Below are 236,806 nucleotides of genomic sequence, written 5' to 3' on the forward strand. Positions count from 1 at the left end.
ATCAGGACCAACGTCCAGAGTAACAGCATTTACTCCTACACGTTTCCTGAGTGTACATAACAAGCCTTTCAGCTCCTCTGTCCTGGACCCCAGCTATCAGATGCACCAGAGCAGTATCAACCACTGAAAAGCAATAAAATAAGATAGGGGCTCCGTGTGTAAGGGTTTTCTCGGATCTGATTTCATATTTTCTCCGCTAGCTCATGCAGTCTCCTGTTTTCCCTCTCCCTCTTTGTTCGGTGGGGTGCAGGATTTTCAATTAATGCTCTTCCATGCTGGTGGGGAAAGGTTTAGTTTTACACTTGGCTCTCGTGTCAGAGGGAGGAAGTCCTGGCATGTCCCGTCGTGCACGCTTTGTTTAAAGCACGTGACAAAAACATAAGGTTTTGCTGTCACACAACTTTGTGCTGCAGGAATGAACATCCTGGGGCCACTGCAACATAAGTATTTTTATTTTTATTTTTATTTTTATTTTTATTTTTATTTTTATTTTTATTTTTATTTTTATTTTTATTTTTATTTTTATTTTTATTTTTTTGTTTGGGTCTTAGAGAAACAATGGCACAAGCTGTCCTTTCCCAATGGCACCCCAAAGCAGAGCTGCAAGTTGCTGAGGACTTGGTTCAGCTCAAGCAAGGAGCAACTTCATCCACTCACTGGAGCTGCTAGAAGCTGAGACCAGCAAATTTTGCTTAAAAATCTCAGTGCCCTCACACATTTTTTCCTGTCCTTGCTGAAATTCACAGAAATGCACCCAAAAGAACTCCATGGTAGGGAAAGCCCGTACGTTTCTCCCCACATCATGTCTCTCCTACTGGGAGACACGGTCACCTTAAACATGCAACTACAGACAGCTGGATGACAACATTTACCCTTATTGGGGTCTTTGTTTCCCTTACCCCTTGGGGAAAAAATAAAAATAAATATATATATATATAAAAAAAACAACCTCCAGCAGTGTCTGCATCTCAGTCTCTATCTTTGAGAGCCTTTTCTCCCACACGGATTTCCACAATAGATGCCACTGACACCAAGTTATTGGAATTTGCTCTCTGTTACTTCTTTCCTTTGTGATTAAATGGCTCAGATGTACAGGATAGGTCCCACATGTTCGGGCTGCTTTATTTATCCCTCCGGGGATGGGGACGAACAAGTTGGGAACATGCACCAAAAAAGTGGGCCATCCCAACTGGAAAACATCTTTAAAATGTCAGCTCCATTTTAGTACATAATATGCCGTGTCCACAGTCTTTCACATTTCATTTCTGGAGTCCATTTCTGGGCTTGTGTTTAAGGCTAAAAGAAGCTTTTCTGCCAGTGACAGCTGGGCCATCTGCCTTTCTTCCTTAGTCCTCATGGCTGGGTGGCTAAATAAGAAGGAGCTGTTCAGCTAACCTCAGCATCTGCCAATTGTGAATTTTTTTTTCTTTCTTTTTTTTTTTTTTTCTTTTGGCCTTTCCAAAAATGTCATTCTTTTATCCTAAAAATAAAATTTACGCTTTCAAGCCAAAGAGGCAGACCTCCCCAGGCGTTCTGAATAACATCTTTGTTTTGAAATGTCTCTTGAAATCCGTGTAGTGAAAGCCTGACATTAAAAAAGGTGTTTTAGTTTGGTACTCATATTGGCTGATTCTCCAAATACAATAAGACAGCAGAACCCCTGTGCTACCCTGTGACGTGCTGTCATTAACACCCCATGAAATGAGTCTGGGGAGGGCAGTAATAAAAAACACTCAAACATTTCTTGAAAATTTCCTTTAGCTATTTTTTATGCGGGGATTTTCACTTTCAGTGTGCCTCTGTGTCTGACCATTTCATTGTAACTACACATCCAGCTTTTGATGAAAAAAAATTCATATGATTAGTAAAGCTCAGGCTTCTTCTCTCTCTCCACCAAGGAGCGAGCAGTTGGTGTGGGGATGGTGGCAACCAAAATGGGAAACAGACTCTGAATGGATCCAGTTCCCGAGGAAAGCCTTGCCTTGTGAGGTCTGGCGTGCGTGTGTGTATACATATAAAAGCTTGGCCTGAAGGGTTGGCACCATGACAATGACAGCCCTTAAAACCAGAGCTGGTAGCAGAGGTGAAGCTGCAGAAGCAGGGAAATGTTGGGTGGGATTTCAAGGCTGCCACGATTTTCTTTCTCATCTCCTGCCATGCCGCAGAGTTTGGTGAAGACATCCCAAGGGCTATCCGAGCTGGTGCGTCTTTGCATGCTGTGCCCTGCTTCACGACTGGAAGCTGGGGAGCCAAAAGGACGTGGATGTGTGAGGGTCTGCATCTCAGCAGGGTGGTGAATGTGAATTGAGATGCCAGATCTGCTCCTCACTGGTGGCAGCATGGGGACATCTGTGCCTGCTCCATGATGTGGCTGGCACAGGCGTTTCCTCACCAGCTCTGCTCTCCCCTGAGCACTGCACAGCTAATTAATTCTTTATACATAAAAGTATAAATATATTTGCAATACGTGTCTGCTGGATCACCGATATTATTTCAGATGGTTTCCTCTACAGTTTGTGGACCATTTCCCAAAATTAAGCTGGCCCCATTGTATCTTTTGCTTCTCGTAACAAATACTTCCAAGATAAATATTAATTTCTCTTGGCTTTTGTGAGCACCGAGCGGCAAGGGAACAGACCTGTCAGTCTTGCAAGTGTAGACTTTTTATCAAGAAGGAACCCTACTAGGTGGTAGCAGTAAGAGGTTGCAAGCTGACCGTGCTAAAGGGAGCAGGCAGGAAAACCGAGCTGTCCCAGCTCTGCTCAGACAAGGGCTATTTGTTGGAGTTTCTCCAACTGCTGTGTTGTCTAACTTTTATTTCCCCCATAATCAGGCTGATATCATAGGGATTTGCTTGGAAACTGATGCCCTCAGCTCATCTCAGTGCCAGAATTACAACAGTCTCTTGTTCCTAATGGAAAAAAGATGTAAAACCTCCAGACATCCCCAGTTCTCGTGGTGTGGGATCAGTTAGCTGACACGCAGAGCCCGGTTTGATGCCTTTATCTAATTTCATGTAAGCGGAGAAGTGGAAAAAAAGTGCATATTTTTACAGTATGTGCATGTATACGTGTTCATCGGGTCAGTGTTTGCTGCTTCTGAGTGCAGTCCCCATGGGACCTGGCTTCTGCTGCCTGGGCGATCCCATCCCCTTTGGGGCTCTGGGAAGAACAGCCCCCGGGATGCTCGGTTATTCCTAAAGGGAGCAAAGATGTCTTTGTTTTGGGAACCTGCAGCTATTTTCTGCCCTGTCAAACCCCCTGTGGGTTCAAGCAAGCATCTTTGTGTTTTCATCAAGCTGCCAGATAAATTCACGAGCCCTCCTGGCAGTCAGCTTCTTGGGGTAGGGGATGTTTAACCCCAAAATAAACTCTACCAGCTGAAGTAAACCATTCCTACTCCTTCAGCAGTAGGAAAAGGGAGGTTCAGGAATGAATGAACCCCCCTTAAAATTCTCATGCCCTTTGGTATGGGCACCCCCATGTGGCACCCTCAGGGGTGGGCTGGCCAATATGGGTCCTGGATTAGATGTGCTGTTTGTATGCAGCACTGCAGAGAAAAGGTGCAAACAAACAGTGTTAATAACACTGTCACAAACACAGAGGAAAAACTGAGGGCTACACATTCAGACTCTTGGACCTCCCGGCGCATTTAGCTCCTGGCCAAATTTTGGGAAAAAACACACCACCTTTAACAGAGGCTTTCCAAAACAACACCCAAAGGCTGGCAGCAAGCTGTTGCTGCATGGCAAGTGTGAATCTGCCTGGCGTGTCCTCTTGCCTCTTTGGCAAACAAGTACCAGCCCAGGCTGTGAGCAGCTCACAACGCGATGGTGCTGCCTGATGGATGCATTTTGGGGCAGTGAGGCACTGCGCATGCTGCTACAGGCACATGCACCGGCCAGCCGGAGCAATAAACGTCAAGACCTACTCTAGCTGTGCAGTATGTGTAAGCCACAGCCGTTTCGGTTTTTAAAGGCTTGGATGCAGACCGTGTTTTCCCCTTTAGCTCACTGCCTGCTTTAATAAGAGCTGAGCAAGCTGCTGACTGTGCTGTGAAACCTCAGCGAGCCCAGCAAGGAGCTGGAGTGATGCAGGAAGCCAGAGAAAGGAGGCTGCTCCCCGGCCAACGTTGCACTTATCTGTCAACATTGCACTTATCTGTCATATGGTAATGTTCAGAAGAACACGAACTCCTATGCGTGACCCCATGTCTCTTCTACTGACCCCGATCTGCAAGTGAAATCAACCTGTCCCTGGTAGATTTGGTGAAATGGTGGCAGTTTGAAACACCAGGCTGCAAACGGGACCTTTTGTTGTGCAATTGCTCTTGAGTGGATGGTTTCTTCCCCTACATACATGCAGGTCCATTTTTGCGATAAAACATAAGAAGCAGTCACAGAATCACAGATGGTTGAGGTTGGAAGGCACCTCTGGAGGTCACCTCATCCAGCCCCTCTGTTCGTGCAGGGTTAGACAGAGCAGGGTGCCCAGGACCATGTCCAGAGGGCTTTTGAACTTCTCCTAGGAGGGATGCTCCACAGCTTCTCTGGGCAACCTGGCCAGTGCTATTTTCTTCCTTCCTTCCTTCCTTCCTTCCTTCCTTCCTTCCTTCCTTCCTTCCTTCCTTCCTTCCTTCCTTCCTTCCTTCCTTCCTTCCTTCCTTCCTTCCTTCCTTCCTTCCTTCCTTCCTTCCTTCCTTCCTTCCTTCCTTTTCTTCTTTCTTGTAAGCTTTCACTCTGGAGAGCTAGGAGATGCTCCAGGGAGAGGAGAACAGAGATTCTCAAGGTGTGTGAGGGGAGGAATCCTGCCCTTTCCTTGCTGTTGTTAAAATTGCCCAGTATCAGGAGATTTTCAACTTTTTCAGGGGAAGGTTTGTCTCTGCATGTGGGTGGGGAAGGGGTGTTACATGGATGTGGCTGCTGCAGCTCTGTCCCTGCCTCTGTCCAGGGAGCATCAGCCACCTGGGTACTCCCCTGCAGGCACCGAGAGCCCCCTGCACCCATCAGCCAGGCACAGCAAGGATCTATTTTCACATGTTAAACAATTAGGGATAGAAAAGTAGGATTTATTTATGTAGCACACGTAGGTGTTTTTCTGCCTGTCTCAGGACACAGACTCTCCTGTTCTTTCTCTCCCCCTCCACCCATCTTCTCCTCTCCTCCTCCCTGTCCTCCCCTGTCACTCCCCGTGACAAATTACTCTCCCTAGCAGGAATCAGCTCTGGCAGGCTCTCCCCTGGCCAGCAGGACGGTCCTCGGCAGCTGCGAGCCAGCCGGGGTGGTGCCACTTGGGTGTCCTCCAGCGCCCCAACTCGCTGCGAGGTGACCGCATCCCTCCCGGGGTCATCTCTGGGATGACAGCAGAGCTCAGCTGCTCCATCGTGCTTCATCCAACACCGACGTGAGCTCCAGACCCATTTCTGCTTCCTTCCCTTCTGCTTTTGGCTTTCGGGGTTTGGAGATGGGCGCGGGCTCTCCAGAAGGGATATTAGATGGATGCTGTCACACCCGGCACAGCACTGCCACCCGCCCTGCTTGGAAAAGGCTGCAGGAATGTTTTCCTCCACCCATCTGGTGTTGCTTCTGCATGACTCAGGAGTGACTGACCTTGCCTGAAATACGGATGCCTTGCAGGCAAGTGTTCCCCTTCCAGAAGCCAGCAGCCACCGCAGGAGATGTGCTGCCTCCCAGTTTGGCGCAGGCCCTGTCATCCCCCCTCGGGCTCCTGGAGGAGCATCAGGCACTGGGGGCAGGTTCTGAGAGGCACACGCTGTTGTGTCTCTTTTCACTCCAAAATACTCCTTTTAAAAGCAGATTTAGGCCTCTTGGGCCAAAGGCTGTTATCATGGGTTATATGTGGGCCAAATCTCTCCTTGGTCTCTTGCAGGCTGCATTCAAATTCTTCATTTTGGATTGAGTCTATGTGTCAGACGAAGGGTAAAAGGCACTGCCATGAAAATTCACCCCGATTTTCTGCACATAATGCACACCCGAGGTTTTCCTTCTCTATTTCTGCTCACAGCCCTTGCTGGAGGTCAGCATTAAACCCAGCCTTGTTTCTGAGCACATCCCTGCTCCCCAGTGAAGTTTCTTTCTCTCCACTGCCCTCTGAGGCTCCTGTCTCTTCCATTGGGAGCCCTGTGGAGGTCCTAGGCTGGTCTTACAAGGGGAAAAGCAAACCTATGGGGCTGCTCCTCACCTCTTTCTTGCTTGCCGGTGACCCACAGGCACATTCCATCAGTGCCAATTGAATGTAGGCTCATGCTAGCAGTATTTTTCTCTCCCTTTTAAAAATTTTATTTTCAAATAACCCCATCTGAAACTATGATGAAGTAAGAGCTAACCGCACTGTGAACCATTTAAGTTACAAAAATTTAACATCTCAAGCTGTTTCTAAGTGAAGTGAAACCACTGGAGCAACAGAAATCGCAGACTGTGACTTTACAACCCAAAACTCAAAACAAGATCAGGCAGAGTAGAGTTTTCACAGGGAAGAGAAAATTTCTCCTCCACCAGCACCGCGAGCTCACGTGAAGCTTTATCCTCAACCAGGACACAAATGAAGAAGATGAAGAACTCAATTTCTTCAGTCTGTGGAGGGAGAGGATGGAGCATGAGGCTGAGCTCTACCACTGCTGAAGCCATGAGGAGCCAAGCAAGTGGTACCGGGTCGATCCAGTTCATTGCTCCCTTATTTACATACTTGGCTTAGGCTTAAATACACAAACGTTTTGATACTATCAGTCAGGTGGAAAAAAAGAAAAAAAGAAAAAAAGAAAAAAAGAAAAAAACATAGTTACTGCAGCTACATGAATTCCTTTTAGCTATTACTTTTAAAAAACACGGTCTGAAGTGTGTATGACTTTGAAGCATCACGAAGAGGGAAAAAAGCTTTCCAGACCTTTCCAGGAGCCTAGTTTTAAATGCCCCAGCTGGAACCAGTTCCTGATTTTGCAGGATTTTTGCAAAACTTAGAAACCAGTGGTCCAACACTTGCCCTTCAGTTGTAATGACACTCAATTGAGTAGGATTTCCAAGGTCTTCAAGGACATGCTGAACTACACAGGTGCAAACACTCATGGTGATGAACGTTCAATATGAACTCTGGACTGAAGTTTAAAGGAATGATACTGCAATATTTTAAAACGATGAAGTTGCTCAAAAAGTGTCTGGGAAATACCTCCTGTTCCTATCAGTGAAGTGCTTTTGGGTAAGAAAGGTCAAAAGGCAAAGCACTGAGGAGACATACACTTAACCAAACATCATGCCAGCTTTCAGGACAGTGACTCTGATTCACCCAAGTCAAACAGTCACCTGTATTTTTCCCTGCCTTCTCTAGATGTGAAATTTTTAAGACAGCTACAGCTATAACAAGTACTCAAAATACATCATTAAGACACCAAACTGTCTCAAAACTGATTTCAGAGAAGACATCACCCGCAATTATTCTCTTTTTTTGCCTTATGGCATTTAAATCTTTTGCTTGACTTGCATCATCTGTTTAAAACTTACCCTGCAACCAGACGGGTCACAAACTTCCCTTAAAAAAGGGGAAATTTCACTGAATGTGGTCTCCAAATGGACTTTCATGATCTATGAATGAAAGCTGGCATTAGGTTGCTGGCCACACAGTGAAAGGAAGCAAATCAACCCCGTGACAGCTCCAAACCCACTAACCTGGAGCTCAGGAGGGATGAAATGGAAAGGCAGTCCTTCTCCTGCTGTGATCAGGACTGTGATCAGCACAGTGATTATGGCCACAAAGCAGAGCACTGACGAGCCGGGACAACCCAAGAGAACAACAAGCTGTGCTGGGCTCAGCTTGAAAACCCCAACCCCAGCTGTTGAAAAGGCTTCAGAGCTCTTCACAGGACTGGAAATGCAAAATGAACTTCCACGAGACCTGCCCCATGCATTTCTTCCTAACATGACCATGACATAACCCATCAGCCTCAAGGAATTGCTTTACCAGAGGCGAGGGACTCATCCACCTGCAAATGTAGAGCCTCAAAAATAAATCTCCTTAATGGGAGAGGTCTGTGCTGGGGATCGGGGAAAAATGGTCTGCTGATGGAAGACTCAGTGGTAAAATTATTGTTTTTTACTGATTTTTTTTTTTTTTTTTTTTTTTTTTTTTTTTTTTTTTTTACAGGCTGTCCTACAGAGCAGCTGACAAATCTGTCCCGTCTGTGCTTTTTGTGTGGCACTACAAAATTAGCAAGTTGTTATTCAATGAACATGAAATTACTGAAGAACAGAAACTAAAGTGCCGTGAATAGCGCTGTGCTTTCTGACACCACAAAGAGGAGGCTGTTCTGCTGGGAGGTGCCAGGCCGGGGAACACGGCTTTCCTTTGTTCGTGTACGGTTATGCTGCAGCTGGAGTACTTTGAGCACGACTCCCCGATTTGCTTGTGCTGCTAATTTGGGATGAAATGGAAATAGTGATATAGGATGTGAGCGGGGGCTGAGAGAGGGATGAGTCCTTCAAGCTGCTGGGCTCAATGGGGCGATGCTCTTCTGGGGAGAGATGTGGTATGGTAAAGATCAGGCTTGCAAGTAAAAGTTGAAAGGTGGATATTATGAGCTCCTTGAAGTGTTATATTGTTATATTGTCTCAGGAGGGATAAAGAAATCCCATTTCTTTCTCTCTCGAGGCACAGCTCAGTCTCCCTTTGTGCTTGTCACCAGGGTTTTGCTTCAGGGACAGCAGCAGCTGATGTCCCCAGGCAGCCACATGTTCATCATCTGCTCTTGAGAACAGTGTTTTAGTGCCCTGTGGCAGTGTTTTAGTGCCTTGTTTGGGACATCTGGCTCCAAATGCAGGTAAGGAAGCTGGTGGGTTAGTGCTGAGCCTGGCTGAGACCCCTCCATGGTTGCACCTCCAACATCAGAAAGGGCAAATCACGGACAACGTTGCTGGATGTAACTTCCCAAAGGCATCACCTAATAAACGATGGTGGCCAAACAACCCAAACATGTGTGGGCCAGCACTCAGCTCTCCTCTGCATCTCCTCCCTCCTCCATGCCCTGTCTGTCCATCTCCCCTCTTCCCAGCCACCCATGTCCCCAAGCTTGGTGGGCCCTGATCACACAGCACAAACCATCCTCACGCTTTGTACGAGGTGGTTGGGAGCTGACCTTCAAAAAGGACTCAAATTAAACCCCCAAAATGCTTTTAATAAGGGATAAAGCGCTGGGTCAGCAGTCTTTTGTCTCTCGTACTGCAGTGCTGGATGAGAGGTGCCTGTAAATGTGAACCTGAAGGACTCATAAGAGCAGGGCTGCCCCTTTCAGTGTTATCATGGGGGAGCTGCTACATTAAAACTTATTTTTTAAACCAGGCCACAGAAATCACGCTGAAATGCACTCTGTGCAGTGCATTCTTTAATCACTTGCAAATTGACAGCATTTAGTCTATGAACAAAGAAAGAAGAAGCCACACTTGTGGAGCCGAGCTTGAGGACAGATGACCACAACACAAGAGGCTGGGGTGCTGTTTCTTCAAAGAATGATCTGAAACAAAGAAGAAAGAAAAGCCCAAATCATCAGCTGAAGTCAGTAACTCAAGAAGGAGCTGGGCCAGTTTCCAAAGGTGAGGTAAAGCCATTAACAGGATTTTTGGTTTTAAGATAATAAGAGATTGGGATTTCCTGGACTCACGGGGCTTAGGGAATGCGAGGAACATGGACGTGGTGGGCTCTCCTGCACGTCCTGGAGGAAGACCCAGACTCCGTGTCCTTTGCCCAGTGCCCACCTGATTTCAGGGATACAAAATTCCTGCTGGAGAAGGTGGCAGGTGGGGTGCACCCCCAGAAAAGGGAAGGAAGGACGTGGTCCTGGACACGGTGGCCCTGCTTGAGCAGGGGCGTTGGACCAGATGGGGCTGGACCTTTCCAACCTCAGCCGTGCTGTGATTCTGTGAAGGAGGAGTCATGGGGTGACGTCTGGCAGTCTGCACCCAGAGCCTGGGGTTGTTTCCAAGGCTAGGGGGCTTTGGGGTATTTTTGTTATATTCTAGTGTTCTTCCAGTTATCTGAACAAAGGAGGGAGGAAGGAAGGGGCTGGTCCTTTTCATGGAAGACCAAACAAAACAAGCACACACACGAACCAGACAGTGACTGTGGCAGCACAACGGGGTGTCTGCTCACAAACTGCAACTTATGGCTTTTTAATGCCCAACTCTGTCTTTGTATTTGGAGAGGCTGGAGAGAAATTTTTGATTGTGAGTATTTTTCCCAAAAAGTCATGCTATAAAAAGGTGAGGGAATGCATAAAAATGAGTCAGCCACTGACTGTGATGGTCAAAGTCCTGCAGTGTGCTGGCACCGTGCTGTACAGCCAGCGGGACCTTGGATGAGAGAATATTCACCTTATTAAGTTTCTTATTTGTCTGTGTCCTTAGGTTTCTCTTGCTTTCCTGCACGCTGGGGGCTGGTGTGAACCCTCCCAGATCTGAGTGCTACCATCCCAGTGCCAGGAGCCAACACCTTCACTTTGCCTTCCAGGACAGGGAAAACTGCCCATCATAATCCTCCGACTGCTATCTTGTTTGCTACTTTGTTTTGAATAAATATGCATACATTACACATAGAATAAATTAACGCAACCCATCAGCCTAAATGCAGGGAGTCATCTTCAGGTGGGCATGCAGGATGGAGCTCCATCTTTCCTAGATGCTTGGTGCAGTTGGGTTGTGCTGGCTTGTAGGTAGCATTACGGCCACAGAAAGTCTCATGGGATGGTGATGGTCATGGGTTTAGCTCGAAGTTCTCTCCATAAGTAAATGCTCCTTGGAAATCTCTTGGCGTGCTTTATGGTAATCACCAAGGGATTGAATAAAAAATTAATACCAGCAATAAAATTGCTAGAGTCCCAAAAAACATAAGGTTAAAATGCACTACCGGCTGTGTCTTCACAACCAACACAACATCTCACCAGCATTCACTCACCAACATTTTGCTCCCTGAAATAAATGATTTTCAGAACTCCCCAATCACAGTTTGTGATCCCTTGGTTTTACAGAAACCAAGGTTTCTGTAAAAAAAACCCTGTAAAAAACCTTGTTTTTTTTCCCCCCCAATGGGGAAAAGAGAAGGACTAGGGGCAGATTGATTGTGAGGAGGCCCCCGAATTTGGCTGCTGGTTAGAGACATGAGTGATTCAGCACGTTAGCTGGGCAGAAAGCAATGTGTAGTGAGCTTCGCTGCATAGAGGGAAGTGGAGATCCAGCCCTGGAAATTGGGCCCTTCTCACGTGGGTCCAGGTCCACCCAAATCTCCAGCAGTCAACAAAAATTTATGGGCCAAGCGAATGACACTCATCTAGTTTTCAGTGGAAATGTTAGCATTTCAAAAGGGATTGATTTTTTTTTTCCTTCCTTTTTTCCTTCTTTTTTTTTCAAGCCATCAGATCTTGGGTTCCAGTTTTGAGGAAAAGTGACTAAACTTTGACATTCACTGTTTTGCCAGAGTGAATTTCTCACATTCACACACATGCTTTTGGTAGAATAAATTGTCCAGAGAAACAATGTGCCCTTTGTTCAGAGCAGCCAGTTAAGCTCAATAATGCTGCTTTCAGACTCCTCCACGGGGATGGAAAAAACTTGGTGACCTTTTGTTTTGCTGTCTGCTGCCTGGCTTCGTCTCCTTTTAGGTTGGGGTGGCAGATGGGATGCCCCTGGGTGCTCTCTAGAGGTGTGTTTGGTTTCTGGAGGACGCACTGAGCAGGTTTATCCTAAAACATGGAGATGCTGCCTCGCAAAAGCCTGGTCTGGAAGAGTGAGAGGCTGGGGAAGATGCTTGGTGGGATGTGAGGAGGCCAACAGCTTGTCCGGCCAGACACTGCCCAGAGCCACTCTCCACAGCACTTGAGAGGACTTTAAAGACCACCCAGTGCCAACTCCCTGCCATGGGCAGGGACACCGCCCACCAGCCCAGGTTGCCCAAAGCCCCATCCAGCCTGGCCTTGAGCACCTCCAGGGATGGGGCAGCCACAGCTTCTCTGGGCACCCTGGGCCAGGGCCTCACCACCCTCTGAGTGAAGGATTTCCTCCTAACATATAATTTAATCCTTTCCTCTTTTAGCTTAAAGCCGTAACTCCTTGTCCTATCACTACACTTCTTAAAAAGAGCCTTCCTTCTTGCTTGTAAGTTCCCTTTAAGTAATGAAAAGCTGCAACATGGCCTTAAATCAAGCCATAATAATTGCTGCTTCCCTTTTTTCAGCTAACAAATCCCGCTCCTGAGGCAAAGTACTTGACATGAGTGTGACCACTGCTCAAGGAAGGATGCTTCTAAAAACCACACACAAACAACAACTTGGGTAATGGATTTTATCATGAGTGATGTGCAGAGTATGCAAATGTCTTCTCAAAAATCTCATTGTACAGGCTATACTTAGACATTAGTGTAATGACTTGCATTTATTTATTTTTTTTGTTATTATCTTGTGATTCCAAGTATTGGATTAACTACATAAAGTGTCACTTGTAAATGGTATCTTGGCCATTGTCAGCACCTAGCTCTTCTCTAGCTGAATAATTTTGTCATTTGTACATGGATGAAAACTCACAGGTGATCTCAATGCAAACACGGAGGAGAGAGGTCGGCTGCTTCTGGAGTTGGTACTAAAGGAGAGGAGATCTTGGAGTTCACAAAAGCACCTTAACATCGAGGGAGATGGAGCCCTCCTTGAAGAGGAGTGTCAGAGAAATGGGGAGGATTGCAGCAGCTGCGGCTTTGGTGCCATTTGGCTCATGCTGGCACGTTACCCCCTTGTTGCTGAAGGGATGCATCGAGGCCCTGGGGCCTGTCCCCTCGCTGTGACACCAAGTTTCAGCCTTCCCCTTTCCCCCTCACAGCAGCAGGAGGAACAGGGCAGGGGCTGTGGGCATAGGGAGGGATGCACAGAGATATTTTGGATGATTCTGCCTCCAAATATTTATTGGGGCAGGATGCTGCTCTGTACAGCACCACACGGTTCATGTAAAACCGACACCAGCGCATCCCTGCCCCTGCCCAATTGTGTTTCTCCAAAAAACAAAAGCTTATTTGTAAACCCCAGTTTGGAAACCTTAGTAGGTGACCTAAGGATGTAAAACGAAGCCAAGCTGAAATGCAGACGGTGGTACGGGCTGCATGCAACATAACTGAGTCACGATAACAGGAAAAATAGCCACGACACCACTCCTTCGATCACGCTCCCATATAACGTTTTCCTAACCAAGTAATGCTATTTTTGGACTTTTCCCAAACCACCGTCTGCATGTAATATTGTCATCTTGCTCAGATAGCCTGTCCAGAGAAGTTAACATAAAATACTCACTCATTTAATGATTTTGAATTGAAAAGGGTGTTGCCAAGAATGTGTTTTGTATTGAGACCTAGTATATAAAAAGGACTATTTCATTATTTTATTTTATTTTATTTTATTTTATTTTATTTTATTTTATTTTATTTTATTTTATTTTATTTTATTTTAATTGTATTTTATTTTGTATTTGTGCATCTTATTGCACTTATAAGTACTCAGTGAATGGTTCAGTAAGAGGATGGAGGGACTTCAAAATCTTGGCTTGCACCAGAAGGCACTAACTTGTAAGCTTTCAAAAAGGGGGAAAAATAATGGTAGTCAGGGTACATGCTTCTTTTAGTCCAGTTCCCCTGCCACTGTTTGTCTGCTGATGTTAACAAGCCTCAATTCATCCTGAACACGTGCCTGGGGTAAGGGAGGAATTTATTTTCTGCCTTTTACTGATGAGGATGCTTTAGCCCTGCCTGGCTTTGCACTGCTCAGCCTGGCCTAAGCAAAACTTCACGCAGTGGCTGGGGAATTTGGCATCAAAATTGGAGATGTTTTTTACATTTCCAGTTATCACTGTACTTACTTTTTTTCTTGCATAGGACCTTCCACAGGTATAGTGTGGACAACACAATTTTTCTGCATGCAGCCTATGCCAGATGTTCAGAATAAAAATGATGCTCTGAATAAGGCTGTTTTGCTTTTTTTTTTCTTTAAATATATTTGCATACGCTTATTTATCTTGCAAAAAGTAGGAGGACAGTCCTGACAAATAAATCATTCAAATTTTATTCTCTCCTGGGCTTTGAAAAAACACTAACCCATCATCTTCATCTTGAAGAATGCTGAGTCTGTTCTTCAAACCTTCCCACACGGATTTCATCACAACAATCTCAAGAGCAAGAAGACTTTATCTGAGTTAGGCAATTCGTTATTTATTTTGATGACATTGTAGATCCTATTTTTTTTAATGTGTTTGAAGACTGAGCAGTACTGATAACCCTTTAGTGCTTGTAATACCAGAGTGTAACTCAGTTTCTCCTTTTTCTCAGGCTTGCTGGTACAGGACAGACACCGCATGCTACGCCGCAGCAATGTGCATACTGAGAAATCAGCCACTGCTAAAATTGCATTTATGCAGTAGTTTTGTAACATGACCTTCTGAAACATTCTGCTTCTGAACCAGTGCACGGCTGATGACAAAGGGAGACCTTTTCTGTCTTAAAGGTTAAAACGCCTGGTGTAACGCCCAGGTCCTCCAAGTTGAAATCCTTCTCCCACTGAAAGGTTTGCTTTCAAAAAGCCCATTTTCTGGGGGAATCTGTTTACTACAAACTGCACATCACACGGATACATGGAGAGGTGTTTTGAGCAACATTTCTATAATAGCACAGTTCCCTAAGTTATTGGACGTATTTTAGTTCAATGAATCCCTGGAAGTCTTCAAAAGACGTTTAGATGTAGAGCTTAGGGATATGGTTTAGTGGGGACTGTTAGTGTTAGGTCAGAGGTTGGACTCGATGATCTTGAGGTCTCTTCCAACCTAGAGATTCTGTGATTCTGTGTGATTCTGTGAATACGGCAGTGTCTTGTCTTCACCAATATCTATTCCAAAATGCTCAAATACTTTTACATGGCCACCTAGCCTTCACTGACTGTAAGGTCCAGAGCATCAGCCCAGGGTTGAAGACTGGAAATTCCCTTGCGTGATGCTCAGGGACTGTCGGACACCCATTGCATTGGAGATGTCTTTGACACGTGTGAGGTGCTTCTGCACATTGAGTGCCGTCACCATACTTCACCCAGGGAATGAACAGGAGAAGTGTTTTCTAAAAGGTTCATTGCAAGGCTGGGAGAGCTCGTCTGCTCTCTCCAGATGTTGGAAGAAAGGACTGTAAATGATAAAATGCACTTTTTTTTTTTTTTTTTTTTTTTTGAAGTGCTTTAAAAGGCTGAGGTCAACACAGACACGTTTGCTCCAAAAGCAGAATTAGCGAAGAACTCAATGACAACTTCCATCATACGTACAGCAGACAAACTGAAGACATTAACTATTTACACTGAAATGGTTTTAAATGCAGTAATTACACCCCCAACTTTTTCGAATGTAGGGCTTCTGTACAACAATCACATTTTCAAATCAGCTTTCCAGATTCAATACATATTTAGGAATTTCATTTTTATTTTTCAATAAATATCTTGTACATTCTCATTTGCTATAGGAATGTTATTTATTAATAAACAAGATAATGTGCAATAGCCAACACAGCACAATTGCATTTTTTTTTCTGGGCTGTTATCCAAACAATTTCAATAATTGTTTTGTAATAATTAAAAACAATTCTTAACATTTTAGGTGAAGAAGAATTGGCAGTCTTGTATCTCTTATCTCTACTCCCAATTAAGCATTTTTTAAAAATTTAATTTCATATTATTATTATTTCTATTTATTTTTTAAATGCAGTATCTGTTGTATGTTTGTTTGCCTAAATATTGAATCTATCTGATCGGCAATTAGAACCTTTATTCTTAACTCCATCAGGTTCATGGCTAAACTCTAAGGTGACATTCAGAATTGTGTTTGACGCCTGATGTCTGTAAGGAAAACTGGTGGGGAAAAAAAAAAAAAAGTTACTGCTAGAGTCCAGTGTTCCCAGTCCCTCCCCACACTTCTGCTAACACCATTTTCCCATGAAGGACCATCAGGCTGCGTGTTCTTAAATGGTGAATGTGTTCTGCTCTGCTTGAAACAAACCTGCCTGGGCTTTATATTATATATAAATAAATACATATTTTTCTTGCACCTTATTTAAATAGTAATCCTAAATGGCTCTCTCCTGTTATCAAATGGATATTTAGTGAGAACAAACACGTTGTGTATATAAACAGGTCTAGACCAAAACTTGCATTATAAGAGGTAGTTAAAATTGTTAATATGGCTAGAGGTGCTCACAAAGGCATTAGTGATGGGTCAGGACCCACTCAGACTGACGGCTCTGGTCGTTTGCTCTGCCTTTTCATAGAATTAGATGAGTGCAGAGGTGCTGTAACAAATAGTGAGAGAGATGGAAAAAACATCTTCATACACTAGCAAAGGAAACAAGAGTGGTGCACAACATGGGTGCCTGAACCGGTCCATTCATCAAAAGTACCAGGAACAGCTCTCACACTGCCCCGTCCACACTCCCTGCAGTGCCTGCCCTGTGGCTGTACCCTGTGGGCCCGTGAAACATGAACTGAAACGCAACAGATGTGTCCTGAAGCAGAGAATAAAGCCAAACGGTGCAGAGGGGTGGCTTGAAATAGCGTGATGCTCAACGTGATTTACAGGGATGCCCACACAAAGGGCTTAAAAATCAATTAAACTTACCATAGAGCCTCTCTTAACTAACACTGTTCTTGTATGATAACGATACCATTATCATAGGATATGTAAATCTGGAGTGAGAGATTTTATCCACTCGAGTAATCTAGAAGGTGTCCTGTACATTCGCTAATGAACTGTCATCAAACGCTTCCCTTCTGAAGAACTGCTGGCAGGAAAAGCAGAGGTGCTGAAGAAATTTCCATTATAAATACATTTATCAACAGGAGCCCTAATATGCTAATTCTTTATTGCATGTAGTATTTCACACTGTGTTTACAGGACCAGGATATTTCTCTTTTGAAGCATGCTTCACCAAGCAGCCATGCCTGCGTGTATGTGGGTCTGTTTATGTGCACGAGCATGCATTTGTCCCAGCCGGGGACAACGCAGTGCTCCCCTCCCCGTCTCCTCCAAACAGGAATTGCATCTTTAACCTCTTTGTTTTCATGTACGCAGTCATCATAACAATCCCAGCAAACCTTTGAAAAACGCCTTCCGTCCCCGTGTACCACGGAGAGGTTTGACGCCGGGCGGGCCATCAAAGCCAGGCGGTTATCTCGGCGGCCCTCTGGGGACAGCTGCTCCACGGGACTTCGGCAGGACGTGCCATTACACCAGCTCAAAGCCTGCAGCTGTTTCAAAAAAAAGCCATTGTGCCAACACCTGTGCCCCAGAAGCCCAAACAAATCCTAAAAGCAGGAGATTTGGGGGGAATTTAAGGTAAAGGTGTAGGCTGCTGCAGGACATGCGTGGTAGGGAACGGCCATTAGAAACTAGACCCTTCAAACACTAGACCCTTTTGTATTTAACAAAAATTATTTTGACTTTAACAAAATCAAAGTAATTTGCCTCTTCTCTTCCAAAAATACCATCCACAGTGCAGTTTCAGCATCTGTAAGAGAAATATTAGAAATATTGCAACTCCTCCTTCATATTTTTGAGTACTCTCCCTGACTTTATTCTAATCAGCTACCCTCAACTTAATATGAGCAGAGTACCAGAGATGATGCACCCTCCCCCAGCTCAGTTAAATCATAAATTCAAGTATTCCTGTGTTCCCAGTGCACTGCAAGATATCTGTTCTTTTGTTTATAGGGAGGGATTATTGCCTCAAGGGACAAGCCAAACAGCAGAATTTCGTCTTTATAAATATTTTAGATATTGAAGAACTATATTCCAACATGTATGTCTTGATAAAATGAAAACAGATTTCTTTTTCCTTTATGAAAAGTAACATATTTTCTCATGTCTAGACCTTCCTCCACTTTCACCTTCAACAGACCCAAACAACACAGATCATGAAGGAGCTCTAGCAAAGTGCTAGTAACTATTTTGTCTCTCAATCAAAAAGGCACCTCCAGGTACTGAGGCCATCCCAGGGACTCTGGACAAAAGCAAAGCAGGACTCCATCATTCGTCATGGAAAGGAATTGGTGTAGTCATCCCGTCCTCGGAAATCACAGAATCACAGAATGGTTGGGTTGGAAGAGACCTTAAAGACCATCTAATTCCACCCCCCTGCCATGGACAGGGACACCTCCCACCAGCCCAGGTTGCCCAAAGCCCCATCCAGCCTGGCCTTGAGCACCTCCAGGGATGGGGCATCCACAGCTTCTCTGGGCAATGTTGGCCGGTGGGTTTTTAAGACTGTTTTGACCCTTTTCACAGGCAGAACTGAAATAACCATTTCCCCCCCCTCTTAACAGCCACTTTCTCCAGATCTGACAATGCTGAGCCCCGTGCCTGATCAGATAATGAATGTTTACGTGTGACCGTCAGTGTTTGCAAACCACTCCATTGTTCCCAGCCTCCAGTGGCGAAGCCCCGATGTCCACCAGGACAAGAAAGCAACAGCAGAGGAAGGAAGGGTTTCCTGCCTGACAAAAGCAGACCTGCTTAAATTAGAGACAGAGTTAACTACCCATTCAAACATATGCACACAAAACACTGAAACAGATTGTCTGGCTCTGCTTTGTATAGTATTATCAAATCCCAGAGAACCATGTCAGTAAAACCATGTGAAATGATGCGGCGGTGCTGGCAACCCATCAGCCAGAGTAATGATCACAAAGTGTCCTTTATTTATTTGTCCCTCTGGAAGAACAGTCACTCGGTAACCTTCCTGAGATTTACCTCAGCCCCACTGCAATTCTTTGAACACGTGAAGTTGGTTGAGGGAATTTCGGTGAAATTTTCCAGCACAGCTGCAGTGCAGATTTGGGTTGGTTTGCTGATGAGAGAACAGTTTGCATTTCATTAGTAGCTGTTTATCTTCGGCTTCAGGGTTCGTATCTTCAGCAGGAGTGGGTTTCTGCTTTGAATTCCCGCACCGTGACGTCGGGGATGGCTAGGCACTTGACAGCATGGTCGATGTAAAGATCTGCTGCAAAATCTGGGGGATCTCTTTGGTATCCATGGCAATAAAAGACCGTCCTGCTGGCAGTGTCCTCTGCAGCCTGCGGAGCAGAAGGAGGGACAAGGCAGAATTACCATTTCCAATTACGTTTCCTACAGCAAGCTGGAGCTCCTTAAGAAAGGATGTTTTTACTTCTGAATACCTTGCAGTACATGCCATTCGTGTTGCTGTCACTATGCAATTAAGGGCTTGGGAAAGCAGCAGTGGGAGGAAACACTGAAAGCAGTTAGGTCGCAGAGGTCCCTTCAGCGAGACAATCAAGGCTATTTCTAGAGATTTTTTTATTCACATCCTCTTTCTGACGTGCAAAAAATCCATTTTGATCAAGGTACCCATGTCCCAGCAAGGTATTAACGCATCTGTTTTTCTGATGGCAGCCAGACATTTTCTCTGGAAAGGCAGATATTTACTTGCTCTAAATGTATCACCGTGTTTTGACTGAACTCACAGCTCTTTCATTTCGACACGTTGAGCAATTCTAAATGTGCTCTTTGTATTTCCTCTTCTAGACCACAGCAGATTAGATGGACAGATATTTTTTCTACAAATATTAGCCTGACACATTTTTATCCACAGCTTAACCTCCCTTTAAAAATAGCCAAACAAGACGTATTTCACTAAATCCACCTCCCTCATGTCCAGCCAGCAGGCTTGGAAGTTATTTTCTCACTGCTTTTTAAGCAAGTTTTATGTTATGCTCCACAGCATCTCTCCAGCGTTCAGCTGCACTGTTAAAGTGGGTTTTTAAAAAGCTGCTGCGAAGAATTCCCTTCTCCTTCCCCCCCAGCAGCTACAGGAAGGCTTTGTCTAATTCTGCACTTACACATACATAGAAAGGCAGCTCAGTGACAGCATTGTGTGCATGTCCCATACCCGCTGAACTAGGCAATTATAAGATCTCTTCTTACACAGCAGGATATGGTCAGTGCTTTGCCTTTTTATTTATTTTTTTTTCCTCCTTTTTTATACTCCTAGCAGACGTAAGAGGACATTCTGTAATTACAGTCTTTCAGAGTGGACTTTTTTTAATGCAGACAGCAGCTCTGTGATGCACAGACCTGCAGACAGGACTGATGCTGCCTGTGCAGCTCTATCTTTCAAACCTTCTCGTATCAAAACTGAGGGCCAACACCCTCTGGGCCTTGCCTCATTCTGCTCTATTCAGAGACATGAACAGTAGCAGAAAAGGCTCTGTTAGTATCTGTGGCTGTAACAGCTTTCTGTTGTGTGTGCTGGTCCTCAGCAGATGCAGAACATCACCTGAGACAGAATTTCCTCATTTTCCCCTGTGCCCTAGCAGTTTGAAGTACAACTATGTAGTAGCACTAAAAGCAGGCACATTGGCTCAGACCCTCCAAAGAATTTAGGTCTCTAACGCAAGGGGAATATCTGTGTCAAATTCTTGGCAGTTTTAAAGACCATAAATCTCCAGCTTCTTTGCTTTTATGCCTTAAGCCCACACATTTTCAAACCGTATTCTGGGCACTAGCAAAGGAATCACGTCTCTGTCATGATTACATGGTGGTATTACAGATGTGGGCAGCACGTGTCCTCCAGTGGGAGGACAAACTCAGTTGCTCCTTTAAGATGTTCACAATGGTTTGAATTAGCTGGCTGCAAGGCAGGTTTGCAAAGACCTGTGAACCAGTCTCCTTCCTGACACAAATTAAAGCTTACTGCTTCTCTTTAGTAGATCAAAACCTTAATGGAGAACACCAGCACGGGCAACTATACCTAACTTCACTGCATTAAAAGCATCACAGCACGGCTGAGGCTGGCAGGGAGCTCTGGAGGCCATCAGGGCCAACCCCCTGCTCAAGCAGGGACCCCCAAAGCAGGGTGCCCAGCACCACATCCAGGTGGCTTTTGAAGATCTCCAAGGCAGGAGACTCCACAACCTCCATGGGCAACCCAAGCCAGTCCTTCACACAGTAAAGAAGTGCTTCCTGCATAGTGTATTTATTTTATTTTATTTTTCCCTGCATAGTTTTGCTTTACAATGAATGGAAACAAAGTTATTTTAGGGATATAACACATACTTACCTATCTGCTTGGTCTCCTAAGGATCCTATAAATATGGCAAAAGCATTGACTTGAGAATTGGTGGTCAGGACCTCGGCAAACCTTGATGGTTTAATACCATATCGCTCGAGATTTGCATCACTCAAGACGATAACAAAATATTCATCGGCCTCTTCCTTGGCGATATCTCGAATAGCATGCTCTGTCCCTTCCAAGGTGTGATCGCCGCTCATGCAGAACTGAGCGTGGGCATGCATGACCTGTGTGCACAACGGAACCAAATGTAAATATGTAAAAAGACTTTATGAACAAACATTTATTTTGGCTGGCACCGGAGGGAGCAAATATTCATTTATGCTGTATTAGGGGGGTGCATCTTCAGAAATGCGGACAGTGCTCCAGATACCACAGAAGATGCATTTTTTTATATGTGATATGTTTTATCATAAGCCAGGCATCAGTTGTTAAAAACACACTGGGTCAAACAAACAAAATGACATATGGACAGAATTACAGAATTAGATGGGTCCCCGAGGAAGGTAAAATACTTTGATCAGCTGCAGTTTGAGTAGTAGCTACATTGCTATTTATTTAAGAAAGAGGGCTTAGTTTCCTAACACTGCGACCAGTTCCCACCTGTTTATAATTTGCACTAGACTTCCAAGTCCTAACAGTGTCACGGTTGGTATCAAATATCTGATTCAGATAGTGGCAGCAAGTTTTAAAAACGTTGAAACATTTGCTTTGAGCTTTTATAAAATAAATACACTGCCTGCATTGATGAGACTCTTTCCTATGGAGAAGGTGGGGAAGTTTAGATGTTAGAAAATCCAGTCCTTCTAAACCAAATCTTTTAAAAATAATATTTGAAGGAAGCTCAAATATACGGCTCTAATGCATCAAACTGTCAAACAGGTAAATCCTGCAATACACCTGATTTTTTTGCATCCTACTGCAGTAAAATTTTGATGAATACAGTCATCTTGCAATTGTGATTTAACGTTTCCCATCTAGCATTGATGCACTTTCCCACTGCTACTGTGACGTACTAATTCTCGAAGGTACAAGGCTAATTGATGATCTAGGATCCCTCTACAGTTTATATCAGTCACTTACATGCTAATATTATGACCACGTTATTTAGGTAGAACTGCATATATCACTATATAATGTCTGGAATTTCCTATACCCTTTGACACACAGACAAAATGACACAACACAGCTGTCCCAAAAAAGGCATATCTAGCCTCAATTATTTTGACAGTCTCTGAAAGGCTCTCTTTCAGCTATATGCAATCACACCTATTTTGCTTCCTTATCTCTCCTCTATTTCACTCTTCTAATGCTTTGCAGTCATAAAATCCTTAATTATCCAGCACCACTTATCAGTAGGATTTACCTTAAGAATCTCTAATCTTTGCTTATTGTTCTTGGGAACTTTGTCACTCCCAACCAAGGCGATGTTGAAGCCATCTCCTGAATGTCCAACAATATCGTACTGCAAGAAAGAAACTTCATCAGTCATCTGTTAGTCATACGCAGTCCTCGGGTTACAGTGACAGGAGAAAGATCAAAGGCAATTTGCTTTCAACAAGAAAACCCAAATGCTGTTCACTGCATACGTTTATGAGCTGCTTAAGGGAACCACTTGAAATTTCTCGCTGACATGAAAACATTGGAGAGAATCACTAACTAATGAAATTAAAGAACAGTTACTTATTTCTATGGCCTGTTTTTCACCTCACCCCACATATTGCAGAGCAGTGATGCATAAGATCAAGACCTTGCCCTCTCACATTGTCCACTTATTTTTTTTAAAGTAGTAATTTTCTTTCTCTTGAGTCTGACAAACAAAAAGTGCATTGTTTAAGAGTAGCTTCAATGCCTGATGAATTGTTTTTGTGACCTCATTCTGCTCTGAAAAAAGTACTACAAGCTTTTTTTTTTTTTGTAAATCAGCATTCCTTATATTTGTGCATTAATAGATCAAAACCATTGTTAAGAGTGTGTGGAGAAGTGAATTCCAAGAGTCTCTGTACGTTTTTGAAAGAGCATTCCCTTGTAGAAGACGCAGCACAAATGACAAGTAGAGATGTATTAGTTCAAGTATCTTGTTGAACAAATAAGGTAGTAGTTGGAAGGCTTTTGTTTTATGTGAGAGTTGCATGAAAACCAAGACAAGCCGAGTTACAGCAAGGTCCTGACCTGACCTTTGTGTTGTGGATATGGCAATCACCCCAGGGAGAATTCACCAGCAGCACAAGAGAGTATTTAAGAGCTGTCTACGCCAAGTGATAGAGCACTGCCTGGATCCTGAGCCACCAAATCCTCAGTGTACTGCAGCTCGTATGACCTGCCCCTGGAGAGCTGCATGAACATGCCTTTATTTCCCATGCCTAGCTGGCACACAGCTGTCTCTAGCAGACAGGGAGCCCTTCTGCAATATTTTGCCTTTCTGTTACCTTTTATTCATGTGGTGCCTGGAGGTCCCTAATTCCAATGTAATCACATGGCAAAAGTTGGGTCTCGTTCTCAAAGTCTTCCTGTCTTTTCTATCGAGTACCACTTTATTTGGTACAAGTCGGGTTGTGGAGATTGAAGAAATGGCATTCTTTATCAACAAAGCTCTTTTTATTCGTTTCCACTATGACAATTTACTTATCAAGGTTAAAAGAAAGCTATAGCAGCTGGAACAACATTCCTAAATGTGATACCTCTACAAAAGAGCAAATGTGCCACGTATAGGTTATTTCACTCAGGTTCATACTTTTAGGACTGCCTCACATAACCCACAATTTCTTCCTCTGGGAAATCTTAATATAATCTAGTCTCCATGCACTCCCATATCATTTTGCTCTGTTGGCTTTTCCAACTCCTGTTCTCTCAGCTCTTCCATGTCTTGTATTTGCTACCCAGCCTCAAGTAAACCTTTCTGTCTTTCTCTTCAAAACCTGCTTCTGCTCATATAACCTTTCCTCACTGTTAAGTCTTCACTCTCTTTTTCCTGACAAATATTTACCTGGTGTTTCTGTTGTCCCAAAACAGTTATCTTTGCCAGAGAAAAGACATAGCAAATGAAAACACACACATTTTGAGAATAATGTTGAGGTTGCACTCAGCACACTTTGGGATTACTACAGGATGAGATCAAGAACTTGAACACACTTGAACACACTTAAAAACGAGACGTTATTCAAATCAGAGGAACTAAATAAAGCAGTGGCTCAATGGAGCAGAAAGCATACAGCGCTAACGTGGTTCTTACATAACGACAACAGCGTCCACAGATCTTCAGGATAGGTTCTTATTTTCAAAACCCTGCAAGACCTTTGCTGAGCAGTTTTGTAACCCCTTTAAAATCAACAACCTAATTATGGAAAGCAAAATTCATTCTCCTGTGTAAAATGAAGCCTGAATGCTCTGTAAGAGCTCCTTCCCAGCATTTTGTGGACCTCTCCCCCAAGGTGTCCTGGTAGACAGACTTCATAGGAACAGGACGTGTTTTGCTATTTGGGAATACCACTTTGGTTCTTGGTACACCGTACTAACGGGCAAACCTTTTATCTCAAAAAGGCTGAGTTTAAACTCAGCTTGACAGTCTGTGTGGATGGCTATAACTCCTAGAACAATCACCATGGATTTATCCCCCTTGTGTTACTGCACAAGCTGGGGCAGGAACACAGAAACACTGGCTTGGATTGATTTAAGTCAGCATAGGACTGGCAGTTTTTGTTTTGTTTTGTTTTATAAAATAGCGTGCAAGAAAAGGCTCTCAGGACAAATCCAGCAGCAAAATACTTGTTTGTTACAGTTCAGCCTTAATTGAATTAATATATTACTGTGGTACAGGGAAGCTTGTTTTCCAGCCTCAGGTACGCTGAGACAAGAACTGCTCTAATCAGAGCTTTGAGTACACATGTAAACACATTGTCTCTCCAAATAGCATAATTTTGCTGTTTTTCTTTCCTTACAGGCTAAACCAATCCCTATTCCACTGTTACATTTTGCACAAAATGGACCACTGTTGCTGCTTCAAATGGGTAAAATGGAAGACTCTGTTTTCTGCAGCTGCTGTACTAAAAGGTTTAATTTCTGAAGGCGTTTAAAAAAAGCTGAAAGAAGATGCACGCTGAATGCAAAAGGCAGTGTGAATTAGGCAGGCCTCTACTGGAGGTCTAGATATTTATAAATTCATCTCTTCTTCGGACAACACTGAGCATCTTTTATAATTCATTTCAAGCCTTTTGTTTATTATTTAAAAGCAACTGTTCTGCCAAGCATGAGAAAAATTTTTTCTTTTCCAGAATTAACAGTAATAAGGTAATTAAAAGTAATAAGGTATTCAGTAATAATAGTAATAAGTAATTAACTCCATAAGTAAATTATCCAAATGGAGAATGCTGAAATTGGCATTAAAAATGTGCATTGTCCTTTTAATATTGCTATAAATAAAATTTCCGACTCTTCCTACTAGTTACATAATATGCCATTTATTGAACCACTTACAATTTTTTAAAGGCTTCATAAAACTGCCGTTGTATAATTTACTGGACATGCCTCTTAAATCTGCCATCATGTGCACAAATGACAGTAATTAGGGATGATATAAAACCATATGGTTTATGCGACAGACATAATACTACCTCTGCTAAAACAAAGAATAAACTGCCCTTCTGCACATTTTCAAATAATTGACGTGTGCAATAAGGTGTACAAAAAATGCAAGAACTTCAACCCTGAACAAAAAAAACCTTGCTTGTTATAACTTACATATATAGAGGTTATGCAGCCACACATTTGAAGGGGTCAGGCACATGTGTAGGGTCACATTTAACCTCCATCATTAGGATGAGACTGAGAACGTGGCTTCTATTATGTCAATCACTCCCACCTCCCACTCTTTTCTTTACTACTTGGATGAAGAAGCATGGATGAGATGACATTGGAGGTGGGTTTTGAAACAGTTTTTTTGTTTTGGGTTAATGTAAATGGGTTTTCTGACTGTGGAATGAGCCTCCCATTTCCCCCCTTGACAAGGAAAGATGCACTGCCTGCACTTACGGGAAATGGAAGCAGGCACGTTGTTCTGCACAGGCATGAAAAGCTAACGAATACCTGCTGGCACTATTTTAACCTTCTATGAAGGACAACATAATTATTGGTACAGCCACATACCCAATGCTTAGCATCTCTGTAAAGGAGGAAGGGAGAAAGTACTCTCTACCTTCTTTCAGTACTAGAAAGACCAATCATCATCAGTGGTACTCAAAGGATACCACACATATGGAGAGTTCAGCTGGCAGGATAGATCACCCATAAAAAAAACCACCTGATTCTTTCACAACCTTATTTAGCATAGAAGTAAACCAGGTACAAGCAGAAAGGTGATCCTGAGCAAAGGCCAAGAACTGGTTTCCAAAGCTTGCACTGTGCTTTGATAGTAAAAGGGAACATTACCTTGCAAATCCCCCTTGAATGTTTTACTCAACAAGCCTGAAGGTCCCCCAGATTCAACACTTGTTATGCAAGAAAACCCCTCAAGAAACCCCTCAAATTTGCAGCACGTATTGCTATGACTCTTACAAATGGGGCTGGGGGTGTTGGTTGATGAGCCTGCAATGTGTGTTTGCAGCCAAGGAAGCAACTGTATCTTTGGCTGCATCAAAACAAGTGTGGCCAGCAGGTAGAAGGAGGTGATTCTCCCCCTCTGCTCTGTTCTTGTGAGACCCCACTTGGAGTGCTGCATCCAGCTCTGGGGCCCCAGCATGGGAAGGACATGGACTTGCTGGAGTGAATCCAGAGGAGGGCATGAGAATGACCAAAGGGCTGGAGGACCTCTCCTGCAAAGACAGGCTGAGGGAGTTGGGGTTGTTTAGCCTGGAGAAAGAAGGCTCCAGGGAGACCTTATAGCGTCCTTCTAGTGCCTAAAGGGTGCCTACAGGAAAGCTCGGGATGGACTCTTTGTCAGGGAGTGTAGGGATAGGATGAGGGGGAATGGCTTCAAACTAAAATAAGGTCAGTTTAGATTAGATATGAGGAAGAAATTCTTTACTGTGAGGGTGGTGAGGCACTGGCACAGGCTGTCCAGAGAAGCTGTGAATGCCCCATTCCTGGAGGTGCTCAAGGCCAGGTTGGATGGGGCTTTGGGCAACCTGGGCTGGTGGGAGGTGTTTCTGCCCGTGGCAGGGGAGGCTGGAATTAGATGGTCATTAAGGTCTCTTCCAAAACATTCTATGATTTTATGAAGTCTTGTATTTTAGAGCTGGATATTTTAGAAATGCTCTTATTTTTATCAAAGAAATGACTCAAGGAATCTGTTGGCACATGCTTGGGAGACTTCTGATATGAGAGGACCGTGTCACATAGGTTAAAAAGAGATACTTAGCCTAATCATTGGATCATGTTAAGACTATAGTTCAAACCCAATAAATGGTTCTGTTGGTTCTCATTTTCAGTGTTCAGTGAAATATAAGGCCACATCTTGTTTGATGTTCTAGTTATTTCTAGGGAGAAATAATACTTGTGTAGATACCATGATTGGAGTGAATCAAATCCCAATGAGGCATCAAAGAGAGAGATGGAAGAAGAAAAATACTTTTTTTCCCCTTGTGCAAATGCAGCTCTGTATTTGAGAGAGCTCACACTGGATCTGGTGTGCCTTGAATCAAAGTGCTATTACTGGCTCACGAAAGTCCTCTCTCTAGGGGAAGAAGCCTTAAATGAAGGAAAGTTGTCCCAGAACCAGCTTAAATTGATCAGATGTACACATCTCATGTACACAGATGTCACAACAACTTTTTCTCCCTATCACTAAAATTTCCAGCATCTTCCTCAACCACTGTTACTTTAAGTATAATATTAGCCTTATAATTCTCTTGACTCATAGAGATTGTGAGGACAATATAACTCCTGTCTTACTGTTATCAGAGTGGCAATTTTCACAAGTAGTAACTGCACATAGTTTCGGTGTCAGTGTTTTTATAAATTTTAAGTGTTAGAGAGCACATTTACTGTTGCACCTAACTGTGTATTGAGCTATTTATGTAGCAAAATACAGGGTTTCACCTATGTGTGGTGCAAAACACCAGCCAACAGCAAGTACTGCCAAAAATACAATAATCTGTAATAGACACAGAGGGATTTGAAAGGTAATGATACTTAGATTTAAAAATCCCAGAACTGAACATGTTTTTTAATTACCTTACTGATTTTGTACATGAAACTGCTTGGCTGTCTAGTTCTACATGTTATTCCTTTACCATGCACCTGAGGGTCATGTCTGCGTTCTCAGCTATAAAGCTGCACTGGAAATAAGGACAAAAGGTTATCTAGTACTACACTACATCTTTTTCAGTGTCATTACCTTCTAAGACACTGTTCTCTATTGCATAAATGTAGAATGACTCATTGTTCACAACTGAAGAATGGGTGTGCTAAAACAGTGAAAAAACATTCCGTTTACCTTTTCCATCTGACTCAAGATTTTATCGGTTCCTTGATTTTTTATTTCCTCCAAACTGAACTGTTCTTGCCTATCTAGCCAGTTCTCGTACTGGGACACTTCCAAACCCATTATAATCCCTGCCACCTCATCTACATCTTTCAGCTCTACATTAACTTCTGTGAGATGGGGGACCAAAGCTGCATATTTTACTCCTCAAGTGGATGCTCTGTGGATGTTTACAGGGGCATTCTGATGCCTTCTGCTTTGTTCTCTGTTCTTTTTTTAACATTCAATTAACCTTTTGACAGCTGGTGGGCTCTGAGTGTTCAAAGAACCATACACCATAATTACAAGATTTCTTTGCTGAGCACTAATAAATAGTTGAGAGTGAACACCAGTAGACAGCTGAGAGTTTCTCACTGTGTATTTAAAATTAGGATTATTTTTTTCCATCTGCAGTACTATACATTTGATAGCACCAAACACCATCTGCCATTTTATTTCCTAGTGACTGTTTATTGCCAAGTCTTTTTCTCCAACTTTTTGCAGTTTGATATCTCTTCTTGTTTTCCCAAATAACTTCATACAGATAGCAACTTTTATCACCTCGCTGTCCTCTTGTCCAAATCACTTACTAATATTCACTCAAGAATTACTATGAACAACAGGGGACTGGCACAAATCCTAATGTAGTTTCACCAGTGACCTTCCTTCACTTCCTCACTCTGAAAAACAGCCACTTAGAGCTGTGTGTTTTCTGTATTTTAAGCAGTAGTTCATTTATTTGAAGGCCTTCCCTTTTATCTCTAAAGTAGTTCCGTTTCCGTATGAGATGATGGTGAGAGACTTTTTGTCAAATATTTTTGGCTAAGGAGACTCCATCAACCAGCCTTGCTTGTCACATACATATCGACTCTTCAAAATACATTGCTTCCCTTTACAAAGGCCATGTTGATTATTCCCCAGTTTATCACAGTTATCCACATGTCCACTACTTCTATTTCTTATTCCTTTGTGGATGATCTTGCATTTGGTAATACTAACATGCATGGTTCTCAAATATTTTCGATTTACCAAGCCATACAAATTTTGTTATATAATTATGCTACCCCATTACTATTTGTTATTAACATATCTCTTGTCAGTGAGCAAGCGCTATGTGAGCAACTATGCCACTAAACCCCTTTCCCATTTATTTCCTAATTACAGTTGAGCTCCCACACAGCTTCTCTAGGCTAAGGTCTAATCTTATGGTTACAGAATTTTTTTCCAACACAAACACAAACAGAGGCTCACTACCTACCCGTCCCATTTTTATGACATTTGCAGAAGTGTGGTATCTTTGGGAACTCAACCACTGTTTCAAATTTGCTTGAAATTAAGTAATATGTTCTGAAGTTCAAGGGGAAAAAAAATGACTGACAGAGTAGGACAGCACAAGATTTGCCTAGGAAAGTAGGCTAAAAACACAATGCCTGTCTCATTTTATAGCATTTTTTTCTGACAAGCGGAAGTATAAATGATTGTGTTTTTTTTTTTTTTTAGAAGACATTCTTAAAGAACATGACTCCATATGACCTGTTTTTGTACAAGAAACACTATGGAAGAACAGAAAACGAGGGGATTATGCTATCAGAGGAACAATGTGAAGCAAACCTGATCGAATTGATTGGGACTAAGTTTTCTACTGATTTTGTTTAGAAGATTTTACATTTTTTTCAGATGCATTTTATGTCTCGTGATCGAGATGATCTTCAGTTGGACATACTTATTCTTTCATTAAACTTTGAGTTTGCCAAGAATTGGCCATTTTTGTCATTTTTGAGGTTCAAGAAATATAACCCTAGACCTTGTTTCTGTTTACAGAGATAAAAAAGAACATAAAATTAATTTACATTTCTTTTGCAGGTTACTATTAAATAACATTCTGGACCCAATATGTTCCAGTACAAGAAATTATTTTCTTCCTTTTAGGTAACAGAGAACATAACTAATGGACAAAGAAGTTTGGTTTCTTTCCATCAGAAATTAATACTGTCTATACTCTGGGGTGAGATTGAAAGGCTGGGCATTTTTGCATGTCCCAAAGCTCATACTTACCTATGTTTTGCAGTCTTAAGTTTTTCTGTATGAAGAAACAAATAAACAAAAGCGCAGAAAAAAGGCAGCATATTTCATGAAATTAAAGTCTTAAAGTCTTAAATTGAACTCTCCCCTGCTGAAGTGTGTAATGTTTCTTATCCATTCACTAGCATGATTTTTCAGATTGCTAGAAACAGATCAATGCCTTTATTTCCTTGCAGGAATGAATAATGTTCTTTGGCTAGACTGACTGCTGAAACACTTTTTCCACTGCTCCACACAGTCTGAGCCATAACCACAGACCTCTTAGCCCAGCTGTAATTACCTTGAATTTGTGCTCATAATTCTCAAAAGCTTCCATGACCATGCAGACAGCCTCCATGGAGCGTTCCAGTCGTCCATCCACCCCATTAAAGCGGTACATGCTCCCAGAGACATCCACCACCAAGCGCAAGCGTTTAGGTTTCTGCTGGGGGCTTCCAGGCTGACAAGGAAACACAGCACAAAAAAAAGAGTTTTCGACGGTATAAATGAGAAAACTAAACATCACACAAAGAAAACACATTTTAGAAAGAACCCACTGGACTGTGCAGAGCACAAAACCTTTATCCAGCAAACACTGATTATATATATTAAAAAAAAAAGAATAAAACCATTTTAACTTTTTTTTTTCTGTTTCAAAACAATTACTGAACAGATACCTCAATTTATTCTTTCCCCTCACCTTCAGTGACTGGAAAGAAAAAAAACTTGAAGAATTCCATACATGCTTGTCAGGAAAATACTTTTTCTGCCTCAGTTTTCATTCTTTATGTTTTATTTCAGTAAGAAGACTCTCAAGTTTGCTCCGTCTGCCAAGGCTCATAAGGGAAATGTTTTTCCTTGGCTTACAGTACTAACAGGGACCCTTATAAGACTGTAAAATCTTGTCTGCTGAGGTTAATAACGTTCTAAAAATGTTTGAAATCTTGTTCTGATTAACTACTAGTTTTTTTCTTCATTCTGATCCTGAAACCATTATTTTTTCCTGAAAACAGTCCCCATCTGTTTTAACAATTACTGGCACAGTACATTCAAAGGCTCTGCTTTATACAGTGTGCAGTAAGATGAGTCTGCACTCAAGTAGAAGGCTCTTAAATATGATCTAGCAAAAAAACAAAACCAAAACAACAACAAAAAACAAACAGTCGCATTAAAAACAAATACTTAAAATGTTTCTATTACCAGTAAAGAGTTGCCAGCATTTGTGTGCTTCACACTTTTAATTATTCCCTCAATCAACTGTGGAATCCCTGTTCTACCAAAAGCAGGAAGAACAAGAGGACCCATTAAATCCTACGTTAAATCCTACTTTTTTTTAATGCAAAATTTAAACATGTCCTTTTTTTTTTCCTGTGGTAACTGAACTATTTTAACAAGTTTTAAAACAGATATATTGTGTAATTGCATTTTGAAAAAGACTACAAATGAAGTCAATCACTTTTCCCATTTTGATTTTTCACACAGGCAAGGCCAACTTCTATGAACTGGTCCAAGTAACAGACATCAGGACCCAATAGCAGAAATAAAAATAACAGAGATTCATCAAATGTGGATAGTTGATGTGCAAAAAGGTGTTGTACTCACCTATTTAAAAAAACAATCTTAATGTCCAAATTGCAAAAAAAGATTGAAAAAAAAAGTCATCTATCATTAATTACTACTGTTAAATATTATTGATTTGACACACCAGTTCTGGCCATTTTTTTTGGGTCTGATTCAACTGGTTTCACTGTTGCAGCCTCATGTAAGGCCTAATCATATCTTTTAAGAAAAAGCTGAAATGAGCCATAATACAGACCATTTTATCATACCTTAATGGCTTTGCCTCACACTTTTTTCTCATTACTGTTTTTATTCTTGTAAATCCACATACATGTGAAAGTCCAAATGTTTTAGAACAGATCTGTAAAGTGTTTGGCTTTTTTAAAACTTCCTAGGGTATCAGGGTCTATATTAACAAAAAATAAACTTAATTACATCAGTGAGAGGATATTTTCCTTTTCTTTTTTTTTTTAGATAAACAAACAGTTTTCTGATAATTGCCTTTAGCTCATTAAAATATAAAGTAAGAGCATAAAATGAGTTGCACTGGAAACAAAAGGCTGTCTCAGTTAGCATCCTCCCTCTGACAGTGGCCAACAGCAAATGTGTGGAAAACTGTAAGAAAAGGTGAAGCAAATCTTCCATCTTGTGGTCACCATTGTCTCAGTGAATTTCTGTGCCTGAGATGGTTGTTCTAAGGTATCTCATCTCTATACCTCTCTCAAACTCCGAATACATATATTGTACGGCTCCTAAGAAACCATCAAACCTGTTCAGATCTTTCCCTACATTCCCCTGCTGGATACTTACTTGTGGCTCGTGCTCTCCCCGTCGTTTATAAATGGCTTTTTCTCCTGTCAGCCCATCAATGATTTTGGCATCATCTAACTCTCCAACAGCTTGGTGTCTCAGCCACTGTCTTTCCTTACCCTTGGCCTACAACAGAAAAAAAAAAAACACACACCTTAATTAACTTAGTGATGTGGATGTATTTTAGGCAATTTGATTCCTTCTGAATATGACATACAAATGAACTTCCTTTGTATTTATGTAATATTTTTGGTGAAAGTCAATGAACACATTTTCATAGCTCTCATACTTTCTTACCTTAAAAGAAAAATTAATACTGACAAAGGACACATTCCCTCTGTAATTTTGCCATCTGTAAGTATTTTGATATATGGCAGTTTAACTGTGGACTGTGAAAATATTAACTTTTTTTTTTCTTGCAAATGTTCTGGTAATCTGTGTAAAAAATCTGTTCAGAAATACAACCAGAAGGACACACATAACTGACCACATATTATGGATTCTCCACCCAAGTAGCACAAGAAGAAAAAAAAAAAGGGGTGACACAAATGTGAAACTAAGCAGTATTAACCTCAGGTAAAGGTGTCTTCTTTTAAAACAACATTCATAATATGCTATTTTCTATTTTAAAATAAAAACTTTGAAAACTGTGATACTCAAGAGACACTTCACTAAATGCTTCTTTCAATTTTTTGAAAAGAGCAATGGTTATCTACAGCCTGGCCTGATGAACATGTGCTACAATCCAGCAACTAAAATATTCCTGGAACTCCTGTATATAGAAGCAAGCACTGAAGATTCAAGTGCTTAAGATTACAAAAAACATTTTAAGAATGCTTTAAAATGGGTAGCTTTATCATGTTCATAAGTCATAAGATCCATCAAAAAATGGCAAAGTATGCATATATGTATTTTATGCTTTATTTCATTTTCAGTTGCTCATCCCAGCAGTAAACCCACCTACGTAAGATTATTTTAATTTATTTTTATGTATAATGCATTTGCACTATCAGGAAAATTGCTGGTCAGCAGCTGGAGGTAAATCATATATTCAGCAGGACAGAAACTGCCGTAGACATTGGACCTCAGGAATGAAAATCGCTCTTTGACAAGCAGGAAGTGTTATATTACAAATCCCAAGTAGGCCTGGGATTTGCGAGGATGAATCTTTGTAATTTTGTACAGTCTGAGTGGTCAGATGATGGCTTCCTAAGGCTCAGAGAATCTTTGAAATCACTTTGGTCAAAATTTATGAGGTTTTTCTTTTTAGAGCATATGGAAAAAGGCATTCTGGACTACTGCCTACTGCATATTCAAGACTAATGGACTAGTTATCTACGAAAATAAGTGTGCAGAAAGAATACAAAGCCACAGGGAAAATGTTTTGGTTAGTTCATTTTACAGTGTAGAATCAACACAGCTGAGTCAAGCACAGTTTTTAGTTAGGTTGTGTCAGAAGCTTTACAGATGCTTCCTGATGGGAAGAAATAACAATGCCAATATATGGAAACCTCAGCATCTTAGTAAATCACAGGAGGGGAAAGTGGAAAGGATTTCTTAGGGGTCCTGAATTCAGTCAGTTGTGCTCTGTGATATATTTTAGTGGTGTTATGGCTGGCCTAGCTTTAACCCATTTTTGGGACAGGACATCCAGGAATTTGTACCCCAAACTGGTAGCTTCGGCTACCATTAAATACTCTTTGTATGAAGTTTGAAAGTCTCATTGACTCCTTTGCTGCCCTCAGATTTGTGTAACATTGCAAGAAGACACCTGCAAATTCCAGGTGACCTCTAACTGCTCCACCAAAGTGTCAAACTGTAAATGTTTTCCCACTGTGAAAAACACAGTAGGATAAACCATGGCAAATTGCAACACTCCAACTAACCATTACAAAGTGCTCCTGGAGACAACATGCTGTTCAGTGAACAGAGCCTGTCTAAAGTGAATCATGGCACTTCCAGCATGATGAAGATGAGATTGTTCCTAGTCATCTTAGCCACCAGCATAGTGGGACACAGATAGAGCCTTAACACTTCCCGAGGGCTGCTGTTTTGTCAAACGTTTGTCATTTGCTTCCTTTCATTAAACATGAGGGAAAAACAACAGAAGAGTATATAAAATTTCAGCTTCATTGAGCAAATTCTCAACTAGTTTCACTTCTGCTTGCACCGACAAAGTTTTAGCTTTGGCACTATTTGATGTTCAACAAACAGCAGTGTGGGAAGAAAATTGTTTTTAATTATGAACGTAATTAAAAATCCATCCGACCATTTACCAGCTTATGAAACTTATGCTATGTTCTGCCTATGCAACAAAAAAACACAGTACTGGAGTTGAAATTTTATTAGAGTTAAAGAGTTTACATTTCTCTCTTAAAATAGGAAATAATACTAACAAAATCTGACCTAACATCTTTGCAAAATAATACTAAAATTTTTAGACTACTCAACATCTGCCTACTCAGTGCAGAATTTCCAATAATTTATTTCTTTTTATAAAAGTTAAAGAAATCTCACCTTAAGCACTTGTGTTATACAGTGCACATATATATATAAGGTAAGTTTCAGAACAATTTCAATATATAAATTTCTTAAGTCTAAAAGTGGTATGGGTATTTATGTTTTTAGGAGAAAACACAGAACTATTATATATATACATCACTTTGGTATTTTCCTAGAAGGGTCATACAGTCCAATACCACTGCAATATACTAACACCAAACTGATGAAAAAATGGTATATATATTTCTTGTGGTGGTTTTAAAATTAGAAAAATTGTGCTAGATACCCTGTCTTATCAGCATGACAACACTAATGATAATACACCACTGCAGTAATTCTTCTCACTGAAAGACACCAAAGGCATACTTATGTAGAAATATTACAAAATATAACCATGATGTCTGTAAAGAGCTCAAAAAAATGCATATGAAACGACTGTATTTAAACATTTAATGGTATAGGTTTGTATGAAACATTCCCAGTTGTAGTCTTCATTTGTTTCTGGGAAAACTTTATGCGTATGTTCCCAGAAAAATGTAGTTTTTGAAACCAGAAACCTACTACTGACATAGCACAGGGTTTTTCCCGTCTCAGCTCTCTGAGCTATGTTTATTACCGGACTGCCACTGTTTCACTCTTGCTGCTCTGACATGATAATTCCCACACAGCCTAAATCAGACGGAGCCCAACTAGGCTCAGTGACTCAGGCCCAGGTTCATCCAGTTTAAATGTAGGTGCCTAAAGGATGCTCAGAAGCTACAGGGGCAGTTGCCCCAGACTCCCTCTGTAATCAAAAAGAGTATTTCCAGAGGGCAAGTCATCTAAGGGCTACAAAGCTGGTGAGGGGCCTGGAGCACAAGTCCTATGAGGAGCGGCTGAGGGAACTGGGGTTATTTAGTCTGGAGAAGAGGAGGCTAAGGCCGACCTCTCTATAACTACTTGAAAGGAAGCTGTGGGGAGCTGGGGGTCAGCCTCTTCTCACAAATAACTAGTGATAGGACTACAGGGAATGGCCTCAAGTTACACCAAGGGAGGTTTAAGTTGGAAATGAGGAAACATTTCTTCCCAGAAAGCGCAGTCAGGCACTGGGACGGGTTGCCCAGGGAGGTCGTAGAGTCACCATCCCTGGGGGCGTTCAGGGAAAGGTTGGACGTGGTGCTTAGGGACGTGGTTTGGTGGGTGATAGGAGTAGTAGGGGGATGGTTGGACCAGATGATCGTGGAGGTCTTTTCCAACCTTTATGATAGTATGATTCTATAAAATCTAAGAAGGCCTTTCTGAGTCACTGAGTAACTGGAAGGTTTTGAATCTAGTTCACATGTACAAGCTTCATTGGGGATGGTCAGCATTAGGAGAGAGAATAAAGCTCATCACTGACTCAGTTTCCTGGAGTTCTGGTTTGCTATTTCTGCACAAGATCAACGACAATTTGTAATGTTTTGTTAATTTTGTTCAAATAGTTGACAGAGATCAATGAGTTATGTAAAGTAAAACTAACAATGAAATTATGTTCTCAGACTGTATTTCTGCATTGCTTTCAAGGATCAGCCTATTCCAAATATCTCTTGCTGCTGTTACTGCTTTTTGAGGCATCAGCAACTGGACTAGAATCCCAGTCTCTTGATTCTTGGGATGTAAAAGTTAATCATCGAAACATAATTTTTAAAACAAAACCACAAAACCTAGCAATAAAAAGACATATGTTGAAAAGAAATTCCAGGTGAAATGGATTTTAAACATGGACAATGTATTTTCATTATGTGAACACAGTATGTTTTAAACAAGGCAAACACATTTTAAGAAAGCCAAAAGTGTTCTCTACTGAAAAGGTAATGTGGGATTTTCAGAAATTTAAATCTATACTGACATCAGAGGTATCAAGTAGCTCAGTACTGTACCATTGAGATTTATTTGAGAAATGAGGAATGTCTGATTGATAAAAGAGAAAGAAAACAGTTTTAACTGAGAACTCATAGTGTATGTAAGATTACCATGAAAAAATGGGAGACAGTGGCATATCTCTCAATGGCTTTGATTTACCACATTGTAGAATCTGAATAAAAAATATTTATTTCTCAGTAACATAAAATAAAACATGCTTGGATTCAGCTTCCCAATTAACAGCAAGCATTTTTCAACTAACTCCTGTTATCGTTTACCTTCATTACCTACCTAGTGCATCTTCTAAATAAAATACCAAAACATGTATGGAAATTCATAAAGTTACAAATTTGCTTTCAATATTGCTTTTATTCTAAGAGCTGGCTTTTCCAAATTCATTGAGTTTGCTTTTTTCATCATGCTGTACATTTATTATCTCTGTGGTTAGCTGTTATGGATTTTCCCAGGAAGTTGGTGAAGTCTCATAAAATTCTGAGGCTTATAAGTCTTTGCTTTGGTATTAAGATGACCTTTTTAACAAAGGAAGAGGATATATCTACTTACATTGAAATACATTATATTTTGACTATGATTAATGTGATCCTTGAATATAACAATTTTGGCTCCAAGGAATAGATATAGCTGATTAAAAAAAAATATTTAAACTGAAGATTCACTTATTGTCTTCTTGTCCTACAGTGTGCTTCCAACTGCATATCTGCTAGAAACATGTTAAAAACAACCATCTGGATAAAAATAATGTAGGGAAAACCAAGATTTATACTTAAAACTTTTCAAATGAATTCTCTCTTTACAAAAAAAAGCCTAAGTCCTGAACTGAAACACATACTAAGTGCATGTATGAATCAAAGTGTGTTATTGTAAGACCATCCTAAATGATCATTGAATGAGGAGATCTCTGAGCCCTCAACAGAATTATTTTTAATCAGAGAGATGTCTTATAAGGAGTAAATTTATTTTCTTTTCATTTTCACTGAAGACTAGTAGTTCCTTGCAACAACGCACTTTTTGTTTTACTTACACTGTAGGTGAACACTAGCATTAATAAAACCTGGAGTAGCCACAGGACCAGTTACTAGAAGGAAAGCAAACTAGTGATTTTGGTTAGCTTCCACTTTTGGAGACTGAGCCTATACCTATTTTTAGAGATTTAAAGATTTAAAAGATTTAAATTTTTAAAGATTTAAAAATAAACCCGAGAAAAATTTGTTTCAGCTGCATATGCAGCTGAGCCATGATGTGGAGTAAATGTTTTGTTCTTTTAGCACCTATAGTATTTGCATTTTTAAGTCTTTTGGACAGTAAGTAAAGACAAAGACTGTGCTCTACACACCATCACATACCCTTTTAATAATGTATCGTATTCTCTTTCACAAAATTATAATACTGAATCTCTGTGAGCTCTGTAACTTACAAAGATGAGCACTGAGATCCACTTAAAAGCTGCCTTTGAAACAGTAGCATGAGATTGTGTTTTTCCCAGTGATTATAACATGAATCCGCATTTAACCCTCAAACGTACCACCAGATGGTAACTGAATATTAGCCGGACAGTATTTTGGGCATAATGAGTTGACCACGTTCTTTTACCAGTGAATCTCAGATTACCTGCAGATTGTCTAAGATGATGCGGAGTGACTGAACTTGACGTCGTACTGCTCCAGAGAACCTTTCATAAGTAGATGCATCATACTCACTCATCTGAATCTCTTTCAATCTAAAGCAAAGAATAGGGAGCTTAGAACAGTCTAGGAAATAAGAACATTGTCCTTTTATGCATATAAGTCATTACATATATAAACCATAACAGGCTTGCTTACTTGATAACAGGGAAATTCAGACTGTAATGAACAGACATGACACAAAAAAAAAATGGCAGATGATCTGAATTATTGAAAAGTCAGGTGATTGCCAATGTCTACAGGGATGGCCTCACATTAAAACATTAAAGTTATTGATCCTCTGGCTCTCTCCTCATCTTCTTTCATGTTTGGGATGTAAATCAGATGTTCTGAAAACTGTGATCAAATTCTAAAGGTTTCAGTGGCTCAGGTGTTGCTGTATGTACATACAAGGATCATGAGGGCCTATTCATTACTTCACTGTTGGAGTATTTTAAACATATCACAAGCCACATTTTAACGCAAAGGTTAAGTAAAGACACACTCTCAAATCTGTTGTTTAAGATTTATGACTAGTCAATGTGTCTCAAATACCTATGTTTGTCCTTCATAAAATGACGAAATCTTGAAACAAAGAAGCTTTAAATGAACGTGAATAAAAATGTGCTCCCCCACAAAAAATGAGTCATGTCACTGAACTCTATTCTGTCCAGACATCTAACAGAGAAAGCAACATCTGCACTATAAAAACACATGCATGCTTCTTCCGTAAATGAAGACGTTTCCACTTAAAAGTTCTTTTGTTCTTCTCAACATTGTGTCTGCGCAGATACCTTTAAACTGGTGAAACTCAAAATTAGAATGAAATTAGAGATTTAACAGTGAAGTATGAGCTAGGGGACAGATTGATATGCTGGATGTGTGCAACATTTGAGACTTTTGGTGATCCAGCATCATGTAGTGTGGCAGCAATCTTGTATCTGCCCATGCTATCCAACCATGTGTCTGCGTTCAATCCTGAGCTAAAACATATTGGTCTATCCATGCACAGCTTATTTCAAACACAAGCACTTCATAACAGCATAATCTTACTCACACTGCTTTGAGAATACTGATTTTTAAATGAACTGCAAATGATTATTAAAGTATGTCTAGGCTAGTCATATTTCAAACGCCAATTTTTTTAATACCATGACAAGTTACTTGCCTGAAATATATACTCTACAGTAGAGAATGAAAACGCCATAGATTTAGATCCAAATTGCTGTCTAGACTAGACCTTTAATAACATTAAAATCAAACATCAAATTCTTGTTGTGTTTAGAATGACTCCGTATTTTTCTATTTCAAATTATGTACTGATGTAGTCATTATAGCCAACTATTATTATTCATTAGAGGCCGGAAAACATAATGTTCAGTGCTGTACACTTTAATTTACTTCACAGCTACTATCAACGAGGAAAATGTTTCTTTAAGTATCAAACAAACAAAAAATCTCACATGCAGTTTTACTTTGGTAGAATCCACAATGAAAGCCAGTTTAGAAAAATACCATGAAAAATACCGCATTTATTCAAGAGTAGTTGCTAACTCCATTCTACCAAAATAGGGCAATTTTATATGTTTTCTGCTAGCCAGTGCAGCAATCAAAAGCCTTTGTAATAAAATTATCCCTACCAGATAATCATATATAAGCAAAACAGTGAAATTTGCAGCATCCTTTTTTTTTTTTTTTCTCTTAGCCTGAGGACACCAACCTCCCTTTTCCTAACTTTTATCTGTTAGTTTCCAGAATAATAATCCAAGTCAAATGTGTCTTGGTACATGCTAGTTTACTGATTTTAGCAGGACACAAACTGTTATCTCATATGCTGATACTCAGATTTTACAGAACACAGCTGCACTACTGCCATAACATGCATCGGTATCTACAAATTTCCCTTGTCATGGGCTTTCCAAAGCATCATACAGGCAGCTAGAAACCCACTAAAGCATGACATGTGTGCATATGTGTAAACATATGTACAGTATCCAAGACCTTACGTATCAACTGGTTTTATTATGGAAAAGCTGATAGGCAATTTTGTAGAAAGAGGATTAAATGTAGTCCTCCATACTGCCCCTCTAAAACACCAGGAAAAAAAGACAGCCCTGCCTCCACCCTGAAAGCAAAGCCTGAAGTAACTACTTTTAATTTAAATTTCTGGATGCTGCTTGTGTAAATTATGTAGCTATTAAAAGGTATTTTCCTTTTCAGAACCTCATCCTGTGAAACCCTAGTATAATATGTACATATTCCCTGTCTTTATTAATCACTAATGTTCTAATGAATATGTTAAATGCTCCAGGCAATTTAGTAATAAAAACAAGATTAAAAAAGGAAACTTGACCTGAATGCAATAGAAAAATTTCTGGGTTTAAATACACTGATTCATGTACAGCATGTGCTCTATGCTTGAAAGCCTTTTTATTTATGCCATTTGCTTCAACTGATGTAATCTCACCTACTCCTTATAGTATCCAAATTTGTCCTCCTATTGGGCATCACTTTGTTAACAGGAGCAAAATGTGAGCTGATAAAGCTGATTCTAAATTTATTTGCTCTGATCTTTTAATCTGTCTAGTACTCTCTTCTTTCACACTGCAGTTATGTCCTGGGCTGAAACATAAAACTCATTTGGTATGACTCTCAATACCCTTAGTTTTTTTATGCCAAGTAGCAGAGCTGACCTGAAATTTCAGACAGTGGAAGAAATCTGAATCTCTGTGCATGGTATGAGAAATCCTTGGTTAGTAACCCTGTGTTACACTAATGCAGGGAAGATCTACAGTTCTCATAGAAATGTCTGTTGAGATCTAAGAGTTCAAATCACCTAAGCAATAGGCTACAATTATTTCAAACAGAAGCAATTTGCTCATGATAGACCATTTCAAAAGATATTTGTTAGGTGACCAATTTCTAACAACATGCAACCTGTATTTACCATAATTCAAACAATTTTCACCTGGTAGATCCCTTTTTAAAAAAGATAAAATATTCACATCAGTCTCCTTACCCACCTATCTATGTTTTACTCTACCAAACTCCACTGTCATTTCAACAATGTGGCTTAATTTAATAAAACATTCTATACATCCTGTCCAGAACAATTAAACACATGCTGGTAAGCTCTGTTAAATTATAATGATCAGGGTAAGGTAGCTGCTAAATGTAGTTAATAAAGAAAACTCCTTTCAGTCATCTTTACCTAGTTCTTCTGGGAAATGAAAGGGAAAATAAAGACTTTCACCTCTGTTTAAAAGCCTTTTCACCCATCTCTCGAGCAGCTCTCTTAACCTCTTCAGGAACAGCATCCTTTTCAGCTTGCGATATTTGGTAAACCTTATGGCCAGCATCCAATCGATATGGGCCACCCTTGCCACCTAACCCAGCAGTGTCTCTTCCACCTAGGATAGTAGAGATACAAAATAAATAAATTACAAATAGGCATTAAATAATAAGAAAATATTTTCTTTTCTGCATTAAGTAAACTATCTCTAAGCAGAGAGTAGGCTCGTATACATCCATTTCTGACTAGTACAGCCTCTCTCTTAGACATCCTTCCATGATGCATAAAAAATAATGAATGAAAACCTGTTCCACCAGCCCAAGTATTTCCACCAACATGAGGCATGTTTTGTGGATCCACTTTTCCATGTTTGGGGGAACTGACATCCAAACCACTGTCCCTCTGAATGGTTATCTGTAAAATAGAAAATAGAGCAATAAATCTCTTTTATATCAAGCAAAACCACTCTAACAACCTAACAACAACTGACTAGGTCTTCTACTCTGCTCCTGAGAGGCATGTTAGACCCATATCAGATCTCAGAATACACATCTAAACCACTCAGCACATTCAGATTTTGTCCATGCTAGAAAAGTGCTTATTGATAATGACTAACATAATTTGAAATTCCACTGTAAACAGGATCATCCGCTGTCTGAACACTTCTTGCAGTATAGGCAACACCTGTCTGTATAGCCAATTTACAAATTTCATGCGCACCCAGCTCCAGCTCCACATTCTTTATTGATGGGCAGATTGATCATCTTTCCGTGAACAGTGACTAAATAAATGGCATGTTCTTCTCATATTACACGCTCGTGTAATCCTTAACTTCCCCACCACGACCACAAATCTATAGCAGTGGGTTTTCTCCTGCAAATGCCTGTCCAGTGACAGCACTTTCCCCATCAATTTACCGTACCGCCAAAGGCTCAACAGCTGTCAGATGGTCAAGACTGAGTCACTTTAGGCTGGGGTTGGATTTAAGCGGGTGAGTGAAGGTAAAAATAGTTTATCCTGTTATAAACTCTGAGTCATGCAGTGAATCAATGATTCATGTGTAAACTGCCCTACAATTACTACACTTCCATAATTTAATGCCAGTTTACTATTATATGAAATTCAATGACAGATGTAAAAGCGATGTCTTTATATCTAACCTCTGTAGATTAACTTTCTTCTCATTTACCATAATACATTTATATCTCTGATGAATTTCCATGCCCCATTAATGACAATTTATTGCCTTCTCAAAAGTTCACTGGCTTTATGAGGGTTTTCACTGGAACCGTATAGCAGTTTAATTCCTGAGTTCACTGTCTTGTAGACCCAGCTTAATACTCACATGAATTCCATACATGTTTTTGAACTGAAAACATGTGTTCTAACAACAGTCTCTTGGCAACTATTCAAAATATAATTTACTTCCACTTTACAGAATTGATATTAATTCAAAGAGGTACAATACATCCTCTGTGAACCATGTCATTAGTGTAAAATCAAGATCTAATCTGTTAAATTACATTAATTTAACATTTGTATAGGAAGAAAGACACTTAACCACAACAGCATGTTACCCTTAGGGGTCTATACTTTTTTGCTTTAAGAGATTTCTTCCAAAATAAACAGTTCTTTTTCTGTAAAACTGGTAGATTTCAAAACTATCAGAAACAATGGGGTGAACGTAACCCACTAAACTTAGTTTAATGTAAAATCATAAAATCAAAGCTGTAGTGTCAGCTTCAAGAATCAAAACAAAATATTCTATAAACAATAAGATGATGGCAAATCCTTTACATTTGCATCCTTCTAGGTTCTTTGTAGAAAAACGCACGAAATTCTGCAAAGGAGAGCTCTATGAGGCAAACATAGTTTGTGAAACAGATACCAAATTCTCTTTTTGTCAAGTTTTCCTACTGATAAATTTTACTATTTTGAAATACAATTACCGTTTAAATTTTAGCAGTGAAAAGTTCAGTAGACAAAAAAGCTGTTCACATAATTTTCTCAAATATAATAAATTGTTCACATATTTCTAGTAGATATGTATTAGGTTTCAAAGATATATATACATTCTACAACAGTTTTGATCTGATTAAAGTAGGTATTCTTAACTTTGAAACAGAATGTGGTTAACAGAAGATCTTTTATTTTAAAATGACATATAACTTGTTTAAAGGACAACAGAGCATCCTACATTATATTTCTATTAAAACCTTGAAAAAAAACCTGCATGGGAGAGAGAGAGACAAGTGGTACAGTCTATCACAGCTTAAGAATGTGTCCTCCTTACTAATTTTTTTCTATATAGTTAGTAGTCTGGTGGGTAAAATATTTGAAAATTTAAGGAAACTAGAATGGAATAACACCAGCAGAGGTATAAATATGAAGGCAATGAATTCCAGCAGTTTTACACATCTCCTTGTTTTTTTAAATAACATCTGTGCACACAGAAGGAGTATGTTTTTTGTTTTTGTTTTTGCTGGATTGCTTGTGTAATTATTATTTTTTTTTAATTACCACACACTTAGAAACTATGTTAAATTAGCAAACTGTAGAGACTTTGGAAAAAAAAACAAACAAACAACAACAAAGAAACAACAACAACAACAACTTCTGGATATACCCTCTCAGCTCTTCTTTAAGCTGTTAGGTAATGCCATTAGTGACTTATCTGTTTTTTCTCCTCATCATCCCTCTCTCCACAGTAGAGTTTCAAGGTAATTTTACAATTAACAACATCTCTCTGCTGTAAAGTTGTTTTTTTATTTTATTTTATTTTATTTTCTTCTAGAAAGTAAAAATTAGATTAGCAGACAAAAATAATTGAAGATATATTTTAGAAACAATAAAACAGTAAATCACTGAGTCTGGACATGAAAGCAAAGGAAGGATGAGGAAAAAAAGAAAAAAACTTTTGGACAACTTTGTACATTCTTCAGCATGACGTATAAAGAGATGGAAAAGCCATAGATAAGTCACCCCTCTGAGGTTTGAAGGAATTCTTGATGTTAGAACTGTTGGAAAGGTAGATTTAAGGGTGAGGATCCAACACTATTCAGAAGCTGGCAAGCTGAAAGACAGGAAGAAAAATCTACTTTGCCTGGAGTGAGAAGGAAGACAAGAAAAACAAGTATTGGAAACACAGGAAAAGCTCAAATATATTGAAGAAACCTACACTAACTTTTCCAAGCTTGTCTGATTGGAATTTCTAAAACTACTAAGATTTCTCTTACTGTTCTGTTGGGTATCTTCCAAATACATATATAAACTGCTTGCTCAAAAGTTGACCAATCCCCTCCTGCATACTCAACTTCTAAATCTGTTGTAAGATTTTTATCAATTTTGCTTCTTTCAGTGAAGAGTTTTGACTAGGCTTCTCCTTTTAAGAGAAACTTGTGCATTCTTTATATGCTTTATATACACTGAAAGGCTTTATTCAGTATTGTGAAGTACTAATGCAGCCTGTTGTGGATATTACAGCTCTGTAAAACAACAGATGAATTCAGTTTAGAAACATTGAGTTTCAGCTATGAGGTAAGGGTCAGAGTAGAATAGCTGGAAAAACAGTGATAGTGCTTTCCTTCTAAGGCTTCCATTTGATTTCCAAAATAACCACCACTTCCAAAACTCTGCATGCGTGTTTTAATTGTGCATTATCTAAAATTGTTTATATATTGGTGATTCATGATTAGAGAAGGAAAGCAATATTCCACTGTGTGTTTGGGCAGATTCTTCAAGAAGCAGAATTGCCATACTCTGCTAGGACTAGTGCAGAGGGAATGGCCTCAAGTTGCAGCAGGGGAGGTTCAGGTTGGAAATGAGGAGACATTTCTGCTCAGAAAAAGCAGTCAGGCATTGAAACAGGTTGCCTAGGGAAGTGCTGGCGTCACTGTCCCTGGGGGTGTTCAAGGAAAGGTTGGACGTGGTACCTGGGGACATGGTTTAGCGGGTGACATTGGTGGTAGGGGGATGGTTGGACCAGATGATCTTGGAGGGCTTTTCCAACCTAATGATTCTATGATTCTATGATACAAACGTTACTCTCATCTTACTTTGTAAAGCCCAAGGCCCATGTTTCCAATAATCATCAATGATCTTAGTCCCTGGTTTTCAATCTTCTCCTTTTTTTTAACTCTATTATTTTCTCAGGCACATAGTGGGCAATGGGTGCATTTGAGAGGACTTTGTGGATGGAGACTCTGTAGGTCAAAATCAATGAAACAAACAAACAAACAAAACCTGAGAAGAACAGAAAGATGCTAAAGGAACGGCTTTTACTGAAAGGACAATGGTACAAAGAAAGAGCTCAAAAGAAAAGGAAATGAAGAGAAAAGAGCAAATACCAAGAATTGTTAATGCTTTGACTTAATTTTCTGGTCCTGCCCCTTGCTTCATTCACTCCCTACAGCAAGGGCAGTGAGGCATGAATAGATCTTAACACTCATTTTACATTGGACAAGAGATACACATTATCTGAACTACGTGCTCAATGTCAGTTCCTTCTAAGATACATGAACGCACGCCAAACAGCTTTACACGGTTACACTTCATTTGTTTTTTGGATATCACTGGGATTCTAGGAGCCAAATGAATAAGGGTAGCTGATAGAAACAAATTCACTTTGGAAACTAAGTAGTCTTATCATCCTTCATATAATAATGTAAAAAACACAATCAGGCCCAGAGAAGCCAGCTACAGGATTTAATGCACTCAGCAACGCAATGAAACCAGGTGTTTCACATCTGTGTTGCATTTATGCTGAACAGCTATTAAATGCATCCTGACCTGTGACAGGGGTCACCATGAAGAGGAGGCAAAGGTTGGTTGTTTTTTCTAGAATTCAGCTAGCCAAGCAGACTACGGGAATTAAAGGGAATTTATATTTGTACTAACCAAATCTTAAACTATGTTTTGAAGTGGATCTAGAACTACTTTCATGCCACGTAAGCAAACGGGAGATTGCATTTTATTGGATTTTGATGTGAAATAATCCGATTTAATAAATAAACTCTTGGAGAGCAAGGAATCACTGGCATACATCATTGAATGCAAGGCCCAATTTTAATACTTTATTCATCCCTCTGTAAAAGACTGAATTTGTTGAGAATTGCACAGCTGACCCAAATACAACTTGCCTTGCCTCTACAAGATACTGTCACAACTATGGGAAGAAAGCAGCTTGCAATAACCCATTAACAAAAATGTGTGAATTATGAAGAGGCCTGCTTTAGTCTATTATTAAAATGATTATGTCCCACGCTTACATCAGCATTTCATTCCAACATATGCAGTGCTTTCATAATTACATACTTTCTTTTTGAGCTCACAATTCATTTTACTCTCCTACCTTAAAACAAATCTCTCAGGCAGTATGAGTAAAATTGTTCTCAACATTATCAAATTTAGTTTCAGCTGGTTTTGTACAAGAAAGCTTAACAATATTTTAGCACTCAGTGAACTTATTCATGCATTGCAATGAAACTGAGAAAAAATGTCTCTAAAACGAAGCTTCCATACCTCAAGGGCAGTCCCAAGTAGCCTGACTACATATTTCTGTATCTCAGCAAGCATTGGTTGCCCTCAATTTGCTTGTGCCAATAAAACAAACATAATAAAAGAGACAACAGCCAGTCTTCAGCATGTCTGATGACAACAAAATTATTCTATTGGTTGACTTTTTATGAGGTGCTTTCAATAAGCTATTCAAAGTACATCTAGACTGAACATATTTTAATGTTCAAACTTCCCTATTATTAGAATGCTTATAATACTGTCTGTCCAATTTAGTCAGCAAAATACAGAATTCAGTATGCCAGTTTTTCAGTCCTTCAAACTGCAGTGTTCATGATCTTCAAGTCTACCATCTTTTCACCTATGCTCTTTACGTCCATACATTCTTATTGTTCAGGTCTGTTAAAATAAACTGAAATCTAAAGCACCAGAAATTATCTCTGGGGAAGAGACAGGGAAAGAGATAGCGAATCTCATCTCCTCCTGGATTTTCACACTTGAAACTCTCTCTATTCCTGGGATTTTCATGCAGGAGATATAACCAACAACTTTCAATATTTTAGATGCCCACAGCTCCATTACAGTCTTGTAAGACGTATACTCCCTAAAACAAGGGGCAGAGCACGTACTTAGATTTACCAGCTCTCAGAAAAAGAACTCTTGGTTATAGGTTAGGAAATTTCATTGAGACTTTGTAAGCAGAGGTCAGATGAGGTTGAAATTACTTCTAGCTATGAATAGGAAAGTAATAAATGCTTTCAGTAAAATGTGAACTACTTTTTCCTTGATGCAGTCTGGGATGCATCTCTGGTGAAGACTGATTTTTCTGTTGGAGCCATTCCTGTTGCCCTACCCTGCACATGACATGCTGCTTCTGTTCAACACAGTAAATCAGCTAGAGAGTAAATGGCCTTTTAATACAGCAGCTTACTTCAGCATTCTGATTTGGTTAACTTCATTAAAATTCCTGAAAGGCAAAAGACGTGTCAGTGCCTCCCATTCAGGAGTGCTTGCCAGAAAAGCTCCTTTGCAATGTTCTCAGCAACAAAAGCCTGTTTCTGCTTGAGGACTGGTGAAGAAACACTGGTTTCTAATGGAGGAGAGCTCCCTCATGCACAGGGCAACAGAAATTTCCTCTGTTAGTGTGAATGCTCCTGGCACTGCCAGTACTAACTCGTATCTAGTCCCCTTACCCAAGGTACAATGCTTATTTTAATACTCTGGGTACAACTTTTAAAAAGGGAGAAAAACAGGAAAAGTAATTTCAGACTTCCAGACTAACCTCCCACAGATGTAAAGGGATGCAATTTGTACTTTAAAAAAAAAGACTACAGTTGTATCCTCAAACCTCCCCAAATTAATTTTTTCTTACCCTATCGGGTAAAACAGACCTGGCCATTCCTTACAGGATTCTGCATCTTCATAACCGAGATAGATGGACTTACAGCTTAATATAGACTAAACATACACACACAAAAAGGCAGAACATTGTTTACAAAACACAAGCAAGCAAAATCTGCAGTATTTACAGCTATAGAGAATATTTACATAGGAAGATTTCAAAAAAGAAGAAGCTAAGGTGACCAAACAATTATTTTCACAAGCACTTATTAGTAATAATAGCGCATCATTGGATGTTTCTTACTTTTTTTGAAAGAAAATAGGAAAAAGAATGTGTGCATTGAGGTTTGAAGTGCAATACAGTTCACATTACTTAAGTGCTTAGTTTATTGCAAGTTAAGGACATGTGCAATAGATTAATTAGTTACATGATTAGAACATCCAAGGAAAGCAGACAGGTATAGGCAGATTCTAGACTACCTAGATTCCATTCTTCTCTTACTCTTTTCATCATAAAGGGAAAAACCCTGCTGAGATACAAATTTGAAGATAATCACTCTTCTCCTAACATACCTGGGACACAGAGGGAAAGAATGAATGTGCTATTTTGCCTTGTCATTAATATACAGTATTTTAAAACATGTAGTTATAGTCAATGAAGAATATGTACCATTTGCCATTTACATAAGCAATTTCTGAATAAAAAGAAAAAAGAACTCCAGCTCCTTACATAAATTTTAAAAAAAAACATAACAAATAGTATAAAGCAATTAAACTATTGACGTTTTCTTACATAGCATTCTTCCTTCATCACTACTGTGGACACAGATTTGTCATACGTCAGGAGATCATGCAGGGAAAGAACCGAATATATCTTAGACTTTTGTCCTACAGGTGATTTAAGAGAGACTGATTTGCTCACCAAAATCTGGAAAATCCTTCATCACAACCATACGTTGTTATGAAGGAAGATTGACTTTGCCTGTAACGGAACATGACTATTCTCCAGGTGAAAAAGGCATTAAATAATCCAACCCACAGTGGCACAAAGGATTAGGAAATGTTTTCCACAGAATGCAGAATGTATTTTAGCAGATGTGCAAACGAGTGATTTTCCCTGAAACTAAACCTTTGTTTTGTTTTAGCTTCCTCCCTAAGCCCCATCAACAACCTTAAAACCTCAGCGTTACCCTATGCTTTATTTAACAAGTCACTTCCTTTCCTCCAGTACATTTTTTTATATCAGGAGTAAATAAATGTACTATTTTCTCAAAGAGTATGTGAAAGCTCCAAATCAAGGAAATCAATGGTTAATCTGCCTGTTTCATGCTGTTTTTGCATTCCATTGTAAAACTGATTCAACCAAAGACAGAAAAAAATCAGATTTATAGTTTGTTTATATAAAACAAGCGAGAGAAACACAAAAACAAGCAAAAAAAATTCTAATTGCTTCCACTACTTTTACTTGTACTGTATCATATACAGCTTTTTTCAATGTTCTAAAAGTTAATAGCACAATTTCTATTCATATCAACAATGCAAAATTGAGCCCACAAGCCATCTTTCCACAGAAAAGAATATTCACTATTAGACAAGAAGACAATAATCATGTATGCAATTCCCTCTGTCTTCAGTTTTATCCTGAAGTGAAAAAACATTAGTGGCACTGCAGTATAAAATACATTTAATAGGCTTTAGTCACTCATTTTGCTTCACTTTTCTATCTTGTCTGCAAAACTTTGCAAGAATTCAGAATGAACTAATGAAGCTTCATGCATTATCTGACTGCCAGGAACATTTCTTTTGAAAAGTAGCTTTTAAAATTCATACAGGCATCAAACTTTTGTCTCAAATAGCAAACCCACTCAAAGCATCACAACTTTAGATTTGTAAAATTTTAGATTTGTAAAATAAAAACAAAATCAACATAAAAAGAACATTACATAGCATGCAGCCACTGCTGATGTAGGTAGGTCTTCACTTGACCTAAATGCTGTCACTCTAAAAATCAGCTCAGAAACTCTGCAGCAGTGGATGCATTACAATCTACTGTCCATGATTGCATACTTTGCGGTTTAAAGGCTGGATAAACTACATGAAGTAATGATAGGCTTTCATATATTTTCTTCTCTATCTAAAAGATCCTCCATTATGTTAACACCTGTGGAAATTCCAGTTTCATCTGTTATTACTGAAAATTGCCATGTCAATTATTTTCAACTATGAAATCATCTTTTAAGTAAACAACTAAATGTGATCAGAGCAGACAGTGTCTGGCACGGTTATTTATTCCACACCTCCTAACATCAATAAACTTGGAGAACACTGAATTTGATTTCTGGAGTATATAAACACAACTAGAAAGAAGGGAGAAATGGATTATGGTGACAGTAAGGAATATTCTGATAGAAAATTGCAGGGATATTGCACGGTCAAAACCAAGTTGAAAAAAAAATACACGTGAAAGCAGAAAAGCTTTATTTTCTACAGATCTAGGACTTGTCAAATCTGTCCTTAAGAAGCAGAAATATAACTTATTAAAGATAACTATGTTGTTTTGGGTTCTAAAGGAATATTTAGCCTCACCGTAACAGACCAGATGATTTCAATTGTCACAGTATTTGTCCTCGCATTAATTAGAGAACAAGTTTCCTAAGAGCAGAATCATTAGCCTGGCTCTGATTTCAGTGGCAGGATTTCAGTGGCGTTAGGAGCTCTAGCATGTAAGTCAGCAATGTGCACTGCTGCAGACTTGGAGATTCAAAGGCTGCTGTGCTGAGGTATTATATTCTCTCCCAAGAGGACTGTGGTCTTTCAGAGGAAGTCCAGGGGAAGAAAGAGGAACTTTGTCCTGGATCAGCCTGCTCTAACAGGAAGCTAAGGTTATTTCCATTCCTCCTCTTTGTCTGTCCACTCTAATTAGGCTGGAAGAGCTTCAGGAAAAGGAATGTATTTTAGAAGCGTTTGCATAGTGCTTCTGACAAGTGCCTCGCTCCAGCTGAGGACATTTATATGAGAAAAAGTAGCTGACAGAGAACTGATGACCTTTATCTGAGTTTCTTTTCCCAGCGGAGAATTTTAGGGAGGTGAACTTTTCAAGCTCCATGGGTCCCTGGCTGTTTAGGCTCATGTTTCCCCATACTCAGTGCCTTGTTCCCACTTTGTTAGAATGAATCATGCAGCCCAGGAAAAGGTCACAGAGCTAAACCCACACCGTGCCCCATGCCTGGCAAAGAAGCCCCAAACCCACCCCACTGAGAACTGCAAAAGGGCAATGAACAGCTGGGGCTGGAGTATCTGGGGCTCATGGATCTCAGCACTGCAAACACTTCCAAATTATTTTATAATCCAGTTATTGATTTATAATCCCGTATTTTATAATCCAGTTATTGACTAGGTAACACTATTACCTGCAGGATTTCAAGTTTTTCAGGACCCTTCGCAAGACAGCAGAATGCTGGCATATGGTTATTCTGTATTTATGAAAACACTCCTCTGCGGATGTTTTTCATAATTTACGAAATTAGGACCTATATATTTAAGGTGACCAAAATCACTGTTATTGGCTCACTGATGCCCTCATGTGGCCAGAATAGCCACCTGGTCCACAGCAGAAAAATAAGAACTTGAAGTATTGAGTGGGGTGAGGACCACGCTTTGCTGAAGGTTATGCTTTTATCTCAGATCAGGAACTGCAGTTTTGCCCAGATCAGTCTTAACATCAGCAAAAGGCTGGAGTTTTGTCAAAATGTGCTAAAGTACAATGGCATTTTTGAAAAAACAAACAAACAAACAGCATTAAATTAAATTAAATTAAAGTGGGTGCTGAGCAGTAAATACAAACAAGTTCAGAACACTGAAATTCCTGAATCAATTATACTTAAGATAAACACCCAACCTTAAAAATAAACTTGATCAGGAGAACTTTCATTATCCTAAATTTTCAAGTACAAACTGAAGCCTCAGAAAATCAAAAGAAAAAAAAGAATGATTTGGATAAAAGCAAAAATACTAATTCCCTTGAAAGGTAAGTCATTGTATGGTTGTGCATGAATAGTTGAGTTGAGTACAAATACAATAAATGAGACTGTTCAGGAAAGGGAGTAAGATGTTTGTTGCTCAAAGATGGCAGAGAATCAGACAACTGGATTTTTTTGGCATCAGCTCAAAGAAGAGAAAAAGGCATAAGGGAAATCTCCTTCCATTTCTAGGTATCCATATCCCTAAATCTGTAAGTATTGCTTTGCATACTGAAGATGGGATTTGGATCCAGACTGCAGACACCTAAAGGTAGGGATGTGCCAGGTAAGCCAGGTGTCTGTGCATACCATTACAGTACGTGGTGTTTGAGGAGCTACACGGCTACACAAATGCAGGTGTCTCCTTCAAGGTGAGCTATTCTGGCTCTCTTGGTAATAATGGAGGTGAGCTCAGATGCTTATGGGATGCTTAGCTCAGAAATAGATGCTGAAATGCCTACAGGTCTGGAGCTGGATGCTACTCATCCTTTCTGTTACTCTTCAGTGTTTCCAAGCACACCCAGAGCAACCTACACAAGCTGCTAGTGTATAAGCAGCAATATATGTATATAATGGTGTATAACATATAATGGTGTATAAGCAATAAAGTTTAATTTCCACAACAGCTATACAGGTGATTTCCAAAAACAGCTAAGGGAAGTACCCACACCATATTATGAAAACTCAAAGATAACTACACAAGTTTGCTTTTGTTCCATAATATCAGTAGGAAGTGAAAGAAACAAATCTAACAGTTCTTCAAAAAATCAAGTGAAGCTAGTTCAGGACTAAAAGAACTACTACTTTTTTTTTATCACCTCACTTGGCCCTTGTTCTGGCCATGCAATGGAAAAGTCTAATTGCAAGAATTGTTAATACGCATTACACATTTTTTTTTTAATTAATTCCTCTGTAGATTTTACTAGACAATGTATTTGTATCACCCTTCCTTCCTGATGGTCTCCAGTATTTCATGATGATTGACCTGAACTGCTCCCTGCTACAATTAGAGGCCAGTCCAGCTGTGTAGCATAGGGATTCCTAGGTCTTTTTCCTAAACTGCTCTGAAAACTCTTCCCCTAAATACACTTCCAGTTCTTGTTCATTATGAAATACGTCCTGAAGTCCTGAAGGACTGTGAAGTTATGGTAATCCCTTGAAATAATTCTAATTTAAGAGAGTCAAAGTGCAGGTATGACATCTGGGCATATGTAAATATATATATGCGTGTGAACACACATCTAACACCATGATTGTGTTTCTTCCAACTTCATCCATAAATCGTACATTTTTTTGCATTATGATGATCACTGTAAGAATGCACTCAGCTTCAGATCCAGTTCAACTCAGGCTTTACTTGTAGTCTAGGTAGGATAGGAACACATTTTAAATACATTTCTAATGATATCCCATAAAAGCTACTACTCAACATTTGCCTTTGCTCTCATCATGTTTAAAGACAAACTGATGGATTGCAAAAGAAACTGCTACTGAGGGCTGTTGAACTCATTAAAATGCTGTTTTTAGCAAAAAGTTCTTGCATCAAGGATGATATGAGCAGTTAGACACATGAAAAAAAACACACATTATTTTTTTTTTAGTTATTGTTGATAAATATACATTGCACTTTTAAATTACTGACATGAACAATATGTTTGTCTTCTAGCTGTTCACAGGACATCGAATAACTTATGTGTTCTGTTATCATTTTTGACTGCAGCTATAAGACTGCAAAGACAGCCACCTCAATCTGAGAAAAAACTCTCTATATTGCATTTCTTGAGCTTTGCTGAATACGTCTATACATGTCTCAGCTAAGCATGTTTCAACCTTGAGCTATAGAGACTTGACATCTGTTTTCTTAGGTGGCTGCACTGCATTTATATGCAACTTCTTGTCCAACCTAAGGTATTTCTGTAGTGAATGCAGCATTCAAGGACATTTTAAATACTCAGCTTATCAACACGGTTATAAAGAATGTTTATATATTTGTATGGGTGTTCTGCAATTATCCCACCTCTGACAGTGCATCACAGATGTAGAGTGTGAACCTGAACAGGTCATCTGCCTTTGTTATGTTTCAGGTCCCTCCTCTGTAAAGCAATGATAACAGTTACGGGCTCCAGATGTTGCAAGAATTAGATATTTAAATGGTTAGGGGTGGCTAATGGTAAAGTGTAAGGGACTGTGAAATAATTTTCTTCACCTCTCCCTTTAGATAGGCAGGAGGATTCAGGCCTTGTGAAAATACTGTGTAAGCAAAATGTTAACTACTCACAGCAGGAACCAAAAGAATACACATCTAGCTAGTGCAAAAAGGAATCTCAATTTAAAATAAATGCACTCATTTCTGACAGAAAACTGCTCTTTCAGTCAGTTCCCCAGGGCAGATGATCTTGAATGAAATCTCCCAGAACCTCTGTCTACAGACTTCCTTACTCTTAAATACATTTCATTCATGTATTCTTTCAGTGCCAAAGCCTGAAACATATCCAAAATACATCCAAGCCATGTTGAGCCGTCCACCACTAGGACCTGTTTGAACAAAATAATTCTGGGCCAGTACTCCTTGAATTTATACACAGTACTGCAGAACTGTCACTAGTGCATTTGTCATTCAAACCACTGGTGAGAAGCAAAGATTTCTTCTAATTTACGGATTTTTCTGAATTCATTCAGAAAAGGCATCTTTCAGAAAAACATCTAAGGCTTATGATGCTGTGAAATACAGTGTGACTTAACTGCTCCGTTGCTTTTGCTGAAGAATCGACAGATCAGGTCAAGTCACAAAAGCAATGAGTTAAAAAAGGTGGGGACATTTCCAGGCGTCTTGTTCAAATCAGGTCTTGGAATCAAGGAGTTGTGCAACCACTGAAGTCCTATATAGCCACAAACGGCAGAGCACTGCAATTTCAAAAACTCATCTCATGTATGTCACAGGTTCTGCATCTGTCACAGGTTCCATGAATATACCAGGCCAGGCTGGATGGGGCTCTGAGCAACCTGGTCTAGGGGGAGGTTCATGGCAGGGGAGTTGGAATTAATACCAACCCAAACTACTCTATATCAAATAACAGAAATATGTATAAAAAAGCAAAACAAAACTCTAAGAAATCCCAGATCACAACTTTTTTTTTTTTATCAATCAGATCACTTCTTTGTACAGTGTTGGACTGAAATAACAAGAGATTAACCCAACTTTGGGATGTCATTTTGCGTGGTGATATTGTCTAGAACAAAATTACAGAAAGGATTGCCAATAAAGTTGTGATTCCATTCTGAGGTTCAGATAAACATCATCATTCATTACAGTCCAACTCTTCTATTCTTGACCAAGTACATTTTTATGCATTCAACAGGTTTGGGTTTGTCCTGAGACTTTTGAAAACAATGGCATCCTGAATTTGATCTTTACATAGCATAAAGAGAGAATTAAGTGGAATGAATACAAAATAAATGGTTTTGCTGTTACTCACGTGTAAATGAAAAAAACATTTAATTGCAGAGATTTCAGGTGCCTAAAGGGCACGATTCTTTACTATCTATTGCAATCTCTCAAAATGATCCATTTTTTCATTATTTTTATATAACCATTGTACTCTACTAGATTAGACACAACAGTAAATAACGCTTACTGGAAAACAACGGCCAAACTATATCAGAATTTAATAAGTGTTTTCTATAATTTCTATCAATACGCCTTTGATGTATAACACAAGCTTATTGATGTCTGCCTATTACCATGAAGCTTTGAGAGGAAGATTTTAAAACTTATTTGTCTTTCAAATTCTTTTCAGATATTTGATAATGATATGACCTTGTTTTCCAAGAACACCAAACAGTGAAAAAGCTCAACAATTTACGGATTTCAAGTAGAGTTCATAACTTCAGAGAATCCAGTGTTTAATTTATATATTGTATTTTAGGCACTGCAATGCAATCACTTCAGAACACTGTACTCATTCTTTGAGTTTAAAACTTCAATAAATGAAGACAATTTCTGACCAGCCTGTACAAGTAAAAATTAATATAAACCTAAACCATATTTCCAAAAACTATTTTTGTAGCCTGAAGACTTCAACAGTTTGAACTCTGCTGAGTGTATCAACAAGACAAAACAAATGTTGACTAGTTTGAAGACTGCCGTGACATTATAGCATGGGAGCCTAATTACTGAGTGTAAGTGGAACAGCTGTTCGTTTTCCTCTGTTTCATTGCTTATGTACATACAGCCTGTTTCTGAGATCTAATGCGTTTGTGAAAGACAAAATGCAACCCTGGAAGATAGTACTAGTAGTTCAAACTGAAAACTGGTTGAAAATTTGTTTCCAGTTCTTTGCACCTACATTTTTATTGAAAGCCCTGTAATCCACTTTTCTTTCAAACGTCGGGAAGCTTTGGAAAGATTTTGTGTATTTTTCCAGAACAGTGGTTCCCAATCATCTCGACAGGTCTCACATGTTAGTGTAAGAGCATCACTGTGAAAGTGTGGATGTTGGGCTAATAAGCTTTGCTAAGCCTGTATTACCTTTGTGGGATGCATCAACAGTAGCTGCTAGGGAACAGCAATTCATCAGGGGCAGTGCATTTTAGTGAGAAGAGAAACACTGACAATTCTCTGGAGTCAGCGTATGCTACAAGATTGGGAATGATAGGTTTAGTTCAGGAATTAGAGATGCCTCATTAGACCCCAAGATACTTAACATGAATCTGAGCATGAAACACTATACAGAACGTGATTTTCATACTCTTGAATGAATGGAGCTGCAGCTGTATGCAGATGCAAAACACCTTGATTCTGTAAACATGAGGATCAGGAAATATTTAGTTGCAGCTTTCTTAGTAAAGTAATTGTCACTAGAACAGGAGACACTTGAGTTCTTGCTAAGCTTACCTTACAGAGGGAATCTACGTGAATATATTTTCAAGCTAACAGTATCCTTTCATTTCTAGAGATGAATGCTTCAATAAAGTACTGCTTCTATGTCAAGTACTGCTTCTATTTCATTCCATTGAAAAATGGACTTAAGAGGGAAAGCCTTCATCTCCAAATAGCAAAGTGTTGTTTCCACAACAACTACATACCTATTATCTTATCAGAGAAGTGCATAAAATAAAAGGTAAGAATTTATTGCTTATTGCTCTGAAACGCCTTGGTAAAAAGTTTCTTAGCTCTCATTATCTTTCCACTTAAAGCAAAGTGTCAACAGTAAAGAAACAGAAGTGATAATTGTGTAAGTTCAAAGAGCATATAGAAGGCTTTGTTTCAGCCCTTTAGTTCAAATCAAATAATATGCCTTTTTGAATTCTGACAAACCACCCACTTGAGCTATATATATCCTGTATTTACAGAGCGAAGAAGACAGATATGCTAAGAAGACTTTACCCTGTAGCTACCAAATACAGACTGTCAGGAGAGAGAAATCCTACTACAAATCTGGATTGCTTTATGACTGCAGGAAAACCTCTGAGGCTTTTTGTAAAATGATTACTTGACATTACTAGCTAAATAACTTAAAATTTTCTTATGACACGTAACTTTCCAAGCCTATATTCTCTAGTATTTAGTTGGCTATGATTGACAGTACAATAATACTGTTGGATAAGATTACAACTGTTACTCAAAAAAAAAAAAAAAAAGAGAAAAAAAATATCAAAAACAAGTAAAGCTCTTAATTTTTCCTCCTATCTTTTCATTTCTACTAGCCAACTTTATCAGTCAGGCCAAATTGGGCTGGTGTAAACTGATTATATCTGACCATAAGATGGTGCTAACGCTACTACATAGGAAATAAAAAAAAACACACTTATAAAGCAACAAGCAACCACACAAATGTGCTTCTGGATAACAGTTTCCTTTTCTCGTGACTTTTACAAGAGACATTTGCTGATGTCCAATAACAAGAACACGCCAGCTCTTGCACAAGCTTCTATAACTGCAGAACATCCTGTAGAAAGGGAGCTCAGTGTGGGAAAAGAAAGTGAAAGAAGAGCTGTTTTCTGACTAACAAATCTCATTCACACTTGGGATAGCTTGATACCTTGTAAACAATGGTATAGAGAGATTAATTTAGAGATGATTAATTCCATTTTATTCCATTCCATTAATTCCATTAACATTCCATGTTAATGTACAGTGAAAGTGACTATAGACATTTATGAAACAGAAATAATCCCAGTTGTAGATAAAGGATCTCCTTAGCCAAAAATAGGAAAGCCCTCCCTAAAGCACACTCTAGTTCTCAAAGTAAGAATGATACCCTTCCCAGTCACTAACAGAAATTAAAGATGTAATTGAAAAGCCCTGAATTTTCTCTTTGTGTAGCAATGGTGATCCTACACATTAGGCAGTACATTAATGTGCATGTATACATGCACACACAGCATACATGTACATGCAGTGTATTTTCAATATCTACCTAAATATTCATACCGAAATCCTTGTAACTCTTCTACCCCTTCTACCAATTTTCAAAATCTGCCAGCGGCAATACTCTGAACTCAAGGCATCTTTCCATCTATGTTTCAAGGCTCTTCTTTAAAGTACTTCTTTAAAGTATGAATGCAATGTTGTTTTTTTTCCCAACTATTTGAACTCTTGAAAAGTATATGCTTCCCTTAAACATTAATTTCACTATTCCGAAAGTTGCAGTTAAAAATCAGCATGAGATAAAGAATTAATTTACATGTAAATGTACTGGAATTTGGCAAAAATACAAACACTGCAAGACAAAGAGAATTTCAGCAACCTTAATTACAGGGGTCACAAATAAGCTTTCTAATTAGCTATTGTGTGGGTTGCTCTTTTTTTTTCAGTGAAGACATCTATTCAGTTTTTCTTACAGGCATATTTCTACTTAATGTTTTTCTACACTGCACTCCCTTGACCCCTCTCACGACTGAAAACTTGTTTATATCATTTTATTAGATGTTTTTCACTTCAGCTTTGTGAACACCTACCTGCACAGGTCGACCATCCTCTTGTCCGATCATGTTCCTCCAGTCCTGCAGCGAGCGCTGGAGGCTGTCGAGTCCTGTCTCCCAAAGCCTCACACCACCTCCCATGTCCACACTAACCAAGCCTACTTTGCCCAGAGGTGCCAACAGGGCATCAGCATCTGAGATCTTAGACAGCCAAGATGTATATGGAGAAAGAGATCCTGAGCTGAAAAACAAGAGAGAGTGTGATCAATCTTGAAGTTGCAATTAAAAATAGGGTGAACATTCCTTTAGTTAAGGTGCAATTACATGAACTAGTACCCTCACTCCATGACAGACCCTAACTAAGCCCTGCAGATCTTTTATATGAAAGATTCCACCTACTGAAATTGGATATGACTGGGATAGATACCTATTCACAAAAGCAGTGTAAAAAACCAGGCCAAAAGGGAACACATTGCCTAGTCCACTGTTGTATTTCATCTATCTGAAGAAAGTTAGTCTTTACAAAAAACTACAAAGAACATGAGAAAATTAAAAATGTGTTATAGAAAAATACAAAACTAAAAAAGATACAGGAAAGAACATGACCTAGGCACTAAGGAAAATATCTCTGCACCAACTAATACCTCTCTTTAACAAGAGCTTTAAGAAGTGCTTTAACAAAAGAAGAAAATTTAAACACTCATTTAAAGATGGCACAGCTTTATGTGCAGAGAATCTTAGCACTGTTATAAACAGTCAACTGACAGGCGAAAACTTACTGCTGAAATGGGGGTCTAATAGCTACATAACAGGAAAGGAAACTGGTTAAAGTAGGAAAGATTATTTGCACTTTTTCAGTACTAGTAGTCACACACATAATAACTTGCAACTTCCATTAATTAATACTACAATTCATAATTTAGACAAGCAAGGAAGCAGTTACTTACACACCTCTAAGACTGAAATTATCATGAACTAATTAAACTGAAGAAGAGTTACCTTAGCATTTGACCAGCATAACTATGCCAGGAGGAAGAAAGGTTTTTAGGTTTTAGCTTAGAATTATTCATCTATATGAAGTCACTTTACTTATCTGTTCCTAATTGAGTACCTTTTTTTAATCTGAAATTCTGCTCAGATTTATTTTGCAATAAGGAGCTTAAATCCTCATACAAGGTTAAGGGTCATGATGTTGAAGTTTAGTTTTGTACTTTCCAATAACATCTCAGTGTGGAAAAAAGGTGTCATTTTCTACTATTTCTCTGACGTGGTTTTCATGTTTTCTTTAAACATGGACATTTAAGAATGCCATTTAAAACAAAAAGCTTCACTATAGTTGAAAATGACAACTTGCAAAATACTTGCAAATATGCTCTATAATGGTGAGAGACAGATATTAAAACTATACAGAAACCATATCTTTTGGCTACCTGTATGTATTGTACAAGACACTTGTTTACAATGCAAGATAGTTGTACATGAAAGAATGTATGTTCAAAAAGAAGATCTAAAACATAAACAAGCTCAAGTTATTTTCCAGGTCAACTTTATATTGGACCTTGATTCCTGGTTTACTGACACCTAGTACTGGATCATTCTGCCTGTTAGACCTGAAAGATTAAAAAAAAAAAAAAAAAAAAAAAGGAAAGGAAAAAAAAGCTAGAAAATAGCAAAACAAGATGAAAAAGGGTAGGAGATAAAGTGGGTGAAGACAGGTAATAAGCAAAGGGTATGGAATTGAAATCTGAAGATAAAGCTGCTTTTCATATTTACTAATGAACTGTCACATTTTCATTGGTATCATGTAGAAAACAGAAAACTTTTGACAAAAATATGCTGCAATAGTTGCATTATTTTACAAGGTACGTGTGAATTTCTTTCACCTTCCACATCACAAGAAATAATTGCTTGTTCTGAAGTAATATGGCAGACTAAATTCTGTTTAATCTTCCTGTAAGGCACAGGCTTCTCTAATCAATAAAATAACTTACCTCGGAATAGCAATGTATTTGATTTTCTTTGAGTTAAGATCTGTTACTTCTAAGTATCCAGCAGCTTGTGGAGGAGTGACATCTGAAAACAAACAAATGTTATTTTCCTGCTGCATGATTAACTGGTTATTGCATTTGCATTTAGTAGATTAAGTTTAGGCATTTCATTATACAGTACCTGTCAGAAAATGATAAACTTTTACATTCAACATAGGATTATGACTTGCAAACACCGAGCCATGTTACTGTTATGATAGTGAGCATCTAGACAGGCAAATTATGAAAGAACAATGTATTTGTATAGCAAATGTAAAAATTACACATAAATATAGTCCTACTCACAAAAGCACTAATCAGGCATTACTGCAATCCTTAATTCACAGCTTTTATCTGTCACTGAAGATAATGTCAGCTGTACATCTGTCTCAGAAAGCATATTGAGGAACATTTCAAAACATTGTACTTTTAATTCTCACTTGAAAATTTCTCAATAATATTAAACTAAATGTTGCTGCCTGAAATTGAATCAGGTAGATTCTCAATATGCAAAGGTTTTATAAGTTCACAGTTAACAACTCTAGACTATCAGGCATTTACTATTCCATTTTTGAGAGAGTATAGATAACACTATGGTTTCTCTCTCAGAAACAAATGTGTGTGCTTGCTTGCCTGTGATGGTTCTTACAAACATGTGAGTACACTCTTCCTGGGCTCAGAAGTGGCTTCCAGTTAAAGTTGGCTTTCATCTACCTGGAGTAAATTAAGGAACTAAAGTTTTTCAGAACAGAAACCACAAGACTGAATTACCTTGCATGTCACGGGTACAAAATATTATTGTCACTAGATGAAAGCAAGTCTAGATTTCCTTCTGAAACAACATACCTTTCAGCTCCTTGAAATGAAGGAGAGCTGATGTTACCTGCAGAAGTGTTGGTGCTTGCATACAGCACGCAGAAAGACCAGTAAGATCAGAGATATAAGGGGACCTATCATTCAAATGAGTATAAAGAACAACCCACAGGAGCACATCATACATATCTACAATACCTATGTATCTACAGTATGCACATTTACAGTAGTTTATCTGCTGAATTTACTCACGTTTTGTAAAAATGTAAATATAAAACACATTGAAAGTAGAGAAAAAATCTGATAAAATATATATTTGTAGGCCACAGAGCATTCTGTCTAGAGCATTTTGTCTAGAGTTTATCATTTTTAAAAAATGTGCTCTCTTTTTGGGTGGTAATGGAGAATAAGATACAATTTAAAAATTCCAGTGAAGATCTAGAACATGTAGATATGCTAACTGGAAAAGGTAGAACTATAGGACAAGAATTAAAGAATAACATAATAAATTAGAGAGAGAACATAAATCAACCAAATCAAATTGCAAGTTAAAGGATTGAAGATTATGAAGCTGAAGAAAAGGTAATTAAATGTTTAAATTCAACCCAGGCCCCTAAACTGCAGTCAAAGATCTGTGATGAACAACGTGCATAGTACATAGATGCTATGATGCTGCCAGAGCATGAGAACAAAACACAGGCTTTATAATAATATGAACATTAGATCTAAATAAATGCAATTTTCTTCCCTCCTGATGAACACGGAGGGAGTAAAATAGTTATGCCCAGCTCATCAAATTAAAATGTAGACACACAAGACCCAGGGATGACAAAGAGGTTAGCACAGATGGGCTGTAAGGACAAATTTAAGGAATTAATTATTTTTATTTTTGGTCCCCAAAAAGAAGATTATAGAAATAAAGCACATGTACCATAATATCTTAAATATTCTTATAAAGGGAGAAGTATTATGCTGATTGAGCGGAGGTGCCATGAAGTATTCAGATTCATTTACAGCAAAACAGGCTGGATACTAGGTAAAGCCTTTATTATCCAAGGAGGGTGAAGCATTGCAATAGGCCAGTCAGGGAAGCTTTAGAATCTCTTTCAAATTAAGTTTTTAAGATAAATGCTAGAAAAACATTAGTCAAGAAGAGTCTAAACATGTAATATCCTGTTCCTCTACAAATAGGTAGGCCAGATGACGTGCTGAGGTTATTCCTGTAATTGTGTTGCATTATTTCATTCCAGTTACTGTCACACTAGTAGAGATACACGCTCAGTAACAGATTGTTATTTTATATTCATATATGGGAAGAGCTGAGAATCCAAGTAAATATTTGCTCTTAAGAAGCCCTCATTTCTATAGCCTTGTTTTTAGAATAAACATTAATTCTTAGTTGTTGGATTCTGCCATGAACTCTTGTCTAAGTTTACATTTTGTGGCCATACATCTATTTGGCAGTCTTTGGGGAAATTATTACTTGTTATGGTTTCTTTTCAAACATAACAATTACCCTAGTTTACTGTTCCGATAAAACATAAAGGAAATGATTTCTTTGCTTGTTATTCCTAGAACAGTTTTGGTAATACAGATTGGAGTGCACCAGAGTTTGGCTGAGCACTTTGAATTATTAATAGAAATGGAAGGCCGTGTGCCAGAACTGACCAGTTATCCAAGAAGATGAGAAAGAAAGCCTGACAGAGAAGCAAGCTGAAGCCAGAATACAGAACAACTTCTCAAAGGCAACATTAATGCAAGAATTTCAAGGGACTGCCACATGCTCAGTTTTGTGTGGTAGGACGCCTTTGTTTCACTGTGTCATCTCCTATGAAAGGATACAGAGGTTTATGTGCAAAGCCTTACACAACTCCTGTAGGTAAATAGCCACAGGTTTCCAAAGCAGAAACACCAGCACAGGAAAATCATCGAACGTCTGAAGTTCTCCCCATGAATTGTGTGGCACAATTCAGGATTAAGCAACACAGAACCTCCAAGGGTCCCAGACCGTATGTTAAGCAGCTACTGGTAGCAGTTAGATGTACGCTCAACTAAATATTCTGTCAACCGGTGAGGGGCAAACTCCAGAAGAAACAGTAGCCCAGCAGAGGGGGCTGCAAATATCAAATAGTCACAGTAAGGACTAGTACCTAATAATCTCACCTTCCAAGAGAGCACATGAATGCATGTCTCCTTTCTGTTACCCCTTTTTTCTTGGAAAGATTTTGGATTCATGCTGTAACAACAGCAATCCTAGGTCCCTCCAATCTAGTGTCCTGACTCCAGTGTAGCTAGATGCTTGAAAAGAGTAAGAACCACGGGCAAGCACACATAGGTGATTTTCCTCAAGTCACCAACCAGTTCCAATTCAGGGGCTTCTTGAGCTGGATGTGTTGTCTCTATTTTTATGTCTTCTTAGTAACATACCATGAGTTTTCCCATGAATCCATGTTTCAGCATTCACAACATCCTTTGGCAAATGGTTTCACAGGTTGATTCCCTACTCTGTGAAGAACCAACACTTTTCGTTTGCTTTGATGAAGTTTCTACTATCAGTGTCTGCCTGCTAACTCTGGTACCAAGTGTAAAAATTATTCATTCTTCCACATCTCCATGCCATACATGTTCTTGTAGAACTCCACCATATGCCTCTTTATTGTCCTGTCTCAAAATTCAGGAGATTTGTCTGATGCAATTTTGGTCTTTTCTGCCCTTTTCTGAACTTTTTCCATTTCAGGTATCACCCATCTTGAGATGGAGGACCACAACCGTACACAATTAAGAATGTATAGATTTACACAACAGCGCAATTTTTTTTTTTTTTGCCTCTGTTCCTCCCCTAATAATTCTCAGTATTTGATTTGCTTTTTTGACTGCTACTGAGATTTGGACTATTTTAATAAAAGTATCATGACTCCAAAATCATGCTCCCAAGATACAATGATCTGCTCATTTCACAGGTAATGATCAGCCCATCATTTTAGACGTAGATTTTAGACTTCTTTTCTTCCTTCACATACATTATACTTATCTACACTGAATTTCATCTGCCATTTTTATTACATGGTCAGCATCGCATGTCCTGTAATCCTCCATAATTCTTTATTCTGTGAATAATAACCAGTACCATCAGCAAACATTATCACCTCATTGTTCTTTCATTTTTCTTTTTTTTTTTTTTTTTTTCATGACTACACTGAGCAGCACAGATCTCTATAGGACTCCATGTATAGCTTCCTTTCCACTAGAAAAAAATGACCATTAACAGATAAATGGAAAATGTCTGAAATCTTGAAGAAAAGGTGATCGAATAGAATACCTAGAGTCTTGCTTGGGTCTAATTTAATTGTATCAGTAAGGTCATATTAAACATGATTCAGTTAAGATCAATTTTGGCAATTCATAAATTCAAACATGATTTAGAAAAGAAAAATCAATGATAATGATCTTCAAGATGGCCTTGAAACTTTCAACTCAAATTGCCATAAAGCACTTCACTACCTATAATGCATTAAAATGTCTATAAATCTAAAGGCATCAATCACTATTCATAAGCATGTATCACACCACAGTTGAGGAAAAAAAGTTAACATCTTGTTCAGCTGATATACATGAAATTGTTCAGCCACACAGAAGCCAATTCTCAGACAGAGAACCTGTTCAGTTCATTCATATCCAGTCTTCAAAAAGGACATCCTTTGTTTTTTAATTATATTTATCCAGTGTTATAAAGTGCTAATTTACAACAGCAACTTAAAAGACTTAAAAATGATGGTGTCAATTACAGCTTCTCATTTGGAAACACTGAATCTCTCCCTCACCCTCAAATTAATAAACTAATTGAACAAAAGCTCAGAAAATTTAACTTCTGAACTTTTCTACCATCCACATCAGGTTTTATTGTTGTTGTTTTTACATGTGAAGGCCTTAAAAAAAATGACTCAGTCTGATCCTTCAGTACTTTATAAAGTGTGATGAGATTAGTTCCAAGACTGTCATGCTAACTATAACTAACATTTTAAGTAAATTCTAAAGTTTTTAAAAGCTAACCTTTTCTTTGCAAATGTAGGCAACTTTAATTTTCTGTCCTGTTTATATCTTTGTCTTTGCTTTTTTAGCCAAAAACTAAAAGACTTGGACTGCTTCTCTAGAACTTCTAGAGCTTAGACGGATAAAGAAAGACTATTGGAAGCGAAGTTGGGTGAGATGGGTGGACTACAGAGATGCTGTTTGCCATTGGAGAGTGAAAATTTGTGCAGACAAAGCTCAATTAGAGTTGAAGCCAGCCATTATTGTGGGGAAAAATAAAAAAGGCTTTTAAAAATACGTTAACAGCAAAAGGAGGACAAGAGATAACATTGGTCCATTATATAATGAGGATGCTCACCACACAAGTAGGGACACAGACAAAGCAGAAGCATTTAATGCTTTCTTTGCCTCTGTCTTCAGCATTGATGCTGGGTCCTGGGACCCCCAGAATCCTGAGCTGAAGGACCATGACTGTGGAAACAATAAACTCCCAGTTAACTCTGACCTTGTGCAGGATTTGCTGCTCCATCTGGATGCAAACTTCTATGGGGCCCAATGGGATTCATCCCAGGGTACTCAAAGAGCTGGCTGATGTCATCACAAGACCTCTCTTGATTCATTTTCAACAGTTTTGGGAATCTGGAGAGATCCCTGTCAACTGGAAACTGGCAAATATTGTCCCAAATTTCAAAGGCTCCATTTTGGGGCCAGTTCTTTTCAATGTTTTCATAAATGACCTGAAGGCAGGACTTGGAGATACACTAAGGAAGTTTATACTAAGTAAGGATTTGCAGAGAAATCTTGACACATCAGAGGGATGGAAAATCTCCAACTGCATGAAATTTAAGAACAAGTGCCAGATTCTGCACCTGGAAGGGGCAACCGGGGACATACACACAGACTGGGGGATGAGATGCTGGAGAGCAGCCCCATGGAAAGGAACAAGGGGGTTCTGATTGATGGAAAGTTGAACATGAGCCGACAGGGTGCCTTGGCAGCCAGGAGGGTCAACCATATTCTGGGGGGCACCAAGCACAGCATTGCTAACTGGTCAAGGGAAGGGATTGTTCTGCTCTGCTCTGCACAGGTGCAGCCTTCACCTTGAGTATTGTGTGTGGTTTTGGGTACCACAATGTAGGAAGGACATAAAACTATTAAAGAGTGTCCGAAGGAGGGCAACAAAGGTGATGAAGGATCTGGAGGGCAAGATGTGTGAGGAGCAGCTGAAATCACTAGGATTGTTCCACCTAAGAAGAAGAGGCTGAGGAGAGGCCTCATGGCGGCCTGCAGCTTCCTCATGAGGGGCGTGGAGGTGCTGAGCTCTGCTCTCTGGTGACCAGTGTGAGGACATGAGGGAACAGAATGAAGATGCATCAGGGGAGGTTCAGATTAGGAAAATGTTCTTTACTGAAAGGGCAGTCAAGCACTGGAATGGGTTCGCCAGGGAAGTGGTCACGGCATCAAGCCTGCTGGAGTTCAAGATGCCTTTGGACAATGATCTCAGAAATATGGTTTGATTTTTGGGTGGTCCTGTGTGGCGCCAGGAGCTGGAGATGATGATCCCTGTGTCTCCCTTCCAACTTGGGATATTCTATGATTCTATGATTCAAATAAATGTTTGCAGACAATTACTTTTCTACTCTTTTAAAACAATAAATAAAAGGGTTTCTCTACACAGGGAAGTTAATCTTTGTTAAGTGAGAGCAGATATATTAGATCATTTATTTTGGAAAAGCAAGTTAATTTGGAATAAAGCATTTATTCTGGGAGAGAGAGTTCACATAGTACAAAGCAGGAATAGATTCTTGCACTGATGTATTCAAAAAATCTGCCCTTCTACCATATAGAAATGGTTTGGGGGTTTCTTTTTTGATAGTGATTTTCCCTTGGAGACCTTTGCAAAACTCATGAATACTGTTACTTAGCACTAATCAGCAGATATTTAGGTATTGGCTGAATAAGCTAAAGATACAATGGTAACAGAAAACTTGTGGCAGCACAAAAAAGTCTGAAGGTCTGTACTCTATACCTGTCTTATAAGTGATGGCTTTGCTATATGTGAATGTTGCTCATTGACTTGTACATGAGAAGTAAAAAAAAAATGTGTCTCTTCAGATTGGAGAAAAGGTAGGTGCAACTGCAATTTACAGTCATGTAGGTGATGTTCAAGATGAATGCAGATTTGTTATTCACCCAACCCTGCCTTGCTAGAATGTGAAGCACTTGATAAACCTTGTTAGGAGACCGGTTCATGACAGAGAGTAGTGAACTTGCGAACTTGCTGTGGAGACACACAAGTTCAAAAAGGGACCAGACAAATTTGTGCACAATGGGTCCATAAAAGAAGATTTAGAGGGTAAGGCAGGGATGTACTCTGCTGCATCCCTAATAAAACAACAACGAATGGTGAGATCTCAAGTATGAAAGGAAAGAAACAAAAGTGCCTGGCTCACATGCATTCTCTAAATAACCTTTCCTGCTGGCCCTGCTAGAAACAGAGCCAGGGTCTGTCTTCAAGCTGAGCGAGATGGATGATTGGTTTGACAAATATGGCATGTCTTACAATTGTGCATCCGAGCAAAGGTTGCAAAGCTGATTGCTGAACTGGAACAATCACATTCCTGTAGATGGTTCCCAGTGTGGGCAAAATGAAAACCCATCTGCTGACATATTCACAGTGTAGGTAGCCTGTTTAATACCTCAGAGGTACAGTTCGGCATGTTAATAAGATACAAATACACTTTAAAATTGGCAAAATGAGTGCAAATACTCTTATTTCTCCTCAAATACTTGCTCTGTAATTCTTTGAAAACATTTTGTAAAAATTCACAAGTGATTGCAGTTTTACAAAACAAAAACAAGTGTGTACAGTTATTGCAGCACAAGTATATGAACCTCTTACCTTTTGGGTAAATGTCTTTCAAAGGCACATCTCCAGGTGGTAAAATTCTGACTATTTGATTAGAAGCCAATAAAGTTACACAATTGGTTTGTTTTGCAGCTCCTCTTTTCCTCCGGGCTCCATAATAAAATGAATCAGAAGGAGAAGCATTGCGACTCAGAGAGGAGTTTCTTTTCCAGCTGTACACTTCACTGGGAGACTGCAAGAGAGAAGAAAAAAAATTCTACTGAAAAAAATAGTTACTATAATTGAGCCTAAGAAAAAATATTCCTTAGTAAGGTCCACTTTCTGTCTAATTTCAGATCAAATGCAGCTACAGTGGTTACCTGATATGACAAGAAAAAGACCTGGATTATTTTGTCATTAAAAACTCTTGTAAGGAGTGAAAAAACAGTAGATCTATACAAGCTTTAAGAATTCAGACTCTTTGAAGATCTAAAGTTGAATCAACTTTTTTTTTTTTTAATCATTGCACCAGGAACACTAAAAAAAGCACTAATCTGGAAGCAAACTCTAAAATGAACTTTTACCATAACCTAGGTTTTCACTAGTGTAGATAAATGCAAACATACTTTAGTTAATAAATTTAAAGGTAGATATTAAGGCTATGATTTGGTCCAGGTTTAAAGACAAAAGTGTAGGGGTGCACATATCCAAACCGTGCTTCATCTTTCTCTACAGTCAGTAGAGCCTAGAGAGTGAATCATCTGATCTTGAAGAAGGCTTCTACATTTGGTCAGCTGAGAACTACTTCTATGAATGAGAGCTTAGATACCTTGCTCATATGTGATAAACTCCTATACCACTAACACCTGAACTTAGAGGTCTGAATCAGAAGAGTTGTTCCACCCTCCTTGCATTCACATTTACATATTCATGTAAGGAAAGACAGGCCCCTAGTCTAAATCAAGGAGAACAAAGTGTTTTGTCACCAGTATTAGTACAGAGGTGTGTAGCACCTCTAGCACTCCCTCCTCCAGACTATCTCCCTTGTCCTGCATCTGTTGTCCCTTGCATCTATTTATAATGGTTATACGAATATACGATATATAATGAATATACTTTTCATATTATGAAAAGCTAGTGTATTCATTCTCATAATAATATAAATCCAAATCAGGTAAAACTCAAAAGCAAACTGCTAAGTCACAGGGAATGTTTTATTATCAAAGACATATTTCTGAACCTTCCTGGGTTTCAAGGTATTTTCTTCTATTATTTGGCTTTTCCCAAAATTCATGCCCATTAAGAGCTAAATTTTCTAATTTGGCCCAATCTATTAAACACATCACCTCTTATGTATTTCAACAGACAGTAAATGTAAGTATTAAACATACCACTGTTATCTTCCCTGTGTTTACCTCTAATCCTTGCAACAGCATTAATTATTGCACCATTAAGTTTCACTTTCTTTTCTGGTCCTTTTCTATTTGTGTCACAAAACTTTTGGATACAAAGTAGGCAGGATTACATGTGGTATTTATACTTAGCCATTTCATTAAATAGTGATTGTGGGCAGTTTTGTTACCATTTTCTGCATCTTTTTCTTTTTCTTAAATCTAGAGGTTTGCTAGCTGCTGGACACTGAACAAAAAGTTCATATTGAACAGTTCAAAATGATGCTGATATCATTTTTCTCAGTGGTTATATTTAAAAACAAACAAAAAACCAAACACAATTTATAAGATAGTCTTCTAGAAGCACCACCTGCAGCTTACCTACAGTGAATTTTGTCTGTGGTACACAATATCTTGCCCAGTTTCTTATTATTTCAAACTCCAATGAAACCCTTTTAGATTAGACTGTCCTAACAAGTGATTTACCATGAACGTACCATTTACTGTCATTCCCTTCTTCTCTATCATTTGGTAAACAGGTATTTAACTGGTTACAGAATAAATGAGATCATATTACATCATTGTGTAATAATGCTGAGTATTTACCAAGAGGTCTGGGAAACCAATAACAATAGTAGCGTAATTATGTTCATCTGAGAAAATCCTGTTGGGGGAGCTGATCTTTTGTCCAACAGCTGCACTGAGGTTTTCTGAAGATAGCTGGTCACTTGAAACTGCATGCGGCACACTCAGTTCTGATGCTAAACAGGGAAATTAAACAAAATGAAAGTCATTTAATCCAGATGTGCAATAGAAAACAATATTAACTACATGAGTGCTGAGCACTAATCATTGCTGCTACTTTGAGGATAAACTTACTAACAAGCTGAAGATTTGATTATACTATACTATAAAAAAGAAAAAAAAAAAGTCAGGAAATAATGTTATTTTTGTGAAGTTAAACACTTAAAATCAGGAAATAATTAGTTTTGTATTTGCTTATACCACTTAATTTTGCCCTCTATTGCACAAATGAGACACAGTCTATGGCATATAACAGCATGTGATCTCATTAAAGGTTGTTTTAATGCATGTGCACAAAAAGGCAAAATGTAGGTTTGTACAGGTATTTGTCAATTTGACATTTCTTGGTGGCCGTCTTTTTGTCTTTTCACTTTAAATAATGCTATTAGTAACACTTTTCTGGTAAATAATGGTCTAGTTTTCTTTTTCTTCAAGCTAAGGAAAACTAAATTTTATTCTGTGCAACTATAACAGCCCTTTACCTTGCCTGATATTACAAACAGTCAGAACCCCTGATCTCTAGTTCTGCAGCATCTCCTTTACCCAGTAGCAGGACAAAATCTTTCCTCTCTCACAGGATGAATGAATGTGGGTCAGTGGAAAACCCACACCAGTCTACCTTTTCTCCTGCCACAGGTTCTGCCTCAAACAATAACAGGCTGAAGATAATACATTCTGGGTTTGCTGGATGAGTAGGAAAAAAAGTGGAGAGGGAATATGATAGCCTTTCATATTAGAAAAATAACATAACAAAGGATAAATAAGGCACAAAAAGCATGCAGCAATACACTGTCCACAAATACTTTGAGACTGGAAATTGTAGTAAGGCTTCTACCCATCTAAGGAATGATACTCTATAATGGTTTCTAAATAAGGCAGTAAGAGGAAGGAAACTACTGTGCTCTGATGGAGCTTGATAATTTGATAGAGTAAACTATACAAAAGATAAAAAGGATCCTAGATATTTAAGCTGTGATAAGACTACTTGGTATCCAATTTGTTGCTGTTTATGTAAAAAATAAGCCTTATTTGTTGCTTGCCAATAATATTTGCTTGTATCATGTTTATGCCACGCTAATCTCATTCTTCAGACTTAAGCTAGCCTCAAGGATCAGGAAGAAATTTCTCCCTCTTTAAAAAAAAATACAGCGATTTCTTTTTTTTTTTTTTTTTCCTCTGCCTCTCTCAGACACACTGGAGACAGGTCAAAGCCTATAAACTGTCAGGTGGGATGCACACATACTTCTAGTGCTATTAAACAAGGCAAACTAAAGATTTTGTGCACCTTGATCAGGTGCTCAGGGTTGAAAGTATCACCAGATCTGCAGACAAGCAGAATGATGACCACTGGGGATTTTTGCCTTCTTCTGTACCATAAGACACGCTTCATTTCCTAGCAGCATCTGGGAATTCTACGGAGCAAATTCCTCCTATCTTTTAACATAGGTGTGATGGTGCACACTTTCTGCAGATCTTTATGATCAGTGACTTCTGTTAGGTTTTAACAGGAGGTCTTTGTATTTTCAAAAAATGCTAGACAATGTTTTCTAGCTCATCTGAGCATGTGTAATAGATTTACAACAGTATACAGATTGGGCTCATCAATATATTTGGTCCCTTCTATGTGCTAATAACTGCCTAGTCATCTTTTTTCATTTTCCATTTTCTATGCTTGTACATTTCCTAAAAGTCCATGACTGAAGGTCTTAAATGCTTTACTCAAACAACCTGAAGTTTAAGCATGGAATTTACCACGCTTTTTGGAAAGTTATTATTAACCAAGCACGATAAGGGTAGGACAAAAAGAGAATCTGAGAGAAGGTTACCCAGACCTTTAAAGCAAAGAGCCTTGTTTGTGCAGCTGCAAACACAGAAATGATTAAAAAAAAAAAAAAAAGAACAAGCCAAGCTTGCATTCAATACCCGTTGTTAAGCCAAATCCCATGTCAGCTGGCTCTTCATTCAATGCATACAGCTGGCAAACCTCACTGTCTTCAGCCTCCATATGAGCACGCTTGGTTAAAAGAAATTTCCTGTAAAGGATACACATTTATAGTAATTCCGGATTAAACTTGTAACTCTAAACAAGGACTTTTATTTTCTGAAACAGCAGAAAGATTCTACATTCATGTAAACAAGGTTATCAACACCTTTTTCTAAAACTATGATTTACCAAACGCATGTGAGACAGGAGAGGGTAAGCCAACCAGAGGCAGATTTATCTTCTGGTAAGTATTTACATACTTTTATCTGCTGTGCATTTATATAAATTTAAGAAAGAAGAGTAATATTTCTTTCATGTGACTAGGAAGTAAAGCAAGTAGGCACTAACTCTGGACTATGTGGCTGTATTTCCAAAGCCAAATCCACCAACAATCTAATTGCTAAAGATCGACACCACCTCAGTAAAACACGCATACAGTTAAATCTAGCCTAGATTTTCAGAGGTGTGCATGCAGGCATGTCCTGTAGGGTTCCTGCTCTACAAGCCTATCTGCACTTTTACCAAGTAAAACACCAACTGTTTAAGTCTAGTTATTCTTACAAATTGAAGAAACAACTCTGAGACCAGGAGCAAAACTCCTGAACATAAACCAGACATGAACAAGACATAATGAATCAAGAAAATCGGGTTTAACTAACTTATTTGTTCCACTTTCCACCAAGAGCCACCGGTCTTCAGCCACGAGGAAGACAGATTTCAGATTGATTGGAAGTGAGATGGTGTGAGTTTGGCCCTCTAATACGTCCAGCACGATAAGACGGTTCCTGTAAAATTAGAAGCCAAGAAAAGAATAATTAGATAGGTATGTATATGAGGTGATCCATTATAAATCAGTATAATACAAGCATATAATTTAAATCTCACCCTTCTTCTTTGTAGAACACCAGCCAGTTTTTGTGTGAAAACTCTCGGCACATCTTGTAGCTGCTCTGTACAAAACACGTCATACAGCAATTAGGGTTTGTTAGATTAGTCCCAGTGAGTTTCCCTGACTCCTCTCAAAGTGTACTCCATTTTTCCTTCACTTGGAATAACTCACTCCATTAATTACCTTTCAAAATGCTATCTAGCCTGTCTTGTCCCAAGTCCTATAATTGCATCATAATTTAGTTCATTATTTTGGACATAATCCCTTGTAACAAAATGTTCTGTTATTCCCAGCTCTAGTTCCAAAGAGGGAGGTTTTAAAGATACATATCCACAGACAATATGACTTATTTATATCTTTGATGTCACTACTCCATAACAATGCTGTTTTCCATCGAAGGCATTTAAACATACAGAAGTGTAAACAATTAAGTGCTTGTGCCCCCACAAACAGTAAAAGCAAAACAATCCTGGAGCAGTTTTTCCAATACTGAGTTTTGATTTCCAACAAAAACAGTATAATAGAGGCAGGTGTTACTCCTCACCGTCTCCTCCTTGCTGCTCCACCAAGACGTTCTCTTCGGAGACTCCTGATCATCTGGCGAGAGCAAAAGTCGGCGAAGGGCACCGTTGTTTGTATCCAGCAACAACACAACATTGCTCTGTAAACGAGAAGCAGATCTGCGTACATCTCAAGCCCATTTAAGAGACTACAATAAATCTGTTTGAAGCACTCTAGTGACCTAGGTCATTTCGAAAAGATGACCCAGACTTTGTTGGTAAACGTAGGCTCGATCTTGGTTCAATTTCAAAGCTCATGGAGAAATATAATTGTTCAGGTTACGTAATATAAAAAAGATGGAATGATATTTCAGTTTTTCCATAGTGTTTTATCTATACAGCTTCTGCATAAACTCTAGAAGTTAGACCAGTATGGGTTATGTGTTTAAGCTGTAGTCAGCTACATATGAAAGACATATCAGTTCTGCTTTGTCAAGCCACTAAAACATTTAGTTTCAGTTTTTATGTTTCCTTAGCATTACTCTAAAGTATCCATTGCTTGAATTACATTGAAGGTGAAAAACTGGTGAGAAGAGAACTGACTCAGTATATTCTTGCCAAGGTTCATACTTCAGATACCTTGGAGCCTATTAAAAATCCCAGTGTGCAAAAATCCTTCTGTGACCTGCATGCTCAAGGAGCTTACAGTATCAGAGGGAGGATGCTGCTGCAGGACAGCAGGATGACTCTAGAGGATCCATATCAAGGACAGGACACTGAACAGAGTGGGGCAAGTGTCCTCCACATAAAACATGAAAAGGTGGCATGCTAAATATTAAACCTCTTCAGATTTCTCAGATTGTTACTCAGTGCCCCAGGGTTAACACATCATGTCAGATGATGGGGAGCGTGAACAATATTTCCCCTTGTCAGCCCCAGGTCATGCACGGGGAAGAGACCACAGTATGTCAGTGATGCTTTCCCTGGCTGCTGCAGCTTGTGTCCAGTTCTGCGACCCACGCATCGCATGGAGCTGATCCACTCTGTGTGAGGTGCTGCAGCCAAGTCTGGAGTGGCTGCCATGGATGAATGCACCTGACACTGAAAATACACAACTTGGTGAACTTGCTTTTCTTGCAGGGTCATTTTAAAGGTGTCTTTTTACGTAGTACTATAGCTGCTCCTAATGGGTTTAAGAATTCAAGAGAACAACCATTCAGGGGCAACCTTAACTGCATCAAATGAACTTTAAAAGGTACATAAGAAGAAGTTAATTAAGTCTTGGGTTGAGCTTTTTGTTTGCCATTCAAGGAAACACTAGGTTCTGCTAAGGCTTACTAAAAGTAAACTGTCTACGTACAACATCTGCAATAACGCACGAAAGACGTTAAGGGAGCAAAACATAAATTCCCACAAAATTGTCCTAAATAAAACAAATACAAACAATCTGAGTCACAGTGTTTTTGTTCTTTTGGGGTAGGCTTCATATTTTCGCTAGGATTATTTGAGAGAATTAACTTTATTCAATAATGACAGTCATTTGAAGCTAAATATGGTAAAGCATTTAAAATATTACCATGTTATTTGGAGCATTTGGGAATTTCAGCTGGAGTTCAATACTACTAAAAAAAGAAGTTTGCTTATGCATTACAAACCAAAATTATAGAAATGCGGTTCGAGGGAAAAAAAAAGAAAAAGGGCATTTGCTTTGGATGTTGGTTTTCTGCCAAAACGTTGGTTTTATTTATATAATTCTGCAATAGCACTGCTGAACCGAAGAGATGTATTAGCCTTCTCCATGAGATAAAGGACACGTATGAATCAAGTACATTCTTCCACTTAGCGCTGAATTTATGAGAGTAGTTGGTAATATAAAAAGCCTCTCCACTCCACCCCTTTTGATGTTAATCGTTTCCTTCTGTGCTAAGTGACTGATGTATATTCTGTCTGTGTGTAAGAATAGAATTTTGCGTCACTTGCGAACACGTCCAAAAGCAGCTCTGGCAACTCTTCAAGTGGGCTGGGAAAAGACGGTGCTGTGCAATTCCGCTGTGTTTGTTCTTGACTGGGAGAAAAGTAACCTTTGGGCGACCTCCCGACCCCGATGTCTGGAATTCCAAACTTTGGACAGATGCAATAACCAATCTCATGAAGTGCCGTGCCTTTATTTTTAGTTACTGCAAAGTTTCCCTTTCCTTACTGCTGGCTTTATTTTAGCGAGCATTTTCCTCTTAAAAGTCCTTAAACCAAGCAGGGCTATGATTTCACTTTGCTGGTATGGGAAGTTGGTCCTTACGGTCTTACAGACAGCGCGGAGTTAGGGAAAATGATAAATTTCAATTTCGGAGTAGGACAGCATAAACAACTCAGTTTTACCCTTTGGTGTTCTTCTCCTCATGATAACTCTCTGAGTTTCATTCTCTTCTGCCCTCGATGCTGATGTCTTGAGCAAGCAAGCTTGTTAACACTCTTCTTTGCTGTCAGCTTCAGCTGAGGCTGATTTTTAGCTCTGGACAGTGTGCACTCACCTTGCCTTGAGTCCCACAAGCATCTTTTTTTTTAACAGTGCCACTCTATGACCTCTTGAGTAGCACACCCATAACAATCCTGACACTGTATATGTTAGGCATGAACACAAGGCAGTGTAGGCACAGACGTAGACCTATCCCATTGTTCATTAGGTCTAAGTGATAAAACTCTGCGTAAGAACTTATGGCAGGGTGCTCAAACCATCAAACCTTCAAAGGTAGAGAAATGCATGCAGGTAGATTATTGACCTTCTAATTAATGTGAATGGTGTCTTTCAGATACTTTGGGAGACTTGATTGCCCTAGAAATTTCGGAATATGGAGGACAGCAAATAGAGAGATGAGCTTTGTGCTTACAAAAAAAAACCAACATCTTTTTAAGATACAAAACTGTCTTTTTTAAGATACAAAAAGGTGAGAAGTACTGTCCGCTAGTTTTGAAAGAGTACATCCTTTTCCTGAGTGCATGTATCAGACTACCACGGGGATAAGAGGTTTCAGACATTACTGCTAGTGGGTTGTAAGTCCTTCCATTCGCAGGTTCCCACTTGTATTTCAGTCTAGATCACAAGCAGTTAAAAACAGTCTTCTTTTAAAGGATGTTTACATGCAATGAGTGAGGTGGATCCCTGTCAGCTCCTATGTCACACACTCCCTCTCTCACCACATGCTATCTGAGAGTTTCGACAAAGAGCTCCAGCAGCACGTGGGACAGGGAAAAGCACTTCCCTCCCTTCCTATCCCACTTCCCGACAGAGAAAGATAAAAGCAGAGTTAAAGGATGCTGGCAGGACACTGCCTGGGCAAAGTTCATTGTGCTCACTGAGGCAGACTGTGGGCTACTGTCGGTCTAGCTGTAGCCTTTCAACAGTGCAAAGTACTTGTAAGAAAAAAAGGAAGCGTGCAGTTAATTTATAGACAAATCAATTCTCAATATGAATTTTCTTCTTATACTTCTTATACATGTCCCATTTAAATCACATCTAAAGCTTATCAAAATTCTTTCCCTGCTGCACTAGCTATCTTTCCGAGTGGTAAAAGCAAAAGGTGTAGAAAGAAAAAGGGGAAAAAAAAGGAAAAAGAAGAGAAGAGAAGAGAAGAGAAGAGAAGAGAAGAGAAGAGAAGAGAAGAGAAGAGAAGAGAAGAGAAGAGAAGAGAAGAGAAGAGAAGAGAAGAGAAGAGAAGAGAAGAGAAGAGAAGAGAAGAGAAGAGAAGAGAAGAGAAGAGAAGAGGAATAAAAAGGGAAAAAGGGTGAAAAAAGGGGAAAAAGGAAAAAAAAATAAAAAGAGAGAAAAAAGGGAAAAGGGCAGGCATTTCCTTTATAGGAAATAGAAGTATTTCTACTGGAATACTTATGGGAAGAACTGGAGTACTTATGGGAAGAACAGAGCAAAGGCGTCACTACTTTAATAAGATGAGTATTTCTCCTTTACATTGCAATTTCCACCTCATAAAGAAATGACCTCTGAGATTTCAGAAGAGTCTTTTTAAAAACTATCAGCTCAGTTTAAACAAACAAAAAATGGAGTCAAAATAGGCTGTTCTCACTGAGATGAATGGCCACTGGGTGGAACAGTATCATCTAGCCTTTCTTCCTAGAAGATGAAGAGATGGCTTAAAAGCAAATAAATCTCTGATTTGTACAATTGAATTAAATCCCCAAGAAGTTAAGTTTTAGTAAAATTTTATTTAAAAGGACAGGAAGGAATGGTGATTTTCATTTTATTTTACTGGAGGGCCCTACTGCATCCAGATGGATGTAATATCTGAGAAATAAATCACAAGCTTATTTGAAGAGCTGCAATATCATCATCTCGTCCTTTCCAGCAGTTATCATCCATTTCAAATTATTCTTTTCTATTACGTAGTCATAAACATTTATCTCCAAAGAGCTTTATTAAAGCAAAGAAATTGGAAAAACTTCATAGCTTTTGATATTGCTTAATTAGTGGACTTATGAAATATCATCTGTCCAGTGGACTTCTTTTAATTTTTATAAATGCAACTTCTGATTTCTACAAATATACTTAATACTTCTTGGTCTTTTTGCAAGTACATACAGACAAATCTCTAAAGCATCACACACCATTTAGGTTTCTTGTTTTTCTTGCAGACCTGTTCGATGCACCCTTAGCACAAGTAGCTAATCCTTGGAGCCTTGCCCAAAATATAGATGTACCACTGATCTACTTGTATTAATATGTGAATGTTGCAAATTCTGAGGTTAAGGTTGCCAGTGGTCTCTGCCAGTGACCCAAAGGCAAGCATCTCGACTATTCTAGCTGTCCAGGCTCCTTCTGTAGCCAATGGAAAGAGAAAGGCACCTCCAGAAGGAATTAACTGTGCTTCAGCTTAGCCGGGATGAATTTTCTTTTGTACCACCTTTATCCACCTCATTTCACAGGTGCACCATGAAAGCACAGAAGTTCTCCATGGTTCCGCTGCAGGAAGCGCTGGGTATAAATAAAACCTAGGCTCCAAGTGGGAGAATTAAACTACTTGAGAATCAATCTTTCAATTAAGTAGGAATTAGAAACACAGAGATTGCATCACAAGCCCTAACATTAGGAAGGATTGCAGTGGCTGTGAAGAGTATAACAGGTGTATTTGGCTGATCTATGCTTTGGTGCCTCATTTAAAAAGCAATTGCAAATATATTACTAATGGTGTCCGTGGATATGAATATGAAATACACAAGAGAAGCATTTTGCATTTTTTTTTCTGTAGAAGACACTTACTTAAGTTACTTGATACATCTAAAATAACTTTTGAATGGTGTCCTAAGTATACAATGCAATACAATTTGCAATCAAGTGTGTAGTTTAATGAAGCACACTTTCACACTCAGTAAACTCTATGTTAGTATTAACACTGTGTAAAGAGTCCTAAGATTAAGGTAAAGCATTCAGAATATTGTAATTCTGTATTGCTTTCCAGCAGTATAAATATACTTATTTTCAGACAGGATTTGTTCAAATTAGCACTTGCTAAGAAACTGACAATATTCAAGCTTTCGTGAAAAAAACAGGAGGTTACAGCTCAATGTAAGTCAACTGGAAAGGGGCACTGAGCTAGCATAAAACAATCTTTATTTCAGAGTAAGTCATACTGTCATTGAAAAATATATGCCATGAGAGCAGGCAAAACCAGTCACAGAGTTAATTAACTGTCTAAAGCTTCACGGACAAACCTCTAATAAAACCCTCCGTGCTGAAACTGAATCCTCCTGTGATTTGGTTAAAAATGAACTAGCAGGACAATTATTTTCATGGTAGGAATTTCAAAGACTTAGAAAGCAAAGAATATTGCTTGCTGGGCTTTATATTAAAAAGTGTGAGACATTCTAAACATTCTTAGACACAAGATAGACTGCCATCTGTTTTACAGTTTCCTGCATTGACTTTGCCAAAAAAGGCCAAGGATTGTTTAGAACTGAACAAATTTGTCATGTGCATCTCAAAATAACCCAAATCATACTTCTATAGCTGCTCAAGACAACCACGCAGGCAATTGCGATAAGCAGGTATCTTCAGAATCATATTTTTCCAGTTGGCACTGGAAAGCGTCCAAGACAAAACTAAAGAAGGCATACACAGCTCTACCAAAGGCAGAATTGTGTTTCTTATAAGGTATTGAGCTTAACTGTCATATTTGGGGCCAGAAAGTGCCATCAACACTTGACAAATATTTCTGGAACAACAGTACCACAGAGACACTAGTTATGGAATGACTGAAAACTACTTAAATCCCAACTGAGTGCAGGAAAAGCTCTGCTAAGTTAGCTTCTCTTACCTACCGAAAAATGGGCAGAAGAAATTCAGAACAAAATGAAAAGGAAGAACCAACCAACAATAACGACCGCATTAAATGCTTATGTCAAACCACTGTGACTGGTAGGTAACACAGAGAATGATAAATATTAATTAAAAATTAATAATACTAACCAGCAGCATTTTATTAACTGTTGTCTCTTCTCACTCTTTGGCAAAGAAACTTTAAATTGGAAATGTTCCCATCAGTCACTGATAGTAATGGAAAGGCAAAAGTATGTGGAAAGTATGCATTACTTGACTCTGAAAAAAGGATTCAAGTCAAACCAACCCTAAAGTCGTCAGTGGTTCTAAATTTGCATTGCTGATACACTAAATGTCAAGGCTTACATAGCCTTCTTTCTAGTCTCAGTACTTCAGATGTTACAGAATAAGAAATACCAGGATTCAGAAAACAAACCAAAAATAGTGGCGTGAAGCAAATATAAGCAATATTTTACATTGTGACTCAGAAAATGTCTCTTTCATATACTGCTCAAAAAGCAAAAAGGGGACAAGACCGGAGCAGAACTTAAATTCACGGAATAAACCAGCTTGCTTTGTACTTTTCAAATGCATGTTGCTTGACTGAGACTCCTGAACTTAACTCAATCTTCCTTCTCTCATAAAGGCCAAGAGAATTAAGATAAGCAGATAGAACTCAACATAATGCAAAACACATAATGGGTTCTTTTAAATCAGCAAAAAAGTGCAAGAGAAAAATCTATACATAAATATTAAAGCTGAGGAAACTCTCAGGCTTCGAGTATAATGAAAAAAAGTACATTCAGAAGGGGATAGGCTTATCCACGCTATTTCCATCTACAGAGGTAGACTACCTTAGTGATTCTGACTTTATGACACTATTTAACTCATCAGCAAACTTTTAGCTGTAGTTTGCTGGTTGTGTGGGTTTTGTTTTGTTGTTTTTGCTGGTAGTGGTGGTGGTGTTTTTTTTTTTACCTGCTCTTCATGTACAAGCACTTGACCTTTGAGTGGATTTCCCAGTGGTGCCACAGTCACAAAAGGTTGCCAGACATTTCCAACTGTTCTTGGGAAGAGGTCATAGAAATCCACAAAGGATCCATTCTTACTAGAAACATTCATGAAGTACAAGGCAACAGGATTGCAAGTAGTAACATAAAGAACATTTTCAGCTTCATCTTCTGAAAGAGGAAAATAACAGAAAGGCTTCTGATATCGCATATTGTTATTTTGGAAACATATATTATAAACTAAGCAGATATAGTAAAATGTACAGCAAAATTACCACCATGACAATTACCATCACACAGGGAGATCAAGAGAGATAAATGGTCTCTTGATACTAACTAAATGTTAACAGGCAGATTCTTGCCACAACATTACGAACTCTTTAAACAAGTAGTCCAAGGCACATTTCTGTAGATACGACTACAGTGTCTGCCAGTATACACAACATCTGTCTAAAAGATTTTGTTTGTTTATAATTTTGGTTCTCCCTCCTCTATCCCATTCTCCCCTTCAATTAATATATTTAATCATTATTTACACATGGGACAAATGCAAACTTCGTGGAAAGTCTGGCACTTCCAGCTGGACTTGAGAGAATTCTTAAAATCAAACCAAGGCAATTTCTCTTTCACTGTCATAAAAGTTTCCAAATGTACTTGAAACTCAGGATACAGGCAGAAAAAGCAGCATTCTAGTATCGATCATCAACAATCTGTTTATAATACTCAGTGAAGTTTAGACATGTTTAATGATGAATCATAGAATCATAGAAGAGAATCACAGAAACACAAGGTTGGAAAGGACCTACAAGATCATCTAGTCCAACCATCACCAGTATTACCCACTAAGCTACTAAATCCTATCTCATAGCATCTTGTCCAGATGCTTCTTGAACACCCTGAGGGATGGTGACTCCACCACCTCCCTGGTCAGGCTGTTCCAGTGCCCGACCACTCTTTGAGAGAAAAAGTTTTTCCTGATATCTAATCTATATCTACTCAAGTGCAACTTGTGGCAATTTCCTTGAGTCTTATCATTAGTTATGTGAAAGAAGAGGCCGACCCCCTTGTCATCACAACCTCCCTTCAGGAAGCTGTAGAGTGCAATGAGGTCTACCCTGAGCCTCCTCTTCTCCAGACTAAACAACCCCAGCTCCCTCAGCTGCTCCTCATAAGACTTGTGCTCTAGACCCCTCACCAGTATTGTAGTCCTTCTCTGGACACGCTCCAGGGCCTCGATGTCCTCCTTGTAGTGAGGGGCCCAAAGCTGGACACAGTACTTGAGGTGTGGCCTCACCAGAGCTGAGTAAAGGGGGACGATCACCTCCCTGCTCCTGCTGGCTACACTATTGCTGATACAGGCCAGGATGCCATTGGCCTTCATGGCCACCGGGGCACACTGCTGGCTCATGTTCAGCCGAGCATCGATCAACACTCCCAGGTCCCTTTCTTCTTCACAGTCTTCTCGACACTCTGCCCCAAGCCTATAGAGTTGCATGGGGTTATTGTGGCCAAAGTGCAGGACCCAGCACTTGGCCTTATTAAACCTCATCCCATTTGCCTCAGCTCAGCAGTCCAGCCTATCCAGATCCCTCTGAAGGTCCACCCTTCGAAGCTACCTCCCAACTTGGTATCATCTGCAAACTTATTGAGGGTACAATCAATCCCCCCTCATCCAAATGAACCCTAAAAATATTTATGAATATTCCTATTAATGCAATTTCACTTTGGGACATAATAAATATGAGTAACTAAGGCAGGTTTGATTCAGTGGAAAGAATTTTGATCAGTTTAAGCATAGCACTATGCAAGATTTAAGGTTTGTATTAAAACTAAACTGACCAAGAGAAAAAGGAAAAAGTCAAATAATCATTTTCTGAAGCTTTATACATATCCTTTTCTCGGTTTGAGGATGCATATTCTAACGAAGACCACAATGTCTGAGATTATGCTCCCATATCAGTGGCTGATTATTTTTCTATTTCAGCCACTGTTAAAATAATAGCAAAAACAAGTGGAAAAAAATAAATTATTTAATTTACCCCCTGCAAAGATACCCAGAAATAAAGACTATTGAAAAAACACCAAAGTATTACTTTGCACATAGCCTTAGAACATTACATATTCGTATTATCCTTTCACATTCTGTCAGTGGCTATCAACAGGCACTTATGATGTCAATAGCCCAATTCTTCTTAATCTCCAGGGTATTTCATGTATTTATGATACTGGGAATCATTACAAAAGTTCCTAGCTTTTCTTACCATACCTTTTGTTACAGTGACGTCGCAAACAAAGTTAACTTCACCCAAAGGCAGTCTCCAAAAGGCAAGTTCTTCTGTGAAATTGAGGGACCGGGATTCATGTCGTTCCAGTGGAAATCCTTGAATATTTAGGTATATAGGGCCCTAAAACAAATGATAACAATGAGGGCTTGCTAAAATACTTTGCTTGTCATTATTTGAATCTAGAAGTCTTCTTCAAGACTGTTAATGCTATTAACAACAGAAACAATTAATAAATTATAGAGTAGATGAAATACTTCTCTGCAAGCTCTCTGAATGTTCATAGAGCCATTTTCTTCACAATAGAGAGACCATCGTGCCTTCATCTTAGTTATTTATTGGTTTGGAACCATTATTACTCAATGGCATGAAGGAAGTATCATGTTCTGATAAAACACCATCCACGCAAGGGAAAGAATCAGAATCTTTTTTTGTTTCAAAGAAGTTCAATGGCAATTTTTTGTTATATGAATCCCATGTCACATTAGCAGTTCAGGTTTTTTCCCTGACGCACTGGAGTAATAATTACTGAAGTTAGGCCAAGAGCTCAAAGCTGAAAAGGACTTTAGAGCGTTGACTGCGGATCAAATTGTACCAAAATTTCAGATTCAAACCTGGCAGTGCCAAAGACCCATAAGAATTCATCTGCATGTAAAATAAAAACAGGAAAACAGCTTTCTTTTCAGTTAGTCTCTGATCTTATCCAAAAATTGAAATCTGGGGGCTGAAGTTGGCCACTTCCAAGCATCCAAAACAGCCACAGAGTTCCTTCAAACACGGTACTTTCGGTGTCTTTATAAAAGCTCTTTTCAAGAACTTCTGACCAAATGTACTGATTTTTAAAGCACATCCCACACTCTGAGGGCTAGGTACACAAGAAAGGTCATTTTAGGTTCTTCACATCCCAATACATAGAAAGAGTATTTTGTGTATTAAAAAAAAAAAAAAAGACAAACCTTTACATCTATTTTCTGAGTTTCTGTGGGACACAGCAGTTTCTGTTGTGCATTCCCAGGCTGATCGATTTTCCAGTAGCCTATAAATTTATGATCTGGTAATGGCAGTCTGTCAAACAATGCAGGAACAAACGAATTTTTATATTCATTAACTTGCAACTGATATGGAATAAATCATTTAAACAACAGCATTTTTCCAACTAAACATATTTAAAGATTTTCTTTCAGAAAACACTTCCTTGCTCAAATATTTCATTTATTTTATGTTTTAAATCACAGAATTTTTAGCCTTCTGGAATACTAATACAATCACAACCTAAACAGCATAATAAAAGAAGGAACCTTTCATATAATATGGCCTCAAAAGAAAACTTTTCCAGTCTGAATTATTTGAGGTATGTAATAAAATATATCTGAGAAGTCTCTTGCTTTGTTTTATTCAGATCAGACAGGATGTGATAGTACCACTTACAGGAACAGCTGTAATTGACACACTTCTAAAAAGCCAGCAGAATAAGCACAGTAAACAATGTGGAAAGTCAGCTATGCAATAACTTCAGTGGTTTTTTTTTTTTTTTTTTTTTTTTTTTCATATATTTTGCCTCTGTTCACATGAACATAGGCAATGTAATACAGATGTGAGAGTCTGCCACTGCGTTCTGGCCAGTACAGCCTACAGCAAGGGCAGAGGCTTCTTTGAGAGCCTCTGTTGGTTTCATTGGTCTGACTTCTTCATTTCTGGACTTTTTTCTTAGGGAAGGAATATACAGGCCAAAGCAAAACTCATTTTAAAACTCATATAGGAAAAGAAATATGATGGCATATGACAGAGTAGCGTGACAGCAAATAAGGGACAACTTTTTTCCCCCTCTGTTCTCTCTCCAGTGATTTGCAACCACTAAAAGCAGTTTGACTGTGTTGATTGGCACAAATACATTCGAGCTAATGAACTCATCCTTTTGGTTTCTTTTATTTAGGATCCATTGCTCCTAAAGAGACCTCCTATCAAAACTGCATTCTGCGTTACAAGCAGTTGCACGTTATTGTACAGCTCCAGGACTTGGCAGGAGAACAGAAGACATTCCCTCTCCCAGTTTCTATAAATATCTCCAAAGTCTATTTTAAGGAAGTTCTCTTAAGATTGTTTGTTAAAAGCCTGTGCTCAGCCTCTTCTGTCCCATTTCATGATGTTTTCCTACTGTTCCATTTTTTCCCCTCTCCCCACAAACCAACCTGGCCCCTCTGGATCCCAGAGGTTTGTTTCTATTCTTCTTGATGCTCTTTTCAGAATAAGAAGTTATCTCCAGTCAAAAGTCCCCAGTTGGACTACATATGAATCTTGGCAATATTTACTATTTTTTTTTCATTGAGAACTTAAGAGAAAATGTCAGGGAATGAACACTAATATCCTCTAATCCTTCCAACTCACGCAGGAAAGATGCATTAACATTTCTTACTGGAATATTGACACCAAACCTCAAGCAACCTGGAGAAGCCAGTACTCACAGGGAGTCAGTCTCCATCCCCATTCTGCGTTTGGACCATCTGCCAAGGCAGTCAGATAGCCAAAGACACATTGGAAACAGAAAGTGGTTTGGATGCTACAGATCTTAGATAAACATCTAGCTGCCAGCAATACACCACTGGGGCACATAATGAGGGAAGTGTATGAAATACATTCCACCAAGATGGTCAAAGGGCTGGAGCACCTCTCCTATTCCAGCCTGAAGAAGAGAAGGCTCCGGGGAGACCTCATTGTGGCCTTTCAGTACTTAAAGAGGACTTATAAAAGAGATGGAGACTGACTTTTTACTTGGGCAGACATGATAGGACAAGGGGGGGATGGTTTTAAACTACAAGAGGGGAGATTTAGATTAGATATTAGGAAGACATTCTTCACTCGGAGGGTGCTGGGACAGATTGCCCAGAGCAGCTGTGGATGCCCCATCCCTGGAGGTGTTCAAGGCCAGGCTGGATGGGGCTTTGGGCAACCTGGGCTGGTGGGAGGTGTCCCTGCCCATGGCAGGGGGGTGGAACTGGGTGAGCTTTAAGGTTCCTTCCAAGCCGAGTCATTCTCTTAAGTCATTATTTTCCTCTCTTAGCCAAAGAACCAGTGGAGTATTTATTGCCTGTTTGTGGCCTATTTATGAATATCAACAGATACCGATGTTTAAAGTGTGATTTATTTTGCATTCTTCCTCACTCCAGTTTGCACTTTTATACCTTGCCTGATTTGTCCCAAATTAGAAAAAAAAAAAAAAAAGCCAGACGCGAAAGAAATGCAAATACAATATATTTTACTTTGCAATATTTAAGATCATTAGGAAAAAATGTTCAGGATGTACTGTTTCCACATATAGACAATTCTTAGATAAGTGCATTCACGCAGTCTGAAAAAGGGCAAAACAGTCCAGTCTCAGGATAAGTCAGTTTATCCATAAACTGGAATTTTACTTCAAGCATCTGTCCGGGTTTCAAAATGATTTGTTGGCAAAACTTTGGTTATGTCTTGAGCCAATATTGTCTTGTGTGCAAAAAGAAACTAGGGATATATATATATTTGGTAATGATTACTATGAGTAGGATAATCTCTGATATGCCTATAATCAGCAAGAATTGTTTCCTATTAGCTCAATGGTACATCAGCTTCCACAAGGATTTGGATTTAGTTTTTAATTCCTTACACATTACTCCCATGGACAACATCCTAGAAATAAATGGGTTCACTAATAATCATGAGTACTTACTAGATTTTAAAACAAAACATATGTTAATAACCAGCACTAACTGAATACCCTGCTTTATATAGCAACAGAATTACAGATCGCATTCCCAAAGAAACAAAACATTTCCACTCTGTTTCAGCTTTCTGGAGATTTGCTTTGTTAACAGTTCCTCTCTTCCCTTAGGAAAACTGATTTCTCCTTTCTCCCAGATCCTTGAGGTTTTGTTCTCTTCCCTGCTCCTGAATAATTTAGTTTCTCTAGGGCAGCAGACTCAGCCATCACGAACAGCAAAGAGGAGGGAAAGGTAGATCAGAATTTAGGAATAAAACAAAGAACAGAATTCATAATGTGAAGTTCCTTTGTCAGGAAAAGTAGGACCTGACAGTTATTTTTAAGTCCATTTCACTGCACAGAAACCTGATATAAGAAAGGCAGAGTATAGAAGAAGCTGGTGGTGGAAATCCTTCTGGAACAAAGTCCTTCTGGAACTAAGTGACCACTCTGGAGACACGTACACCTCTTAAAGTTTTCCTCTACTGAATATATATGATACACAGTGAAGTACAGAGACTTTTCTTTTCCCAGGACTTAGAGATAACAACAAAGTTTTGAAAGTAACTTGAAGTGACAGTGCTGGTAAAAAGCTTCACAAGGCACTCCTGACACTCTACAGTATTTCAACTGAATTAAGCGAACCAAACACTGCTTCCATAAAGGGCAGACAGAATACTGTGGAAATGCCACCAGTGGCAAAAATCTGAGACACAAAGAGATCCAATGAGTGTAGGAAAGTGCAGCGGGTGGGTAAGAACTGTACTGAAACTCCATGGCTATCTCCAGCTTTAATGTACCCCAAGCCATGCTTTCCTCAAAAGCTGAAAAGGGCTCAGAGAAGAGAAAAACCACACAACAGGCTGCAGAAATCTTGTAAGGAAGCCAAGACTTAAAAGCAAGTTCTAATGAATTATTCCTAATCACTTCTTTCCTTATGGATGTGGCAGTGTCTGCAGGTTAAGAAAAAATTTGGAATAATCAAATTTACTTGCTCCTAGTTTTACACCATTTTCCTTAAGATCACTGCTGTCAATGAAATGGTTACGTAAGAACATTTGTTCAGAAAAGATGATAGGCACAGGACTTACACTTGATGTGGCAATTCTACCCCTAACTATTATTTAGCCTGATTTTCTTCACACATACCGGTCTAAGGGAAGACAATCTGTTAAAAGATTATTCTCTAGCAACTTCTGATGCTGGAAAACTACTCAAAGTGACACCTACAGTATACTTTTTTTCACTTATTAAATTTAGAAAATGCATTCATTTTAGGCTAATTAAAAAAAATAAATCAAAAAAGTCAATAGATCTTGCTTTATGAACGTATCCATTTAAGTTTCTGAGAGCATACTGGAAACCAGCTCAGAACATTGTAAGAACAAAGTTTCACTGAATTCTCTACAGCCAGCTACCCTACTCGTACAGCGTCAGTTGTGAACTTTGACAGGTAACAGAACTGTTTACTACTTGATCTTGTAAACTAGCTTAGTACTGGAACAGAATGTAGTATTCAAGGGCTTAAACAAAAGTCTGTGTTCAGTCTAGCCGAACAGACATTTATCCCCCCTCTCTTTTTTTTTTTTATTCAACTTAAATAAGATACAGTTTGAATGCAAGAACTTACTTTACCATCCAGATCTCTGTAATGAAAATACTTTTTGATTAGAATATAAGCAGTAGATATTCAGAAAATATTCATGTTATGCTACCTGTTCCTTTATAGTCAAGTGCAAACACACACACACAAGTGCACAGGATGGAAAAGAGACACATATAATATGCATCAGATCCAGCATTTAACTACATGCTACCTGAAAGGACGAGACTCAAGAGAACAGCAAAGCCATTAAAATTTACACATTTGCATTACATATAAATGATACAGTTCATATAAAATGAATATTCAAGTTCTGGCAAGCACATAGAAGTGAGTAGCAAAAGGAGGGGAGAAAAATTGAATGGCAAAGCATGGCAGACAAGCCATCTGCTTTATTCACCATAGTGATCAAAAAAAAGCAACCACTCAATAGGTAACACCAGGAGATACTGACAATATCACAACATACTAAGCTGACAATATTGCACGTCAGTGTCTTGAAGAATGGCCATCTTATTTGGAAAATACAACCTCAAGGAAACAAAAAGGCCCAAAGGATTAGGTAGGAAAAAAAAGTAAAGCATTACTGTGCTTGAAAAACAGTAGGAAAAACATTCTGATAAAAACCAGGCTTTTAAAGCTTAACTCTGTAGTCTGTTTTGCCATCTCATTAAATCTTAGGAATTAAGCGGAATCCTATCTGTCTAATATTAGAATAGGAGAAACTTCCACACAACAAATATGCTACAGAAGAATGAGCTGAATACAGAACCAGGATCTGAAATAAAAGATACCAGGAGGCTAACATTTTATTTCTGTATCTCTGAACAGATGTAGAATTTTTCTAAAGGGATATCAATTAGTTCAGTTTGACAATTGCTTCACAAATCTCCTGAGAACACATGAAGTCAAAGAGAAAAGGTCTAATATAAAACACCAATTTAGGAAATAAATGAATTAGCATTTACAAATTAATTTCTCTCTTGAAAAAACAACTACTGCAAGAACTCTTTTCTAAATGGTAATTAGATACCACCTCAAATGCCTCCCAAGATTAAGTATGTTAATTCCAGAGCCTAAGCTAAAATTCCCATAAGGGTCACTGTTACTCTCTGTTAAATTTCCCCTGAAATTTCACTCGAATACAACCATCAGAGTTCCTTCTCTTGAGACTCTGCACTGCAGTGTGTTGCTCATGTGTCTCATGGTTTTGTTCCTACACTTAAGGCAATTATGTTTCAGCAGCAATTTAAATAATTGTAATTTCTCTAAGTTTTTTTTTCCTCATTAATAGATGACAGACAGACTTCTCAAAAATGTATTAAAACAAAAGAAGGACTCACAAATTGCTGGATCCAATAGAATCGTTAAGGCATGCCAAAGAGTACCTGCATAATAGTCAGTACTTCAGTATAGTCATACAATCATCTAGGTTGGAAAACGCCTTCAAGATCACAATGTTCAACCATCAACTTGACCTACTGAGACACATTACTAAAACATGCCCTTTAGTGCTACACTCATACATCTCTTAAATATCTCCAGGGATGAGGACTCTATCACTTCCCTGGGCAGCCCATTCCAATGCTTGGCCAACCACTCCATGAAGAAATTCTTCCTAGTATACAATCTAAATCTCCTCTGGATTAACTGTGATTTTGCAATAATTTTTCATATCCTAGGATCTCTGGAAATGCTTTTCTATTGCAAAACTTGTTACTTAATTTTACATTAAATAATATATATTAAGAACGCCTAAGTATGAAGGAGATCGATCGCAAAACAGATAAGGGGTGAGTGCAGGGTTCTGCAGAAAGGACCCAGAGGTTAACGTTTAAAAAACAGACATGAGTTAAAAGTTGCAAGAAATGCGAACACTGGAATTTTTAAATGAACTGCTTCATGAAACACATCCCTATATTCTATATTCTATATTCTATATTCTATATTCTCTTACTACTCCACTCAGCTCCAGCAGAAAGTAACCTGCTCATTTTCACACACCATGTTTAAAGACAGACATGAACCAAGTGCACGTGGGAATAAAGCAAACATAAAAGAAAAACCACCAGAGGCATTAAAAATGGGAAGACTGAGAGAAATGGATGTGTCTAGCTTTGAGATGGCTTTCTAATAGCAAGGATATTTAGGAAGAAGGCTGACTTGCTTAGGGAGCTTACAGAACTCCATCTCTGAAAGTTTTGACATGGATCAAGGGAAAAATCAGATAAGAAGGTTTTAGATTAACTTGCACCTTTTATGAAGTGAGCTGGACTAGATTAGCACCATTATCCTACTTCCCAAATCCTGCAAAATAATATAAAGGACACCTGTACTCTAGTTCTAAACATGTAGCACCTTTTCTGACGTGGTCCAAATATTATATACAAGTACTTCAATGTGTCCATTGCAGGATCATGTAATTTGGGCTGGAAGAGATTTTGAGACATTACCACAATGTTCTTTTACCCCAAGGCAGAATCAGCCATACCTAAACCATTCCCAAAAGATGTGTCTGTAATTCAGGGTAATCCACCTGTGGCTCAAAAGCTCCACAGGGTTTTATCTTACAACCAACAGCAATGTTATTATGGCAGAGAGAAGCAGGATAATCTGAACTTGCAGATGTGGGGGATGTAGGTAAGCTACTGAGACCAAGATCTCACGATCACAAGAGTCAGGTGTCAGCCTAGGCTCTGTCTTGCACTGTGAGATCTAGAAAAAGACTTGATTTTATCAATTGCTTGGGAACTGCTCCTGTAGTTTCTCCCTAATTTTGGCTTTCAGTGTACACAGTATGTTTCCTTGGCTGTCACTGAAAGAGTTTTTGATGAGCATGGGGTTCTCATAGGTCTTGGTGTAACCTGTCACATAAAACCTCAGTGACAGATCCAAAACGATCAGGTGATTATCCCTAAATCAAGATGATCCAATTCTTCTACCTTTGCACTTCTAGACTGAATAGTCCCCAGTAACAGCAGTCTCTCTCTTGTTTCCTAAGTCTCTTATTTCCTCATTGCTAGAGAATTCTCTCTGTACCGCCCATGTAAACCCACACCTAGTACTTTTAAAAATTATATAAAAATTATATAAAGTGCAAATTTCTCAAGAACTATGACAAACATAATTCGTTGAAACAGAAATTACCAAGTGACTTTTAGCAAAGAAACTATGGAAAGTTTCAAGTGTGTACTGTCAGTTTGATAGACACCGTAGTTGCTCAACCATCAGTTCCCTAGGCATGTAATTCTTCTGTCATCTGAACGAAAAGGTACACCACAGTCATTACACTGCCAGTTTAATTTAATAGTTATATGTAGGATGTTAGATAGGATAACAGCGGTGCACCAGTAGAAGAAACCTACACAGACACTAATATCAAGACATCATGTCCTAAGAATCAGTGCCTCCTTAGCAAATATAAAAGTAGTATGTCCCATGGCAAACTCAATTTACCATAAATCCATAAAGCTTTCTTCATGAAAGGGAAATATTTGTTTCTCCATGAACAAATCACATTAGAGTTCAAGCCACAGTAAGTTCTCTAACTGCTTTTCAATATGACCTACTTAAACCTGTCTATGAACTATAAGAATGAGTTAAATCTGTTTTCATTTCACAATTTATTCTTAAAAATAGCTATTTTGATTCTAACCTCTGAAAACCATATGGTGTAACATGTCAATTATCAATGTAATTAAAGAATAATAGTGATACACAGACACATAAATGATTCTTGGTTTATACGCTTAATTACATACACTGCTCTATTCTACAGAAGTATTTTTGTAGAGCCTTTTGTGAGTATCAAAGACAAAATCCCACTAATGCTGATGACAATTTATTTCTTTTGATATTGATTTAAATGGTAAGTAACAGGACAGAAACGTGTTGCAATTAAATTAAAAACACAGAGGAAGAAACAAGTATTTCCCTTTATTAATATATATCTGTTTATCATACAAACTATCAATATGTGCATGGACATTAAGTAAAGATTAAATATTAGTAATAAGCAAATACTCTATCATAAAGTAATTTAAATTGTTGTAGGAATATAAGTTGAACCAGAGGAGTATTGACTTCAAGTATTCCAGGTTGATTTAAAATCAGTTAGCAGCAAGATAATGCACTATAAAAAGTGATCATGAGAGACATGTCTTCTTAAAATAGATCTTATTTTACTCTTACTCCTTGGCCAGCAGTACATTGGTCGGTTTTGCTCCAATAGGTATCCCGTATTTGTGCAAAGTGCTGATTAAAATTTCACGCATTTCATTGTTGTAGGAGTCGAAGTCAAAAACATTTCGAACAACATTCGCCAGTCCTTCATTTGGGAATTTCTGTTAAGAAACAAAAGTCCCCAGATTTATTTTACTGAATATCTCTGTTAAGCTACAGGAAACAAATGAATTTTAAAGTTAATAGTTCTAACAGAAACTTTGCTCGACTTAGACAAATGCTCAAGTAAATTGAAAAAAAAATCTGGAACAAAGAAGGTAGATTAATTCAAGTCAGAATGAAGTCATTGACACTAAAACTGAGTAAAACAAACAAATAGGAGACAATTAGTTAAATAATCACATTCATTCATGTTTTGTAGACTCAGTTCTGTTATACACGTAACAAGGTGGCATTATCGCTGAGCTATCTAATAAAATACATAATGTATTTTTAAAATTTGGAACTACTTTCTGCTAAGTAGGAAGATCTGACACAAATACATATATTCATGTACTCAACTATACAATTCAGTTAAGAATTCTGATTCTTAATGTTGAATATAGAAAAACAGAAGATATATTGCTTGCTTACTAAATATGGGTTTAGGTCGTGATGGGCTTTAATGGAAACAGAAATCCACTTATGAGATACTTCTTTTTTTTTTTTTAACTGGTAAAAAATACTACCTGTCATGAGCCATATACATAAAGAAAAAAGGTTTATCAAACTTTAATTAGTATTTCCAAAAAATAAAGTGCTAACTGGTGCTATTGTTTGCTCCTCCAGAATTGTGCCACAGACCTTTTCATTATCGCTGTTCTGCAGGAGGAAAGTGCCTTCCTGACACTCATTTCCCACCAAGACCTGGATGCCAGTAAGAAAGTCAACTAAACTCATGTAGTAGGAATAAGTTGAAAAGACGAAAGGAGAAAAAGAAAAAGAATAAAGGAAAAAACTCCCACTGTCCCACTGATTTGCACTGGAACTCTTAAAGCACACACATACTCCCTTTAAATACTCTTTTAAAATGTAAATGAAGTCAATCAAATAAAAAGAATTAAAAACCAACCAACCAACCAAACAAAAAACCACTCAAACTACTATAGATCTGAAAACTTTACCACCTAGCTGCTTTATTTTTTGGTGTTGGGCAGAAGTCACTTTTTCTTCATATGCCTTTCATTCGAATACTGTATGTTTAAGATAAGGACCTGGATCCCCCATCTCAGTATACCACAGTTACTGTGTGGAACATAAATATGTGAAGAAGCATTTTATGGACCTGAAGTCTTCACTGTTTTTTTTCCTATCAGCAAGTAATGGCTGGTAAAAAAAAAAAAAAAAAGCCTTGAAGAAAATGATTCAGCTTGTGTCAGAGAAATATATCTTTACTTTATGTAATTTAAAAAGGTTTTTACAATGCTTAGTAATGAAAGTACTATATTCTGTAATGTAAGCTTAATATTCAAGTCCAGGTAGACATCATTGCACAAAAAAAGCCTATCGGCTTATAAAAATGTACATCAGAGAGTTAAATTGAAAACACACACACACACACACACAGAATTTCTAGGTTGGAAGAGACCTCAAGATCATCGAGTCCAACCTCTGACCTAACGCTAACAGTCCCCACTAAACCATATCCCTAAGCTCTACATCTAAACGTCTTTTAAAGACTTCCAGGGATGGTGACTCCACCACCTCCCTGGGCAGCCTGTTCCAGTGCCTCACAACCCTTTCAGTAAAGAAGCTCTTCCTAACATCTAACCTAAAACTCCCCTGGCGCAACTTTAGCCCATTCCCCCTCATCCTGTCACCAGGCACGTGGGAGAACAGACCAACCCCCACCTCACTACAGCCTCCTTTAAGGTATCTGTAGATAGCAATAAGGTCGCCCCTGAGCCTCCTCTTCTCCAGGCTGAACAAGCCCAGCTCCTTCAGCCGCTCCTTGTAGGACTTGTTCTCCAGGCCCCTCACCAGCTTCGTCGCCCTTCTCTGGACCCGCACAAGTAAAGCTACTTAATACTCAGTGTGCAGAACCCCATCTCATTTGTTTTAAAGTATCTTCTTTTTGGTAAGAAGAAAATGTCCACAACTGTGCATATTCTGTATAACCAAAACCTTTCCTTAGGGAATTATTTTAGGACATTTATTATGACAAATACCACAGTTTCTGTGTTCTTCCTTTCTCACTGCATAGTACAACCACGAAACTTGCACCAAGCTACCTTGTTTACTCACAACCTCCTCTTTTACCTGCCCTGCACTAAATACTGATGAAACCTTGGGGAAGTGCCTCAAATATTACCTGGTTTTCACTAGTAGTCTCCAACTGTTTCTGTGTTTCTCTGAATCACTGGGTAACTTCTGACTTCAATACCTCCTCAATGAATTGCACCAACACTTTTGTGCCTATTGTAACAGTAGGACATCACATAAATTTTATTTCCTCAGGTACGACTGATTGCTGCTGCCAAAGAAACCTGTTCTAAACACAAGTACTTGTCAAAAGGCCCTCTACTTCAGTTATTAAAAAATTGCAACTCTCCTGTTTCAATCAGAACAAACTCAACCCCTTTTTAATAACTGCCTGGATAACTGATTACCGAAGAAAGGCAATAACAGTTCACTTAGGAAAAAGAAAAGTTTGAACATTTGAGTTGAACATTTAAAGAAAACATTTGGTTTCTATTGATTTTTAAAACCAGATTACTGGAGAAAATATTGACATCTCATCAGTCTGTCTGGTTCTTATTCATTGACTCTTTCCCTTACAAGTAAAACCTGTGTGTACCTTACAGTATTTTCACAGTTTAGATTTTTGTCTCTTTCTCAAAATAGTAAGTACAATAGTTTTTATGTCTAACTTTTAAAAAATTATTTTTAATGTTATGCTTTTGATACAAAATTACGACAGAACTTGACTAGTTGAAAAATCCGATTTTTACAGATCTAACTTGCCATGACTGCCTGTATTGCTATAGTCTGCTTAAATGGTGTCAAGAAAAAAGTAGTTTGCTGCTACAAACAGGGAATCTTACATTATTCTGTACATGTTAAGGTCTACAGTACTTCTACCATTATGCTTTGAAAGAGTGGTTAGGGATTGGAATGGGATGCCCAGGGAAGTGGTGGCGTCACTGCCCCTGGGGGTGTTCAAGGAAAGGTTGGACGTGGTGCTTAGGGACACGGGTGACATTGGTAGTAGGGGCATGGTTGGACCAGGTGATCTTGGAGGTCTTTTCCAACCTTAATGATTCTACAAAAAGAAAGCAACAATCTGCCTGGTATGTTATAGTCCAGATAGCAGATCCAGGTTATAGTCTTATAATGAGTCCAGATTATTATTGTTTTAGATGTCTACCTTGTGTTTCCACTACCATTCACCTCTGCATGTATTCTAGTGACTTCAGATACCCGTGCTGCCAGCACCACCCTAAAGGCCCATCCTGCTCCCATACCACCAACAGATCTCCCCCTACTAATTCCTCCATGCCCTTGGCTTCTTCCTGTACCCCAATGCCTTTTTACTGAATGCTGCCAACTCTGCCTGTGTCTCCTCATTTGTCCTGTCAGCGGGGCAAGAAGCAACACATTTATGGCTCATCCTGAGCAACATCCATGCTAATTGATTAACCAGTGCTCATGTGTTTGGTGGGCATCATCTACTGCCAAGCAACTGTTCCCTGCCTTTTCATTCACAGGGAAGGGACACTAATTTCAGTCTGTTCCTCACTGTCATATAGCTACTGATTCTGATTAAATCAGCAGAAACCTCATTATCTTTGAAAACTGGTAACTGAGATTCTCTGTGGTTGGCCAAAAGGATAAAAGGTTATTGGTGTGTGTGTAGGGCAGCAAGGAAAGAAAAGGATAAAAATTGATTTGATAAGCCTAGTTTCCACTTGAGATTAGATGAATAAAAAAAGATACTAAGCACCTACTATCTAAGTACAAAAGCTTACTGGAGAGGCCTAAAAGCCAGATGATTAGTAGGCTTCAGGGCCAGAAGGTACCTTGGACATTTACTGCTCCAAAACTGTTATTCTAGTGCCTCCTAACAGAAAGCAACCTCAGATACAAACAAGAAAGAAGGCAGATCAGAAGAAGTCCAAAAAAAAAAAATCTTAGTAGAAAACCCATTTCCATTTTATTTGGACTAAATGGATGGATTGGGATGTTGCATGATCAACATCTACCAGGGACACTGGGTGACGCTGGACTCTAAAACAACATAAAACAGATTTAGTGAAAGCCTGTAGCTTAGATAGCCCAGAAACAGCCACAGCATACAACGCCAGTGGTTATGGGCAGCATATGGAGTAAACTCAGAGCTTCTGGGTTTGCCCGTAAGCCACTGCTAGCATAAGTACTTCTGACATTTGACACAAGCTGACAATTACAGGTGAGTGAGGCAAAATATATTAAGGCTGGTTGCTATCTAGAGCTGCAAGACCCAAATTCTCTACACAACCAGCGGGAAGAAATAGATGCAACAGCAAGTCAGGCAGCTGCAGACAACCAACTTCTTCATGCCTGCAATTACAAGTCTTCAAATTAGTTTGGTATCTAAAAAAACCCCACCCCTATTCTTAAGAAAAAGTTAATACAGAGGCAACTGAACTCTGAATGCAATGCCTAAGCTACAACTAATTTGCTATAAGTTCCTTATTTGCGTATTCATTATGGGAAGATGCCCTTGCAACTACGCTGTAGACACAATGCTGTATGTTGAAGATCACAATTAATCAGAATGGAGAGATTAGCATAATAATTACGTGTTGGTGTTAATCAGAATATTCTCTTAATTGACTAGTCCTAATGCTAAGATGCTCTCTCAGATAACAATAATCAACAGCATTTTTTTCTCTGAAACATCCAGCTCTGTTTTGCAGATGCAGAAAACACTGACATTATGTGAAAGGAATCAGCACAACAGTAAAAAGAGAGTGAGGCTGTGGAACTGCTGTAAGGGAAACTGTTTAACATCATGACTAACTTCCCTCCTTCCTTCCTAAGGACCAGCGATTTCATTGACTCATTTCCCTCCTTCCTCTCTCTTCTCTACCTGAAGACCTAACAGCTTCTTACTTTGGAATAACCATTATGTTTATATTCATTGTTTACATTTGGCTACTCCCAGCCTTTTTATTATTCAGACTGAAAAACAAGTTACAGTAAACAAAATGTTGCATCCTTTCAAAGAGACTGGGATCTTGAAAACAAATGCTACAGAAGGAACCAAAGCTGCAAGTTGGGGATTTATTTGGATAGTTAAACTTGACCTTGAAAGAGGTAAAAACCAGCAGACAGGAAACTTCCCCAGTGATCCGTGCCCAATACCCAGTTTGAAGTGACCACACTAATCTATGTAAGTGAAGGAGATGGAAGCAGAGAGTAATTGGCCTTAAGACAACCAGCAGTGCAGCTCTTCCAGTCTTCAACTGTATGCTGTTCACACCCAAAGAAAAAAAAAAGAATTAAGTTTTTATGTTTCAGCATCAGTTGGTAACAGAATACAGTACAACCTTAGATTATCTGGAGACAGAAGATGAAAGAAGGAAAGAGGAAGGAGGGAAGGAAGGAAGGAACTGCCAAAGCATCCAACAGAGGGGAGCTCATTTATCAAAAAACCTAAAACGTCAGCTTTTCAGCAGCAAGGTAATTGTTTCTCAAGACTAGGTTTTTCACTTTCATTTCAAATGTAACTCTGCGTTTAAAGACATAAGCAGTATTTCAAACATGGTTCATGTTCCTGTCAGTTTAGTAAGCAAATACCTATCAATTGGTATTGGATCCTAATAAAGTATTTTGCTTACACAGTTATTTGGATGGATTATTCAACTTTTTGGTTTGAATTTTGTTAATCCTTTGTACAAATTTATAAAGATAGCTACTATGGTATTAGTAATACACAGTGAATCAGTTTACTTTGTCTCAAGACCTCATTGAACCCTAGACATGAGACAAGACAAAAGTCTCTTCTCCCCAGAAATCGAAATGGACTGAAGATTTTTAAAAGTACCATTTCTAGGCTCCAGGATCTAAATGTCTGTATATATGGGGGAATGTGTTCCATAGAATCATGGAAGGGTTTAGGTTCAAAGGAACCTTAAGGATCATCTAGTTCCAAACCCCTGCCATGGGCAGGGGCATTTTCGACTAGATTAGGTTGCCTAAAGCCCTAGCCAACATGGCCTCAAACACCTCCTGGGATGGGGAATCCACAACTTCTCTGGGCTACCTGTTCCAGTGCCTCACCACCTTTTGAGTAATGATCTTCTTCCTTGAAGACTTATCACTGATCTCCACCTTGACACTGAGCTGTTGACTGCAACTCTTTGAGTGGAACCATCCATCTAATTCCTTATCCAACAAGTGGTCCATCCATCAAATCTATGCCTGTTCATCTTAGTGACAAGAATGCTGTGTGAGACAATATCAAATGCTTTGCACAAGTCCAGGCAGACATCAGTTGCTCATCCACCAATAATGTAACCCCACTGTAGAAGGCTACCAGACTTGTCAAGTACACTTTACCCTTAGTGAAGCCATGCTTTCTTTCACCAATCATCTCTGTTTTCCACGTCTTAACAGTTTCCAAGAGGACCTGCTCCCTGATCTTGCCAGGCACAGAGGTGAGACTGACTGACCTGTAGTTTCCAGGGTCTTCCTTTTTTGCCTTTTTAATAGTAGGGGTTATGCTTCCCGTTTTCCAGTCACTGGAAAATGGACTGCCACAAATTTTCGCTATGACAAGTAGTGGCTTAGCAGCTTCATCTGCCAGTTCCCTCAGGACCCTTGGATGAACCTCATTAGATCCCACAGACTTGTCCACCTTCAGGCTCCTTAGATGGCCTCAAACCTGATCTTTTCCTACAGTGGGTTCTTCATTCTGCCAGTTTCTGCCTTTGAATTTTGAGAGTTTGGTAGAGTGGCTAGAGCACTTGTGAGTAAAGACTGAGGCAAAAAAAAGTTGTCAAGTACCTCAGTCTTCTCTGTACGTTGTTAACAAAAATACAAAATTATCATTCAACCCAATTTTACCAATGTTAAACACAGGAACAGGAGGTTGAAGAATTTAGGAAAAAATTATTTTCTGATTGTACTAAATACATTAATTTTTCCTCTAAGCCTTTTTAAATCTACTATTTAGTAATTCAGTAAATACTCCATAAATTGATAATTTATCTACTTTATGATTATAAACAAAAAATAAAAGCATTACTATTTAAAAGATCATTAAGATATTTTACATTTTAAATACTTCAGATAAAAACTATCCTTCAATTTATAAAGATACAAGTCAGAATCTACCATAAACTTAAAAAAAAAACATCATTACATAAGAAGTTACGATTTTGCACTTAAAAGTGTGTGTAGGAAGCAATCATGGTTCCTATGTACCTGTTTGCTAAGTCATTATCCAGGCAACATTTTCTTTAGACAAATTCCATTTGTGTTATATTCCTGTTGTGCAACAGGGTATTGTTTTGCCCTGGGAAATTATTAAAACCAAAAATTCCATAGCAGCATAGCAAGTCAACAGCTGCATTTTTCTTGAAGTATACTATGCCGAATAGGTAATTTTATAATGTAGGCTATTATGAAGTTGCATACTGTATTTACTTGAACATTTTCCTCACATCAAACATTGCTGAATAACAGAAACACAGATATTTTGTATATCTACAAATAATCACACAGAAAAAGTATTTGCTTGTATACATTTACCCTGAACACCTGAGAATGCGATTATTACTTCAAAATGCAAAACTTTTCTTAAAAATTAAATAGAAATTAATGAACAGTAATGGCATATTTTTCTAAAGCCTACAAGTATTAAATTCCTAAAAGTCAGTAAGATCTGATGTACTGTACCTGTAAATGCTTTACAATATTCACAACTTCTCTAGTTGAATAGGGATAATTAATAATTCCTTGGTCAGCTAAACTCCTCAGTTCTCCAAAAGCAGCTACCAGTTTCTGAAGAATTGGCTCAGGAACATCAGGACCATATTGTCTGAGCATAGCAAGTTCAGACTGCGGCTTAGGATTATCAACAGCATGGCAACTAAAAATGTCCCCTAAAAGAAAAAAAGCATACTTTTAAATAGTTTATAAAGGACAGAATCAAAACAGCTCCTATAAAATTCATAAAGAACCATAAATGGAAAGGCAACATATCAAGAGGATGCTGAATACCTGCTTGTTAAAATAGAATAAAATAAGACAAAAAACACTTTGAAAAACATGAAGGATGAACTTGCTATAAAGAACACTGAGATTCCAAGAAACATAGAGATCTCTCCTACTATTTAATGAAGGTGATCACAAGGGAGAAATTAACTTTTAGAAGAAATGCAAATTGAAAGCAGAACAGAATAAAAAAAAAAAAAAAAAAAGGAAAGAAACGTCTAAAGAAAGAGTAATACAGGTTGAATGGGACCAGTTTGTGAACACCCTCAAAACACCACAGCATGCAGGGAAATCTTTACATTCAGGAATACCATAATGTTGTGAGGTCTAGAGGAAATACTGGATTTGTCTTTTCCTCTCTGCCTACCTTGAAGTACTGTAAGAAATATGGCAAGCTGTCTTCCACATACATTTGCATTACATTGGTCCCAATCATATAATCTATAAAATTGAGGGTATTTGTAAAGAGTCATTTAACAATCACACAAAACAGGGTTTAAAGAGTCAATATATGGAGGGAGATTAGGTCATGGAAAAGAAATAGGCTCTAATAAAAGCATCTTGGGTCAATATAATTTGGTGAAATTGAGAGCCAATGGATTTCTGCTATGGAATGCCCATTCACTGGGAACTGCATCTGAAAAACAAACAGCTATCACACAGAACTAAGCTTGCTCCTGTCTTTTTTTTTTTTTTTTTTTGAGTACATTATTATTTCTTGCAGCCAGAGCTAACAGATAAAGACATGCAGATTAAGGTGCCTGCACATAATTTTGACAATGATTCTAGGCAGTGGAGTCTGCAGGGCAATTCACACTGCCAAAGCTTTGCCAAAGGCCTACTTAGACTAACACTGGACTATACCTTACTACAAAACAGTGAGTTGTTCATTGTTCACCCTTAGGAAACATGAATTCTTTCTTTCTTTTGCTGTGAGATGAAGCTGTGGGGAATCTTTGCTGATACATAGGATTTTCAGTAACTACCTGGAGGTTTTTTTTATTTGTTTATTTTTTGTAAAGTAAGACTGCTGCTGGTATGAAAAACTTTGACATGAAATTTGGACAGAATTACCTAAAACTCTGGAAATTTCAACATCTTGTCAAATATTTATTAAGGCCTATCATACAAAGCCATGTGTATGGAGAAGCCAATGAAGATTAAGAAGCAGGTAGCAATAGTACTAACACTATAAAAGACAATAGCCTCCATCTTTAGAGGGAGAGAAAAATACTATCCATCAGGCTCCCCTGTCTCATACCGAAGAGGACAGAACTTGGCCAGTGGCTTTCTTGATATGGGAAAGAAAACACTGAGCAATCATGTTAACCACCGATATCAGCTATCAACTGCTTACAGATCATATTGTTGCTATATTTGTACACGATATATGCTAATTAACTTTTTTTTTTTCATCTTTGTCTGTTTTCTGTGTTTGTCCTGATCCCATATAACAATTTTAGTTGTACGCAGATGACCACGTATAGTTGTTCACTTCAGGGCAAGTTCCGTAATCTCACCCTAAGCATCTTATGTAAAACAAAACATTAATATGCATAAGGAACCTCTGTCCCCATGAAATCTAATGAAATAAAGATAGTCATTCTATTAATCAATTCTAATTAACAATCAGCATTTAATATGAATCACTTACCTAATGTGCCAAAGAAGTCATTACCCAAGAAAGGAAATCCAGGTCTATTTGCTAGAACTATCATTCTAAAATCAGGATGAATTACTATTACGTTTTCTCTCCCCTCTACATGAGCACGATCTAGAAAAGAGATAAAATGCATTAGTTGTACATTTAATCTTAGTGATTATCAGTGAATTAGAAGAAGTTAGTTAGAAGAATTATTCTTCGAATTACAAGAATAGTTATTAAAAATGCTCAACAGCTTCTTAGCAAGTCATTAAACTATGAGTGTTCTGAGTTTCATTCTAAAATTTCGTAATTTGTTTCATGAAAATTTAACTAAATTATTTCACTTACGAAAAAAAAGCATCAGCTATTATTGACTAGTTTTGGGGTGGGAGACACCTAAGCTGCTTATATCTCATTTGACCAAAATGCTGAAGCAAAGGGTGAATAAAACATGTTTTATATATGTATAACATTATCCCGTCTGGGAACACAGGAACAAAGTCCTCCTGAATATTATAAAAATCTGTGAGAAGCCAGAGGCACATGATGTCATGTGCCTGAAGACTCTGTTTCACCAGAATGAGTCAGACTGCCTTCTCTTCTTCCCTGCCACCATGTCTCCATTAGTACATGAGCTTTGGGAATCCTTTTATCTCCTCTGCAAAACTACAATAATAACTGAAACTGACTATCCAGTTATTTAAAAAATAGGCCCACCTACAGTTTACAATCACAAGCAAAACCAATGTCGTGCCACATGAGTGCTGAAGGGATTGCTCCACTCATATTTAAACTATACATATTACCAAAACTACCGTGTCTACTAAGTTCAAGATGACATTTTAAACAGGGCCTTTCTCTGAAAAAAATGTAAAAAGAAATTTAGTTCTTGCAGTTCTTGTGAATTAAACCCCACCAAATTATGAAGTATCCCTGACTTGCAGGATGTCTTTAAATAGTAAAAGCACATAGAGTATTTTACTAGATGAAACCTTTAAACATTCAACCTTAGTCATACTCTTATTTTACTACCAGATCTGGTCAAGTTATACCCCTACTATCCAGATGGGTATAATCAAGATCATAATTTTGTCAAACAGATCTGTATTTCTTACGGTGAATAGGAAGTGGAGAGGTCGGTTTATAACTGTTGGGACTTTTTTTTTGTTTTAATTCCTGAGAATTCCATTCATGAAAATGCCAATTTAATAAAACCTTTGTGGTTACTGCAAAAACAGTTTTAGTTAGGAAAAGAAAAAAAAAAAAAAAAAAAGAAAAAAGAAAAGAAAAGAAAAGACACCTCTTATTTTAAACTGTTCTTTAGAGAAAAAAGAAAATCACCGTAATTTCTTTAATTGCTAACCTTTTTATCATCAAGTACTTTTTCCATTTGGACTCCTCTGAGGCTTTACTTAGCAATGTAATTGCTGAAAAACAGCAACACGTTACCTTTTACTGTAAGTGATGAAATTGTTTTCTATCTACTTACTGGCAACAATTCGCCTTCCATCTGACAAAACCATTTCTCCACTTTCTACTAAGGTTTTTAAGATACAGGTAACATTCGTTGGTGCCTTGTCTGCCTCATCAATTACCAAAATATGTCCAAACTTCACTGCTTTTACCTGGAAGATAAAGAATCAAATCAGCACAACCCTCCAAAAATAGCTGTGAGAAAGTGCATTACTGGTATATCTGACAGTAGTTGCAAGATGCCAGTGGCAGTGAGAGAAGGGGAGGCAGAACAGGGCTGAAATACGACCGAACGGCAGCAGAGACAGAAGAGGAAGCAGGTGAGACAAGAAAGGTAGGTGTTTCTTCAGGATATGGACGGAAAGGACTGCACTAGGGAGGCTACCAAGGAGCCTGACTGAGAGTAGAAGTGCTGAACAAGAAGTGCGTAGCAGTTTGCATCTAGGCTGGCAACATAAAGCTGAAAGAACTGAAGAACAACTGCAAGAGCTGTCTGGAGTCCAACTTTGCAGGCTGGCGTGAGGCATTTTTACATACTCCAAAAGAAGAAGGGAAATGCCACTGTACCAGTTAGAATGTGTCGGGTTGACACTAACTAAATCACTTTTCACATTCATTTTGTGTATGTGCAGACCTCAGAGACCCTTGTCCTCTTTGGCATTTGTCACATGGCAAACATAACCAAATGAAAAGTTAATAAAATGTTACCACATTTACTGGCTATTCCCATCAAATCACTGAGAATTTTCTTATTTGAAAAGCGAGCATGTTTAAATACTTGTCTATACATTTCCAAATATGCAATTCAAATGTTACTACTGACCAGTGGTGAATCTTCATATATAATAAGACCATCTTTAACTGAAGGCTGCAGGGTAAGACTTTGTACGGTTGTATCCCTGAAATGTGGAAAAACAGAGAGTATTAATTGAAATACACAGGAATTTGAGTTACAGTAAAGTGTAAAATGACTAAATGAAAAACTGAAAATAAATACACTGAAAAGTGAATTTGTATCTTTTGCATGTAGGTAAATTACTACTGCTACTGCTACTTCCAGTTAAACATAGTTCATCTTTCATATTAATGACAAACAGGGAAATCTACCCTGAGCTAAGCAGGAATTTGCAGTATCATAGTCAAACCATTAATGTTTTAGTTGCTCTTCTCCACGTGACAAACCACCACGAAAAGAATAAGACTAAAAATACTTCTGTGGAATTCTAAAAATCAACTATTTTTAGTTCAATCTAAACCACACCAGATGGAATAGTTTTTACTAGCACTTGCTACACTTTGTATCATGAACAGAGTAAGGTCTTAGATGGGACAGAGGCTATAGTATAATAGGTTAGTATTTCTTTTTGAAGTTTTATTTTTCTTTGAGTTGCTCAAATGGTTTTTACCTTCAATCTTCAAATAGATTAATTAAAATCCGTAAGTAGAATATTCCTTTTTTTTCATTATCATCATCTATTTCAACCACCACTGAACGTACAAATAAATGAAAAACTGTTGCAATTCAGGATGATCCAGTAGCAGGTATCGCCACACTGGATTTGCCTGTATACTTTGTAATACCTTGTTAAAAAAAAAATAAAAAAAAAAAAAAATATATATATATATATATATATTCTGATAAGCTTCACAGGTATGGGAAATCAAACACAGTAGTGTTTGTAGTGTTTCTGTGTTTGCAGTAATCTATTAAATGGTCAGCTTCCAATTTCAGTCTGAAACTGACAGCATAACACACAAATTTCCTCTACTTGAAACTGTCAGCAGGATTTCTACCCCTACCAACTGTTATTTCCTTGTTTAGCTTTAAACTCATGACTGATTTTTCTCAATGTCTCCTATGCATGGCAATAAAACATAGGACAGGAACAGAGATTTTTTAATATTTGCCTCTTCATCTGAACTTTAATCCAGAAGAGAAAAGGTTGAAAGTTAAAACTACCTCTGCTTTAAGTAATAAAAGCACATACCTCAACTCCATCAACTGTGGCCTCTCACAAGCAACAACACTCCCTCAAAATACACTCAAATACGTATTGTACTCATATGCAGCAAATGCAGCTTTGCAAGTATTTTTAAAACCACTAAAATAAGCTGTAGTATGAATCTATTATCCTAGAAATCCTATTATGGAAGTAAAAACAAAGCTTCCACTATCATCCTTTGTGTCTGCTCACTTCTACATTGGGTAGAGAAATTGTTAATAAAAGAAACAGCAACAGAACAACCTTTGTTTCTTGAACACAGATCACTTAGGGACTAAATTCTCAGATTGTATCCATCAGTCTACCTCTGTTAACAGTTGTAACTTCTGCCTATGCAGAAGCAACTCTGTAGGTTCAAGCCTATACAGTTACAGATGTGGAAGACTTTAACAATGTGTAAACCAAACATAAATCCTTAGGATGATCTCATTCTTTAGGAAAGACAGAACTGACCATACCTTTGGGGGAAATAAACACTAGAAAGTTTACCATTTCCTTAAGGCCTAGTATAAAAGCTACATAAATCTGTAAAAATTGTGGAAGGAATCAAGATGAAAGAACAACTGAAATCCCAAATCCAATTTCTAACTTTTTTTCTGTGGTTACTTATCCATGGCTACCTCTTTTCCTCTTTCTTGCTCAGCACTAGTATTTTAACAAAATATTTCAGGAAATTTACAATGTATTGTAAAAGCTAAATACCCATCCCAAGACTAATTCCTTTAGTTTGATGATATAAGTGAATGCAAAACTCCAGTATGTACTTTGGATGTTACATTCAGCCAATGTATATAAGAATGATTTTACTAGGGTTAATACAGGTAAATATTCCTTTCAGAATCGTAAGCTATGCAATTAGTTTCTGTTATTTCTGTTCTTCAGAAACCTAATTAAACAGGGTAAAAATGGCTAAAAATAACTGCATTGCCTCCTTGAACTTTGTTTCTTAAATTTCTACTTTGTGATGAATTAAGTAAATGTAAAGACACTGAAAGACAATAATAAAACTATGCTACATCTGAAGTATTTTTGAACTATATGGCATGCAGATTTTCCAAAGTGTAAAATACGTCTGGCACTCAAAACATCAGACTGTAGAATTTCACTCCCACAGGAAACGTCTGAAAACTCTATTTCACATTTACTTATTAATATTACCATCTTAGTATTAACTAGGCTCTAACAAAGACGTGAATACAAAACCCTCATAATGTCATCACATTTGGCACCCAAGACGAAAATAGTTCTGACACACAGAAGCACAACTGTGGGAATGCAGAAGTGGGTGAGAAAAACTGTCTGACATATCGTCATCCCGCTCAACTGAACTGATTTATTTTCTCCTGATTGTAAAAGAAAAATATGAAAAACTCACTAATGTCTTTCCTAAGAACATATTTTTATCTTGCAAACCCTGCCCACAAACTCTCTGTAAGAAAAAAGGACGGAAAGATCTAGTACCCAAACCCAGCAACTCGTGACACTACCATTCAATTCACAGCAGCACTTCTGAGACTTCTTTTTGACTTTTTTTGTTGTTGTTGATGTTTATTGGCTCACATCACTGCCTTTTACTTTTTGTTACTGGTGCATTATATAGCCCAAAGGCAGATTTTTCAGAGGTCTACAGATTTACTCAATACATACTGGTTTTTGACAGTTATTATTTCTGTGACAGCAATACCTTCTTTCCAGGGAAGAGCTATGAGACATGCCAGAAGAAATTTCCATCGACCACAGAAAATAAGGGAACAGCAGATGTGAGGGAAGTGACAATCCTGCTAGACTTTAACCCAGCCTTACAAAACAATGCAAGTTAGAGAGGGACATTCTTATGGTAGTATACTCATTTTTTGTTATTGGTGAGATCATGCCTCAAGGAATTATGAACTTCCATTCATAATTTGAATAGAGGCCAAACAGATGGCAGTGACTATGGATGAGAGTGTATATATACATATACTTAAAAAAAAATAAATTACAAATGAAAAAAATGTATTTTTTATCTTCCCAAGACTGAACCAAAACTACTGTCCACCCAGGTTACACTCATACAATTTCTTAATGCTAACCTGGCCTGTAGTTCAAATAGTTAGAGTATAGGAGACTCAATGTCCCTCTTTCCCTGCGATCTGTTCTAGCTTATCTTTAGGACTACCTGGCTTAAAGATCGTTCTTTAGAGAAATGAGATCAATGCATTAAATTCTTCAGTAAGAAGGCTAGTGGTATCCAACTTAAGAAAAGGAAAATGTATTGCACTTCTTTGTTTTAAAATGTGAATTCCCAAGAAGGCTTCTGCCCACATATGGGTCATGTTATTAGAACCTCAGCTAACATTACCAACATCTGTATTCACTGGAATTACTCCGTTTTGACAAGTGCTGAAGAAGCCTGCCCTGGCTTTTTTATGCACTTACCGAGGCGGAAAGAGTAAGAGAATATCTCTGAAAGGTAACCTTGTGTTTTTAGGGCTGGTGCTCATTGTAACAAATTTAGGTAAATAAGATTGAGGATTGACCTACCTCTTATCCTCCAAGAGAAACTTTACGGTGTTCAGTTGGAACGAAGAATCAGAGAACCAGAATACATGTTCTAATAATTGATGCTCTTTGTGTCTGAGATGTATATATCCATCTAATTATCTACCTACGTACATGTAGATACAGCTATCTATCTTCTCAAGTACGTTTTAAACAGACCTGAATACATCCAGCTGATGTGACCTAATGTTATGAGTATTCAAAAAATAATTAGGCCAAGAGCCATCTGAAGTTAACTGCTTAGCTCATCTACTCACGGATTACCATGATGAAGAGCAAGCAATCTCAATGACTCTGACATGTACAAATTCTATTTCTTTAGCCAACAGAGAATATCATTACATGACATGACAACTAAGTTCAGGCAATTCTGAAACCCCTGAAAAGCCAACCAGCTTTCTCATTCTTTGTTAAAATGAGACTTTTTACCTTTCTCTGCGTGTATGGATAATTACATCCCTAATTTTTTTCTGCTAGACTATTATAACCACTCAGCAGGACATATATTTGTTTAAAATCAAAAGAATTATTTGGAGTATAAAAGTACTTATTACTCAGTATAACTGTGGGTGGCAGAACAAAGGCCAAAGGGAATTATATGTTTAATTCAGGTTATATAGTTGAAATCAAGTTACAATATCCATCTTTTAAAACAAGATGCAACATTTGCAACATAATGTGGTATAACAACAAAGTCATTCAGCCTAATTGCAAAATCCACAAAAGAAGAAACACGACACCCTACAGCTCCCCTTATTGTGTATAAGAATACATTTCACAGAGTATACTAGCTAGAAAAGCTAGAGAATGTTGCTTCAGCTATAGAAGAAAATGAAACAACCTGGTTTTGTAACCTAAGTTACTTCTCCATAGCAGTCACACAGCAGGATATTCAAGCTGAATTCAATTCCTACAAAAAGATAAATGAGTAATTCTCTAACACCTGGAATCTGACAATAGCAGAACTAGTTAGAAAACTTACAAAAAGCTGACATTTGGAAAAAAAGACCAATGGCTTGCATGAACTTTTTTGTGAGCTTGGCATTGCAACACTGAAGGTGTAAAAAACAAAACACCCCCCCCCCCCCCAAAAAAAAAAAAACAAACAAAAAACAAAAACCAAACCAAACCAACCAACCAAACAAAAAAACAAAGACACCTATTAAATGTTAGCCAGCAAATTCAATACTTTACAACATAAATCTTTGCAACAACAACATGCCTTGTTGTGTGTTTCCAAACCTGAGCTGCATAAAAAATAAAGGATGCACTGGTTACTTTGTCCAACAAGAAAAGAAAATACTCTACGCATACAGATTCAGGTCTCAAATCATGAGGAATGATCATCCAGCCTTTTTTTTTTTTTTTTGTGTGTCTGTCAACATACAAATACACACACACATACGTCTTCACTGTGTTCAATGGATTCTTCAAACAAACAACTGCAGTTTAAGAGCACTTGCTTCAGCAAAAGTTGTCTACAGAGATAGCTTCTCTGTGGTTGTTCACTTTAAAAAAATAAAAAAAAAGAAAAAGAAAAAAAACACCTGCACAGTTATATCAGCGTTTAAATTTCTTACATAGTCCTATACTCTTTCAAGAGAAGAGGACCAAACGTAGTTCTGTGAACAAGTGCACCATAGCTCCACAGTATTAGGTGCTCATCTATATCTTGGGTGAACTAAGTTACTACTTCTCGAAACAACTTTTTTTTGTTTGCTTTTAATTTGAATTTAAAAGAAAAAACAAAGTCAATAAAGCTGAAAGGGTAGTTTTAAATGATCTCAATAGGGGAAACAGGTAATTAGATTTTATACTGATTACGTGTGCCGAAAAAGAGAGAAAGAAAATTAACATCAAAAGATTAATGCACAGTTTGTAGTAAGTATTGCTTGTAGGGATACTATAAGCTCATTTTCCTATCCCAAACCTCTCCATTAATTTGATTGTTAAAGATCACAGCGAAATTACATTTATTTTGAAAAGGATAACGTATGTAAACTCAGTTAATTTTTGGAAGAAAAGATCATCAGATTACTGTAATTTATTAGAGAACTAAAAAAGGCACAGCACGAAGTGTAGTAGATGTTAAAAATGAACCACGTACCACACTTTCAAATCATCAGTCACTAAAGCAAACAGTAACTTTGATGGGTAAGTTCTTTGAAATGAAACATAACATTAGGAAAACCAGAATAAGGTAGTGCGGTGTCTTCTAAAATAATAGCAAGATTATCAGATAACGAATTCTTATAGCAGTCAGCATCCTACTGACAGTAGTAAGACATCAAATTTAAAACAAAGGCAAACTGCTTTAGCCTAGGTATATATTAATGCCTAGAAGAGTGGAAAACAAGTTACCTGAATTTGTAAGAAAGGATATCACACAGAGAACTAAGACTTAATAGGGCTAATTTAAGGGCACAAACCTCAAAGCAAGCACAACATTTTCAAACAGATTTATTTCAAAGCTAAAGAAGAAGAAAACTTCATATAGCCCCTAGTTTCATAAAAAGGTATCAAACCATACTTATAAGCAACTTTGACTTTTTTGACATTACAAAGAACAGCTCCTGTGCACTAAAAATCATTCCCTCTTTTAGTCGCATGAGTTTGTAAAGATTCCTATTTTCTTTTTGGGCAATAAACTGCTTCATATTTCACAACAAAAAAATAAAATATACATTGATATGCAGAAAAAGAAAGCTTGAACAAGAACTACTTGTTTTGTGCCTTCTGCACGGAGGCTCTGCGTAGCAGGAAATCCATTCATAACCCATCAATAAATTATTGATGTAGATTACACTGCAGCCTGCTCATGAAAAGCTTCTATTTCTGTAAGTGACCACAATGTTCTTACCCAACTAAATGACTGCTCATCTACATATTGAAGACACCAGAGTTGAGGTTGACTGGTTTTACTTACTATTACTTCAGTGGCCGCCTCTGTGGTAGCTCAGAGGGGGCATCTAGTTCTCCCCCGTTGTTGACAGTAACTAAGTTTCCATAGCAGTAGAAAGGACTGATAAGTTTTAATTTTCTTAAAGTTTTAATTTCCATATGGGAATGCCTGTGGCAGACACTCTGCAGAGATGGAGATGGTGAGCTGCAGTTTTTGTATTTCCCATGGCTGATCAATGGCCGAGCTAGCATGAAGCCAGCAAACATCTCAGAAAAATTTCTGCTAGTTATTTACACTTATATCAAAACATTAAATAAATCTTCTAGAAGTTATCAAACTTAATCCTATTACAAAAAATGTTCTTATTTTTCTTGTTCTAAAAACAATGAAATCTGAAGCTGCTTCTTAATTACTTCAGTTCTAATTACTTTTTGATACTGGCACATTTGGGTGTCAGCTAAGGACAACGCAAATGGACTCACCACATGGAACAACCACTGCTGGCTTAACTAATTTTATGAAGATGTGATAAACTAACTTTTAACTTCTTTCTTTTTTTCCTATTGAAGAATTTTGATTTAGCAGGAGAGGCTACTGCTACATAACTAGAATAAGAGATCACTGGGGTCATCCAGCTACTACTTTGCAGAAATTGTTGGTAAATAACAGAGTCACAGAGTGGTTGAGGTTGGAAGGTCATCTTGTCCAACCCCTGTGGCTCAAGCAGGGCTGGTTGCCAAGGACATGTTCATACAGCTTTTGAGAATCTCAAAAATCAATGAATGTAATTTATACCAACTTTACAAAGAAGGTACTAACACAGAAAAATGAAAATTGTGTCTTCCTGAACCAAGCAAATGTGCTGCTTGAAACACAGACCTTCTTTACACATGATTTTTCTAAAAGACACTATTGGGAGAGAGGCTTTTGTTTGCGTGCTATTAGAGCAATTAGAAGCACAACTCATGTCAGATCATTTCAGAAGGTTCCTATTGCCAGTTGCTCTTTTGGCTACATGACTTAAATCCAATTCAACACCAGTAGAACAGAGGTGGTAGCTTTCACGGCTGTACATCAGATCTTGGGTTGACACTACATGATCTCCACAGAATTTCTCCAGTGCTACTTAGCTGCCAAAAATAAGATTTCAGATGAGAACAAGTTATATGCCATTATTTCTTTTTCCCCTTTTCTTAATCTCATATATTAAAGACTAGGAGAATATTTAATGAACACTAAGATTAGACAACATATGACTTGTAAAGCATTGGAACGGGCTGCCCAGAGTAGCAGTTGAGTCACCATCCTCAGAGTTCTTCAAAAAACAGGCAGATGTAGTGCTTAGGGACATGGGTTAATGGTGGAGTTGGCAGTGCTAAATTAAAGATTGGACTAGATGATCTCAGAGGTTTTTTCCAACCTGAATGATTCTGTGACTTGAAAAGCTTGATGTACATATTAATTCAAACGTCTTGAGTATGTAAAATCTATCACCCCATCTATTAATCTAGCAGAAACAACTATAAAATGTATGTCACTGATTTTTCTTCACATTCCTTGTAAGAATCTAAGCTTTTGGGAAGCTTTATTTTAAAAGTCTCTTCATAATCCCAAACCAACCAAACAAAACATCTTGAGCCACAGATCAATCTTGCACTGGAAACAGAAGAGTGAATACTGTAGTTATATAATACCACACTACACAGAAATAGTAACTGCAAGGAAGAGAAATCATTGTCATTGAAATTTTAAAAAGCAGCTTGACAGTAGGACTGAACTCCAAGCAGATGCATAACTTTAAATGACAGATAAAGGATATTGTACTCCAGCAAAACCATTCCTTATGTACTATTCGTTAGTAATTTGATCGTAAGAGAAGTAAAACTCATCTTTTTTTTTTTTTTCTTTGATCACATCAAAGGAGCCAACAGTCTCAAGTCCACAGTACTTTCTTCTGATGCTTTTACACAGGAGAGCTAGGAGCTTACATTTTAATATTTTCAGGGCTAAGAAGGTTTTTATAGTCTTGACAGGGCACATGTTCTTGCCTGAGTCTACTTTAAAGATTTATTTTATTTCATTTTTCTTCTGTTGAATATTCTTGTTTCAAGAAACTTTGTAATTTACAGCAAGATATTATCAACTTTCATGAAAAGCTTTTTCTTGATTCAGTGAAATTTGTTTTACAGATCCATAATATTTACCAAGTTTGGCTTCAGATTTTTGTGAAAAACCACCAGTGATTTTTTTTTCCACATTGCTCACATGAGACATGGCAAATGTAGTAATAGCACAGTTCATAAAATTATGAGGTTTTCCAGAGTTCACACATTTAGGAATAAAACAAGTACTTCATTCTCTGTTACACTTTATTAGAAACTTTGATGTCCTCCAAATAAGTCATCCATCCAGTACGTGTCTGATTTCTACACAGATGTTGTCTTGGCCTGCGACTGCACAGGCCTCATAGATTTTCACCTTCTAGCAGCATCGTGAATGTGCACTCAAGGTGAAAGTGGTAAAACCCTGAAGTTTAATATTAGGGAAGATAACTCTGTGATATGTTTTATGACATGCAGCCAGTTCCCTGGGTACAACCAGCCCTGAGGGGTGAACAAAACTTGAGGATTACTGTGCCAGAACTTATTCTTTTAGGAAATGGACTAACTGGGAAATCCCAACATGTAAAAACTCTCTGTTCAGCATGGAAAGGAAGCAGGATGCTTCCTAAGTGCAACCCTAAACAGAAGCCATGCACAGCCTAACCCAAATTGCCAATTTCAGGAACAGTCCTATAAACCCAGCTGTATGTGGTAAGAGAGATCTGGTATATAGCACATTTTTCCAGTACTTACTCTTTTCTATGTCATGATCAACTCCTAATATTAAGAAGTATGTAAGCAAAGGCAGACAACTCTTTGAATAATTTATAAGCAAACATTTTTCTTAAATTTTTTCCTTATTAAATTTAATCACAGCTTCCTTTCAGTAAAGGTTTTCGGATTCATGGTCCCAAAATGGTTTATAAAACTTAACAAAGTTAAGCAAAGTCTTGTGCCTTTTTTTCCCCCCAAATTGGTTGGAAACAGAAGTGCCGAGTGCCAACTCCTGTTCTTAGTGCTGCTATCAGAGTGGTTCCAAAGAATGTTTATCAATATGGCAATAGGTGCTATATATATCTAAATTGCACCCCAGAAAATAAAACCTCTCAATGAGGTAAGCAAGGTTAAGGAGAAGGATTTATAACCTCCATAAGCAATCTAATTCTTTAGGTCAAGCTGACCCTTCCATGTGAATCAGATAGAACAAGTAAATACAGATGTCAGAAAAGATGTTTAAAGAAAAGCACTCTCTTTTCTGTCTTTCTCCTCTCATCATCTGTAAATACAAGACATAAATTTTGAGATCTTAAAATTATTCCTTGTATTGGCTCATTGCTTCTAAGAAAAATATTCCCTGATTTAATCTTGTTGAATATATATAGTGTTTAGATCACCAGAACTTCTTATAGTATTTCATCAAAGTAACCACCCCATGGAAGATGAAATGCACACACTAGATAATTTTCTAATAAGATGTGTCTGAGGAGGCTCAGGAGGCTCAGGGGCGACCTTATTGCTCTTTACAGATACCTTAAAGGAGGCTGTAGCGAGGTGGGGGTTGGCCTGTTCTCCCACGTGCCTGGTGACAGGACGAGGGGGAATGGGCTAAAGTTGCGCCAGGGGAGTTTTAGGTTGGATGTTAGGAAGAACTTCTTTACTGAAAGGGTTGTTAGACATTGAAACAGGCTGCCCAGGGAGGTGGTGGAGTCACCATCCCTGGAAGTCTTCAAAAGACGTTTAGATGTAGAGCTTAGGGATATGGTTTAGTAGGGACTGTTAGCGTTAGGTCAGAGGTTGGACTCGATGATCTTGAGGTCTCTTCCAACCTAGAAGTTCTGTGATTCTGTCTCTGCTATAAGCTACTGACTCTATTTCCCTCCCCCTCCAAAAAAAAACAAAACATCTAAAAGCTTAGTGTTCAATTTTGAGGGGTAAACTGTTTCTAATTTTGTTTTATAGTCCAAAAGTGTGCACTGACAATATTTAGGATTATCAGGATTACCTGTTTAAAGATCCTATAAAGTCCACTCAGGTACTATACAGACTGTGTTCTTCAGAAGGTATTTCAAAATGCCACCCAGGAAATAGAAACTTGTGATTTTTCCATATTCAGGAATTATTTTTGTAGAACCGCATAGGACTGCTCATCATTTGCCACCTATCCCTATAACACTGTGACCACAAACAGAACTTGACAGAGTCTACAGAAATTTGTCTCAACTAGACAAAAAAAAAGGCACCTTTTTTTTCCTGGTGCTCTTTCAAGTAGCGTACTGTAGCTAACATATTCTATGGCTCCATCACCACCCCAAACTGCATATTTATACAACACTCCCAGCCCTGAGCTGTCTGAATTTGTATTTACATATACTGTTCTGCTTAACCACGCCCCACAGCAGAACAATTTTTCAACAGGCACATACACTGAGCAAAGAGGAATACTGCAGCATTTTGTGAAATGAATGGGATTTACACAAAATTATAACATGTTTTATCCAGAAGGAGAAGGTGGCTGCTTCAAGCAGAGATGACATGAAAGTTAATGCAAAGCTGAAAAGTAACAGGTCAGAAAAGGAAGTGATGGAAGTTTAGGAGAGGAAGTATCTAAGAAAACAGCAGAAGAGAAGTGATGAGATAGAGCTATCCAAGTATTAGGAACGAGAGGACAAGACATTTGTAGACAAAAAGCTGGGGAGAAAGTGAGACAGAAAGTGTTAAAAGGACTGTGCTATTAAAGGGCAAAATACCAAAGATGTACATTTTTATTAGCACTATTTAAAAAAACAGTGATTATAGAAAGAGACAGGGTGATGAAGATAGAAGTTCAAGGGGGGGAGGTAAAGATTAGGAATGAAGCTGAGAAAGGATGCAGTTCAACCGAAAATGATTCTTCTATATCAATTCAGTCTTTGTTTCAGTTTACTGATCCACGCACAGTTCGAGTCATAAATAGCAGACAGATAAATCAGTATTAAAAGCTCTGCACACCATTACCTGTTGTTTATTTCAGCTTTTGAATTGTTTTCAATTGGTTTCTTGTATTGAAGTCCTTTTGTTAGCTTGCATATGAAAAAAATTATAATTTTCTAATCTCAACATGTTTATGGATATTAGAGAAACAAATATGCTAAGCAGCAATGCCAAATAAAGGAAACAATGAACTTTTATTATTCAGAGTATTTCTTATCTAATGAATGATGTATTCAAGCAAGTGCCTTTGAAAATTTTCCCCTCACACATGCTTTGGGAAATCTCCCTAGAAATGACAGCATACTCTCTTCTTGAGCATGGTTTGACATCAGTAAGCTCTATTTTGCTTCCTATTTTGTTAAGTAAAGTGATTCCACTAGACTTCTGTAACCTCCTTAACCTGTCAGCTTAACGCCTCTGCCTCTGAAAAGGATACATTTCTGCGGTCTATTTGTGTGCTGCCTAACATAACACGGAATTTGTTCAAACAAGAAGACCAAATTAAAGTTCAGAAACATGAGTTTTAAAACATGAGAAATCGGACTACAAACACAAAGTATGGAAATGTAACTCAGTCTTACCTATGCAGCTGTAAATACTCTCTGGGCCTGTTTAAAAGGTGAAGGAATCTGTCAACAATCTTGTTTTTCCCAACACCCTGTAGCAAATAAATATGATATGAAGACATAATTACACATTTAAGAGTGATAGAAGTTGATTTATGAGTTATTAAAGTTATAAAGAAGAGTTATTAAGTTATAAAGATACATTCAACAGCTACAAAAAGAGAAAAAGGTAACTTTCCAAAATTGTTCAAAGATTATCCAGACTTCTTTACAGGCAAATACAATTTTAGTTCGCATCAAAGAACTCTGAATGCAATTTAATTTTATTTTACATACGTATGTATTTACAAAACCTTTATGCGTCTTACTAGGAGAAATCAGAAATAGGACTGTGTCTCTGGAATTACCACTCATGCATATGCATCCCTTTATCTACCTCTGTTTGTTTACAACCCTTTCATTTCACAAAGGTATCACAAGGCTCTGAATGCTGGGAAGCTGGCTTGGAAGTTGAAAAGATACTTTTGATGGTCATAGGAAATATCCTGTAGCTGTCACAAGGAGTTAAGACATCACCTTGGTAATATCTGTTAATCCCACACCACTGGAAGTTAGCAAAAAATGCTCTCAGATTCAGAACTGGGTTGGAGATGACGCTCCTACTGCAGTATGTCTGCATTAGGAAGCTGTGCAGAACAACGATGGTGAGTTTCTGGAGTGAACCAGATGTTGCTACTACGCCACCGTGTCTTGTACAACTGTTTCAGAAGCTGGTACTTCAGCCCATGCCTAGCCTGGTTACACGGAAGGAATTAACAGATGGAAGGCATTAGGTGTGGAGCTGCAGAACATGTTCTAGCTCAGTCTCATCCTAGAGGAATCCAAGTCATATGTCCCCTGACGTGTACTAAACTGCAATAGGAGCTTCACTTCAAAAATTCTTATCGCTCCTGCAAGAAAGTGCAGATTGCTAAAGGGAATAAAGGAAAAAGATAAATGAGTAGAAAGAAAAGTTTGATTGTAACCCAGCCAAAAGCAGATTGAGAAGATACCATCCCTCTGTTTAGATTCATACTCTGACTGCATGAATGCATCATTAGTCCATACCAGTGTAAAGCAAAGCAGATAAATATAACCCACAGACAGATTAAAGAGATTAGATTAAACCAACTTGAGACCAGCTAATCTGTTTCACTTGGCACTGAAACAGGATAGGAGCATTCATAACTGCAAGTTATGACATTTATGACTAAGTTCTAGCTGAAAGATGGTAATTGACAGCTGCAGAATTGCAAACTGTTCAAGCTTCTCCGAAGGGGACCACAGTCTCTCATATGACTACATTCATGAGAATGGAGAATCACGCACATATGTGTGGAAGTTGAAATCACTGAAGGAAAGTTCTCACCACAAGAGCAGGGGAAAAAAATTACAGCAGAGATGACAAAAATAGAACTACCTAGATCCTACTGTAGACTCAACTTGAACACGGGGAAGCTAATTCAAGTTAGTGTTCTGCCACACGCCTTCTCATGAGCCTTCCTCCATCTGGTCCTTCAGAAGAACCTACAGCTTTATACCCAGTTGTAATAGGAAGCTACAACACACTTAATATCTATCACCTGACACTTCTGAAAACTATCACTGGAGACACAATTCTCCACTGCTTTGAAATGGGATGATATTGTGACTTTTCTAGAAACTCAGAACATATCTATTTGAGGGAAAACATGCAACTTCAGGAACTAGATCAGAAGCATTAAAAGAAACCAGAAACAGGACAAGAATCCTCTAGTGGCGCACGTGCACAAATGTATTCCCATTTGTTTGCTACTACTTGCAGTCAGATACTTAAAATCATAAATGGGCGAAAAAATGGGAATACTTCGAACATCAAGCACAAATATCCATGCTGAAAGCAGCTTCCTTTTTTTTTCCTAGGAGAGCTAAAAAAAACCTGGGCAGATGCCCACATGGAGTTTTCTGTACCAATCCCTAGTGGTCTGCATGTTCTTTTCCCTGCAGAGGGAAACTCTAGCCAGCTCTGGCAAGTACAAAGCTGAAGAAATATCTCAATCAACGTAAAACAGAGTTAATATCAAACAAATGGTTACTGTATGTATATGGTAGATTCTTAAAATAATGTTTGTAAAGAGTATTTTCCCAGCTACAAAATAACACATTTTTCCCCCCTCTGTCTCTTCTTTTCCAAGGAATAAAGGACTGCGTGGCTGGTTTTGTGTATTTCTGTCCAGGCTGTTATCACCAAGAGTAGTGGCAAGAACACGCCTTACCTTTGAAAGGATGCTCAGAAGACACCAGCATGGTGGAGGACCACCACGGAGGAAGGCAGAGAGCACTATTACCCAAGTAACACAGTGAAGTCAATGGGTGTTGTGTTATTACCACACCTCGCCCTTTCCTTATTTGTGCATCTTACCAGATTGCCTGCACACCTGCTTTTATTTCATTGTAAGGCTAACTTGATTTCAGAATATGGTACATTTTTAAAACGTGCATGCAGTATCCAAAGGCCAAAAGGCATTCCCACCAGATTTTAGCTATTATAAACACATTAACATTGCCCAACTTCTAGACTGAACTGCTTCACAGAGTACATTATGTGCCTTCACAGAGGCTGTGGTGTACCACAGAAAGTTCTTGGTTGGCAACAGTAGCTGGAGCAAAGTTCAAGTCAAAGCCCTTTGATTCTGTTCCTCCACATTCTTACTTCATGACAAGTTCCCACTTCTCTTTGTCTCTGTTACTGCATTGAGAAGGCATGATATATTAGAAAGTAAGGACGAGAGACCAAAGCCATTTAGGCCACTTTTATACCACTTCTTTTATACCACTAAAAAACTGCAAAAAAGAGCTCAGATGAGTTCCTTCCTTAAGTAATACTTACTAATGTAAGGCCAAGAAAATTTTATTCTGAACTCACTGCATCCTCGTGGCATAAAGAATATGTCTGGTAGCCTTCTTCAGATGAACACGAAACATGGGAAATGCTAACGTACTTTAGACAAAAAAAAAAACAACTTCTGAAATAAATTAGAAGCATCCCAGAAATAAGAAACCACCACAATGGCAACAAAATCGCCCTCCTCTCTTTTCATTCTATACCCTGTGCCAAGGATGGAGCTCTATCTTCCAGCCACCCACATAGCTCGTAGTCAGCTATTTAAACTGAAAGAATAGGAACTACACACGTCCTGTGAGCATGCTAAAATGCTCAGCTGAACTCAGCCTGGATTGAGAATGTCATCTCACATCATCTGCGATTCCTGCAGCCGAAAAGAAACCAGTTTGCCATTAACACTTTGTGCGTTATTTATAGATGTACCATTGCGGTTGCTTCATTTATCAGAAATACAAGCGTATGCTAATTAGAGGAAAAATAACATCTGTGTTGGTGTTTCAGCTGAAGTGAGTAAAAATATTTCAGAAAGCAAGTATCAGACAATTTTTACTCTGTCAGACATATGAGACAACTGAAAGAGGAAAATGGGAAGTAAATAACTGCACTAATGAATAACAAGAAGGACACTACGTAATTAGAAGGCAAAATAATCCCTTAGTTAAAATTTCTCTTAACTGACATTGTAAACACTTGTTACCAAGGATAAAATGACTTAATCTTCCAGCAGTAACTGCCATTTCAAGTATAAACAAGGTTTTTACAGGTCCCTGGAGGTGTTTTGCAATTCAGGATGCAGCTATTACAGTAGTGGGACAAATTTCTCCCCCGCACAGTCCAACTTAACTCCGTAAAATTATGGTCCAAGAGAACTGGGCCCAAGCTTTTGGGATTAACAGTTTGCCTCTTAGAAAAAAAAAAAAAAAAAAAAAAAAGCCTAAAAAAATGCTTCCTTGTTTTCTTTTAAATGATTTTCAGGTCATAGTGAAGCAGTTAAAGAGTTTAGCATGTTGTGCTGCTCAGTGCTGTCCTTCAGCTGGGGCACGGCAATCGAACCTTTTCCATTTCAGCACCAAGTCATCCTGTGTAGCTTTAGTCACCTTCAGCAAAGCACCTCTTTCGTTACTGAAGAATGAAACGAGTTTTTAAAACTGGTGAGAAAATCAGTTTGTCACTTTTTCATTTTGGCCTTTAAGGAATGTTTGTAATTGATTTTAAAATTTTATTAATAGGGAAAAAAGGACAATCTTGACTTCTTATTAAATTTCAATATACAATATACAGAATCCTCATGTCAAAGTTCTTAGTTTCTGACTTCATAAAAGAGTTATATTGATAGCATCATTAAAACAGAAACTTATGTTTCCTAAATGAAGACAATGATGACACTTTTGCTAATGAATGGTTTCTAACATTGAGTCTGGCACTGAACCATCTTCCATGCTGTAACTTGCCTGTATGTGCCAACGAAACATTTGCAAGAGTGCATGCATTTTGATAGTGGCTGCTATTTTTACACCCAAGGATGTAAAATCAGAACTACAGTCCTGATTTAAAAATAAAAAATGGTATCACCAGAACAACAAGTAGCAACCTATACAACTCTCTGAACACTCCTGGTACTATTAAGCTTGTCAACTCCTGCTTGGAACAAATACTTTTAAATCAGTAGTGATCTAAGTATTGCCCTAGCTATGATCTATATATTGGCCACAACAGTGCATTGCACAAGTGTTCTGTTGTTTAAGGCTCTCATTATTTTATTATTAATTTATCATCTGAGGCAAGCAAAAAAATAAGATTAAAAAACAATTTCACAAGAACAGCAAATAAACTTAATTTTCAATATAAATCGATTGTTTTGGATACATCTGACTACAAGTCTAGACAAGCTTGTAGATATCCTACTTTTTTTTCTGAATTTAAGCACAATATTTGGCATGGTGCACTGCTAGGCAAAATGTCATCTTTACATTTCCAGCGAGGCAGGACAGCTTGAAGTTCAGTGCAGAGAAAGATATGAAAAAAATAAAACAGAAAGAATCTGTGGGAAGACAACTCCCAAAGAAAACCAATTAATTGCTTATTTTTCTGTTCTTATTCTTCAATATAACTCGTAAAGGCAGAAAGCAATAATATAAGCAGACATTTAATGAGCATGCATATTCTCAGATGTGCAAATGTGGTTACGACTGTAGCAAATGAGACAAATACTTTCCAATTTTTCCACAACTGCCACACAGAATTCCTCAGGCAAAAAATACCATAATGGTTTGCCTAATTTAGTTCATGTAGAGCTCAATTTCTTTATGCTCATAATGATAATAATAATAAAAAAAGTAGGTTTAGGTTAGTACATTCTTGCCTTGCAGAGGAAGCTGTCCATTTTTACAAGTTGAAGCACGAAAACAAAGTCCTTTACACTATTTCTGGAGGAGTTGAGATGCTAAGCATTTGGTATTTCTAGTTTTGTTGGTGACAGATGTTAGTACACTCTCACTATCTATCTAATTCAATTTCACAAAGATATAAGAAGAATCTTACCCTAGAAAAAAAGACATATTCAAGCACATTGTTTTAAATATCTTTAAGAAAGATTCTATTGTTTGTCTTACTAAATTTTTCAAGAACAAAATACGTTCCTAGTGGTAGTCCATGAGTTCCGTGAAACTGATCTCTCATTTAAAGAAGGCTGAAGAAAGGATGCAATTACATGTTGATTTATCTCCCTGATAGAAGAGGAAGTGCCAACAGGCCATTACATTTCTAAATTCTTTTAACATATTTGTGACAGTCTACTTGCTGTAGGCCCTCTTTAACATTTTCACTAAGCTTTGCCAAAGATTTTGTCATGGTCTTCTTTCTAATTATATACAGCAATATTTAGCACCTTCATAGAATCCTTCATTCTTATTCTACTTCGTATCCTTTTCTCACTTCCCCTTACATATACATTGTCTAATTAGACTTGTGAAGTACTTAAAGGAGAGAAAAGAAGTAAGCAATTTTGAACAACAGTAAAAACACAAAGTCAAAATCCAAATTCCCACACCACCAAATGAAGAAGCACAAGATTTAGATGATCTCTGTATTCAGCAGTAATTTAATCAGTAACTTACAGCATATCTGATCATTCTTATTACCAACTTGGTGTTTCTTGTTGCAAAGTGGACATAACCAATATGAAAGAATAATAAACATCAGAGTGTCATATCTTATGTCTTAATATTAATTATTTAGGAGAGGAAAAAAAAGTTCTTCCTTATTATTGTTCAAGGAGAGACTAGCCAGTAACAAATACTTAAAAACAGTAAAAGTTGCTGATGGAGAAAACTACAAAGCAAAAGAGCAACTGGCAACTGTGGAAAGAGAAGAGCAAGCAGAAGATGTCACATAGGGAACGGTCCTGATGAACACCGAGGCTGTCCCAATGCATATTTCATTTCCTCTGTCCATTCTTCAGGAAGACTGACAGAGAAAGTTCTTCATTTTTGGTAATGTCTATACAATACGTACAGTAATGCTTACTTTTCCTTGCTATGCTTTACACTTTGAAAATGGTGCAAGGTCTACAACACATGATATAAGTGCACAAGACTCTGTGCACAAGACAAGCACTCTGTACCAAAGCTGGCAGGGTACAGTCAAAAAGAGGGGCATGAAGTGCTTAAGACACACCTAAGAATATCGCCTGCACATGGGGTGTGAGGCCTTGGCACAGGCTGCCCGGGGAAGTGGTTGAGTCACCATCCCTGGAGGTATGCAGAAGACTCGTAGGTGTGGTGCTCAGGGACACACACGGCCTAGTGGTAGACTTGGCAGTGTCAGGTTAACGGTTAGACTTGATGATCCTGGAGGTCTGTTTCAAACTAAATCATTCTCTTGAACAATTCAAAAAACGAGGATATTATTTAAAAGACCCATTATGGAACGGATAAGGGTTAATGAAGCATTAATGAAGATGTGGCTGGGGATTACATGTAGTTCTCAAGGTATGGCAGAACACCTGGGCCTTTGTTTACATACTTCAGTCATTTAAAAATATTTATACTTATACCATATGTATAGAGTGAATAAAACAGTAACTGTAAAGGACAAAATGAACTCATTTTTTTTTTATGAGATGCTTCCTGCATGCTAACTGTGAAAGCAGATATATTCAGTATTCATTGCTATGGCAGAACCTGCTCAATTTATGAGATCAGCTATCTGAACAGCTCATACTATAAATTACAGCAAAAGACTGAGGTCAAATAAAATAATTTTATTTTGTTTAACATGGGGTTAAGTGTTTCAGTACTTCATGGTTACAAAATACTTCAGAAGTGACAAGGCCACAGAGCCTTCTCTCCCCAGAAAGCCAGAAATCCCTCAGAACTATGAATATTTTGTTTGGTCTCTTCAAAGACAGCTGATGTTTGCCAAGACTTCACCTATGACCAATAAAGGTCATCCAACACCTCTCTTGAGGCAACTTCCAAATGCAAAAATTTTGTAACTCTTCTCTGGGAAGTGTTATATGTAAAATTTAATTGTACGACCAAAAAACTGGTTTTGCCACTGGTATTTTACAAGTTTTCCCACATAAACAAATTCTGTTTATTAGCATAATTTATCTCCTATTTGACAAAGGCAGGAAATTTAAGGAGACTATAAAAGTAGCCAATCCACAATCTGTACAATGTCCATCAAAAAAAAAAAATCCCAACAAAATAGCCTGAAAGTTTTCCTTGGTAAAAATAATTCAGTCCTATGAAGCTCAGGGAATGATGTAAGAGCTATATGGTAATGATGACATAAACAGTCATTGTGAAGTTGGAAATAAGTAACCTTTACTAACCAGGATTCTTGTGGTCGTCTGCCTATTGCTTTGAGAGCAATAAATAGCTGCTGCTTGCTCGCAGCCAAGAAAGAAGCTGTTTATGGTTGCTTTGAGAAACTATGGATGGCCTCATTCACACTCAGACTTCAGGCAGTTTCTGGATGTAACATCAAAAACCGTATTTAAAATGTTGGCATTGCCTTTTATTAAAAACTAATCAACAGCTGAAAATTCTTATCTATCCACTGCCTTTCCCGAGGACTTGAAGAAACCTGTTTGCTTATATATCAAATTGAAGCACATTCCAGTTTGCGACCCAAATAAATCAACAAGCATTGCAAGCAAACATTTAGACAAAGCCATATTTTCACATAATACATGCATGCAGCAAAATCCCGGGCCGCATAGGCATCAAGGACTACATATGAATAAAGTCATTTATTTGTGAGGTTGAACTCCTAATGATTTGTTAGCACCCAACACTTGCCTTCAACATCTCCTTGGCTTCATTAAGAAAGGCAGATGAGAACATCCACCAAGATCATTTAGTTTTGACTTACTGAATTTCATCTACCAATCTTCAAAGTTCAAATCCTGAAAACAAGCCTGTTAAAAGGACTCTCTCCAGTCAGCTCACAACTAAAAAAATGGCAGAAGACACTGCAATTATAAACTCAGAAATCAAGAAAATGGGCTAAAGCTAACAGAAACTGTGTGCCCATATGTTTTATCAAAATCAAGGAGGTAAAAGAGGAAAACCAAATCCAGTTTGTAAAGAAAGACTATAGATCAAGCCTTGCACAATTATTAGCAATTGAAAGGAGATAGTCACTTATGCAGTCATAATTTTGATGGACCAAATTACATTCTACGGTACATGCAAACTCATTTAAATATCTAGGAAATGACACAGGCATTCAAAGGGATATTAGTCATGTATTTTGAAGGACCTAGGTTAAGAGTATTTGAATTGTCAGTTACTTACACTGATTTTCCATGATTTACTCATTCACCAACAAGAAGTATTAACAGAAAGTAACTCAAACCAGCATTTTGCATCTCCACACAAAAACGGCATTTCTTTCTTCCAAATGCAAAACACAGGTACACACTGAATTATGTATCAAGCACATGGTAATTACATTCTACCTTCTCATTACAGATTAAACTGTTAAAGTAACTGAACAGCAAAAGCTTTTTTTTTTAAATCATATGATTTACAAAAAGAGGATAAAAACTGTATTATCTTCAATGGGAAGATATTTGTGCACTTCACATAAAAACATATAGTTGCTTTTGCAGTACTTGTACAGGATTCATCACATGCTGCAAAAATTTTCAGTAATATACTTAAAGAATTACCCTATCAATTTCTAAATGGTTAGTAAACATCTGAAAAATCAAGGGTGATTGGTGCAGTCCCAAAAGACTGTGAAATGGCAAATAGAGTGCTCGAACTTAAAAACAGTATTTTTAAAAAAAAAAAAAAGGTCAGTTGGCCTAACTCAGTCACACACAGAAACAGTGGAACAAATTAGCAAAGAATAAACCTGGATGTACTCAGAAAGTATGTTAGCAATTAAAAAGTAAAACCCATAAGTATTACAGATTTGCCAAGGACAAATCACAGCAAAACAATCAATTTTAATGGCAGAACTGAGCGGATGTCTAAAATCAAAGCAGCATGTTCCAAACCTTCCACCTGGTTAAATCTTTTAACACTGTCTCCATTACAAGTTTCGTACGCTTTAAGAAAATACAGCACAGAGTAAATTATTAAAGATGAATATACTTCTGCTGGAAAAATACCTTAAAAACAAAAATCACACTAATGTAGTCTTCAATATTTTTTGTCAAGCTGGTACAACATATGAAACGTGTCAGGGGTTTGAGTGTACCACCAGGCTCTACAAGCTCTTCCATGCCCCACCTAGGGTCTTAGCTGTCTGTATTGGAGGTCAGCTCTGATAGCTGCTGAGCGAGCCCCAGGTAACCTCACTGAGATCCCCTTTCTCCCCATTGCTTAGGAGTTGCATTTACACTCGAGCTTTTCCTCATTTCCTCCCTGATTTACACTGCAATGCTGCTGTGCCTGGCCCTGAACCTTGCTGTCCCCAGCCCAGACCTGCTGACTTGACCTCAGACCTGGCTCGTCACTGCAGACCTGTCTGGCATCCTCGGGCACCTGGCTGCTGTCCCCAAGACTTCTCACTTGGACACTGTGGGACTGTGAACCTTGGACAGCAGGTCCTGCAGGCAACCTGTACTATACAACGTTTTCAGTAACAACTTGGTAGGTGGCACTATTAATGGAATAGGAAAAATTGATCATATTTCACTTATGAAAGAGTGTTGCTTTTTAATTTATGAAATCTGTATTTCATTTACCAATATATGACATCTTTTGGGAGAACCTGGCATCATCCAGCAAAAGTCTACAGAGGTTTGAAGTATGAAATCTCAAATACAAGCTCTTAAAAAGGACACTAAATAAGTAAGACTGCACATAAACATATGCCGTAATTTTAATAGATGCACTTTAACAACAATTACCATTTTGCATTCCTTGCTGTGTAGGTTAGACCATTAGTGCTTTGGGTTAGACTTTTTCCAAAGGCTATTGCAAAACATAAAGAGAAACATCTGCTACAAAATTACTGTAACCATGCTATGGGAAAGCTAAACCAAAGGGAGAAGATTACTTTATGAGGGGAAGAAAAATCAACCTGGTAGCTTGGGAAATCACTTTCCTGAACACTTTAAACATACAGAAATAATAACAAAAACCCTTTTTTAGAGCTAACTGGCAAAGCAAATAATTCTGTTTAAGTCATCTGACAGTTCCACTGATAGTTTAAGACGGTTTTGAAGAACGAAGACTTTTAAACATACCCAGTAAGAGAACATGTGCCCATACCTAACTTTGGAGAGACTATGAACTCTTAGAAGGTGTCACGAAACAGCAGTGACTGACTAAAAGAATGTCAGGCCCTACAATCTCAACAATACAGTCTCCAACAACAAAGAAGATTTTTTTTTACCAAAAAGAAGATTTTTTTTACCAAATAAGGTTTTTGTACCAAAGAAGAAAGTGAATCTGTATCACCTTAGAGAAAACCAGTATTCTGAATCAATAAAGATAAAATACATTTGAATAATACTTAATTCTACACCTCTTATCCTCACTAGAAATTTTAAAGAAGAGGTTTTGCTACTTATCTATGAAGAACAACCAAAACAATTGACCAAGTATTTTATTGGTAATTATGTTAAACATAGCCATTAATATTTTGTCTTCCTGCTCTGACAGCAATGTAAAAACATACAACAAAACACAAAAAATAACACTTAAGGCATTTACATTTTCCACCAACATGTGCTCATAAAACCAGTGAATGTTAATAGATAAAGAGTCAAAAATATGTAAATTACCTCAGTAGTACCAATGGATGCAATTTCAATGAAGCAAAACAGAGATTTAATTTCATTATTAAATAACGAGTTGTAAGAAATGTTTAACTCACCTGATTACCAACTAAAAGAAGATGTTCTCCCAGCAGAAAGTCTTTTAGCATATCTTCCATTACCAGCATGTGCTAGAGAAATAAAAACATGATTTTTACTCTTGTTTTTATACTCTCAAAAGTGTATATATTCCCTAATAATAATAGTAAACAAGAACTTTAAAGATTTGGGGCCTTTTTTTTTTAAGTTATACTAACCACTACTTACTACACAGCCAGTGCCTCTCAGCCAATAATAGCAGAAGCAATCTATCTAGTGACTAAAACAATGAAACAAAAACACAAACTCCACTTCTGCATTTCCTTTGCTCTGATCGATTCTGGGTGTTTGATTTTCCAAACTGTGTCATTCTCTGTAATCATTCCTAATGCATTTTCTTTTTAGCCTAGGTGAACGTTTGTCACCCAGAGCATAAGAACTTTCATTTATACACATATGACAAATTTCCAGTAACTCTACAGGCAGGAAGCAAAATATATCCTGGTAGAACTGTAAAGAAACCAAACAGGGAATTAAAGGGAGATTACATGAATATGTACGTTAAATACTTTTTTTTTTCTAAGTTAAACACCAAGCCTAGCTTAATAACAAACACACTTTCCTATCGTAATTAAGCTTTAGTTTCAAGGAAAATAAGGACAGAAAAACACAAGCTCAAGTCTAAAGGTGTTTATTGTGTTTCTTACAAATTCTAAATTAGACTGCCTAACTGAAGTCAAAATACAACATCTATTTTACCAATCCAGTATTATAAAATGTAACACACATTATACAAAATTCAACCTTACCATGCTCCTCACAAATAATTTGTTTAAAAGGATCAAAAGGATTTAAGGATAATGTGGCAATGCAGACTACTTTACTAGCAATAGTCTTGTATATTTCTCTACTGTACCTAGTGAAAATAGGTCATCTGTAAGTAGGTCAGACAAGCTACTTAGAGAAATAAATGCTTGCCTTTAGATAAACATATAGATAAACATAGTTTTTCCACATTATCATTCCATCTCTAGTACTTAATTTTGAAAAAAACAAACCCACAAAAAAAACAGTACATCACATGCAATCTCTGAGCATATAGAAATACTCAGTTTGCAACTGTGTGAAAGATATTACAGGTTTCCAAATCTCTCCAGAACGGAGGGCGGTGGTGGGGGGAAGAAACTCGTGTAAACATAGCTTAATACCACAAAATCTTACCCAGGCATGTCAAAAGACTACTGAACACTCAACATACAATTAATTCAAGAAGACCTCAAGGCAAACTACTGTATTTTCTGAAAGCACACACACTAGCAATTTATCACTGATGAGAGTAACTTTGACCAGATAGAGCATAAATTCCAGCGAGTCAGTTTTACCACACTTACTGATTACATTTTTTGATTCTACTGCTAAAGCATGAGAATTTCCTTCAGATGACTTCTGTTTTACGCTAAATTGGAGAAATACATGCACATTCTCGTTTCCTTGCAGAACAACTTTACTACAAGGTACTGCAGCAATGCTAAATTCCAGTGGAACATGTAATGCTTCAAGACCAAAACTATGCATTTCATTACACTGTACAGCACTGCAAAGGGCTGGGGATATAAATAAACCAACACAGAAGAAAATCGATGCAATTTTTAGATACAAGAGAGGAAAAGTTGCATTGGACTTGTGAAACAAATTTGCTTTCCAGCAGGTTTTGGTAAACGATCACTGCCACACTTGAATGGCTGAACTACAGTGGGAACATGCAATACAGAACGTTAAGAGTGAAATTCATTCTGAAAAGGGAACAGCTCTTCTGACAGGTATTTGGTGGTTGTTCCCTCTAGGATTCAGAATTCATTGCTACCAGGGGCAGATACAGAGCAGTTTGTTCTATGCAGCATTTTTAACAAATGTTGCCTAAACAAAACTGATGCATAAGATCAGTCACAGTTTTCTTCAGTGTGTTCATTTATAATTACTGAAGCAATAAGCAAGAAGACTGAAGAAGCAATGCATATATGAATCCTAGTGAGACTTCATTTCATTTCCAACACACTCAGATGAAGTACTTTACTGAAATGGCAACACAGAACAAAATCTCACATGAAATGTTACTGGGGAAGATGAAGAAGACTGTCATCTGTTCTCCTTGCATGGCCTGTCACCTTCAGTAGGTGATAGCCATGTTGCAGAAAGGATAGCCTTTCTGGGAAGAAATTACAAGCAAGAAAAGAAGAAAAAAATAGAGCAGAAGAGAAAAGGAAATTCACAAAGTAGGGAGATTCACACTAGTCTCCTAAAAAGAAAAATACTTCACAAGCTATCAGTGAAATATCATAGTCACTCAAAGGGTAATTCTCTGGCTAAGGATAACCTTGTCTGACAATTTTGAGGTCCACAAGCTAGATGGAGAAGACAGCTGCAGTACACCTACCTCTATAAAAGGAACATGGGAGAGGGTGGAACTAAAACAAACAAAAAAAGTCACCAAGCCCTTTCCTTTTATTGTGTTCACAAATTGCTCTTACTCTTTGCTACTGCGAACAAATTAACATTAATAACTCCAGCAACTAATTAATAACTCAAGTTATATAAAATAATTATTATCTAATAACTAACTACTAGCCCTAATTACTCTTCATCTTGCTTTTCAAGCATACAGCGTTAATTCTAATACAAGGCAGGTACTGCCGACCTGCAAAACTTCCTATTACAAGCTTGTAAAACACTCCATCAGGACGGAATCAATAACCCAGCCACAAGAGTCGATCAGGTCAGCAGCAGCAATAAAATCACTCAATAAAGCATCTTATCAAATCATTCTAAATAAAATTCAAGTTCACTCAAAGTTCTTTCGCATTTTATGAATGTTCAATGGGATTGCTACGACATCTTCAAAGGGACACAGTGAAGATGGATCTGCAATGAGCATCAAATCCCCTGGGAAAAAATTTTATCCTAAAGAAGCTGTTTCAGAATTACAACTTTCAAAATTAGTATATCATTTAATAAACGTGAATATGTGCATTAGTACATATTTAATGAACTTTCTGTACTTGAGAAGCCAGCAAATTCTACTTACTTGAGCATTTTCGTAAAACAACACATCAGGCACTTTCATTTTCTCACTTGGGTTATAAACTGGCATAGTCACAGATCCTATCTTCAGAATCCCATCATTTATTTCACCTAGACATTTTTCAGGAAACAAACAAGCACATGCATTACTTATACCATCCTCTGAGCAGACATGCAATCAATCGCCAATGCTTTCAAGTGAAAGTTTGCAAATTTTAACAAGGCTGTGGGTTGCTGTAAATGACTTCTATCTAAAGTGAACACTTGATAGATTATCTGTTAACAAGAGGTTGCATTATAATGAATTTGAATTCTCTTTATAATTGCAAAGAAGTCTACTACAATAAATGATGAACAGGTGATCTTATGTAAAAAATATCATAAAGTACACTAGGAGCTGTGACAGCTACCATGGTTTAACTTCATACTCTTGTTATTGGAATACCACTAACTTTGTCAGGCCACATTTCCTCAACCCACAAATTTTTCACTCTCTTCTATTCTCTTTCTATTTTCTCTAGTTGTCTCAGTAGACACAGCGTGTGGATGGGACTGAGGAGAGCTGGGACCAACCCATCACAGCAGTACTAGCGTGTTGATTTTCACATCCAGAATTACTTTTTTGACCAAATGGGTTAATTCTAGAAAGTGGACACATTTAACACCTGCTGAAAACTGAATAAATTTGCACTTGAAGGTATGACCTTCAAGTCTTCGAGAAAAAGTTAAAAATAAAAACAACAAATTCTTACACCAAGAAAACCATAAATTCCTTCCTTAGGAAAGCAGAAGTTAAGTTTATATAATAATAAAAAAGGATTATAATGTGTTCTCTTCTAAAATATCGGACAGAGAAACATGAAGAAATTTCAATGGAGGGATCAGGGTGGAAAAAAAATGGTAAGCAGATAGTGTAATGCAATTGGCAATATTTCTAATTATTTCATAAATAATTTTTACATACATATATATAAACACATATAATGCAAATATAGATATAATAATGTAATATTACATCTTATATATTCAGCTATAAGTGTGTACATACGCAGCCATTCATGCATTATCAGTAACACATGTATTCTATATATCATAGTATTATATATACCTACGCAGAGATATATATGCATATAGACATGCATACATACACCTATGCAGCCATTCATGCAGTATTATGCCTGTTTGTTTTTTTTATTTTATTTTTCACCTACATAAAAAAAATATAAAAATAGAGTCTATGTTAATTCGGACAAAAGACTTGTTTGCTACTGTAGAGATCTACCTGAAATCATAAAAGTCAAATGTATCAGAAAACTGAGAATGTCCATACAGAGAAATGACAGCAAATATAATACTGATAGAGTACAGATCAAAGCTGTTGAAAGGAAAAGTTTAGTGAACAGAAAATGGCAGATCACTCAACGTGTGCTACCTGATGGAAGTTATCAAAACTTACATAATTAGCATGAAGACCAAAGGACAGGCAGGAATGAGAAAGAAGTAAGAAAAATGGCAGAAGCAGAAATATATGTGAAGTACTGAAGGCTCCTTCAAAAGGATACAGGTTGCAGAAGGTAAAGAAACAAAGCCATGCTGGATAAAGATGATATGTGACAGCAACTTAAAGAAAAATTTAAAAAAAGAAGAAAAACTAATAAAGAATTATGTACCAGAATGAAAACAAAATACAACCCAAGACTCCTACAAGAGTCTTGATGAGAAAGAGGTTGATTTTACCAGTGAAGATAAAAAAAAGCAATGGTAAAGAACATAACATAGAAAGATTAAGATCAAAACAAAGCTGTAACTATGAACCATGCAAAACAGTAGTACAAATGATAATAATAATAAAACAGGTAAATAAATAAAAAAACATCAAATCAAAACAACGACTTAAGTCCAAGAGCTGGTCAAGTGCCTGAAGTCATCAATCTGTTAGACTGGGGAACCCTTAAACATGTCAAGGGCACTAAATTTCATGGGCAGGGAATGCAGCAGACAGTACATAAGTATCAGCATACTAAGGAGATATTACTTCCCACTATAACAAAGCCAAATGGGTGTAGCTGAAGCAAACTACATTTATTTTGAGCTCATTTAGTACACATTTATATGCTGAACTATCTGAGTAACATTCATGAAGAACAGGACAAAAGATGGCACAAACTTACAAGTGTAATCCTTCTCCTCTAGTTTCTTTGTGCTATCTGGACTTGACTCAATACCGGAATCCTGTAGATTTTTGTGTAAAGCCGATCTGGCAAGGTTTGGTAAAAACCTAAATGAAGAAATAAAAGAGGTAAATCATTTTTTAAGGAAGATTTTTTACAAGTTTTCAGTATTTTCTGTAATGTAAAACCAGTATGAAGCTTTACTTAGATCTCCAAACCCTTAAATGTCTATGTCTATGCCCTCGTATAAGTTGCATGCTCATTATAAAAAGCTTCAGTATTACGGAATATTGCAAGAAAATCTGCAACGTAGGATGAATTAGGACTGGAATTATGTAATATCCTCATTCCACTACCAGTAAGAGCTACTATAGAAACGATGTTTATTTGGAAACACCTCTACTCTTGACTCAGTTCCCATGAACCCAGAGCTCTAAAGTGAAATAAAGAGCTCTGTGGCATACAGTCTGAGGCTCCATCAGTTTTCCAAACCTTTTGTTAATTAAAATTTGCCTTCCTTAATAGAAAAGAACGGAAAACAAAACAAAACAAAACACTATATTCATAATTTCATATACAGTTTATAGAACTGAAACCAAAACTCCATCAAGCATCCAGCCATACTAGACATAAAATAACTCAAAGCAGAGTGTTTTGAGACAGTGAAATAATGTTGATAACGGTGACCTAACTTGTATGATTTCACTAAACATCATCATAAAGATGAGAAAACAGCACAAAACCATTTCAACTCAGCTTTTAAGTTTGAGAATACCACCAAAATAGTTTTGAAGAAATGACAAAATTTAAGAAGCTAAAGAGCAATTTCATTAAAAGATATCTTGTATGTTAGCAATAGACCAAGGAACTCTGGAACTTCCACCCATACTGGCACGTCTACCTGGAAAGGCAGGCTTTATTAACAGCATAGTAAAGGCTTTCATCTGGATGTTGTGACAGTCGCCGACAAATTCGCAACAGTTGTCGAGTGGATAAAGATGAAGCCAGGGACTGTGCCTGTCAAAAAATACAAGGTGGTTTAATTACTTCATCTCTGGGAATTGATCTCAGGGATTTAAACTGAATGAGTCAGGAAAAAATGTAATCCAAAAGTAATTATTTCAAGTTTTCTCCTAATTCATAAGTGCTTTCTGCCTCCTATAGTAGTGTGTGCTTTTTAATCCACACGTTTGTAATTCTGTATTTGTTGCAGCACTTCAGTGTCACGGAAATCATGATGTTATCTACAGATTTGCTTTATGATTTCACTTGATAAGCAACAGGGAAAAAACATGCTGATAACTTAATTTTCTGTGCTATATAATACCTAAAAGTAAACAGTATTGATAATAAAAAGGAGATAAGCCATGGTAGAAGGACCAATGTCTTAAAATCTATAATCTGCTCTTCGCAAGCTGAATATGAGCTCTGCAAGTAATGCTCTGGCAAAACGGTCTGGCAGGATTCGTGGATGTATAAACAAGACAACACTGGACAGAAGTAAGGAGATTGTATCACCTCTGCACACGCCTTTTGGGTGGGCCACTACTGGAACACTGTGTCCTTTTCTGTTGTCCATGTGTTAAAGTAAATGCTAGAAATTGGACATGATTCAGTAAGGAGTTACAGAAGTGATTCAGTGCCTGGGAAGGCAGACCTAAAGCAAATACAGCAGAATGTAAAAACAAACAAACAAAGCCCCCCAAACAAGTGGCCATTTATTTAGAGATATAACGACCGAGAAAGAAATCCTTCTATTCACTGCATATACCGGATGAAGGTATCTAATACAAACAGGTTCCTTATTTTAGCAGGAAGCACACAACAATGAGTGTGATCTGATAAGTCACGCCATGCTTTGCCTGGGTTAACCGAAATATTTTAATTAGGTAATTTCTGAATGTTTTGCTTTGGGGCATATAAATGATTTCTAACTGCATTACGATTTCTTAATATATTGTTTTAATCGGAAAAAAATCCTCAAATTTGCAATCAAGGAAAAAAATAGAAAAGGCAACACTTTATTAATTTCAGAGTCTTTTTCTCCCTTAATCATTTTTAAGTATGAGAAATGTGTTATCACCAACTCTTTCCTCTGGAAAACTGCAGTTTTGACGAACAGATGTTAATTTTTTTGGAAAGGATAAAAGCAATCAGTTCCACGAGACTGTGCAAAACTCAAAAGCTAAGAAGGCAAAGGATAGTATGTTTTAGCTCAGCTCTGAGCAATAAGCTAGGATGGTTTAGATTGGGATAACTGCTTCAATTACTACTCTTGCTTTTCCTATTTTCATTGATCAAAGATTGTGAAGCATTTTCTGAAGCATCATCGTTTACTACCAAGTATTACAGACATTGTGTTGTAAATGATGGCTTTTCAAGCGTTATCTCTGTCTCAAGACCTACACAGCAATGAACAAAGCATAGGCAAGTGAGAGGGGTGAGTGCTGCATCCCTGTCGTCCCTGCTCACCAGTCAGGACTCTCACTGTTTTGGGAGATTATATTTTTTGTAAAGAATCTTAAACACTTGAAATATTCTCAGGCTAATTATGTTTTTGTAAGGTAAGCAATCCTCCCAAGTCACAACCTACAGGATTGCATTAGTGGAAATTGACAGCTGAGCAGAGTAACTGAGGTAGCATGCTTCATCCATTGCACCAAGTGGGAGGAATAAGGAAGACACTCTTGCCTCGCACCATGCCACTCCAATCTCTAAGGAACACGGACATTTTAAAGTCAAAATTATATATAGCACCAGATCCTCCACTGGAATAAACAGAGTACAAGCTCACAGAGGAGGAACTGTGTCACATCATCTGAATATTGCAACTGGGAGTTAAAGTTTTGGAATAAAATGTCCTCTTTCTTCCTTACCTGTTCTTGATTTTTATACGTAATAGCTGTAAACTCAAAATTAGGTTACAGTCCTTGTGACAGTCTTTGTAATATATATCTATCAGGCATCTAATTCAACAGGATCTTGATTGTGGTCTCTAGGTTCTATTGTATATCAAACAAACAATTACAATGACGAAAAATACACCCACAGGCTGAATATGTTACAGGTATTCTTCTATTGTTAACAAAATCACTTGAAACAATGGCTAATATTTCAGGATAATCTCTGGCAGAGGATTACTTACTCAGGCAACTCTAAAAATAGCCTGACATACCTTAGGCACATATTTCAGCTCTCCACACAGGCATGCTATTCTTGACATGTCTCATGTCACTGCTCATCTACAAGAATCCTCCCTTGGTCCGTATCATGATTCACATCTTATCCAACATCATACACTTCATTTAGATACTTTACAATGCTATAGACATCCACATGTTTGGAAAGCACTTTTATAATGCTCTATTCAAGCATGGTATGTCTCCAAATATACCCAAAACTACATTTTTTCAGTCTACATTTGTCAAATATCAGGTGTAGAAAGTTAAATAGATGTTAATAACAACATTGTCCCATAGGTGTATTTAAAAGTCAGCCCTTTTATTTATTTTTTTAAGCTCAGAAGAGCACAACAGCCTTTCAATATCCCTCAACTACCTGAGTAGTAATACTATGAAAACTATTACCATGTTAAACCATGAAACATAAGCAGAACAGATTACAATTTGCATACCAGTTAAACCGCTGGATTCCACTAAAAATGTTTTACATTTTAGTTACATTGAAAGCATCCAGTTGCCATAGCAATGATTTCTTCTACTTTTCACCAAGATTTGACTATCTTTTTAGAGAATTTTGTGGTTACTATGTCAGCAGAACTTATTTTTCTTGATAAGACTGCTTTAACAGAATAACCTGTAGTAGTAACACAGATAGGAATTCTGGAGATTTCCCTTTTACATTGCTAATCTTTGCTGTTGCCCACTGGCACTTCATAATGGCTAGATAGTTTCCATTGCCGAAAAAGCCACAATAATAACAGCTACCAAAGTTCCAGTGACTGAAGTGAAGTAATCAAAACATATTTGGACAAACATGATTATCTCCATACTTACCCAAAAGGTACCTCGAGCATCTCTCATTGTAAACCACATATCTAAGCCCACTGACAGTGTGTGTGCTTTTTCTTCTCTAGGATTTGGGGGATTTCCTAAAAGCTTTATTTATGCAGATTCTAAAAGCGTACATAAAAATCAAAGAAGTTACAGTATCCGGTTCAGTAACTGTCAGCAGTAACTTTCTGGGGCTGGTTTTCAATAAGGCAGCCTCTAAAATAACACTATAGCTATAAAGCTTTACCCAGTCTTCCTTCAAAACAAAGCAAACAGTCCTAGTAGGAGAAATCAAATCTGTGGGGAAAAGAAGAGGGGGTAGGGGAGTACTCACTGTGGCATCATTTGTTTCCCGAAGCTTGTGTGTTAATGACAACAACTGCTCCACAGCAGCACTGGGTACATTTGGAATCTGCTTGAAACAAAAACAGTATTAATCTTACCGTACGATGGGTTAAGTTCCATACACAGCTAGCCATATATGCAATGAGTATACACATTCTGCAGTTGGTTTATGTCACCAAAAAAAAGGAATACAATTTTGACAATGTTTTTCTATTACAGCATCATTTAATATCATTTTAAGAATGCTAATTTATTCCAATACCATTAAAAGATAAGCAGGCTTTGAAAATGAAGACTCATTTGTGCTACGCTGAAATGGGGAGTGGAATAGCATAGCAAAATACTTTTATATAGCAAATAACCATGTTCAGTAAACAAGAATCAGCACGTGCCTAAAATACTGAACGTACTTACCATTTCTTTAATAACTTGAATTTCTTCATTCTTGCTTAAAGATCGAACATTATGAAAAAGAAACAGTGTCAGAAACTCTGGACCCAGCCATTGTTTGGTACTACTTCCGATGACAGGCGGTTCTGCTAGGACAACTATTCTGAAGGAGGGGTGTATTGGAAAGATAGACCTGCAAAACAAGTTTTATAAAATGCATTACTTGACCTAAGCATTAAATATCAAATTTAATATTTTTATTTTTACAATAGATGAAAAAGGAATTATATTAGTGTGCTGAGCCATATCACGATATCTTTTCTCATAATTTGCAAATGCAACTTTATTAAAAATAAAAAAAGACAAAGACTGCATAACATGACTTGCAATTGTGTAAATTGCTCATACTTCTCTACACTGAGAAGGGTACCCAAAGTCTCCACTTCTCATCTGCAAAATGCCTGCATGTCTCAAGATGGGCAAGCTGATGACCTGCATGTCTCATGATGGGCAAGATACCAGCAACTAGGGTACGGTTTACTGGTTTCTATATCCCAAATGGACACATCTCAGTAATTTGGTAAGATTTTTAGAAGTGCTTTACCTAAAGCAGTATGTCTAACAGGCAAATCAGGGAGAGAACATCATCTACTGAAGCTGCAGTAATGAGAATTTCTTTTACTCGATTAGATTGACAGAAAGGAAAAAACTGTGAAGATTGGCCTTGATATCACAAAGAGATGGATTTAGTAACACTTTAGGAACTTACTGACATTCTCTGCAGCCCCTGGAAAATCACCTAGTCGCTTGGGGTGTAATTAATGCCCCCAACTTCATAATATCTCGGAAATTTATACTTCAAAGGCCAGGCCAGTCACCTCACCTTTGACTCATTTTCAAGACAGCACAGGGAAACAGGTCCCTCAAAGAGCTGCTTAAGATCTAAAGAATTTAAGAAACACCTTACTGGGTCCTTCAATCTATCCATCTAGCTAAATGTTCTGTCTCGGATGGTGGCAGCTGGAGATGCTCCTTGGGGAAGCCTCTTTCAAGGCTTATGTGATAAACTACTATCAGCATTTAATTCCCCTCGCACTCTCCCAGCACCCACAATCATGCATTCAAGGATATTAGGGATTGATCTTTATTTGTTTTAATGCCCTTTTATCCTTAGATTTGTCTAATCCCTTTCTGAACTTCATCATCCTCTCTGTCTCCATAGCTTCCTGTAGCAATGCATCCACTTTTCACTGTGTAAATTTCACACTGTAGGATTTGGTGAGTAACTGTCTCTTAAATGCCTGCCTATTTCATTCCGCAGAAGATAACGGGAGCTTACTGAAACCAACACAAGCTTAAATATACCACTGCTGGATGCATGTGTTAGGGCAGTAGAAGAATGCTGCCTCTGTCTTGGGTGTTTTTCACAACTTTTGCCTGTCTTATCTATGTAATATTATCATATCTTTGGATTAGGAATTCATTTCTACTCATTCATCAGCACAACTTCATGATCTGTAGAAGTAAGAGTAGACAGTAACAAGTCAGATATGAAAGACAGTCAAATTATGCAAGAAGGGCCTTGTTTACAACAATTAATTTTTCAGTGCACTTATTAAAATAGCAGGTGTTAATTTGGAAAAAGAAAAGCAAGTGAAATTGAATTAGCTTATATTGTTAGATATGCCTGTTATCATGAGCCATTCCCCATATAAATTACAACATTTGAAATCATAACTCTTGGAGGCAAGTATTCCTCCTGGTTAAACTGAGGGGGAAATGAGGGTGTATAAGCAAGAAAATCCTAAGACACAATATGACCATTAAATATAAATTATCAAGTCTACTGCGTAGTAGGCTCATCTGTTAGTCACAACAATGAAATACAACAGAGTCATTACAGCAAACAGTCTCTTGTATCAAAGCAAACACAGGGGGTGGCATGAGTTATTCTCAGCTGAAAGTCATAAGCCTAGAAGCTATTCCCTGACTGATAAAAATAGAAATAGATGTCTGAAAACATCACATGAAAGAGGAACCAATAGGAATGTCACCGTCACTAAGCATAAAAGAAGGTCAGGGAACATTGGCCAACTTCATTATAGAAGAAAATGATCCCTAGATAGGATAAATACATACATATCCAGACTCACCTTTACCCCCATTACCAAGAAGAAAAACAACCCTCCTATAATTACCTAAATTCCCAGGACTAATTCTGGTCCTTCTGCAATACCATAAGAGCAAAAAAGCCATCAGCTTTCCATCGTAAAGGAAACACATCTCTCTCATATCACATCCACATTAACGCCTAATTCAGAGAGTATGGTGGGGACAGGCAGGGAAAGAATGCAGAGAAGCTGGAGGAAAGGAGATGAAGTAAAGGCAAGCTAATTTGGTGGTATCAGTTAAAGCTACTGAAGTACACCCTAGGTTTTGACAGATCACAACACCCCTGCTGTTGTTTCCCAGTTTGTAAACATGGATAAAACTACCTGGCTACTTCGAAAGCTGTTGTTTGCACTGATGTTTGAAATGTTGAAAAATGTCAAGGTAAGTGTATTATTTAAAAAAAAAAAAGTCGTAAACTACCTGATCCTGCAATGCTATGAATGTTCCAACCATCCATGATAGCAATTGAGGAGCTTCAAAGTTGCTCCACAGTATTACAGATCAAGTCCCTAAAGGAATAGAATATGAAGCTACTATATGGAGCTTTATTTCATAAGACAGAGATCTTTGACATCTTGTATACTTTGCAGATGAAGGCCAAATAAACGCATCTTATTAAAAACTTTTTTTAACAAACAAAAACAAAACCACCTTTTTCTAAAACACTTTTAAAATTATTGAAACTCTAGCACAGTAGGAAAACCTGGTGTTAGTGGATTAGTGCAGAGAGCCTCCATTTGTTTCTCTTTCTATTAAATGTTTACTGATAAAAGAGATAGCAGGGTGCTCTCTGGTACTAATATCTGTGTCCTTTTCACATCAGTCTTTAATTCCAACCAAGGATTACCACCACTGCTCAAGAGGAAGATCAGAACGCAGACTGCTCAGAATGGTTTTAGGGAAAGATTTTCTTGTTATTGACACATGGTTCAAAGCAAGTGAAGTTCCCAAAAGAACCAAAACGATGCAGAATGGCATTCCTAATGCCACCTTGCAAAACCAAACTGGGTTTAGTTGTCTATTGTTGTAGCATGGTTTTATAAATCTCACAGTCTTTCAAAATAAAAGCAATATTATGAGTTAGGGGTTGTAGTAATGCTAGGATCACAAATGACCTATCATTTTTTCCTTACTATTTTTCTTCAATTTCACAATATTCTAAATTTAACAGATTACTTTATTTGGAAAGCCACTAAGCTGAAAAAGAAGGGAAGGGAAGGGAAGGGAAGGGAAGGGAAGGGAAGGGAAGGGAAGGGAAGGGAAGGGAAGGGAAGGGAAGGGAAGGGAAGGGAAGGGAAGGGAAGGGAAGGGAAGGGAAGGGAAGGGAAGGGAAGGGAAGGGAAGGGAAGGGAAGGGAAGGGAAGGGAAGGGAAGGGAAGGGAAGGGAAGGGAAGGGAAGGGAAGGGAAGGGAAGGGAAGGGAAGGGAAGGGAAAAAAGCATAGCAAAAGAACAAAGTAAAAGCTAGAAAATGTAAGCAGTTAAAAACATTCATTGTTTTCAAAATTCACTTTCTGCCACATTTTATATTTGTCTCATCTACTATATATGTTGCCTTTCAACCTAATCACATGGAAAATAATCTACTGCCTGCAGGGCATTAAAACTAGACATATGTTACGAGCTTCTGAACAATTCTTATTATATACATATTTCTAGATTTTCTTGTGATAGATGGCTTTCTGCCCACCACACCAAAGCCTTATCATCTGTGTGCACGCTGGGAGTGTGGGTGGATTATCCACCCAAACAGGTTAAAAGACCGCCTCATAAGACAAACCAGCACCTCACCGCCTGTCTTGTAAAAGCCATATAAAAGCCACTCTACAGCATTTGTCTTAATTAAGTACATGTAATTATTCATTTCATAAGAAGATCTATGCAGAAATCTTGGATATGCACAGTGGATGAATGGATTTTTTCTTATACAATAATTCAACTAACAAGTAATCAACAGCTATAATTTCCTTCTATCATAGAATCATCTAGGTTGGAAAAGACCTCTAAGATAATCTAGACCATTTGTCAGTTTCTTAGGGGCAGCTTTTTTTTCTTCCTCTTCTCCCTAAATTATAAACAAAAATACTCAAGTTCCCCTTGTCATTCCTGCTAGAGCTATTGACCCACCGGTCTGAAGCCCTTCTCAGGAAAATACTAGTGGATGTGACAGATACAGAAATGTAATGAAATGATCTGTGAACATATAACTCACAGTCAGTAATGAAAAAAAAAATTAAAAAAGAATGTATTTTATTAGCTCTTAGAGAGATAGTCATACTTTTAAATGAAGTTGTCAGAAATTTGATTTATGAAAAATGGTATTAAAACCAGCAAAACGTGAAAACAAATCTGAACAGCAAGCAATACTTTCCCCTTTGTCTGACATTGCTAATAACACTGCCATAGTTGAAGCACTTTCATATTATTTAGTATAATACTGTTCACATTCTATATGATGTGAGGCCTGTAATTTCCTTTGGCCATATTGCGATCTGAAATACTATCCTCTTGAAAGTCTGAAATACTAACCTCTTGATTTATCATTAAGTGATATAGGTAGTAGTAGAATAAAAAGAATGCTGCAAAATCTGTGAGTATCATTACTGTTGAAACACTAAAAATTAAAGGAAATAAAACTGTGAAAAATAATTGTATTATTTGCTCTATCATTTTCATACAGGGACATGAAAGCTTTGTAAAAAATCTATCTTGCTGCACTGAAAAGGGGATCCCCTAGAACTTCTCCATTAACATCTCGAATTTTTACCAGAAAAATCTTCAGGTGTTTCAAATCCTCTTATAAACACACACTAAAAAAATGTTTACAGAAATGTTATCTCCTTGGTTAAGAACAGTACTCCTTTTATCTATCAGGAAATTCATGAATTTCCTGAAATTAGGAATTTATGAATTTCCTGAAATTAGGAATTTATGAATTTCCTGAAATTAGGAATTTATGAATTTATGAAGCATTTTATGAATGGAACTTGAAAACTGACTTTCTATGAAAATCTGAGCCCTAGTAGTCTACTAAAAATCATCATCAGCTGTTCTTTTCCATTATGAAAGATATATTTGCATGTATGGAACTCACAATCTGGTCACCTCATTTGTCAGTTTTTAATTGAGGCAACACAGAGGAACAGCTAGGTTTTTTGTATTTCATGAATAACTGCAAGTAGTGCAGAAGAGAGAAACCCCACACCATTCTGTCTCATGCACACACGCACAGTAATGATGATGTTAATAAAAAAAAAAAAAAGAAAAAAAAAAAAAGGAGCATGTACCTCATGTACTCAGTTTCTCTTAGAGATAGCAGGAAAGTACCAGTTCGCTATCACAGCCATCTTCCAGTCCCTAATCAGTGCTTTTCCTCAAATCCTGCCCTCCCCTAATCTAATGATCTCCTAATGAGGCATTTGCCTTCTTTTCTTCAAATCCTGGTCCTTCAGAAATACTCCTTTTTATCTTATTCTTTCATCTCCTCCATTTATGACTATTTTTAGCTACCTCATTTAGGCCCTGCTTGACTGTTCAGAGACTTAAAACTCTGTCAATGCACTTCCACTAAATCACTGCTGTACCTCTCAGTACGTGTTTTCCTCTTCCACTGTTTCTCCTATGAACTACCTTTCCCTGTGAGATCGGGTAGATATTAAAACGTTAATAACAAAAGAAAAAAATACTTTTGTTAACTCTAAAATATGTATGCTGTATGCCAAACTTAAAGCATATATTGATTTCCAATATATAAATGAGAACTGAAGTCTGAGCGAGATTTAGGAGAGGAAAAAAAAAAAAGACTTCTGGTTCAAATAAAAGTTGAAACCACTTTCCACGGGGAAATCCTTATTGGAAGAGTAACAGAAGTTTTCACGTGCCACTCAGCAAACAACCCAAATTAAGTCCCAGCAGAAAGAGGAATGACAACGTATATTCTGCAGGCCTTGGAAAGAGCAATTGTACTGAAATTACTTCAGTCCAATTCAGAAAATCTGGATAAATAAAACTCTTTCTGTGTAACTTTAGTATCAGAAACCCAGTCGAAGCCATTATTACACAGCAAAATACATCGTATTTTTCATCAGTGTGGAAAGCAACTCCCAGTCACGTCTTGGAAGCAAAAAACTGCCCAGGCAATTTGCTCATAAATTCAAGGTGCAATGTATTCTATACACTATTTCCACAAGGCAATCTTTTGCAGGCGAATGATGGATGGTTTGCGCCTTCCTGTTTTCTTGCACTGTGATTAAATCAGCTGTCAGAACCCAGATAACATTTGATCAGAAGGTGTCTGGGAAGAACACCTCACTTTGCACAGCCATTCTGCGACACTGGAAGGTACCGAAGCTTACAGTGACAGGTAACTGCTGCTGAAAAGGAGGAATAGCAGGGAGAATTGCAGTGCTGGAATCAAAGAACAACTCCTGACATCACAGCCTGGAGCAAGTGAAAGGTAGTGATGTTTGCAGAATACATTAACAGACCAAAAACATTAGGTACAGGATCAGGTCCTGAAACACCTTCAATTCCTCAAGATCTGACCAGTACAGCACCCCCTGTACAGATGAGTGGTCCACTGATACTGAAGACCACAGCCAAACCAAAGAAGCTGAAAGATTTTTGCACTACTTTAACTTGTCTTCAGTAGAGTGAAGACAGGTTACCCCTCTTTTAGAATGAAAGCTCATGGTCAGTCAAATAGGTCATTTAGTTCTTACCAATCCACAATAAACTCTCTGTTGCAAAACATTAAAGTTAGGTAAAAGGCTAACTTTTTAAAGTTAGGTAAAGGCTAGCTAAAGGCTAGGTAAAAGCAATGCATTGTGATCTGAAGGCAAGAGGGACATTCTACCGAGGAACACCAAAAAGGACTCTTGGGGCCTCCAAAGTAGCAAAAAGCTGTGCACAATATTTCAGTAGATCTACACTGAAGTACAAAGTTGAACACAAAGTCGGGATGAAATGCCAAGATGGATCCTTAGAGATTTTTTTTGCTTCTCTTTTCAAAGTTTGGGCTTAAAATCCTTATGAACACTTCACTGATACATAGTTCTTTACTCATGAAACAAATGCTGGAAATGCCCATCTAGGTAGGTGTATGGCTGCAGCAGTCTGTATACAAGTAGCAACAAACAGGCTTAGATTACATCGTATCTTTCAAAAATTAACAAATAAATAAATGTTAAAGAAAACTTTAAATTTAAAATGAAGTTCTTAAAAACAAAACAAAACAAAAAAAAACACACACCCCCTCACAAAACTCAACAGTGCAGTATTTTAGATCAAAGGGGAACCAGAAATAGCAAAACAACTATGCAATAAAAGAAAAACTACTTTTTTAAAGTCGTAGTTCTAAAGGGTAGACTATGAAGAAGATCAAAGAAAAAAAATTGTACTGAGCATGACAATTAAGAGAAACAGGGGGTGGTACGTATGAAGAGGTTGCACATCACGAGTGCATCCCTACCAGAACTGAGAATGTCTCTGGAAAGCTTGGGAGCACACACATCTTGCAGTGTAAATGTGAGCACAGTCATCTGACAATTCAAATGTTTTTTTTCGGAGATTTGAGCCATTTAAGAAACACAGCATGTTTAGCTTCTTAGATACTGATTATTTCATATATGCCTGAATTTTAGATTGTATTTGTCTTGGAGTACACTCTACAGTATCTTTCCCAGTAACTGCAATTTGTCATCAGTGTTTGACTATATATCAGGAGTGGCAATCGGAGAGACCTTTTCTATCTGTGGAATGTTTCTAGCAGACAAGTGGAAGTTAAGAAACAAAAAGCATAAGCATAATGGGTCCCAACCCATCCTTAGGATTTCCTGCTCCATATTAGTTGTAAATTAAATACCAGCTTTCTAGTTAATGAAGAAAAAGGAAGTAACAAGCTATATTTAATTTCAGTTTAGCTTTATTTTCAGGTGCTGTTAATAAAATGTTCCAAAATTAAGAATTATATTCTTTTACATTTATATTTTTATGTACTTACCATTTTCCTTCAATTTCTAACCCCTCCTGTTGAAGGATATTTAATGATTTTCTCTTAGTTTGAGCACTCTAAACAGGATATAATTTTCTCATGCCAAAAAAAAACCAACAACCAAACAACAAACCATCACGAGGAAACTGGCATTTAAAGTATGCCCTCTTAGTGATTAAAAGGTATCATTTTAAGAAGGAAGCATTTTGCAAGATGTTTTTGTAATAAAATAAAGGAGATTAAGTGCTCTACAGGATGAAAAGCTGTTTGCATTCTATAGCCAACACTTTACCTTTCCTGTAGTTTCTCATCAGTGATCTGTAATTCTTCTTTTAAGTTCTGATACCTGTCTTCCCTTAATAATCTGGTGCCATCATAGAGGGTCAGTTCTCTGTCATGTATTAGTCTGTTTGAAAATAAAAGATAAGCTTTATCTAGCCTTTAATTTCCTTCTATAATGCTTATTTCAACGAATACTTTTTTTAATAAAAAAAAAAGCTACCTCAGTTAACACAGGTCATTGTAAAAAAGAAGTTATAGCAGTTTAAGATGCATCCAGGTGTGAAGATAAAGTAATTTGCATTAGTAAATAGTTTCAATGCAAAGTCAGTTAGTAAACCTGGATTAAATAGAAAATAATGAGAAAATGAAAGAAAAAAAAATCTTTCAAATTAAGTGGCATTAAACAGCCATTTAGTCATACTGGTACCAAGTAATATACTTCTGGTTTGTTTCCTGAAGCAACATATTTCAATCGGTTTTAATGAGTAATATACATAGAGACACAGCTTTTTTTTTTTTTTAATGCAGACATTGATTATATGTATTTAGATACAGCACATGCATGTGTTAGAAGAAAAATCAGAAGGTAAAGATAAACTGATTTAAAAAGAGAAAGAACAGGCTAACATTCTTTCTTCTGCCTACTCTCCTCTGTATATATACAATAATCGAATTCGTAAAATGTTTTTGCTACAACCTGATTTTAAAGCTAATTATGTCCTGTAAGTTTATGAATTGCATTACACAACTCAGGTCAACAAAGTACAAGAAATATTTGACCTGATGTTACAGATTATTATTAATATAGTATCTGATATTACTACTTTTGCTTCTGGGAAGTTTAATTTATTTTTTTACTGAATTGTGAAATAATATTTCAAAGGAGTTCTTTTCAATCAAAATAAAGAGTGCTTTTACATGTAACTAATGATTGCATTTTATTTAGCAGCAGAATGCATTCACAGTATTTTAAATATTTTCTGACATCTTGCATTTTCAAATCATCGTGTAAATATTACTGATTTTTAGATTTGATAAGTGTAGAGTAAAACCATTCTTCAATTCAGACTTACCCACTGTATTTACAGAGAGCTGAAATTTTCTGTACTATTAGACTTCTAAAGAACATTAAAGAATTGCTTCTGCTTTCATGTATGTAAGGACTGAATATGTTCCATCAAACTTGCTCATCTTGATTTTTACAGTATTCTAAAGTTATGAACTCATATTCACCATAAGAATCTTAATTTCTCAATAGGCATGCGCTCAGTAAGCTGATGATGTGCATGCAACTTATCCATGCTCGTATCCTGACCTTTGAAGTACAGCTAGAGTGCCAGGGTTAATTCGATGAATGCCATCAAGAATAACAAGCTTTCCTTCCAGGGCAGCAGTAACAAGCGGCGATGGTCTCCAAGCAGTGTCCCCATTAGGAAGAGTATACCTCTGCTGTAGCAAATCTCTGGCTGTCATGTCCTGTCAATTCATCAGAATAATATATTTATACCATATTGCATTCTTCTACAGGTACCTGCTTTCTCTTTATAAAACTACATTCTGCTTTTCCTGAGAATATACCCAAAGAAGATTAGCAGGAAATCTCCAATTACTTTTTGAAAGAGTATTAGAAACATGCACACACACACGAACATTCACACACGTGTTATGTTAAACAGTCTTTGAAAGTTCTAGGCTTGCCAGTATCACCTCATTGACCCCTCTGAAACTAGAAAAAAAGCCTTTTTTATTTTATTTTGGTTTTGTGTTTTTTTTTTTTCCTTTGCCTTAAATGTAATGGGAGCTCATGAGAACTTGTACAGTTTCGTGTACAGAAGGGGGCAGCAAGTTACACCTGGCGCAAACAGAAGTCATTCATTTTATATAGAAGAAATCGCCTGAAGGAGCAAAGACTTCATCATTAATCCTAAAGTAACATCATAACACAAAAGAGCATGACATTGTACTTCTTAGAAGAAAAATACAGCGGAAGCTCGTCAGAGAAGAAAGAACAGGATAAGAAAGGAGCCAGTAACAAACACAATACCAAAAGTATGTAGAGCATCACAAAGTAAGACTTGGGGAATAAATTGCAACCAAAGACAAAATCTCGTATAGCCTCCAGTATAAATATTTTGAATGTTCCATTACAACAGGTATGCACTACAGCAACAAGGATGTAATAGCAATTTTGTGGCCTGAAAGATGAAATTCCTTCCTCAGTCTGTGCTGTGAACAGAACTTAACCTAAAATCAGATGAGAAAAATATTTGCTATTGTAGCTGTAGCTTTTGCATATGTCCTTTTCACAACTATAAACCCTCTGAAGAATAAAAATAGAATACATTACATCATATGGCCTGAATCATTTCCTCTTTCTGCATTTCCTTAAAAGCCTTAAAATAACAGGACAAAGTCTGATTCTTTCAGTATAATTTTTATAATTTAGAGCCTCATATTCAGATGCACAAAAACAGACAGTGTTTTTATTATTATACTTCTGTTTTTTAATGCACTGTTTGTGCATTCTACTGTTTGTGCATTTTATTAGTGACTTCGTAGACTAAGTAAGCCACTTTTAATGAAAGCCAGAGAAAAAACTGAGTATTTTTAGGACTTGTATCAGAAGTGTGCACTCTGTAGTTAGCAAATGCTGTATAACTGAATATTCAACTAACACACCTTCTGACAATTCACCTCTACAGGTATGAAACAGCATCCAGTATGAATTATCAGCATATATATTATAGCCTAATATGCTATATACAATGATGTCTATCTGTAATTCCAGCAGCTTGAGAACCAAGCGTTAGTTTTCTCAATATAAACTCATAAGTGTATTTTGCTGCAAAAATATTTTTTGAAATAAAATGAATGTTTATATCTTTATTTAAATGGCTCCATTAGGTTCAGTTTAGTGATGAACTGAAATGAAGCATCATTAACTTAACGCTTGCCCAAGCTCTGTAAGGGGTTTGTTTTCATACAATCATTAAGGTTGGAAAAGACTTCCAAGATCAAATACGTTTTTAATGGCAACAATTTACTGCTTCTATTTATTTACTCTAAATTTATTTTTAATACATAATATTATAAATGTAATGTTATGAGATATAAAAAGATAATATTCTGCCACTAGAAATTCTTCCCTTTGGAGGGGAGATGACAGAAAGGTATGAATCACTTCCTCACCCAACCCCACTCCTCCACCACCACTTAAGCAAAGCAATTGCAAAATTATACAGCCTTATGAAACAAAATTTTTATTTTCATTTCTAACCGTCATTGTAACTCAGCATATGCTTTATTGCATTGGTTACTTTCTAAAATACCTCATATACCAGGAAAAAAGGAAGTTCAGGAGAGAACACAAGCAGGGTAACTGCTTTCCTCCCTTTTGCAGCTATAGCAATCCAAGCCTCCCATTTAGCCATTTTCCACGGTTCTCCGTGCTAATCATGTTCTTGGCAATTATGAGGTGAAAAAGCTCTGTTTCCTGCTTTTCATGCCAGTTTGGACTCACATTTTGTTAATATTTCTCAAATAAAAAATTGGAAGGAATTTGTAAAGAACAATTATGAAGTCATACAAAAAAAAAGAAATCCTAGAAACAAAAACATCACAGTACACAAACACAAGTGATGTACTTAAAAGATTGCTTTTGCTGTGGAAGAGAGAAAGGAAGAGCAAGTTGACGGAAAATTGTTGTAACATCGCTTTGAATATTGCTTTTTTAGCCCTAAAAATCTAGGAGGAGAGATAAAAATAAAAGCAAAATGTTTTATTTTAAACAATTTAAAACAAAAGTTCTCTAGCTACAGTACACGAAACTAGCTGGCTGCTGCTTTTCGTTTGCTGTTCCTTAACTGCAGTAGGAGAACTTAAAAACAAATCCTTCCTAATCAGGATGAGTTTCTTTGGCAGGAATTTGCCTACGTGGGATTGTATATAATCAGAAATCTGTATAAGGATGTCAGAGATCACGAATTAGACAGGAATTGTTCAGTGAGGCAACTGTTAGAGATGATCTATGTGCTCAAAACATTTTGGAACCTTTGGTTTAGATACATTCGATTCTAACCTCACGACATAAAAGCTGTCGAGATTTTTCTGTGAAATCAATAGAAAGACCTAAGGCTCTTCACACTATTCAAATCAACTTCGGATGTAAAGGATGAATCAAACATTACCACAATATGGTCTCTCTCAAAAGAGCCAGAAAGATATTTTTTGAAGTAAAATAGAGAAATCTGTTCCATTAAACTTCTCATAGCCTTCATTGTCAATTACTGTATCAATTAATATTTAACATTGCCCCTGTCATTAACCTATGCTACTACTTTGCTGTGCGAAGTCACCGATGTGTACAACAACACATCAAAACAACAACAAAAGCATCCTTAGAATATAACAGAAGATGCACGGCTCAGCTGCAATCATATTTTACACATGGCTTCCTGTAAAAACTTCTGAGATTTTCTAAGACACTGCACATAGGAAATAGATACATGCAGAGATGCACATTTGGACATTGGGTAGACATGTCTATGTCTACACAATTTATAATTTATACCAAAAAAATAAAAATATTTTATAAAAATATAAATTCTAATTTATACCAAATGCTGAGCTCACAAATAATTCATTTTCTTTTGCCTTAGCAATGATGTTTCGTATCACCAAAAAGCCTCTATGAAAACTCTCTGCCCTTTTAACTCGATCAAATCCTGGTGAAACCAAAGGAAAGGTTCACTTCAGTAGAAAGTGCCTCAAATCCCTGACCTATATTTTATTTCAGTAGGAATTACAGATCTTTTGAAGGAAAAATGTTTAGTGAGTAACCAATTTCATCAGCAGCTCCTCCTATCATGCATCTGCAAAAAGAAAGTCTCATGCTCCTATTCAGTGAAGCCATACTAATTAGAAGTAGGATGTTGAAAGATAGTGGCCATATTTTTAAGCTTGTAGCACCAAATAATTGCCTAGTTTTGCTGGTGAGTACCCAATACCACACCGTGTACAAAAAACAAGGGTTAGGCTGTGTTTGTCCTTAAGTGGATTTGTCAAGATGCAAAAGTTCTTTTCCTGAGGCGATTTAAAAATATGTTTATGTGGATAAGTGCAGGGAGAAGTACAACACAGTTCTCACCCAGAAGCTATGCACCTGTCTTAACATTCAACTGTACACGAGGTAACAGGTGCTGCTGGGAAGCCAAATGTATTACCACGAACACAACCTAGCACTGATGGGCTGTGTAGCTTTGGATCCCAGATGTGCTCACAGCTGGCCAGGTTAAGGCATAAGAAAAGAGCTCCATTTATGCAGACCATTTCAGTGCCTGCATCTTTATAAGCTAAAGGCATTCTTGAGGAAGGAAAAGCATTGGGATCCTGTCTAGAGAGGTTCTCACCAGTTCAAGAAAACATAAAATGGACTTTTTCTTCTTTCATCACCATTAATATCTCTCTTTTCTATTCTTTTTTGTCTGTTTCAACCCCTCAGTGTCACCACCCCTTTTAGTCAGCGTCTCTTCTCTCCCTACATGCCATTGCAAATCCAAATCAGCTGCTGTTTCCTCCTTTGAAGGTCTCCGTGCTGCCCAGGAAAAAATTAAATAAGCAGAGGAAGGGGAAGAAAGAGACCGATGTATTGCTTTACATCTCACACTAGTGTTCCCCTACAACATTGCCTATTATCACTTATGACTGCAAACCCTTTTGCAGTCATATTTGGTGCATTTTGGCTCCCAAGGTCATGGAATACCCCTGACTTCATATTTCATTTGAGAGCAGTTTCATTACTAAAGGTTATAAAGAAAACCTTGCATGTATGATCCCTACTGTAAAAATCAAATTCAGTCACTCCACTTTTCAATCTCTTTTTTTTTTTTTTCTATTTATGTCATGAGGTTGTAGTTCACCAAGATCTAAGACTGAACAACACTCTCCAAACAAGTACCAAGTGACTGCTGCCTACAGATCACTGTTAAGCAGGACAGACCTCAGGGTTTTCAAAAAACTCTGGTGCTGTGAGACAGTCTGAAGTGTTGTCTGGATGAAACCAAGGGGAAAAAAACCCTATATGTAGAGCGTGCCCACCACTCCCCATTTATCATACTCCGAGACAAGTGACAGCTCCAAAAAACTTAATTCCCCTAATCTGTACGCCCAATCTGTCTAGAACCGTTCCTGCTTTTTCTATCTTTGTAAATACTAAACTTTAAATTTTACTCAGTAAAAACGTTCGCTCTGCCATTGCCTTTTCAGCTACTGTAAATTTCTTCCTTCAACTCAGCTACAGTAAGATAATCTCGTCACCACCTTCAAAGCTCATGGAGGAGGCTCTTTCCTCATCATTTTATCCCATAACTGCCATTCTAAGGCAACTAAGCCAGTGTGTCTCATGAAAAATATAAACACGCCTCTCCAAAATTCATTTTTAAAGCTACATCTATACTAAGGCCCCTTCCACAACATAAATAAATTAAGAACAGATAGGCTAAGAGCTTGAAGATTACTGTTAGTTTGCTATAGCACTGACAAATAATGAGCATCATTAATATTAATTCAATGTAATATGTGTATATCACATGTAAACACCATCTTCTCTACTGCAGTGCAGTCCCACCACAACTGTAATCATCAGGCTAAGCAAAAATGCAAAAAAAAAAGGAAAGGCACAGAAATTACAATATTGTTTAAAATTCCACATGATATGCACCAGAAAAAACAAACTTGTAAGAGGACACAGACAGGAGAAGAAATTAAAATAAATTGAAGATTAAACCTACAGAATGTGAAAAATAAAAAATTCCTGAGAAGGATTTAAAACTTTTTGTATTCTCAATACAGTAAAGAAGCTGTCTTCTGTAACAATAAAAAATAGTTTTAATCATGGTGATACATTATAAAATTAAATAGTATAAGGAAAAAAAAAAGAAAAAAAGTATAGGTATTCTAGAGAATTCCAATATACATGAATTACAAGAGGTCACCACTCTGGTCTAAAGGCAGGAAACATACTTCAAAAGGAGAAAAAAAAAGATCTGAAAAGAAGAAGATACAGAGGACAAAGTTTTCTTTATGACACTCAGTCATGCCAAATCACAAAACGAAATGTCAGTTCTCTGTGGCTAACAGAAAGATCACTGTGATAAATAAACAAAACATAAGGAGAATCATTTAAGTTATGTATCTTTCTTTTGTATTCCCAATGAAGTCAAAAAAATTAAAGTAAAAGAGTATCAGGGCTAATTTATATGTAATAACGTTGAATTAATATGTATTATATTAATTAGGTCTACAATAAAATGTTAGATGAGCATTCTAACCAACTAAAAAAATGCTCTAAAATGATCATAAAACTTTGCTTTCTTTGAAGTCTTTCCCATCCTCTTTTATTTTTTAACGTGTTTGATGATTATCGGTGATTTTAAAAGCTGCAGCTGTATATGTAGATGACATTACACAGAGAATCTGTGTGTTATATTTTGGATCATATTTACAGCATGATCATCAACCAATAGTTTACTTACCTGATACAGCATGATAGGTTCTATGCTGTATCCTAGTATATCAGCAAATTCCTTAGCGATAACTGTTTTGCCACAGCCCTAAAGAGTTAATAAATAGATAAATAAATAAGATTTCATTGTAAGGAACATGGGGAAAGGAGGGAAAAACAAATTTAAATTCTTACTTTTCCTCCAATTAAACACATATCTTTAACCATGTGGGACTGCATCATTTCTGCCAACAGCTGATCATGGCTGGAAGTCCTTACGAAAGTTTCTGATTGAGAATGCTGTTTTAACATCCCAGTCCCAGCTGGAACCTATAAGGAAAACAAAACAAACAAAACAAAATGCTAAATAAGCTATACTGTGATAGCTCTAGGACTGAGTGAGGACTGAGTTACACTTTTCCAAAAATACTGTAATATTTTGCAGATGACGGTCATTATCAAACCTAAAGCTTTTGTTGAAAAAAAAAAAGTTGTATAATTTGTAATAAACAACTTCCTCTACATCTCCTACTCCCACTCTTAATGGAAAACAATACAACAAAACAAAACAAGAAAACAAAAACATGAACCAATTCAATTATGGTACTGGGGTGTGCAAAGAACTTGAGGCTGCTTATCCTGGAGACAAAATATTAGAATCACTGGTATTTATTGCTTGTCGGAGAAAAACAAATGGGAAGGAAAATTTTGAAAAAAAAATCTGAAGGGGCTACAGAACTTTGGAGAGTAAAAATATTCAATCATCTTCCACATTAAGACACTCGCTCTGCCTCTTGTTCTCCTGGGAATTGTTTCATCTTCAAACTCCTAATGTCCTCCTGTTCCCAAAGAGACACTGTGCAGACATATTTTCAGAAGGCATCATTTACATGTCAGATGAAAGCAAAAATCTTCCGCTCAGAAAAAGTCCAATCAGATCCCTACAGATTCAAATTTTTCTGATAAATTCCTCTTTGCTGCTCTTCCCCTTTTCATTGTCATGGTACAAACTCTCTGAAGATATTCCTCACCAATGTGAAAACAATCTCTTTGTAACTCCCACTAATTCACCTTCTTTTAGAGACTCTCCAACCTCCAGATTCAACATTAAATTCAAGTTCTTGGATCAGTGTCTGTTTCCTGAATAGAACCTCATTTTACCACCTAGCGGGTCATAAACTTCTTCGGAAGAAACTCAAACTAATCATATTTGATGTGATTACTTTTGTTCCATTTTCCCAACATCCTGTGTCAGAACATTACCAAGCACTCATTAGATTTTATTTGAAGTATAGACAGACTATTGCTATATTAAAGAAAAAAGGGAAAGCAGCACCAAGAGCATCACAAGTATTCTATTATTCTAAATTTCTTGCTTTTTTATTGCATTAGAGATTTTCCTTTCATCCATTTTTCAGCACTTGCTTTATCATGATATACTTAAACTTGTACTTTCCTACATGTGACTCATTTATATAAAAATAAAATATTTCTTATCCATAATCTTATTGCTTATCAACATGCTCTAATAAATCATAAAATCAGAGAATGGTTGAAGTTGGAAGGGACCTCTTGAGATCATCTAGTCAAACCCACCTGCTCAAGCATGCACAGCATCATGTCCAGGCAAGTTTTGAGTATCTCAAGAAAAGGAAATTCTACAACCACTCTGGGCAACCTGTTCCAGTGCGCCATCACCCTCATGGTAACTATGTTTTTCCTCATATTCAAATGGAACTTTCTGTGTTTGAGTTTGTGCACATTGCTAACAGTCCTAACACTGGGCACCAGTCCAACCCCATCATCTTGACACCATCTCTTCAGACTGAAGAGTTTTATACACTGATAAAATCCCTTCTCAGTCTTCTCTTCTCCAGGCTAACCAGGCCCATCTCTCGCAGCCTTTCCTCATAAGAGAGATGCTCCAGTCCCCTAATCATCTCCATAGCCCTCAGCTGGACTCTCTCCTGTGGCTACATGTCCCTCTTGGACTGGGGAGCCCAGAACTGGACAAAGTACTCCAGGTGTGGCCTCCAGGGCTGAGCAGAAGTGGGAAGATAACTATTGTCTGGCTGCCAATACTCTTTCTAAGGCACCCCAAGGATACCATTGGCCTTCTTGGACAGAAGGGCACGTATAAAATGAAGTAAAATGTTACACTACCAAAAATCAAATATTCAGTGCAAATGAGTTTCAGTATCAAGTGTAAGTGTTAAATTCTTGAGTAAGTTTATGACAGCAAAATAGAGTTTTATGAATGTATGAATTCTTACCTGGAATGTCACTTCCTTGTCACCGATCTGGACAGTTACATCAGCCTTGAAGGGTTTGTTTCCTGGCACACTTTCTACTTTTGTAATCTTTCTTGGGCGCAAATGGCTTTTTGAGTCTTGAAGCTCAAAACGCTGTAAAAATAGGGGTTTGGAGGTATTAATTATTAAATACAATTTTCTTTTTTAAAACTGGTACTTCCAATAACAGGGTCAGAAACATAATATTAATTTCCTGTGAAGTCCTAAATCCATTTACTTAAACTTCACTTTACTTCATGTACCTGTGTTCACTTTCTTGACAGCCTATATATTTTACATATTCATTAAAACCAAATCAAAAAGACCTACCATTTACTTATTCTGACTGTAATGACAGATGTAAATTTAAAATGACATACAGAGACTTTGCAGTCTTATTCAGACTGAAATTATAAGAGAAATGGATGATAGACTTTAGCAAATGCAATAATAGAACACCTACCTTTGCAGGCCATTATAACCAACTGCAGATTTCAATTTCTGGCTGCCAATAAAAATAACCATCAAACATTACATTTATGTAGCCCCGCAGCCTTATCACATGGCAAAAACTGAGGATAACCTGTACAAATTAAGCCTTCACAGCATGTTCTTGGTATAACAAAGATAAAGAAATGGACTTTTGTCTTCCCAATCTCCTTTTGAGCATTGTACTGTATTTTATGCTGTATAGAGAAAGCATGAAAACCATTTAAAAAATCCTATAAAAAGTCTATTTTGTTGCGAAGGGGAAGTCATTATCAGGGGGGCTCAAGCACCAAAATACCCCACTAAAACTACTGAAGTCATGGTACCTTTTTATTCAACAGAGTGAAAGCTGAATCAACAGGAGAAAAAGAAGTATCAGCCCAACTCCTTAGAAGAAAAGTTAAACAGAAGTCACTAAAGTGAAATAATTCTTAAAAAGTATGTGGTTTTATTACTACTAGTATTCACAGCACTGCCTATTAAAGTTTAGAAAGAAAACTGAAATGCATTCATACAGACACTTTGGCTCTTCATCAGTTTGTAAATTTCCACTCTGGAGCAAAAGCCGATATAAATTTCAAGTTTAAACTTGAGTTTAAGGTACATTTACTTTAGCGAAAGACTGCCCCAAACTGTATTTTTAGTATAACAGCTTCAGATGCCATTAAATATTTATACAGCAGCAGCAAAAACGAATGCCTGAATCATAGTAGTACCTCATCCTGTGATTCGAAGAAATGCCCAAACTATGATTCTGTTAAATGAACTACGGATGTTCTCACTCTCACGTTCATTAGGAAATTTTAATATTCTTGGTAATTAAATGGCATTTTGGATAGGGTCAAATCTGCTTTGATTTGACAAAGCAAAACCACAAACTGTACACTAAAATCCCCTACTCAGATACCAACAGAAGAAAATAACTGAGCAAGCAGTAAGGTTATCTGTATCAGCAGCCTCTGTGTCAATCAGTGATGATGTGGAGACAGCAGTAGCAGGTCTTGGGAGTCTAAAATTCTGAAGGTGATTTTATGTATTTATTAATGTTGTTGAGGGTCCTACAGCTCATCTTTCAGACCCCAAAGCAGGGTCGAAAATTGAAAGATAGCTGTCAATCTCTGCAGATCTTTACTGAATTTGTGTGACACATTTGAATCATCACTTTTTAGCACAGAGATGCTGCTGAACTGGATAATTTAGTAATTAAATAAATTACCACATTTACACCTGGACAGGAGAAGCAAACAAACAAGACAACTCTTTGTGGCTTTCAGGATATGACAGAGCTCTGCTGTAGTTCTTTTAGAATTACAATAGCTAGATATGGAATCAGAAAGTGGCATGAAATGGATGTACAGCACATCGAGTTTGTCTGAGCCAGAAATGACTTCCTCTATATAGAATCCAAGTTGATAGTTGCAAAGGAAAAATGTTTGTGGCTTGGAAGGACAACTATTGAGTACATTCAGTATCAGTAAGTTTGGGATACACTTACTTGGAGAACCAGAAATGGGCAGCCGCATTGCCTCAGACTCAAGAGGAAAGAAAAAAAAAGAACAAACTATCCACCTAAAACAAGAGAAGAGGTTTGGCACTCCGTAACCATCAGGCCACATTCTGCATGCCTAGAAACATATGAGAATAGGCATGCCACGAAAATCAAAACAAGGAATAAGAGGAGTTCTGAACTCTTGGAAGCATCTAGTGATCAGTACCGTCTCAGGAGGGAAACTGCAAAGAACACACTGGTGCTCCACCTGGTCAAAGGAACAGAGAGGTTAAATGAGACATATTTGCAGAGAGCCACTCTGTTGAACCCACAGGACAGCAAAGCTGTTCAAAAAGAAATGTGCAGGCATCCAGAAGCAACTGATCTTTGCTGAAGATTCTCTTCACCGGAGGGAAAAAGGTTTTTTCAAGCAAGAAGGAGACTGAACTGTTTTACAAGCAAACTCTGAACTGCAAGCATAAGATAGGATAGATGGGGAAAGTCTGAAGGCAGAGATTCCACTGCAATGGTATGTATTGGCACCAAGAGCATTCATTAATGCAAAAACCCAAAGATTATAAATGACTGGGGGAGGAGAGGGCTTGTCACGTAGAGGGATAGAACAGAAACAATTCCTTCCTTAGACCACAATTTGCAACAGAAAGATCGTAGACTGAGAAGAACAAGGAAAACAATTCCAAGTTTCTGAAGGATTAGTCCACTCTCCATGAGAGAGTACCTATGTACTTTGAAGGGGTTCCCTACTGTGAAGCAGGGAAACAGATTTAGAGGAAGAGGTTAGGCAGCATTAAAGAGGGTGTGCAAACAAAACAAAAAAAAAAAAAAAGAAAAACGAAAAAGAAAAAAAAACAAACGAGTCAAAGGGAATAAACAAGCTCATACCTGATATAAAATCAAGACACTAAATGCAAAATTAATCACTACATAAAACCATTAAGAAAAATTCTAGATGGTTCTTAGAGCAAAGTTAAACATTTGGACAGTAAACTAAAAGGGATCTGCTGCTCATTTAGTAAAACAAATCCGATCTATGTGTTGCTTCTGAAATCTAATAGGAGAATTCTCTTCATTGGAAGTTTAAAAAAAAGTAATAAAATGAAACAGTGGATGTTTCTAATACAGTAAAAAAGCAAGCCTGCAAAAGGCACGTGAGAATTAAAAAGGCAAAACCCGAATCTCAGATGAACCTGAAGTAAAATACTGAAAGCTTATTGAACAATGAGGAAATGAACACAGAACAGCTGCAGCCTCTTGTGAGCCACCCAACTCAACTGCCATACAGATGACCAATTCTATAAATGCCTATCAATAATCGCACCTAGGGAAGAAAACTTCATGACTGTGAGAGACCATCATATGTACTTAAGCTCACTGTTCAGGAATGTTTCACTGAAGGCTGTTTTCCTTGAAGTTGGTGATTTATCAACATGTAAATCTTCTAAAGGAAAAGCTTAGGTTATATAACTTCTTGACTTATTTCTTAGAATTGCATTTCAAATGTTCATCTGTCAGTCAAAATAATTTGTCATGCCAGTATTTCATGTATAGAATAATTTTTAAAGGCCAGAATTCAAATCAAGTCATGCTATCCTTTGCAAGAGCTCCTACATTTAAAATCTTCTTTCAGAATAGAAATTGATACAGTTTCCCAAATGCAGTGACTTCATATATGGGTACCCAAAGGCACATCATTCTCAAGTCTGTTTCGGTACATTTGTCCTGTTTATCACAAATTAATAATCTAATGAATAACGAATGTTGCCAACTACAGTCCTTGTACAAATGACCTTTATAAGCAGCTCTCATGGTCGCTGCTGATGCTGGATTAGTGTGCAATCAAGGAACACTTTATTCAACACGAACTAGTTTGACACAAGGAGCCACATTTATATTATACGAAAAAGTTGGCAGACAGATAGCCTGAATTAAACCTAAGACAAGTTTAACTCCATCTAGATCCACTCAACAAGAGATTTGCATTTCAAAGGATCTTTATGCTTCCAAGACTAATTCTGTAACAAATTAATTTTAATCGCAGGGAAGGTGTAAGTCAATAGTTCATATTAATTGACAATCAAGAGAAAGAATTATGAGAAATACCCAGTACGTGGTGGAGTCCCAGTGAACAAGAAGGCATATATGGAAAAGATTTACCTAAGATGAAGATTTTGGTTGGGAAGACAGTGTGTGGTGGATAGAAAATCTTCCAGAAACATACGCAGGTTCTAACAGCTGCCAAAAGTAGCTGTTTAGCCTAACTGCCATCTACCTCACTTCTCATCTTTGGCTGCTGACTGAAACAGGCGATATCCTGAAAATAAGATTCATTATCAGGGAGATCACTATTTCTCCATGTCTGTCTCCAATTCAGATGTCTAAACTTTACATTTTACTATATGAAATTTGTTTTTGTTTTCTTTAAACATTAGTTAATGTTAAACACTGATTCAATCCTCACAAATCAACTTATCAACTGCAAATATATTTCAAGTATACCATTTTTCAACCCTCAATCCTTCCTAGCTAAAATTAATATTCCCTAACTGTATCCTGTTACACAGAAAAAACAGTTTTCAGTGGCAAACATTAGCTGGATGCTTTTTGGAAATCTGTAGGAGGGTAGAATAATAAATCACCTTGCTTCTGCCAGACTCCTCTCCCTTACATTTCTTGTGGGATGGAAAAAATCATTTCTTATTCATGTTTAATACAGTTCTGGCACTGCTACTGCTAAAATATCATTATAAACAGGAGTTCCTCAGTACAACCAGCTATTTTCTGCATTTTTTAAGATTCTCTGCTTAGCGCTATATGTTGTGTGCAAACAGAATAATATTCCAAGCAAGATTATACGGACGTGGTGATATAAAGGGACAAGCTTGTAAAACTAATGCTGAGGAAGAATATCCAAAAAAATGAAAATTAACACAGAGATGTTCAAGTGATAAGGAGGTGTTTAACAGTAGGCAGTCACTGAAGAAGATTTTACTAGTCAAATCCACCTGTCTTACAATGGATGCAAAAGCACATGCAACACAAAATTCATTAAAAGTAATGGAAAACGAAAGAGGCTGATGGTACAGAATATTAAGACATACACTATGTATAATTGATAGAGGAAACATAACACAAAAAATGTCAAATAAAGGCATACTGAGAACAGGAGTGACTGTTACTGCTTTGTTAACAGACAGAAATCTGCATTTCCATCCAGATCCTGGTTCTTGCAGGCAATTTCATTCACCCTGAAATGTGCTGGACAGGCAACACCACATGACACACTCAATCAAGATTTCTGAAGGTTTCCTGGAATAGCTTCTTAACACAGGTGCTGCAGTGGCCATGCACAGTGATGCACAGATGGCTCTGCTAATCACAAACAAGGAGCAGATCCTGCATTTCAGGAAACGAGACCGGCTTGTTCAGGGAAGTGGCAGGTATGATCCCACAGGGAAGGGCTCTGAAGGCCTGTGAAAACTAGCAGGATCTCCTTCAAACGCAAGGACTGTCCATCCCGAAACTCATGAAAATGAGCAAATCAGCCTGGCTACACAGGGAACATAGAACTAAGCTCCCATGCCAAAAGGCAGTATTCAGGAAATGGCAGCAGGGAGAGACTACAATCATTTCCCTGACACATAGGCATGGTTTCAGGAAAAACAGCTACTAAGCTACTAAGACTACTAAGTCAAGCATTTCTAAATATGCAGGTACAAATAACTTCAATTTTTCATGACTGAAAAAAATGGGTAAGATGCTCTAGGCTGCAAATGTTAATTTGCAGTAACTCCTTACAATGCATTCAAAAATTTGCTAAATTTTTGAAAGAAGGAATAGAAAAACCCAGCCTAATTACATTTGATAAGCTATTATTATCAAGCATGGCCAAAACAACACAACATCTGATCAAAAACAAGCAGTAAAAGGCTAATACAGACTAAAACCACACAATATAACCTTTAACCATGCTATACGAAATGCGTTTTTTGTCACATCATCTCTTTTTTTTATTTTATTATCTCCTCATAAAGGTCACAGGCAAAAGGCATTTTTTAAGCATTTGACTACCTTAACCATGTAAGTAGCTACTTTCAAATTAAACAAGCACTTCTGTAATAGCAGGTTTTATGTAGTCTTTAACTGAGGTCTAAATATTCTATACAACATTGAGAGTTCACCTATCACTATAATGGAATCTATGAGCTTATGTTTTTTTGTTTGCCTTGTTTTTTTTTTTTTTTTGTTTTTTCTTTTTAAATTAGCATCAGCAATAATGTAACCATTTAGATTACTTGTTTTTGTTTGTTTCTTTTGTTTTTTCAAACTGAGCTAATGAAGAAGCATTAGTCAGGAGAACAACTGTCATAATCCATCTTTTCCTGGAATTACAATATGCAATACTTACTTTTAGTGCATCTTTGACTGCAGTCCTGCCTTCCTTTCCAAGGAAAACATCATAGGGGTAAAGCCGTTCAATAACATGCTGGACTGACATCATAGGAAAGGAATCCTAATTCAAATTAAAAATACAAACAAAAAGAAAAAAGATTGGCTCGTTCTTTATCAGCTATTAACCTCAAAATCCAATATAGTGCTAAACTTAAAATAAAAATCTAAGGGCAATAAACAAATGACCACCACATCCTGTAGTTGCTCAGATGTCAACGTAGGCATTTTGTATGTTCAATTCATAACGTAAATGTCTAAAATAGGTCAGATAAACTATGACCCAAAAATTACTTTCTCTTCTGTTCATAAATGGAAGCTATAGTGATTAGCTCAGATATGTAAAGTCATTTCAGATTAGGAGTAACAAATCCCACCACATATAACTGAGTTTCATAGTATCACTAGACAAGATTCTGTATGACAAGAAATCTGTATTACAGTAATGATCTACTCATTCACAGCAATTTCTAGTATTGAATTCTAATTCAATTATACTGTACAGATTCTGCTTAACGAATCAATTCCTAGAAAATTCTGAACCATTGATCAAAATTTGGTTTGCTTTGAAGTGAGTTACAAAGTAGGCTTGCATAAAAAACTGAAAACAATGTTTCACACCTCCTTGTTCATCATAAGTAGCAATTCTTCTGCCTGTTAACTGAACTAGACAAATATTCCAGTTATTTTGCCACAGTAATAGCGAAAGAAATGGAAGTATATGAATATGGAAGTAAATGAATAGTCAAGAAACATACACACAAATCCTTTCATGGTGGAAAAAGGTGTTTCAAAATTGCTGAAGTAATGCCTGACCATTTGTTTTCCAGAAGACTTGAAAATTGTTAAGGACTAAATGTGGGCAACACCAGTGGAAAAACAGTTAGTCAGTGGACTGAAATAAGTATTGTAACTCAAATAAAATCAACCAATTTTCAATTACAAACTTGGATTATACAAACATTCAACCAAAGAGGAGAAGAGTTGCTCAGAAATAAAATAAGGAGATGCATATTTTATGAAATGCATAATTCAATTCATACTTACAATCAGTAATACTATTTATAATGTTCCATATTAAAAAAGCATTAGTAAAAATAAATGATTTAAGGGCGTTGTAGCAAATGTGCTGCCTGAAGGATCAGAGAGCCCGCTATTACATTTTAAAAGCGCTTTATATAGATATAAAACATAACACATAATTTGTCCACATTACCTCAAATTAATGATTACAGTGGCACATCCAAAATTAGCCTCTTCAGAAGAGCACCCTATAAAAAACTCTGCCTTCCAGTAGGCAGGAGTTTTCAACTTAGGAAACACGTTTTTGGACAACATGAATCCATAACAGAAGGAGACAATCTTTACAATGTATTCATTCCACACTGCTATATGGTTAAGTCAACCTAGCTAAAAGTGGAGGATGACAGTGACCCGGTGTGATGGAAAAACACTCTAGCTAGAATCAGTGAGAACAGTTGGCTTAGAAAACTGAGTGATTAAAACTAATTCTAAAAGAAACAGCTCTGGTCTATCCAAAAAAGACACTGTCATACAATGATAACATTTCACATTCTCTAATGTAAAATAAAATGCTTCCTTCATTCCATAGTTTAGATAATAGCTTACGGCTCATTTTCTTTCCATTACTCTGAAAGCCATCTGGCATTCATTTAAAAATAATTTTTCACTACAGGGCTCAAAGAATAAAAAGTTGCAATTTATTTTAAAATACATCATGTATTTCTTTCCAAAAGCCCTTCAAATACTGTTTCGCTTCTCTAAACTTGAATCTTAATCACCTCATACTATTTGATGCAATATCACTAATTCAGACAAAAATTAGGTCTGTAAGTACCAGGCACAATGTCTTTCTAGATCACAGCTGAGGGTACTGAGCACAACAGTAATACAAGCAAGTGACATCTTTTAATGTGTATAATCCAATAAAAGATGTAGGAGTAAACTGCCACTCTGCAGTACCACAGGTAAGATGATTGCACAGAAAATACAACAGATGCTCGCACCTTGGAGAGGAGGTTTGAGAAGCTGTCCTGGTATTTCACCCTACTGGGTTGACCACATCTTCCTGCAAACAAAAGTGTACCTGCCCTTCTCTTTCTTTATCAGATCTCATCTCCCTGACTTCCCTCAGGAGTCACCTTTTTTCACTGTAACTTTTTACCAAGCAATTACAAAGACCAAGGGACAACAGGCTCTCAGGGAAAGCAGACAGACTGCCATAGCTTTAGGCCTGACCCAATGCATCTGCCACCATGAAGCTGGGAAGTGTACAGTCGTTATATTTCCCTCTGGAGCATAGCTGTCAGGAAGTATCGTATCTTCAAGTATGCACAGCATGCATCTTCAGATAACCCCCATGTCTACGTTTAGTCTAAATCCACCAGCTAACCTGAAGACCTAACATGGGATTTATCTCTTACTACTTAACTGTCTCAGACAGAGGTGTACCCACATTGGAACTAGTTGGTCCTTTTAGGTGTTACAGGAGGGTAGTCGGTGTCCTTGTAATGAATGGAGTCATTATGATTTACACACATACTAGTAAACCAGAGAAAGCACTGCCTAAAAGTGCTTATTCCTCTACACTGACTAAAAGTGCTTATTCCTCTACACTGACTAAAAGGGGGGCTTAGATGACAACCTCACTGTCATCAGATATACTGTAAATGCTCCTGAAGTCACATTAGTTGATCAAGCAGAATAAAAACATTATTTTGAATGCTCAGATGTACTCCATCATTTCAAAAATCTTGTGTTATGCCATACTTTGTCCTACAATATTATGCTACATACTTGCTTAAAGTATTATCCCACAAACCATTTTTTTTTGTTTTAAATGTTCTCGTTAATCTTCTTCCAACAACATGAATAATCCAGTTCTAATTCTAAGAAATCTTAAGCTCATTCATTTTCACAGCACATGTGTATGCACATACCAAAATCTGAACTGCAGCCGATAAGCTGTCTAAAGGAAAATCTGGAAGTCCCAATGTAGAAGATTCTTGAGAGCAGAGAGTTGTAGCAAAAGACAGGAGCTGAGAAATTCTGCAAAGGAAAAAATAATTACAGAGTTTTATACATGCCATCTATATTTAAAATACTAAAGCCTAAAAAGTTAAATACAGTATAAGATCGGTATAAGAAGCTGAATCTCTGAGCACAAATAAGTAATGTGTGATCGAAGTTCTAAAGCATTAAGAATTCATTATATGTAGGCTGCATATAAAAAGCTGTTTGAACATACACCCACACATATTAAAAACTTGTTCAGTTCTGGTCTCTAAGTAGTGACAGAGGTTACAAAAATAGCAAGGAATCCTGAAAGAACACCACATTTCTTCATTAATTTTTTTTTTCTTTTAATTATGAAAAATTACCTCTCTGCAGAAATGTTTGATCCAATTGAATATAATAGTTGAAGATGGTCCTGAAAATAGAACATAAGATCATACGGTAAATTCATTTTGGGGTCATACTGCGGGTCATAGCTCATGATGTATGAGACATATTCTGTTTTTTCTCTAATTTAGATATCAACAGTCTACTCATTCCTGGGCAGAGAATTAATTTTACAAACGAAAAGAAATATTATTAAATCTTTCTTTCTTATTGTTTTATGGAAGTTATTTTTCTGCTGCAGCATTCCTTGGCAACTTGAAGCCTGCTTTTCAGGAATTTATTAGGTAGCAGTATGAAAAATGCCATTTAAGATAAATTTATTATTTAGGGATTCTTTTCAGAGGTGAGCTAAGTAAAATAACGTCAAAATATTAGCTCTACTCAGTACAGATAATCCAACTTTTCTGTTAGGACACTTACCTTGAAGGGCAGATGATAAACATCTCTAGCTTGAAATCTAGAGCGAAGGGGAGGATCCAAAGGGTTACCAGAATATTTAGGTACTGGCAGACCCAACGCTATTACTCGAAAATCTTCACTAACCCGAACAATCTTCCATGCATCTAACTCTGATTTTGTGTGTTCCTAAATTAAAATAAAGCAACAGGAAGAAAAAAAAATACATCATTAAATACTCCTCAAGATTAAGCTGCAAATGAACTAACAATCCTGGTCCTTCAAGCTGAATGTGGTATTGTTCTCTTCTTTCATTCAGAGGGTCTCAAAAGCACTAAACCATTCTGATTTGTGGATCGTAAAAGCAAGGTTCTCCAAGACAAATGTAGGCAGAATGTTTGATTAGGTGCAGCTTTCAGGCTGATAGCACTTTGATCATGGACTCTACAGATAGTCAAAGTTCAGAAGAAATTTTACAGCCTTGCTTTCACAAAAAAACAGAAAACCAACAGATGAAAACAGTTATTTTATTCTGATACACTAGAAGTGCATTACCATATCCCCCTCAAGAAAAAAAAAAAAACAAAAAAAAAAAAAACAAACTATAATTTGCATAAAAAGGTTGCATTTTAAAAATATGCTTTATTGTAAGCAATAACAAAACCAGAACTATCACTAGGCTCCTTCATAAGAATTTGATGTTGTTTATTTCAGCTGTTGTCTTATAAAAGATTTAATGCATACAAAAAATGCACCGTTTAGCCTTTCTGCATCACAGTCAAGTCTTCCTTGAAACTTCCTGCAGATCCAGTTATTTAGTAATTATTCACATAGGAGAAGAGAAAATGAACATTAGCTTATATAATATCATATTCTCCAAACAACAAACCAACAATATTAGATTTAGTATTATAGCAAGAGATTTATTTAATTCATCTATTAGCAGTATGCCTGAGGCACTCATTTTGAAACATTTTATCATTAGGAAAGTGTTAAAAAGGAAAAAAAAAAAGAGGAAGATGCTTTGCATAACTGCAAACAAGTCCTGTCTGAATCTGAATTCTCATTTTCAGTCTTGATCACATTTTAAAAGCTCATTTTCAAATTCAATAATAATGCTTCCAACAATTTTATCTACTGAATAAATACTTCAAATTGTTTTCAGAAAAGGCACAGATCAGACTTGTAACCAGAGATGAGATGTATAAGAAATATCAGTATATTTTCAGAAATCTGCTACAATACTAACAGCATCGTAGGCTAGTTCATGTAATCAAGATCAACGAGAAGGCTTATTGCAAATTTTCCTTTTATTTCACCTGGGTCTGAATCATATACTTAACCACAGTTATGTATGATAGACAGAAACATGAGTGAGAAGAGTTCAGACTGTTACAGCAGACCAACAGGCACGTGACTGGAAACTACAGCAAAGAGAAAGTAAGATACAGTGTACTGGTGGAAACTTTCTGATGACATGCACTGAGGCCCCCCAAAAGACTGAAAAGTATCCACTCAAATTTAAGCAGTGGGACTAAAAGCCTGAAGAAAATGAAAATGGCTAAAGTAGCAACAGCAGCAGACACTAAAATCCTATCAAAAGAAAATTCACTAACCATTCCCTGTAATTTGGATTGGCTGTTCATGCATACTTCACTAAATTAAAGGTGAGACAGCATTGAGGATTATAGTGTTGCCCATATTGACCTCTCTTTTTGTTATTCTAACATTTTAAAAGCTTAGCAACAAGCTTAGCAATGTTGAAGCATTTTCTGAACTTCGTGGGGACGCTTTCAACTGCAATCTCTTTTTACAGCTCTATTCTCTTTACTCCCAGTGGCTTTTGCATTTAAGAAGCATACATTCTTCACACAATATTAACATAGATGACTGCTTTTCATGTGGACAGAGGGGACACAGATTAGAACAATCTTTTAATTGCAACTCGTAAAGGAATATTTGGCTTCTCACATAGCTTTCAGCCTTTCGATCTCATCCCATATACACACCAGGTCTGATTTCATGCGTTTCGTTTGTAACTGTTATCCCCTTCATAACAGCGCAGGAAAACAAAAATAGAAAATCCAAATGACATTTCCCTACCTGCAGAAGTTTGTCATAACGTTCTGCAGACATGAGAAAGCGACCATCTTCAAGCTGCATTTCCCTGTTCTCCAGCAAATTGTTTAGCACCGGCAAGACGTTCCGCTCAGCCTTCTCCAGACCTTCCAGCACAAGGATTCTGCCTTCTGTGGCTGCACGAACTGCACACTTTTCGAAAACAAAAAAAACAGTGTTGGAGAGAAATATTTATTACGTTTCTCATGAAATCCTGCTGAAAAAGAATCTGCAGATACTTTGCAAAACTTCCCAAATTTTCATAAGAATCAATAAGATACACAGAAGTAGTGATCATGAAGAGTGACAGGCGATTGTCTTAACAGTGCTTTATATTCATGAGCTGGACTTTTATCTTGTAACTGTTACACAGAACGGAGAGAGAGAAAAAAATCAGTTCTGGTGTCTTGTATTAACAGGAAAAAAAAATATTGCAGACATTGATATATACTAGGAAAACATTAAAATGTAGCATCTTTTATTTTGGATGTTGTATACTGTTTTTTCAGGTATTTTAACATCATCTAACAATTCTGGGATAACTATTTATACAGAATATAGAGAACTGAGGTGGTTGCACACGTTTACAATCATATTAAAACATTAAGAAACAAAAAGTTATATATTTCTTTGCTTTTTTCTGGTTATATACCAGTGCCATTCCATCATGTGGTACATTACTTTAGTCTGACAAGAACATAAGTCTGTTGAAACCAGATGTGGGAGATAAAATAATTCAATGCTATAAACAATCAGATGTTTTAAAATGTTATAAAATTAAGAAGATTTAGAATTATATTCCCTGACTGAACATGGTCTTCTATAAAAACAGAATAAAAACTTAAGACTTTCACTTGTGAATTCTTTGGAGCCTTTGGGATGGGAATTTTCTATAGTTCATTTCATGAGTTGTTTATATACGTATGTTTAATTAAATGCTTAATGTGTAGCCAACTTGTAAAACTGAACTCTGGTGCTGGTGATTCCGCATGACTTCCTCACAGTAAATGACATTCACTCAAGTAAATTAACTACACTTCATAACTAGCATTCACATTTACTGTACAGTAAAAGATTCTGAAATTTAATGTTTTCTTGTCTATTTTCAATTGGCAGAAATTTAGGCAAATAATAATTGGGCATGTGTAGCAATCAGACAATGTCAAGAGCAACTGAAGAGTTTTCCTTTGCATTCCTGTTACATTTTAACATAATTTTCAACACATGCACAGTGGCAAATGGAGTTGCAATGAACTCCAGTGCATTTACTATGAACTCCTACAGATGAACCCATGTGATTCCATGTGATGCTTTGTATGTATGATGAAACTTTCAACTAAGATGTAAATTTCTGATGAATATAATAGATGTCAAAGACTGGGGCAGAGAGACAGAAGGAAGAAACTAGGAAGATTAATGAAAAGATGCCAAAACACACACACACACACACAAAAAGAACAAAAATAATTTTGTAAAAAAATATGTGTAAAGGATAAATGTAAGACAGAAACAAAGAACAGTTCAGTGTAACAGAATTGATGCATGGTACAAGGCACGTGGCAGCATCAGAGACCTATCTGAGAAGAGAAAGATAACACAAAATTATAAGACTCACTAATTTAGTTGCCTCTTATGCATAGTATGGATGCATAAACAACTACTGGCAAAATTAGCCATACAGTAAGCTTTTAAATCACAACATCATTATTAAGACGGTATTAACTCCTGCACCTAATCTGGATTAAAGCACAAATTACAGAAAAAATGCACTCACGTTGTGTACTGTACTTGTACAGTACACATCTCCAGATCAAGTTCCCTTCCCTGACATTTCTTAGTATCAAGCTTCATAATCAGTATCTGAGGAACCTGGAATAACCCCATTAAACAAGCAGTAGTCCTGAGATTGTTTCCCTTCCACTGAATCACTAATTCCTTCCAAAAGCAATCAGCATGTGAATTGATTTTATTGGTTAATTCAGAACATCATACTTCATCGGGCAATACAAAATTCCCCTCTCTTCATACCATTAATGTTGTATGAAGGACAAATTTTGTACTAACATTCTTCTCTAGAAAGGTCAGTCAAAAATCTGCTCCAACCTGCTTGAATAGAAAACCTGAGTCTCCAACACCCAGTCCAATATCGTGAACAAAGCGCTATTTTGTCTAAACGCACTTTAGGGATACAGCCAGAATATGCTTTAACAAACATCTTATTTGCCAAGTTGGTTGGATTCTGCATATTATACGTCTGTGAAGACTTTATGACTGAGTTTTACTAGCCAGAGGAAAATACACATTCTGTTCATATGGTTTCAAAATATTTTCAGTATCCATAGAATCTTGTTGACTTGCATTGAGACATGCATGCTATGGATGAAGGCTTGCTGAATTAACAGGCTGCCAGTACCACAGGATTACAGCATTGCTGAGGCTGTCAGGGAGCTCTGGAGGTCCCTGTCCCAAGCCCTGCTCCAGTAGTGCCCCCAGAGCAGGGTGCCCAGGGCCCCGTGCAGGCGCCTTGTGCCGCTCTCCCAGGAGGAGCCCCCACAGACTCTCTGGGCAGCCTGGGCCAGTGCTCAGCCACCCGCCCAGCGCAGAAGTGCTGCCACCATTAAGCCTCTCTCCTGGGCTTGTATAATCTGGTATAGGTGTAGACCACAAGTATTAGGAAGTATACAACAGGATCTGGAGGTGTTGATCAGTGCTTGCCTGAACATGAGCCAGCAGTGTGCCCAGGTGGCCAAGAAGGCCAGCAGCATCCTGGCTTGTATCAGCAATAGCGTAGGCAGCAGGACCAGGGAGGTGATTGACCCCCTGTACTCAGCTCTGGTGAGGCCGCACCTGGAGTGCTGTGTTCGGCTTTGGGCCCCTCACTGCAAGAAGGACATCGAGGGCCTGAAGCATGTCCAGAGCAGGGCTACAAAGCTGGTGAAGGGCCTGGAGCACAAGGCCTGTGAGGAGCAGCTGGGGGAGCTAGGGGTGTTTGGTCTGGAGAAGAGGAGGCTCAGGGGAGACCTCATTGCTCTCTACAACTACCTGAAAGGAAGGGGTGGAGAGCTGGGGTCAGCCTCTTCTCACAGGTAACCAGTGACAGGACCAGAGGGAATGGCCTCAAGTTGCAGCAGGGGAGGTTCAGGTTGGCAATGAGGAGACATTTTTGCTCAGAAAGAGCAGTCAGGCACTGGGACGGGTTGCCCAGGGAGGTGGTGGAGTCACCGGCCCTGCAGGCGTTTAAGGAAAGGTTGGACATGGTGCTTGGGGACATGGTTTAATGGGTGATAGTGGTAGTAGGGCAATGATTGGACCAGATGATCTTGGAAGTCTTTTCCAACCTTAATGATTCTATGATTAACTTCAAGAAAGAAGGTGCTCTCCTCTAGCTCTCACAGTCTTGAAAAGCACCCTAATACACTATCTTTCCTGCTGCTCACCAGTTCAAAGGTTTAACATTTTAAAAAGTAAACAGATTCCTGAGTTTGGAAACTATTCAAAGTTTTTATTCAAAATTATGTTGCTCAGTATAATACTTCAAAAGGCATGCTACGGCTTGTAAAAGGTACATGCAGGTAGCCAAAAACGATCAGCTGCAGGAATGGCTGAGTGCACAACCATGCTTCTTCACTTCTTAATCAAAGAATCCCCATGACAACAATAGCATCAACATCATCGTCATCTGGGTGCTAATTTACTGTGATGGTTTTTGTTGTTGTGTTGTTTTGCTTTAAACAAACTGTGCTTCTCATGTATTTTTAAAGCATATCCGAAATACTGGAAACTGTTCTCCAAAGTATAATGAAATAAATACACAACTTATCTACCTCTAAGGACCTTCTGAAAGGCACTATTAACATTAGAAAGCATAAAGTCTGCTCTTAAGACCAAAACGGCTGCATATCTCTGGCTGAACTATGATATTTATGCATTCTATTTGGTAATGACTAATAAATTTCTGCAATAAGCTAGGCATACTACAAGGCATCTTCTGAATCAGTATTTCAGTTTTATCTGGGTATTGATGGATTGGTTTGGAAACTAAAATGCATAACAAATAAGAAGAAGGAAAATAAGTTTGCAATCTGTCACGGAAAATCATTTTTTGAAAGATGCTTCCAAGAAACTCATCTTCGTAATTCTATAATGAAAACCCAGAAATAGCTGTGCTGTCTCACTCTCTCACTAGCCTCATTTTTTCAAAATGTTTAATATAAAATATAATTTGACAGAGGGGGGTTATATTATGCAGCCACGATGGTAAACCTGAGATAAAAAGTATTAATTCTTGCTAAAAGGCTGAGAGGGATTTGTTAAATGCTTATCTTCAGATTTACTGTAACTGCAGCCAGGGACTATTTTGCTCATCAGATGAAGAAACAAGCTCACTGCCGCCCACCGGTGCCCCTATAGATCTGAAAGGATGGTTACCTGGATACCTGCACCAGGGAATACGTGCACTTGTAACAGAGTGAGTTTCTTCTCCGAGAGCAGAAACCCATAATATAGTGTTGCTCTCGTAGCAATGGCCTTGTGCAACAAATATGTAATGGAGATTGCTCACCCTGGTTTCATTCTGCACCCACAAAAATGTATTTTTATCCTTAAAGGTGGAAATGCCTTAGAAACTAAACAACACTAAACAGGGTTTCACAGTCTTTTGCACAACTGAGCTCTTCCGCTTGAGCAGTGACAACTGCAGGAACCCCTCTCATGACATAAATCACAGTGTATAAGCACATGAACAAGCTTCAACATCAGAAAAGGAGGAAAGGACAGAAAATAGCTCAACATAATGCACATGCTGAACTGCACAAACACCAGAGAAATATGGACAGTTTTGCAAAACTAACCAAAATAGTTTGCAAGAGCATAAGAATTTTAACAGTGTTGTTTGAAATACCACCACTGAAATCTGTTAAGTTTTTCCTCAAGAAAATGCGTACAATAAAATCAGAAAATTCTGGTCACTCCAAAATCAGTGAGGAAGATTTTGAGGGGAGCTATAAGTGCTCCCCAGACTTGTGCATCTTTTTGAATAAAATGTACAAGCTATGTTTCAGAACTGTATTCCAAAAATGCTACTAAGAATTGATGAGCAGTAATTAGTAATTACAGCATCTCTTTTTCCAGGAGCTACCTGGAGATTTTATATATATATATATAAATAAATATATATATGTGTGTGTATATATATATATATATATAAATGTGTATATATATATATATATATACACACACTTTTTTTTTTTTTTTTTTTTTTAGAAGATGAGTGCCCTTTCTCTGAAAACTGGATCCCTGTAATGACATCTCAAGCCCAACAACAAATATTACAGCATGGAAAAAATATCAGAGTAAGTACCTCAGTGAACAAGAGAATTGAAGAGGTAAGGTTTCCCTACATCTGCAGCCTGCTTTTCAGATGTCCCTTCCAGTGTAGTATCTTGTTCCTTCCACCCGCACAACATCCCACACAAACTCATCTACCAAGATCTTTCCATTCACTCCTGTATCTCACACACATTCTGACAATGATATGTCCAGATGTCTCTTATGGTTAAAAAAAAATAAAAATCTTTAGCTGCCATCTGGTAAAGACAACACTAAAATCTGTCTGGTTTTGAGCTAACATGATGCTGCCTGGCTGCAGCAGGCTAACTACGACTTAAACTACTAAATTCATGGTGTAGCAATGGGGGGTGGGCATTAATTTGAGTCCCTGTAACCTACCAAACTACCAAATGCCACCAAACTGAGACGAAATTAGTATCTTCTAAATTTTGTTCCACGGGTCAAATATAAAAAAAAATCAAAACTTTCCAATGTAAATCATTAAAACTAACCAACAGCTAAAGGATATCGAGAAAAGAAATGGCAGGGATACAGAACGGATTACACGATAAGCTTTTCTTCCTTGTTTTACTGGGGAAGGAAGAGGGTATTGCCCAAGACTTTTAATTCTCTGAAAATGACTCAGGTTACTCATTTAAGTAGACATGGAACTAATGGAACTAATCAGATCATCAAGTTCTCTGTAATACTTGTATTACAATACAATATTGTAATGGAACAAAATGGAAATAGCAAGAAATTATCTACAAATTTAGACAGAGTCTAAAGATAGATGTACAGACAGATGTCAAGATCAGTGAAGCATATAAAGTTGTCACCTATTGGGGAATCTACTAGATTTTAAAAATATCTGGAGGTTAAACAGCACGTCTAATGGTATGCCTCTAACAAAGAATATAATTTAATAGATTTGTTCACTTTTTAGAACGCTTAAGTCCTTCGTTACTGTTTTCCCTCAGGAGTTCAGCAAACAGGAAAGCAGTTGAGCAACACTGAGATGGATGAGTATTTAATGAAGTAACAAAATAATTCCTCCAAAATAAAAATATTGTCAATAATCTAGCAGTGAAAAGAAGGGCTAATAAAGACCACTTTCAAACGATTTCAAGGCAATAATGACAAACTTATTAGAAAAACTTAGTTACCTTTTTCTTTAAATATTTGTAAAATCTGGTGCTAGTTCTTTAAAATAACATTTAATAAAAAGTACTACCAAATGCATAATGACATTCAAAGATGAGATTCAAAATAGACCTACTATTCATCTGAGAATGTCTATTCTATTTTTTGTTACATTTTTTCCCACTTTGCAGACTATGATAAACTATTGTTTTGCACTTAACAATTTAGACCACAAATATACTGAGTTATGTATGTTCAAAACATGATGTTTTTGTTTTATTAAAAAACAATAAAATAGTAATTAATGTGGTTATTCAAATAAAAAAGTACCTGAGGAACCAAATCATTCAAACATTTTCTTCATCTGTAATGGGGGACTATATCATCATTCTTCAGTCTACCTCCCCTGCTGTGACAATCGAGTGTTTTCTTTTTCTCCTCTGAGGCTAGGAAAATTACTGGGTAGACTGCACTTGTTTTTAATAATACTGCTATTTACTCGTTAAAAAAAGAAAAAAGAGACAATTCACAGTATACCATAGCACTATCAGCCAGGCTGGTTTGTACTGAAAAAGGGACTTGAGATGTCCAAGGTAGAAATGTTTTAGTGAGGAAGAATGGCCTGAACTAGTCAACACCTCATTCACAGTTCAATCCCATAAGACAGAAGGAAAAGCAACTAAAAATGAACAACCTGCATTCAATGGAAGTTCAGACCACAAAACTAAGCTACAGTTTACTCTAGGAAATGAAGCAACATATGATAAAATCATAAATAATGTTAACGTGACAAGATTTGGAACAGTCTTTTATTTCTTAGTCATTTTAGCTTCCTCCACGTTTTTGTTTTTTTTTTTTTTGAACTACCACAGATCAAGTGATCTGCTTTATTTCCATCACTCCTTCCCCTAACACTACAGCAGGTGTTTTTGAGGCAGTGACTGCAAACTATATTTCCAAGAGAGTAGGTCACTACTTAGACAGGATCTGGCCCTTTTAGCCAATTTACACCTGGTTCATTAGGATAAGGGTAAGTCTACATCAGGAACGTGGAAGAGCTTGCATGTTGGGCAGAAAGAATGCCCAGGAGCAAACAATCTGAGTTTCTGAAGGGATTTGCCAGTGCAATTATCTACAAACAAAGAAACGTAGTGTTTTTTTTAATCTTCATTCTACATGACACTTGTCTTCTGGATAGTAATATGGGAGATGAGTTGTTTAATTTTTTCTGTCTGACAAGTAGCTGAATAAAAAGGAAAACTAAGTACTTCACAGATATCTAAGAAGTGATAAAGGTACTGTCACTGGAAAATCACTTTGATTCACAGCACTACTCATCAAATCCATGTTGACTATGAATGGTATGACCCCACATATAACAAAGTGTATGTATGTTCCTGCACTGTAGGAACACTAGCTGAAAAGAAGTGGAATATGCATGTAACAGACACAAACACAAGAAAAAAGAAACCTCACACCTTAGATTTTAACCTATAAGGAATTATAAATATACAATCCTAATATTTCTTACACTACATCACAGCCATTTATCCCATATGGCTTCTACATCAAATACCGGATTCTTAACTGCTAACCTAACAGGTCCAGTTAAATGATGGCATCGACCAAATACTGTTGGCTCCTACCTAGTATTTCTCTGTTTTCTCTGCAGTGCTGCTCAGAAGAAGAAAATTACTAGTAACATTCATACATCTGGAGCATTGCATTCCAAGGTAGTAAGTTAACAAATCACAAAATTAGAGTTTGCATTCACTGCATTTTTTTTTTAAACAGATGAATCATTCTTGCCCATCTCTTTTCTAGAGTATAAAAAGAGTTTTTGTGACATGTTTATACCTATATATACATATAAATGTATCTACACGCACACATAGGCACAAATGTGATTATTGTTTCAAAAAATTAATCTCACATCTTACTTTTGTTTATTTATTTATATTATCTTTCTGATCTCTTTTGATTAAAAGAAACCAAACTCAATTCTGCGTAGTGCTACTCCAGGGGGTTTTATGTCATGTTCATTTTTCAGACAGGATAATTTAAGCTGTCATTTCTGTTACTCTGGATGTTTAATTGATTACTACATCAAGTCTCTCAAGTCATAGCAGATGATCACTTTTCTGGTATTTTGACAATCAATTTTGCATTTTATCATTGCATAATCTAAAATGCTGGTGCAGTGGGGGATGCAAAGCTATTCTGTCATAATGAGTATGCTCATTTAGTTCAAAGATACATCAATATTGAGCCTAACTCTTTGTATACACAGAAAAGGCCACAATATACATACTTATCCATTCAGTGTGTGCAGCTTAATTAGCAAATATTCAAAATGACATTATATTTTAATTTTTCAGCATATGACCATATAATGCTTTTCCACTTATTTGATCCTCAGCTAGTTTAACTATGCTAAATGGAAAAGATTGTTCATATAACCAAGTGTTCTGTGTTTGGGAAGTGTGTTTCATTTAATACAAAAGCTGGAAGATGCAGGGTAAACAAACCAGGCATTCCAGGCAATACAGTCTGTGGCACAGTCCTGGAGCGACACACCTCTCAAGCACAAAGTTACTTAGGTTCTCTCTCAGTTGCACCCACTGCATTCTTCTAGCGTAGGACTTCCTTAGTTGCAGCAATTAAAAATATAGGAGGCTGTAGTAATAAGATTTTAAACCAGAGCTGTGGCTTCTACAGCTGTACACACATGATAAAAAGCAAAACTGAATCAAAAATGGCAAAAAAAAAAAAAAAAGGTCAAATATCAAATTAATTCCGTGAATTTTGAAAACAGGATAGACTGAAATAAGAATCTCCACACTGGTTCAATCAAGTGGGTGGCTCATGTACAAAGAGCTAAAGAAACAGAAAGCTACGTGCAAGACCAGCTGTTTTATCAATAACTAAATGTGAAACTGCCATTTAAATATTTAAGTAATAAAAAGTAATCCAACTAACTACATGAACATAGCTAACCCATGCAATAAGTTACAGAACAAAGTCAAGAGGTTACTTATTGTTTCAGGAAAAGCAATAATGTAATTTCTGTGTCTTTTAACAGCCAATTAACAGACAAAAACCAAAATTAGTGGTCTATGGTAAAGACAAGAAAACAGAACTTTCTGTCAGTACTTGAATGAAAACAAATAATTCACCATTAACCCATTTTAAATCCTTTATTTTACACAATTGCAATTGGAAATGAATTTCATAATTCAAAGTTTTCCTTTATTTTAATGGTGCCTGTCATTCATTTGGTTTTCCTTATTTTTGATTTTGAAATGTATATATATACATATATATATATATATATATATACTTATTTTTCTTATCAGATCTCTCTTCTGACTTTATAACTCCAGAAGTTCTCCCATTTGATTCACTCCAGCACTAACAAATGCTGATTTGTGGAGATTTGTGATGCGCTAGCCCTTCAATATATACACGTCAATGCAGAACTTCAATCGCTGCCCTTGAGTCACCATCTTCCAAATCTATCTGAAATAACTACTGCCATCACATTCAGTAACTTCTTGTTAAAATAAATCAGATGTTTTGAAACGTCTGAGATACGCATTTACGCTATTTAATCTATCCCTATTAAATGCAGAGCTATAAACAACCATAATCCCTTAACAATCACTCACAGACAACTCTGCAAACCTTTGTGGGTCTGCAAACCTGATGATTCACTACATTAAATTTATTTCTGGTAACAAGATGCCAGCTTTCATTACGATATATTATCATTCAAGGTGTAAGATAACTACATTATTACACTGTGACTTGCAGGCAAAGAGGCTCATCTATCTCAGACAACTAACAGCTCCGTTTTATTTGAGCCACAGAATTAACACAGAGGACGTTCTGGAAAAGAAGACTTTTAAGCTTTGCTGTCTTCTCTTTGGTGTCATGAACAGCAAGAATGCAATTCCACAGGAAAGGAAATGTTGTATTACTCTGAAAAGCATAGCTTGTATCTTCAGTCTCTTGTGTAAGTTCACCTTTTCTTTATCTCATCTACAGCAATGGAAACAATCCAAACTCGTTCACGAGTAACTTTTTAAAGCTACCAACTGTTACCTTCTTTGTCTTGAAACCATTCGTGGTCTGTGGTTTAAAGAAAAGTAGTGTCTAGTTTCCGTAATGCTTTGAATTGGTAATTGCCATCTGAAAACCTTCAAATTATTAAATGAACCTCTATGTAACCTATAAAACTTTATTCCCTGATATTACTAAGATATAACTAGATCTGTGATGGTTCTAAATAAAGCTACGTACCATATTTTATGTGTCTTTAATTAAAATGGAGGGCTAGAAAACTTCAGCTAGAACATCACTATCAGGTACGTCTTTCATGTTTCTAGTATTTAAAATGTATTCATCTAAATATCAATGATTTACTTTCCCCTCAGAACTTAAAGATACATAGATTATTATGTGTGGTGAGTGTCTTATGAGCTGAAGATTCCTACCGAAGATTCTTACATGATTCCTACTGGTTTACTTGGTATCTTGCTAAAAGAAAATCCTAGTCTGAAATACTGCTATGCTGGATTCTGGTAAAAGCCATTTAACTACAAATGTCCAACAGATAGAGGGAGATCAGTAATCTTAGACCTTTACCGTAGAAAGGTAATCTTCACAGAGTGTTCTTACTGAAGTGAGATAATTCAAAACAGCTTGTACAAAGCGAAGCAAACCACTTCATATTTGCATTGGGATACAAATCTTCACACAAATACACAGTTAACAGATTATCTCACATCTTGCTGAGGTTTGTACGGTCCCTAAAACAGTGGCTTGTATAAATTTGAAGTTAACTAATACTTTTACCCTGAGGAAAAATTTACTTGAACTACCCTGTAGTAAACATGAGAGTAAGACTGTCCATAACAGCATTTAGTCACGGAGCTCATATGAGTTACTGAGTTAAACCCAACGTTCGCACGAATTAACTCATCCTCTGGTAAATGAGAGGTCATTTATAGCCCTAATTCACAGTGCAGTACTTTAAATTATCTCATATTGCGCAACCCTCGTATTTCCAGATAACCACGAAATAATTTGAAGTCCCAGAAGTAACTAAAAAAAGTTGTTATCCTTCAATCTGAGGATCATCCGTCATTCATAGTCATTTTATTGTGGTTTCATTAAAATCAACTTAAATGTTGGTGGTACTGATTTCTATTTTTATTTTTATTTAGAAAGGGGAAAATATTCCTTTAACAGAGAATAGATCTTTTATGCTTGCTTTCCTCTTCTGCTCCCATCTTACTTTCCACCCACAGATCATTCATATGATGGTGATATCATTTGCCTCTACGGTACTAACAACTGAAAACTTCTTTAGATAATACATTTAAATTCACACTATACGAGAGAAAATGACTCGCTCTAATGATTTAGGCACGTAACTTGTATACAAATTTAGGTATCTAGGAAGATGGACATTCTACACAAAGTATATATTTTACCTGCATAATCAAAAGGGAGACGTGACATTGATAAGAGACAGAAATAAAGACATTTCTCTTTGACAAACAGAAATCTTCCCTAACCTAAATCACTCTGTGGTTGTACTAAATGAGCTGATGAGTTGGGGAAATACTGGTAGCAGGAGTACTTAAATTATCATTTCAGTCTAGATCAGAAGTGAACTTCTGAATCAAGTCTCTATTTACTGTGCTTGGGTTTCACAACACAAAGCAGTCTTAACATACATGAACAAGACTCTTTTTCAATTAAACTAGATCAAAAGATTTATTTTAGAAATACATCTGACGTGCTACAGCTGTTAGGCAAGAGATATACCAAGAGAAGTGCTTGTGAAACAACAGCCTAGCTTGCACAGAATAGATTTCATTGCTTGTTATTGAAGCACATGAAAAAGACAGGCTCCCTAATTCAACCTAAATAAAAGAGGACAGCCCTGTGGTACTCCTACAAGAGAGAGTAATCTTGGACTTTGGTAAAGATAACATTTTCACTAACAGCAAGATCAAGAGCATTATATGAGACTTTCTAACTACATCAGAAACACATCAGTCATTTTGTAAAACATATAATAAGGTCTCATCATTGAAATCGTTATTTCCTTCAAACTAGTTGCAAACAAAAATTCAGTGGTGCGCGACTGCAACTTGCCTGATCGAGATAAAAAGCACTGCCATCTCGGATCTCTCGTCGCTGTTTGAGGTCTGTTTCTGTGGTGTCTCTTGACAGCGCAATATATTCAACCTCCCGCTTTGTTAGTTCCTATGGACAACATTCAGAGGTTATTACAAAAATAAAACTGTAACCGCAGTAAGTGAGCTACAACAATAGGCCTAATGGTGTAATTGTACAAAAGAGCTCTAGGCAGCAGCACGGTGATCTGAAATAACTCTGAACAAAATCTAATATCTCTTATTTTTAAAATGTTTACAGTGTGTTCTGCCTCAAACAAAATGGCCTGAATTTCTGCTCAATAAAATTTATTTTCCCCAAACCTGTTCTAAAAATACAATAACCAGCTATATAGCTGTTCATCTGAACATCTATAAAGTCCTCTAAGCTAATTTTCTGGATGCTGAAAAACAATCAGCATCTGCAAGTCATGAATAGAAATCAGAAGATTTCCATAAATCTCAAAAGCTTCAATCCTATTACTGCTCAGTAATACTTGTGCTGTTACACGGGTGTGATTATTACCTGCACATACTTTGTCAATACACTGATGTGTGATATTGTTCTCATCCCCTCTGCCCTTAGTATCACAACACGAAGTTTACTTCTGTAAAATCATAGACTGTTTCAAAATGGTGAATCTTCAGATTATTTTTTTTTTTAATTTTGACTCAGTAGGAGCTATACTTAGGTTTTTCTACCTTAAAGCAAAAACAAACAAACAGAACACAACACACATTTATACCCAATGTTCCTGCTACTTCTATATCTGGGATATCATATATTCTGCTAGGAAACAGATTCACGTTGAAATACCCTTAGCCCTTAACACTCAGCTAAAGGTATAAGAAACAGATCTCTCTTTAGAGACAGCTTTTAATTATAGTTGTTAAAAAAACAAAAAAGGCAAAAATATGAAAAAAACAGAACTACTTCATTTTCATTTTTTCTGTACCTTCTAGGTTACAAAGCCACCGATTCCTCTATAATGCAGGTAGGTACAATCTTTTTGTTGTTATGAATAATATGAAAACAAAAAAAAAAGGGGGTGGGGGGGCACCTCCATTTGTGATCCTTCTACCCAACCAGAGTCTGGACAGAGCTTATGGCAGAAAAAGCCCGACCCACATCATCTTTTGGGACAGACAGCCGCTCCCCTTCCCGATCACTTAAGGGCACCAGTGACTTAAACGTGAAATCTTGCACATGGTGCTGCCATGGTTCATGCAGATGGATGTAGGCAAGCGCTTCCCACATTCCATGAGCGGATCATACACACGTCTCCTCCTCCTAATCAGTCATGATAACTGTTCCCAAATGTTACTCCTCTCCTAAATCCTTTCCTTCATTTCTTTTTTTATACAATGAAGCAAAAACGATTTGTTGTCCGTAACAGCAGGCAGATAACTTAATCTAACATACATAATGCCTAGAACAAACTGTTTCTCCATTTGTGATAGCATATGGTAACACAGTTTTCCAACTATTTTTTTTCCCCTGGAGTTTAGACAGAAAAACATGTATTAAAATGTCTGTACTTTCTATTCATCTAAAACAAACTAAACTCCAGAAAGCATGTTTATGGAAAAAGTTATTTACCTCCTAGAACTGCTTGCTGTTAAGACTTTCTAGGACTACTTCCCAGAGTTTTGCTAGTAGAAGAGCATCTAACTGACATTAATGACTATTTCTCCAAGAATTTAAACCAACATACATACCAGATACTGCATGGCAATAGATCGCCGGAGGGGCCCAGGAGGACCAATAAGGAAGACATCTTGGCCGAGAAGATCTTTCTGCATTATCCATCTTAAATGCTGTATCACAGACTGGGCCAAAGAATCCGTCACTTTGAAAGAAAAATAAAGATAAGAACATATTTAATTCCAAACGTGTTAGATACCTGGCCATTTATACATCTTTTTGTTCTTATCTCCAAAACAAAAGCAAAGACATAAATATGTGTCACCCTAAAGCTAGATAACTGAAGAGCCGGGGATTCCACGCACAGTTTGTATTGTTTACATCAGTTTTATCAGTTTTATTAGTTTACATTTACTACTTAGTTTACATCACGGTTGATATACCTGTCTTACCCACTGCCTTTCTCTCTGCACAACTTCCTCCTTTAAAAAAGTAGAAACAAAACAAAAAAGTTGTTGATCCTCATTTCACACTGAGCTCATCAATGCAAAGACTTGTCAGCATCAGTTTTGTATAATAAAGACACGCTATTAATGATTTGTAAAAGAGTCATCCAACCTATAACCCAATGCTTCTGTGAATCATGAACTTCAAAAAAGCAAATACTCCGCTTGCATCACATTAAATAGATTAATTTTCAGGATATATTTAACTTGCTACTTCCTTAAAAGACAACTGCACTCCTGCTTACATTACACGTCTCAGAAATGAGCAAAAAGCACTAACTAGCACGGGAGGAGAGCAAGAACACAAGCAAGCCAGGAGGGAGGTTTATTTATGCCTGTGTATATATGGTTGCTTTCAGAACAATCTGACAAGAGCAATGATAGGGTCTGAAGCTAGGGCTTCGAGGGTGGCGCCTGGGATGCTGTAGATGCATCTGAAGTTCAATGAGAAAGAAGCAGAAGATGAAATCTTCAAATTAATAGTTGTTCATTTACCTTTTTTTCAATGTTGCTGCTGGTTGCAATTAGAAGCCAAATTTTTAAGAAACAAGCTTTGGTTTTACATTAGCTTTCCTGAGGCAGGGGAAAGGGCAAAGTCAAAAGACGGCAAGCAATAGCGACCTTCGACTCATGAGGTTTCAAATTCACTTCTGTGTTTTTGTGAATCAGAACCAAAATTCATTTTTGTAAAACCACGGAAAAAGTACAAAGATTTTATGAGGTTTAAGTAAGATTCTTCAAGCATAAGGGTGACAAAGGAAGTTTATCAAACATTTTAAGTGAAGACGTTGATCTGTCACTCAGGAAAACCACCAGAAATCTTTTCCCACTCCCAGTGAAATCTACCATATCCTTACCACCAATATGAACAGAAATAACACACACATAAACAAGCAATCCACGTGTTAGGATTATCAAATTAATTGTAAATACTCATTTCAAATTGTTCTGTTTTTAAACAGCTGTCACTGACCTGCCCAGGATTATTGAACATCCTGTTCTCTCCAATGTTGGTGCGGTAAAATTTTATGAATGTAAGAATATTTTCTTCTCTCTGCAATACTGTTTTTCCCCAAAGCTATGCACATCACGTGCACCATAGGCCAAACGCAAATAGATGCCTCACAGAGAACACCACACTCCTTTGTTAAATTCTCAGAAAATTAAGGAAGTTCTTATTAAGTATATTTCTCACGAAATAAAGGCTAATGGAGCACATTAGAACTTGGTCTGTCCAAATTTTGCTGCTTTAGAAGCACGGTAATTTGAAAAGCACCACACAAACAAGTGTTTTATTAAAGGTATCATTAAAATTGCAATCAGATCTCACTGAGAAGGCACGTTCATAATTACTTCTACCTGTTGTATGAATATGCTGTGTGTGCCTCTAGGGCATTTTTGTAGCAGCTGTTATAAAAAAAAAAAAAAAGGTTACATTACCTAAATTGGACAAATCTTGCTGAAACACTGAATTCTTTCATGTCAAGAGTCATGCACTGGAAGCATTGACAGAGCATGACAACAAACGCCTCTGGTGTATTTCCCATTAATATGTGTAGCTATCTTTTTTATTTTTAGGATGGCCTCAGGAAAAAACTCGGGTCAAGCTTAAAAGCGGCACCATAAATAGAAGCAGGATTTAAGAACGTTCAGCAGCATCTGCAAGACAAACTGGCGTGTAAAAGAGAACATAAGCACACAGCATTCAAAATCTAACTCTCAGGAACATGACCCCCACCCCGCAAACATTAATGCATTTCGGTGCGCTTATATTCTCTTGGTTAAACAGCAGAAATGTGCTCTGAAATACAAATATGCAAAATGCCACTTTAAAAATAAAAAATCAATTGTGCTTTCCTAACCTTGCTTTTGGGTAAAAAGTCACAAAAGACAGAATGACTCATTGATACAGTTAATAGGAAGTAGTTTCATTGCTTCTTCATTCAAATCATTCTTCACATGTACAGGTTACAGCTGAATCAATCATAATATGTTTTTAATACATTTCACACCATCAGCACACTGCCCATTTGCAAACTCACTCAAAGGAAATCTGCTAGGAATAATGCCGGGAATTCAAAGAAAGCATTTCCTAAAGTGATCTTCCATGACAGCAGCTTCCACTTTTCATTTCCTTCTACTCTGACGTACAATATCTGTACGTCTCCAATATATTAACCCTATTTCAATTTTCCAGTTATTTCCTTCTAAAATCAGGAAAATATAAAATTTCCTTTGCACACACATTCTATACTGCATAAACTATTTCCAAAGCACAGGGCACGTTTCTAAAGAAACATGAGATGTACGCATGCAGTACCTTGTATTATTTCTATATATTTAGACCACTTTTACTGTGGTATCTGCATTGCAAAGCTTTTCAGTCTAATACAACTTGAAAAAACCCCTCTCTGTTCAAGTGCTTGATGTTAACTTTACTGCAAGAGGCACATAATCATTCTCTATGACATTTCGAAGACAAGGCAAATTAGCTGAAAAAAGCATCAGCATGTATATTACAGCAGTTTTTATTAATTATCCCATGAGTCAGATAACATCTAATGCAAACGGGGTTTGCACAAGCTGTTTAGTGGCACTCTGCTGATTTGCACTAGCTGAGTAGCTGGCCCCATACTCTTAATCTGCAGGGTGGTGCGTAGGAAGCCTCTACAGCGTATTCTCAAAGACGCCATCTGGCACATGCAAAAGAGTAGTCAGTGCTACGATTTGCTATTCCTATGCATTGAGGATGGCCAGGGAAAGAAATGGCATTATACCACTGCTTCACGTGTGGTAAGAAGAACAACACCTAGCAGAATCTGCACAAAGATTTTGTAAAGCGAGCAGCTAAAGTGGAATTGAGAAGCCCCCAAATAAAGGAAATGTTTTAGACAGATTTTGCAGGAAATGCAGCAGCTGCTGTTGTTGTTTGATCCACAAATCAGCTTTTGATAAAAACCAAGACTGAAATGGCTATGCTAGCCTCGGAAATTTTCCAGTTCACTCATACTTGAATTCTTGGCATATGCTACACTCGCTGAAGCCGTAAGATTCACTGGAGATAGCAGACAGTATCTGCTGGCAAGTTGTTGTGTCCCACCTACAGAAGAAATCCCATAAATGACGGAAACACCTACCTCTTCCCACTGCTCAGATAGAGACATAAATAAACCAATTTCCAAGAATATCTATTCCAGATGTGATGCATAATACGTTAGAGCTCATGTCCCTGGATGACTCTGGTTTGGTGAATCACAAAATAGCCAACAGCACTCAGAAGACACCAGTGTGCACCACTTGAACAGAATAAAAAAAGACCACTGCATACCCAGACCTTTGCTATAGCACATGTTGAGAGTTCAAGAATGCTCTTCTTTTTCAGGAGATGCACAAGTTCATGAGAGGAAAAAGATCTCCTTCTCTTCAGGTTCCTGCAGTTTACACAGCCATTTGCAGCACATCCAGTGCAGGGGGGTGGTTACTCTAAAATATGGTGGAAGAAGCAGGGGACAAGAAGGGAGGTCTTTCTCTAAAACATAAACATATTTTTTAAAAGGAAAATAGTCAAAGATGCATTTCACAACTTTGTCGTTTATAGGGAGCATAAAGGAAGAGTATGCATTGCCCAGCACACTGAAGAAGGCAGGGTGGCTGAGCTGAAGAGAAAGGCACTCATGTGTGGCCTGCTTTCAGCTGCTTTCATTTAGCACTTTACAAGGAAAACATTGCTGCTCTTCCAATTTTACACTGCTGCACTAAACCCAAGGAGTTTTCAAAGCCTCACAATGCGGTTGCATCACAGTCAGTTTTCATTGGAATACTATTTCTCCTCGTAAACTTTTCATGGAAACGGCCTTCATTCCAACAATTTTTGTTCTTGCGGTGGAAGAGAAACAAGTTGGGAGTCTTTGCAGGGGCTTAGAAAGGGGGAAGTTACCTCCCTGGATAAGACTGTAAACCTATTTATCATTAATTCCTCTGAGCTGACTGCTTCACAGGAATGTGTAAGATCTACATTGGCAGATCGTCTCCATTTGAGTATAAATGAAAAGGGAGTATAAATGAATCATGTAAAATCAAACATCTTTCTGGAAAGAACACTGAATGGGATTCAAAAGATTAAGTTTCTCTTAGTGACATACAAACGTGTACTGCCTGAAAAGAAGGTGTCGGCCTAGGGGTCGGAGCTAGGGGTCGGCCTCTTCTCACAGATGATAGGACCAGAGGGGATGGCCTCAAGTTGCAGCAGGGGAGGTTCAGGTTGGCAATGAGGAGACATTTCTGCTCAGAAAGAGCAGTCAGGCATTGGGACGGGTTGCCCAGGGAGGTGGTGGAGTCACCGTCCCTGGGGCTGTTCACAGAAAGGTTGGACCTGGTGCTTAGGGACATGGTTTCATGGGTGACACTGGTGGTAGGGGGATGGGTGGACCAGGTGATCTTGGAAGGGTTTTCCAAACTTAATGGTTCTGTGGTTCTATAAATGAAACTTTTCTTAGCTGGATGTACAATTTGTTGGAAAATACACAGCCAGAGCAGTTATCTGTAGCTCAGTGTCCAGCTCGAGAGCCATATCATGTCTGCTTTTGAGCACAAGAGCTCAATCCAGCATGGATACATTCAAGTAATTCTAGAAAAGACCTAGAAGAATGTCTAGAAATTTTAGAAGACGAGGGGAAGGTAAAGCTACTGGAATTCAGCCTAGAAAATAAATGAATGAAAATCTTAACAATTGTTTTCCAATATGCAAGATGCAGTGAAGAGAAAAAGTAATCTGTACATCATGGTTATGGTAGACAGAGGGAACCCCAATGAATTAGAAGTGTGTCCAAAAAGGTCTAAATGTGGTATCAAAACTTTTTTTTTCCCCCCCACACAAAAGAATCATTAATTATTGGAGCAATTTGTGCAGATTGGTTGACTGGTTCTGGAATCTATATTGATAGCACATTGTAAGAATACAGAGGATAAATAACCACCAGGAATGGTTCGGATGCAGCTCACCCTGCACTGAGGCACAAGGGACAGTCTGGACAACATCCTGAGTTGCACCCAGATCTTTGCTGAAGGTTTCTATGCCCACGTGTCTCCCTCTGCATCCCTTTTTGTATAGACAAAATGGGGATAATGGTGTAAAATTTTCAGAGCTTTACTGACAAAAAAGCACTACAGATTCTTGGTTAGGTGCTAAGAGGCAAGTAGCATATCAGTTGCAAGCCTACAGGAAAACTAAGTGCTGAAATAATCTCTGACAAGAGACATCTCCCCTTATGCTAGGAAAGAAGAAAAGTAATGACAAAGATCTTTGTTAACATGAAATTACAGTCATCCTGCAATCCAACCTGTCTCGGTAATGTGTTGCATTCAGCAACTTGCAGATTTAAAGTAAACAGAGAGGAGAAAGGCACATTCCAGCACAAAGCTGAGGCTCCGTAGAGCAAGAACTGAACACACACACTTGTTCTCTGCTTCTGCGAGCGGTGCATACCGTTCTGGGACAAGGACACGGAGGCATCTTAATGTTCAGGCAATTCTGAGCTTTCAGATGAAGCAGAAAAAAAAAAAGAAGCTGCTGACACCACTGATCCTAATACACAGAAATAGCCCTGATTTCCTCAACATTAAAGCAATCCCCTTCAACCACACAATTCCATTTAGTGCTATTTTCTTCTTGTATTTCGTTACTATATGCAAAAACCTTCTGTTTAAATTCCTCACGTTACCAAGCCTCCCATATATCTCAACTGACCAAACTACCAAGATTTATCACTTGAGTAAGAAGTGCTGAACCCTTTAAGGTATACACGCATTTCACTTTTGAGGGGAAGGGGCTCAGACTCCTAACATATGGCACAAAACCACTATTTCTTTGAAACTAACCTTTCACAATTCAACAAAGTTATCTGCAATACGTATGCAGCCACATTCCCAAATGCATTTGCACCCTCAGAGAGCGGAGCCCACGTGGCATTGCAGCCGAACACACTGCCACATTTCCTGTCCTAACGAGAATCCACTGTCATCGAACAAAGTGTACTGGAAGAGCTATGCTAGGAATTTTTTTGTCAAGATTAATAAACACGAAATATCAGGTACATTATCATTTTCATAAAATTTCCAGAAACCATTAACGAAAGCAGTGCACTGAGATGAACTCAACCTTAAAAAAAATAAATAATCTGTATTCTCATAATTCAATTTCAGATCTAAACCATCATAGAAAGCCATACAAAAGTTTCTCCAAAGTATAATGAAAGAAATTATCATGCTTTTCAGGCACAGTGAGATTTAAAAAATGTAGGTTTTATTTTAACTGATAAAAGAACAAGCAGAGAAAAATAAGTGCCCGCTTTCCAGACTGTCAGACATAGTTACGACAGAAGCCCCATTAACAAAATTCCCTTGTGTATGACTCATTTTTACTTGTCACTTATAAAAAGAAATAAGAACAATTTAGATTTTATGTACCTTTAATTATTATCTTCCAAGAAAAAGCCATTGGCTGACAATAGCAAAACAAATTAATGTTTTATATTAATGTACAAAATGGAGCACTCCATAGTGAGGCTGTACATACCTAACATAAACCTAAAAATCAAGGACATGAAAGCAGAAGGTAACCAGCAGCACATATCTTATGCGTTTCTATAAAATGTAACAAAAGGTTCAAAAAAGGACTTTAAAAATCAGTTTAATTTGGTAACATAAAGAATACAGTATTTTGGTATCAATTATGTGACAAAATGACAAAGGTTTTGTAGGTACTTAATACATTGATGTTCCTTATTGTGTTACCATTTTATTTTATTTTTACAGATTCCTAAGGCTGTTTTTAAGCCTAGAATAATACTGCTGTGTATAGAATAAGTTATAACATCCCTAAAATTCGCTGTAAATTATAGATATGCACTTTCAACATTACTGAATTTTACCATAGTTATTATCTGGCAGAATAGCAAGAGCAGAAGCTTACCCTACACATATGATGAGCTAGATAGGAGTTATTTGCAGTACCAGTAAATGAACTCTAACTGCCTCAGTTCCCTCCTCTTAGTTCTTACTCCATTGCAAACATTACAAGGGCTAAGTGACTCCAGACATCTTCAGGGGAATTTCCCACTTACCTGGGTGGTCAAACTATTCCTAGCATTAGTTCAAAGGAATTGAGGTAAGTATCCTGATCATTTTAAATTCAGTATTAGTTACTATTAAAGCATTTTAAAATATAAGACATATTAGTTTACAGATGAGCACAAATATGCAAGTTCATTTGTTTTACACCAAGACATCCTGTATCTACAGCACGATCTTTCACACAGTAAACCAAAAACTCACTTAAAAAACGTGCTCTGTAAGTAATGCTTATACTCTCTAAATGCCTCACAAGGAAGATAAAATTTACATGGAATCAATATAATCAACTTAATTTCACTAAGGGAGTAAACTTTGCTTTCCATACTAAATAAACATAGTATAAAAGTATATTTATATATGTATTTATATTTTTATATTTATATATAGTATAAAAATTTCCTAAATAGAAACTGCACAAAAAATACATACTGAAGTATTAGAAATTGATTTTGATTTCATTTAGCTACTTGAATACTTAGATTTATAAGCAAAACCATATGCCTCAAATAATCATACTATTAAGTACGTGAATACGGATGAACAACAATATTTCAAGCATGACATAGGCTTCTTGCAATTATGATTACCTTACAAGAGAAGCAACTAATAATACATGCAATATTTGCTAATAAACTTCACTTTTATTTTTAGAAACATATTTTAGCTAAAATCCCACAAATCTGTACAGTTTCACGAAACTAGTTTTCAACCACTTTTTCCTTCTTATAACCACTAACTAAAAAAAAAAAATCTTCTGATTTGATTCTACTATGTTTTCACACTCTTACTTTTCCAGTCCAAAGAACTGAAAGAGATGCTGTTGTTGCCACACAGAGCTAACATTTATGTTGCAGGAAAGCACAGATTTACCAAAGTATGTAATAAGGACTGCCAAGGTATGGAAAAGTGGAAGGCAGAGAGGCATTGTTAAAATTAACACATTTGGTACAGCACAGAAAATCAGAAAGCAAAACAACACAAAAGAAATGTAAATAAGAAAAATGGTTGTCCAGGTCAATGAGTACTCTGATCCAATGTACTTAGTTCGTGATCAGGATGATAAAATAAGCATAGGAAACAGTGATGAAAAAAAAACCCTATAGTTTATAGTTTGAGAGGCTATAAAAAGTAGTAACACAGAGCAGCATTTCTCAACTGTTTGGCCACGTTCCTAGGGAGCTCACAAGGTATGGGAAGTATTAGTACAGCCTAAAACAGAAACTCTTTCTCTGTGGGCTACCCCGTAAAAACAAGGAGTGACACATGCCATAGGACATCTTTGGTACCTTACATCACCTGGCAGGAAGGTGTCATGGCCTCGTGCCTCTGGGAATTAGAGGGAAGAAGTCCCCAGCCCCAGTGCAGAGCTGTCTGGCAGGCCTCAAACTAATCACTGACTGAACACAAATTAAATCTCCTTTTTGCTGTTCCTGCTACACTTCTGGAAAGACAAACAGGTCAATACACATTTATTATTTATGCACCTGAAGTTTATCCTAAATGCAAGGAAGTTGCAGAAAGATTCGCTTCAGGACGAAGGACTGCATTTCTCAAAGAGGATAGTTAAGGAATTAGTTGAAACATGGCAATAGTAACACAAGTCTACTAACCCACAGTCATTACAAAACAAGGAATGTCTGATGAACTTTGGCACTATTGCCTAAGAATGCAACAATATAAACCTCCACGCAGCAGCTCCTGCCCTTTCTAACCCTGTGCCAGGAGCACTCGCTGCACACCTGTACCGCCCCAAAACACAACAAGAACTACCCACCTTCCCATCCAAAATACAAAACAGACACGCACATGCACACCCCAAATCTCCCTGCAGTCTTCTTGGTGTCCTCCTCAAACGTCATGGAACTAATCTAGACATGTTGGAAAGCAAATTCACTTGAAGTGAATGACTACACTCAAGCTGTAGGATCTTGCAGGCCCAGCAGGAACAGGGCCTGGGATTTCTCAGCGTGTGGTCATCTCTAAACATAGTGTACGACCTACGTACCCCTTTAGAATAGCACGTGTGCTTGGGTTTGATTTGAAAATTGATCTGGGTGGAACAATCAGTTGCTTCTGTTTGCTTGTTTGTTGGTTTATTTTGTTTTAGACACCCGTATGTGAAATAGTAAGTGACCGTTTTGGATCCACAGGAAAGAGCTGGCCCGTACTGAGCTAGGAGATGCCACAACCAAAGCCTGACTCATTCACTGATCCATGGCACAAAAAGGAAAAGCTCAGATGTGTGTAGTCTCAACAAACAAAGAGGAGGAAATACAGGTGGCTATGAACAGTTGGTATTTTTTAATAAGGTACCAAAACATAATGTGAATCGATTGTAAGTATACATACGCACATTGCTCATTTGCATAGTGAGCAATGACTTTGGTTAAGTATTTGATTGTACTTTTTTACTGTGTGATTGTACTTTTTACCCACTTCTCATTCACTTGATGGATTTTGAAGATCATTTGCTTACAACAATAATATGAAAATCTGGAAATACTAAATATCACAGTAGAAAAATCTCATACATCTCTCATATAGCAGAAAATTCCTAAGAAATATAATCATGTTGCAACTGAATAATAATCTTAATCTCAATAATCTTAAACTGCCACAGTTTTACGATCAGTTTGAGATTACTGTAGTATTTTTAGAAGAAATTGACGGATCAGAAAATATGTAAGCATACATGAGTCCTTCTACCATCCCACTGACTAACGTGACAACTTACAGTAAAAATTAAGGGATTCAAAATAAGGGTTATAGCAGGTTATATAGGTTATATGTACTCAGTAAAGATAGCCTTCCCCAATGTGCATGCTTTTTCAAAACACATTTCTTAGATAATTTCAGTAAAGTCAGTGGGGTGATTAGAAGATGTAAAAGTTGTTAGAACAAAGCCTCGATACCAATTCACATGGAAAACAGATTCTTACTGTAGTTCTGTGGAACAAGTTCTGGGTTCTTCGGTGTTTTGAGTTTAAAGGACACATCTCCAATAGTGACAGCATCACCTAAAAAATAAAAGAGAGAGAGGGAAAAGCCTTTTAGTTCCTAGAAACTTGCAAAGGGTAAAATATGTTTATATTAAGTTTACAACATAAACCTGCTATTGTAAGGCTGATTACGTATTCACAGAGCAGCCTCCAAAGTGTTTGACAACTATTAGTTTGAGAACTAATTAGGCTCTGCTGTCTCTTGATAGATCAGGTACAGGCAGAATTTACATTCAATTAATGTTCCTCAACTTTTCCCTTTAATTGTTATAACCATAACTTACTTTGTTGGGAGCTATGGAAGTCAAACTCGCCATAGAACCCTCTTCCAGATGCCATTGCTGACTTCTTTAAATGAAATCCTTGTCTGGCTGCAGAAATAGCACTGAGAAAAACTTCTAGGGATGATAATTTTCTTGAGTATTCAGGCAGCCTGAAACGGTGTCTCTTGGAGGTACAAAACAATATATTCATACCAATGGGCCCTTCCTGCACTCCCTGACTACGCAGCTGTAGAATTTGGCACCTTTTCAAGGTCTGAGAGGTCTCGAGCATGTCTTGCTCTGGATTTCACTAGCACTAAAGCACCTGCCATTTTGTTTACTGGCCACTTACTAGGACCTGCCTGTCTTATCTGTCTTTCTGCACTGGCAGGCTCCAATTCAATCGCAAGGCATGCCCTGTGTACTTTCTCATGGAAATCAGAATTGAAATCTAGTTTGCAGCCAGGAAATGGGCGAGCACCAAGAAGGCAGTGGTCACACAGAAAAACATCACTACAGCCAAAACCCACGAGGCCAAGAAAATGAGCTGCAGAGTGGTAACAAACTCAAAGTTTTCTTTTTTTTTCAAGACCATCTGGGCCATGCAAACAAGTTCTGAAGCATTAAGACTAAGATGACTCCAGAAGAAATGCTGTTTTTGCCATTCCTGTTATTGGAGATAACGCCACCTTCACTGCCTAACAGGCGCTGCAGTGAGGATGGAGGGGATTACAGTGACTGTGCTCTGGGTGCAGTTTTGCCACAGCACTCTGATTACACCACCTTTCCGTGAACTGAGGCCAAGTTTTAGAACTGTTTATGCTTGTGTTTTTCTGAGAAACGAGACGTAGGAAAGACGTAGCCTGTGAACAAGATCCAACTCCACAAATCCTTTTGTTATTTTGTCCGGCAGCATCCAAGAGGAGGCAGCTTCCAGTTGCCTGGGTCCAGCACTACCTAAGGAGTCGATGAGTTCAGAAGGCTAATGCTGGAAACAGAAAGGGTGATACTGAAGAGGAAGCTTGTCCAAACCAACAGAGGCAACCAAAACTGCTGCCATGCATACGGCTGCTCTCCTTTCAATCACCAGTGACTACGCTTGTGCACTCCAATGCAGTTCTTTACTGGTATACCCAGGTGTAACCACAGATCTCACAGGACTGAGAATTCAGACTCTGATGCTATCCACACCACCCATAGGAAACGCTACATGTGTAGGACTAGGTTCATACAGCCAGCGAGGCATCACCTACAGCAACAAACAGGAAGCCATGAAGAAAGCACTGCAGGTGACTTACTCCCAAATTTAAGTGCTCAACCATGCCCCTGAGACTGGTTCCTCAGCCAGACATATATGCCTGCAATTGGGTTTTTATGTAGCCCCCCAAGCCCAAATACTTAGCCCACCATTTTTTTTTCTATAAAATATTGACAGCAGATGGCCAGCTGGTGGTTGTTCCCACATTTTATGCAATGATCCAGTGCTCAAATGGCTTTCCAGAAAGTGAGACACAACAGCAATGCTGCCATATAAACGGCAGCCAAGGGTCCATCCCTGGCCCTAAGCCCAAGTGGCACCAAGCAGTCCTCCCCCTCTCCCTGCCTGGAGCAGGTTCTGTGAACTCTTACATATTTTAAATTAAATTAAATTTAACCCAGAGAGAAAACACATCCACCACAGGTATTAAGAGACACTGTAGGCTTTGACACTCCCAGGGTTTTGCCCACTTCTCTAAGTTTTAAACCAAGAAATACTATTTTACAGCACAGACATTGCCTCCCATTCCCTTTCTTCTGCTGCAGCTCCATCCATTCCTTCGCACTGGGAAACAGCTGAAGGGTTTACCAAAATGCCTCCGAGTTGAGGAAAGCATCCTAGAGGCCCACTGCTTCCTGCAAAAATTGACACCTCTCTCATTAGCTCAGCTCGGAAGAATTTTAACATTCTAAAAAGAGCAGGTTGCCTGAGATATCCTCAGGAAATTAGTGCCAGTTTATTTTCTCACCATTCCCCAGCCAACATGCAAGGAGACATGAGTGTATGACTAATTAGCTTCTAGCTTGAATCACCTCAGCTCCAACTGTAAATACTCTTTCATGCATACACAGCCTTCCAAAACACAGGCGGGACAAGATGCCAGATGCCAAAACAACAAGGTGTCAGACTGCTCTAATACTCTGCAACGATGATATCGTCTACACAAGAGAGTTTTAATCACCTATTTTATTGGCACAGCCCTGAAAAGCCTTAGCTGCTTTCCTCTACTTAAAAAAAAAATAATAAAAATTAATTAGGTCGAGGTGAAAAATGGAGAATTCATCTCTTCTGGTGGTATTTATGTCAGACTATAAGATGCTAATCCCTGGCCAACACATCTTAGCGTTTCCAGAAATTCAGCAAGTATTCCAGCCATCAGTGGACCCTAGGTATTTTAGTGAAAATTGGGGTGGGAGGGAACTACAGGAAAGAGGTGGAGAGAGCTAAGCACACCAAATCCCTACCACAAAGTGCATTTGGCTTCTGACGGTTTTGTTGCTGGCTGGAGACAAACGTTGCCTCAAACTTGCATCTGTCCACAAAGCAAAAATACTAACAGTGTTTAAGAGAACTTGAAGCAATAACGAACCAAGACAGCAGAGTCTCTCTTCTTAGCTAAATGAGCACAGGGGGGATTAGCCCACTAATCTTATCACACGCTTCCACCTGGGCTAGATTTTCTTGTCTCATTTGTTTCTTCTGTACTTATTTTGAAACCTCACGTTTGGTTATTCCATTTCCACCGCGTTTCTGAACTCTTTGAGCAGAGATATCACCCCAGATAGGCTCTTCCCAATGTTTCACCAGCTGGCAAGGAACAGACAACAGCCTGCCTGGTAGAGCTGTGGTGTCAAAATCAGCAAAATTCACGATTTGGGAACGTGTATCCCAAGCGATTCGTCTCTGCTGCAAATTATGGTACACCCTGCAAATACTCCAGCCCAGCTCACAAGCTCCTGCTGCACTGTTGTGGACAAAAGCTGTAGAGGTGAAGAGGTGACAATGTGCCCTGGTTTCTCATCTCCCACGCAGAAAATAGTAATCTTGGTCATCACGGTCTTTGGGGAAAACAGTGGGATACAAGCACTGCCTGATGTACAAAGAGCCACGCCTGCTAAAAAAAAAAGCAAAAATAAGCCAGAATCTAAAGGTAAGTGGGACATCCCATACAGCAGGTGGTCAGCATAAAGACACAGCAGGTAGTTTAAGAGCAATATGGGTCAGCAATTGGGGGCACATAAATACAATGACCCAGTAACAGGACCTTGAGGAGACTCTCTGAATCAAGGAGATAGGAAAACAGCCTCAATACATGCAGTGTCCTCTTTTTACTACGTGATAGGACATCTGCATGAAATAAGGATCAACAGGGGTATATGCAGCTACCCAGCAAGCACAATGCACTGAATTTGCTGTTCTCTCTTCTTCAGAGCTGCGCTTCAGGTAAGTAACAATACGAATACACACATCTGCTTTTTCCCCATTAAAAAACAAGTGTTCTTTAGGTGAATTTGGGCTTATTTCTTCCCCTCGGTCCACTGAAAGGGAAGGGCACTAGCCCTTGCTCCAAGCCCCCGCGGCACAGAGGTGACAGATGGAGGCTGGCCGAGCCCTTTGGCAGAGCATCGCTGCACAGACACCCTGGGCTCCTTCTCCAGCATCTCCCACAAACAGCTCTGATACACAACAGGAGGACTCGATGGACCTCTCTTCTCACCCACCACAGATGCTTTTATGTGACCACCCACCTGCGTGCAGCCAGCAAAAGCATATTAAAATTGGGAAGGTGCTAAGGCTCACTAACATTCATTTCTATGGGACTAGATCACACTTACTAGAGAGAAATTCAATCTCTAAATTACATACAACTGTGTATTTTCAGGTCTTAATGTCACTATAATATGAAGAAAAAGAAGAAAAAAACACAGCTTTCAGCTGGTATTTATCCAGCACATGTGCATAAGAGCACAGAAAAGGTTGTCTGCCCTCATCTTTGAGAAGTCAACTTTTTTTAAGAAACAGAAACACTTTCAAATCATATTTTTACTCAACCTTTCTGAATACTTTCTTCAGGAAGCATAGCAGCCATGTCTACTCAACTTATTTCTCTCATTTCATGCTGGCTCTTGCTGGGCATCTTCACGGCTGCAAACGTCGTACCCAGTCACTGGGTAACATCAAAACTAATCCTGCATCTTGTGTGGGTCCTGGCAGCCTCTGAAACACATTGGTGTCACAGACAGAAACACACTCCCTGCACTCACCAGATTTGCTCCTGCACTCTTGTCACATACAGATGAGGTAGAGCTTACTTGCTGCTGCTGTGACACCGCAGGCTGACAGCACTGAAATAGCTGGGAGTCTACACAGCAAAGCCCATCTCCAACTTAAGCAAAAAAAAAAAAAACAACTCATTTAAGTTGCTTTTTTTTTTTCCTGAACAAAATAATTGGTTTCTCCTTTATTTCTAAGAAAACAAAATAATGACTTCAAACATAACATTTGAACATTACTCACTTTTTACCCAACATTTTTGCTAGACTTCCTAATTTTCTAACTTTTTGGTTTTTCAATTACCTACGTTAGCCTAGTGGTCCTCTTTACTGAAGTAAGTCCAAAGTGTCACTAAAACAAAATCTTTGTGCTTACTCTAGGAAGCGATCCTTTTCCTCCATTTCTGTGTATTTTTTGAGGATCAACAACGTGAATGTGGAAACTTCTCTGACATCTAGCCCTGACAGAAGCTTACAATCATTTCTTAGCCTAGAGCTATTTCTCATTTGGGCCACCAGCATAATCTAAAGGCAGGGACACTGACAGTGTGCTCAGTTGCACAAGTTTTAAGATATGAAATGAAAGTTTTAAATATGTTTAATGCAATGAGGATCTCACGAATGCTTGATATGCACATTTCAGAGTATGTCCTAGCAGTATGCTTGCCATGTCAAAGAAATGCTAAACTGCCCATTTCATCAGTTACCAAAAAAATCTTATAAATGCTGGTTGGCAGGGACTCTGAAGGTCATCTTCTCCAGCTTCCTGCTCAACACCAGCTTACAACCAGACTGGGTCAGACCCACTTTGGCTCTGTTTGATGGAGTCTCAGAACCCTTCACAGATGGTGAGTCCACAACCCTTCCAGCTAACCTCCTGCCCTGCTGCACCACTCTCCTAGTGAAAAAGGTTTGTCCTCTTGCCCAGCCTGAACCTCCCAAGCCTCAATTCGCAAGCACTGCCTCTTGCTGTATTATCCATCCCTATTAAATAGAGTTAGGCTTCATCTTTGTAATTATAACTGGAAGTTGCAAATAGATATCTCCTCCCTTAGGCTTCTCCATGTAAGACTAACAAACCCAGTCCGCTCAGCTTCTCCTCACCAGCAGGTGCTCTGAGGCCCTGACAATTTTGGTAATCCTCCAGCAGATTTCATCAGCTTCTCAGAACTTGCCCAGAATTAGGGAACCCACAACTGGACACAGTATTCCAGGCGTGCCTTCAAGCTATGGACTCTCCCTTGCATTGCCCATTCTCCTCCTAACAAAGCCCTACCTGTAGTTTGCTTTATTCTCTATAAGAGTGAAGCATCAGGTCATATTCAACCACATGCCCACTGCAACCCCACGTCCTTTTCTGCAAAGCTGCTACTTTAAGACCAGTGGCAGGACTTCACACTTCTTCTTAAACTTTTTCAGGTTTCTCTTGATCCAGTCCTCAAGTTTATCTCGGTCTTTCTGGACTCAAGATCCACAGCTTGTCATACAGGAAGGATTTTGTCCGTGCATATTAAATGGTACTTCTTTAAAGTCCTCTTCTGTTGCCTCTCCTTATTCCTTGTGGCATTTTTGTATGATCCTTCATTGTGCTTTAGTTCATTGAGAGGTTCCCTGCTTGGCCAAGCATTTGCTGCTGAAAGACCAGATCCTCCTGCACTGCAGGATCGTTTGCTCCTGAGCTGTCATTAAGGCTTCTTTAAAAAAGGCTCACCTCTCCCAGGCACCTAGTTGTTATCCGAGGGATTCTGCCTCCCAAATCTCCCAAATAAGCGAAAGTCCACACTCCTCGAGTCCAGAATCCTAGTTCTGCTGCTCTGAGCTGTTTTGAAAAGTTCCTATTTACTGAAAAGATAACAAATTAGACAACAGAGCCTTCAAAATTCACCATGGCATCTCCTACGCAATTATTTGTGAAGTCCCTGAGTTTGCCAAGCAGGTTCAGCTTCAGCCTTCTGGATTAAAACAGGCAGGACTTGCAAAACACACTGACACGTACCTTGATTGTAACAGCTGCTAAACAGGAAAACTTGAATTTTGAACAACTGCCAAATATTAAAACTCAGAAGCTATTTACTGACATTTACTCATGAGAACTGTGAAAGCCTACCAAAGACCATGTATACCCTGAAGGTTATCTGCTTGACAGCTCATCCCTTTCTTCCAGCTATATCAGTGAGTCTAATAAAAGACACATTTTTTTGCCACCAACCTTTCCTCTCTTAAATGTTAGAATAATTTTAAATAACTCAGGCATGACTCCATGGACAACTGGCTTTAAAAGTCCCTGTTTCCATTTGCTGCCTTCTCAGTTGTGATGGCACTGCAACCATTCATAAGGCCTTGCTGTAGTTTTGTGAATGAACAAGGTATTGCCACAACCACACTCCCAGCTGTCAACATTTTGAACTCCAACAAGATAATGACCCAGGTAAAGTCAGAAAAGGGAATTGTGAGTTAACTACCATCATCAACCACATCGCTTGGTTTTGGAAAGTGATAGACCTGGACAAAGAAAAATAATAATAAAAAACCTCCCATTCACAGTCTTCTTTCAGATGACAAATATTTACCACAATCACTTAGATTTGTATACTGATGATTAACATTACAGGACTTTGAAGTCTGATACAGGATTCACAATTGTCTGGGTTACATCCAGCAGACAAAACCTCCTGTATGTATTACTGACACCTTTTAGGCTTAAAACACAGCTATGTGTAGTGGTGTTTTTTTTTAATCTGTTAATTTCTCACCAAATTCAGCTTTTGTTTCCTCCAACTCCTTAAAACATCTCTGATGTTGCCTACTTCATCAGATTTTTTTCAAAAGTTTTCTATTACATACAGATAGACAGATGCAAGTAATTAAATGCCAGTTAACTGAGGTCCAGAGAACTGCACTTTGCTCAGCTAAAAAATGTGTTTAAAATAATAATTAATCACAAACAACACTGTAGTCTATAAGATCTTGATTTTTCTCCAGTCTTTTGGAAGGAAACATGAAACCTGCATTAAAAAAATGAATATTAGAGGGACAGCCTTCTGTGATATTTATGCCTATAAATCAGGTTTTCCTCATTAACTAAGCTGTGCAAGCCCAAACCCTTCCTAGCTACTCCCATTAGCCTTTGATCACCGTGTGCCTCAATGTTGCACTCTGACATTCCTCTCAAGCTTTACCACTAAATAGCTCCAGCAGTTCCCCCATAGCAAGCAGTTCCCCAGGCACCAGCAAGCCAAATTTGCGTTATCAAGACAGAGCTGAAAAGCTGAGCATGACTCCTTCACATACAAAAGGACAAAAGCAGATAACAGTTTCTCCCTTAAACTTAAAAAGTACCTTCACACAGAGCAAATCAGACCTGGCAGGGATGTCAGATCCAAATTACTGTGCACGCAACAATTTGCTGTTTACCTGACTGTTAACAGCTTCCAGCCCTTTAAAAATATTTTATTGTTCAGGAGGGAAGAGACATGCAACCTTGACACTTGTTACAGCAGGACTCACAATTAGTGCGGCCCCACAGAAACAGCAGAAATACATATTGCATACAACACTTGACACCATCTCTTCAGATCCTCAGTAGCCTCAGAGGGCCAGTAGGGCTTACAAGAGGACATGCGAGCATGTTTAAAATAAAATGGGGAGAGAAAAAAAAAGCACAAAAAGAAAATGAAGAATAGCAATCCTAGCAGCAAGGCCTCAAACCACTATGACTGAGGTGTCTCAGCACCTGAGACAGCAAATAGCTCTAACGTCACATCTTTCCCTGTCTCCAACTACTAGACTGTCTACAGCTTTGAGGCACGAAATTTAAATCCTCCTACCAAAACTCATTAATTGTAACTGGGAATGCTTTTACTATTCATACACATATCCAGCATATTCACGAATATTACTAAGTTACAGTCAGTTATGTCCCAAAACACTGAATTTTAACGTACTGTATGAAGTACCTATAGTAATAGTGCATTTGCTACTGCTTTATTTCACTGAATTTCTCTTTGTTCATAACGTTAGTCATCCCACTAACGGGGTGCAAGAAGCAAACACGTGTAAGAAATGAACTCAGGAAACTAATACACAAACTCAGGAAACAAAAGTGGAAGCAAATGGTGTGTAAGGGGTGTAACTAAGAGGTTTAGTGAGTGTCCGGCCACCAGAGCTGCCTCTCGGTGACTCTGTTTTGTCAACGCACGGCCGCTCATCATCCCTCTACGTTTAGCAGTTTTGATGCTTTTGGCTTTCGTCCCAAAAAGCGCCAGCTCCCCGTGGCATACGGCCCCGCTTCCCACCCCCAGCCCAGCTCCACACAGGGCTGTCACCTGTCTCAGAGGGCACCAGAGGATACCCAGGGCAGCCCGGGGCAGCCTTCACGTCATGGAGCGAGCTCAAGGTCAACCCCAGCGCTGTGACCAGCGTTTTGGGGAATCCTCTTCCAGAAACTCATACATGCGTCTGCCTTGGGAGCAATGACAGCAGCTTTGCCTTCGTGGCGTGCCAAAGCCCTAAGACACAGGCATGGGATGCACTGAACACAACTCATAGCAGGGGCTCCTCCTGCTCTCCTCCTGCTTCTCCAGGGGTGAGAGATACTGAAGGAGAAGCTACGGAGCGCCTCAGCCCGGCACCCAGCACCACAAGCCCCCAGCCCAACCCTCGGGGCTCCCCCGAGGGCTGGGGGCACACACACACACACACCCCCCCCGGCCAACCCCGGGGCAGGGGGCTGGGGGGGCAGCGTTACCTGAGCCGTGCAGCGCCCGCAGCTCCGGGCGGCCGGGCCGCGGCGCCAGCAGCTGCCGCAGGAGCAGGCGGACCCTGCGCGCTGCGGGGGCCCCGGCCCCGCCGCCCAGGCACAGCAGCTGCCGCTGCATGGCCGAGGGCAGGCAGCCGGGCCCGGCAAGGGAAGGAGGGGAAGGGAAGAAGGGGAAGGGAAGGGGAGGGAAGCGCCGCAGCACAGCGCCCCGCCGGAAACTACAGCCGGGCTCAGCGGCGGCCGGGGCGAGCAGGCAGCGGGGCAAGAGGGGAGGTGGGGGGCTGCGAGAGGCTTGTCCCCTCCCTTCAAGTCTTCACAGACTTTGGGGGGGTCCCCCTGAGCCTCCTCTCCTCCAGGCTGAGCAGCCCCAGCGCTCCTGGCCGCTGCTTGAATGCGAGATGCATTCGCTTCTCCGCGTCCCTTAGGAAAGGGGGGGCTGCTCCCCTCAAAGCAGAGTCCCAAATCCTGCTGGGTGGGCTACACAGCTGCACCGAAATGCAGACATGCACCCTAGCAAACACTGCACGGGGCTGCTCTTGGAGAGAACTTAATCTGCTATGTCGCCTTTAAGCAGTTAACCATGCCCCACAGCTTCACAAAGAAACAGTTCAAAGTGTGAAGCTTTTAAGTAGGAAAGGCAGGAATTTATCAATGTGAAGCAAGGCATTAAAAAAAAAAGAGGTATTGATGTATCAGATGGCAGGTTTAGGTTTGCATTCAGTAAGGATGGTTGGAGTGCTAGCTATGAGAAAGACATGATTTTTTAGACATGAAGTGTCTAAAGTCTGTAAAACATTTAATAAAGGTTTAAAACACCCTGAAAAACAACATATGGGGAGTAGCTCCTAACATGAATTTACATGTAAAAGGTATTCTCTAATTCTAATTTCTCAAATTCTGTCACAGCTTGCTAAATTCATGTGCCCTTCTATGCTAAATTCATGTGCCCTGGTGTCCCAGGGCCACCTCTTCGATACATTGGAAAAAAAAAGAAAAAGATTTTTTGTCACTCACTAAGAATTTAAACCAACACTGAAGTTCCTCCGGTGTGATATTTTACACACAATGTTTAGATATAAGACTTACAAAGGTAATGGTATGACAATACAGTTCAAAACTTTCACATTTTAACTAAAGTTGCTGCTCTTGAATATATTTAAAGGTATTTTGTCAAAGACTGAAACTTATATTAGGTCCAAATGTCAAAAAAAAAAAAAAAAAAAAAAGAAACAACAATGGTTTAGGACTAGTTTCAAAGAAAATCCACTAGACTTGGATCTTAGCACTAGTAAGAAGATAAATAAAGAGCTTAACTGAAGGTCAAAGCCAGAGTCAAGTCATCATCTTTGTTACCTGTACTTCATTTTTTTGATAACTCAGTATCCACAGGGCTGGGAGAAGTTTCCTCCAATAAATCTCCCATTTCGTGTCTCTTTTAAGCATTGAACAATTATCCCAAAGGACAACTGCTGAAGAGGAAGTTAATCATCTATTTAAACATAGACAATTTAGACTTCTAAGCCCAAAAAAAGATGTTCTGAGTTATGAATATATGCGATGTGCATATTGCATATATGATCATATGCACATGATCATATAACGAGCCTATATGCATTTCTGCAGATGATCATATAAAAAGACTATATGCATTTCTGCAGCTCAGAATTAGGTGCTCTAAACATTTCAAAGCTGTGAGATTTAGTGATCTTTAGTGCTTCACGTTGGCTGCCATGCTAGTTGGGTGTAAATTCTATTCTGAGTACCTAATATAGGTCTGTGAACCTGCTTTCTGGGTCTAAGGCAGAGTAAAATAAATCGAAACATCCTTTTTATGGATATTGCCCTAATTTCTTGAAAAGTGAAATCATGAATGCTGGAGGCTAAAGATAGTATCTCGAGTTCTGCATCTGCTTCTGCCCCCCTGGAACAGGAGAGACCTGGACATGCTGTAGAGAGCCCTGTGAAGGGCCACCCAGGTGAGGAAGGGCCTGGAGCACCTCTCCTGTGAGCAGAGGCCGGGAGAGCTGGGACTGCTCAGCCTGGAGAAGAGGAGGCTCAGGGGGATCTCCCCCAGGGCTGGGAATCCCCGCAGGGAGGGGGCAAAGAGGCCGCAGCCAGGCTCTGTTCAGGGGTGCCCAGCGCCAGGCCAGGGGCAGTGGGCACCAAGGGGCAGGCAGGAGGCTCCCTCTGAGCACTTCTGTGCTGGGCAGGCAGCTGAGCACTGGGCACCTCCAGAGGTCCCTTCCAACCTTAGCCATTCTGTGTTTCTGAGATAGGCTAAGCAAGAGTCAATTAGAATGCCAATGAGGTGCAATAACAATAGAATAATTTATGAAAATATATTGGCACTCTAGGATATTTAATTAGAAGATTACATTGATTCTCTGTCATATTTATAGAATAATAAATGGTAGTAATTGCAACATGTATCCAAGCAATTAAATACCTAACCTGAATACAGAATAGATTTTATGCTATACTAGAAATAAAGACAGTTTTCAAAATTTTGTACAGATTCACAGTAATTTCACACAGTAAAAGAAAGCCTTTTTCTGCCTCTATGTGTGTATATATGTATATATATACCTGTCAAGCTAAATGCTTTAAATTTCAGTCATTTCTGAGTCATGTATCTATAAAATGTTTTGCTTTTTAAAGTATTATCTTAAAATTCTAAATTAGTCAGCTTTTCCAAAACTTCAAATTCAGCCTTATGTGCAGCCTCAAACTTTCCATTTGCAGCAAAAGTAAAGCATATTTACCGACTGTCAAACCATTGCTGGGAAAGTTGTAATGGAAATGTTGTTATCTCTGTGCATAATTATCAGCATGGACATTTTATTGAATGTATACATGCATATACACAAGTATGCAAGCAATTAGATGCACAACTTGAATTTTGCATTGTTTTTGCTACATTATCAGTTGTTTAACCAATTAATATTTTAGTATGATTTAATAATGTGAGTGTATAGATCCTATTTTGTCCTATTCTACGTAGCTATGCAATATTACATTATTGCTTGAATATGGCATCTGCTTCCCTTGCTAACCATAACTGAGGGCTGTGTGCGTGCATAGATGATTTACATACATGGTACTTACTCACTCCTCTCTATTGAAAGCATCATTCGAGAAGTAGTTCAGTCTTGTCATGAAGTGGAAGGATTTAGCAGTCTGCATCTGGTGTGTTTGGGAAGGCTTTCACAGATGATTTACAACACTGGTAACAAACAGCTATTTCATATTTTCGTTCCCTAGCCTAACAGCATTCTTATTCGGAACGTGAAGTTTCTTAACAAAAATACTTTTCCTTTGATTAAACCAAAAAGAACTTATTCCAAGGAATGAGAGCTCAGAAGGCATCTCTGAGTTGACAGCTTCCAGACTCATCTCTGTAGTAGCTGTCATCTACTTTGGTGCATAGCTCTAGCTGCAAGACAAAATTAGACACAGGTGCAGACTAGCAAGAACAATGCACCATCTTTGCCTACTTACAGTCAGTTCTCCTACACAACAGCATAGAAGACAGCTGAGATGAAATCCTGGTTTTAATCTAAAGTTTGTAGGAAATATTCTCTGGAGTGCAGTGAGGCCTGAATTTCACCCAAGTGTTACGGTTGAACTAAAATAATAAGTCAGTCTTCATTTACTGATAAATTTTTGTCTAGAGGGTAGGTCTAATGTTAAACTCCTTTGAAACTATGTCCAGAAGGTGTGAAGAGGCAAAGAAGGAAGAACTCACACAATTCACCAGTGTTGTGGGTTCCATCTGGTGATTCTACAGAGGACAAGCCCTAGAGACAGACCTTGCTTACCGATAATTTTCATTCCTGAGATCAAGAGATTACTTTTATATCTCTTTTTAGTCAGGCAAAATTAGTTTTCTTCACTTAAAATGTGTAGTTGTTTTCTCAAGCTATCTGTAATCATTGCTGGCTTGCTTTAGATGCAGAGTCCAGCTTGTTTTCTTCTGGTTTATGTCAGTTGTGAACAAATTTAAGTACAGATTTCCATGAAGCCACTTTAATTTACAATAATGAAAGTCTCTCTAATACCAGAAGGTGCTTCTCTTATATGGAAGCAATTTGGAACAACATAAATCAAATCAAAATGGAAATGCACAGCTGTTTCTTTGTTGACGGAACCCTACATTTGTCCCCTGTTTTAATCTAAGTTGATTTTGAGAATGGATCAACAAATAAGATACTAAGTTTCTAATGTAAATTGTCTTTTCTTGTCTCCTGATTTTTGCCAAACTGGCTTTCATTAACAATTTCTTTCTGTACATCTCTTGATTATCAGAATATCAACCTTTTTCTTCTGCACAGCAATAAAATAGGCAAGACTCAAAGCTAGGTTTTGTACTACAAATGGTGTTTATAATAGATTTTCCACCCTAGACGAGTGTATAATTACCGCCTCTTCAGTTAAGGGTTGAAAGGTTTTTGTTCTTTGTTTGTATGACATCTTTCAAGAAATTAACATTCACTCCATTAGCTTTCTTAGTATGTGTTCAGAACCCTCTCTCTGTTATATTATGCTGTTTGAACTGTTACACTGAACGAAAACAGCAAGTAAGGATAAGGTCGTTATAGATTTTTATTTTTTTTGGTGAGAAGTAATGACATTGAGGTAAGGAGCTGCTTGCCATCTGATTGCTCACTAGAGCAGCTAAGGTTGACCTAGCAGCCTCAAGCTAGGAAGTACATATGGACTTGGAAGTACATTATGCTTAGAAGTACATTCCTTGAAGATCATTACTGCAGTCATAAAGCCTGCACATTTTTTTTTTTAAAGCAATGTAGAATGTAAGAAAAGCAAATATTATGCAAAATACCACTGCATATTCACATCTATATATGTGTTACAATATACATGTAAATGCTTGGAGTATGAAGGCCCTAAGTGATGGCATCTGTAATTTCTTATGCCCAACTCCATCTGTTTTCAGTAGTTTGTAACTCCACCATTCTTTAATAATTTGGGCAGAAGTTTCTCATGCTGAATTTCAGCCTGAGGCTGAAGACTTCTTTTGAAAACTTGAACAAAAATAGCTTAGCCACTTTTCAGAAAAGAAAAAAAAAAGTATTTTGCTCAATAGTGGCTGTAACCCCTATATGTCTGGGAAGGCTACACAACTCAGCAGCCACATCCCATGAGGGAAATGTGTACTACCTTTTCTGGTTCTGTTGAAGGGCGAAGGGAGACTAGGGAAGAATAAAACCTCCATCCCGCCTGATAAAACTGCATATGGTTTTACCCACATGAAGCTATTTCTTGCACCAGAAGCTTTGCTATTGCTCTGCTTTATAACCAGGGCTGGAATTCTGCTAAGGGAGTCATTCAGAAAGCTGCTGCTTGATGAGCCCAATTTTTGCTGAATCCTGAATTTCTGAAAACTGGTTTTGCCCCTCTTATTTCTCCTTCAAAGCCAGGGAGTGCTGCAGACAAAGAGGCTCTGATGTGCTTTTGGTGGTCTTCCTCCTCCTTTCCGTAGGCTGGGGAAGCAGAGGGGTAAGGAGCCAAGCCTGAAAGGATGGTTAAAATGTGGTGAGTTGAGCACAAGGAGCTCAAATGGAAAGGGGGGCACTACTAGAAGATGTCACATCCATGTAGACTGAGAGCAGAACATAAGTCATGAAGGATGAGATTAAGACAGACTGAAAGCACCATGACCATTATGTTTTGCAAGTCCTGGGCAACCCTAGAGCTCCCTGTATTCTGCTGCTGACAGAAACAGTGGAGAGATCCACCAAAGATAGATTGTCTGCTTCACTCATGCTGTTAGTTTGAGTAGTAGGGGGATCTGTGCTATTGTGCCTATGCATTATTGGGACTCTGGGGTGGGAGAGTTGTTTCTGTTTCATATCCATAGTTGTTTAACTGTAGAAAAATAAAAAACACTCTGTTGAACTAAAATAGCAGGTTAGTAATTTCATAACTGTGTGAAGTCTGATGTTCAGGAATTAAATGAAAAAAACTGAGTTTATCCAGTGTTCTTAATGTGGCTCCTTTGCATTAACACATCACCTTTAATTATATGCTTACAGACCTTTTTCTTTCCCAACAGCAGTCCTGCCTCACTCAGTGTGCATGATGAACCTGCGGTGGGTATGAATAAAGGTTGTACAGCAAAGGAAACAATTGGCTATTTAGGATTTATGTTCCACCTGTTAGGAAACTTTGAAAACCTGTGGACATGGCAGAAACACAAGAGAATTGTTAACATGTGTTTATGTATAAAGGGAGGCACGTTGTTTTTAGGCCATAAGGCCAGGCACTGAGGGAAAAGTAATAAACAGAATGGGGAACATGTATGAGTTTACAGTCAGAGGTCCCACAGAAGGGATTCAGAGGCAAATGAGGATCAGAGGACCCTGGACCATGTGCATCATCCCCAAAGGAATCCCAGAAGCTGCTTCCGAAATGGTGATGGTGGTGGAGATGATGATGAATACCTTTTAGTGTCAGTACCAAGATACTCTGTAATTTGCCAGGGTGCCGTCATGCCTAAAGGAGCCCTGCTGTGACTCGTGACTGAGCGATGAGGCAAGCGGAGGAGTAGCCATACGTGCAATGTGCAATATCGCGGGCATTGCTCTGCAACAAATGGAGCAGGCTGCCTAAGGGCAAGGCTGTGCATTAGCATATGGGATGCTGGATTTACAAGGTCTTACCGACTGCAGCCTAGTGTCTGAGCTACAATTATGTGTTGATTCTACAGTTATAAGTGCTGTTTAAATATATATAACATTGCCTAAGCCCTTACCATGGGTATACTCAGGCCTGTTCAGACATTAACATAGGCTAATGCACAGACTTCTTCATCATTTACCCATGTGCAGCATAAATTTTTAAGTTTTTCTTTTGCTGGTAGTTGCAGCTATGGAGCAAATCTTTTGCTGATATATAGGATTTAAACGTATTCTTAGATTATTGAAGCTAAGCTGCTGATGACATGAAAACTTTAATTTAGATGATTAGAAACTATGATTTCATTGTCCTCACAGATATCCATATCCTGATAAAGTCTAGCATGCATTAACAACGTGTATATGGGAGCTGATGGGGTTAGTGAGTATTTAGCATAGCACTAAGATGAGAAAAGACAAAGTCCCCTTCAAGAAGAGAGAGAAGGAAAAAACACACATCAAGATCCTCTCTCTCTGGCTGGAGAGCAACACAGGCAGTGACTACTTCCATTTAGGGAACTCACGAATGCGTGTTTTAATCACCAGTGTGGGTTATCAGATCATTTGTGGCTTACTCTGTTTAGCTGTACTTGCACAAAACATATGTTCATTAGCAAAGATTTCCAGTGTCCTTCCTTGTGTCCTTCATGTTGTCTTGAGTCCATAAAACAACTTTTGTAACAGCATGCTCCCAATGCTGATATAATATATCAGCTAAATAAATGTCACTGCTTTGTATTTAGTATTTTACTTTATTACTACAACTGTACAAAAAGTGGATTAGTCAAGCGGATGGGTAGTAGGTTGGTAAAATATAGTAGTTCCCGCACAATCCCATGTACCCATACCCTAAAGCTCTTCCTAAGCCCACAGCTCAAAGGTAGCCACAAAATATTGATAGAGCTGTCACATTAAGAGCTAAGCAAAATATTTCATCCAAAATTACCTGAAATAAATCTTTATCCATTTTCATATTGAAGTGATAGAATGCCTTTTTTTTTTTTTTTTTTTTTTTTTTTTTTTTTTTTTAAGTTATAAACACCTTGGCTTTTCCTAACATTTACGTCTTGATAGATTGCATTTTGCTATCTCCAGAATATTGCACAGAATAATCTGCACAGGGTCACAGGCAACATGTGCTGGTGAGATAACATCATCAAGCAAAATGCCAAAGTTCCCGAAGACAGGATTAATCTTACTCCCTTATAATTCAGCGTTGTCCCTGTTCTGTTCAGGCTAATTCCATGCATCACAAAGGTTATTTAAATGTACAGCAATTCTGAGGCTATCTCACAAGCTCATGTTTGCTGTTAACGAACAAAACTTAACTTTTACTCTGGCTGCGGAACTTGCAACATTAGTTCGGTAGGGCCTGGAGTCATTTGTGTGTGTTACACAATCCCAAAAGATGAAAATAGTTGTTGCCTCATTCCTGAACCTTTGAACTCTCTGTAGGCACTACTTTCACAAAAAAAAAATCATCAACCTGGCTGGCTGACCACGGGGTAGAGCTGCGAGTGCCACACAGTGTGAGATTTAGCCCAGAATGAGGTGAGCACCCAACTGTGCCACACCAATATCCTAAATCCTTGCTGAAAGGAGCTGCCAGTGAATACCCTGCTGGCATATGTTCTGGGTTCATACAACAGTAATCAGCTGCCTGACCCCTCGACCTTGTCGAAGTAAAAAAACTGCACAAAATTGTGCCTTCTGTGCTGTCATCTGTGGGAAAAACTGGCCTGCACATCACGACTGCATTAGCATTGCATGAACACCAAATGAAAACCTTGACAGACCGTGCATGCACACAAGTGCAGGTATAAAACAGATCTAAGTGACCTGGTCTGAGATTTGAAGTCCCACACAGAGTTGTATTGATATAATCTCTTGGTTTTCATATAAATTAAGACAAAGGAGATGACTATTTTTCCAGGAATTTTAAAATGAAAATTGTAAGTGAAAATGAAAATGAAATTTTCAATGAAAACCTGTATTTTAAGAATAAACTAAAAATCTTTAAGAATTAAAAAATAAACAAACAACATTAAAAAAAAAACTATCATGAGGCCATGGTGGGATTTTCTTTCTAAAAACAAAGACCTTAAACATGTTGGATAATTCATCTCTCATAAAGGCTGTATCTGAAGTGATGTACAATCTTTTATTTCTCTGAACAAGATTATTTCACACAGATCCTAGAATGCTCTAAGTATTTGCAGTAATACAGCATTGTCTTCTACAAACCAGCCAAAGACAAACCTTACACAATTTGATTGTTGTTTCAGCTATTTGTTTTCCTTCTTGGTTATGTTCAGATGAAACAGTTTAAATTGGAAATTAGAAACATTAACTGCACCGAGTGAGAATAGCTTCCAAAAGAAAAGGCAGGTAATAATACAAAAATCTCATTCTTTTTAGGTCAACCAGGGTTTCGGTGTGTGAATATGCAACTTGCTTTCACCTGCTGTCTTTGATGTACAGTAGCTAACTATATAATTTTATCAGACAGTCTGGGAAGATGCAATTTTATGACAAGTGAAAGAGATGTGAAAATGGTAATTATGAGGAGATTAAAGTAATGCAGTACAAGTTGAGCTCATACCTTCAGAGCTGTATTTTTTCTTTCTTTTTTAAGTGGCTGTAGGATTTTTTCTTTTTGAAACAAGCACTTTTAAAGCCCCCAGTGGAGCCCCCTAAACAACAAAAGATCTCCATTTTCTCTGAATATGTTTTCAGAATTGAAATATGGTATCTCTCTGCATTGGACGGAGCAACCCAGCCCATCTCGACTTTCACTTGCTGTCCTGAACAACGGCCTTTTGCTGTCCTAATATCTTAAATGGATTAATGTTCTAAGGATGCTTAACCGGGATTGTGGAGCTTTCATTCACGCTCAGGACACTGTTATTCATTCATCATTCCTTCCTCAGTGTTCACCATCCGTTTGGGCTGAAGGTCAGTTTAAGGACTTGCCCTAAGCCTTACATTAATTCCTACATTTATTTTCTTAACTTCATAATACGTTAAAGTAGTTCAAGAGCACTGCAAAGCATGTCAGATGCGGTTTTGTCTTCAAAAGCTCGGAATTCAAGGGCTTAACCCAGTTTGCATACAACTAGTCAGTCATACTTTGATTTCAAAGACTAAGTAGTTATTCCTGGGGGTAGGCATTAGCAGAATAGGTCCGTGCAGCACAATAAATGATGAGTTCATGGGAGGAAAGATTTGTTTTGCAAGATCTGAGTGTGCTTGGCCTTGACATACATTGCACAAGGAGCGTCTGACAGCCCAGCCAGTTGCACGGTGTTGTATGGAAGGAGGTAGTACTGTAGGTAAAGGTAATGAGAGCAAGGTATCAATGCCTTCTTATGCCATTCCTTGTGGTAAATCAACATCTGAAATCCCTTCCTAGGTCACCACAGGTAAGCAGGGATAGGTATGAGTTCCTCTGTCTACTCTGAGCTGGTGGAAAATGAACCAGCTCACTGCCACGGGTGCAAATGTGCCTAACTAAAAGCACTGTGGCTCAGTAACTCAGTATGCAGGAACTTATCAGTTCTGTGAGTTTTAGTTGCTCTCATTTTTAATTATCATTGCCATTGGTACTAGAGGGCATTTGAAGAAGAGAAGGTGGGGGCCCAGTGAATGAGTAACTGGGTGTCACTTCACAAGCAGTTACTGGGTGCAGCATTTATCTAATTTTAAGACTTAATTGTGTAGCTAATTGCTTAATTACAACAGAATTCTATTTAATGTCCTACTTGAATAGCAGTGCCCTCTGGAAAGAGCACAAAAGGAAGGAAAATCAACAGTACAGTCTGAATGTATTCACAGGACAAAAATTCATGCTGTGGAAGAGGTGTGCCCCCTCAGACACCGAAGTGGCGGTTAATCATGGGTTTTTCCTTCTTCAGACCTGCATGTATAAACCTGAAAACTTCCCTCTGCCTATAAAATACTGCAGTCACAAAGACACTTGGCAGCCCACGCTAATGCTAATAATATTCAGCAACCACTGTCGGTGCAAATAAGCCCAAGACAGATTCCGTGCTTGTTATTAATAAATATATATTTTCACCCAAATTTATGGAGGGATCCTTTGAAAAATGGAGTAGGCCATACTATCTATAATCCTTCAAGAAATAGAATATATCTATGCCACTGAAAGATTGCTGGAGGCTTAGAAAAGGTGTTCCCAATTTGTGACGTGATTTAACTGTGACTAGCTTTAAGTCTTCTTTGTTTCACCAGGTCCAGTTCAGACCACTGAAGAATCTGCTTCATGCTGATCCAGTCTCTGAACTGATCTGGGAGACAGAAGAATCACTGAAAAACAATATGGTATAATTGTATTTATTTAAGCTGAGGAGAATTGAGAACACTTTGCATAAATTGTAGCCCAGACAGCTGATACCTGGGGCAATAGGAACACACATAAACTTGAAAGATGTAGTCATCAGGGCTGGCATAGAGGCATTGCTGTGTATAGATTACTCCGTTATGATAATAACAATGGAACCACATAGTAAAAATGAAGAAGGAAAAGAAAAATTGAAGATTAAAGGTTTTGCTGAGACGCAGAAGGGGTGTTCCACCAGGGGGAGACAAACTGAAGAAACCATCGCCCTGAAATCACAAAAAAAAAAATGAAGTGGAAGACAGAAGAGTGTAAAATTAAACACAGTAATTCCTATATTTTTTAATGATTAATGTACTCAGCTTTCTTATCTTACTTCATTGCTAGTATCAGGAAATCCAGATATCTATTTAAATTTTTAAATTTCTTGCTAATGATGTTAATTCAGGCAAAATGACTCTACTAAAAGTATCACATCTGTATTTCATAAACCCTATTTCTTGGTACTGGAAGGATTTCTCATTATTAACAAGTCAATGTGAAAGAGCCATCATTTAAATTCCTACTGTTTCTGGACAGGAGGAATGTGCAGTGCAAAAAAAGTTTAATTATAGCAGTATTTCAGATTGCTTTTATGTCTCCGGGGGTTTGTAAACAATTGTTTAGCAATATTCTAATTCTACAGGATTGACCAATATGTAAATTCTTCCTAATGAACAGACAAAATAAAGGATTTTAGAACAAGAGTGACGAACACATGTGTATAGCTGTTGGCTAGGGTCAACCCACTACAATCCTTTCAGAACCAGTACAAAAGTCTTCCTCATGTCAGTCATGTACTTGATGCATTCGTTACTCAGTGACTGTTCATATTCCGGGTGGGCTTGATCCTAAGCAAATAGGAGTTGGTCATCTAAGCGTGAGCACTCAACCAAAGGTCTGTCTTATAGCCAGAGAAAAGAAAAAATAGACACCGTGAAAGGGCAATTCATTTTGACCTAAGGCAGGCATCTCCATTCGGATGAATTGTTCGGATGAATTGTTCTCTCAGAACATCCATGGCTTTCTAATGGGAACTTTGCCTCACTATCTGAATGGGTTACTTAAGATACCAAATGTAAGCCAGATAAACCCAACGACTTAATTCTTTATCTGATTTGAATTGCTCCTTTTCGCATGCCTTTTGAAACCTCTTGGTGTATTGTCAACAGCATTGTCAATGTAACTGTCCCGTATTCCAGTTCAGTTGTGTTCCCCCTTCTTCCCAGCATTAGAGATGATCACCTACCTTTGCTTTTATAATGTCAGTAATTTTTCTGTGTTCTGACACTATTTCTAATAATATGTCTTCAGTAACAGCAATTAATTATATCACTTGTAGCATGCTGTACTGATTAAGCCGTAGGCTGAGCAGACCTAGCAAAGTAAGAAAAAGCCGAAACGTCATCTGTGACCTGAGCTAAATTTTCTAGTGCTTCATATGCTTACTTCCCTATTTCACAGCTAATCACCATATTTATCCTGAAGCATTTGCACTTCTCTTTCTTTGCTCATTAAAAAGTTATTTATTGCTGAGGAATGGAAAGGAAGTTTTCCCTAATTTCTTGTAAGGACAGTGTATTGATATTGCCCCACTTCCACCTAAAGAAATCCACTAAAAGTCTGTCTTATTTTTTGTAACTCTTTTACATCATTTATTTTCAATGCCTTTTAGAACAGTTGGAAGCCCTGAATTTTAAAAATTGAAAATGGGATCAGGAATAGGAATCCAGCAAAACCACTGTGTGAATACGTACCCCCTACTACACTTTGTACCCTCCTTTTCTTCCTTCCTTCCTTCCTTCCTTCCTTCCTTCCTTCCTTCCTTCCTTCCTTCCTTCCTTCCTTCCTTCCTTCCTTCCTTCCTTCCTTCCTTCCTTCCTTCCTTCCTTCCTTCCTTCCTTCCTTCCTTCCTTCCCTCTTTACTCCTTGATTCCTTTTCTCCTTTCCTTCTTGCTCCTTCTGTCCTTAATTCTTCCATTCCTCTTCCCCATCTTTCCCAAGCCTTTTAATCCACCAGCTGTCTTTTACCAGATGTTTCCTACCTCCTCATTCATCTACTTTTCTTTTACACTATGTCTGTTTCTTGTGGTGGAGGGTATTATCAATGCTACTACTCATATGTTAACTTGCATGTTAGAAATCCCAAATCTAAATCTTGTCAATATAGGTTAGACTCAAAATTTTGTTTGAGGGCAGTTTTACTGAAGTTAAAGGCAGATCTTTCTCTGACTAAACCAGCCACTCTATCCTAACTTGCTTTTGAGACTTATGTTGGTTGGAAAATTTTAGTAGGTTCATCTGAAACTTTTAACCTGAAAGGCAGGAAGTTAATGGAAAACAAGCTCTTGTTTTGCAGTCCCTAGTGGATAACACCCACTTGGATGAAGTTGCCATCTGTTGTTTTCTTGGATTGTGTCAGAATATGTGAAATAAACTGGAAGAGAGAGAGGCAAAACGGCAGACAGATGCAAGCAGAAAATAATGTTTGGAAGTTTACCGTTGAGGTTCTACAAAGCAGGAGAACAATGTTTTAGGGTAGATTTGGAAAAGCCCTGCTTGGGCAATAAAGGTGATTGTACTGAGAATACTGGTATGTAAAGAAAGCTCCCTGGCTGTCACAGATCCAGTGTGATTGTTCTTTATTTCTTTTTCTCTGAGTTTGCTATGTATAAGTGGTGTGTAACTTGCCACTGAGTGCTGGCAGTGGTAAGTGGGACCAGGATCATCCTTTAGACCATGGCAAGAAGGACAAAGCAGAACAGCTAGAGTTAAACAACATGTGGGTTTAATGGCAGAAGCTAAAAGTTTGACATTCCCATTATCCTCTTCCTTTCAGCAAGGCTGAGCTGTAATGAGGAATCCAGCCTGTATCTTGTAACCTGTCCCTTGTTATAGGACAAGAGAAGAGAGGAAAAGTTGAGCTGTAAGGTTATGATCAGTAGTTTCATCAGTTTAGTGATACAACATATGTTTTGACTTAGATATGTATTTAAAATAGTGTTTCAGGATTCAAAATTGTATAGCAGCAATTCTGTTTGTGAAAATTAAAAAGTATTCTTTATCCCCATTAAAAAGAAACATAGTTATCTCCGTTTTCCTCCCTTCGACTAATATTTAATAAATATATCTAATACATGTATATAAAGAGAATACAAATATTCTGAGCAATAGGGCACAAGACCCAAACTTGGTATATTGTAAGGAAAGTACGTTTCCAGAAAATCTCAGAATTTTATTTTAAAAGCAAATGCTTCCTCAAGCTGTTGTATTATCTTATGTACAGGAAGAGCAAAACTAACACAGTTAGTTCATCTGCTAGCTTCTGAAATTAAGCAATCACTTAATATACCCATAATATTTATTGCTGCTCTAAGATGTTATGCATGTCTGTAAGTAGTATTTAAATCTGATTCTCTTAAACTGAAACAGTTTTACCGACTCAATGATACAAGCATTTCCTGAAAAAGAAGGATATATTTCCTGTGTTTTCTTTATATTTGACAGCACTGATCTTAAACCAGTAGCAACATGACACTGATTTGCAAGACAGACTTTAAAGTACGGTTGAAATTCTGTATGGTTTTATTCCACATAAACTCAATTACTGAGCTACAATGACATAATAAATTCCATGTAAAAACAAACATAGACTCTGTTGTCCTTATTTCAGTCACAGTATTGAGCAAAGTTAAAAAGGAGAGACAACCCTGCTGATGAACTCACAGATGAAAATGGTTTCTGCCCATGCACTGAGGTTTCCTCAACTTCATAGCTGTGATCAGCAGAAGTAAAATCCATGCTTTGGGCTTCTCAAAGGAGTGAGTTTTGTCCACACTATTTAGTGGTAAAATAAACAAAGCAAACAAAGAAAACCAAGAAAAAACTCCCTAACTGGTCTTCACAGAAGGGGTATATCTCACTGAGATACTGCAAGCTTTTGAGAGCTGATACCAGTATTTTCAATGGAGAGAAAAACTTTATCAGTATTTTGATCAACAAGTCCTACCCGTTTGTCACAGACATGAACTTGACAGTTTTCCTTCTCACTCAGGACAGGAGTTCCTTTCGCATTAACTTATAGGCAAAACACAAATATCAGAAAAGAGCCTTTCAACCCTTCTAGCTCCCAGAAAAACACTAAGAGCATATGGCAGGAGCCTAGATTTAACAAAAGATTAAAAAATAGGCATTAGAGTTAGAAAAAAAAAAAAGTATAATTTCCTATTTAGATTCTTACTATATGGTAAAAATAGTGATCACCCTTACTAAGAGGATCAGGCTGAGAGCATATGTTCAGCTCTCTAGCTTCCATGACCTCAGATGCTTTGCTTTCCTCTTCTTCAAAGTATTGTCTCATAGGTTGCTGCCCTAAAACTTTGATAGTTAGCTTATCAAATGATTGAGAGGGCTCAGTCACCTGTGCTTTGTACTATTTGCCACTCCTGCAAGCCTCATTTCATACAGCAATGGTTGTCATTTGGTATGCATGTTTGCTTTGGAATTACTGATGATAATGTACTGTAGAAAAAGAGCAAATCCCTTTAGGACCTAATAAAGAAACCTTTTAATGATAATAAGGCATCTTTCAGTTAGTGGATTTTTAAACCACTGATTAGTGTCTTAATTTTTGATTGCTATAAATTCTTAGCCCAATTGCCAAGAGGTGCCAGATGAGATGCCTTATAGAGTATCCACACTTTCTATATGATCTTGAAAACTGCAAATACCACTTCTATCCACTGTTTCATATTTTATCATAGTCTCACAAACTTTGTTAATTGTAGAGAAATGAGAATGAGAAATGAAAAAAGGGAGAATCACATCCCTAGTCTGTATAATTTTGATAATATTCAAATATATGTGTATCCAGTCTCTTTGACTCATATGGTCACAATTATAAGACGGAAAAATCCCAGGTCTTATCCCAGTGCTATCAAGTAGTTTTAGAATAAATACTATGTATAAATACTATGCATTTTCATAATAGTGAGGTGTGCCCCAGATAAGAAATGCAGACTTCTAAAGTTCAGGATTTTCCCATTGCAAGAAGTGAATAATATTTGCATATTTTAATTTGTACTTGTACAAAATATTTCCTTCATTCTTCATACTCTATATAACTAGAATCTGGCACTTTTGATAAGACACAGTGGGTAAGCGATCTGAAATTCCCTCAGCCCCTCTTCTTTATAATGTCACGATGTCAGAATCAGAGGTTGGCCAACACTCAACTTTCCTTTGTCTTGTACTTAAGAACAGCTCAGAGTCCTAAAACTACTTCCCTGCTCATGATTCTAGGCATTATTTTTTTTCTATTCAAATTAGCTCTTTCCTTCATGTTTCCTTTCTGTAATCTCTTTCCAGCATTGCATTTACAGCCAAGGTGAAGTTGATCAGTTGCCCAAGTAACCAGAGCCCACATTGCCACATCGGTCATGTAAAGGTGAAGTGCTGTGAAAACATTTTGCCTAGTATTTTCCCAGATAGATTGTAAAATAGTCAGTTCTGCTAATGATCTAACTTAAACCTCAGAATTCAGGTCCCTATTAGTGTATGTTTTTTCTTTAAATCCTTGTTGCAGAAATTTGCAAGCTCATTCTTTTGGTTAATAAAATAAACTGAATATAAATAGAATAGCAACCTCTCTTTCTATAAGCTATTAGATAATTAAATCTTTGAATTCATATTTTATAAGTGTATTTATATAAAGGTATCTAAATGTTAGTAAATAGTCAGTCTTCTTCTGAGCTGCTAGTATTTTGAAATCTATTTTTGCAACAAGGTAAAAAGCGCAATCACTTTGTGTATAGACACCATACCAATGACAAGGATAGTTTTAAAAAGTGTGGTGATAGATGAGTAGCAATGCAAGATAATGCCAAATTATACCACCTACACTGTAACACTTGACACATGAAAGATATTTTTATAGCATCCAGGTGAATAGTAGGTTGCAGTCTCTTTACTTTTTTTTTCTCTCTCTACAATCAGTTTCTTGTGAGGAATATGTCAAATCCAGCCAAAAAAAAAAAAAATGTGAACAACTAGGCAAAACTTCAGTCATGTAGCACAAATTTATCTATATTGCTCTTGTTTGCCTAATTGAGAAAAGCTCATTTTGTCTCTGAAACATTTTCTCTTCCTATCCCTTCTTAGTTTTTTATTCTTCTTCTATGCCAAACAACCTGATGTAAGTCAACCATGAGCAAGTCAAAAATGCAGTTGTGCAGATACTTTAGAAATGGAATTACTCAGAAAAAAAGGACTTGTGCACATGAACTAATGAAATGAAACCATAATATTTGTGGGAACAAAATAGAAGACTGCTAATTCTGTTTAGTTTTAGTCTTTAATAAGATGAGACAATCATTATGGACAGCTGGATGACTTGCATTTCTCCTAATATTGGAAGGAAATTTAAGGCATGCTTGGCATATATATATATATATATACATATACGTATATATATATATATATTTTAAGTATAGATGCAGGAAAAAAAAAAACAGTATGTTAAGATTGGTTCAGTGCAAGAGGTTTATTCAGACTTTTTTGAAAGATGATGTTAACTAAACATCTCACAGGGGTTATTTCCTAAAGGGAAAACTTGCTGAGGCAAAGCAACAGATGGCACCAAACAGTTTATGTGGAATTTTCCTTCTAGGTGAGCTAGGTAACAACACAGTGCTGCATTACATTAAGGAATGTTTTATTGCTCAGCATGAGGATGATGAGTTTTGACAAGCTAACATATTGCCATTTAATAAAGGTGTTACATTCATTTAATGGAAAGAGATATAACTTATTCTCTGTACTCCCTTCAGTCCACAGAGGCACTACCAAGAACGCTGATAAAGGGTTTTCCTAACCTAAATTAGAATTGGCTGGACTTGTTCAAATTAGCTGCTATCTTCATTTATTATTTGTCAAATACCTTACCATCATATCTGACAACATATAATGGCAAAGAACACACTTCAAGACTATTGCTATTTGTGCTCCCCTTTCCTCTTGTAGCTGGGAGAGACTGAAATATACGTACCTAAATTGATAGCTTGGATTCAACAGGATCTGAAAGTGCCATGCAGCCCATTTAATTATATCAAGCCGTCCAATGAACATGGCTTGGAGGGGATCTAAATGCATTCTACATGCGTGAAAGGCAGCAGATGGATTTATTGACTTCAGATGCAGTCAGCAGACACAAAGTGACATTTATTCCTTAAGAACCAGAAACAACAGAATTCTCTAGTCTGCGTATCTGAGCACTAATACAACAGATTGTGACTGAAAGGTTTAGCCTGGTTAGGTACTTGCATTTAATTTAAATCCGTTATTATTGCATTTGATGTTTATGTTTCTATCCTGCTAATCTGATTTTTCAGATTGCTTTGCTTTGTTTCCTTTTTATGAAACAACCTGGATTTGGAGTCTGTTCTATATTAAAGGTTACTGACTTCCAATTCTCCTCCACCTCAATGAACTTTCTATTCCTTCAGGAAGAAAATCTAAGAATTGAGTCCATCTGAGTTTGTGTTTAAGATGTGGATGTGATGTACAGAAAAAGCAAATGGATGAATGCTAGACATAGGCAAAGAAAGAACACAAAATACCAAGTTTGGATTGCCCATTGTCCATCAGAAATTTTTCTGTCATGGTGCTTCTGTCGCCTTTTATGTCTCTCTAATTATTTTATTTTCTGCAGTTTCTAGGTTTAGTCACCTCTACAGTATTTTTCTAGACTTTTTTTTTTTTCTGCTCTCTTCAACTGACTTTTTGACTCTTAGGACTCTGCAGCTCTTTTTGACCCTTCTTTTCAAAATAATTCTCTCATTTGTACCGAGACTTTCAAATAAATATTTCCTTCAGCTTTTAATATAACTGTGACCTAGCAGAAGAAAACAAATAAAACACCTCACCCTTAGGACTGAGCATAAACCATTCATACTGCACTTTACAGATTCCTAAAAATTACTATGCAATACCATAATCCATGCATGAAGAACTAATTTCAGCTTCACTGCCTTCCGTGGAGCTGCAGAAATTATACATTTAGCCTGATGATTGTAAGAGTGTGAAAGAGTGTGTCTTACATTCTCATTTATTTCTGTCTTCTTGTATCCCTTTGCTTATCCGAGGTGGAAAGGAATATGTAATCAGTGTGGCTAAGTAAAGTAGAAGGGTATATGTGGAAAAGAAACCTATATACTCTTTTCACTTCTGCTGAAAGGAAGGCTGTGCACTGGCATATAGAAAACAATTGCAACTCTAATGTGAATAGACAGCACGATGACTGAGGAGTATATACACTCCTCCTCTCTTCAGACCTATAACTAGCCTTCGTTAGATTCCTATTTGCATTTTCACTCCTTTGAAATGTCATCTTTCTGCTGCTCAGTTCCACCACCATACATCTCCTTATTACTTCCTCTTCCCTCCCCATAATGGATGAATATAGGCAAATAACTTTGTAGTTACGTTCCCTGTGACGACTCTCAATGGCTTGGACGTAGACTTTGCTCCTGGGAATTCAAAACCACTGGCTATGTGTAAGCAAAAAGAAGTGTGAAAGGAGATGTCACTCTGCTCAAGTACAGAAGGTGAAGAGTTGCTGAAGTCTGCTTTCCCGCAGTGAAGCAGGAATTGGTGGGTGCCCATAGTTCTTGCTGTGCTGGGGCTGATCTCCCCATGCACACCTATGGTGTGAACCAGCTTTGAAAGCAGGATTGAGGTCTTGGACTTCTCCTCGCTCCTATGCTCAGCACAGAAGCTGAATTAGAGAGACAGAGAGAGAGAAACAAACAAACAAACAAACAACAAAAAAAGGGGGGGGAGCTTGATGCACTTTGAAAGGAAAGTTATCTGTTAAAATCAGCAATGAAGCACCTCTCTTGCTGTTTGTCCTCATTTCGTTTCCTAAACAAGAATTTTGCTGGGTCCACGTGGTGCCTTAATTTAAAAACATTCCCATTTTTTTGGCAGCTGCAGCTTCCTCAGCTTCAGAGATTCAACGTGTAAAATTGATATCAGCTCTAGGCAGGCTGTGCATGCTTTTAGCCCGTGATCTAGGAGGGAGCCGATCTTATCCCTGAAACTGAGGATTACTAAGGCTCTGTTGGTAACGTAATGTAGAAAACATTGGCTCAAGGCAAAGGTAGCAGTTCTCCTTCCCTGCCCTGAGAAGCTGCCCCTCTCTCTGAGGCACTAGATTTGGAGAAGCCTGTTAGGGCTTGTCTTCTTCACTTCTTCCTGGAAGGTGTGAGTAAGGGATCTGGTGCCCTTCCAGAGGCCAAACAGGCTCATCAGAAAGATTTCTGCAACCGGAGCAGAGTGCCCGAGGGCTGCTCTGATGTATGATGCTTTGTTTGTTCCCATTTGCCTCATAAGATTGAGTTTTGTTGTTGCTGTTGTTTGTTTTGTTTGTTTGTTTTCCCAGTTTTAAGTTCTGTGTGTCAACATCATATTTATCCCTGAATCTGTTGTTGTAACCCAATGCAAAATAGGCTAGTTGTATGACTTTTAGTAAGAGGTCAAGCCATGTGATTCACAACGTCTATCTGTATACCTAGAGATGAGGTGATGAAAGGGATTAATTGTATCTCAAGTACTTGGCGTCATCAATCATTGCATCATTAGTAGCTGCAGCAATGCTTTGCACCCTTTCAGACACCCCCTTTTCTGATTATTTACTAAACAGAAAGAGTTCTCTTCCATATTCAAAGGGTTTGGGTGGTGGGGTTTTTCTCTACAGCCTGGTACAGATAGGTGCTTCCTCATGGGAAAAATGCAGACCTGACAGTTGGGTGAAAATCTGCTTTTCCCCGGGAACAATGCTGTAGGATTCAGTCTTGTGAAACCAGGGAGGACAATGGAAGGAGGGATTGTCACTGAAGAGCTTCTGTGCATAGGGAAGCATGATTTCATACTTCCCTAGAGAAAATAGCTCCACCCAATAGTTCAATGGTGTGTGGCTCTTGAACAGACACTGCTGAGGTATGGTCGACATTTTCCTTCCTTTGGTAGTCTTGAGTTGGAAAAAGAGCCGGTAGCAACCTCTAGGCCTGGCTTGTGTAATGCTTTCCATTATTAGGGACACTTGGGCCTTGTCTGAAAGGAGGCATTTGGAAACACAACAGTGAAATTCCCTAAAACAGGTAAGTTAATCCATGTGTGTGACTTGTCCCATGAAGTTCTGAACATGGCTTTGCCACACCAGAGAAGGAAGGCATGCAGAGAGGTCAGAGGGTTGGAGTCAACGTGGCTGGTTAGCTAAGCAACCTTCAGGCTGACTGGCTGCTCTGCTTTCAGTCCACCTGGACGCGGGGTAAGAGGTAACTTGTCAAGCCATGAAGATGGCTTACTACACATGAAGAATAAAAAGAAAAATCAAGTAGCTTTCCATCTGGTAAATACCAGGTATGTTGTCATTCGAATGAATGAGGAGGGAAAAAATAGACTGTCACGTAATGAGATTGGCTCAGGCTGGGCATTTGCACAACCAGAGTTTGCACAGACTACCTTAATTTTGGTATTTCTTACCTTTATGACTGCTTGCTTTTGTAGCCTCAACATTCTTTGAAGGCAATTATTGCACTTTGTGCAACGCACAGCTCATAACAGGAACTTACGCAGCTTATTTCTGGAGGGACAGTTTTGTCATTGGAAACACTGAATACCACGTGGCTTAAAGAATGTTAAAGAAGAATACCTTGAGGGAGCCATGGATGATATTCCATGGAAAACATCCTGAAGTATTTTTAGCTGTGTATTTTCTCAGTGTGTGATGAAAACAAGCAAAAAAATGGGCTGCATACATCTTATGCACTGTATGGCGAGACTCTCAACTCTAAAACTACACCAGAATGTGACCTCATAGTAAAACAACAAAAAGACCATCAGACTCATTGCATATTTCTGAGTGGAACTTTTATGTGTTTTCAAAATGATGCTTCAAAAACTACCTCATGATATAGTGATTTTTTTATGCTTTGAGGAATTAGCACGCAACAGGTCTAGCTACGTGGTGGTTAATGCCTCTTCATAAAGGCTTGAGCTTTCGTGGATTCACATATGGAAAGCCATGTGAGATTCAGCACATCCAGTGTTGAATCCCTCCTTTGTCTGGGAGGATTGGCTGCTCCATTCCCTCTAGTGTGTTTTAAAAATTCATTCTACATTTTCAAAACATAGAGTAATGAGGTAGATCCTGATCTTGCTTTCACGCAGGCAGGTTCATCTGCCACCATGAAGATCAGTGGTGTCATTCCAGATTTTCACTGCAAAGACTAAGTTTGCTCTCTGTCCAGACTTCTTGAAGTCCTTGATTCTCATGTTACCTCCATGGAAAATTTTGATATTTTAATTCCATGCTGTACAAGGCATTCATCCTTAAAAATCAGCCCACCATGGCTCTTTCCTATACTGAACGTCCTGATGCCTATATTGTTGTTTTGTGTGGAATATTTGCTCCCAAACTAATTGCAAAGTTCATCTTTGTCACTATGCCTCCTTTGGGCTTTGAAAACTAATATAACCATTGTGACCCAACCTCTGACCAACTCACTTTTATGGTTTCCAAATTATTCATCCAGTTGACAAAGAAGCTATTCACTCTTGCAGATCATTCATTTACTACGATTATTACCATGATTAAAAGTAATTGGCATGCCCAGCTCACACAACACCCTCCCCAAGCCCAGAACTTGATGTAGGTCAGACATGAGGAAATTTAAACTCTTCCAAATAATGTCTACATCTAAAGAGACAAAACAGGAGTTTCAAGGTAATCCATCCTTTCCTGCAGCTATTTTCCTCAAAGTGTTCCTGTTTTGACTGGAGACTTCTGTTTGTTTTTTTCTTTTCAGGAATCATTGGCAATTTTAAAGGTATCACGGGGCTTTGCAGTACTGTTTGTTGTTGGAGAGCAGGCGCAATGAGATTACTCTGGTGTCACTGTTTCAACTGTAAGTTCAGCTTGGCTCTCAAGCTGTGTTTTGACAAGACAGTAAATCTGTTTTTTAGGACATTTAGTGTCAGATCTTAAAAGTACTGTAATCATAAGAATGCAATACACTGGTACAGAGTCATTCCAGTGATACAAATTGGTTAACAATGTTTTGAAGGGAAGAATTTGTCCTAGCAGATTTAATATAGAGTAAGTATTCTCTGTCTAGGCATCTCTAACTTCCTGCTGTCTTCCTGCAGCCATAAAATCCATAAAGCCAGCATAAAATTGAACATAAATACTGTTCTGTGTGCTCTGGCTAAACCAACAGAAACAGAATCATATACTCTTGCCTGATTTTGATCAAATTTGTACTGCTACATGATGTACAACCACACAGAGCTGGTATTAAATGATTACAGTGCCACTGTCTCAGTAGTCTACCAAAGCAACAACTCTGTGGTTAGAAAATTAAAGACATTTCATCTTAGCATCTGCTCTTCTCTTAGAATTACAAACACCCTCATCAGTGGAAGCTGTCATATCTAATAAATAGACAGTTTCAATCATTACTATCTAGGATGTCATCGGGAGCACAAGATGGAAGATGCAGATGATGTGCCTCAGCTGTAGGGTTCTTAATGCTATTTTTTATAGTGACCCAAATCTCCTCCAGTGACAAATAAATATTGCTTTTGGGGCAGGATGAGGATATTTGTATGGCCCTATTTGCTCTAATAAAATTGATTTTTTTTTCGTGTCCACAGAGGACATACAACATTTCCATGAACTCATAAGGTTCCCTGGTGATTATCTAGTCAGTAGAGATTACACACTATATGTGGTATATATGATTGTACATGCATAGAATAGTGGTATTTGATTATTTAGTCCTGTGTAGAGCAAGTTATAAGATACACATAAAGCAGGGTGAGTTTGAATAAAAACATCTTTGAAAAGAACATGCAGTCTTTTGTTAAAAATGTTGAACTGTTGAAGAATTTGGTGAAAATCACAAACCTTGATATGTTGTTCCAACGAGTAATTTATCCATGCTTAAAAATCTGTCCTTTTTCTCAACCTAATTTTAAACTTACAGTAGGTAGAGCTTCTGATAGCTTGTACGTAGAGTGAAGAAACACCTTCACCTCTTTCCTATTTTGAGACTTACAGATTTTAATTAAGTCACTTTTCAACTTCTTTTGTTAATCAAAACAAACTTCTTCAATCTTTAACTATAAAAAATGTTCTCTGACCTTTCAGGTGCTTTGCAGGTGCTTCCTTGCACCTTTCCAAAATAATAATCATCTGTCTTGAACTGTGGACAACAGCAACAGATGCCATAGCACAACAATGTTTACCTGAGTACCAAGCACGGAGGCAATATAACTCACTTACTAGCACCAGAAATTCTTCTGCTTATAAATCCAATTCTATTTAGAAATTCAATTTGCCATTCTGATCCTGGCTATTACTTTTACACACCTGGTTAATCACCATGACCCTGGAGACGTCTGAAAATCAAGGCATCCCCATAAAGATAAGTGTTTCCTACAGACTTTGTCTTTAAGTGCACAGCTTTGCATTTGGCTGTTTCGAACTATGTTTGCTTATGTTCATCTCACCAGCCAATTCAATTTATTTCAGTGTTTTGCCCTTTTTGTGACTTACCTTCAGTTCCTTCATTTCTTTCGTCTTCCTGACACCTGCAAATATTGTCAGTTAAAGTCTGCCCGTCTCTTATTTCTTCTCTGCTTGTTTCCATGGGATTTAGCTGCTTTCATCTTAGAATCTGATACCTAATAAATCTGGTTGACCAGGAACTGGTCAGTAGCTTTTACTTTCATCAGGTTGGTACTTTTCTATTCAAACTAAAAGAATTTCCTTCTTTTATAGCTTTACCCATAGGTCACAAAAGGAAAACAAACAAAACAAACAAGCAAACAAAACAACGACAACAAAAAACTCTAAATTTCTCAAAACCCATGAAGGAAAAAAAGTTGGTTGCAACTCCTATCCCTGTTCCTACACTGTAAGACTGTAGAAATGCATAAAGCAAAAAGCACCTCCAAGCTTTATTTTACCCTTTTGCTATTCATCTGGTCAAAAAAGTATTTGCTAATCCCCAAGTGCCTTGTTCCACCCTTCCTGACAAAGGAAGAATTAACTTCTGAGGTATTTCACAGATGGACAGATCAGATGTGTGACACAGGCAAACAGACCTATCTTCCACCCTCCTCAGGATACCAGCTATACAATGCTCCAAGCAAACAGGGAGGCCCCAAATACTTTCCCCACCATCCTATGACCTCCATGCACATGCTGGGCAGAGCTCACCTCTCAGACGATGCTTCCTGTTCCATCCAGTGATGAGGGATTTCCATTACTGTAGGAAAAGGCTTACATACCTTACCTGGCCTTCACCAGGTTGCTGTGTTAGACAACGGACCACCTACCTCACTGTTACACCTTCTTCCAGATTCTTAACAGATACTAAGTACTTCAAATGAGAGTGATAACATCAGTAATAAGCATAAGGGGGGCTATATTTTTTCAGAAATTAGCCCGTGTCACTGCCTTTTCTTCCCCACCTGTGCAGGAAGCACAAACAAATATTGGTGTCAATTCAAAGGGCAAACCTCATGGAAGTGCGAAACCTGGGACAGAGAAGAAGCTTTTTGGCTGTGTTTTCTTAGAATGTGGTTGTTCCTAAAATACCAAGGAAGATGGAGAAGTTTGCATGCTTGTGTTATGTTGTTATTTTACAGCAATATTGCAGGCTGGTAAATTGTGGTAATAAACTAATTACATCTCTAAACCCTGGTAGCAATACATACTCATTCATTACACCTCACTGTAGGTGAGTGTCAAAATTAATGTCAAAATTTTAACTGCAAATCTTCAGTAAGACGGTAAAATATATATATATATATATATATATATATATATATATATTTCCCTAAACAAATAAACATAAATGTGATTTACTTGTGGTTTCCATGGTAAATGACAAGATGACAGTCAACTTCAGGAAATGTTCTTTTTAAAATGAGTATTTAATAAAAGTATTTTTAATATTCACCCCTGTACATTTCCTCTTTATTGATCTAACAGACACAAAAATGACACTTTTATTTGCTTTTTTATTTATCTGAACTAAGCTTGTCAATATCTAGCCATTTTTAATTTGCACTCTCACATACATCATGATTGCTCCATGAATTAAGACTCTTTCTTTAAATTTCAAATGCAAATTAAATAACTTAAACAAGGTTAAAGCATCAAGAACATATTTTCTTTTCTGGTAAATTGTGCGACATCCTCTCCTTGTTAAAAAGTAAAAATAGCTGCACAAACCGTCAGATGGGATCCCTTGAAAGTAATGTGGTAACGCTATTAGAGCAATGACAGAATTTCAACTCCACATTAAGTAAGTTAATAGAATCTATGAAAAACTTTGTGGAGCAATTTGTCCCTGAGCTAATTGAATTTAAATCACAGGAATTATGGTAAGAATTAATTTAATCTTGTAATACTTGTCTCAATCACTAAAAGCATTGGTTTTCCTTAATGTCGGTATTTGTGGAATTATTGTTGTCAGAAAAATGTATCATCTTAGAAAAGTAAACAGGCACATCCTTCATCCTCCTGTTTCACATTGCTGTCTCTCTTCCTTCCTTCCATGCTTTCTCTATACATCAAATGTTTCTCTTCTCAAATCTGTCAATTTGCAGTGCTCCCCACAGAGAGTATGTGCTTTCAGCATGTGTTGGAAGTGAAATAAATGGGACAAACTGTGTGCTTAGAAGTAAGCATACCTCACTGTACCAGCCAAAAAATGTTCTTCAGTATACAGCACTATGACCGTGAACTCTAGTAAAAACTTGTTTTCTGCAATGACAACTATATTGACTCATTATGCTCTATCTTATCTTAAAAGAAATCAGGATCCTGACCACAAGTCCCTGTTACTTGTTCTGGATGACCTCACATCAGCATTTATATACCCCACCACTTCACATACATCTTGCTGCTTCTTCCCCTCACGTGTACCCTCCACTGGGATAAGTCTGTCTCCCTGGGTCTCTGCTGCTCAACAACCAGAAAAGGTTTTTTGTTTGTTTGTTTTTGGAAAAAAAAAGATCTGTTTAATTTTTTGTTTGAACGTATACCATGATAGATTGCAAGAAATGAGGTGACCAAAATAGGAATTTTACATATTGATTTGCTGTAGTTGGAAAGCTCCCAAATATTGTGCTTGGTAGAACACATAAAAAGATAAAAGGGATGGCTCCGCTCAGTGCCAAGTTGTTGGGTGGGCTAAATTCTTTCCATTTTCCAAACAAATCATTTTGCCACCTGTTTTCTCCTTTTTAAGTGCTATGAGGGAGGCAAAGTTCTTTTCCCCCTCCTCAATTTTTCTGCTATAAACCTTTAGTGTTTTATAGGTTGTTTAAATAAAATGTTTATTTTTGTGCTGAATGCTTCAGAAGTAATATAATTCTCTATTAATTTTTATGTGACTTTAAAGTATCACATCAGTAACCTATATGCTTTGCTATCTGTTTCTCTTTTCTTTTTATTTCAGAATAAATGTTTATCAGAAAGTTCCATCTGCAGAGCCTGAATGAACTCAAAGAAGCAAACGCTCGATTTTGTGCCAGGCTTCTCAAACTCTGAAACCACAAATGCAAAACCTTGTCAGAGGTGTTTGTCTCGTAGGTAAAGATGAGGGGAAGATACAGCCTGTGTTTAGTCAGTTCACTTCTTGTCTTGTGAAGTGAAACTTTAAAAAAAAAGGAGAGAAAAGAAGAACTGAGGAGTTACCGATCCATTCAATAAACTTCAACTCTCTCCAAAATTATAATGTAACTTGGAAGACAACATGGAGAGGAATAATAAATACAACTGTTTGAAGGACAGAGTCAAATAACCCAACTTCTTTCCGTGATGAGGCAACATACCTGTAGGTTGGTTATATGCCTTGTGCATCAATTTACTAAAGCTTTTGATATCCATCTGACATTTTTCTAGGAAACCACGTTTCAGCTAAGTATTCCCAGGAGGCTACAGAGAAGATGACAACCCATTGGCAGTCAGCCCTGGTTCATGTACAAACTGGAAGAATGTTTCAGTGTCCTTATTAACATGGATGATCAGCCATGAAGCATGGTCGTTTACATCTCCCTTGCACCGGAGGACCCAATACTCCGGTGCTCAGCAGAGGGGAAGGATCAACTCCCTTGACCTGCTGGCAATACTTCAAAAATACTTGGAAATAAAACTTGTGGAAGGCAAGAAAGTGGCAGGTGGATTATCCTTCTACAGCTCTGCAGGTCCTTTGGTAAAACTTTTCCCAGGGCTTTCTTCTCACTGTGGTTTCTTTCTTCATGAAGCTCTTTCCTAAGTCCATAGACAAAATTTTGCCAACTGCAGAAATAATTCCACCTTTTGACACCCAAATCTCTGGGAAATTGTTTAAAAGTGTCCTGTCTCATACAGGTACACACAGAAGCAGCAATTAGAGCAAGAAGAAGAAGAAGAATGAAGAGAAGAGGCACACAATGGAGAAAGTCTGTGAACAAAAATTGTAGACCAAGAGCGTTTTTTGAGGTGCCATGTGCAAAACAGTCCAAACAGAAAAAAAGACATTGTAAACTGGGAGAAATCTTCTTGAAGAAAACTACTATAATTTTTTTTGCCCAAACACCCTCATAGACAGAAAGGAGTGGGCTTCAAGGCAGGTATCAAGATTTTGCCAATAATTAATGTTATTAAATAAAATATATGCTCATTTTAAAATGTGTTTCTTGAACCATTCTGTTACTTCAGCTTTATCTGAAAGGTTGCCATGTAGAAAAGTATGTGCATTTTGCTCTGCTATTAATATATTTCTCATTTTAATGATCTACTGTGGGTTGCTACCACCTATCTGTCTGGCAGGGACAACCCAATTTCCATGTTGATCAACCCTTACCTTCAGATGTTATGCAAAATTACTTAACTGAAAAACAAAACAAAAACAACAGGCATGTTTACTATGAGGAGAATGAGCAACAACATTTCCTTGAAGAGTTTACTCAGAGTAGGCTTGCATATTCTGTGTGGAGAAAAGAAGGAAGTTTCATGTTAGCCTAAATTGATAACAATTAGTATATGCTCTTTATGTGGTATATGCTAAAGGAATGATGGCCAAATGATACAGCAAAATGCAGGAAAAAAAAAAATATTTTAAAGTCTTTCTACCTCAAATTAGGGCAAAAAATTGAAGGTTCAATTCAACCTCCCACCGCCAAGGAATGGAAATATTTAAGGAGGTGGAGGCTTTCTCTTGTGAATGTCTAAACAAAGCATTTGAATCAAAATCTGTATGTTTCAGTGTGTCCAACATAGCCAAAATATTTTGCTCAGAAAAGGAAGGCATGTGTTGCTATTTTCAATGCACTTCATGTAAAAAATGTCAATAATGAAACATTCACTTTGTTGAACCAGTTTTCACTGAGTCATTAAGGGCAGGGAACAGAAGAGACAGAGGGATATGAGGCATCTTTGAACACAGCGTATACAGCAGACTACTGAGAAATTCAAACCCAAATGTCTAGACTAAGTGGAAAAACCTGAAGAAAAAATAAGCACACAACTTGGAACAAAGTCAAAGTCAGGATGAAATGAAACACACCCCCAGGCTGTGCTGGAGATGTTTTGATGCCTGTTCCCAAGCCAGTTGTGAAGACCTGCCTCTGGTAAAGTCTTGTCCCAAACCACTGTCCCCTTCTCCCAGGGGCCAGCTGACCACAGCTCATTTATTGGGCTGCTCCTCTACCTATTCTCTAAGTTTATCCTTGCCTTGGGCCTGCCTGCAGTTCCGTTGCCCCTCTGTAAATGTGGCAGCATCTTGCTGAAATATATATATATATATATATATAAACTCTCTGATTCTGACTTTTATCCTCAAATTCCATATCAGCTTTGACAGAATTACATTTTTCAGAGAAATACTTTGCCTGTGATTTTCAACCAGTTCAGCCAAGCAGTGCAGAGACCTCGGTAAAACTGGGCTCTTCAACCTGGTGAGCAGAGCTCACACAAAGGGAAATTGTGTAGGGCAGAGCTCATCAACAGGCATGAATCTGTCCCCGTCATAGAAACCAAATTTGGCATTTTGTAGCCCCAAAGGACAGGCCTGATCTGAAATTGCATTGCAGCTTTCATTTAGAGCATGTAGGATCTCATTTCTGTCTTCCTTATCCAACAAGACCTTAAACTTAAGTAGGCTGTTGTAATCTTTGGGGGCCTGTACTAGCTTTCCACTAATAGAAACCAAGTTTTGAACACCAGGGGATGAAATGAGGTAAATGCAATTGTCTGTCTATTTAGTCACATGTATACGTTTTAGGACATGTGAAACCAAAAATGGGGCTGAGGGCACAGCAAGAACCTGTCTGAACTTCAAGGTAGAAGGGCACGTACAGCACCGCAGCTGAAGGAGAAGCTTGAAGGGGTGTGTTCCTAAATATGAGCTTTAAGTTTTCATGGTTCAACAAGGATGACATATATTTAATATTTGGCCGCTTTTGCCTCAAAGCCCTCAGTGTGGCCACAGACAAAGAGACTGGATGTCAAGAGGTACAAACTACCACCACGTGAGGTCCTGCAGCGCATCGTGAGGAAAGGAGGGGAGCTGGCTAATATTGCTTTGACACCACTTCTTAGTGCACAGCCCCTTGTGGGATGACATTCTTTAGCAGTATGTCACACCTGGGGGTAAAGGGAAGGAGAACAAACATCCTTGGACAACCATGTACTATTTCTCACCATCAGCTTTAGAAAGCTGTCTTCCAAAAAGCAACATACTCAAAGTCATCTTGTTTGCTTCCTTCTGAGGTTAGTCTTACAATGAGGGCAGTTCATCAACAGACCACTGATAAACTTATTATCAACACAAATAGTTCCTTTTTCTACTGCTGGAAGAAAGGCAGCAATCTCACTTCCCCAAATGAGCTATACCACTGTGACACTCCTTTGGGCCTGGCTTAGGGGTGCAGCACAGGATTAATGGGATTTTCTATAGGCTTAGTAAAATACAGATAGCACTTCACCTTTTTTTGGCAATAGTGCACATGCTACTTTTTCTAAACTGCCAATGTATTTTGCAAAAGTTAGAGCTCAGGTGGCAGCGTCCCAATTTTCTGTACGAAAGCTGTAAGTTGTGAAGAAAATGAATGCATCTCTAAATACAAGAAATACAATTTCCTTTCTTCTTTCCTGTGAATTCTGCTTTTCTGATGTTGGGAGTTATCAAGCAGATGACCCAGAGACTAGGTTTTGCGATCAAGCCCGATAGCTGCAAATTCCAAACGGCAGGCTGGAATGAAAAGAAATATAGAAAAGCTGGAGGGAAAGGCATCGTTTCAGATGGTGACTGAGCTTCATTTCCTAACTTCTCTGCAATCCTCCTCTTTCACATCTCCTGGCCTTCTGCAAGGAGGGGAAGAAAGCAATAAGTGAAAGCGTTGAGTTTGTAGGAGGTACGAGCTCCACTCGCAGAGCTGTAACACATTGGCTGGTGTTCAAGGGTGCGCTGGTAACCAG

The 236,806-nt window shown here is 38.0% G+C and overlaps 1 protein-coding gene and 2 long non-coding RNA genes across 4 annotated transcripts; 2 read left to right on the forward strand and 1 right to left on the reverse strand.

The window, feature by feature from the left end:
- The first annotated feature begins 7,593 nt into the window (after positions 1 to 7,593).
- On the forward strand, positions 7,594 to 9,130 carry LOC110352595 (uncharacterized). The gene is made up of 3 exons (XR_002401782.4): positions 7,594 to 8,036; positions 8,154 to 8,362; positions 8,692 to 9,130. It is a non-coding gene; the product is annotated as an uncharacterized lncRNA (long non-coding RNA).
- Positions 9,131 to 16,896: 7,766 nt separating this feature from the next.
- Positions 16,897 to 205,355, reverse strand: VWA8 (von Willebrand factor A domain containing 8). Of its 2 annotated transcripts, none has more exons than XM_072032521.1 (45): positions 205,165 to 205,355; positions 195,784 to 195,861; positions 185,282 to 185,412; positions 183,543 to 183,653; positions 170,889 to 171,056; positions 168,810 to 168,974; positions 168,368 to 168,417; positions 167,927 to 168,035; positions 164,926 to 165,030; positions 158,504 to 158,635; positions 156,426 to 156,560; positions 156,262 to 156,339; positions 150,045 to 150,205; positions 148,740 to 148,853; positions 140,310 to 140,478; positions 139,885 to 139,962; positions 136,439 to 136,554; positions 135,538 to 135,644; positions 133,371 to 133,477; positions 130,309 to 130,380; positions 119,058 to 119,134; positions 106,782 to 106,857; positions 105,975 to 106,110; positions 104,495 to 104,614; positions 102,523 to 102,728; positions 94,609 to 94,760; positions 86,038 to 86,146; positions 85,066 to 85,204; positions 82,768 to 82,970; positions 75,512 to 75,628; positions 74,964 to 75,028; positions 74,738 to 74,863; positions 74,018 to 74,127; positions 71,897 to 72,051; positions 69,954 to 70,152; positions 62,174 to 62,255; positions 60,219 to 60,423; positions 42,690 to 42,798; positions 42,346 to 42,502; positions 39,040 to 39,148; positions 33,028 to 33,153; positions 30,959 to 31,117; positions 22,507 to 22,605; positions 21,129 to 21,367; positions 16,897 to 19,125 (listed from the first exon to the last, which is right to left on the reverse strand). In XM_072032521.1, the coding sequence occupies exons 1-45, from the start codon at positions 205,292 to 205,294 to the stop codon at positions 19,017 to 19,019; spliced, it is 5,700 nt and encodes a 1,899-aa protein (XP_071888622.1). In that variant the 5' UTR covers positions 205,295 to 205,355; the 3' UTR covers positions 16,897 to 19,016. The 2 variants fall into 2 exon arrangements, with proteins under 2 accessions (XP_071888622.1, XP_027328120.3); XM_027472319.3 differs by lacking the exon at positions 205,165 to 205,355 and adding an exon at positions 196,128 to 196,197.
- On the forward strand, positions 173,853 to 181,379 carry LOC140001310 (uncharacterized). Its single transcript, XR_011806405.1, has 4 exons — positions 173,853 to 173,989; positions 176,166 to 176,254; positions 179,047 to 179,107; positions 181,244 to 181,379. It is a non-coding gene; the product is annotated as an uncharacterized lncRNA (long non-coding RNA).
- Positions 205,356 to 236,806: the final 31,451 nt, after the last annotated feature.

The sequence above is a fragment of the Anas platyrhynchos genome, chromosome 1, assembly GCF_047663525.1.
Source record: "Anas platyrhynchos isolate ZD024472 breed Pekin duck chromosome 1, IASCAAS_PekinDuck_T2T, whole genome shotgun sequence".
Lineage (NCBI taxonomy): Eukaryota > Metazoa > Chordata > Aves > Anseriformes > Anatidae > Anas > Anas platyrhynchos.

Coding starts and splice junctions, on each gene's coding strand:
- VWA8 (XM_072032521.1), bottom strand. CDS start 205,294: ATGCAGCGGCAGCTGCTGTGCCTGGGCGGCGGGGCCGGGGCCCCCGCA. Junction 86,147..94,608: donor AATGTACTGCTGGCCAAGGA/GTAAGAGTAAAA, acceptor ATTGTTTGACAG/ACTGCCATTACCAGATCATA. Junction 75,629..82,767: donor TGCTTGTACATGAAGAGCAG/GTAAAAAAAAAA, acceptor TCTCGTTTACAG/AGCAATGTTGTGTTGTTGCT.